This window comes from Phocoena sinus, chromosome 14 (assembly GCF_008692025.1).
Source record: "Phocoena sinus isolate mPhoSin1 chromosome 14, mPhoSin1.pri, whole genome shotgun sequence".
Taxonomy (NCBI): domain Eukaryota; kingdom Metazoa; phylum Chordata; class Mammalia; order Artiodactyla; family Phocoenidae; genus Phocoena; species Phocoena sinus.
Genome location: NC_045776.1, coordinates 87,595,682 through 87,884,039, shown reverse-complemented (window position 1 = coordinate 87,884,039; position 288,358 = coordinate 87,595,682). Strand labels below are relative to the sequence as shown.

Sequence of the window (288,358 nt, the reverse complement as noted above, 5' to 3'; positions counted from 1 at the left end):
GATTGGGGTCAGGCATCCCCGCACAGCCTGGCCAGCAGAAAACCTGCCACTTTAGGCAAGACCCTCCGGTAAGCTGAGACTCACTCCGTCTTGGAAAGCTGAAGAAAGGAAGGTCAGAGCAACTCCTGTCTGAGCATCTACAATAGATGACTCTGCCCCACCAGAATGTTACGGGAATAAAAGGAAATTATGGGTGTCAAGGGTTTCTTGGATAAAGACACAGCCTTCTGGTATTACAGATCATCTTAGCAGCAGTATCATGGAGATACAGTGTGGAGCTAGAAGAAATTTCTCAAGCAAGCTACCATAAGAGAACCCTTATAACCTTAAAAGTCATTTAAAAACGATACAAATGAACTTATTTACAAAACAGACTCAGAGATTTAAAGAACCAACTTGTGGTTATGGGGGGAGGGGTGGGGGGAGGGATAGATTGGGATTTGGGGATGACATGTACGCGCTGCTGTATTTAAAATAGGTAACCGACAAGGACCTGCTGTAGAGTACAGGGAACTCTGCTCGATACTCTGTAATAATCTAAGTGGGAAAAGAGTTTGAAAAGGATAGATGCATGGAATCACTTTGCTGTATGCCTGAAACTAACACAACATTGGTTTTTTAAAATTTAATTAAATTAATTTATTTTTTATACAGCAGGTTCTTGTTAGTTGTACCTTTTATACATATAAGTGTATACATGTCAATCCCAATCTCCCAGTTCATCCCATCACCACCCCCTCCCCACCCCAACTTGACTTTCCCCCCTGGGTGTTCGTACGTTTGTTCTCTACATCTGAAAGAATTTTTAACTTTTTAAAATTCATTTATTTATTTTTTGGCTGCGTTGGGTCTTCGTTGCTGCGCGCGGGCTTTCTCTAGTTGCGGCCGGCGCGGGCTACTCTTCATTGTGGTGCGCGGGCTTCTCATTGCGGTGGCTTCTCTTGTTGCGGAGCACGGGTTCTCCGTGGGCTTCAGTAGTTGTGGCTCACAGGCTCAGTAGTTGTGGCTCACGGGCTTAGTTGCTCCGCGGCATGTGGGATCTTCCCAGACCAGGACCCGAACCCGTGTCCTCTGCATTGGCAGGGGGATTCTTAACCACTGTGCCACCAGGGAAGTCCCCATAATGTTTTAAGATAAAGATAATAGCTACCATTTCAAAATTGAGAGAACTCACATAAAAGTCAGGATTTCCAAGTGCTGTCGAAAAATCAGAAAATGTGCCCTGCAAGACGTGCCCTGTAGATTGTCCCTGGGAGCACACAGCCATCCGTGTCACGCAGCCACCTAGCCTCCAGGGCATCTAAACTCTCCTCTCCTCATCTTCACCAAGGGCATATTTTCTGGCCTCTTCCGGGCTAAGCTTCACTTCCTGGTGAGAAAAGTTTTCATTCTTCCCCCCTGAAGTTGCAGAAGCGGACTATTGCATGGACCGTGTTCTTAGGCAATCCCGGGAGTAATAAGCTCCGTCTCTTAACCCAGAGATGCAGATGTGTTTATAATGCATCTCCAGGGTGCTTGGCTCTCTGCCTGCCGTCAGGTATGCTATGGGGGACAAAGGAGACGCAACAGTTGTCCCCATGGATCTTCCCCTGAGCAGTGGCAGAGCGGCAGTGATGCAGCGGTGGTGTATGAACGTGGAAGGTGTTAGAGGGACAAGGGCAGGCTGCCGTGAGAGTTAGTAAAGAGACCGCTTGAACCTTCTTAGGGAGGGGAGATGTTCAGTGATTTCAACACGCACAAACGCACATGGTTACCATATGATGGGAATGTTCATTAGCTCAACTGCAATCATCTCACAGTATGTATGTGCATTAAAGCAGCAGTTCTGCACCTTAACTACATACACTTTTATTATCAATTGTACCTTAAAAATTTTTTTAATTGAAGTATAGTTTGTTTTTTTTACAAATTTCTATAAATTTTTTTGAATTTTACTTTGTTTTTATACAGCAGGTTCTTATTAGTCATCCATTTTATACATATTAGTGTATACATGTCAGTCCCAATCGCCCAATTCATCACACCACCACCGCCCCCCACCGCTTTCCCCACTTGGTGTCCATACGTTTGTTCTCTACATCTGTGTCTCAACTGCTGCCCTGCAAACCGGTTCATCTGTACCATTTTTCTAGGTTCCACATATATGTGTTTATATACGATATTTGTTTATCTCTTTCTGACTTACTTCACTCTGTATGACAGTCTCTAGATCCATCCACATCTCTACAAATGACCCAATTTCGTTCCTTTTTATGGCTAATATTCCATTGTATATATGTACCACGTCTTCTTTATCCATTCGTCTGTTGATGGGCGTTTAGGTTGTTTCCATGACCTGACTATTGTAAATAGTGCTGCAATGAACATTGGGGTGCATGTGTCTTTTTGAATTATGGTTTTCTCTGGGTATATGCCCCAGTAGTGGGATTGCTGGATCATATGATAATTCTATTTTTAGTTTTTAAAGGAACCTCCATACTGTTCTCCACAGTGGCTGTATCAATTTACATTCCCATGAACAGTGCAAGAGGGTTCCCTTTTCTCCACACCCTCTCCAGCATTTGTTGTTCGTAGATTTTCTGATGATGCCCATTCTAACTGATGTGAAGTGATACCTCATTGTAGTTTTGATTTGCATTTCTCTAATAGTTAGTGATGTAGAGCAGCTTTTCATGTGTTTCTTGGCCATCTGTGTGTCTTCTTTGGAGAAATGTCTATTTAGGTCTTCTGCCCATTTTTGGATTGGGTTGTTTGTTTTTTCACTACTGAGCTGCATGAGCTGTTTACATATTTTGGAGATTAATCCTTTGTCTGTTGATTCATTTGCAAATATTTTCTCCCATTCTGAGGGTTGTCTTTTCATCTTGTTTATGGTTTCCTTTGGTCTGCAAGGCTTTTAAGTTTCATTAGGTCCATTTGTTTATTTTTGTTTTTATTTCCATTACTCTAGGAGGTGGATCAAAAAAGATCTTGCTGTGATTTATGTCAAAGAGTGTTCTTCCTATGTTTTCCTCTAAGAGTTTTATAGCCTTTGGTCTTACATTTAGGTCTCTAATCCATTTTGAGTTTATTTTTGTGTGTGGTGTTAGGGAGTGTTCTAATTTCATTCTTCTACATGTAGCTGTCCAGTTTTCCTAGAACCACTTATTGAAGAGACTGTCTTTTCTCCATTGTATATCCTTGCCTCCTTTGTCATAGATTAGTTGACCATAGGTGTGTGGGTTTATCTCTGGGCTTTCTATCTTGTTCCATTGATCTATGTTTCTGTTTTTGTGCCAGTACCATATTGTCTTGATTACTGTAGCTTTGTGGTATAGTCTGAAGTCAGGGAGTCTGACTGCTCCAGCTCTGTTTTTTTTTTTTTCCCTCAAGACTGCTTTGGCTATTCGGGGTCTTTTGTGTCTCCATACAAATTTTAAGATTTTTTGTCCTAGTTCTGTAAAAAAAATGCCATTGGTAATTTGATAGGGATTGCATTGAATCTGTAGATTGCTTTGGGTAATATAGTCATTTTCACAGTATTGATTCTTCCAATCCAAGAACTTGGTATATCTCTCCATCTGTTGGTATCATCTTTTTTTTTTTTTTCTTGCGGTACACAGGCCTCTCACTGTTGTGGCCTCTCCCATTGCGGAGCACAGGCTCCGGACGCACAGGCTCAGTGGCCATGGCTCACGGGACCAGCCGCTCCGCAGCATGTGGGATCTTCCCCGACCAGGGCACGAACCCATGTCCCCTGCATCGGCAAGCGGACTCCCAGCCACTGCGCCACCAGGGAAACCCTGGTATCATCTTTAATTTCTTTCATTAGTGTCTTGTAGTTTTCTGTATACAGGTCTTTTGTCTCCCTAGGTAGGTTTATTCCTAAGTATTTTATTCTTTTTGTTGCAATGGTAAATGGGAGTGTTTCCTTAATTTCTCTTTCAGATTTTTCATCATTAGTGTATAGGAATGCAGGAGATTTCTGTGCATTAATTTTGTATCCTGCAACTTTACCAGATTCATTGATTAGCTCTAGTAGTTTTCTGGTGTCATCTTTAGTATTCTCTATGTATAGTATCATGTCATCTGCAAACAGTGACAGTTTTACTTCTTCTTTTCCAATTTGAATTCCTTTTATTTCTTTTTCTTCTCTGATTGCCGTGGCTAGGACTTCCAAAACTATGTTGAATAATAGTGGTGAGAGTGGACATCCTTGTCTTGTTCCTGATCTTAGAGGAAATGCTTTCAGTTTTTCACCATTGAGAATGATATTTGCTGTGAGTTTGCCATATATGGCCTTTATTATGTTGAGGTAGTTTCCCTCTATGCCCATTTTCTGGAGAGTTTTTTTTTATCATAAATGGGCGTTTAATTTTGTTGAAAGCTTTTTCTGCATCTATTGAGATGATCATATGGTTTTTATTCTTCAATTTGTTAATATGGTGTATCACACTGATTGTTTTGCATATATTGAAGAATCCTTGCATCCCTGGGATAAATCCCACTTGATCATGGTGTATGATCCTTTTAATGTGTTGTTGGATTCTGTTTGCTAGTATTTTGTTGAGGATTTTTGCATCTATATTCATCAGTGATATTGGTCTGTAATTTTCTTTTTTTGTAATATCTTTGTCTGGTTTTGGTATCAGGGTGATGGTGGATAGAACGAGTTTGGGATTGTTCCTTCCTCCACGATTTTTTGGAAGAGTTTGAGAAGGATGGGTGTTAGCTCTTCTCTAAATGTTTGATAGAATTCACCTGTGAAGCCATCTGGTCCTGAACCTTTTTTTGTTGGAAGATTTTTAATCACAGTTTCAATTTCATTACTTGTGATTGGCCCGTTCATATTTTCTATTTCTTCCTGGTTCAGTCTTGGAAGGTTATACCTTTCTAAGAATTTGTCCATTTCTTCCAGGTTGTCCATTTTATTGGCATAGAGTTGCTTGTAGTAGTCTCTTAAGATGCTTTGTATTTCTGCGGTGTCTGTTGTAACTTCTCCTTTTTCATTTCTAATTTTATTGATTTGAGTTCTCTCTCTCTTTTTCCTGATGAGTCTGGCTAATGGTTTATCAATTTTGTTTATCTTCTCAAAGAGCCAGGTTTTAGTTTTATTGATCTGTGCTATTGTTTTCTTTGTTTCTATTTCATTTATTTATGCTCTGATCTTTATGATTTCTTTCCTTCTGCTAACTTTGGGTTTTGTTTGTTCTTCCTTCTCTAGTTCCTTTAGTTGTAAGGTTCGATTGTTTATTTGAGATGTTTCTTGTTTCTTGAGGTAGGCTTGTATAGCTATAAAATTCCCTCTTAGAACTGCTTTTGCTGCATCCCATAGGTTTTGGATCATCGTGATTTTATTGTCATTTGTGTTTAGGTATTTTTTGATTTTTTCAGTGATTTGTTGGTTATTTAGTAACATATTGTTTAGCCTCCATGTGTTTGTGTGTTTTACATTTTTTTTTCCCTGTAATTGATTTCTAATCTCATAGCGTTGTGGTCAGAAAAGATGCTTGATATGATTTCAATTTTCTTAAATTTACTGAGGCTTGATTTGTGACCCAAGATGTGATCTATCCTGAAGAATGTTCCATGCGCCCTTGAGAAGAAAGTGTAATCTGCTGTTTTTGGATGGAATGTCCTATAAATATCAATTAAATCTATCTGGTCTATTGTGTCATTTAAAGCTTGTGTTTCCTTTTTAATTTTCTGTTTGGATGATCTGTCCATTGGTGTAAGTGAGGTGTTAAAGTCCCCCACTGTTATTGTGTTACTGTTGATTTCCTCTTTTATTGCTGTGAGCAGTTGCCTTATGGATTGAGGTGCTCCTATTTTGGGTGCATAAATATTTATAATTGTTATATCTTCTTCTTGGATTGATCCCTTGATCATTATGTAGTGTCCTTCCTTGTCTCTTGTAACATTCTTTAATTTAAAGTCTATTTTATCTGACATGAGTATTGCTACTCCAGCTTTCTATTGATTTCCATTTGCATGGAATATCTTTTTCTGTCCCCTCACTTTAAGTCTGTTTGTGTCCCTAGATCTGAAGTGGGCCTCTTGTAGACAGCATATAGATGGGTCTTGTTTTCGTATCCATTCAGCAAGCCTGTGTCTTTTGGTTGGAGCATTTAATCCATTCACGTTTTAGGTAATTATCGATATGTATGTTCCTATGACCATTTTCTTAATTTGGGGGGGTTTGTTTTTGTAGGTCCTTTTCTTCTTTTGTGTTTCCCACTTAGAGAAGTTCCTTTAGCATTTGTTGTAGAGCTGGTTTGGTGGTGCTGACTTCTCTTAGCTTTTGCTTGTCTGTAAAGCTTTTTATTTCTCCATCGAATCTGAATGAGGTCCTTGCCGGGTAGAGTAATCTTGATTGTAGATTCTTCCCTTTCATCACTTTAAGTATATCATGCCACTCCCTTCTGGCTTGTAGAGTTTCTGCTGAGAAATTAGCTGTTAACCTTATGGGAGTTCCCTTGTATGTTGTTTGTCATTTTTCCCTTGCTGCTTTCAATAATTTTTCTTTGTCTTTAATTTTTGCCAATTTGATTACTATGTGTCTCGGCATGTTTCTCCTTGTGTTTATCCTGTATGGGACTCACTGTGCTTCCTGGACTTGGGTGGCTATTTCCTTTCCCATGTTAGGGAAGTTTTTGACTATAATCTCTTCAGATATTTTCTCTGGTCCTTTCTCTCTCTCTCTTCCTTCTGGGACCCCTATAATGTGAATGTTGGTGTGTTTAAGGTTGTCCCAGAGGTCTCTTAGGCGGTCTTCATTTCTTTTCATTCTTTTTTCTTTATTCTGTTCTGTAGCAGTAAATTCCACCATTCTGTCTTCCAGGTCACTTATCCATTCTTCTGCCTCAGTTATTCTGCTATGGATTCCTCCTAGTGTAGTTTTCATTTCAGTTATTGTGTTGTTCATCTCTGTTTGTTTGCTCTTTAATTCTTCTAGGTCTTTGTTAAACATTTCTTGCATCTTCTCGATCTTTGCCTCCATTCTTTTTCCGAGGCCCTGGACCATCTTCACTATCATTATTCTGAATTCTTTTTCTGGAAGGTTGCCTATCTCCACTTCATTTAGTTGCTTTTCTGGGGTTTTATCTTGTTCCTTCGTCTGGTACATAGCCCTCTGCCTTTCCATCTTGTCTGTCTTTCTGTGAATGTGGTTTTTGTTCCACAGGCTGCAGGATTGTAGTTCTTCTTGCTTCTGCTGTCTGCCCTGTGGTGGATGAGGCTGTGTAAGAGGCTTGTGCCAGTTTCCTGATGGGAGGGACTGGTGGTGGGTAGAGCTGGCTGTTGCTCTGGTGGGCAGAGCTCAGTAAAACTTTAACCTGCTTGTCTGCTGATGGGTGGGGCTTCCTTCCCTCCCTGTTGGTTGTTTGGCCTGAGGCAACCGAACACTGAAGCCTACCTGGACTCTTCCTTTGGGCTAATGACAGACTCTGGGAGGGCTCACGCCAAGGAGTACTTCCCAGAACTTCTGCTGCCAGTGTCCTTGTCCCCATGGTGAACCACAGCCACCCCCTGCCTGTGCGGGAGCCCCTCCACCACTAGCAGGTAGGTCTGGTTCAGTGTCCTGTGGGGTCACTGCTCCTTCCCCTGGGTCCCGATGCGCACACTACTTTGTGTGTGCCCTCCAAGAGTGGAGTCTCTGTTTCCCCCAGTCCTGTCGAAGTCCTGCAATCAACCCCTGCTAGCCTTCAAAGTCTGATTCTCTGGGAATTCCTCCTCCCGTTGCTGGACTCCCAGGTTGGGAAGCCTGACGTGGGGCTCAGAACCTTCACTCCAGTGGGTGGACTTCTGTGGTGTAAGCGTTCTCCAGTCTGTGAGTCACCCACCCAGCGGTTATGGGATTTGATTTTACTGTGATTGCGCCCCTCCTACTGTCTCGTTGTGGCGTCTCCTTTGTGTTTGGATGTGGGGTATCTTTTTTGCTGATTTCTAGTGTCTTCCTGTCGATGATTGTCCAGCAGCTAGTTGTGATTCTGGTGTTCTCGCAAGAGGGACTGAGAGCGCGTCCCTCTACTCCGCCATCTTGGTTCAGGGCCAAAGTATAGTTGATTTATAATGTTTCAGGTGTACAGCAGAGTGATTCAGTTCTACATTTATATGTATTCTTTTTCAGAATCTTTCCCATTGTAAGTTACTCCGAGATAGTGGATCTAGTTCCCTGTGTTTATCTCTTTTATCTATAGTAGTGTGTATATGTTAATCCCAAACTCCCAATTTATCCCTCCCCCCCGTGAATTATACTTTGATAAATCTAAAGAAACACACAGAAACAGGGTCTCCTCGGGAGGTAACCGTTGGGTTTAGGCATCAGGGATGGGTGGGAATCAACCGGGGAGAAACAGAAAGAATATTCCGGGAAGAAGGAACAGCACAGGAGTGAACAGCCGCCCTCAAGGAACTGAGACCATTTGAAGGATTTGGAGTCTTTCCTAACCAAAGAGGGGGCCCTGGGAGGATTTTAAGCAGAAGAACAGAATGACTGGATTTGGGTGTTTGGAGTTCTCTATGGCTACAAAATAAAGAATGAAACCGGAGGTCAGTAGTAGAAGCTGCTGGTTGCCGATGGGGTGGGAGTGAGGGAGGGGTGGATTGGGAGTTTGGGATGAGCAGATGCAAACTAGTATATGTAGAATGGATAAACAACAGGTCCTCCTGTAGAGCACAGGGAACTCTATTCAATACACTGTGATAAACCATCATGGAAAACAATATGAAAAAGAATGTATATACATGTATAACTGAATCACTTTGCTGTACAGCAGAAATTAACACAGCATTGTAAATCAAGTATATTTCAATAAAATAAATTTTAAAAAAAGAGTAGAAGCCACTGTTGCCTGCTCTCCGGGCAACACTGCAGCCATCATGTTTTACCTGCACGCAGGCTCCCGTCTTACTGAGTTCCTGCCCCGTAAATCCTTCTCACACACGCAGCCCGACGGGTCCGAGCATCGGCCGCAGTGTCCCTGTTCTGTGCCCCCTCCATGACTGCCCGGTGAAACAATGCCAGAGGGCAGAGGCTGAGTGAGAACAGAGGGAATTCTGCTGCCTTCCATGCCCTTTGTTAACAATCTCCCTGGCCCTGGGACTCAGGGGAAAATGTGGTTTCCAGATAACTCACATGGGTCTGGGTAGTAACAATTGGGGGCAAAGAAGCTTGCTCTGACTCAGCTGCACGGTGGGATTAGGATGTTACTAACCAAGAGGTCACTGGCCCAACCAGTTCCTAGCATGTGCTGGCCACTCAGCCGTGAAGCGGTCACGCCATACCTTTACATTCCTGCATGTCTGTCGGAAGAGATGCTGTTGACGCCCATCCACACATCCTTGGTTCAGCCCCACGTTCACCTGCAGACACAGTGGAGAGTTCACAGAGATGCTGCTGGCCTCCACCCCAAGCACGGCCCTCTCCCGGCTTCTCTGGCCCGTGGGGACCTGCCCAGCAGGGGCAGAACAGCCAAGAAAGGCTGAGACTCAACACCTCTGTACGGTTGCCAGATAAACAACAGGATGCCCAGTTCAATTTGAATTTCGGAATAACCAGTAATTTTTTGTGTATCTGTAATGGGTTGAATGGTGTCTTCCCCAAATATATGTCCATGCCCTGATCCCTAGAGCCTGTTAATGTGACCTTTGGAAAAGGGGTCTTTGCAGGTGTAATTAAGTTATGGAGCTCTCGACGGGATCATCTTGGAACGTCTGGGCGGGCCCTATATCCATGGAAAGTGTCCTTTAAAGAGGCAGAGAGGAGGCCACGTGAGGACCGAGGCAGAGACTGGCCCAGGAGCTGGAGGAAGCAAGGAGGGATCCTCCCCCGGGGCCTCTGGAGGGAGGACAGCCCTGCTAACACGCCTGGCCTCCAGGGCTGTAGGAGAATAAACAGAGAAGTGACCAGCAGTCTTGGGTCATGGCGGGATTTTTATTCTCAGGTGTCCTTCAAAATACTTGGTTGTGGGGTCTCTGAGGTTCTCTTTTTTCCACTTTTCCAGCCTCTAGAAGAGTTGGCAGACTGTGGACCCAGTCCTGCCAGCCACCTGTGCTTGTTAATAAAGCTTTATTGAAACACAGCCACGCCCACTCACTTGCTGTCACCCAGAGCTGCCTTTGCTCTGCCGTGGTGGTGCTGAGCCCTTGTGCCAGAGACAGCCCAGCTTGCAAGACCTAAAAATATACGCATTCTCCGGCTTTTTACAGAAGATGTTTTGCTGATCCTGCTTTCTCTGGGGAATGGACTTTCTCTGATTCCAGCTCACACGTACTCTGCCCACGTGAGAGCCTGTAGAATCAGTCTGCGGGTGGCGGTGGTCTGTCTTTCTATTCGCCTCCTAATTTTTAAAGTGAGTTCCTGCTTCTGGACTCGGGATCCAGGAAAATTAGGCTTAATCAGTTTCTTTAGGAGCAGAAACAAGCAAACCCAATGAAGGGGAGCCGCAGGCACGTCCCCCGAGAGACATCCCCTTGCCGGAGGTGGGAGTGTGGGCTGTCGTTTGTGAATGCTGGGTGCTGGCCTCCACGCCGCAGCCTCCCCCAGCCCAGCTCTGCTCTAGGTGACCCCCTGCTTCCCCGCAAGAGGTTCACGGAGTGTGCCCTCAACTGGGGGAGGATTGCTTTGCTCGTAAAATGGAAGATGGAGTCTTTACAATTCTAGCCTTTTCTGGATGATCTTTAACAATTGCATGGCTTAAAAGGTATCAGAGACAAACCAGAAGGTGAAATTCTCTGGCTGTTCCCAGCAAGGGTGGTCTCCAAAGGGACACACACCAGGTCTGTGTTCAGGAGAAATGCAAGGAGCTCCGTCTACAGACTCAGACGTGAACCTTTTATCCTTCTAACTTCAACTGCTGTCCTTCTTGAGTTGCAAAATTGTCAGCTTTGTCTCTAGCCATCATAGGCATGCTTTGTCCTGATGAGCAAGGGCTGCAGAAAGCCCTGGAGGATACTGGAAGTCTTAGTGATGCTTTGCAGGAATTATTTTTCCTGCAGGGGCCCTGATGGTGAAGCAGAGAGAGAGAGAGTGAGAGCCGCAGGGCACTTGTTGGGTTGGGGCTCTCTGGCCTCCGTGCTTTCTCACCGGCTCTCCAGGGAAGATGGTGGCTAATTAGGAGCAGTTAAGCATGTTGTCAGCTGGGGGTGGACTTGAGCTTGCGCCGAGGGTGTAGGGATAACGTGCTTCAGGGTGGGTTTCCGTCTCCGGGGCATTCAGTGATGCGCTGAGAACTCTCATCACAGAGACAGTTTTCACTGGATTCTTTAACGGTGAGCTTCCCTTTGTCCATTGGCATGGGGGTTGCCTTCCTGGTGTAGAAGCTTCTACAGGAAAACTCTTTTCATGGGTTTCCTGTAAAGATTTATATCTTTATATGCTTGAGAGCAGAGGTCCCTAAACACATCTGTACCCGGAGGGCATCAACCCACTGATGCCAGCATCCCTCCCCAGAGACTGCGGTTTAGCTGGTCTGGGATGTAGCTCAGGCTTTGGCTGTTTTAAAATGTCTCCCAGTGATTCCAGCATGCAGGTGAGGCTGGGGACCATGGCTTGAAGGCAGCCTGGTTTTCTCAGGGACTAAATTTTTTCATGGGGTGAATGGAGGTACCCGGGGCACTCAGACCAGCCTCATCCTCCAGGTTGCTCTCACCCAGATCTTTCCCTGGTGCCGGGCAGCAGGACCCTTTTGATTTTCCTTGGTCGCCTGGAGCCCCTGGTAACAGGGGTGCCCTGGCCAGTGGGGTTGGGGTCCTGGCTGTTTCCCTTGTTAGCTGGAGGCTGTTGTTTGGAATTTCCATGCTTCAGTTTTCTCCTCTGAAAAGAGGAGCAGTAATTGGACCTACCTGGTAGGGTCCTTACGAGGAGTGAACGAGGTAGGGCATGGAAACTTCTGGCACATGTGTAAGCTCTTAGCAAGTGGTAGCTAGTTTTTGTTACCGTTATTTTCTCATGATTATTTCTTCTTCTTATTACCATTACTAACTTCCCAGCTTGGCTGATAGCTATAGGTGGAGGAAATGATGATGGTTAGAAATATTTGTCATAGGAATGAAGACACAGATGTAGAGAATGGACTTGAGGACACGGGGAGCGGGAAGGGTAAGCTGGGATGAAGTGAGAGAGTGGCATGGACATATATACACTACCAAACGTAAAATAGATAGCTAGTGGGAAGCAGCCGCGTAGCACAGGGAGATCAGCCCGGTGTTTTGTGACCACCTAGAGGGTGGGATAGGGAGGGTGGGAGGGAGGGAGACGCAAGAGGGACGAGATATGGGGATATATGTACACATATAGCTGACTCACTTTGTTATACAGCAGAAACTAACACACCATTGTAAAGCAATTATACTCCAATAAAGATGTGGAAAAAGAAAGAAATATTTGTCATGAGATGGAGGGTTGGGTTGGCTACTGAGTTTTTAGAGATTTTAAAGCATCAGAGGATACAAAGGGGAGGCACTCTTGTCAGAGTAAACATGGCAGTCAATCACCCTGCTCAGAAAACGGGGACCCACATGCCTTTCTGAGGGAGGAATGAGCCCCGAGTTGACACCGTGTGTTCAGGAATACGGCTGCTTGGGTCCGATTCTTCTTTCTACCTACCTGCCAAGTGACACTGGGCAGCTTCCTTCCACCAGGGGTTCTCAAACTGGGGGGTGCATGGGGTCACCTGGGGGGCCGGTCAAACCCCAGGCGGCTGCCCCCAACCCAGGCTCTGACTCCTTGGTCCGGGTGCGGCTGAGCAGCTGCATTTCGAGCAAGTTCCCGGCGATGCTGCGGGTGGTGGTCGGGGAACCCCACTTTGAAAACTGCTGCTTGAAACTGTCTACACTTCAGCGTCCTTGTCGGTAAAACGGGGTTAACGACAGTATCGAGCGTGTGCAAAGTGCCCCCCACAGCGCCTGACATGTGGTGCGTGTTCAGGAAATGTTGTTTGTTATTATCGCACGTGAGAATTTGCTATTTGAAACTGTTTTCTTTTGAAGTCGGCAGCGCAAGAAAAGGCCGTTCCATAAAGGGATTTGGGCTCGAGCACCTGTCAACCTGAATTGAAGAGCATATGCGTTAGATTCTTTCCCCAGACCTCATCCCAAAATAAATGGCAGGTGGACTAAAGATCTGATGTCACAGAATAAAACCCTCAACCTATGGGAATGCTGAAGGAATTGATGGGGCCGCTTTTCCAGGGAGGACAGTGAATGCTGGAGTCTTGTAATAGGAGGAAAAGAAGCTGGGTGGGCTCTGTGCCATTGGCCCCCTGCCACCTGTGGGGAAAGCTGGGGAGACCACAGGATCTGCCTTCTAGAAGCTTCTGGAGAGATGAACTGTAGGGTTATGAAACAGCAGGCTACATACAGCCCCAGGCAGCACGTAGGGTGCCTGTTGAGGGTGGAGGAACCCACAGGAAGGCGAGCTCGTGCGCTGGGGCTTTAAGGATGCCTGGGGGGATGGTGAGGTCCGGTCCACGCAGATGCCGCAGAGGGCATCTCAGGTGGCATGCCAGGGGTGTTCATGTGGGTGCCCAGCTCATCCCAGTTCCCCCCGAGACTTACCAGCTTCAGCCCTGAATCCGGGGTCCACCCCTAGTCCCAGGCAAACCAGGACGGTCAGTCAGCCCTGTTCGTGGGCAGGGCCTGGCCCACCCAGCTGGCGTGCATGGTGTTTGTCAGCAAGCTGTGTGGCTAAGGCGGGGTTGACCGGGTCCTGGGCTCACCAGGAATTACCTGCCTGTGTTGAAGGAGCAGAGAGGCACGCTTTCCATCTGGTTTAGGCGCTGACCCCTTCCTCTAGCCGGGATTTCAGAGGACTCTGGTTGGAGACGTGTGGAGCTTTTTTTGCAGAAGGAGAAGTGATTCCTTGGGTTCATAAATGAGTGCTTTTCACTGAGAGCTATTAATATTTCTTTTAAGAAAAGTGAGTCTGTTTCTACTCATCTCAGCAGGAGAAAAACACCACAGAACAAAGAAGTGTGTGTGCGTGTGTGTAGAATCTTTTGTTTAAGGAGATCACGGTACGTTGCTGGGATGAGTAGGGTTGGTGGCCCCTGTGAGGGTCTTCCCTGCTTCCTTGCTGTTACTGACTGGAGCTAGATTATTAAGGGAAAGTCCTGGAGATAAGAGTATTGATGTTTCAATTCCTGGTTAGCAAGTCTGATGTCCTTTCAGTCACCAACTTTCGCAGAGAGGGCTTAGGACACAAGGCCAAGCTCCCAAGCATTTAACCCGGGATGCTCTCCACAAAGCCTGGAGGAGATTAACATCGGAAGGAATCCCTGACTTTGCCATTGCAAATCCCACCTCCCTGGGACCTGCAGGTACCAAAGGAGAATTTTAATCATATTTGGGACGCCCCTTTCATCAAAACATACATCGCATATACGTTCTGTGAGCTCAGCTGTGTGGTTGCCTCGGTGGACGCCTAGGGGAAACTTCATGGAGCTCACTATTTCCTTTGGGAATGAAACCAGAAACTCCTGTGTTAAACTGATGACAGGACAATAGATGTAATCAGGTGGCAAAATGACCACGCTGTGAAGTGAGGCGGCCCCAGATGCTTTAGGTAACATCAGTCCCGTGTATTTGAATGACCCCCTCTTGCGTCTCCTGCAATCTTTCTGATACTGAAAATGACAGCGTCTCGGGTTGGTGCCGAAGCATCATTACCGCCTCTCCCGCGAGAGTCAATCTCCTTTCGGCTCTGGTGTGAAGGGCAGGTGTTGGGCGCAGTGACTGGGACAGGCCAGGGGGTGAGCTAAGACCCGATAATGTCCGGTTTTTCTTGTATTTATTTTCATGGTTACCATTTAGAATAAATGCTACTTGTTCTTCATTTCAGTGTGATGAAATCAGGTCTCCTGGAAAGTGAGTTTATTTGAGAAAATGTTAATAGAAAGTGAATTGACCTAAATACAAAAGATTTCCAAATGAACAGCACAGGTGGCATGGGGATATGGTACGGATAGGGAAGGGGGAGCTGCCTGCCTGCAGGCTAGGAAACACTGATGTGGAGCTCAGAGCTCGAGAAGGGGCTGGAGGCTGGAGGGGGTGGAAGGAAGGCTTCTTGGAGGAGGTGGGACTTGAGTGGGGTTGTGGAGATTGGAGAGGAGTTGGAATGGTGGGCTAGAAAGGAGGAGGGACATTTCAGGCAGGGGCTGGGGGAACAGTGGGTGCAAAGCCTTGGTGATAGGAATGGTGCTGGAATGTTCTGAGAGCTGAGCTTCTGCCTGGGAGACACCTGCAGGCTTGTGTGGGAGGGAAGGAGCGGAGAGATGATTCGTGCCTGCAAGTGTGCTGTGGGCAGCTGCCAGCCGTCTGGGTGTGACAGCAAGTGGGGGACATCACTTCCCCCTGACTCTCTCCGTCTTAATGTACAAATTCCCCTCAGGGCTGGACAAAGCTATGAAACCCAGTGATTTTGTAAGAGACGGTCTATTGCATATCCCCTGGTGGATCACTGAAAGGGCTTGTGGTCGTTTTAAAAATGACTTTCAAAATAACTTTAAGCTGCTTAAACACATTTCAGAAAGACTGAGGAAATCGATAAATAGAAAAACAATTAGCCGGTCTCCCACTCTCTACTTTGGTCCATTTTTTCTTGGTCTTTTCTTATTGACACTTTTTATTGTCTCGGGGTTGCAAGCTCTAAAGCTTAGGCGGCCGGGTCAAGGGAAATGAGTGAATCGGGCGAAACGCGGAAGAACTGGTACAGGTGCAGGCACAGCAGGGATTGGTCTTCCCTACAGAATTTTGTGAGCTCAGTGTTGCTACATCTTTTTGATCCCAAGACCCATGCCCAGGGCAACAGCTGTAGTGGAAGACGAGATGGGTGGCTCTCCCAGGCTGGGAGAGGAAAGTACAGCCCAGCCCAGCCCAGCCCAACCAGATGGACCCAGAGAGGCCAACACGGGGCCAGAGCCGGCCACGTGGGCTTCTCCAGCTTTTCCTGAGATGGTGCAAGAGGGTCTGGGCCATCCTTCGCTCCTTTCTATGCTCGTCTCTGTCCAAAAGCTCTGCCCACCCAGCCTCAGCCACTCGTTCAGGCTTTTTCTGACACGAAGATCTTTGCTTCCGGGCATGGCACCTGCCCGACTGCAGTGGACACGCCGTTTGGCGATCTCTCTCCTGGTGTGATCCGTTTAGGACTCGGGGCTGCAGCTGGTGGCATGTGGAGAGTGCATATGCCTCTTGGCTCCGCAGCAGGGCTCCTGGGCGCTCGCAGCAGCTGGTGCTAAAGAGCTCCGACCGTCATCCTGCCCTGCCAGCTCCGTCTTAATCCCTGTCTCGCTCTGGTTTCCATACCCAGAGAGATGCACGTTTATCCACCACTTGGCCGGGGAGACGAGAACAGTTTGGTTCGATTTTCTTTTTTGGGTGATTTCTGTGGTCCTGGGTATGAACAAGCACACACAGGGACCCATCTTCTTCCCCCTGGAGAGGGGAAGGATGCACCTCCCCGGGGCTGCTCAAGGCTGGGATGCTACCCTCTGAGCCGCTCCCGCGGGCCGGTTGCTTAAGGCTCTGAGGGTTGCGGCCAACCTGCTGAGTGAGACCTCAGACACATGGGGGGTGGAAGCCGCACCCCAGAGCATCTCACACATTCAGTAGCGAGCCACTTATTTCCTCCGTGAAACTCCCATGGCCCTGGACATGAGACTATGCATTTTCTCCTTTCGTTCCCTTCGCCTCCCTCCCTCCCTCCCTCCCTTCCTTCCTTCCTTCCCTTTTTTGTCTTTGCTTTGGTCTTATAGCTTTAAAGTATACATTTAAAGATACAGGACTGTCAAAGAGATGTCTCCACACTCAGGATAAAATTCAGAGCTCTCGCATTGTCTACAAGGCCCTGTGTAACCTGCAGCCCTTCCTCCTGCACTGCACCTTCCCACCCCCCGCTCCATGCCACCCCAGCGATCAAGCTCACCCGCACGTCAGTGTCTTTGCACTGCAGTCTCTTCTACCCACAATGCCCTTCCTAACCATGTCACTCCCGCCCTTACTCCCTCTCATTCCCAATTCTGTCTCCGTCCAAACATCCAGGGGGCTTCTGGTAAACCACCTCCTTGGGGGAGAAGTCCCACCCACCCCAAAACTCTGGTTTGTAGTGTTTGCCCATTTCCATGGTGCAAATACTTCCACTGGCATTGTTTTCGAGTTACTGGGTGACCTCACTGAACACAGGGCTGGGAGGAGGTGCGCAGACTCGGGTCTCGGGAACCTGAGTGACACATCACTCCTCTTTAATTCATTCTCCATCTTCTTTACACTGCTCTGTTTCTATAGTACTGATCACTACCTGGCCTGCTACGTCGATTTGCTGTGTGTCTCTTCCCTCCATGAGAACAGGGGCTTTGTATGTTTTGCTCGTTGCAGGATGCACAGTGCCTAGAACAGTGCCCGACTGTTGCAGGCATTCAAGGAATGGGAAAGCACTATTAACCATAAATAGATATAATGTAGCATTGTTTGGAACAGTAAAACAACAACAAAAAAAAAGAACAACCCTGGAAACATCTTGTATTTTGATTGATAGGGGACCTGGCTTTACCTTGTTTGAAATTTCACATGTGTGCTGCTTAGAGATTCACATAGTTGGCAGCTAATCCTGTATCGGCCTGAGAAGTTTCGATCATGCTGCAGTAACAAACATCCCCCAACTTCGGATGCTTATTTGTTGCTCAAGCTGCGTGGCTGTCCTGGGATGGCAGGACTCTGCTCGCTGTGGCCCCTCGCAGCCACCGTCTGAACCGTTGCTGGCTGCCCCGCGGAGGCATATAAGCTGGGAGCATCTGGCTCCAGTTGTTGAGTCCTCTGGTCCAGAAAGTGGCACCTGCTACTTCTACTCACAACTAATGCGTCAGAACTGGTCACGTGATCCCACCCAACACAGGGGTCCAGGAAGTTCAGTCTTCCCTATGAGCGGAAGGGAGACTGGGTTGTAAGGTGGGGCTGCTCGTGGCTTCCAGGTACCCCCTGTGGTGTCCAGGAGGAAAGTCACAGACCAGCTGTCACACCTTCCCTAGGTCCCCGGCAGTCTGAATCCCCGTGTGCCACTGAGGGTGCAGCTTATGAAACCTCTTTCTCACCTGGACTCCAAAAATGCAAATGTGCCTCTGGGGCTGGGCTTAGAGACCCTCAGTCTGAACCCAGAGGGGTGCACCTGGAAAGGCACATTGCACGTGGAGCAGTGCATCACCGTGCATCGTGCACACACATGGGGAATTTTATTTATGTAAGAAGTAAAACGATGGCAATAACAGAAATGCTCTAGGAGGAAGTAATTTGCCCCAGAATTCCCCTAGCTCTTTTGGGAACAGAATGAGATGAGAATTAGACTCCCCAGTGTGAGGATTTTCTTCTGTTGGCAGGGGCAGGGACGTTCTTCCCCACCCCACCCCACCCCGCCCCGTCCATGTTTCTGGGGAGTTGGTAGCTCATCCACTTGGATGTTTCCTCCCGCAGGGAGGTTCACCCTTGTTTTCCAAATGCTGCGTCTTGATCTTATATATCTCCAACCTGAAACAATGTGGTGTGTATGACGGGATTTTATCTTCATCCATTTGATGGATTTTCCCCCTCATTTTGGTGATGTCCCGTTGCGGAGCACAGGCTCCGGACACGCAGGCTCAGCGGCCATGGCTCACGGACCCAGCCGCTCCGCGGCATGTGGGATCCTCCCGGACCGGGGCACAAACCCGCGTCCCCTGCATAGGCAGGCGGACTCTCAACCACTGCGCCACCAGGGAGGCCCTAGAAATCCTTTTGAAGGGAGAACAATTAAGCTTGACCTTATTATAGGAGCGTCACGTGAGCATGGTGATAATCCGTTTAAATGAAAACTCACAAGGAGACGGCAGAGCTTCGATCTCTGCTTGCCATTTTCATTCCCTTCAGAAATGGCAAGCCTTTTTTCTCCTTTCCTTCTGAATTCCATCCCGTGCCTGCAGAGTCGTGGGCAGAGGCTGGAAAGAGAGCCGGGGGCGACTTGAGCTGAAGGGGGATTTCTGCACCGAACAGTCGGCTCTGAGTCCAGGCACAGCCCCAGAGAGGTTTCAGAATTACCCCCATCTCAAGTTGAGCAGCGTTGGGCTGCGTGCAGCGTTTCTCTGCTTGCGCCACCTCCACTGCGCTGCTCTGTCCCCATCCTCAGCTGCTTCCCGTCACCAGGGACCGGAAATAGTCACCTGCCCCCAGCAAACACGCCCAGTCTCCCTCCTCCTGCCCTATGCTAGAGCCAGGTCTCCAGATTTCAAAGAAAAGGGCAAGGGAGCAAAGGGTGAAAAAATTATTTTAAGACCCATTGCTGGGCTTCCCTGGTGGCGCAGTGGTTGAGAGTCCGCCTGCCGATGCACGGGACGCGGGTTCGTGCCCCGGTCCGGGAAGATACCACTATGCCGCGGAGCGGCTGGGCCCATGAGCCACGGCCACTGAGCCTGCGCGTCCGGAGCCTGCGCTCCGCAGCGGGAGAGGCCACAACGGTGAGAGGCCCGCGTACCGCAAAAAAAAAAAAAGACCCATTGCTGATGGCTGATTAGACTCAGATCCTGCAAGTAGTTAATTTATTTATATGGCTCATGTTATTAGCTCACCTAGATCTTCAGTAAACACACACACACAGATTTATCTTTAAAATCATTATACCAAAAATAAAGAGCATTTTTATTTTTAAAATTGATTTTATTTTTAATTGAAGTATAGTTGATTTACAATGTTTCAGGCGTACAGCAAAGTGATTCAGTTATCTGTATATATATATGATTTATGTGTAATATCATTCATATATATGATTCTTTTCCATTATGGGCTATTACAAGATATTGAATATAGTTCCCCATGCTATGCAGTACTTCCTTGTTATTTATCTATTTTATATTTTTATATTATTTATTCTACTTATCTATTTTATATATAGTAGTGTGTATCTGTTAATCCCAAACTCCCAATTTATCCCTCCCCTACTTTCCCCTTCGGTGACCACAAGTTCGTTTTCTACGTCTGTGAGTCTATTAAAGAACATTTGTAAATAAAGGAAAGTATTTACCTCTGATCCTACCCCAAATCAATAATTGATCCATCAGTTTTGCTTTCTCATCTCCTCTCTGCTCTATGAGTTTCTTCATGTAGATACGATATGCAGATTTTCTTTTCCTGGCAGAGCTGTCCCCTGCAGCGCCGCGGTTTTGCTCTGCTGCTTTCCTAGGCGTTGGCGTCTGCCCCCTCCGTGCCCGTGTGGGAGGCCCTGGGCCCCTTTACTGCCTCTGCTTGGCGGCGGTTCGTGTCAGCCCGCGAGGAAGGTGAGCGCCTGAGTCGCCGCAGCTGCTGTGGACAGTTCACCTGCTCTCGATGCGGCAGGACATCCCTGCAGCGGAATTTTGGGGTTCTCACCACTTGCTCTCATGCCCCTCCCACCCCAGTCCCACCACGAGCTCCTGCCGTACTTCCGATTGAACTTCTAGGTTGTCAGACAAAGCCCCTCCGGCTGCTTACCGAGCCCGTGGACAATGACTGTGGTCCAGTTCTATTTCCGATGGCATTTTTCTCTCGGTCTCTGCTGCCTATTCAACTCTGAGCTCCAGGAGGGCAGGCGCTTTGCCTAGTTTCCCCCCATTTTTGTGTTCCCAACACCTACAGCAATGCCAGTAATAAGTACGTGCTAAATTAATTAGTAATTTTTCCACCTACTGAAAAAACCAGACCCTGACTACTGTTGACCATTACTCTTCCCACTTAATTGCTGCCGCCATTTTTATTGTGGGACTTTTGGTGATCTTTCCTGTAGTAAATCATCACCATGATGAAAGTGTGACGAGTGCTCAGATCGGGCCAGACGCGTCTCATTGAATTATTAGAACTGTACGTGGCGTAGGAACCAGCACAGGGAGAGGTGAGCATGTGAACGGGTTAGATACCTTTCTGACGCACGCTCACAGAGCGCCTGTAGGAGCTCACACTTCCGTTCAAGCCTCTCTCGAATTCCAGGGTCCCACCGCTTAATTATCCCATGATACCGTTCCTTTTTGATGTTTCTGCAGGTGTTGACATACCAACATTTTTCTCCTTCCTGATGTTTATTCCAATAAGAGGTCTACAAGTTCAGGTTTTCATGAGTCACATAGAGGGCAAAGAATAAGGTGTCCAGCAAACCTGCGCATCCTCTTCCTTAGCATCTGAGTTTTAGAAACGACTGAGATATGTCATTTTGAGGCCAACGTGGTGGTGTTCTCTCCCTGTAAAGTTGTGTGTAAAACGAATTCGTGTGTGGCAGAGTTGGTTTTTAACAAGTTCATTGTTTCCATAAACCCTTCAGTAGATGCCTTCTGATCCAGGCATCAGCCCGGCCACGTCCAGTTTCCAGAGACTGGATTTGTGTCCACGTTGGGATCCCTTGCTGCAGGGTCTGTGGCTTAGCCCTGACTTGTGCAAGAGTGTCAGTGGGGTGCAGTGAGTCTTTGGGGGCTGCACAAGGACCAAGGAGAGGGAGCCCTGGAATTCTGTAGTCAGGTGGTTGGAGGAGATGCTTTATTCTCTGAGCCAGTGGAGGTTTACTCCGCTCCTGAAGGCTCCCTCAGCCGTCTCTTTAGGTATGAGGTGCCTGCCCTCTAGGTAATGATCAAGGTCATTGTGCCTCACGAGTGACATGAGAAGAGCCACATGAGACTGTGGCAGGTGTCCCCAGGGTCGGCGTACCCTAGGCTAGCAGAGCGCTGACCGCCTCTGCGGTGTTCCCAGTGCATCGTTTCATCTGATATGAACAATATTTTATACGCGGAACTGAGACAACTATAAAATACAGGGACGCCTGCCCAAGCTGCTATGTAGGGTTTGCAAAGGAAGTAGGTGGCCAATAGATGTTCCCATCATCAGCAACTGGCTTGGATGTTTGGGCTGGCTGTGTAAGGAGGGTCGATGACATTTTAGAAATCAACCCCAGGACCGTCTCTGTTTTTCCCCATTGGATAACACCCTGCTGTCCAGAAATAGTTTTATACCTGTGCAGACGCCTGCTTGGCACGCAGGTAACTCTGCCCACAGAAGAGGATCCGGCTGGAAGAGAGAGCGTACAAGGTAGTTCGTGTTAAGTCATTTCCATAAGACATGTGTCTATGGGATCAGGGAACTGGAAGGGTTTTCGACAGATGTTTCAAAGCAGAGCATTTAGCTTTAAGCACCTGGGAAGAAACGTGCATATCAAGTTAGCAAGAGGGTCTCTTAGTGTGACAGCTGCTCCGACTGTGATGGGGTCTCGGGAGCCCGTCTCTCTGTTCTTCCGAGTTTCCCACAAGGCAGCCTGTCACCTTCACCTGGTATGAAAAGTTAGGATCAGAGGGTGCAGGGTTGAGCTTACAACAGTTCCCCGCGCTCAGGGACTGGCCCTGAGTCGGTGTAGGGACCACGAGACCCGTCCACTTGCTGGAGCAGATCTGATCGGAAATACCACGGATCCGTGCCTGGCCGTCAGATTTGGGCTCCTGGGAATTGACTGTTCAGAGCGGAAGGTCTCGGGGTGCTGAAGCAAGGAGCAGCAGCCCTCCGGGGAGAAGGTTCTTGAGCTCCTCTTGCTGGGTCCCCTGAGATATCCTGGGTTTGTCGTCTGGCAAGGTTGGCTGCTGAACTTGGCTTTGGGTGTTTCGAGACCCCACCGTCCCAGCTGACGGTAGCCCGAGGCTGTTTCTGTTGCTTGCAAAGGAAGAACCTCGACTAACGTGCAAGGGAGGGAGATGTTAGATTTCAAATGATTAGGAGTTCTTTTGGCTGATACACGGCATAGGACGACAGTTCTGTGACAGCAGTTCTTCTTTTCCTTCCTTGACATATGGCAGGTGATCTTGACAAGATGGCTCCAAGGCACGGATAAGAGGGACTGAGGCTTATTTGTATCACTAGGGGTCGAGTCAGGAGATGGAGACCACACCAGTTATTTCAACACAGAGAATTATATATGTATATACACATACGCAAGCAGAACTGTTAATCAGGTATTAGAGAGTGACAAAGGCAGGAAGGGGGAGGCTGAGTGGCTAATATTATGAACATTCAGAGGCAGGTGGATGGGACCCAGAGCCTCAAGTGAGGGCTGCTGATGGTTGGTTGTTGGTCCCCCAGGGGACACAATGATGGGAGAACTCCAAGTAGGCACCAACTGGTGCTCTCGGAACAGCCTGCCCGTGTCCAGTTAAGTGCCGGGGCAGGGACAACAGTGACGGAAAGCCTAAGAGATGATGCCCTTCTCCTTCCTCCATCCTTCCTGTCTCCCTAGCACCCCCTACTGGCGGAGTCAGACAGGGAGCAGAGGAGAGAGGGTGGGCTTGAGTGCCAGACAGCACCCCTTCCCTCAAGGATACCAGAATGCACAGGACTGTCGATCGTAATATAGTGGCATCATAAACCCTAATTTATAAGAAAAGAAACAAACTAATAAATGTCCACATACTTGATTAGTAGTGACAGATTGATTGCAGGACAGTTGACCTTGCCTTATAATCATACACCTGTGTGCCAGACCCCCTGCCTGAAAACCTCAGGTCTAGAAACATGTTTTTGTGTCTTTAAATCACTGTTGTGTCTTATGAATCTACAGGATGTAAGTATATTGATACGAATACATTCTCATTATAACATTTTCAACAGTTTAGATATTTCAAAAGATCCCTTTGTTGTAAAGAATTTTTGTTCTCCTGGACTGTATTTTGTGTTTCAGACTTTCCCAAAGTGAACCACTGTTTACATAAGCAAGTTAAATCTGGTCACAACTCTTTTATTTTTTAATTTTTAAAATTCAAGTATAGTTGATTTACAATGTTGTGTTAGTTTCAGGTGTACAGCAAGGTGCTTCTGAAAAAGAATATGTGTATTTCAGATTCTTTTCATTTGTAGGTTATTACAAGGTATTGAGGATAGTTCTCCATGCTCTACAGTAGCAGGTCCTTGTTGTTTATCTCTTTTATACACGGTAGTGTACATCTGTTAATCCCCAATTCCTCATTTATCCCCCCACCCCCTTTTCCACTTGGTAACCATAAGATTGTTTTCTATGTCTGTGGTCACAAATCTTTATACCAACTTGCCTCACTCCTTTTAGTCTCTTTATACTCCCCCTCCCAACTCCTTCTGCCCTAAAAGTATCTTCTGTCCTCTCCTGTTCTGTACACCTAGCCCCGCCCTCACTGCCGAGTTGTAGGTGTAGCTGTAGGTGTAGGTGGTTCACAGACTTAACTCTTCACTGATGACAGATTCCACTGCATGGTGCTGAGTAAGAGCCTGTATTTGACAACCTGCTGGGTACAAAGTGCGTTGTCTCCAGTACAAGTTTTCAGCTGTTTCCCACTCCTCGTTGAGAGTCAAAGCAATATTACTTAAAAGCCCATCCAATATGGCCGTGGATCGGTTCCTTCTCCGCATCTGTCCAGCAAAGTTGGGGCGTCGTGTGGTTACAACCTGGAGATACACGGTTTCTATTTATTTCATTAACTATTCTTCTTTTTTTAATTAATTAATTAGTTATTTTTGGCTGCGTTGGGTCTTCGCTGCTGCACGTGGGCTTTCTCTAGTTGCGGCGAGCGGGGGCTACTCCTCGTTGCGGTGCGCGGGCTTCTCGTTGCGGTGGCTTCTCTTGTTGCGGAGCACGGGCTCTGGGTGCGTGGGCTTCAGTAGTTGTGGCTCGCGGGCTCTAGAGCGCAGCAGGCTCAGTAGTTGTGGCGCACGGGCTTAGTTGCTCCGCGGCATGTGGGATCTTCCCGGACCAGGGCTCAAACCCGTGCCCCCTGCATTGGCAGGTGGATTCTTAACCACTGTGCCACCACAGAAGTCCCTGACTATTCTTCTTGTGTTAACTTTTGTGCTGCTGTGTGAACAACTGTGGCTCCAATAAATAAAAAGATCTACAGAGTGAGGCCCCGTACATGTTTTGGAGCCAAAAAAATTCAGAGAGAGGAGGAAATGGGTCTGCTTTGTAGCTGAGATATCAGCAGAAACACTGAGTTATCCTACAGATATCAAGAAAGTGGGGAATGGCTTGGTGCTTTTCTAAGATGAGAAAGGCCGGCCATCTCCATGTTTATCTATTTAATTTACAACAATTTATTGAGCCGCTGTTCTTTTCCAGGCCCTGCTGTAGGTGCTGGGATCCTTTGAAAACAAAGCAGAACTCTCCCACAGAACTCCCATTCTACTGGGGACAGACAGAAAACAATAATACGTAATCAAAAAGCAAGAGAGTGGACTTGCTGGCTCATATGATAATTCTGTGTTTATGAGCCTCCAGACTTCTTCCACAGTAGCTGTATTGCTTCCCAGGCCTGCTAGCAATTTCTGCACATTCTCACTGACACTTGTAATTCTCCTTTTTTTTTTTTTTATTATAACCATCTCAGTGGGTGTGAAGTGGTGTCTCCTTGTGGTTTTGATTTGCATTTCTCTAATGACTAAGGATGTCGAGCATCTTCTCAGATGCCTGTGGGCCATTTATTGGACTATATGCCACCAGGTTGTTTATGTTACAAGGGTTAATTTTATTTTTTGTGAATCTCACCTCAGTTTTTAAAAAAAACTTTAAAAGAGGTCAAAGATGTTGCATACTCTAATGGGAAATGTTTTGGAAAAAAATATAGTGTGGAGGGGACCAGGGACACGAGATGGGGAGGAGCTGGCTGGAAGGAAGTTGGAGATTTTTTTTTTTTTTTTTTTTTTTTTTTTGCGATACGCGGGCCTCTCACCGCTGTGGCCTCTCCCGTTGCGGAGCACAGGCTCCGGACGCGCAGGCTCAGCGGCCACGGCTCACGGACGCAGCCGCTCCGCGGCATGTGGGATCTTCCCGGACCGGGGCACAAACCCGCGTCCCCTGCATCGGCAGGTGGACTCTCAACCACTGCGCCAGCAGGGAAGCCCAGAAGTTGGAGATTTTTGAAAAGGTGGCAGGGTGGCCTCGGCAAAGAGATAAAATATGAGCCAAGACTGGAGGGGTAGAGGAGTTATAGCCAAATAGATTGCTGGGAGAACAGCTTCCCAGGTAGGAAGGACAGCCAGTGCAAAGGCCCTGAGGCCGGGAGTGCCTGGCGTGTTTTAGGAACAGCAGGCACAGCTAAAGCAGAATGAGCGGGGAGGAGGGGGGGATGTAGCAGGAAATGAGGTCCAAGAACTCAGATCATACAGACATTTGTAGGCCTTGGAGGAGTTTGGCTTTTTTTGTAGAATTAAATGGAAAACCTCACTACAAATAACTCAATTTCATTTCTTTTTATGGCTAAGTAATATTCCAGTGTATATATGTGGTGGACGGACCTAGAGACTGTCATACAGAGTGAAGTAAGTCAGAAACAGAAAGACAAATACCGTATGCTAACATATATATATGGAATCTATAAGAAAATGGTTCTGAAGAACCTAGGGGCAGGACAGGAATAAAGATGCAGACGTAGAGAATGGACTTGAAGAAACAGGGGTGGAGAAGGGTAAGTTGGGACGAAGTGAGAGAGTGGCCTGGAGATACATCTACTACCAAATGTAAAATAGATAGCTAGTGGGAAGCAGCCACATAGCATAGGGAGATCAGCTCGGTGCTTTGTGACCACCTAGAGGGGTGGGATAGGGAGGGTGGGAGGGAGACGCAACAGGGAAGAGATATGGGGATATATGTATACGTATAGCTGACTCACTTTGTTATAAAGCAGAAACTATAAACACGACATTGTAAAGCAATGATGTAAAAAAAAAAGAAAGAAAGAAATGGAAAACTACTGCAGGGTTTTGAATGGAAAAATGATGTAAGCTGACTTACAGTTTCAAAGGAGCCCTAGCAGCTGTGTAGGTGGAGGGAGATATGGTATTACGATAAGGCAGGAGGGATGCTGGTTGTATATACACCCCAATTACTACTCAGTTTGCATAGGGGATGATTTAACCATGGGTTTGAAGCAGCTGACCTGGTTTAACTAACATCATGGAAAAAATAATTGCTCTCATATAGAGCCCTGGCTGCAATAAGGTATACTTGTTTACCCTTTCAAAGGATATTAGCATTTACTATAAAAGCTCGCAACACAGACTCAATTATCTTACCATTTTTATATTTTATTCCCTGTGTACCTCCTCTGTTCATTCCTTTGAATGACATCATTAGTAACTGGCGATGAATCCCAAACCTTCTCCTATTAACTTTCTTTTTTCTTTGCGGTACGCGGGCCTCTCACTGCTGTGGCCTCTCCCGTTGCGGAGCATAGGCTCCGGACGTGCAGGCTCAGCGGCCATGGCTCACGGGCCCAGCCGCTCCGCGGCACGTGGGATCTTCCCGGACCGGGGCACGAACCCGCGTCCCCTGCATCGGCAGGCAGACTCTCAACCACTGTGCCACCAGGGAAGCCCTCCTATTAACTTTTGATCTGGAAATCCAACCCCATTGACATTCAGACACACATTTGATCTTTCCTTGCATTTTGCATTTGAACCGATTCAGCTTCCTCATGTTCAAGCTAATTATTGGACTTGGAGCCTGAGATGTCACCTAGATATCTTGTTGAGAAAAAGCCTCAGTGGGAGCCTAGGAACATGTTCCAAGCGTCTGGCAGTTCACTTCTTTGTGGAGGAAAAACGTACCGTGGTTTAAAGGGCACCGGAAATATTACAAAATCCACTGGGTGGGTCCTTTCGTGTCACCTGCACTTAAGACTTTTAAGTGGTGTTTGAAAAGCCCTCTTAGATTTAGAACGGAATACAAGGTAACAGTTTTTCCACGCATGCCTTTTGTGCCGCGTGAGTGGGTTTACAGCTTCTAGTTTAGTCCTGGGTTAGACAGAAATATCAGATCAGCCGAGTCCAGAGCGGACTCCACCAGCTCTCAGTCACAGCAGGTCACACGGTCAGAGATTTCTGTTTAGATTTTATTAAGTGCACGGCGAGTTACTCCTGGCCCAGCGATTTTCCTCTGCCTTTCAAATTCCCTGCACTCTGGCAGGTGCCCAGTGGAATTCTGACAAGCTGTCAGACCCAGGCGATTCCTACGGAACTGGCACGACACCTGGTTGCTTATTAACATCCGTTTCCACCCCCCCCCCCCCACTTATTCCTGCCAAACCGCTTTCCAGGTGGCTCCCATGCTGTCAGTCTGTGCGCCCACCCTGCAGCCAGGGTCCATCTCCCCTGGTTTTAGAGCTGCCCAAGTCCTCTTGGGCGGGGGTGGTCCTGATGGGGGATGTGGTACAACTGCGGCCCTTAAGGGTGAGGAGGCACTTGCAGGTAGCTTCTAGAAAAGGTTTTCCTCTCTCCTGAGCAAGCTTCAAGAGGTACCCCTCCTCTTGCTTCCCCTGGACGCTGTTACACAAAGGTGTCTTGCTGAACCCATCTTGATTGCGTCTGAGGGTGGGTTGGATACCTGGGAGCGAGGAGAAGCAGGCTGTCATAGGGTGGGACCCTGGATCAAGTCAGCCCTGAAGCCTGCTCCATCTTCGACTTGCGGTTACAAGAGCTCATGATCCTCCTTTTAGATTAAGCTGGTTTAAACTGGTTTTCTGTTTCTTGTAGATGAAACCCCACGCTCCCAAGGATTTTGTAGAATTATTGTTCCTTGTGGATAAAGCACTCTGTTTCTTGGAGGGTAGCTTTGAAGTAATTTGATAAAATTCAATGTTTGGATAGACACAGATGTTTCATTTGTTGAGTGTTAAGGACATACTGGGCTAAAGGAGGAGAAGTAAAACGTAACAAGGTTTACAGACTCAGGATGTGTGCGCTCTACCTGTGTCTTCTTTCATGCTTCATTTCACAGATAAAGGTACCACCGCTTTCGTAGAGTTTGATAGTTTTCAGTTGTCTTCTTTTGTACTTTTTTGTATGTAACTTTAAAATTTTCCAACAATGAGCATATATTACTATAAAATCATAAAAAGTTATTAGTAAAAGATAAATTAAGACACTTTCCAAACTCTGGAGAATGGAAAATCATATTCTAAAGTCTAACAGGCATATAACGCAAGAGGTCGCGAGGGGAAGTCTTAGCTTTAAAATGAATACAGGATCAACACCTTCCTAGTATTGCTTCCACTGTTTTCTGAAACTTTTTATTATATTTGGTGAATGTTCATCCCTTAACTGAAAAATGAGATGTGAGATGTATAGTTTGGAGATACCCAATGTCCACTTATATTTAGTGGTCAGCTGGGAATTATAAAAGTCTGTTTTCTGCATTTGGTTTGCTGGAAAAATCACAACTGATGACACAGGAAGGACCAGCCCCAGGGATCTCTGTATCAAGGAAGTAAAGGCTTCAAAATGCCTGTGTTAAAGAGGAAAATGATTATGAGGTTTGGGGTTATTAGGGTTATAATTACCTATTATATTACCTAGTCATATTACCTGTTATTAGGTTTATTCCTGTTGGTCAGGAACTATTGATTCCATACTTTTGACCACGTTGACCTAGTTCTGGCCTCCCTAAATATGTTCAGTTATAGCCCCTGGATTGAGATCTCAGAGAAATTAACAAAGACCTAAACTATATCAGACGATGGGAAAATAAATGCCTTTGTATATTCATTTGCCAGGGCTGCCGTAACACAGAGCACTCTAAACTGGGGACTCTAATAACAGCAACTTTCCCTCTCGCGGTTCTGGAGGCTAGAAGTCCAAGATCAAGGCGTTGGCAGCTTTGGTTCCTTTGAGGATCAAGAGGGAGGATGTGGTCCACCCTCTCTCCTGGCTTCCGGAGCTCTGCAGTCCATACACCGTCCTCATTCTCCGTCTCCATCTTCACGTGATGCTCTCCCTGTGTCCGTGTCTGTGTCCAAATTTCCCCCTTTTATAAGGACACCAGTCATGCTGGAAGAGGGAGAACCCTAGCGCAGAATGACCCCATCATAACACAGCTAATTATATCTGCAATGGCCCTATTTCCAAATTAGGTCACATTCTGAGGTTCTGAAGATGAGGAAGGATTTCAACCTATGAATGTTAGGGGGGCACAATTCAATCCATAAGAAGAAAGTGTCAGTGTGGGCTTTTAGACCCAGAGCAGGAAAAGTGATGAGATATTTCTGGCAGAGTCTAAAAGGTTGATTTATACCAGTTGAACCCTTCTTTTGGAAGCAGGTTTACGTTTGGTGTAGGGCAGTGTAGTTATGAGTTGCTTTCATGAGTCATTGAGATGGATCCAGGACGGGACACGTTTGGCGATGAAGAGAACGACTGTTGCTGTAGATTCCTTGTTCTCAGAGTGGGGCAGGGATAGCCGGTCCTGCCCACAGAGGACATTTGGCCTGCTGAGTGGTGGTGGGGTCCTACTGGCGTCTAGTGGATAAAAGCCAGGGATGCTGGTGAAGCCCTGCACCTGCACGGCACCCGGGAGACCCTCCCAACAAAGAATTATCCAGCCCCAAATGTCAGTCACACTGAGGTTGAGAAACCCTGGCTTAGATGCCCCCTCCCTCAAAATAAATGTGCAATGAAGTTAAAAAGGGAGATGAAGGTAAGGGAGAGAGTTGCTCAGAATGAGAGACTGGATCTGGAACATATGAGTGCTTTTACACATCCACTAGACATAACAGGGAGCGTAGAAATTCCACCTCAGCCTTAATCATGTTCTCCTTTTAGGACAACTTTCTAGCCCATCTCTGAGAGGTATAATTCCCACGTCCTGTATTAACAAAGCCTCAGACATTGCACTGTGTTTTGTCTGAGTTCCTGTGCTGCCGTGTATACCAGCTGTTTGCCCCAAAGCAAATTACCCCCCTCTCCAAGCCTCAGTTTCCCTCTCCATAAAGTGGGCGCAATGATCGTGTTAAGAGCTAACGTTTCATGTGTGTTGACCATGCTGTAAGCGCTCTGCATAGATTTCCATACGTGGATGATTAGCTCCACGCATGGGACAACTCCACGTGCACAACTCCCCGAGGCAAGTATCCTTTTTCATTTTACAGTTGAAGCATCTGAGGGGTAGAGCAGGTAGGTAGCTCGCTCAAGGTCCTCTAGTTGGAAAGTGGTGGAGTTGGTGAGTGTCTATAGACAGGTAAATGGATAGAGAAGGCGTATGTATACTGTGGAATAGTATTCAGCCACGAGAAAGGAGGAAATCCTGCCATCTGCAACATAATGGACCTTGAGGACATCACACTAAGAGAAAGAACCAGAGAAAGACAAATACCGTATGATACCACTTACACGTGGAACGTGAAAAAGCCAGATTCATAGAAACAGAGAGAAGAAAAGCAGTTGTCAGGGGCTGGAGGGGTGGGGATGGGTGAAAGTGGTCCAAGGAACAACTTCCATCTGCAGGGCGAGTCAGTTCTGAGAATCTAATGTGCAGCGTGGTGATCAGAGTTAACAGCACTGCATTACATAGACTTGGAAGCTGCTAAGAGAGCAGATCTTAAATGTTCTCATCACACACACAGATGGTAACTATGTGCGGTGATGGAGGTATGAACTAACCTTATTTAGTAATCATTTCACTTTGTCTATACATGTATCAGATCATCATTGTACACCTTAAACTTACACATCTCAATTCCATCTCAGTAAACCTGGGGCCAGGGAAAGGAAGCAGTGGAGTTGAAATTTAAGCCCTCGCTAGTTTCAGGGTAGTGAGACTTCCCAGCCGGAATCCTTGGTCACCGCCCCCTGCAGCCTCAGAGCCGTGAAGACTGAAGGTCTCGTGTAAGTCAGGATCCCACAGCCGTGCTGAGTGCGCGGTCTGCCCTTGGCTGATGGGAACTGTGGTTGTTAAGAGAAGTCTGGGTTTACTTGACAATTTCAGTATCATGACCAAGTAGATAAATTATTTGAAAAGATATAGTGTGGATGGTAAAATATAGCAACATTTCAGCAAGGGAAAGTATTGACCCAGAAGGTGGCTAGAAACGCAGAATCGCAGGCTCCTTCCTACCGCCAGTAGATCAGAATCTTCTTTTTCACAAAGCGACTCAGTGGCCCTTTGGGACTTGGGAAGGGCTCCTGTCAGACCACCTGCCCCTTGCACTTGAACCCAGAGCAGTGAGTTAAGGTAGGGCTGACTTCACCGCTGCCCTGTCCCTCCTCTCTCAGACTCTCCATCCTTAGGTTGACAGGACATACTTCTACTTGGGTCCCCGGAGCCGGCTCTGACTCTTTTGCTACAAACCTGCTTGATGAGTACTGGACCTCCGTAGGCCGCAGGTGGCCAGTGGTGGCTCTCCCTCCATCACCATCGCTGGGAGGGAGGGAATTCATGCCTTTAATCTCAGGAAGTGGGAAAGCACAGCTCCACCCCAGCAGCTGTGTTTGTTTGCAGAGAGAGGTGTGTTTGCCGGTGATCACAAAACATTGTGATACCATACGTCCAAACTGATCATAACCGTGGAGGTGTTTATTTTCAGACTTATCTGGGGTGCTAATGGCTCCCATGTCGTTAGTGAGCTGTTCTCCGTGAGACAATGAGAGAGAATGATTCGGGTGGGTTTGGTCAGCTGAAAAAACGCTCAGGAATGGCCCCAGGAGAATGGACTGTGCTGTAAATTTGTTTGTTTCATTCCTGGGTGAACAGAATCAAATCATCGGCAACCTAATGAGAGTAACAATAGGCTAATAGCGAGCGTGTGCTCTGTTCAGGCCCTGTTCTGAGCTCTGCCTTTGCTACATACTTATACCTGTTTGCTTAGCTATCTATCACAGCGACCCCATGACATAGGTGACATTGTCACCCGCACTTTTCAGAGGGGGAAATGGAGTCACGGGGGCTAAAGAGATTGCTCAAAGCTGCTACCACATGGGCAGGGAGAGGGCAGCTGTGGAGCAATGTCACGGTACTGACCACACACAGCTCCAGGGACAAAACATAATTAAAAATGTAGCTTTTTATCAGTCTCTCAAGGTAGCCGTATTAGTCACCTACTGCTCTGTAATGAATCATCCCAAAGTCAGTGGCTTGGGACCACACACACTGTCTCGCAGTTTCTGAGGGTCAGGAATCCAGGCTCACCTTAGCTGGGTCTCTGGCTCGGGGTCTATCATGAGTTTGCAGTCAAGCTGTCCGCTGGGGCAGCAGGCATCTCACTGGGGTGAGATCCTCTGCCCAGCTCACTCACCTGGCCGGGGGCAGGTCAGGAGATCACCCCCAGCTCACTCTCCCAGCTGCTTCAGGCTTAGCTCCTTGCTGGCTCTTGGTCGCAGACATCTACATGGGCCTCCCCACAAGGCCTTTCGCCACATGACAGCGGCTTCTCCCCAGAGTGAGGGACGCAAGGCGAGAGAGAGAACCAGAGACGCCCTACAGTCTTTTAATGACCTAATCTTGGAAGTGGCATGCCATCAACAGTGCGAGTGGTGAATAAGCAGGGAATATTGATACAATTTTGGACAAAAAACCCAGAGAGAGTTACTGAGCTACGTCCTCCCACTTTAAAGACCCCAGCAGACGGGGTGATGGGAGCAGCCGCGAAGGAAGAGGTCCGGTGACCAAGGCGCCACAGTGTTGGGGATTCAGTGCGGACTGCTACACCGTGTCTGAGGCAAGATGTATATGAGTGTGGGACTGGGGGATGGAATCATAGACACCGCAGGGGCCACAGCTTTCTGACCTTTGAACTTTAAGCCCAAATTTTAAGCTGTGCACCCAGACCTGGCCTCACTGCACACGTTCTCAGGACCTGCCTCTTTCCGAGGCACTTTTATAAAGGATCTTCAATCTGCAGTGGAATGGCTTGGGTGGAGGACACCATTTATTCCAACAGCTCTGGCTGGGAAAGAGTGGGTCTTCCAGCACTGATCAGCTGGTCCTCTTGGGGCCTGGGTGTGTGACACCCTCCACCCAGGGAACTCTCGCGCCCCGGCAGCACTGACCCCACCCCGGACCACGCTGGAGGACCGGCTGCTGACGAGGATGGAAAGGTTTCTGTTAAAAGAGCAATCATGAAAACAAACATTTTTGCTGTCTGAGTGGCCCAGGCTCAGGGCTGAGAGGAATCCTGCCTTTCTGGCGACCAAGTCTGTCCTCATTTGACCAGTTAAAAATGCACCTGGCTGTAACACGGAAAGCCAGGGACGGAGCCTGGGAGGTCATTTTTTCCTGTGTCCTCATGATCGGCTTATCCAAACTCCTTGGCCGTAGAAGATGCTTTCCGCCGCCAGCAGTCTTGAATCTTTGCTGGGCAGGCAGCTGTGTGGAGGCAGCTAGGAGGGCAGGCTGAGCGTCAGGCTGCCCCGTTTATACCCGGCTCCACCTGCGGCTCGCGTGTGACATCGGGTGAGGGACCCTCTCCCTGTGCCCTGGTTTTCCCACTCATAAAATAGGGGTAGGGCTTCCCTGGTGGCGCAGTGGTTGAGAGTCCGCCTGCCGATACAGGGGACACGGGTTCGTGCCCTGGTCTGGGAAGATCCCACATGCCGCGGAGCGGCTGGGCCCGTGAGCCATGGCCGCTGAGCCTGCGCGTCCGGAGCCTGTGCTCCGCAACGGGAGAGGCCACAACAGTGAGAGGCCCGCGTACCGCAAAAAAAAAAAAAAAAAAAAAAAATAGGGGTAACAGTAGTGCCCACCTTATGGTGTTTGGTAACTTAAAATAGATACAGATAAAAGGCTTAGAACGGCACCTACTTAGGGGTTCAGTGCTTGTGAGTTATTGTTTCTGCTTCTCCAGTTGGACAGAGGGTAGACAGGAGAGCTGATGTCTCTTACACAGTCAGAGAGAAAGAATCCATTGAAAATATTCTATCATCTGTCTATCTATCTATGTCTATCATCTATCATTTATATCTATCCATCATCTGTCTATCTATGTATCTGTCTCTCTTGTGGGAGGGTTAGATGATAAAGTAGGCATTTTATTGTTTTAAGGAGAAATACATTCCGTCCCATATTCTCTGACGCAGACATTCTTCTATTCCGACCTGGCGTCGCCCACACTCACCGATGCAGTTTACTGTCCCTGGTGCTTTTCTCCTGTCTTTACCCAGATCCACAAACTTTCCCTGCCTGCATGTTCATAGCCAGGCTGGTGGTGCGTGTGTCGGTGTGCTAGGGCTGCCATAACAAAGGGCCACGAAGAGGGTGAGCTAAACAGAAATTTACTTTCACACAGTCCGGAGAGCAGGAGTCTGAGACCACGGTGTCTGTCAGTGGGGCGGGCTCCTTCCGGAGGAGGTTGAGAAGGGGCTTCTCCGGGCTTCTGGGGGTAGCTGGCAATCCTTGGCTCACAGAGGCATCACCCCGCTGTCTGCTTTCATGTTCCCATGGCGCTCTCCCTGGGTGTGTGTCGATGTTCAGGTTTTCCGTTTCGTAAGGATGGCAGGCGTATTGCATCTGGCCCACCCTTCTCCAGTATGATCTCATCTTAACTAATTACATCTGCAAGGACACCATTTAAAAATAGGGTCACATTCTCAGTTTCTGGGTGCTAGGACTTCAGCATATGAATTTTGGGGATACACAATTCAAACAATAACAGGGTAAAGCCGTTTCCTCTGGGTCAGGACACTGAGACTCAAAGAGGTGATAACGTCTTTTAAGCCTTGGCCCTTGAGATCCAGTAATGCCCGGTCACACCCAACGGTGTTGTGCTCTGCGTTCTCCCCTCCTGACCTCCTGACCCACTTTCAATCCTCTCCATCCCAGCCCGTGACCCCAGGAACTGATCCTGTGCACTGCCCCACCTGGGCTCCCGGCCCTGGACCTTCCAGGTGGGTTCGTCCAAAGAGATGAACCACCCCGAGGTTGAAGGGTGGTGGGAGAGAGGTCAGGGGTTTCTTTCCCTCCCCTTCCCTCCCTGGGTGCGGTATTTCCGGCCGGGCTGCGCCCTACCCTTATGGCTCCAGCTTGTCCCCTTGTCCCTTCAGGCACAGGGGCTGGTAGTGGCCTCCCACGGTGCCTGAGCGCGGGGTCCCTGACCCTCCCTTGTGGGACATCCACCCTACCTACACCCTTCTAAACAGTTCCTTCCTTAACTCTTTAAAAGCCCAGCTGGAGGAGCCATCTGTTTCCAGACAGCACCCTGATTGATACCACTTCCTAAGTTCCCATCATTTGTGTTAGACCCATGGTCAAAGAAAAATGATGCCAAGAGCTAGAATGGATTACGAGTCTCCAGGGCTGCTTGGAAACCCCTTGATCTATTGGCTGTGAGTTTATCCTGTGCAAGCAGTGAAAGGAGCAGGTCATGGCTGCATCGCTTCTTATTCTTAATGAAGATCTGGCCAAACGGAGTGCATGTATATGCCACCAGGGCAGTCCTGCTGCGATGTGATGACAACACACACACACACACGCACGCGCGCACACGCCAAAGAACCCTACTTTTTAAAAATAGAATCTCTTGAAGCCAGGAACCAAAGTACATCAGGCCTTGAACCCTAGTCAGAATCAAATACACTGCGGTTAATTCTGTTCATTTTCTCTCCTCCTTTCCAAAGTACAAGGGGGCCCAGAAACTCACCTGCGGTGCCTCGCGGTTGCCATGACAACCCCTGATGTGCCTGTGTGCTGCTTCCTCTGTGTGCGTGGCAGTGAGCCTGGCTTGTTGAAATGCATTTCCGGGAGCCGGCCTGCGCGGTGGCCTTTCATGATTATTGCCCACAATGGAACCAGATGATTGTTAAGTTGCGCCGGACACGGAGCATTATTTTCAAGATCTCAACCAATCTCCCTCCTCTGGTTTATGTGGCTTGGCTTTGCATGGGCAGCTTTGTGTCTTTGCCGTTTTATATAGAAATCCTTCCAAGGTCAGAGTCATAATAACATCATAAAACGCCTCCCGTAAATCAGTGGTGAGGCTGTTGATTGAATATTGGTCCTCCCTCCACCCCCACCCCCCTAAGATAGGTCCCCCGTTAAATTATAAGCCATTTAAATTGTTTTCTGGGGAAATAGATATATTTACACTTTCGTGTAACACATCGTGTGTTTCTCTGTAATATGATCATGTCTTTGCCATCAAATGAAATGCAGTGGTGTGTGCTCAGAGCTGTATTTATGATCCTTGAGTTCATTAAATGGAATAAACTTCAGAGGCTCAAATATAAATATTAAAGGTCATTTGTGTCCAAGACAGTGAGGGATGTATAATGCGAAGCCCTTGCTGTCCCTGATTTTGTCTAACGGCTGCCATAACCAGAGGCTGAAATGGGCTTGTGGAATTTTTTTTTTCCTGCTAGTCCTTTATGCTGAATCTTTCCTGATGTATCTTAACAGAGGGAGGAGCTCGCCAAGAGGACCCAGGGCAGGGTAGTGGTGAAGCGCCGAGCCCTGGAGCAAGGTTACCTACTTGGGTTCAGGTCCCGGCTTTGCCTCTCTGTGACATTAGGCAAAAGCCATCTTACCTGCTGCGCCTCAGTCTTTGCTCTACGAAATGGGCATGGTGATGGCACCTACCTCATAGAGCCATTATGAGCCGTGAATAAATCAGTGTTTCTAGAATGGTCAGAACAGCACACGATAAATGAATCTGAATGTCCAATGAATAAAATAAATATTTAAGAATGCTGTTCACACCGGGGATGCTGTACACAGAGAGGAAAGACCAGTGAAGACACAAGGGAGAAGGGGGCCATCTGCAAGCCAAGGAGAGTGGACTCAGAAGATACGTAACCTATGGACACCTTGATCTTGAACTTCCAGCCTCCAGAACTATGAGAAAATACATTCTGTTGTTTAAGCCACCCAGTCCGTAGTACTTTTGTTATGGCAGTCCTAGCAAACTAATATTGTTGCTGTATAAGAATACTGTAGAAATGAAATTTTAAAAAAAGAATGCTATTCAATAGTGCTTTCACTAATAACTTCTCTCATCCAGTTTTATTCTTCAGCCTAGGAGCTGTCGTTGAGTCATGAGAGTGATGTTAATATGGTCATGTTAAGAGGACTGTGTATTATATCCATGTTCTATAACCACAAACATGAGATTTCATATCTAGTTTATATCCTTTCTCTACCAGGTTGGTTTTTTTTTTTTTAATCTCAGGAGAGTCACTAAAGATACTTGAATGATGGACATGATAGTAACTTCTAGTGTTTTCTCTGACCACTTGCCGTGTCCTAGGCATTGTAACAAGTGTTTAATCAGAATTCTGAATTTTTTAGGGCCCAGAAAAGGCCTAGGAGTTGAGTAAGAATTGAGGAAACTACAGCTGACAGCAGTTGTGACTGATCCAATATTGCACAGCGAAGTAGGAGGTGGAGTGGGGATTTGAAATCGGGATCGCTGTATCTGCTGTCCTTTGTCATTACACGTGTCTTCTCTTTTTTGGTCTGTGTGCAACTCTCTGCTCCCCAAGATCAATGGGTTAACAGACTGTCACCTGTTCATACACTAAACTTGGAACGCGGCTGGTCCACAATAACCGTTTGCTGGACGTATGAACGATTATTGATCCCTTTCCACCCTGGAACTTTTACTGTGATGTCATAAATCTGGAGTCCTTAAATTCCATATATTTCCAGTATTCTTAGATCCCACCACCAATCAAGTGAATTTAAGTATAGTTTCCTCCCAGCTTCTCCATCTTGGTGTAGAGTTTGGGGGAGAGACAGGTTTTAGTTCAGGTCCCAGAACTACCACTTGGTAACTTTATGACCTTGGTCAAATTATTTAACCCCTAACATTCAAATTCCACATACTAAAATTGGGGTAATAATACCTGTCTTACAAGATTGTCATTAGCGTTAAAGAGCAAACATTGGGAAAATATTCAGCACAGAAGCTGACACACAGAGGTTAAGGCTGACATTCAGTAAGTGTTAATCAGTATCATATTAACGCTCATTAGATTTTATCAAAGGCCTCTTTGGTGTGGATCTAGCCAGACACATGTTGTCCTTTCTCTCTGCGCTTTCCTCAAATCTACTCAGAAATAACTGCTGTTACAGAATGGAATGGCCTTGGCCATCTTCTCATCAGCACCTTGGACAGTGCACAAGGGTCCGTCAAGTTTGGGGGGCAATTTTCTAATCAGTTGCAATGATCAGTGCAGACCAAAGACAAACTTTATGCTTTTTAATCACTGAGTTGTCTACTGACTTTTATATGAAACAGGCAGAATCAACAAGTTGATTGGTTATGAAAATATGACCTTGCTATATTAATTCCTAGCGTCAGGATTAATGATGCCCTTTTCCTTATCAACTCACCAACAGCTTTTTTTTTTTTTGCGGTACGCGGGCCTCTCACTGTTGTGGCCTCTCCCGTTGCGGAGCACAGGCTACGGACGCGCAGGCCCAGCGGCCATGGCTCACGGGCCCATCCGCTCCGCAGCATGTGGGATCTTCCCAGACCGGGGCACGAACCCGTGTCCCCTGCATCGGCAGGCGGACTCTCAACCACTGCGCCACCAGGGAAGCCCCACCAACAGCTTTTAAAATGTCATATTTTAGTAAGTATTATTTTGGAAAAGAATACTCTAGTTATCTTTATTGCCATTATTATTTCCCCTTACATTTTAGACACAAATCTTGTCCTCATTTACTGCAGTTGTGTAATTGTCTCAGAAAATATATTAATATGCTAATTTTATTTCATGAATTTATTTACTTATCAAGCCCCTTTGGAAAGAAGAGATACTTTGTGTCAAACGTAGCTCTGCATATGTGATTGTCACATTAAATAATTTTTTTAACTGAGACTTTGCACACTGCCCCCTCCCCCCATCCCCACTAACCAAAACTATTTCAGAGAATGTGGACTTCATGGGTTCTCCACTAAAACACATGAATCAGTTCTTATGTCTGCATTTATTAGAGGCTGTGTTACTGATTTTTATGTCACTTCCATGAATTAGCATCATACCAGTGAACACATCTTACAGGTGTTGAAGCAGTTATTAGCACAAGCAGCCCATTACTCAGTTCAACCCATGCCTTGGAAACTCCTTTAACAAGGGTTTGATGATTCATGTAATTAATGTAGGATCTGAAATTACTGGATGTGCTTCTGTCATTTGAAACTTTTTCTCTTAAGCTTGTATTTCATAATTTACTGCTAACATTAAATGAAACTACTAGACCATTTGGTATTTGGTGGGGGGTTTAACGTATGAATAAAATCCTGTAGGATAACTGGAGGGTCCCTTTGTGGAAAAGGATTACCGTTAACTGGAAATCTTACTTGAAGCGTCCTCTAGGTCTTTGCAACACTGGAGGGACCCACTGGAATGCTTACATATTGGAGTTCTTGCTCCGTTTTCTCTGGTCCCTTTCTTCCCTGACTATATTCATGATTTCTTCTTCTGGTCAAGAATACATACTTCAGTGAGTTGGACATACACAACTATAGTCACTAGGCCTGACATCACTCCTACAATTCGCCATTAGACTAGCAGACTTTGCCAAAGCAATAAAAGAAGAAAAATAAATAAGAAATAGAAGAATTGGCAAGTAAGAACAAAATTATCATTTTTTTGCATTTTATTATTTTAAAAATAAGTAAGCAAAACTCATTTATTTTTTAAATTAACAATTCTTATTCATACAAAATCTGAGTGCCTATGGACATGTACACATGAACACAGATGGGAGAGATGAGGTGAGAAATATTGTGTACTAATTAAATCATGCAAAATATTTCGTGGGGTCCTGGGGAAATGACGCAATCATATAAATTCTCTTTCTGGCATTGAAGCTCCTCTCTGGTTTGATTCCAGCCTATTCCCAGCTATCTCTACAAATGTGACTTGCCAGGCCAACTGGCAGAGACTCTATTTCCTCCACACCTGGAGGTCCCGCTCAGGTCATCCTCTTTTTGTAATTCCTGATCCATTCAATTCCATGTAAACCCTTAGCATCTTCATTCATTCATATCCAATCCCTCATGCAATAAAAATTGACTCAGTGATTATTGTGTGTCAGGTGATGTGGGAATCAGAAGCGAAGGGCACGTTGTAAACACCACCGTCTGGGAGGTCGCAATACGGCAAGCCATCGTTTTAACATGTGCACACGTGCTTTTTCCCATTGAACATATTACACCCACTTTTCATCTCAGTAATTCTGTAATAAGTCATGTGCAACCTTGTAATGTCAGTTATGTTCCATTAACATCAGTTTTAAACATTTCCTGTATTTCTGGAGTCTGTTTTTCCAAGTATACTATCAAGTTCTTCTGGACAGAGGCTACTTCTTGTACATCTTCTGGAATCTCCTGCCGAACTTAACACCTTGCCTTAGGTGTTTATTTGTTAAATCATAGACTAATTGGCAGAGAACAACCCATGTTCTGTCTAGAATTTTATGGTTTAATTTTTAAAACCTTTTAATTTTGGAACAAGTTGAAACTCATATAGACATTGCAAAATTAGTACAGAGAGTTCCCGTGTCCTTTTTTAAAAATTTCATTTTATTGAAGTATAGTTGATTTACAATGTTGTGTTCATTTCTGCTGCATCCTGTGTACTCTTCACCCATCTAACTCCAATGATTACATCATTCATAACCACCGAACACTTATCAAAACCAGGAAATTGACATCTCAGTACGGTGTTCCCAGAACCCTGTTTTTGGTTTTTTTCCGGGGGGGTGGGGAAGGAAGCTTTCTGAACATCTTAACTTTTCTCTCTGCATGTCTTTTACATTGAAACTTTCAGGGGATTGAGGTGGAAGTCCCTAGGAATCTGAGATAGAGAAGCAGAACACATGTGGGCATGATATCAAGTGGAGATAGAGAAGCAGAACACATGTGGGCATGATATCAAGCGGTAATTGAGGCAGAAGACATTCCCTCCCTGGCACAAGACAAACGTGCATACTTACCCCTTTCTCTTACTTTAGCCCATGTGTAAATTATAGCTACGCTTGGTTTTGCGGAGTGTTTGAATTACTCTGCCAGTGCATGCTGTATCATCTCTTCATTGTAGCAATAGATAAATAAGGCCAAGTTCTCACATGATTCCCCCAGAATGGGCATCAGGTGTCTGCTTAGTCCATCTATCAGAGGGAATTTTTATTTAGATTTGAGGACGCTGACTGTTGGTTCAGCTTTACAGAAAATGACAAAATACTTATGAGCCTAGGGTGACATGTTTGAATTGGCCAGTCCTCCCCCAAATGGAGAGCACATTGAATAAAATGTACTTTGTCAGCACTTCTTACCAGTTTCCTAGGATCGTTTAATTAATTAATTAAAGGGGAAATGAAATTATTAGCACAGATGTAGAAGTTTTCTCAGAGATACTTCGGCAGAATCATTGGTACCAAGTCAATTTTGCAAAAGTCCTTTGAGAGATGTCTCACCACACAGCTGCCACCCAAGAGTGGGTATCCCAAGAGGGGTCTTACCTGATTCAAACAAAGTTCTACAGGTAAGATGGATGTGAACAGCATCCTTCCCAGGAAACATCAGAGATGGAATCTTAACGGGACGTTTCATGGAAGTGGTAAAAAGAGCATTTGAAAACATTCTGTTATCTAATTGACGGGAGATCAAAATCTTAGCTTCAGCTCTGGAGTGAAAGTAGGAGTTCATACCAGGAAGAGGTGGCAAAAAACGAAACCAGAAATTACGGAGGTCAGGAAGGGATCTCAGCTCTCTGCCTCAGCTCTTTGCCCCTCCTTTGTTCTTTGTATCTTTCATGTTTCAGAATCACGTCTATGACTCACGTTCAAATTCTTCATTTCATGACACAGTGAAACCAGTCATGGATTTCTCTTCTTCTGTTACTTCCGTTCAATCTTTGAAGGAGAGTGGTTTTTAGTCTTGGGTGGTTTTTGGATAACGGCCAGTTATTGGAGGGTGGCCAGGGCAAGTCATTCTGCTCCGTAGTGGCCACTACTCACGAGATGATTATGCTGAGCCCCAGGCAGGAAGGTCTGGGCACCGTCAACAGCAGAATAAACAGTTATCTAGGAGAAGGAAGGAGATCTAAGAGAGGCATCGGGTCTTTCTCAGTGGAAACCTGCTTAGCAACTGAAATGGGTATTTCTGAAATAGAGTGAGTTTCTTCTGTCTGTCTTCACTGGGAAGAAAATCAGGAGAATCCTTGGGAAGCAGGAAGCGGCTTGGGCAGTTTTCTGTGATCGTGTTTTCCCAGAGATCCCCCTGCCATCGGGAGAGTTAGTGAGAGCCGGTTGAGAACAGCTAACGATGCGGCCACATCCTGAATCCTCCCCGTTTCGGGCTTGACGTGAGAAAGTAAACCAGGCTTTTCATTTCCCTCCTGCAGCAGGGAGCGATGTAATCTCACACACCTCGTTGCCAGGCCACAATCGCTTCTGTTGGGTTTCATTATGTCCCAAGGCCTCCCCATGGAAAACTGTTGGAAAGCAATTTCTGCAGCCAGCGTTAGCGTGGAATGTAGACCTTTGATTAACATCATACTAAGTCCGTTAACAGGATGATAAGTAAAATATGATGGTGCGAAAACCATCTGCCTTTGTCTCTGTGTCACAACTGAAGGTTATACGATAAATCAGGGCGGGTGTTTCTAAACAGTCTACACAGCCGTGGTCGAGAGTTTTTCCCCCCATTATTTGGCCGGAAAACCAACTATACTAAGTAATAAGAAAGAAACTCAAGGCTTGCTTGGGGAAGTCTTTACATAGGAATGTACACACGCTACAAACGATTTTAATTGTCTTCAGTATAAAGAGCCTCGGCCACCCCGCGTTTTGCTCTATCAGAGGAAAACAGAAACATCATCATTCAAAGAATGTAATAGCAAATTACGCAGACACAGGAACTAATTTCCCAGTCTGCATTGCATTTGCATAATCTCTGTGGAAGTAGGGGTACAGGGAGATGTTTTCATAATATGAGAAAGATAATAGCACAAGTGTGATAATAAGTAACCACTGGTCCTCTCATCGTCCTCACGGTCGGGGAGATAGCAGAGCGTAGTGGGAATTGGGGCAAATCAAAGGGTGGGCATCCCATCTCGCAGGGTCGGCCTCCTTACACCTTCAATCCACCACGGGTGCCGGCGCTTCTCATTTTTCAGGAGAAGACAGAAATTCAGATTTTTTTATGTGAATTGTTTTGATTTGTGAAGGATTGGCAGATCACAAGGGGTGGGGAGGGATTAACTGGGAGACTGGGATTGACATATACACACTACTATATATAAAATAGATAACTAATAAAGACCTACTGTATAGCACAGGGAACTCGACTCAATACTCTGTAATGACCTGTATGGGGGAAGAATCTAAAAAAGGATTTGATATATGTATATGTATAACTGATTCACTTTGCTGTACAGTAGAAACTAACACAACATTGTAAATCAACTATACTCCAATACATTTTTTTTAAAAGATAAACAAAACGAAACCAACAAACAAAAGATGCTGTGTGGACTAAGTGATCCACAGGCCTTATTCAGCCACTGGGCTGCCAGTTTCCCAGCGTTATCATAGACGTAGTCAACTTAGTTTTGCCCTCAGAGGAGGTTGCCTTTGAGGCAAAATAAAAAAGATGCTCATGGTTTCTTAATCTTTGGCTGAAGAAAGAAAGTCGATGGAAAGAAACAAGGAGTAATCTCTGCAAGCAAGCGCCCAGGGATGTCCTGGGAGGGAAGTAGACTCTCTTGCAGGAGAAGGTGTCATAGCAAAGCCGTCCTGCTTCTGTGATGCTTGTTCATTTCCTTACACAAGCGTGGTGAAATTTTCTTCTTCCAACCAAGACGCTGTGCTGAGAATGGGCCTAAGTCCTTTTTGATGGATCCCCAATTCTGTGGCTTTTTGTTTTTTCATAGTATCATAAACTAGAGAAGAAGGATGGCGGCACAGAACATAACATTTTAACACCTGTATAAAGGAATTAACACATCGATGTTCTCACATGCCTGCCCTGGTGATGAGGTGACATTCATTGCTGATACAGAGACGGGGGCTCGTTAGCTTAAAAGAAGGCTTTTCCGGAGGGGTTTTAGTATGATAACGTCCCTTTTCTGCCACTGATGGGATATTTGATGGTTATTCTGAATCGGGCTTCTTCCCCTGACACTCTCCTATCCTGTCTGTCTAATAGGAATGCAACAGGAGCCTCGAATGTGAGGCGCAAATACAATTTTATGTTTTCTAGTAGCCACATTATGGAAAGTAAAAAGAAACAGGTGAGATGAATTGGAAGAATATATTTTTATTTCACCCAACATATTCAGTAGCTTCACTTCCATATGAAATCAATATAGAACAGTTAATACTTTATTTTACATTTTGTTCAGTATTAAGTCTTGAAAATCTGGATGTACTTTAAGCTCAGAGCACATCTCAGATGGGACCAGTCTCATTCCAATGCTCAGCAGCCATGGGCCACTAGAGGCCACCGCCCCAGACAGCAAAGATCTGATGTGATTTGGATACATACTGGCGTCTCGTGTGCTCACCTTTCTTTTAGGTTCCAGAGTCTTTAAGAGAAGTTTTGCCTTTAAGGATCTTGCAGTCTTGTTTTTCTTTTTTTTTTTTTTTTTTTTTTTTTTGCGGTACGCGGGCCTCTCACTATTGTGGCCTCTCCCGTTGCGGAGCACAGGCTCCGGACGCGCAGGCTCAGTGGCCATGGCTCACGGGCCCAGCCCCTCCGCGGCATGTGGGATCCTCCCGGACTGGGGCACGAACCCGTGTCCCCTGCATCGGCAGGCGGACTCTCAATCACTGCGCCACCAGGGAAGCCCTTGTTTTTCTTTAAAATTTACAAATGAAACAGTTGGAAGATAACGTTTAATAGATAAAATTTAGTCCCAAGAATCCTATCCTGCCAAACACACTTCCCCCAAAATATGTCCCCAAGACACACACACATTCAGGAGGTAGAACGTGATGCACTAGGTCACAACTGGGTCACTGCCAATGTCATGACTCTGAGATCCAGGGGCCCTTTTTGGCCAGACCATTGTTCTGTCTCTGCTGTCATCCCTCCAGACCATGGAGCCAGCAGGCAGAGCCAGCCTTATGTAGGCTGCAGACATGACAAATTGTGTTTTAGGAGAATATTTTATGACCTGTGGAAATACTTGTAACATTTGAAGTTTTGAAACAACGCATGCAATATGGTCTTAACTTTGTAAAAAAAAAAAAAAAAGATATGAATATTTAGATATCTGAGAAAAAATGCTGACAGTAGGTACAACATAATGTGAAGAGTGGTATCTCCAGTACCACTGAAAATACAGCTGATTTTTCTTCTCTGTAGTTTCTAGATTTCATAAATCCTTTATCATGAAGTTATTTTCAAAAGAAAAATTGTATATAATATACAAAAACATATTAATGTATTATATATTTATACATGTTAAAATGTATATTCAGTGCCTCTGCTCTCTAGCTTAATATCTACGGGTCTTCAAAGAAAATAATTTCTTCGTTTGGAAACACGTGGAACTTACCTAAGTCAAATAGTAACATCCCTGTGTGTGCATGTCATACTTTGTCATGGTCAGAATGCTTTCACATACCTTGTATCGTTCAGGGCCGGAAACCACTCTGAGGGTTTCAGACACAGGAAGGTGATGGGGCGGACATCACTTTCTCTACAGGTTCAGCGCGTGGGTCCTGGCGTGCTTCCGCTGGCTGGTTCCCAGCACAAGTTGCCTGGTCGGAGCCTTTTCTGTTTTGGTGTGTGATTCGTCTGGTGCCTGTGGGGCAGTGCTTTGATGCACGTGCTGGCAGCAAGGACCTTCCCTGGCCAGGCTGCCTGACGTCTTTTGGCCAAGTATACTGGTTTGAATGGTGTCCTCAAAAATTCACGTCCACCAGAACCTGTGAATAGGACCTTACGTATTTGGAACCAGGGTCTTTGCCGATGTAATTAGTTACGATGAGGGTGGGCCCTAATCCAATCACTGTGTCCTTATTAAAGGGACACAGAGATACACAGGAGAAAACACGACGTGACAATCGAGGCGGAGAGGGAACCAGCTCTAAGCCAAGGATTGCCACTGGAGGCTGGAAGACGCAGGGAGGATTCTTCCCTGGAGCCTTCAGAGGGCGCGTGGTCCTGCCCACACCTTGCTTTTGGACTTGCGGCGTCCAGAGCTGTGAGGGAATACATTTCGGTTGTTTTGAGCCACCAGTCCACGGTGCTTTGTTAGGGATGCTGTGCTAATATTCCAGAGGTGCCTCCTGGGCCAGACCAAAGGTTTCCCCTGCTGCTGCTGCCAGGCCAGCAGGTGCCTCTAAGCGTCAATACAGGAGTTTTCATATGGGATATTTATGATACAATGTTGCAAAGCTAGAAGAACTGAGTTAACCCACAGATTAGTGGCTGCAGGAAGCAGCCAGCACTCCTGAGCCTGGGGGACAGAAGGAAGGCGGTGGGGTCACCAGGAGCGTGGAGGAGGGGCTGTCTCAGCATCCGGGCCCCTAGAACGTGGGCTACTACTGTGCTGGGACCACCAGGGTGGTGCCGTGGAGCCAGTGCTCAGATTTTCTAGGGAGTGTTGCCCAACTGGGAACGTTAAGGATGCTGGAATTGCCGCTGCTGTTGCTGGAAGGAGCGTGGAGATAGGAAGCAGAAAGAGCCCCCTCCCCTCCCCCTCCCCCTCCCCTCCCCTACTCCCACCTGCCACTTCCTGCCAGTTCCAGCCGGGGAGTCTGGGAAACGTGGTTTCCGCCTTCCAGCCTGAGCCTTCCAGTGTTACACAGGGCAGAGTACTGAAGACTAAGCATGGGGTCCGGAGACTGTGTAGGAAGACAGCCAGACATATTCTCATTTCATCGTCAAAACCCCGAGAGATGGGATCAGCTCCATCTTACGTGTGAAGAAATGATGCGTCCACGCCCTCCCCCAGATATGTGATGGCTCAAGGTCCAAACACCAAGCCCCCAGCTCCACAGGGATTGCTGTAATGGATCAGTGAAGAATAATGGCCAGGCGGACCATGGTTTTCCATTCTTCTAAAGCATCGTTTTAAATCAGTTTTGCTCCTGCTTATGAGAGCAAGGCTATTTTCCCCTTTTACAATTAAAAAGTCCCATTGGAAACCTGGGGCCCCAGTGGAGGAAACTCATTGTTTCTGAGACCAGATAGCATTAGTCGAGTGAGATTATGCCCTGTAGTCACAAGGAAGCTCCGGAGAGCAGGTGTCTAGCTGGGACTGGTGCCTGGTGTTCACCTACCTCTGACTGCGGGTTTTAGAATATGATTGTCATACAGGATTATTTCTTTAGTAATTCTTTGAGACCATGGAGTTCAGAAACTCTTCTTCATCCAACACCCTCTTTTCTCAAAATCTATTTGCTGTTTTCTTTTTCTGCAACATCATTATGTGTGTTTTCAAAAGCAAGGGATTAATAGCCGATACCCTGTGATAAAAATTGATGTCAGGTTCAGGTAGAGAATTGATGGAGTTGGTTTGAAGTTTAGAGACTTTGCTTCATGGCAAATGTGCGTACGCTGAGGTCCCCACCCATCCTCCAGCCCCTGGTCACTTCCTCTCTCATCATCCCTAACCCAGCCCAGCCTCTTCTCTCTGGCCAGCTGCACCAGCCTCCAGCAGGTCTGCCTGGTCCCTCCCTTATCCCTCCACAACCCATTTTTCCCTGTTCATCCTCTTCTAGGCGATCCTTCCAAGACCTGTGCTATATCTTGCAGCTCCCCAGCTCTCAGCCCTTCAGGGCTTTCCATCAACCTTGGAATAAAACCCCAGCTCCTGCCATAGTCTACACCTGGCTGCCTGGCCATCTACACGTTCTCTACTCTCTGTCCCGGTGCTGCGCTTGGGGACTCCACTTGCTGTCACTGATGCCGAAAACTCGGCCTTTCTGTGCAGGTGTGGAATCAAATCTCGGAGACAGAGTTTTGGGTGAAGTAGGAAAGAATAGCTTTATAGCTTTGCCAGGCAAATGGGGGCCACAGCAGGCTTGTGACCCTCAAAAACGGTGTGTCCCAACCCAGGAGAATTTGGTGAGGAGTTTTATAGCAGTGGTTCAAGGGCGGGGTTGCTGATGAGAATCAGGGCCTGCGCTCCTTTCATCTGGGCTCAGGGGGTTTCTTGGTGAGCTTCTCAAGGTTATCAAACTGTGATCTTCTCTGGAACAAAGAATGCTAACATCTTCCATTTGTTGGGGGTTTTAGTTCTTTAAAAGAGCTCAAAGCTATTGTTCTGTGTATCCCTTGAGGCGGAACCAGGACCTGCCCCAAGGCTGCACTATTGTGTCCTGACTGCTTCCCCCTTGTCTCTGCATCCCCTCCCTCCCCTGATTAGCAACGGTTTGAAAGGCTTCGGAGCCCAGGAGCCCCACAGGGTCCTGCTCTGTTTCATCACCTCTGCCCTGGACGTCCTTCCCGGAGATGTCCACCTCCGCTCCCTCATTGCTTTTCGGTCTCTGCTTAGATGCCCCCTTCTCAGGGCCACTTGCCCCGATTGCATTTTTCTAGAGATCTCTTTATTTGTTTCCTTCTTTATCTCCCTATGTAGTGTTCATAGCATAAGTGAATGCTGTACAATTCGTTGACCCTTGAACAACACGAGTTTGAACCGTGTGGATATGGAGGGACCACGCGTGAGGAGGAGCAACTACAAGTTACATGTGGATTTTCCATGGCACGGAGGGTCGGCGTCCCTCCCCCCGGTGTTGTTTAAGGGTCAACAGCCTAGAGAAATAAGAAGGAAGTGAGCAAACAACAAATAAGTGTGTATATATTTACAAAAGTCTCTATCATTATAGAGCTGTGGCGATAATACATATATATATATATATATATATCTCTTCTGCTCACTGTTTATGAGCCTCTGCTGTCCTGGGCCTCTCTCCCCAGACATGGCGGTATCTCTGAGCCACAGATCACCATGTCCTGCACTGCATGATTGAATCGCTTCTGAAAAAAATTCACTTTGTAAATGAATTAGCATGACTGTGCTCCAGTAAAACTTTATTCACAAAAACAGGAGGCGAGTTGGATTTGGCTTGTGGGCCATGGTTTGCTGATGCCTGGTCTAGGAAGGCACCGAAAGTAACTGACGACCAGCCCCAGAGGGTCTGCAGAGCCGTAGGCACGTCCTGCCCTTTTATCACCCTCGGGCTCACCCTGCCCAGCCCCCTCCCTCCTTACTTGGTACTACATCGTGGTCCCCCCACCCCAAAACATGATCGCCTGGCAACGGGATAGAAGAAGAATGGGAGGGAGAAGCCAAGTTCATCACTCCCTTGACTTAAGAGCACGTGAAGTCGGTTGAGTTCTTGGCCGGCCCGGCAGTGGACCTGTGATGCTCGTGACTCACTCTACTGATGCAGATCCTGTATCTTAGGAAACGTGCTCAGACGTTGCAGAGCTCAAGTGTGTAGACTCTGGCCGCAGGGCGGCACGGAGGGGATGCTTTCACAGCCGCGTGTGCTAATGTGAGTGTGGGCTCAGTCTTCGGCGAGGGTGGGGTGGGAGGCAGGTGTGGACGAGGGGTGCTGAAGGCATGGATGCAGCTTCGGCCTCTGGCACGGATCAGCTGTGTGAGCTTCCTTACGTCGTCTGACCTCTCTGAGCTGCAGCTCCCTGAGGAGCTCAGGGATGAGTAAGGACACTTAGGACCAAAGATGAAAAAGCATCCAGGTTTATGGCTAATTGTGACCATGTGGAAATGCAGACCCAAGTTTGCGAAATTTTCTGATTTTTCACCGGAAAGTGTAAATCTTCCTTTTTTAGTAATAATAAATTTTCTATTTTAAAATGTTGATGACTCTTTAGATAACTTGGGCCACATAAACCATGGTGGGGCGAATCCAGTCATATGTTGCCATTTTGAATAATCTCCCTTGTAAAACACTGAGAAATTTTTAGCCCTTTTCCCTCCACATTGAAGGACTCTACAGGCATACATTTTGCTTCTGTCAGCTCTTGGAGTCAAGTGGTCCTGCGTGAATGAAAATGGAGACGGCAGATCTGTTGACAGTCCCATCCAGAGAGAGACAGGGTAAGAGCAAACGTGCTTGAAACTAGCAAGGCTCTCACCGTGGGTCCAGCCTCAGCAAAAGGGGAAATTTTAAAAAGTGATCTGGATTTAGCTCTAAGCAGTGACGTGGACCCTCTAATGACATCTCCATGCCAGAAAGAGAGGCAGTCTCATTTCCTCCATCAGAAGAGATCAGGACGCTTCCTGTTCCCCGAGGCCAAGGAATTTGTGATAGGAGAAGACTTTCCTTTGCAATTTGAGATGCGCTGTGTACGCTGTACAGCCTGGGTTGAGAATTCTGCACGGGGACACTAGAAACTTCCATTTGCTTTCTTTCTAGTGTGTAGCAGGATCTTTCTCATGGACTGTTTATTTCAGTCTTCCCAATGACCTTGCCAGGGTATGGGTTGTGGTGCCCATTTCTATAGGTGAAGGGAGGGAGAAGTAGAGAAGTTAAGTAATTTGCTGACAGCAACACAGCTGGCCACTGGGTGAGCTGGGGGTCCTCCAAGGTCGAGTCTCAATCTGCTTTTTCTGAATCTCCACTAACCTCATACTTGGGACCTGATACCTTCTTCCCAGCCCAGCACCCTCCATCCTGCATCGCCAGTGGCAAAATGGGATTCATGGAAGATAAGTCTACTCATAGAAATGTCAGCTACAGAGGCAGAGGCAAACTGTGGGGGCAAAGTCAGGTGGTTCTCCTGTCTGCCCAGGAGTATCCATGGACCAATTCCAGCGTTTGCAAATATGCAGCTACAGCTGACATCTTGTCTAGGTACAAGGGGCACAGGTCGCCTTGGTGGTGTCCCAGTGTTCTGTTCCAGGATTCCACTCAGGGCCTGACATGGCCTTTAGTCATCCTGCCTCCGTAGTCTACTCAGATTTCTGAGAGTTTCTCAGAATCTTAGAATATCCCCAATTTGGGGGTTTCTCATGATTAGACTGGGGTTATAGGTTTTTGGAGAAGGTACCACAGAGGTGAAGTGCCCTTCTCATCTCCTCCCATCATACAATGTCAATGTGGTGATGATGTTCTCACTGGTGGTGTTGACCTTGATCTCCCGGTTAAGCTGGTGTCGGCCAGGTTTCTCCACTGCGAAGTTGCTGTCCTTCTCTAAACATATTCTGGTCTCTGGAAGCAAGTTGCTAAGTCCAGTCCATACTCAAGAGGGTAATCAAGCTCTATACTGGAATTTTACTTGATTTTAGTGAACTTTAAAATGAAACAGCCATATGTGTCTGGTGGCTACCATATAGGACTCCAGTAGTGGAGGTGGGCTGGGGGATAGATTATTGCCAAAGTCAGCCAATCCATAAATGCCCCAAATAAATGAAAGTCCGGATGCAATTCATGTAATTGGAGTGTTGATTTTGAATGTTTAAAAAACTTTGTTGAAGCATAGTTGATTTACAATGTTGTGTTAATTTATTCTGTACAGCAAAGTGAATCAGTTATATATATATATATATATATATATATATATATATATATATTCTTTTTCATATTCTTTTCCATTATGGTTTGTCCCAGGATTTCAAATATAGTTCCCTGTGCTCTACAATAGGAACTTGTTTTATATCCATCCTATATATAATAGTTTGCCTCTGCTAATCCCAAACTCCCAATCCTTCCCTCCCCTCCCCACTGCCTTGGCAACCACAAGTCTGTTCTCTATGTCTGTCAGTCTGTTTTTGTTTTGTAGGTATGTTGATTTGTGTTGTATTTTAGATTCCACATATAAGTGATATCATATGGTATTTGTCTTTCTCTTTACCTCACTTAGCATGATAATCTGTAGGTCCATCCACGTTGCTGCAAACGGCATTATTTTGTCCTTTTTTATGGCCGAGTAGTATTCCATTGTGTATATGGACCACATCTTCATCCATTCATCTGTCGATGGACATTCACGTTGCTTCCATGTCTTGGCTATTGTAAATAGTGCTGCTGTGAACACTGGGGTGCATGTATCTTTTTGGATTATAGTTTTGTCTGGATATATGCCCAGGAGTGGGGTGGCTGGATCATATGGCAACTCTATTTTAAGTTTTTTGAGGAACATCCATACCATTTTCCACAGTGACTGTACCAATTTACATTCTTATCAACAGTGTAGGAAGGTTCCCTTGGTTGTGAATTTTTTGATGCCTAAAAAGGATTCTCAAGCCCTTTCGGGAACCGCTCCCAGAGGAGGATTCATAAAGTCAACAAAGAGCTTGGTTTTCCTTTTTGAGCTTCTATTTGAGGATAAATTGAGTCAATCATTATTAAGTATAGGGACTAAAAGTGTCAACCTATTCTAGGACCACCTGCATTTCAGAAGGCAGTAACCACGGGGTGATATTTATTTGACCAAAAATAATGTCTGTGGGTGAGAACCTCCCTCCAGCTCCACAAGCCAGTCCCGCTCCCTCCCCTCTCCTCCCCTCCCCACTTCTCCCTCTCTCTCTGGCTCACATACACCCCTACCTCTGTCAATTATTTTTATTCTATTTACACAGAGTTAGAAAGGAGGCAAAACAATTAGTGGTTACCTTTTGGGAGAATCTTGACTGGGAAGGAGACAGGAGAGAAATTTGGGGGCTACTGAAAAGTTCTGTGTTGTGACCTGGGCTATGATTGTGCTGACGTGTGCACTTTCTAACAATTAACAGAGCTGAATGCCTATGATTTGTGCACTTTTGTGTATGTGTTTTTTACTTCAATCTAAAAAGTTAATGAGGGACTTCCCTGGTGATCCAGTGGTGAAGAATCTGCCTTCGAATGCAGGGGACACGGGTTAGACCCCTGGTTGGGGAACTAAGATCCCACATGCCGCGGGGCAGCTAGGCCCTCGCGCCACAACTACTGAGCCCGCGCACCTCAGCGAGAGAGCCCACATGCCGCAAACTACAGAGCCCACCTGCCCTGGAGCCCATGGGCCACAACTAGAGGGAGAAAGTCTGCGCGCCACAAATAGAGAGAAGCTCGCACACCCCAACGAAGAGCCCATGCCGCGATGAAAGATCCCGCATGCCTCAACAAATATCCGGCATACTGCAGCTAAGATCCAATGCAGCCAAAAAAATAAAGAAAGAAACAAACAAAGAAAAAAACTTTTAAATAAAGAAAATAATTAAAAAAAAAAAAGTTAATGAAGTGCCCATCAGTAGATGGATGGATAAAGAAGATGTGGTGTGTGTACAATGGAATATTACTCAGCTGTAAAAAGAATGAAACCTTCCCATCTGTGGCAACATGGACGGACCTGGAGGGTATTATGCTAAGTGAAATAAGTCAGACAGGGAAAGACAAGTACCATACGGTATCACTTATATGTAGAATCTAAAAAACAAAACAAATGAAACAAACAAAACAGAAACAGACTCATAGATACAGAGAACAAACAGGTGGATGCCAGAAGGGAGGTGGTTTGGGGGGTCAGATGAAGTAGGTGAGGGAGATTAAGAGGTACAAACATCCGGTATAAGAGAAAGATGTCACAAGGATGTAATGTACACATAGGGAATAGAGTCAGTAATACTGTGAGAACTTTGTATGGTGACGATGGTAGCTCGTCCTGTTGCAGTGATTATTTCATTATGTATAAAAATATCAAATCACTGTGCTGTACGTCTGAAACTAATATAATATTGCATGTTAATTATAACTCAATAAAAACAAAACAAAACAAAAAGTTATGTTAAAAATACCTGAAACATCCAGGGACTTCCCCTGGCAGTCCCGTGGTTAAGACTCCACGCTTCCACTGCAGGGCACACGGGTTCAATCCCTGGTCGGGGAACTAAGATTCTGCATCTTGCGTGCCGCTCAGCACAGCCCAAAAAAAAAAAATATCTGAAACGTCCAGGTAGGAAAGGAATTTGGTCTGTTTTCTATGACGTTCGACGTACCACGATGTGGACAGAAGACAGATTTGGACCTAAACTCAAATATGTCTTTTCTAACACCTGGAGGTCTCTGAGTCATAAGGCAAATCCGGTCACTAATCAATCGGAGTGATGGGTCTTTGGGGGAGACACTTGGTATTACTGAGTGAGTGGCTGCTCAGTTTGCCCAGGGTTACAGCCTGACTCTGCCTGGTTGGGCCAGTTTGCAGCACGGCTGTTTCCATTTGCTTATATAACTCCAAGTTTCCATGATCAAGAATTTGGAATGTGGTGAAGGAAAGAAAGCGCCTAGGTTGGCAGGAGCGTAAGACGCTGGAGCTCTTAAAGGAGTGGTGCCATTTTGTAACAACGTTGTAACAATATGGTTACTGATAAACTATCTCTTGAAAAAGCAAACACTTTTTAAAAGGCACTTAAATATTTTTTTATCGCCGTGTTATTTGTGGAAGGATCCTAGGAGGCTCATCCTTTCCATGAACAAATTTCTGTCTGATCACTTGTCCTTCCAGTTCGTAGCTGGCAAGCTCAGTGCTCAAATGTGATGTTCAGTCGATGGGTAAAATCCTCTATGTGATTCCCTGGTTATACATTTTTCTATATATTGTACTCTCTCTCTTTTTTTTAATTCTTAACCACCCTATTGCATAAATATTTTATTACAGGCATCTTTAAATCCTTTTTGGAGAGCAGGTGGGAGATGGTTTTAAAATTCTTACGCATCGTGTATGCCGAACAAGCCTATGGAAGAGTTGCATTTTATGCCAGCATTCAGCTCCAAAGCCAGCAGGTTATGCCGAAGTCATATATAGAAAAAGGGATCCTGAAGGTCCCTTTGGCAGGAGCCATATTGGAGATGAACCTAACAGGTCTCAGCTTTTCCCTCTAGCGCTGGGGGGGGGACTGCTGCTTATTGGTTGAGGACCAGATGCAGTGTTGTTTGCATCTAGGAGACCAGTTGTCCCACGTGGGTCTCAATGCGGGAGATACTTCCAACAGGAAGAGCTTATGGAGAAATAGTTGGGGAATAACCTTTCTTGTCTCACAGCACTTCAGGCTCTGTTGCTGGAGGAATTGATGACAATTTTCAAAAATGGAGGTTAAATTCATACAACATAGAATTAACAGTTTTATAGTAAACAATTCAGTGGCATTTAAGCACGTCCACAGTGTCGTACAACCACCACCTCTATCCAGTTCTAAAACATTTTCGTCACCCCAAAGGAAAACCCCGTATCCATTGAGCAATCACTCCCGCTTCCCCGCTCCCCCCAGTCGCTGGCATCCAGAAGCGTGCTTTCTGTCTTTATGGATTTACCTATTTTTTGTATTTCATACCAAATATACACAGTATGTAACATTTCGCGTCTGGCTTCTTCCACTTAGCTTGATGTTTTCAAGGTTCACCTTGTAGCGTGTGTCAGTGCTTCATTCCTTTTTATGGCTGAATGACATGCCGTTGTATGGAGAGACCACGTTTTGTCTCTGTGTCCCTCAGCTGATGGACACCTATCTGAGTTTTTTCCACATTTTGGCCATTGTGAATAGTGCTGCTGTGAACATGTACGTACAAGGATTTGTTTGGACCCCTTTTTCCAGTTCTTTTGGGTATATATCTAAGAGTGGAATCACGGGGTCATAAGGTAATTCTGTTAAACCCTTTCGAGGAAACAGCCAATTCTTTTCCACAGCGGCTGCACCGTTTCATGTCCCCACCAGCAATGTAGGAGAGCTCCAACTCTTCTCCGTTTTAACTGTCCTCTCTTCCTCTCCCCGTGCTCCCCTACCCTTGTTAATCCCGTGTCGAATAACTCTCCTAGGTCCAGTCCCACCGTTTTTGGTAGAGAAGAGCTGTCTTTGGGGCCAGCCTGTGTACTGACGATAGTGACCAATGGGAACCAAGCATAAATTTCACTGTGCTTGTGTTTAACCATTAGAAGGACCAAGCACACATAGTAAGTACATGTAAACTGATGAAATACAATCACTGAGAGACGCTTTCTTTAAAATACAGGTGTTTGTCTGGGTCATGAGCTCAGCATTACAACCTGTTTGGTGTGTTACATGTTTCCATTTCAGCTCGTCTCTAACCTATATTAGAAAAATAGCTTTTAAATAGCACGTGTGCTTTTCCGTAATTGCGTTATTGGCATATGTACGATGCCTGAATATCAAGCGGGTCAAGGAACAGCGTGTATTCCAAGTGCACATTTATGGGTTTTTCTGATTACAGACGGGGACTTAGAGATTTGGGTTTCTCTCTCCCTGCCCCGACCCCCAGAGCGTTACAGGAAAACAGAGGCAGTCCCTCTAGTTACATAACGGTCTTTCACGTTCAAGTTGCCCTTTACAGATTGCAAAGTGTGCTTTTGTGCATTATCTCATTTAAATTGCCAGGAATACTCAGAGGGTTAAAGAATTTACCCAGAATCACACCTGGTAAATGTTAGAATTAGGTCTCAAACCCAGGTCTTCTGAGTCCCAGTATTTCTCCAAAGCATGTGAATGACTTAGATGCTGTCCTGGGCCTTGACCACAAGAGGCAGGAGTGGGGCTCAGCTTGGTCAGGACCCTGGACAGGAACAGAGCAAGCTCCTCCCCCTTCCTTCCGGCTCTCTCACCCCAGGCGCTCCACGCCTTCCTGTTATTCCCCCTTCCTCTCTCTCCTGCGCTACTGCATCCTCCCTGCCCATGCCTTTAGGCTAGAGCCACTCAGGAAGACTTTTCAGAAAGGAAAATATTATCAAGCACATCCCAGTGTTGACTTTCATAATTTTTACTGTATATTATTATCATTGGTAATTATAGCACTTTGCACAATATGATCCTACTAGACTTGCACGTTATAACAACATAGTCTTTATTATATTTAAACATAGTATGATTATATATTTATAATTCATAATGTAATTACATGTGCGCAGCGATAAAACTGGTTTATAAAATTTTTACAGCTTTTCTAAACCATACAGCCGACACAGATGAACAGGTTAGAAAGAAACAAATGAGAGAAACCCATGAAGTTCAAAATTCAAACTTATTGTAATTTAATGTGTCGGATGATATTATTTTATTTAAACTGAATTTTCCTCTGTAAGTAAAGATGGTGCCCTTGACGTAACTTTACTTAGGCAGATGGTGACAGCTGCCTGAAAGTTGATTCAACGTTCCTACCATTGATCTCTTTCAAACTCCTGCAAAATCTTTGATTCTTAAGCACATATGAAGGCATGTGGCTTGCACTTGGTATGAAAGCACCATTTATGTTAGCCTTTGTTATCTTTTCATTACCTTGGGGCAGTCAGGATGGTAATTCTTCAAGCCAGTGCAGACACACACACACACACACACACACACACACACACACAGGCATTGAAATTCAGTAGAGTGGTAAGGAGGCAAGGGATATGCTTATATTTATTCCTTTTAGATTTCATGGAAATAAAAAAAATACCAAAATTTTCTTCTCATAGACCACCCCCCAAGACTGTATCTTCAGCCCCCAGCCTGAGGAACGCTGTCCCAGGTCTCCCAGGACACCCACTCCTCCCAGCTGGAGGCATTTCTGAGCCCATTGGCAGCTCCCAGGACCAGGAAAGCTGCAGGACATCGCTCTTCAGAGGGAGAGTTGGGGGCGACAAGGGTGCAGGGAGCAGCGTGGTCCAATGCTCGGGAGCTGCCCCACCTGCTACGTGGAGGTTACCTGTTCAGGTTACTTAACCCTTGGTGCCTTAGTTTCCTCGTATACCAAGTGGGGATAGTAGTGTCCACCTCACAGAGATGTTGTGAGAATTGGATGAGCTTTTAAAAAGAAAAACAAGGAAGCGACGAGCTTAGATCAGCTCTTGGCTCGGAGTAGGAGCTCCATGCATTGCAGCCGAGATGTAATCGAATGTGCACTCATCTCCCCTCACGTGGTCTCATCCCCGAAGTGCTTTGTGCTTCTCTTCTGCCATCGCTCCTTCCCAGTGTGGCCCTGCCGCTCGCATGAGCGTCACCACCTGCGGCCTTAACTGGATTTCCCGCGAGTGTCCCTGTTTCCATCACCCGCCAACAGCCACTTACCTGCAGGAGGAGGGTGGAGCCACTGGGTTTTGTTACCTACCACTGCTGCTGCCCGAGCCTGCATCTCCTCCGCCTTCCCGCGGCCACGCACATCCCTCGGAGACTCATCTTGGGCTCGCTTCTCCTGTTCAACTCGGTATTCTTCCAAGAACTATCGACTCTCAGTTTCTGGGCCTCTCCCGTCTGTCACACGCTGACCTCTGCTATTCCATCCTCAGCACCTGTCTTTGTATTTTTATTTTTGTTTTATTTTTGAAAACTTTTTAAAACTTTCTATTTTTTTTGTTGAAGTAGAGTTGATTTACACCGTTTCAGGTGTACAGCAAAGTGATTCAGTTATGCATATATATTTATGTATTCTTTTTGAGATTCTTTTCCATTCTAGGTTATTGTAAGATACTGAGTGTGGTTCCCTGTGCCACACAGTAGATCCTTGTTATTTATCTGTTTTACCTATATAGTGGTGTGTATCTGCTAATCCCAAATTCCTAATTTATCGCTCCCCCGCTTCCCCTCTGGTAGCCGTAAGTCTGTCCTCCGTGTCTGTGAGTCTATTTCTGTTTTGTAAATAAGCTCCTTCGTATCACTTTTTTTATAGATTCCACGCATAAGGGATGTCATGTGGTATTTGTCTTTCTCTGTCTGACTTACTTCACTTAGTGTGATCATCTCTAGGTCCATCCACGTAGCTGCAAATGGCGTTATTTCATTCTTTTGATGGCTGAGTACTACTACATTGTATATATGTGCCGCATCTTCTTTGTCCGTTCCTCTGTCGATGGACATTTAGGCTGTTTCCATGTCTTGGCCATTGTGCATAGAGCTGCTATGAACACTGGGATGCGTGTGTCTTTTTGAATTAGAGTTTTCTCCAGATATATGCCCAGGAGTAGGATCGCTGGACCATATGGTAGTTTTAGTTTTTTGAGGAACCTCCATACTGTTTTCCATAGTGGCTGCACCAACTTACATTCCCACCAAGAGCGTAGAGGGTTCTCTCTCAACACCTCTCTTGAAGGTCACGGGGGACGTCTTCAATGCTGCGCCCACTAAGACCACGTCTATCCTGTGGTCCTCACCTGCCTTGGGTAGCATTTGATGCTGTGGACCCTCATCCTCAAGTTTGTGCTTCCTTAGCTTATAGGACGTCACACTCCTTGTTTCCCATCACTCCTGCCCAGCCCTTTGCAGGAGCCTCTTCTTCTGCCCATTGTAATATCTGTGTTTCTCTCACTCTGTCCTGGGTCCTCCCTTTAGTCTCACTGGCAGATGGCACTCACTCCCGTGACTCAGGCTTCAGGGGTAACTGGTCCCAGGTGTCCTCAACTCAATACCAGAGCTCTCTGATCAGCCTTCTGGGAGCTGGTCCTAACCTCCAAATGTTCATCTACAAAGTGGGAAAAAGGACTGTGCCCTTTTCTATCTGTGGTTGCAGGCAACTAGATTCGACAAACTGTGTGTTTTGATTCCTACTGGGTTAGACCCTGTCTCATGCATCCACTGTTTGGTGAACCCTAAACCCTCTTACTTGGATGGCTTTAAATGTAAAGTATCCAAGACTCAATCTGCTCCCATCACGATGTTGAGAATCTCCCAAGGACAGGAAAGCTGTACCGTTTCCGAAGAAGTGAACAGATACACAGAGGCTGGTTTTTCTCTCTTAACAATCATTATTTCAGGTCGGGAAGACTGAGCTTAAAGGGTGATTTCATACAGCTGGTGTTCGGAAAGTTCTTTGTTATCACAGTCCTAGTGATGCATGAGTCACTGGCTTTGCATCTCCAGGCGGTGGGCGTGGGCTGTCAGATTCAATTCCTGGGCCCTCAGGATGTGGTCAGTAGTCAACAGTGTCAAACCCCCAGCACAGGGGAAGCCAGTGTGGCGCAGATCACACTGTAGCGGGGGGAGGTGTGTGTGCACACCTGTGATCTGGGCGCTGGTGTGGCCGGCCGCCTTACCCCAGGCTGTGAAAAACCTCGTCACTCAGCGGGAGTGTCAGATTATATTAAGTCCTCGCCGTCCCCCTCCTCCTGTGAATTGTCATAGCTTGTGCACCCGCGCCTGTTGGCGAGTCTCATTTTGTCGTGTTGCAACTAAAAGCCCACATCTTTGGGGGGCCTTCTGGTCTCAAGCATGCGACCAGTACGTGAGGTGTTCCGTCTCTTGCTCGGCAGCCCTGCTTTGGTGGCACTGATTAACCCAGAAGGGCTAGATTTCATTGGAGCGGTGACAGCTTCCCCGGGTGGGCAGCTCTTGTCCTGCACGGTGTCAGTGATGAAAGCTTCCAGGGTAAGTCTTGCCACTTCTCAGCATCTTATAGGACTGGAAGCGTGAGCAGTAGGCTTTTTCTGAATTTTCCCCTGAGCAACGCAAGATGCATGCATGTCTGAGGAACATCCGTGCTCTGTTACTCCGAAGGGCGGGAGGACCGATGTCTGCTGTCACCGCAACACTGAGGGCGAGACCACATGTGTCCCCTGCTCGCCTCTCAGCTTTTTCAGGGGTGATCAGCAAGTCTGGATAAGTGAGATGCTATAATCTGGCAAAGAAATCGCATAGTCTGTGTGGCTTACGTGGCATCTTCACCCTTCTTCGGGCTTTTACCTGGACGTGTTGATTGCCGAATGGGTTCTTTGAGCATCACTGTTTGAGGGGCTTTGCCTTCTGCTGAGGAGTTTTCTGTGGGGTGCAGGATTGTTCGTCCGGGGATGAGTTTGCTTTTCAGCAGCTCTTTCTGTTCCCAGCTCCTCTCGGCTGGGGAGCCAGTACAGTAAGCTGTACCCCAATTGCCGATTCATGCTGGGACTGATTTGGGGAAGCGATGGCCACGTGTCCCCCCTTTTGCCTGGTGACACTGTGGATCGGTGCTTCCCGGACTGGATTCAGATCCTGGGCTTTTTTCCTTGTGAAGATTGATTTTATCAGGTTAAGCAGCTGACCTTGATCACTGAGATGGAAAATAGATGGTAAAATAGATGAATGTAACTTTTCTACAACCACTGTAAAACCGGATGAAAGAGTCAGCGCTGCTTCTCTTCCCGACGTTCCCTTCTTGCAATCCACTTTTCTAGGGCAGTTGCAGAGGGAGGTGATGGTGGATATGGCAGAAAGCGGAAGGTGTGGACAGTGACAGTGGCGCCTCCAGTGGGGAAGGGGACCCCTGCTTGAGCTGCCGTCGTGCGCGGGGAAGTGCTTGGTGCTCTACGAGAACCATCTCCTTTAATCCTGCCAAAGGCTGCTTGGGTAGACACTTCTACATCCTTCCATCTTAGAGAGTGTAGAGATATCGGACAACCTGCCGGAGGTCACAGGACAACACACGGAGGAGCTAGAGTTTGTATTTAGCCAGTTTGACCTCCGAACTGACATTCTAACCCTGTTTAAAGTTGCTCCTGTAACTCCCTGAGACACGGCCACCGTAGTTCACCTTGGGGCATCCAAGCCCTCCAAGTCCAGGAGTCAGGTGTCTGGATCAGTGCACCCATCCCTGTGACTGCTGGTGACTCTCACACGTGGCACATCTCAGAATGTCTCCAGGTTCTTCAGGGAGCTGGCAGGGGACTCCACTGTAACTGCTTGATTTAAGAAAGACAACCATGAATTTATGCCGCTGGGGACATCTCAGAGGAGGGAGGCACTTTCCCACAGGTTGGGGATCATTGTTTTCCAGAACCAGACCCCGCGGGTGAGGCGCGTGGAGATTGCTTCCGTGTGCTTCATCACCATGGAAACCGGGGAGGTGCCATGGAGAGGAGGAGATCTTAATGACGGTGGCCGAGGGGAAGGGGGCTTGACTGAAATACGGGACCTGAAAACAGCCAGGAGGAGCCTTTCTTCCTGTGGGAGGTGTTCAAAACCGTGTGATTCCTGCCCCTTTCCTGTCGTGGGTGTGAATGAGTCCAAATCCAGACCTCTCAAAGTATTGCAGAAGAGATTCCCAGGTCAGTTCAGACGCGGGTGCTCCCCAGATAGTAACTCACCTAGGAGGTGAGCAGAGAACACACGTGTTTGCAAGCAAACAAGAAAACCGCAGACCTGACTACTGGTGGCCGTTGCCGTCACCTTCCACGGTGGGCCACTAATCGTCCCTGTTGCTGCTTCCTTATGCTTTCTGAATGGACGTCATCCCTTCCTTTATCTTTGCAAGGACCCTCAACTTTGCTCACTGATGTCATTGCCAGGCTGCTTTGTCATTTTCATTTCTTCTGGAGTCAGTTCACCCCGGTTACCAATTTTGTTAAATCTCTTTAGTAGTGTGAGTTTTCTTTCTGTGTTTTGGAGTTTCTATTTTCAGACTCACCTTCATGGGACATTTTTACCCCCGGTCTATCTCTTTCTGTGCTCACCTTACTTCTTTGTAGTCCTATCCCACCCTGTGGACGCTCCCAGTTTTACTACTGGTAGCTCAGCTTTCCTGCACAGGTGATATCACTGAGCCGGGGGGGGGGGGGGGTCTGGTCCCTCTGCCTCTCCAGGGAATTCCCTTATGTGAGCTAGAGCTCTGGGGTTGGGGACTTGACCTCAGTCTCGGGTCAGGTGGTGACCTTTGCTCAGGTCTCTAGCCTCAAGTGGGACGCTTCCAGTCCTGCGTAGCAAGAAAAATTGGGGTCCTCATTCTCTCTGCCCATTTCTGGACTCAGAGTCTGGCGGGTCCTGGGAGTTCCACCACCACACGTGTTCCAGCCATCCACAGTCCTCGTAGATTTTTATCTTCTTTTGGAGCAAGACAGTTATCTACCGTTTATTATGGCAATGTGTTTGGAGCAGTGTTTGTGAGGAGAGGGGGCGGGTCAAAGCTTGAGATAAACTCCAGTTGGAGAGCAGTTCTGTTGCCGCTTTAGGACACAAACGTGTAATGCAGGTCAGCACACCGTGTATCGGATGTCAATTATCTTCTCACACTTCACTACAGGCTTTATAGGTATTATTTTATCGTCTGCTTGTAACATCATCGTAAAGTATCATTCCTCCCGTTTTATAGAGTAGGAAACTCATGGCTCGGAAAGAAGAGAAGAAACCGGTCCAATACCACGAGGCTTGTGAATCGCAGAACCACACCCAACCCACGTCTAATTTCAAATCAGAACCTTTCACCACTGTGTTCCACGTGTCTCTGGAGGTTGGGGCTTCATCTCACCATGCCCTTTCCTTTTGTTCTAGGAAAATGCACTGAAGGATGCTGCCCAGGGAGACCATCGCCTGAGACCCCATCATGCAGGCCTTCCCGCAAGGGCCCGGCAGCTGGACAAGGTAACCGACAGCCACTATTGACGGGCCACCGGGAGGGGGGCTGTCAGGCAGGGACCTGGGGAAGGCGAAGAGGGAGACTCACTGCAGGCCACCCAAAGGAGGGTGGCCGGGACCCTGGGTCCCGCCTCTTATATTTCACCATGTGGCCACTGCACGAAGCACTTGGGAAATGTCTCGTTTGCCGTCTGCTAGGTATCCCTACTTAGACGTCTGTTCGGTCACATCGGGGCCAGAGCAAAACTTCCCATGTCCAATCCCCAAACCATTGCCTCTCCTAGTTTTCTCATCCCAGTGCCTGGCCGTCGCCCAGCTGCTCAGGCCAAGATGCTGGGAGCCGTCCAGGATTCTTCCTTTACTCACCCCTGCACCCCACTCTGAACAGCCCATCCCCACTGTGTCCCACCAATGCAGGCCGCCATTTCTCTGGCCCAGATGCTGAAATGGCCTGCTTACCACCCTTCCCGACATCCGACAGTCATTTTCCGGCAGGATCAAGAGTGATCTGGTGATTCAAGCCAGGCGGCGTTGCCCCTCTGAGAACACTTCCTCCCCAGATAGGAATGCAGCTCTTCCCCATGGCCACCACCTTGCTCAGCCTTGTCACCTGCCTCTCGACCTCTGATTCCTGAAGTTCTGTCCGCCCTGAACTTCTTTTTGCTCCTCTGACCACCAAGCCTGCCTGGGCAGGCCATGACTTGCCCTGCTTAGAGCTCTACTCCCTTCTTTTCCGATGGCCATCAGCTTCTCGCTCTTCATATGTCAGCCTAGGAGTCACGTCCTCAGCTAGACCTTCCCTGCTTCCCACCTGCGTCCCTCCCTCCTCCTCCTTTTAACCATGTGGCTTCACCTGGCTTTTGTCTTCTTGTGTCTCTTATTACTTGGTCGATCATGTGTCTTCGCTAATGTGTGTGTCTGTCCCCCACCCCGTAAGAATGTCACCTCCCAGGTAGCAGAGGTCTTTGCCTTCATATCCATCACTGTATCCCCAGCACCTGATCTAACAGGACACAGTGGTGCTCAGAGTAAATATTAGTTAACGATTGGTTGGTGGTTTGGAGTCGCTAATTTCACAGATGTACTAAAGCGTATTTCAGTTACTATGAGAATTAGAGCTTTCTTGATTACACACTTATTTTCCTGCCTTCCTGTTTGGCCTTTTTTTTTTTTTTTCTCCCCCCCTCCCCCCGCAAAAGTTGTGCTTTTCAGAAAATAGCAAGTGTTGGTGGGAATGTAAAATGGTGCAGGGACTACTGAGAACAGGATAGCAGATCCTTAGCAAATTAAAAATGGAGTCACACCATGAACCAACAACTCCACTTCTGGAGATGCACCCAAAAGAATTAAAAGCAGGATTGAGAAGCAGTATTTGTCCACCTCTGTTCATAGCAGCATTATTCATAATAGCCAAAATGTGGAAGCCACCGTGTCCATCTACAAATGAATGGATAACAGAAGGTGGTATATACATACAATGGACTATTACTCAGCCTTTAAAGGAAGGAAGTTCTGACAGCGGTGCTGCAACACAGGTGAACCTTGAGGACATTATGCTCAGTGAAAAAAGCCAGTCACAGAAGGACAAACACTGTAGGATTCCACTTATATAAAGTCCCTAGAGCAGTCAGATTCCTAGAGACAGAAAGCAGGATGACAGGTGCCGGGGCTGGAGCGGGGGATGGGGAGTTAGTGTCCAGTGGGGACAGAGTTTCAGTTTGGGAAGATGAGAAAGTTCTGGTGGTGATGATTGCACGACTATGTGACCGTACTTCATGTCACTGAGCTGTACGCTTAAAAATGGTTAAGACGTTAAATTTTATGTCATGAGTATTTTACCACGATTAAAAAAAAAGATGTGTTTTTTCTACACCCCCAACTCTCCCTTTAGTTCCCCTTGCCCCCTATTCCTGCCAGGCCCTGTGTCCTCTGTCCTTTTTCCTTCCAAACAGGAAAGTCTCTGATAAACTCACTCACGCTGAAGTGTGAATCCATAATGAGGCTTAGTGACCTTCTCAGCCCAAGAGTCTTTTTATCTAAACAGGAACAAAGATGAAAAAAAATGGTGGTGGTTTCGGCATCAGAGGCGGGCTGACGACAGGGCTGGGCAAGCTGGCCAGGGGAAGGGTTGATCCTGGGATGGCTTTCTCTCTTTCTTTCTCTTTTTCCTTTTTTTTTTCGCTTTCTCTCTTTCGCTCAGATCACTCCATGTGTGCGTCTGTCTGCTCCTAAGCTGGGTTCCTACACCTGGAGTGTGGTCCCTGCTTGGTGATGGCAGACCCAGGTAGGTGGTGGGTACCACCACCGTCTCGTTCCCGGACCGGTCTCTCTAGCTACCCTGAGGGGCACCCCTGCTCCCATAGAACTCTCACCAAATCCGACATTATTTTTTCACTTGAAGATTTGAAACTTGTTCCCCTGCTGCCTCCACACTATGGCCTTTTATAAATTTATTTATTTATTTTTGGCTACGTTGGGTCTTCGTTGCTGTGCACGGGCTTTCTCTAGTTGCGGCGAGCGGGGGCAACTCTTCGTTGCAGTGCGCAGGCTTCTCATTGTGGTGGCTTCTCTTGTTGCGGAGCTCGCTCGGGCTCTAGGAGCGCGGGCTTCAGTAGTTGTGGCTTATGGACTTAGTTGCTCTGTGGCATGTGGGATCTTCCTGGACTAGGGCTCAAACCCGCGTCCCCTGTATTGGCAGGTGGATTCCTAACCACTGCGCCACCAGGGAAGCCCCACCATGGCCTTTTAAACAAAGCTTCAAGGCCCAGAAAATGAGCTCCCTTCAGCCTTAAGAGACTCTCAAGAGGGAGGAGATATGGGGATATATGTATATGGATAGCTGATTCACTTTGTTATAAAGCAGAAACTAACACACCATTGTAAAGCAATTATACTCCAATAAAGATGTTAAAAAAAAAAGACTGCCCTCAGGGACCAGGGTAACTTGGGGATGTGCAAGGGGCAGGCTGGTTTGTGCTGCTGCTGAAAACATACAACCACAGCACCAGATCCACTGGGGGGCCACCCCTGTGACCTGTAGAAACACAAGGAACCTTCCTGGTTCTCTGGAAGACGTCTGGGAATTCCTAGTTCCCCCAGCTGATTCGGGCTTGGATTTGCAGTCTGCTTTTTAGTCGCCTTGATTAAATAAGCAAATGTAATGCTCAGAGCTCTTAATTATTGAGGCAAAGGGATGCAGTCAGTGTGTTCCCTGAAGCCTGCCCAGAAGGGATTGCCTCTTAGGTGCAAAATTGGATATTGGACTATCTGGAATATTGCATTGAATTCCCCTGGGCAGGCAGCCCTGTGGAAGGAAACAAATGAGCTGGGAATGCAGGACACAGTGCAAAGGATGGGGTCAATGCCCTCGAAGCCTGCAAACCAAACTTTTTTTTTTTAAACTGATTTCAAATTTCTTACTTGCCTGGGTTCAGAGGAGCCCATTAAGCTCCCTACCCCCCAGACTGGGCAGCTGTTCTGGTAGCTAACTGATGGTTCAGGCTACTTTCTCACTGAGTAACTGTTGCCAAATGTTTTAAGCTACTTTCCCACCTGGTGCTACTGCGGCTGCCACCGAAATCTGTATTTTGATATAGAGACGAGTCGAGTGGCGGGGATCTGGTGCCTGAGTCAGGAACGCGCCGCTGTGCCTGTGTGTGGTGGGAGGTCCCGGGCAGCAAGCAGGACACGGTGGTACCCATGTTCTGAAGCCAGGTACTGTGTGGGGTGTTAAGTTCATGACCTGTGAACTCTTTTTACCTGCTGGCCAGAAATCTGAGGTTGGCTGGAATTCCGGGTTCGGTTACAAATGACTGGTATGAACAGTGGTCATGCCACTCCCTAGCTGGTGGTCTCTCTTCTTCATCGTATTACTGAGAAGACTGGGCATCTGTCGGATGCCACACGTGGACGTTTGGGATTCGTGGAGCCACATACCTTTGGCTGGAAAAGCCCAGCAGGCACACCTGAGTATCATTATCTATTTTTCCTTTATTAAAAAACAAAATCTTGTAAGGGTCCACTGTTCTTAGCTTTCCACCTTAGGAGGAATTGTCTGGGCTTTTAAGCTTGAACATCTGAGAACTTTTTTTTTCTTTTTTGTGGAGGAGGGGAGTTTATAGGTCTTAGTGAAAATCTCTTCCCATCCTTTCTGCTAGTCCGAGACTTCCTTCTCCTTCAGTAGATAACCTGGCTGAGTTCCCAGGAGAATATTCTAGTCCAGGTGCCAGGACATAGGTTTGGCTCTGTGGGGTTCTCTGGTCATGAAAGTGACCGGCTTTGAGCTCCGGACACTGGGCAGCCGGGGACCAGGGACTTGTGAGCCGATCGGCCTCTCTTCCAAGGCTCCTGGGACGGGCAGGGCTGGAAAGGCCGGCTGGGCAGTGGCGTGAGGTCCTGAGACTCCAGCGCTGCAAGCCCGTTGAGCCGACATTTAGAGTGTTTTTTGTTTGGAGCCTCAGTCCTGTTTCCAGACAGGACCGGCTGCTACCAGATCAGAGAGAGTCCCCTTCTCTGCGAGAGTCAGCTGCGGTTCTTTCAGCTGCAGGTAGCAGGGACCCAGGCTGGGTGACGTAAACACCTAGGGGGCATTCTTGTTCTCATGGGACCAGAAGTTCCCAGAGCCCAGGGCAGAGGCACCTGCTGGAGACGGTCGGGGACACAGGCTCCTGCGCCCCTGCAGCGCCGTCCCACGGGGACCGCGGCTCTTGTGGTCACCGCAGCATTGCTGAGGGTCCCATCCTCGCTGCAGCTGGAGCAGCCCAGCCTTTCTTATAAAGCATCGTGTTCACGTGGCGTCATTGCCCCCCAGAGATTCCCGCTGACCTGTCACGGAGAATGGGGTCACACGGCGTCTCAGTCTGGGTCCCTGCCGGAAAGAGATGACACACCTCGAAAAGCAATGGGGAGCGTTACTAAGGGCCATTTAGGTGGGTGTGGGCGAGTTAAGGGAGCTAAGCTGGAGGGCGACGTGACCAGTGACAGTGGAGAATTTTCATTTCTTGGGAAAGAGCAGAGATTTTCACAAACAGGTATTTTTTTCATGTGAGAGATCAGTCTTTGAGATTTCCAAGACCAATTTAACCTCATGTTTCCAACACTTTCTTTTTCTTTTCCTTTCTTAATTGTGGAGTCACTGGAACCAGACTGGTCGGTGTCAGAAGTCCTAGAATCGAGGTGTCGGCAGGGCTCATTCCTTCTGGAGGCTCCAGGAGAGAATCGCGTTCTCACCTTTTCCAGCTCCTAGAGGCACCCGCATTCCTGGACTCGTGGCCCCTTCCTCCCTGTCCAAACCCGGCAGTACAGCATCTTTAAAATCTCTCTTTTCTGACCCGATTCTCCGCCTTCCTCTCATCAGGACCCTTGCCATTGCTACACTGGACCCACCAGGATAATCCAGGACAATCTCCCCATCTCAAGATCCTTATCTTAATCACCCCTTCCAAGTCATTTTTTTTTTTTTTTTTTTTTTTTTTTTTTTGCGTTACATGGGCCTCTCACTATTGTGGCCTCTCCCGTCGCGGAGCACAGGCTCAGCAGCCATGGCTCACGGGCCCAGCCGCTCCGCGGCACGTGGGATCTTCCCAGACTGGGGCACGAACCCGTGTCCCCTGCATCGGCAGGCAGACTCTCAACCCCTGTGCCACCAGGGAAGCCCCCAAGTCATTTTTGCCATGTAAGGTAACATTCACGGGCTCCAGGGTTAGGATGTGCACGTCCTTGTGGGGTCTTTATTCAGCCTGCCTCAGTCTCTCCCCAAATCTATCCTCTTGTCTCCCTACCAGCAGACTTTCTTTCCATTGTTGCAAACCAGGGGAGTGACCTTAATCATTCCGATAAACATAAAGGGGACACAATGGAAAATTTTAAGTCAAAGACATGCAAAACCACACTCTTGGCACGAGGTGATGTGTATTAGATGTATTAAAGCGCAAATGCCAACGACTTCCGGGGCCTTTTAGCTGCCCAGAAGTCCTCTGGTAGATTCTTCCTCGTCCACAGCTGCTATCCTTTAAAGCGTCGTCTTCAAGACAAATAAAGCTTGTTTCTTTCCCCCAACAGTATTGCTTTCTGTTAAGTTACTATATACAGCGAACACAGTGTTTCCCACGGCAAAAGCACAGCATTTTAGCTCCATGTGGGGTAAGCGGGATTTATGGGTGGGCCTGACCCTCTAACGTCTGTCCTAACCACCGTTGGCAGCATCCCTGCGGGAGAGCAGGTCTGGTGCCTGCCAGTCAGTTACCAGATTCACATCTGGGTTGTGGTCTGTCTGCAGGCTGGGGATTGGCTATTCTTGGCCAAAGGCCTGGTCACTGCCCTCGGGAGGGCGATTCCTGACTGCCCGGTGCTCTTATAAGGGACTGGATAAAAACTAAATGTACGGAAATAAATGAGGTCAGCAAACGGAGCCTGAAACCCAAGTCGGGGGATTCCCTACAACGCGTGAGTCTGAGTCTCTTGGAAACACCTGACTTATGTGGACTTTGGCTGTTCACTCTGCTTCTCCGCTCTGATGACAGGGAATCGGATCACAAAAGAAAACTCCTTTCCCATCGGAGCTTACATTCTAATGAGGAGAAACCCCAAGAAAAGCATAAACAGCTCACAGGATAATTTCACATAGTGATAAACGCCCGTGGAAAATAAAGCAGGGCAAAGCAGTGAGGGGAAAGGAGGCAGACAGGTGGGGAGGATTTTGGTACCCGAGGGCTTGTCTGAGGAGTGACGTAATTGATGAGAAGGAGCCAGACTGGCAGAGACGGGGGAGTGGAGTGGGAGCTGGGTAGGGATGTGCCACAATAGGAAGAGCACGTGCAAAGGCCCTGGGGCGGGAATAAGCTTGGCTTGTTCAGGGGACAAAAAGAGGCCAGGGTGGCTGAGCATGGTGAATGGTTGCGGGTCAGATCAGAGAGGTGGGTGGGCAAGATGCTATAGGACTCTGGGACCACATCAGGAGTTTGGATTTTATTCTGATTTCCATGGCAGCCCCGGGACGTTTCCATCAGGAAGCAGCAAGATCTGATTTTTATTCCGGAGAGCTAATGCTGGCTACTGTATGAGACTGGCCTTGGGGTATTCGAACACTAGTCCCAAGCCTGGTTTCCTTGATTAGCCAGAACATGAGAAGTGATGGCTTTTCAGCAGAGCCAGTGTCGAGGTTCAGGTGCGGGTACTGCTTAATTCCTATAGGTCATGACATTTTCACAAGGGAGCATTTGAATTTTTCCCCACGTTCATTGCCTGATACATCATGCTGTAGCAGAATGGTGTGAAAATACCTCTGTGAATCAGATCCCTCTACGACCTCTTAATAACAGCTTCCATGTAACCCTGTTCCATTTAGGAATGCCAAGTGGGCGCCTTCCTTTCTTTCTGTGCCACAGAAATTGTAAGGTGAAACGAACACTCTACCTAAAGCGTTTGAAGCAGGACTTCTGTAGCTAAAAAAAAAACTAACATGACTTTGTGACAGTCTGTTATTGAAGACATAATTCATGTTGTAATGTTTGGGGAGGAGGGAAAGAAATTAAAATCCTGTGGCTGGGTTAAAATATGCTGCACAATGAAAACTAGAGGAAAATAAATCAGATAACTTCTCTCGTCAATGGCTGCCCTTATCTGTTTCAAAGAAGCTGGAGGAGAGATTGAGAATCAGTGGAGCCTCCCAGATAAGTTCTAAACGTGGTCCTGGGGGTTGTGGGCTTAGGGTGGACATGATTTCTGAGGTTATTGGAACACCCACCGTTCTAATCCATGTGGAGCCTTGTTGCCCCTTTTGTCCACTTTTAAGACAGGGGTGAAAATTTTAGACAACAGAAATTAGTATGGCTCAACAATTTGGGTAACATTTTGTCTGTTAGGACTTTAAGTTCAGACGGACAGAAGACAATTCAAATTGGTACAAGCAAACCAAGGGAATCTGTTGGCCCAAGTAACAGGAAAGGAAAACATTAGCTTCAGGTACAGCTTGATCTAGGTGCTCAAGTGATGTCCTCAGGACCCTACTTCTCCCTCGGCATCTCTTGGCTCTATTCTCAGCTGAGTTCTTCCCTCATGATGGCACATGGCACTGTAGCTCCTGCCTTTGTCCTCAACTCTCCAAGTCCAGAGGGCAAAAGAGAGAGTCTCTTCCCAGATTCTTACACAAGGCCAATATCTCATTCTCCGCGGACGCGCCTGGGTCCTGTGCCCTGCCCCAACCAATCACCATATCCAGGGCATGGGATTACACTGATTGGCCAGACCTGGGTCACATTCCCAGTCCCGAGCCAATCACTGTGGCCGTGGCGAGGATGGGCGGGATGAAGAGGGAGGCTGTGTGCTGACTGGCCAGCCTTTGGTCACACGTATTCACCCCAGCAGGAGTGGGCCCACCATGAAGTCCATGACTGAGGATGACAGAGGGGAAGAGTCTCCAAAAAGGGGAGGTGACAAATGACAGCTGGGGACAAATACCCACCGCAGCTCCTATGCATGTTGTAAACAGCCCCTTCTCTCCATCCTTGCTACTTGTAGGTGAAAGCAGAGTATGCTCGACTTAAACACACGCTCACCATAGTGACCAGAGAACGCGATTTGGCCGTGAAGGAGAAACACCAACTCCAAGCCAAGCTGGAGAACCTAGAACAGGTCCTAAAGGTAGGATGGGCTTCACTTCCGCTTTCCTGAGCGTGAGCGTGAAGGAGGGGCTGCGGAATTCCAAAGCAGAATGTGGTTGAAACTCCTTCTGAGTTTCAGAATCATGAAAATTCAGGGCTCTTGGCGCTCCTTTTACTCTCTCCGTGGCACACAAGGCAATAAATAAGAAAATTTGAATGTTTCTGGAAGCCATCCTGTAAAACCTATTATGCATTTCCATTTCTTAGGAATGTTAAACACTGCTGAACAAGAGATGGTAGGCAGCGCTCCAGAATGGAAATTGGGCTTATGTTGAAGACCAGAGGTGTCTACCTTTGGTTTTTCAAACTTCATGAATTTTAAACTTTTCTTCAGATGGTTAACGACCTTTGTCATAAAGAGAATAGCTAAGTCAGAAAATTGCTTTATCAGGGTACAGGTAACTGGATAGCTTCATGCATTCTTGATGAGCTGGGATCTCCTTCAATATTTAATGGGTGGGTTGATTTGATGTTACTGAGTTAAGCTGAGTGAATTCTTTGGCTTTTTTTTTTTTTTTGAGTGTTAACATTTTATTGGATTCTCAGAGTGGGAAAAAATATTTAAACATAAAAGAATAAAATAACCATCCCCTGCAGTCCTACAACCTAGTACCTAGATTAAGCCTTTGTATTTCACACGCATGGAACAGAGCTATGCGGCACCCACCCACCCTCCTGCATCAGGAAGTGAGTTTAACCGCATCTGTAGCTCGTTTGGGGGAAACTTCTAGAATTCTGAGGGGACGTGGATCAGTGGTCGGCTGGGACTCTTTGGTGGGGGGAGTGGATCCGGGGCTTCTTCCGGGGGTGATGAAAATGTTCTGGAATTAGGGTGATGATTACACAGCCTTGTGAGTGTACCAGCACCTCTGAAATGGACACTTTCAAAGGGTGAATGTTATGGTATGTGAATTACATCTCACACGTAATAGGGAAGTTGCCCCATTCTCTCGTTGCTGGCCCTGAAGAGGAACCACGCCCCTCGTGTGGCTCTCAGGAGGTGGCAGATCTGTACCCAGTGCTGGTGGCATGTCAGATGCCCCCGTGTGTCCACCTGACACTCTCTGGAGGAAAGGCCAAGGCTAACCCTGACCGTGCTGCTTTTTACCATTTGCAATGAGTTTAGAACGCAGCCGTAAAGGAGTGAGATACCATGTGATTATTCATTTCAGAAGCTGCCTCGACCGCTGGCTGCACGTTCTCTGAGGCACAAACCGTGCTTCATTCAACTCTCTACCTGTAAAGCTTGGGTTTAATGAAAGTCAGGGTTTGGTGAATTCAGTGGCGGATGGGCTGGGAATCCAGGTGCACCCGGGGGCTTTGCTGAGGGTCTATTGGAGTAAATTCAGCATGAAGGACAGTGTACGTGACTATGGCCCCAGGAGATATTTGACCATCTGGAGACATTTTTGATGGCTGGGACCGGGGAGCGGGCTATTAGCATCACGTGTGCAGAGGCCGGGGGTGTTGTTAAGTCTCCTACGTCGCACAGGACCGCCTCCACGGCAAAGAAATAAGTGGCGAAATTGTCATTGGCACCGAGGGTGAGAAGCTCTGTGAATTCGTTTGTTACTGTTGCTGTAACAAATTGTCCCAACGTGAAATAAAACAAATGTGTTCTCTCACAGTTCAGGAGGTCAGGTCCAAAATGAGTCACGCGGGCTAAAATCAAGGTGTCAGCAGAGCTGCCTGCCTTTCGGAAGGCTTTGGGGAGACCCTTCCCTGCCTTCCCCACCTTCTGGTGGCTGCTCCCAGCCCCTCCCTGTTATTAGAAGTTGCTAACTGCAGAGCCAGCGATTAGCAACTTCTCTCCTCTCTGACCTGCTGCCTCCCTCTTATGAGGACCCTGTGATTACACTGGGTCCACTTGGATGATTTCCACATCTCAACGTCCTTAACTTAATCACATATGCAGGGTCCCTTTGTCGTGTAAGGTGACATAGTCACAGGCCCCAGGGACCGGGAGGTGGACATCTTTGGGGAACATTATTCAGCCTGCCCTACCCCTAGAGTATTTCAAGGAGGTGACCAATAGCACTGATGCTACCTGTGGGTAGAGGAGGCCCCCTTTATAATTTCAGGGTGTGAAATTCCCGTCTTTGTCTCCTGCCTGCCGGGCTTCAGGCCAGTCTCTCCTGCTACCTGGAGTGGGTGAAAGGCTGTGCATTGTCACTGGCCTCGTGGGGCCCGCCGTCCTTCCTTCTGACCTGGGGTTTGAGCCTCATCACCAGGGCCTTGCACACGTGGAGACACCCCGAGTTCACGTCCAGGTTCTGCCCATGGCGCCCTGCAAACAGCCCTCTCCTCGGCTGCCCACCCTGTCCAGGGGGTACACCCCAGGGGTGTCACCTGCCCTTCTGGGGGGCAGACTAGGGAGGGGGCCTGTGCAGGAGCTGGCGGGGGAGCTTGGGGGCTTTGAGGCGGGGGCATTCCAGGGTCTGGGGAGCTGGACTGTGGTCCAGAGGGGAGCGTGTGGGCTCTGGATGGGCGTGTCCCTCTGGCCCCCTTTCTGAGGGTGGAATTGGGCAGCTGATGGGCAGGCTGTGAGCAGCCATCAGGGGACACGGTCATGTTTGTCACCAGGAAAGCTGCAAGAGGGAGAGAGGTTGGAGGCTGTGAGGGGCCCAAAGGGACAAGTGACAGCGTCACAGGGCCGGGGTTCTGGCCCTCGCCTTCTCTTGGTCACCACCCCACATGGTGCTGTTTTAGTCTGTTCTTCACGGGGTGGCCAGAGCAGTACCGTCCAAATCGAAGTCAGGTCCCAGCACCATCCGCAAACCATCCATCCGCAGGACCCGCCAGCCCAGCTCACTTACCCAAAGCCTGGCGCCTCCCTGGTCACAGCCCTGCAGCGTGCAGCTGCCCTCGCCTCTCGGGTCCCCTGTCCTCCCCTCCCGCCCTGACTCCATCCTCCCCCACTGCCCCGCCCCTTTCCTGGCTCTGATCCCGGAGCAAAGCCAGGCCCTGAGCGCCTTCTCCATAAAGTTCTTCTCAGTACCATTTCAGTGAGTGACTGATGATGGAGCCAGGCTGGCCTGGGGCAGGGGCCTTGTTGGGAGCAAACGGAGCTCTTTCTCAAAAGAGTTTTGCTTTGTGCAAAAAGGGAGAGAAAGAAGACCCGGAGATGAGGAGAGGCATGTCCTTTGCAAGGGGTTGATTCCGTGGCAGGCGAAGGAAAGCACATGCCTTGAAAATTTGCAAAACCCTGTGTGATCTGCCCTTTCCCACACCCAGCACTGAGAGCCTGTGGGGCTGAGAGCAAGGAGGGAAAGGTCGGGGAGGTGATGATTCCACTACAGTGGCTGAACTCCCTGGGCTCCCGGACAGAAGCTGCCGAACTTTGCTGCTTTCAGAGAACGCCCCCAAGCGGGGTAGCTGCATGTTGTATCAGCATCGCCTCAGTTTGGACCGACTGAAAGCACAGCGATTTCCGTGTTCTCCTTCTGATACTTTGCTCGTGATAATAAAAGGGCTCTTCAAGATCAACCTTCTTTCTGTTTTGCAATTTGGTGGTTGTATTTTATTTTTTATTTTAAATTTATTTCATTGAGGTAGAGTTGATTTACAATGCTGTGTTAATTTCTACTATACAGCAAAGTGATTCAGTGATACAGGTATATATTCTTTTCCATGATGGTTTTTCACAGGATATTGAATATAGCTCCCTGTGCTCTACAGTAGGACCTTGTTGTTTATCCATTCTAAGTGTAATCGTTTGCATCTGCTAACCCCAAACTCCCACTCCATCCCTCCCCACTCCACCTTAGCCTTTCTTTTTTTCTTTTTTTTTTTTTGCGATACGTGGGCCTCTCACTGTCGTGGCCTCTCCCGTTGCGGAGCACAGGCTCCGGACACGCAGGCTCAGCGGCCATGGCTCACAGGCCCAGCCGCTCCGCGGCATGTGGGATCCTCCCGGACTGGGGCACGAACCCGCGTCCCCTGCATCGGCAGGCGGACTCTCAACCACTGCGCCACCAGGGAAGCCCCTTTCTTTTTTTTTTTGAGCGGCAAAGCCCATCAGTGAGCGATGGGGAAGGGAGGAGGTGATTGCCGTGCTGGGCGGAGATGCAGCTGACTTGGCTTAGAAATTCCTGTCGTTGCTGTAAACTTGGGCAAAATGATGACCTTGCATTTCCAGAAGTTGCCTGGACATCCCCAGAACTCCCGGAGTGTGATGTATGGTCTCTAGTTGTCGTTGGTTTGAACGGAATTTGATCCCCAAACCAGTGTCGATCAGCATGATTTGCTGAGAACCAAAGAGAACTTGCCCAGGCTCGGGGGCCACGTGAGGGGGAGGTTGGGTGGTGCAGGATTCCAATCTCCACCTGTCTGCCGCCGAGCCTGGACCGGCTGGCTAACCCCTGACCCTCATCTGGGAGAAGCAAAAATGCTCAGCTGCTAGCCTGGGGGAGGGGCTGGTGAGTGGCCCGCAGAATCACACTGTCACTGGTTTTTACCAGATTGTGAACGGAATGTCTGTTTTCCTTCAAAATACAAAAACTATCCCTAAAACAGAGAAGACAGGATTTGGGGCTGTTTTCTAAACAATCCAATGAGAATAATACCCCCTGCACGAACCAAACCAAAAATAGTTAACCTGATGTGAATTCGTCCTGATTTTTATACTTTTAAAAATAATAATTGATGAGTTCACTATCTATGTATACGTTTTTATCATGCTGCTTTCCAAGAATATCGTCAAATCACCAAAACCGTCACGTGTAATAGAACATGCTCAAATGGTATGAATGGAAGTGAAAAATTCAGATAAAGAGAAAAGAGACTTCAAGTATGCCAGCCTGGAGGTTAGACACAGTTACTCTAAGACTCTAATTTGGCCTGTGTTTCCATGCAGCCTGGATATAAAAGGAAATATAGGCAATTACATAATTCTCACTCCCTAGGAGAGGGGAACCTACCGTTTCCCCGGGGAAACGAAGCATGGAGGGCTAAACGTGCTTTTCTTGCTTGGAATGATACCTCAGAGGCGGATGCCGAGCGCTGTGGTAGAAGATGTCTTCAGCAGCGTCTTCATAGCTACTGAGGAGCAGTTCTCCTGTGCGTCTTTCTTCAGGGGTTTCTTTGGGGAAGCAGACCTGAAGGCCGTTTTCCTGAGCTATTAGCAAGGAAAATTGGGAGGAATCATTAAAGCCAGATTCCCCACACCTAGGAAGAACCCAGGGAGAGTTCTTCGTGGTGGGAATTGAAGAATAGGAAAAGTAATGTTCCTGGACCCATTCCTGTTCTATGGAATTAAAAATAGCACGAGATAGAAAACATCAGAGTCTGAGCAAAGATGGGATGAGAAGGCTCCCCTTCACCTGTCCACCTTATCTGGCTGGGAATCACCCCACACCCAGCGACCTTACCAAGAGAAAGGGATGTACCCGTGCATCTCAACAGGGGTCTGCACAGTCAGGACAAACAGTGGTGTCCCTGGCCCACAGTGTTTATTACATGACCATTCATTCATTCATTCACTCACTCACTCACTCATTCATACATGTTGATTGAGCACTGCCTGTGTACCAGGCCCGGTTCCCGGCAGCAGGAACGTTGTAATTAGCAAAACAGAGTCAACGAGAAGAATCCATGCAGAAAAAGACACGCATTTGTAACATGATGTCAGGCAGTGATAAGTGCTTTGAAGGACAATAAATGCGGGCGAGGCAGTAGGAAGTGATGTAGTGACCCTTTTAAAAAGTAGCTGGGGGGCTTCCTTGGTGGCGCAGTGGTTGGGAGTCCGCCTGCCGATGCAGGGGGACGCGGGTTCGTGCCCCGGTCCGGGAAGATCCCACGTGCCGTGGAAGGACTGGGCCCGTGAGCCATGGCCACTGGGCCTGCGCGTCCGGAGCCTGTGCTCCGCAACGGGAGAGGCCACAGCGGTGAGAGGCCCGCGTACCGCAAAAAAAAAATAATAATAATAATAATAAATTTATTTATTTATTAAAAGTAGCTGGAAACGACAAGGTCCTACTCTACAGCACAGGAAACGATATTTAACATCTTACGATAAACCACAATGGGAAAGAATAAGAAAAAGAAGGTCTGTACAGGTATAACTGAGTCACTGTGCTGCACACAGAAATGAGCACAGCCTGTACGTCAAGTACACTTTAAGAAAATAAAGAATGGTTGGGAGGGGGCTTCTCCCAGACACATCAACTGAGCAGAGCGAGTGCCTCTCAATGAAGGGGGTGCAGGGGGCTTGTCCACTTTCAGGGGAGGAACGCCAGGCAGGTGGAAAGTGCAAGGAGCTGAGATGGACAGAGTTTTGACGTGTCCGAGTATCAGCCAGGTGGCTGGTGAACAGGGAACGAGGGGCGGGGCGTGGAAATGAAGCTGAGATTGGGGTGAGGTCTGGCAGTCTTATGAGCCCAAGTAGAAATCCAAGGGTTTTGGAATTTGCTGTAAGTGTCGTCAGACACCTTTGTCGCAAAACTGCTGCATGAGAAACCAGCCAAAAGCCCGTGGCTCAAAACAAGAACGATTCGTACCGTTCCCGAGGCTGTGGCTGGGCTGCACGGTGCTGTCGTCTTGGCTGCACTTGGCTGAACTCGCAGTTGGCCGGCTATTGGTTGACGCCGGACGGTTTGGGTCAGGGTGACTGGCTTTGTTCCCTGCTGTTCCAGCCCCCAGCAGGCTAACTAAGGCTTCTAAGAGCGGCATAATGGGCCACGAAGGAGAGGGGTGCGCGGGAGGGCGCGGGAGGACCAGGCCGGAAGAGTGCAAGTCCCTCCCTCCCCCCCCCCCCCCCCCCCCCCCCGCATCGGCCAAAGCAACTTTCAGGCCGGCCTGGTTTCAAGAGATGCAGGAACAGATGTGACGTCCCCTTACCAAGCCAGTGGATACGCACGGCGAGGGGATCGATGCTCCTGGGGCGGGGTGCTGGAGAGCTGATGGACCACATCTGCTTTTCATTTGTCGAGGGTCACTGCAGCGGCCGCGCCGAGAGAAGAAGCTGGGGAACGGGTGGGAGCCAGGGGGTGGATTAGGAGGGCTTCTCTAGACACGGGATGTGGGTGCTTCGCCCAAGACAGGAGCAGAGGGGAGAGAGAAGCGGTCAAGTTTGTGTATATTTTCAAGGTGAAATCAACAGGATTTGCTGGTGGATTGGCCGTGGGGTATGATAGGGAAGGGCCAAGGGTGATGCCAAGGGCTCAGAAGTGTATTTGGGTGAGGGATGGAGCCGTGGGCTGTGATGCGGATCATTAGGGGTTTGGACTGGGGGTCAGGGAACCCCCTCGTGTTGGAGACGGGGTGCACCGTGAGCAGGGGATCCTTGGTGCGGGAGGACCTCCGTCCTCACTCTGGGGACCACCCTGCTAATCCTCAGGAAGCGGCTTCATTCAGTTATCAGGTGACGTGAAAGGCAGGAACAATTCATTGGGGTTAAAGTGTGAAGCTCTGAAGGCGACCACGGCGTCCTGTCCTTTGAACATCTGGTGGTCACAGTCGTCATCTAAACGGTGCTGCCTTGTACCTGACACCATCTTCTTCCAAGTTCTCAGAGTGATGGGGGCAGAGGGGGCATGCCATTCGGTAACTGAAGAGCGTGCATTTTATGTTGATGTGGTGTCACACAGCTCTGGAGTTGGGCCAACATGCGTTACGCGTCTGTCTGAGCTGATGACCACTCCATTGATCACGTCCATATGTTGGCTTTTTTGTTTCCAAATATCACTGATGGGCCACGTGTCTTCACACTGATAATTCAATTTAGCAAAAGACGACGTGCGCCTTAAGGTCTGTGATGGGTTATGTAAAGCAGGAGTGCACCAGCACGTCGATATGTTAATTTTTTTTTTCAGCGTCCTTTTTTGCTCTATCAGGGCGGCTGCCAAGTAACTTTGCACTTGAACAGCCAGAAAAGTAGGACCAGATATGGTGATATTCAGAGGAAAGGGGTCCCAGATGCCTCAGACACTGGTTTCCTGCAGACCTTCCAGTGTAATAGCCCTGATGAAAACCCACACATAAAGACGTACTCAGGACTTCCCTGATGGTCCAGTGGTTAAGACTCTGTGCTCCCAATGCAGGGGGCCCGGGTTTGATCCCCGGTCAGGGAACTGGATCCCAACATGCATGCTGAAACTAAGAGTTTACGTGCCACAACTAAGGAGCCCCCATGCCACAACTAAGACCCAGCGCAACCACATAAATGTTAAAAAAAAAAAAAAAAGACACATTCATGCAACAGGTGTTTATTGAGCACCCAATATGTGGCAAACACTTCCTAGGTGCTGTCCTTGCTTCTGGCAGAGAGTTGACAGATTGATGTACGTATCAGGGGGTGACAAACACAAGGGGATAGAGGGTGATGAAGATGAAAGCGCTACTTTATATTCAGTGGTTGGGAAGGTCTCACTGATTATGTGACATGTGGACGGAGACCTGGGTGAAGGGAAGAAGACAGTTGTGAGAAGTCTGGGGAAAGGATGTTCCGGCAGAGGGAACAGCAGATACAAAGGGTTGAGACAGAGGGCCTGCCATGTCTGAGGAACAGAGCAGAGGCCAGAGTTGCAGAAATAGAGTGAAAAGGGGGATAGAAGGTTAAAAGAGGAGGCCAGGGAGACAAATAACTTGAGGTGTGGAAGGCCAAGCCCCCTCCTCACTCTCAGACACACTGCCTCCTTTCCGGTCTTTTCCTGGGGTGCTCCAGCCACCGCAGGGCCTTTGCACTTGCCGTGTCTGCTGTCTGGCTTGCTTTTGTCCTGGTTACCCTCCAGGAGAAGCACAATATGGGCAAGTTCCATATCTTTTTTGCTTATCATTGTATCCTCAGTGCCCAGCCTGGCGTAGAGAAACCGTACAATAAATGTTTGTGGGCTGAACGAATGAGAGAGGGAGGTAGGATAGTCTCAAGTCTGCCTTGCTTACAATAGCCAAGAGGTGAGCCCTCCGCTTTGCAAAGCCTTCAGGCATATATGCCCTCCCTAAGATGGACTGTCCCCTGGTGTCGAGCCACTGCCACCTTGATAAAACAGAAATTGTGTCACGTCCCCACTGCTTACCGCCCCACCAATTGCTTCTTACTGCACAGAGATGAACATCTAGACTCTTTCCCGCAGGACCCTGTTCTCTCTGGCCCCCACGTAATCCTTCAACCCTCATCCTACCATGACCCCTTACGGCCTGGAGCCGGCTACAGTGGCCATCCCTGTCTTTCTGGAACTTACTGCACTCATGTCCACCCCAGGGCCTTTGCACTTACTGCTTCTTCCACCTGGAAGGCTGTTTCCCTCAGCACTTTGTGTTTCTGACTCTGGGTCAATTAATTAGGTCTTGGTTTCATGTCACTTACTTAGCAATGACTTTCTTGGCCACCTTATCTGTGATAGGAAGTTGCTATCACATCCTCCAATTCATTTTCTTCCAAGAAAACTTATCTTGCTTGTGTTAATTATTTGTATATTGTTTGTTTTCTCCTACCAAAATGTAGCCTCTTTGAGAGAGACTTTGTTTCAGTGCGTAGGACAAAATCTGACATCTAGAAGGCACTTGGTAAATATTGATTGCTTGATTAAATTAGTAAATGAATGAATGAGTGAACGTGTGAGCGAGAGACCCCATGATACTGACATGGCCTGTTACTGCAGACACCTTCTGCCATCGTGGAGAATAACGGAGCAGGTGAAGTCTTGTGGTCGAGGAAGCTTGTCTAGAAGGATCACTTCTTTGGGGCTTACAAGTGCTTCTGTAAAAATGCAGCCACAAATCAAGTGCAGCCTCTTTCTGGCAGAGACTGAGATTCTCCAAGAGGACAAACCACAGGAGAGTTGGTGATTTCCAGCCTCTGCTCGGCCCAGGTGACTGTCTGGCAAGGGTGTCCCCCCACGGAGCACCCCACCTTCAAGCCCAGCAACCCCTGGGTTAGGTCTTGGCACAAGTGTCTAACCTTGTGATAAACGGAGTAAACCAAGCGATTTTTCCCTCCAGCTTCTCGGACTCAAGGATTCTGCCAAAAAAAAAAAAAAAAAAAAAGCCTGGTGTTTTTCGTGTAAATTTCCTGTTGCCAGATATTTAGGATAGTCTAGATCCTTAGCATCTCACCAGCTCCACTGAAATGGAAAAGGAACGTGCGAAGCTCCGGGCTTGTGTATGATCGGAGCGCATCCTGCCTCTTCCCTGCGTCTTCTTACTCAGGACCCGAAAGATGGCTGCATTTGTCAGATGCAACAGAGACGTGTGTCTCTATTTTAGGACAGCATTAGCATCCTGGCAGGGAACGATGCCACACTCCAAGCGTTTAACCTAAGAGAGCTCAACACAGAGATCATTTCGAGAGGCGTGGCCGGGGGAACCGACAGGGGTGGGAAGGCAGAGAGAGACCAGCAGAGCGGGCAGCTGTCCCCCGCTTCCCTGGGCCCGCGGGCAGTTCCTGGAGCTCAGTGGGAACCGCAGTCGTGGAGAAGCTACTGGATGGCTCTGTGTGGGGATGAAGAGCGTCCCCCAAATTCACATCCACCCAGAAGCTGTGAGTGTCACCTTTTTTTGGAAAAAAGTTCCTGGAGAGAGAGAGACTGTGTTTTTCCCTCCCGTCCCTACTGATCCACTGGGAAGCCCCAAATCATTTAAGTTTTTGGACACCTTCAGTAAGACCGTGGAGTGAGGTATTTCAACACTGACTTTCACTTAATTTTAAAAAACCATGAGTTAATCAGGACCATCCTTTTCCTTGACTTCAAGGACCCCTGAGCACTTTGTCGACCGGCCGTGCTGGCAGCAGGTTTACAAGGGAACCTTTGCAGCCCCCTTTCCGGTTATCTGACCAGCACGCAGTGCAAATTCTAGAAATCTGACCCAGGGCTATAAAAATATTTTTGAGTAATTAAACTTAACCCATTATAGCTTATGATTCAAAGACAAGGGAAAAAGCATTCTGGACCAGATTTTGTTCTCACGGTCAACAGATTAGTCAATTTCAGTGACGATAATCGGATGCTTATTTTGTGTTAATGAACAACTGGTTATCTGGGATGAATAAGTAACTCTCGAGGTGACAATCTTCCCTTATCTCCAGCTCCTTCCCTCTTCCCTTCCCACTACTTTGCATCTGTGCACGGAGATTCATCCTTATACCTACGAACACAAACCTGCCTGCGGTCATTGTCAGGTTTAATTAAGGTTTTGGAGTTCATTTTCTATGCGCTGATACTCAAATGCCAATAAAACCCTCCAGGGTTCTCTGAACATGAGAATAATGTTTAGGGCTCCATCTCCAGCAAAACCCTTGATCTGAATAGATGATAGTTTTATCTAGATGTTCAGAGACGGGCAAGAAACAGGAAATGTATTGCCTCCGGATCTTCATTCTCCGCTCCTGTCTCCATGGGGAGAGATTTAGGTAAGAGGCACCGCCAGTTCATCGGCTGGTGCTGTGGGACACACACGTGCCTTCTTTGCATCCAGCAAAAGGATGGGACCAGATCTCCTTCTGAGGCTCGGACCCCGCCCCCCGACCGGACCCCACCATGGGGTTGACTATTTTCTCCGTGCAGCAGGCAGCCCAGTTTTTTGTCCTCTGCTGGGATCCCCACCCAGCCCTTCAAAATTCTGAGCTACTAAGCATATAAAGTGTTCAACTTCACTGATCATCAGGAAAATGCAAATTAAAAAGACAGCGAGATGCCGATCTCTTCATCAGATGAAGAAACTCTTAGGAGTGACAGTGCCCAGGGCCAGCGAGGAGTGGGGAGCAGGCATGCTTACACGATGCCGGCCGAAGGTGAAGTCTTTCTGGCTTCTGGAACTGTCCATTTTCAGCTTCAGTATACTCTTCTCCCTCAGTCTCCCTTCTGGGAGCGTACAGAGACATAAAGCTCCCACTACGTGCCCCAGGTCTTTATTGTAGCATTAGCCGTACAACCGTGATGTTCACCAAAAGCAGACCGTTCATGCAATAATTTAAAAGTGAGTCACGTCCGTATCTAGTGGCCAAGACATGTAGTCAAGTGAGGGCTTCAACACGTCCATTTGGACCCACAGCAGTTGGACCCCTGCTGTCCAGAACTGAACCCACAGCAGGGCGATCACCTCATCTGTTCCCAGATCTGCCCCACTGCCTCACCTCTCACCACCCCCAGCCCCTCGCAGCCCTGCGGCCAGTGGACACACGCCAAGCTGGTTCTTGCCTCCAGAGCTTTCCTCAGAACGTTGCTTGTCATCATGTAGGTCTCGGCTAAAATGTCACCTCCCTGACCGGCTAGAGTAGAATCGGTACACCTGCCTCTCTCCCCTGCACGTCACCTCGCTTTCTCTCCTCTATCAATCTCTGAAATTCTTATTACTTGCCAGCTTCCTTGTTTAGTTTCTGCATACCCCTCCCCAGCAGAATGTAAACTTCATAAGAACAGAGGTGACCTTTGACTTACTCGTTATTCTATCCCAGACATTCAAGTATCTGGCACAAAGTTAAGTGTTCAGTTAGGGTTAGAGTTAGATTGTTATTTTTACTAATGTAATAATTATTAAAAGAATAATTTCACAATTATTAAATAATTAATAATTTAATAATTGTTAATTATTTTTGCATGAACGAAAGCACGTGTCCAGGAGGTAAACTCCATTTCAGCACAAACCCACAGGCCCTGAAATAAGAAGCCCGATCGGATTCTGTTTCCCTGTCTCACCATCTACCCAGCTGCTCCATCCAGAGGTGTGCAATTCCCTGTCCCTCGTCCTGGCCGTGCAGTTCATGGAAAGTCCTATAGATTTAAAGCAAGCCATCCAAAAACCTCCTGAGCCAACCTAAGTGTCCTCAGTTTCTACTCCTGCTGCCTGAGACCACACAGCTCCTCTCTTGCTCAGGTTATATTAAATGTTTCCTAACATCCTGCCTCTTCCTCTCCTCTGCTCTGGCTCCCCTCTGATCTTTTCTCCATACCACAGTCTTTGCAAACACAAATCCCCTCATGTTATACCCTGATCCACATCCTTGCATCCTTGCCTGGCTGCCCATCGCTCTGAGAATGAGGATGACATTCCTTCAAGGCCCTGATGGTCTGGTCCCTGTCGGCCCCCTTGGCTTCCCCTCCAACATTCTGCATCTCTCCCCCCATGCCAGTCACACCAGCCTTCCTTCACCCTTGACCTCACTTTGATCCCTTCTGCCACAGGGCCTTTGCACATACTGCTCCCTCTGCAGAGAACGCTTTGCTCTTCCCTCTTCTAACCAACTCCTATGCATCCTCAAAAATCTACTCGTCTGTCACCTCCCCAGGGAAGCTGACGTCCCCAGGGCTCATCTTTTAGTGATGGAAGACTCTCAGCATTCAGCACTTCTCTTTCATGACACTTATCACAAGTTTGCATTTTTATATCCTTATTTGATTAACCCTCATCCTTACCACTAGAAGGTGAATTCCACACAAGCCAGGACCACTTCCGTTTTTGTCTTTACGGTGTTGCTAGCACTTGTCACATACTTGGCGCTCAATAAGTCCTGGGTGGATGAGAGAAACAGAAATGGTAAGTAGCTGGGGAGACGTAATAGGCTATTTTTCTCCTCTTAGGTCCTTTAAAATATGTATGACAGTTCAAAGAAAAATTATAACACTGAGGGTTTTCAGTGTGTGTGGATGTAATAATCCATGGGAAGACCGTGACATAGAAAGTAAAGATGCTGAGACAGTGGTAGTGTTTCTACATTCCACTTGGAGTGGCAAAATTTAATTCTGAATAGATTATTTTAATTTAAACACGTATATTGAGACCCCTGGAACAACCACTGAAAGGTATATAAAAATAGATAGTCAAACACCCAATAAATACCTGAAATGGGATGTACTACGAAGCATTCAGATCATTGGAAAGAAAGCAGGAAAGGCGAAACAGAGCGATGAAAGGAGAGGGAACAAACAGAAAACAAAAAAAAAATGGCAAAACCAAAATCAACACTGACCCATAAGTGCATTAAAGGTCATTACTGTGCAGGTCACCTTGAAGCTATATTTCATCTGGTCCTTGCAATGACCCTGGGAAGGTTGCATTCTTCTCCTTCACTCGATAAGTGAAGAAACTGAGGCTCAAAGAGGTACACACCTCACCTCAGAACACACAGCTTATAAGTGGTCGAAACGACATTTGAATGCAGGTCTGGCTGACCGTATGCCCTGCACTTGGCTGGCCTCAATCCCCAGGCCTGGCAGGCAAGGACCACGGGCACATGACGAAAACCGTGCTTCGGAAAGATGATCTTAATAACTCGGAGTGCCACTGTCCCCATGTCTCCAGAATCCGTCCGGGTCAGATGCGCAAGACAGAGGCTTGTCTGGAGGCTTAAGGACAAATCAGGAATCAGGAGAGCTCCAGTGTTTGATAAGGGGGCTCCTGACTTCCTAATTTTTTCCGGTTTGAGAAACTAAGATACTTCGGCTGAAATATATTTCGGCTTCCATGGCTCTTTTCCACACTCATCCTCATTATGAATGAGTCTGACTTCCCCAGACGGGACAGGGAGTCATAAGGCATAGAAAACACACAGCTTTAAATGCCTTCTTCCTTGGTTTTGAAGACATGAACTCAGGAAGAGCTGTGTTCTTTTCACCGGGTGTCTCGTAAAAGGGAATCGTGGGCACGGAAATGCTTCATTACTTCCACCAGGAGTACCAGATCCCATGAATGTGACGTTAGGAGTATCGCTGTTAACTCCTGTTGAGGGAAGTGACTCTTTCCTGAATTTCGTGACCAGGCAGGGCAGGAGCCAAAGCAGAAGACAAACCCCCCTTTGCGCTAACGTGGCTGAGATGACTCCGTTTGCTCCACACTCGTTCCCACCGTGTCACATCTGAGCTTTCCCGGGGAAGCAGCATCTTGACATTTGGAGGCTACTTAAGCACTCGTGTTAATGCTGACATCCGGCTATAAATATCACCGCTTTAAAAATACATCCTGCCACAGGCAAAGCATATCAAACGGGCACTTCTTGCTGGGGCGACGATCTTCAGGACTTTTCAGATGTGAAATGTTCCCGTGGAATGTGGCCTGTGCCCTTGGAATTGGGAAGAGGTTTGTAAAGGAAGCAGAAGCCAAACCCTAGGAATTTGGTGGGAGTTTGTCTTGGAATGAAAGCCGGGGGTTTCCAGACTCTCTGCAAGGACCCATGGGCCCCTCGTGCTCCCAGGGACAGCCTGGATCATGACGGCTTGTGGAATTGATACCAGTGATGATGATGTAAATTTCCTCCCTGGAGAAACGCCGAGTGCTCTGCGCACTGGTCACGTGGCCAAGGGCAGCGTGTCTTCAGTGGCCTGAGAACCCCAGAGGGACCTGAAGTAACTCCAGGAAATGTTCTTGCATTGACTTTCTGGCAAAGTCTGCTGGATGTCAGCACATCCCACAAATAAGGGTGGGGTCCTGCCGGAAATCTCCCGTAGAGCAGACAGATGAGTAGAGAGAATGTGAGCACAGATCTGTGTTCAAATGTGGCCTCATCATTTACTAGCTGGGCAACCTTGGGCAAGTTACTTAACCTCTCTGGGCCTCGGTTTCCTTCGCTGTAAACGGGAATAAAATATTTCCTGCTTCAAGTGTTGTTGTGAAGATTCAATATGTTATACGTGTTAAATACTTAGCACAACAGTACTCGAGAACTTAGTAAAGGTTACACGCTTAGATGAGAAGGAAGATGGTGATGCCTGGGGCTAGGACCTCGGGCAGGACACTCTGGGAAAGCCATGCCAGCAGTCTGCTTATAGAAACAAGAAGGACGTCGATGTCCACCAGTGGTACCACCTGCAATAAACACCAAGGAGGCTTTGACCGCGGGGGCCACACACACAGTATCAGGAGCTACCGTGAAGGCTCACGGCTGCCCACGTCTCTCCCTCCTTCCACCCGAACCCTTTCCCAGGGTGGCAGAGCTCCGGTGCGGGTTTAAATGTGGTCTCTGTTTCAATCCTCTGGCCTGGCCACCATCCAGCCCAGAGTTTCACTGAAACCCCCTTGGGTGGTTCAGATGCTGGACTCATGGGTTTCAGCCTATACACACCACAGGTACCCTGTGGGTAAGAGTGATTTCCTTGAATGGCGAAACCTGCTGCCAGTGACTTTGATCTTAGGACTTTGTTTCCCGGCCCCAGGAGAGAGACGGCACCCAGCACCTGCCCCAGCCCCACCTCATTGCACCCCACTCCACCCCCGTGCCCTTGCACCCCAGTTTATCCTCTTTCTGCTGCTGAGAAGTTGTCATTCTACTTCTGGAAAGCTCCTTTGGGTCTCTGGCTGTTTCTTCCCCAAAACAGGGAATTGAAAGGACTCCAAAACTGTCACGATCCACCAGCTGTCTCTTTATTTTGAGAAACAAGACTAAAAAGTTATGAAGGTTCAGTGCATAATAATGAGACGTTATAGAATTAAGTAAGTTTTGTGGCAGTCATAAATGCTGTTGAAAAATATTTTAGTGAGGACCATTTGGGATCAAGTTCATGCAAACCTATGTCAAATGGTTTTAAGAGACAGAAATAATTGGTTTATAAAGTGGGAAATATGAGCGAGGTTAGGCTTCAGGCAAGGTTGAGTCAAGGTACTCAGGTGAGGTCACCAAGAATAGTCTCTCTTCATCTTTTATCTCTGCTTTTTTTCTGTCAGTCCAGTTCACAGGCAGGCTCTCACCAAGTCATGTCCAAGATGGTACCCAACATCTCCTGGCTTGCATCCTACCAATTTAGTCACCACGGAAGAGAATGTCTCTTTCTTTTCCAATATTTCCAGTAAATGTCTCATGAAACCAAAATTTGTCCCTTTGGTCCAGCTTTGGGCTCGTGTACCTAGAAGAGTGTAGATCACATGCAAACCCTGGAGCCAAGGGTTGGGGTTACTCCCTGCAAAACGTGAGGCTGAGAGTAGGGAAAGGCTGACGTCCTTGGGATAATTCAGGATACTGCTCTCATTTGAACAGGAAATACATGCTGGGCAGAGAAGATTAGCAGCTGTCCATTGCAGAACAGGAAGTCAATAGGATGAGAGTAATTGGGACAAATTAGAGAGTGAAGGTTGAGTTAGGCTTGGGGCACAGGGGGATTCGTGAATATTTAGGAGGAAATCAGACCATTAAGGGAAGAGGGAACCTCCTCATTGAAGTCAGGGAGGCAGAAATGACCTTGAAACGTTACTGGGACATGAAAGCTGGCCCAACATTGGGGTACTTGGTGGCCTGCCAAGGGGCTGATTGGCAGGCTTGGACAGTGAGGGAAGTGGGGACAGCTACAGCTGTCAAAGTCACCCAGCCACCCATCCGTCCGTCCATCAATCCATCCGTCCATCTGTCCATCCTTCCATCGATCTGTCCGTCCTTCCATCGATCCGTCCATCCGTCCGTCCATCCATCCATCCACTGGACATCTTCACAGTAACTGTGAAGGGAAGGTGAAAAATGGGACAGAAGGATGTATTTGTTTCCATTTTTCATCATTTCTAAAGTTTCCAGTATTCAGCAGATGGGTGTATGTCAGAACTAAAATGGAAAGGTGTTTGTGTCTTGTCCCATTTCTAGTAAGCTCTCAGCCCGCTGGACTTTCAGCCTTTGGTGTTTGGGCGAGAAGACTTCCTAGACAGAAGGCTGGGGCCTGGACCCAGGGAGTGTCATCCTTGAACTTTTTCCACCACTCTGCATAAGCCACAGGCTTCAGGGCTCACTGAGATTGCATGTCTGTGCCCTACCTTCCAGGGGAGGAGATAATACAGACTCACTAAAGCAGCTCTCAGTCCAGGATCAACTACACTGAGAATGAAAGGAACAACTTTTCCTAGTTGGGAAGAAGCATCAAAACCATCTTTTTTTTTTTTTTTTTTGGTAGGAAAAGTTTCAAGCAAAGTAACGAAGGGATATTAAAACAAACCAGTGAAATAGTGGGTAAGGTGAATGAAGCCATTCTCAGGCTGTAAATGTTCCTGGACTGATTAATCTTTACTTTGCAGGGTGTCAGCAGAGTTCAGATTTCAGTGGGTTTTCATTTTTTTCTTCCAGTTGTCACAGTAAATCTATGAAGCAGATTTCTAACTGTAAAAACTCAAGTGAAAGAAATATAACATTTTCCCCCAAAGTTACTTAATTCCCTTAAGAGGCTTATTTTGAAAGACTGCTAGAAATGTAATGTCAATTTGGAGTTGGCTTCATCCTTTTCCTTCAGTCTCTCAGCCAGATTTCAGTTGAAAGGCAGACAGCAAGCTAGGTGTCTTCAGGTGGAGGGACTTTAATGCAGGGGATTAGTTACACAGGCAGTAGAAGAGCTGAGAAGTCAAATATGCACTTGGAGATATATCACCTCTAAGGCTGCGGAGATGGGGGCGGGGTGATGGTCTTCCCAAGGGCCGGAGGCTGAAGCCATGGGTCAGGGCTGCCCAGCAGGAGCTAGAGCCCCAGGGGAGGAAGAGCCACCACCTCTGGAGACAACATGGGAAGCAGAGAGAGGGTGAAATACCTGGCTTCTCTCTTCTTCCCACCTTCTGGTGCCTCCAATTGGCCAGTCCCCAAGAAGCAGGAGCAGGGCCGTCTGGGAAATGTAGTTCTCTGTGAGCAAAGCAGGGAAGGGGGAGAAATGGATCTGAGAGCCTTAGGACAGTTTACCGGCACACACCGGGGTTATACCTAAGTTGGGGCTGGGGCCACGTGATACCAAAAGGTGGAGGATTTCGTCTCCCACCCACCCATGCATGCATATGCTGAGATTTCCACCATTCTGTCCAATTCTTATTATTTACATCTAGGCTTTAAAAATCCACAAGCCACAGTCTAACGGTTTTTTCCCATCATTTTGGAGACAAGGCTTAAAGTTACATGACATCATTGTAAAATACAAGACCAAAGGATTGTATCAGTTTCGGGTGTAACATTATGATTTGATATCTGTCTATGTTGCAAAACGATCACCGCCGTAAGTCTAGTTAACATCCATCACTGTACCTATAGTTACAGAATTTTTTTTCTTGTGATGAGAACTTTTAAGATCTACTCTCTTAGCAACTTGCAAGGTATAATTAACAAAAGGACTAAAGATTAATTGTTTAGTCGTGTGAGTTCCTATTGACTCTTGGCTATGCCAGTGTAGTGCAGGGTGGTTCAAAGCTTTGTCTTCTGGACTCACCTGTTAGCCATAAGTTCTCTAGGGTCTCACTTCTCTGGAACTTTCCAGAAAGCAGAGCCAAAGCCCTTCTCTCCGGAATTCACCGGTGTCTATGCACGTGTGAGCCTGTCTGTCAACCTCTGATGAAGCAATATCTTTCTGCGGATGAGGAGGGAAGTTCTAGTCTCAGGTAGTTCTCACAAGTAGTTCATCGGTGTAGGGTTTGTGCACCAAAGCCCGGGAGAGTCCTTTTTTCTGCCTTTCACCCTGTGCACCCTCCCTGAGGCAATGAGTGCAGAATGGACCTGCCATCTGAATGGGACGTGGGGGAGGAGTGGAGGAGAAATGGAAGGAGAGACAGAAAGAAATATTGATTAATATCTCAAAAATATTAACCTTGTAACACTGTGGTTTTCTATGTGTGTTTCAACATAGGCGTATCTGCTGGCTCTATTTGGAAAATCAGTGCTGTACTGGACGAATCGACAGCATATCCTTATGCCAGGACATATGAGTGTGTTGAGTACGTGCGTGTGGTTTTGAGGCTTGTCTGTTTCTCCGCTTTAGCTGGTTCACAGATCTTACTAATGTTCAGCTCGCAGGTCCAACCCCCTCCGTCGCCTGAGTTAATTTTTTCTCCCCACCATCCACGTAACTCCACAGATTTCAGCCTTAAAAACCAGCCTCTCTCTTATTTTTAGTTTACACTCTTTCTCACCATCCATTTAACTCTACTCTTCCTCAGTCTTCAAAGCCCACCTCCTAGAGGACATTGGACAAACGGATGACACTCACCCTGCCAGCATGGTTTCCCTCCGGGAGAGTTAGTTGATGTATCTGGTTCACAGTTTGGTTAAAATGTGGTGAGAATTGTATCTCCTCTAGTCTCTCCGAAGGCAGAAATCTAGTTTCCTGACAGCCACAGGGTGGATCTTCCATCCATAAGCATTGGTTGAATTCCATTTGGCAAATGTGAATCAGGCTTCTACCGCCTGTGGAGTATGGGCATGGAAGAGACATTTAGGGTCCAATTGAGAAAGTGAGAGTTACACAAAATAAATCAGAACAGTACAAAGCCTATTATAGTCTATATGCAGGATAATATAGTAAAATGACAATACATCCGTTATATGCAGAATAATGATAGCTGCCATCAGTGATGGAGAGACCAGAGGTGAGGGTGGGCTGGAGCCATGGGGAAGATGCTCTGCATAAGGGACTTCATTGTCCTGTCATTTGTGCCATCCCACTGTGTGCCAGAGACTCTGTTAGACCCTGGGGCGTATCAGCAGATGGAGATGAGTTCTCTAATCGCGTGGATCTCACAGATTAGCAGGGGGAGGGAAGACATAGAATAAATAAACATGTAAATAAACAAGATAATCTCTGGAGGGGATAAATGCTGTGAAGGGCCAGCCATGTGGAGATGCAGGGACCAGCATTTTAGGCAGTGGAATGGCATATGCTAAGGCATGGGGGTGGGGATGATCTTGACGTAACAGTGGAGCTGATCAGAGGCCAGCATGGCTAAGGCGTAGTGAAGGGGGCAAGCAAGAGATTAGGCAGAGAAGTGGGCCCCGTCACGGAGGAGCCCATCAGCTGCAGCAAAGACTTTGAATTTTGTTCCCAGTGCAGTGGCAACCATTGAGTGCCGTAAGCAGAAGACAGTGTATTAGTCAGTGTTCACCAGAGAAACAGAACCAGTCGGATGTACAGAGGGAGACATGTAGATACAAGAGGAGGTTTATTCTAGGAATCGGCTCATGCAATGATGGAGGCCGCCGAGAAATCCCACGATCTGCCTGCCAGCTGCAGGCTGGAGACCCGGGAAAGCTGGTGGTGTAAATTCAGTCCAAGTTCAGAGGCCTGAGAATTCAGGGGCTGATGCTGTAAGTCCCAATCTGACCCCCAAAGCACGAGATTCAGGAGGCTGATGTCCTAGGGCAGGAAAAATAGATGTCCTGGCTCAAGCAGAGAGCGTGAATCCCTCCTTCCCTCTGCCTCTCATTCCGTTCGGGTCCTAGGCAGATGGGATGGTGTCCTCTCACACGGGGTGGGGGGGACCATCTCCTGTCCTCAGTTCCCCAATTCAAATGCTAGTCTCTTCCAGAAGCGCCCTCCCAGACACACCCAGAGGTCATGCTTTCCCAGCTCTCCGGGCATCCCTCAGCCCAGGTGAGTTGACACAGAATTAGCCATCACAGATGGCCGTGTTTGGGAGAGAGCACCCTGGCCTCTCTTGGGGACCTGCCGGGTAGCAGGACCGATGGCAGGAAGACCAACTCCAAGTCTGCTTATGGTCCGGCCGAGGGGTGATAGCGGCCGAGGGGTGATAGCGGCCGGTCGGGCAGTGACGGCAGTGGACACGGAGAAAGGAGCCAATCCAGGAAGGGTTTTGGTGCAAATGCAAGATTTTCTAAAGCCTTGGATGCTGAGCAAGGAGAGAAGTGGGGCAAGAATGACTCCTGGCTTTTGGGCTGTAGGAACTGAGTGGCTGGTGGGGTCCTTGCTGGAACGGGGCAGCTGGGGACACAAGTGGCTGGAGAAAAGTCAAAGTCTATTTTGGACAGGCTGAATCTGAGCTTCCTCCTGTACGTCCTCGTGGAGGTGAGGGGTGGACAGTTGGATATGAGTGTAGAGATAAACTTTTCATTTGGCAGCGTGAGTTTGTAAATGGCAGTTAAACTGTGATGTGGGATAAGGTCCCGTAAAGAAAGAATGTCAGCAGAACAGCGGCCACTCCAGTGTTCAGAGATCAGACAGGAGTGGAGAGGAAGAGGGGACACCGGGCCAGCGTGGAGATCCCCGGGCCAGGAGCGGAGGGTGTTTCATGACCCTCCGCCGTGTTACATGTTACATGCTGCTGAGACATGGGGTCCCTGGGCAGAGAAGTGACCACTGGCTTGGACAGCAGGGAGCCCATTGGCAGGAGGCTGCCGGCTGAGTGGTGGTAGGGGAGCCAAGGTGAAGAAGCTTTGAAGGGCGAGTGGAGTGTGAGGTCGTGGAGACAGTGAGTAGAGACACCCCGTAACCAGTGTGTTGGGAAAAGAAGCAGATACATGGGCAGCTGCTGGAGGGGAACATGGGTGAAGGGACAGGTAGGATGTGGGAAGATGCAAAAGAAGCTAAAACAGTTCCCAGCTAATCTTGTCCCCCGAGCTGTGACGCTCATCATAATTAACCTCAAACACCACGTCCCTCTGCGACAGGCTGAGACCTGGCCCCTTTGCTGCAGGGCCCGCACCTGGACAAACGTCTCCTCAAGCAATAAAATACAAAGAAGCTATAAGGGACTAAAAATAACCGCGTGCATCTGCGGTTGGGGCAAATTATGGACAAAAAGATACAAAAAGACCCCCCCCCCAAAAAAAATCCAACTGCTACTTCTGAAGAGCCCGGAGGAAAAACAGGGTGTCGGGAGCAAAGGCAGGGCACTGCGCAGGCCCCCTGCCCTCAACACCACCTAAGCTACTCCTCTGCCCAGCCACCTGGACCCACGCCTACCCTCACCCCGGATAAGGAGCCAGCAGGGGAACCTGTTGTTTGTTTTTCACTCCCCGCCCCTGCAGCAGAGGTCGTGCTAGAGCCCGGCCTTCTGTCAATTTCTGTTGATTAAGGAGGGCCAAGAACCCAGGTCAGTAACACCCCCAGGGGCATAGATTTTTACACATTTTCCTTTCCTGAAAACTACTTTATATTGACTTGGTTCCTCAGCCCGAGGACAGCTATTTCCATCCCAGCTGTTCCCAGGCACCTGACCTACACACCCCGTCCCCCTTTTGCCTCTAAGCAAGGAGCCCACTAAGTGTCTGTGGCCCCTCTATCCTTCAGTGACCCCGATGCCTGCGACAGCACACCTGGAGCAATTTCCTATTCAGTTAGTCTTTCTAATGAATCCTTGTAAGGAAGATGGTTTCCTTCTTTCCATTAATAACTTCCCTGCAAAGCTAAATAAAGATTACACAGGCTGCATTTGGCAGTGACCACTTCCGAAATAAACAGAAGTGCGAAGATAAGCTGGATCGACAGTGTCATTAAACAGCTGCCTAATTGTTCATCCCAACCAGGTTGGCTCTTTGGGAGCCTGAAAACGTGGATCTGCCCCTGGTAGAGTTTCACGGTGAAGATGGCCATGCAGGAGAAGTGGCCTAAGGCCAGCAAAGGGTCAGTGGTCGGGCGGACCCTGGCTCTGTGGTTTGCCGTTCTTGGGATGGCTTCCAGGCTCTGTGGCAGCACCCTCTGTGGCCTCAAGCAAGGCGCTCAGCTTCCCTGAGCCTGTGGCCTGTTGGAACCGTGAGCACAGCACACAGCTCTCAGCACTGGGTGAGACGGGGCCCGGTACTCAGTAAGTGCTTACTGAATGGGAGCACATTTCGTTCAACTGCACCATCTTACCAGTGCCATCATCCTGGTCACTCACTGCCTTGCTGGTAGAGTCCCTGGTCACCGAATACCTTCTGCCCCGACCCCCCTGCCCCGTGCACCTTGAGTTTTATACTGGATTGCGTTTGTAACATGCTCTGTTAACACGATGCCAAATTACATGATGCTCTACCACATGGTACTGTATCACATGACACTTTATTACACGAAGCTGCATTACAGGGTCCTGCCTTACATGATACTGCACGAGGTCCATGGGAAGGGGTTTTCTTATATTCAGAGTAAAAGGTAATAGGCTTCATAGATGCCAGGTACTACCCTAAGTCATGTAATATTCAAAACCCCTTTTCGAAGCAGGTGTTCATTCCTAATTAACGAATCAACATTGTTAATTAATTACCCATCGAAAAGTTGATCCATATGCTAGTAAACAGTTCATCCCGGAGAAGGAAATGAAGCCCAGAGAGGTTAAGTCACTAGCTAGAGGCAGCAGAGCTGAGATTTGAACCCAGGCAGTCTGGTTCTTGATCACCTCACCCTGCCCTTTTATTGACCTGAGATACCGGAAACACACCTCCACCATCACTGTCCCTGCAAAAGCGCCTGCTGGGGAATGTTCAGAAGGTTCCCGGAGCTGGGCCGAGGCCAGTGTGGCCGGAACAGACTGGGTGGTCAGAGCTGAGTCCAAGGAGTCATGAGGGAAGATCACAACGGATGGCTTATTTACTGAGTGACCTGTCCAGGGCAGGGACCACAGCCTGAGACAAGGAGCCTGTTTACATCCTAGAGAGGGGAAGCAGACAGTGGGCTAGTAAAGTGTGAAATATATTAGATGGTGAGAAGTGCTCTGGAGTGAAATAAAGCAGGGTGGAGAAAAGGATGCTGCAGGGGGGCTGGTTATAGTTTTAAATATGGCTTCACTGAGAAGGTGGTATTTGGGCAAAGCCTGGACTTTGAGAGAACAAGCGCTTCCAGTATTGGGGATGGGGGAAGAGTGTGACTGGCAGAGGGAACAGCATGTGCAAAGGCCCTGAGGTGGAAGTTTGCCTGGTCTTTGGAAAGAGTAAGAAAGCCCGGGTGTGTGTAGCAGAGCGGGAGAGGCGGACAGAGTGCAGCCTCACCGCCACGGCAGCACTGCGGTCTTACTCTGTGTGATGACGACCACTGAGGGACTCTGAGCAGAGGAGGGGCACGACCCACCTTCCGGGTGCAAAGACCCCTCAGCCTGCGGGCGGCCGGGGGTTGGCCTCAGGGTGGGCATCCGGCCAGTTCGGGCCAACAAGACCAAAGGGGAAATCAGGCACACTCTGTAAAGACGTTCCTCCTTGAAGTGATGGAGGATAAAGGCTCCCTTTCCCTCCTGTGGGACATTGTCCGCACCAGAGAGCGGTGTCTGGAGCAGGGAACCTTCTGGAAGTTTCCTAGGAGCTCAGTGCAGCCCCCGTGCCCCACAGTCCTGTTAGCAGCCTGGCTCAGTGCCTCGGCTCGGTGGGAACGGGCGGCATCCAGGCGCCATGCTGTTCCCACGCCTGGACTCCCCCCACAGCCCTTCCTCGGTGGTGGTGGGGGCGGAGCTCCGTCACCAGCCTCTGGTCTCCGCTTCTTCTTGGGGAGGCTCCGGCCACTTCAGTGAATACCGCCAGCCTCTGCTACACCTGCAGCTCCGTAGCCCCCCGTCCCATGCCGTATTTTTCTCCTTAACACTTAGGACCACCTGACACACTCCATATTGTTGAATATACGTGGGTAGGGTCTGTCTCTCCCTCTCTAGTGTAAACTCCAAGAGACTTGGTTTTGTGTGTGTTTGTCTTCACTGCCGTCACCTTCAGAACCCAGGGTGGTGACTAGCACATGACAAGTACTTGGCAATTGTTTGTTGAATGAATGAATGAGCGAGCGAGTGAATGAGTGAGTCTTCATTATAGTATTGGATTGGCATTTCATCACAGGATTAGGCTATGTGAAATAGCCAGTCTTATAGGTCAAAATGATTGAATATCAACTTTAGTGGTTCAACCTAACGCTTCTTGTTGCAATTGACATTTCCTTGTTTATTTGCTTTGCTATGTCCTTTCTTACCCACTTGCCCAATTAGAATGTCCATCCGTGGAGGCAGGACCCTGTTGTTCTTGATGCCCAGTGTCGTGGCACATGACAGGTGCCCAGTAAATGTTGCTTGAATGAATAAATGTACAGAAGTAAATGAATGAAGGAATGGAACAGAAATATTCCCCTCTAGAACGAAAAGCCTCACACGCACGGTCCCATCGACCCTCTGACAACCCCATGAAAGATGGTGGAGGATAAGTATTAATGAACTCCAGTGCCCTTAAGAAGAAACCCAATACCGGACAAAAGTAGCATCCCTCTGAGTCAGTGAGAAGTGTTTGTGGAAGAATTTCCAAAGCTTCTTGGAAGTTCAGAGAATTCCTGACACCTTTAGAGGCTCTAGGGGTTCATCTTAGTGTTCCTGAAAATGCCTGGTGCCTTGGGCCACTGGTCGGGGAATCAGGGTGGGTTGTGGTCGGCAGGGGGGAGTCGAATCTGTCACAAGAGGTCATTAGAAATTGCTAGGCCCAAATTGGTAACCAGAGCTCCGCAGGGCCAGGAGAGCTGTGTTCAAGACTGGCTCTTGGGAAGCTACATAGCAATAACCCCTCTCCTGTCCAGGAAGGCGAGGCGCAGTCAGACCAGGAAGGCTGGAGACTGGAGCGGATGCAAGAAGATGCATGTGTGCTCTTTCTCCTCCCGCCCACATACAGACACAAACGACCCATTCCAGTCCCAACTCGGGGCAGGTTATAGTCATCCACAAACACACCCATTTCCACCTTTTCAGGGGATTTGGTTCATGTTTGAGGGCTTCTAACTTTCCAGGATCCGGGGTTCTGGTGAGAGTTTCCATAGCAACAGTGAAACCAGCACTCGTCCGCCAAGGGGCTAAGAAATTGCAACTTCCCAGGGAAGTGAGACAGCAGAGGGGCTGCAAGGTTGTTTAGCCCCAAACTGGAGACAAAGCCAGAGCGTGGTGTCGCCACGCATGTAACACGTGCAACACGGGCTGCAGGAAGACTTCACTTTTTAATGCAAAAAAAAAAAAAAAAAAAAAAAAAAAGTAGAACTTTGGGATGTGAACCCGCAAAGCTTCCCCATCTGCAGGTAAAATTGTTGAGTGCCAAGGTCTTTCCCAGAAGGAAAGAGCTTTTGGTGTCAGTGGGTAGGATGGACTTGGGAAAATGGTGAAGAGAATAAATTTGCCTCTCTGCCCTTATCTCTCCGAGACCCCTTCCCCAGCCTGGGGGATAAAAATAAGTAAAAGAATTAAAACAAAATTTAAAAGTAATAATAATAAGTCATCAACAAATTCAAGCTAAGGAGGAAGGTATGTTAGGGTCCCTTCCCCATTATATCAAGGCATCTCCTGTCTGTATAACATGGGTCATGCCCTCGGATGTCAGGTCACAGGAAGGTGAGACTGGGTCTGCAGGGACAGCGGCAAAAAGGAGGCGTGTGCTCGGGAAGGGAACAGCTCTGACTCAACCTCTGCCAGCCCCTCCGGGTGGGACACATAGCTAAAACTTTTGTGAAAAGATCCAGATTTTTAAAATGTTGATTGCTAAGCCACCTTTGGCATAGATCTCGTTATAAAAAAGAAATAGGAAAGAAAGAAGAAGGAAGGGAGGGAGGGAGGGAGGGAGGGGAGGGAGGGGAGGGGAGGCGAGGAAGCTGAATTCAAATGTTGTGCATCTGGTTTGCCATGAAACATTCCCTGTGATTCTGCCTGTGTGAAAGTCTATCCCACCCACGCCTTTTTTCTACATGGTGTCATTCCTCATGTTTCCTCCCCACCAGGGTTCACAGGTGGTCACTGTTAGGGCCGGGGAGGTCCCGGTGTCCTGGGATGCTTGCTGGTGGGTTCTCCTGGGGGATGACTTTGGGTGACGAGAAATCATCAGAGGTGGGGAGAAGATGCTCCGGTCAGAGGAAGAGTCCAGCCCTGGGACTCCCTGCCTCGGTGGGACCTTTGCAGAGGGACAAATGGGGGGGCATTTGGACTTGTTGGGGCTGAGCACCCCACTTCACCAGGGTGAGCGGACAGGACCAAACCCTGAGATTCAGAGGCCCCACGGAGGCGTCCGATTTGAATCCCACACGGCCACTCACCATGTGTGACAAACAGGGAAAACTTGGTGTGTCAGTTTTCCCATCTGTAGAATGGGGCTAGTTACAGTACCTCCCTCCTACGATTATTGTGGATGACGTGAGTTAAATGGTAGTAAACAGCTGGGAACAGTACACCTATGTAGGGAAAAGTCCATAGGTCTTGGCTGGTATTTGCAGAAGACCTGGGGGAAAAACACGGAGAGAAGGGAGGATTTTTTCCAAACAGGAAGAAGAGAGCTTCACCTCCACAGCACGGGAACCTGCAGCTCTGCTCACGCGCTCCTGGCGTGTAAACTAGAAAATGTGAAAACGGGGGAGGGAGGCTTGTGGGTGTGAGGGTTTCCCCGGCTGGTCCCTGCTGCCCTCGGGAGAAGCCGGGGATGCAGGCGGTGAGTCAGAGCCGGGAGCCGGCCGCCGGGCGCTGGGCTCACCTGACCTGCCCTCCCCCCGGCGCAGCACATGCGAGAGGCCGCGGAACGGCGGCGGCGGCGGCTGGGCGGACGCGGGCGGCGGAGGGGACCTGGGTGCGGCTCAGCGCCAAGCAGCGGGAAACCGGCCTCCTGCACAAGGTGAGCCGGCTGAGGCTGGCGGCTGGGCGGACGCGGGCGGCGGAGGGGACCTGGGTGCGGCTGGCTGGCTGCTCTCCTGAGCCCTTGCCCACGGGCCAGGGAGCGCCTGCCTCTCCTTCCTGGCGCGGAACGAGTCCCCGTGCTCTCTAGTTTCTCCTAGGTTGACTTGCGATTATGTTCTAGACTGCAAAAAAATCAAAGGAAAAGCTCTAACAGTCGGTGCTGGCGAGATTGTAGGGAAAATGACACGCCTGTGGATTATGGAAAAGGGTATGAACTGCTTCAGCTCTGGGGGCAAACAACCTGACAGCATCAATGAAAGCTAAAAACACAGGTCTATTTTGACCCTGCAACCTTCCATTTCTGGGAATATGCCGAATATGCCCTGTAAGAAACACAGGAACCCGTTCACAATGATGGTTTGCTTTGGTTTGCAGTCCTGTAGTGTGGGCACAGGAAACGGGGTTAAATCGAATGCTCACCCCGGGGTGTGGTTGTGTGAATCGCGGGGCATCCATACCACAGAGCAGCGCGACAGCCTTGGGAGGAATCATTTTGGTTTGCAGCTGCTCTCTTGGGGAGGTTTACGTGACGGTTTGCTAAGTGAGCAAATCAAATTTCAGAGAAATATGTGCAGCGTGATCCCATGAACGAAGGACAAGAGGGAGAGAAAGAGAGAGACAGGGAGAGAGAGAGAGAGACAGGGAGAGAGAGAGAGAGATGGGGGGAGAGACAGACGGGGAAAGAGAGAGAGATACGGGGAGAGAAAGAGACAGGGAGAGAAAGAGAGAGAGACGGGGAGAGAAAGAGATAGGGAGAGAAGGAGAGAGAAAGGGAGAGAAAGAGAGATGGGGAGAGAAAGAGAGAGACAGGGAGAGAAAGAGAGAGACAGGGAGAGAGAGAGAGAGACAGGGAGAGAGAGAGAAACGGAGAGAAAGAGAGATGGAGAGAAAGAGAGAGACAGGGAGAGAGAGAGAGAGATGGGGAGAGAAAGAGAGAGACAGGGAGAGAAAGAGATGGGGAGAGAAAGAGAGAGACGGGGAGAGAGAGAGAGACAGGGAGTGAAAGAGAGAGATGGGGAGAGAGAGAGAGACAGGGAGAGAAAGAGAGACAGGGAGAGAGAGAGAGAGACAGGGAGAGAAAGAGAGACAGGGAGAGAGAGAAAAAGACAGGGAGAGAGAGAGAGAGACAGGGAGAGAGAGAAACGGAGAGAAAGAGAGATGGAGAGAAAGAGAGAGACAGGGAGAGAAAGGGAGAGAAAGAGAGATGGGGAGAGAAAGAGAGAGACAGGGAGAGAAAGAGAGAGACGGGGAGAGAGAGAGAGAGACAGGGAGAGAGAGAGAAACGGAGAGAAAGAGAGATGGAGAGAAAGAGAGAGACAGGGAGAGAAAGAGAGAGACGGGGAGAGAAAGAGAGAGACAGGGAGAGAGAGAGAGACAGGGAGAGAGAGAGAGATGGGGAGAGAAAGAGAGATGGGGAGAGAAAGAGAGAGACGGGGAGAGAAAGAGACAGGGAGAGAAAGAGAGAGAGACGAGGAGAGAAAGAGAGAGACAGGGAGAGAGAGAGAAATGGAGAGAAAGAGATGGAGAGAAAGAGAGAGACAGGGAGAGAAAGAGAGAGACAGGGAGAGAAAGATAGAGACAGGGAGAGAAAGAGAGAGACAGGGAACACAGAAAGAAGAAAGAAAAGGAGAGAAATAAGGAGAGAAAAGAGGGAAGACGAAAGAACAGAAACCAGAGGGAGGGAGGCGGGGAGGGGATTGGGGCACTGAGCGGTTCAGAATGCATATGCCCACGTCACTTGTGATGGTTTGGGGAGCAGGAAAGTTCATTCCTGCCCCATCCTTAGTCACAGGCCTCGGTCCTCTTGGCCCTCTCCAAATGTGTCTGAGGATTCCTCTTTCAGAGCCATGGGTCTTGGGTCCCTGTGTCTATCTCTCACTGCGTTTCTTTCCCAAAGCCCGGTGCCCCCCACCCGTGGGAGGGCAGCCGGCCTTTCCAGCCAGGGCACACTGTGACCGTTGGCACAGGTGCTGGTCCCAGACGCCACCCGGCGCCAGCCGGGATGCACAGCAGACACCTCTTCCTCCGGTCGGTGGGTCCCATCCCCCGACAGTCCCTCCAGGTCTTTGATCTCAAATAAAGGACACGATGGCTTACCCTGCCTGGGTGGTGACCCCTATCTGTCAGAGTGTTTTTACTGCTCCTGAGTTTATTAGTGGAGCGTGTGGCATCGGGCAGATAACTTCTGATGCTGTTTCTGTTATCATTTATGGAGACCTCGTGCTAAGGATAGATTTCATCGGGCGGGTGCGATGGACACAGTTGCAGTCCTTGTGACCTGTCATAGTGAGTTGGCTGGCCCGCTGAGCAGCGCTGTTTCATTAGATGCTATCCAGAAAGGATATTGCTGGGAGATGCAGACAGTGATGTTACTCTTATCTTCTCCTGCCGTGTGTGAGGGACCTTTCAGTGCCTGGAGATACCTGCCTGGTATGCGCGCTCCTTCACTGCCTCCCCAGAAGCCATGCCCCCAGGCTGGGAATTTCCAGGACAGAAATACAAGTATGTCCAGCAAGGGAGACAGGTCGGATTTCCTCAGCAGAGCATCATTTTCCACGAGCTCGGAGTTTTACTTACGAAGCACTTGATGCCGGGGAAAGTGCAGTAGAGCCAGGTCCGTCATTCAGCTCCCAGTGTCCTCTGAGCACCGTCCAGCTTCTTTTGCTTCGTTTTTCCCCTGTGTTCATCCTTGTCTCTATTTTGGACACACGGATGCTTCGTCAGTTGGGGAGCACAGGAAGAAAAACTAATGAAGGATGAATGTGTCAACTTCGTAATTTCTTAGAGCTCTGATTTTTTTTTTTTTTAAGTGTTAGAAGAGAAAGGTTGAGACTTGAATGGAGCAAAGACCGATGAGTTCTTTCCAGCATTTGTGCGTCCGTTTGATTTACAGCACGGATGGCCCTTGTGCTGCACCTGCTGCCCTGATCCCTCCTTCCTTCCCTCCCTCCCTCCCTCCCTCCCTCCCTCCCTCCCTCCCTCCCTTCCTTCCTTCCTTCCTTCCTTCTTTCCTTCCTTCCCTCCCTCCCTCCCTCCCTCTCTCTCCCTCCCTCCTCCCTCTCTCCCTCCCTCCCTCCCTCCCTCCTCCCTCCCTCCCTCCTTCCTTCCTTCCTTCCTTCCTTCCTTCCTTCCTTCCTTCCTTCCGCAAACGTTTGCTGGCTGCCACCTATGTGTTGGCTGCTCAGCCATTGTTCTGAAAACTGGGAATGCAGTGCAGGGTAGGACAAGACCTCTGCCTTACAGAGTGAGAGTAAATGAACAAGTACATGAAGAATTCAATAAGTTCAGATCAAGAAAAGGGAAACACATGAATGAGAGAATGAATGAAGTGAGAGATTGATGAGGGCAACGGCTTTAGATGAGGTGAAGTTGAAAGGCGTGGCTGACACCCATTATGCAAGTGCTCATGTCCTATGGAAGGACAGCCTAGCCCTTGTCCCCCTACCTCCATAAAAGTCACCAGAGCTCTCTGAGTTCCAATTTGATTCTCATGAAACCACAGTGTGAGATATCTCCAAGGGGCCGCCTATTCTCTCTGACTGCAACTCCCGTTATTTCTTTTTTTTAATTTAAGAATAGCTGAAATGCAGTGTTGGGTTAATTCCTGCTGCACAGAAAAGTGACTCAGTTACACACACATACACCTTCTTGTTTTTAGTATTCTTTCCCATTATGCTTTATCACAGGATACTGGATTTAGCTCTCTGTGCTATACGGTAGGACCTTGTTGTTTACCCACGCCATATATGAGCCTGCCTCTGCTAATCCCAACCTCCCACTCCATCCCTCCCCCAACGCCCTCCCCCTTGGCAACCGCCAGTCTGTTCTGTAGGTCTGTGAGTCTGTTGTGCAGATACGTTCATTTGTGTCGTATTTTAGATTCCACGTGTAAGTGAGATCATGGTATTTGTCTTTCTCTGTCTGACTTGCTTCACTTAGTATGGTCACCTCTAGTTGCATCCATGCTGCTGCAAATCCCAATATTTCTTGAACCCACTCCCATGGGACCCACCTTCATCTCCCCAGTGCCGTGGCTCTTGTTAAGTCACCCGGGACGTCCTGCTCAGTGGTTAGTGCCCTGCCCTCATCCTCTTTGACCCAGAGGCACAGTTTGAGGGGGTCCACCTCCCCACCTCCCAGGCTTCCAGGGCCCCACCCTCTCCCAGCTTTCCTCCTTCCCCACAGACGCCCTCTAAACATCCCCAAGAATCAGTCCGCAAGCCACGTCTCTTCTTGACCTACACTCGCTAGGTCCCCGTGGGTTTGAATGCCACCTGTGTGCCAGCTGCCAGATTTGGTTCTCCAAGTCACATTCTGCCTCTGAACCCCACTTCTTTTGTCCAACTAGACATCCAGCTTGGACGATCTCAAACGTCATGTCCCCAGTTGAATTCTGTTCCATCCTCCGCAACGCGTGCTCCGCACACGACCTGTCAGGCTCTGCAAAGGGCAGCATTTCCCTTTTTGTACCGCTTTTCCTTTTCCCTGGAGTGAATTGCCTCCTTCTGTGTGTTTGCTCAGTCCTCTGTGTACCCATCACTCCCCTGTTCCTAAACCTTCTCCCAGAGCTGTACAATTCCTTTCGACATGTCCTGCTCTAGGGGGTGTTTTAATTCCATTTCCCCCTGAGACATCCTGCCTGGAGCCCCGCCTCTTCTTCCTGTGCAGGCTGGTGGCTCCGGAGGCCAAATCCGAGCTGGGCCTGGAAATGCCCTTCACCATCATCTTGGGAATTCCCTTTACACCTTTCTGTACTTTGTTGGATCCGCTGCTTCCTGGATCCCATAATATATTTTTTTCTTGATGTACCGGATGTGTCTAAGGAAGCTATTTTCCCACGAAATGTAGGTGGATTTTTTGACATTTTACGCTCCTTGGAGATCCCTTTGTGGTTTCAGCCTCACCTCTGGACCTGGCCACCCTAAGGAAGGTCTGGGCATTCAGCCAGCTGGAAGGTCAGGGGCCCGGAACCTTCCCCAGGGAGCCTCTCCCCCCGGAGGCTCAGCCCATCCCTCTGCTCAATACGGTGGTTGGCAGTGCAAGTGGAAACACTTGTTCAGTTAAAGAATGAACGAATGATCAAACTGCCCGAGGCTATTCTAATGGGAAGCAAGGTAAGATAGGACCATCAGCCACCCCTTATCTCTGGTAGCTGGTGGAGGCATAGCTTAAAAATTAAAAGTCCAAGCAGAGCGAGTCCCATCTACGAGGACTTCTCCACGGGACGCCTGCTCGTGGAGATCGGGGTGCCAGGGGCTGAGCCAAGAATCCTCACTTGCATTCATTCAGAAAGCAGCTCCTGAGCATCCTGTGTCAGCCACGCGTAGGGGCTAAGGCACAGCCGTGAGCGTGCGCGAGGCTGTGCACGTAGGCTGTGGACCGTGGCGATAATACTAAACGCTACGCCGTGAACATTTGCTCTAAGTGCCGCACGCTCTGGGCCCGGTACCTGGAATGCACGTGTCACCGTCTTGAGGTCCCCGCCTGCCTCTGTCTCCTGTCCTGTGTCACTCTCCGCCCAGAATGCCTGGTCCCCAGATCACGGCAGAGCTGGCTTATTGCTGTCACTGAAGTCTCCACCTGGCCTCCCTGCCTGAGTGGCCTCAACCCGCCAGCGCTGCTGCTCTCTGCCACCTCACCCCGTTTAGTGGTGCCACTTGCTCTTTGATGTACCTATTTGCCTATTGTCTGCACTCCCAGAACATTGCCTGCCACAGAGCAGGTACTCAACAAGTGATGCTTGGCAACTTTGAATGAATGAATGGATGAACGAATGGGAGACCTAGTAAGATTCCGTCCACTGATGTAGTTCATGGTCATATGAAATTACCAGGATAACTGATGGTTAAGTTCTAGGCAATCCTCTATGAATGTCTGTTGAATGCATGAGTGGCGGCAGCGGTCAGCCGTCACCCGGAACCTGTGGGATGCGGGTCCCCTTACATGCAGGACCTGGAGGCCTGACTCCGACCCCGATGTCTCTAGGGAAACGGCGACCGGAGTCCAGCTGCTTTAGCTGCTTCGGATTTCCAGTTTCTCGTGCGGGTTACATCTTTGTCTTATTACAATTAGCAGCTATAATAATCCAGATGTATGAGCAAAAGAGTTTTTCCACATTTAAAATTCGTCTGCAGATTTGATCAATGTGACTGTCCTTTCAAATTCCTCCCGTGTGGGAAATGAAGGCTCCAGGTTTAAGGCCATTACTGACACGTGGGTTGCTAAAAGAAGCCAAACTCACCCCACATCTCATAAGAGCGCTTTGCCTCCATGGCAAGTGCTCGCCTTGGATGTGTTGGATTTAGTTGTTGTACGTGGATGGTGGGAGGGGGGATCGCAGGCTGACCCTCCGAGTTCATTCAGTTCTTGCTTTCTCCTATGACACATGCCTGGAATATTGGTTCATGGCTTCCTCAGCTCTGTGGAACTCAGGGACCTGAGTTGAGGGTCTGTATAGCCCTCAGTCTTGAGTCCATGAATCGTGTTCACTTTTCTGTGGAGCTGAGATTAACAGCACCCACAAATGACCGCCCCCCTGCTCACACCAACCAGCATGCATACTCCCAACCCCATCACCAAGGTGCTTGGGTCCTTATTATTCTGAGTATTACGTGTCCAGTCTGTCTGAGCCACACGTCCAGAGCTTCGGCAGCGGGAAAGCTACGTCCCCTCTACACAGCTGTGCCTCCCCTGAAACAAATGTGTTCGCTGCGGTGTCAACCCACCCCCTGGACATTTGATCCCCTGGATGACAGGCCCCTTCTTCTGACAGCAGGACTGTGGGCCTCCCTAGGAGTCGCGGTCCCTCTCAAATTCACCGTGTTCTGTAGGAAATCGTGTCTGCGTGAAGATCTCAGCTTCCCCCATGCGCTGGCAGTGGCCCCCGAAGTGAGCCTTGCTTAAGCTGTTGCTGAGGTTCTGCAAGGATTCAGTGCTGCCAATTTTAACTGTTAATTTTAACCATCTATTCTGATTGCCCAAATGGCCCAGCTTGCAAGTAGCCTACAAAAACGAACTCCTGACTTTCACTTGAAGCCAGAAACGAAGTTGTTACTGCCAGCTTGGCTGTGTTTTAACAGCCTGGGATGGAGTTTTTAGTTGTTTTTCATTCTGCCATTTGAAAACTATCTTTGACTCAAGTGGCTCAATGATGGTGTTATTTATATAATCCTTGTATGTCCTCTGGTTGTTTGTCTTTTTTTCCTGTTTCGTGATTTATTGTCCCTCTTGTTGTTTTTGCTTTGAAAGGAATAATTTTGAGCCTTTGAAGATGGAGCTGAATTCAAGAATGGTCTAGTTAATTTGCTGGGTTCTATTCACTTCCCCAGCTCTTAACAGCCTCATTGGAAATATGTGAGAATGAAATGCATATGAATGAACTCTATGGAAATCTCAGGCTACTTTTCGCTTTTAGTCTGTGCTGGGGAAGCCAAGCCCTTCCCTCTTTCCGACTCACGGAAGTTTTCAAGTGAGAAGCAGAAGCTGTTAAGATAGCTCTCACTGGCGTATTTATGATGTGAACTCTTCTCCTCATTATTCTCCAGGCACCTGGAGAAAAATATACCTCCAGAAATGAGAATTCTAAATGTAAATCTCAATTTAATACATGGATTCTTCCTTAGTGCTCAGTTTTTAGAGGCAGCTACCCTGTAGCATCAGGAGAACATCTCTAAACGTTTGTGAGACCTGGGAGACCAGTTTGATGGGAGGCATCAAGGTGGTGATGTGGGGACAGGCCTTCCTCCTCCGTCTTATGACACCCGCACCCTCTCACTAAATTTTGGTGTCTCTAACTTTAAAATGGGAGGTGTCATGCCTTCAACAACTGACGGTTGTGCTCATTAGGACTCTTGGTTTCAAGTGACAAAAAACACAAAAAGAGACTTTCAGTTGTACACGCAACTGAAAATCTAGCTTCAGATGCGGCTGGGTCCAGGGTCCAGGGCCCAGATCAAGCTGGCTTCAGGCGTGGTTGAACCCAGCACCTCCCAAATCCCATCAGACCTCCGTGGCTCTCCTGCCTCTGCTCTCCCTTGCCTTGGCTTCATTTCTGGTTTCCACGTCAAGGCCCCTGGCTGCTCCAGGTTTGCCCCTCATGGTGGCAAGGTGGCTGCAGCTGCTCCAGACTCTCCTCCACGCAGCCTCAAGTTCCAAAGGCAAGGGGCCTCCCTTCCTCCCAGCATTCCCAGGCAAAGTCTCTTTGTTCTAACTGGATCACACACTCACCCACTAACCAATCACTGAGTCTAGAACCTTGCTCATGTATTCAGTGGATCCCCAGCAAAGTCAGGACCTCTTCCCAGGGCATAGTTCCAGGCAGGCAAACACAACAGATATTTACTGTCATCACAGTATTAGAACTTCAGGGTCCGTGAGGACAGGAAATAATAATGTTGCATCTCAGGTTTGTGTGAACTTACCATGTGGCCTGGGCAGCAGCCATCCTGAGAAATTTCTGTGGTGAAACTTGTACAATTTCTTATTCTGTGGAGCTGATGGCTTTGTGTCAGATAATTTGAAGAAGGCAGCCCCTCCGCTACAGCTGAGAGCCTGGGCGCTCAGGACCACCCGGGCAGCTCCTTCTCAGGACCTGGTGGGATTTCAGCAGACCTTCGTTTATCTAGGGGTCAAGTTCGCATGATTGTGTTTTATTTCTCAAGCCGTTAAGGACATTTGAGAAAATTATGGTGCTCCCTGAGGCTTTGGGAAGAATTATCCTGCCATCTGGGTTCAGCCTCCGACCGTGTGTGTGGCCCCTTCTCAAGAATAGAACCCGGCTCCTACCCTCATGCACCAGCTGAATCCCACCAGCCTCCCTGTTCTCTGCCAGATCAGGGGGCGCTTTCCAGTCTTTACAAAGAGCATCAAACCCGAATCCATTCCTCTTGCCCAAAGGGAGAGACCAATGAGAACTGATTTAGACCCTTAGAATTTAGGGGTTTATTAGACGAATAAAAATCAATGGCCCACACTCCCTGATAATTTAGACATTAATCTTTAATTCTCTTTATCTCCCTTTAAACGTTCACTCTTCTGTTTTTTTATCATCAAAAAAGGCTCAGGTTGAAGCTAAGAAAGAACACGAAGGCGCAGTGCAGCTGCTAGAGGTAAGCGAACCGGCCATGACGGCTTTCTTCCTGGGGGTGGGCGAGGTCAGGGGATATTGCGTTAATGCCTCACGGAAGCAATAGCTAACCTTTACTGAGTGCCCACTGGGTACTGGTTACTCAAGCAGCCTATATGATAGGCATCATTATGGTTCCCATTTTACACGTGAGGAAGTGAGGCACAGAGAAGGTAAGCAATTTTCCTATGGCCACACAGCCAGCATCAGAACTGTGGGTCTCAGAGGTGGTCTGCTCTCCTCTGCTGGCTCCTCCTGGAAGGAAAGCAAGGAGGGTGAGCCCGCTTACTTGGGGGGCATGATTTCCTCGAGGAGAAAGGTCGGGGGATGGGCCATTCCTATGGGCGACAGATGAATGGGGGAGTTGTAAGTGACAGCACTAAGCCCAAGGAAGCACTTGGCATCTGAGGGGGGCGTTGGCAGGAATCACAGCAGTGAACACGATCAAGGTGCTGCCAGGGGCACCGTCCCCATGAGCACAGCGGGAGTGACCCTCCCCAGCTGCCCAGAGGCCTTTCTCACTGGCCCTGACGGTGGGGGCTTGGCCGGAAGTGGGGGGCATGTCTGGACCACTCTTCTGTCCCTGGCTGATGGCCTGCTGCCCGCATCCTCAGGAGCAGGCGGAACTCCTGGGATCACCCGGGGGCCTTTGCCGTCTGCGTTCTTCATGCATATGATAAATGGACGTAAGGAGTCTCCCTGCCGAGACTCCTTACAGAGGAGGTCACCCCGTTACTGACTCCTCACTACAGACTCAGCAGCGGGGTGTGGCTGCACAGCTTGGGGTGGCCCCACGAGGCCTCCTCCCCTAGTTCCGTTCCATCAAGAAGGCCAAGAGGGCCTTTCCGCCGGGCCTGCCACCTCCGCACGTGGGAAGCACCTGTCCTCTTTAAGATGACCTTGTCCCTCGTCCCCAGGGGACCAGCGGCCACTTAAAACAGAATATATTCATCTCTTACATTGCCTTTTAGAATCTATTCCTCCCCCAGGAAAAGGTTTCATCGTTATGGTCATATGTATTAAAATTGATTTTTTGAAAGCGCCCATTAGCTAATGAATATCTGGAGAGCTGAGAGTAATAAATAGCAAAGAGGGAAAATATATAACCCAGGAGACTGGAAACAGGCCTCCAAACGGCCATACATCTCCCTGAAAAATCACTTCATTCCCCCCCGCCAGAATCACTCACCGCACTTTGATTTACGTAGTCTCCTGGCTGGAAGTGCAATTTCTTTGTTCCCATCACCCCAAGCCCATCGATCTGATCGTCCGTGTTGTTTTTATCCGCCTTTTGAGCTGCCGCTCTGTGACAGCCCCGCCGAGGTCATGTCACCCGGCGCTGGCGGCCGTGCGTGCCCCGGCACGTGGGGATGGGCGTAACGTGCTTCGGTTGGAAAAACGGAAAAGGCAGTGCAGGTGCACTGAGAATCTGTGTCTTCTTTTATTCACAACATCTTCCTGTCATTGTGTCTCGCTTTGCTTTTCACCCAGAACACGCTGGAGAGCATGCAGGTATTTTAGGGAATGATGTCCGCCCCTCCCCCCTCTCCCCTCCCCATGTGCTTGGTGATGCTTTCTCCGTTCGTGGACCAGCCGCGCACCCCTGGGCCCGCTCCATCCGCCCCTTCTTCCGAAGATGGGCAGCTTTCTGATGCGGTCGTGGGTGCCTGGGGCTCCCTGAGGCCAGGGCAGCCGAGGAGCTGCCCCTGGGGGCTCCACCCCAGGGAGATGCTTTATTCTGGGCATTGAGGCCCAGGGCTCTGTCCTCGGAAGTGATGAGCGGGGCCAGCAAAGCCGGCTTCCATTCTCAGGCTGGAAGAACGTTCTGTGAATTCAGATGACCTCGGGGAGGAGAATTGTCGGGATGATTCTACCCTTGGGTCAGCCACGTGCTTTCGAGCCCGGCCAAGAGCCCAGAATTTGGTGGGTCCGTCATCGGAATTCAAGCCTTGCACCTGAGCGGTCCCATTCCCATTCTGTGTCGAGTGAGGGCGGCGACCCTCCCAGCAGTTGGGGACCCTTGCTTGTTTTCACAGGCGTCCGCCTGGGGAAGAAGAGAAATGAGCTGTCCCTCCAAACAGGGTTTTGAGCCTTTTCCAAAACTCTGAGTTTGGCCGTGAATTTGTAGAACCAACGACTTTTCTCACTCTTGGGTGGTTTCCAAAGCGGCGTTCTGGGACCCGCAGTATCGGCATCACTGGGGAGCTTGTCAGACCCACTGAGTCAGAAACCCGGAGTGGGGGACTGAAATCTGAGTTTTAACCAGCCCTCCGGGTACTTCGAGAAGCGTTGTTTGGAGAGTGCCAGGCTGGTTACAGGAAGGAGAACTATATCTGAAGGGGTAAGCCCCCTGGGAATCTTGGCCAATCCTGATTCAGCACCTTAGTAACCAGAATTGTTGACCAAGAATAACCCGAGTGCGACCCCGCCCGCCGATCCTCCGAGCATCCCTAGCGGGCAGTGTAGTCTTCGTTTGGAAGTTCACGTTCTCTGTGCCTCCTACTTGGCAGGCTGGTGACTTCCTTTAGTCAGATATTCTACCGAGCAGAACAACCCACCACCTTGCGCAGCTAGAGAGAACGCAGTGACGGAGAAGGGCTGCCCCGGAAGACGTGTTAGGTGAACCCCTCAAAACACCTACACGCAAACATCCGGTTCTGTGGACGTTTCTCAGTGCTGTTTGCTGATGAATGATTGGCCAGGATGTTTGGAGATGGGGGGGGGGGGTGTCTTTATTCCTGGTCAGGACACCCAAGGACCGATCCGGGCTGGCTTGGGGGCTGAGCAAAGACAGGGGTCAGGAGTCAACTGAAAATAGAACAGAGCTTTTCAGAATCCAGAATCAGAATCCAGGTTTGCTGTTTGCAAGCCTAACAGCCTAAGAGCAGGTACTAGCTACGTAGCTTCCTTGGCACTTTATGAGGGAGTGAGTTTAAGACAAAGGAGCAAAAGAAAATAGTTATAACAACAGCAACGGTGCCAACAGCAATGTTTATTGAACCCTCCTCTGAGCCGGGCACTGTTCTAAGGGTGCATCTGCGGGTTACCTAGGAGACAACGGACGTATTGTCCCTCTCAGTCTCCATGACAACCAGGGGAACCGAGGCAGGAGAAATGACTTCCGCAAAGCCTCGGAGCTAGTCAGGAGCAGAATCTGGACTCAAAATCCCCAGGAGTTTGGCGTCAGAATCCAAACCCTCCACCACTGCACGGCAGCACCTTCTGACCTCGGAATCCTGACCCCCCCTGCGAGGTGGGGTCAGGTCTCCTGCCAGCAAAGCCGTACCAAAAGGTGGATCAGCTCCCGCAGCAGCCAGACTTGGAAACGCTGGCCGAGCAGCCCAGCTGCCCTTCCCCAGCAGCAGCAGAGACAGGAACGCACGCCACGCGGCCACGAGTGACAAGAGTGATGGAATTTAATCCTTTTAATACCACCCGGGGAGGTTGATATCAGCCTCCTCATTTCGCTGATCAAAAACCAAGGCACAGAGACGCTGAGCCACCTGCCAAGGACACACAGCTTCTAAGAGCAGAGCCTAGGCCCTGAGGGTCCACGGGTAACACCATCTCAAGTCACTGAGAAAGGAGTGTGCAGAGAAGAGATGGCCCGTGACTGTGGGGCCCGTAAACCCTAAATCCTGTTGGGTTAGGAGGCAGCGAGTTCTGGGGTCCGTTGCCAGGGGACCTTCACCCATGGTGAGCTGCTGCTTCCCGCCAGTGTGTCAGTGCTGAGTGCTTCGCATGTGCGTCTCGCATGCTTTGTGGCTAATTCTCCAGGGCTCCTTCCTAGGTATTTATGGCCTCACTCCCAGCACTTGTTGCCATCCTCCTGGACCAAGGCATCCACCTGCGGGCGATGCCAGGACGAGCCTGAACAGGCTCCATTCATCCCTGAGTCTCATTCGAAAGGAGACAGGGCTCATCTGGAGGCAAGGGTCCAGCATCTGAGTTGCACGGTGACTCTCCTGGTCCCTGGGCTCCTTTTGCTTTCATGGGTCCCTTCTTCCATAAAAACATTAAAATTATATTTTACATCTGCTTAGGTGCAAAGACGAATATAATCCAGGTTGGGTTCGTTATTGTTATATTCAGTTTTCCTCTGATTTTAAAGGAAATTAAAATGAAACCATTTCTGTGGGTCCCTAAACAAGGCCTCAGGTGCCCTCTGCTCCCTGGCTTGTGTTAAGATGCTCAGTGACCGTCTGGCAAGGGAGCGTGCTTGTGAGTAAATGAATATGTTTGGTCCCATCGAACAGATGAACTTGGTCTCTGGTGCATGTGTTAGGTTAGGCCAGGGTGTGCTGCAGTAACAAACACCAAAGTCTCACACTCAACGCACAAAGGTTCATTTCTTGCCACTGCAGATATAGGAAGCTCCACTCCACATGGTGACTCAGGGATCCAGGCTCCCTGCATCTTGAGGCTGTGCCATCCAGAGCGTACGGCTTCCTGGTCACCACGGCAGGGAGACCTCTTCCGTGTCTCAGCGACAGAAGGCACAGGTGTCACCTCTGCTTACAGGCCGCTGGCCAGAGCTAGTGACCCAGCCCCGCTTCACTGCAGGGGAGGCTGGGAAGTGCAGTCTCCCTGGGTGGGGGCCTGGTGGCATGGCTCTGCCACATCTGAATTCTTGAATCTTTACAGGGCAATGCAATTTTGATACTAAAGTGGACAGACAGAATATTAGCTAAGTTGAGAATCTGAGACGTGCACAGATAAAGAAGTTTATACTTAATGCTTTGCCTTTAAATCTCTTAAGAATTCTCTGTCCTCCGGGAATTGTGGGGATGGGGTCTCTGCCTCCCTAGGGTAGACTTGGTTACCCTGTGCCCATGAGTCTGAGCTGGAGGACGAGGTTGTTAGGGACAAAGAAACTGGGGCAGGTATTTGGGGGTTCATCCACCCAGGACTACCTCTGGCTCCAGCTTTATCTCCCTAACGCTCCCCTTCCCAACCGCAGTTGGGAGGACAAAAGCTACAGTCAACGGGAAGCCCCAGGTTTTGAAGTCTTATCAGTGACGGGTGTTTATCTGTGCACAGGGCGCCTCTGTGACTAATGCTTGTCTATACAGAAACAAAAGAGTCAAATGATCCAGACCCACCAGCAGCAGAATTCACTGTGCTTTAGTTGGACAGTTTGATACAGGCATTAATCGCGTGAACCAAAGCGAACGTTTAAGACACTTGCGTTTTAATAGTGCTGACTCCACACACGTTAAAGGATGCGAAACATTAACTAAAAAGTCATCTCCACCCAAGTCTCCCCTTGGTTATTACTTTGTTACATTTTAGTATCAAGATGGCATTGTCCTGTAAAGATTCTAGAATTCAGAGCAATTATTTGTCAGGGTCCTGGAATTCAGAGCCGGTTCAGATGAATTGATGGGGTTTTTCTGTGTATATTATAGTTGCAGGCAAGAGCTGGGCGCGGGTGTGGGTGTTAACCTGGCAGTGGAGGCTGTTTCTTAACTGGGCATCACCGTGAAAGAGTATGGAGAGACCCTCCATGTCTCCCGCTGATGATAAAAAGTGGGGAAATTCTAATATACCTGCATGGGCTGAAATGCACCATCACCTTTGCTGAAAGCAGAAGTTTGGCCGTCTGAGAGGCAAGGGTGATTGGGTCACTAGTTAGCCATCCCTCTGGCGCTGTCCTTTGCCCGCAGAGGACAGAAGATCTTAGTTTCTGCTTATGGAGCCCCTACCATGCCCGCCAGAGTCTGGACTTACAATTTGCCATAGTTCTGGAAGGCAAGCTTCTCTCCCATTTTATAGATGAAGAAACTGAGGCCCAGTGAGCTTATGTGACTTTCCTCCACGCCCTCTGAGTGAATGAGAGAATGGGGGAAGTCTGGGATCTAGACACAGCCCAGAGCCTGGAGTCAGAGAGGATTGGGTGTGTCCTGCCACTTACTGGGTGTGTGACCTTGGTCTTTAGTCCATCTGGCCTGGTCTTCCTCAGCCATGCAACGGGCTCACACCAACTTACCCCAGGGAGTCTCTCTGGCCATCAGCACTCATGCATAGAGAGCCCCTGGCAGGCCCTGGCACACAGTAGGTACTCACTAAGCGATAAATAGCACCACAAATCTTGTTTACCCCTAAAGACACCGCACAGAACAACTTACTCCCAAATCACTCCCGCACTGCCTAGGACGCCCCTGGCTTGGCTGTGCTAGCCTGAGTGTTCACAGCATCCCCGGACCCTCAGAATGGTCCTGGTTTGGACACTAATTACAGGGCACAGTGCCCTACTCATCTGCTCCCCTTTATGAAGCCTGGAAGTCAGATGAAACATACAGGGCTTCCCTGGTGGCGCAGTGGTTGAGAGTCCGCCTGCCGATGCAGGGGACACGGGTTCACGCCCCAGTCCGGGAAGATCCCTACCTGCCGCGGAGCGGCTGGGCCCGTGAGCCATGGCCACTGAGCCTGCGCGTCTGGAGCCTGTGCTCCGCAACGGGAGAGGCCACAACAGTGAGAGGCCCGCGTACCGCAAAACGGAAACAAGAACAGATGAAGCATACAGAGTGGAGGACCTTGGGAATGCTGGCAGGTGCATCTTTGAATGTGTTTTCCTTCGTCTTTATAAATACCCACAGCCACATCTGCAAGTCTCTGCTGTTGATTCCAGTTGGAGTTTACTTGCCGGATGACGGTGCCGTCTGTCCCCGCTGTGGTCCGAATGCAGCTGCCCTCCGCTCTCGATGCTCAGGTGGCGGGTTAGGGTGAGGAGAAGAGGGGCGGGACAAACCGGGATGGGGACACTCAAGCAGACTGGTTAATTCAAGCGGGCGTGGTTCCGCCCCACCGGTGTCGCCACCCAGCCAGGAGCTGATGGTGCCCTGAATCCTGAAATCAATCTTGACACCCCAGTAAGCCGGCCGGACCCAACAGTGGGCTTCCTGTTTGCTTTCTGCATCACTTGGAAGCAGTTCCTTCTGGTAGCAGCTTGGGGACCATCGGAGGCACTTAGCCCCAGCGGCCGGGCTCAGCATCAGAGACCCAGCCGCCGCCAGCTACAGCCAGGCCCGGAGAGGGTGTCCATGGAGGCTCTGGAAGGGGCACCTGCTTCCTTCCTGGAGGTGGGAAACAGCAGGGAAGCTTGGTGAACTTTCCAGAGGGAGCGCTCACCTGTGGGACGTTCTTCCGGTTTAACGGGTCCCTACGCCTCATCTCCTAGTTGTTCAGACCGTTTCCCCCTGAAATTAGTGAGAAGAGGCATCTGGAAGCTGCCTGACTTTTGGGAATCGTCATCCTGCTGTCTTGAAGACGTGTCCTCGGATACCCAGAGGAGAAACAAAGCAAGGAATTGATAAGAGAGGGGCAAAAAATTAGGTGTGATCACGCAGGACTCTTAGAATCTTTGGGGTAGAAATGCCAGGTGGGAGAGGCTTAGCCCTACAACTTCGCTCCCGGGTCACAATGGAAGCAAGTCTCAAACCAAATTGTCGCACGTGTGCAGACGTGTATTATGAAACGCTTGTTGACAAGAAGGCACGAAGTGGCACATCCCTCTTCTCTGCCCCTTAGGGGCTTCCTCCACCAGCCCCCTGCTCCCCAAGATCCTGGGGGTTTGCCTCGCTCCTCCTCTCATGGGCATCTCCCACCACCTCCGGGGATGTTCAATTTACAAAGATGGTTTGACGTCAGCTCCGATCCACCTGCTTCCAGGACCCTCCCCTCGTCACTCACATCAGAGCCAGCCCCCTTTCTACAAGCCGTCCTGTGCCAGCTGCCGGGGAGAGCCGCCTGCCACAGTCCCCATCAGTGAAGGGGACCCTGAACAAAGAAACGCTCCCTGGAAGGAGGCCCTCCAGGAGCTGGGGTCCTGGCCGGCCGGCAGTGGTGCCCAGGAGATGGAGTTCACTGTAGCACCTAAAACGTGCAGTTCAGCACCCCTGCGTGAGCCCCGACCTTTCTCTCTGGTTTGGCCTGAGTCCCACAGGGCCTGCTGGGAGCACACAGCCTGCCCTCCTTCCATTCTGTGCGGCCCGCCCCCGGTCCCAGCAAATCAAGAGCTCCCGCCAGGGGCCTGTTTCCAGGCGCCTCGGATGCTCGACCTCCATGTGGGCTCCTGAGACCTCGGCCGCTCTAACCCTCAAGGCCCCTGATCTGATGTTCCCACAACGCCAGCTTTTCATGTACCGCCTTTGAGATTTTCTCCATGATTATTTCGTATTTTCTTTAAATCCGTTCACTTTCTAAAACTCTCTATTTTGAAATAATTTTGAGACTCCCGAGAAGTTACAAAAATAGCACAGATGGTCGCTGTGTACCTTCACCCACCTCGCCAAGGACAGCGTCGTGGGTGACCAGAGTACATTGTTGAAACCGGGAAGCTGACACAGGCACAGTTATCAGTAACCGAACTACAGAGACTCACTCTTCACCCTTCCTTTGATGCTTAATTCTATGGAATTTGATGGCACATATAGATTCATGAACCGCAACCGGGAATGCAGATGGCTCCACCCCCCAAAGACACGCCCTCATCTTAATTCCTAGTACTCGGACCTTCCCCCCAACCCCAGACCCTGACAACCATTGATCAGCTCTCCACTGCTTTAGTCTTGTCATTTCACGAATGTTACATCAGTGAAAAATCTGTCTGCTTTTTGGGTTGGTTCATTTTTCACACACGCGTGACATGAAGGACCTGATACCAGTTGTCTTTTCCTTGTGCACATTACAATGAGGTGTGGCCATCCAAATGGCATTTGTGTTCTTCCACGTTCACCTGACACCCTCCCACACACGCCACCAGGGCACCTGGCGGCACACCTGGATGAACAGGTGAGCTCAGGGCTCTTCTAATGCTCTTCTTGCCTGAGGCTGGGTTGTTGGCGACTGTTCCCTGCCTGAGGACCTGTCGCTCAGCCCTGGAGCAAAGTCTTCAGGGCTGAGCAGGGAGAGCCAGAAGAACCCTTGGCCTTGAGGCATCTGATGCCGCCCTCCTGGGGTCACCGCTGCTCCTGGGCGGGTGCCGCGTCTCCCCGAATGGGGGGGGGTTGCCCGGGCGGGAGGCGGGTCTCGCCACGTCCCCACCTGTGCCCAGGGGCGCCCGGCGTCACTTCTGTGCCTTCCTGGGTGGTGACAGCAATCATAGCCAAGCTCATTCAGCCTTTTAAGAGAAGAATCCTGCTGATTTTGTTAAATGCATCAAAGAAATTCATTATTGGTTTGGGATTTGTTAGGTCTATTTTTAGAATTCCATGATCTCAGACATAAACAGCACTTCATTCTGGCCTAAGGAGCTGAAAAGCTTAGCACCAGTGGAGGAGGGACAGGGAGGCGGGGGGGGGGGGGGGGGGGGGGGGGGGGGGGAGGCGGGAAGAGGAAGAGAGCATCGGTCTACCACTGTCTGCATCCCTGCGTGCACACCGCCATGAGACCAAACATCTCTCAAGCCCCGACTTGGTACCAAGCTCTAGTCCGAGTGCTGGGGACACAGCGGTAGAGAAGTGGACAAAAATTCCTGCCCTCGTGGAGTTGACATTTTAGTGGAGGAAGCCAGACGGTGCCCACGGTTAATAATACGGCAGATGGGATTTTCCACTTATCACAGACTGGGGAAGGGAGACAAGGCAGGACCTCCATGCAGATGAAAGAAGCTGCTGCCTCTAGGAACGTGATGCCTGCAAACCAGGGGGTCCCCTCTTCTCTGCTTCAGCAAACAGTTACAGAGCACCTGCCACGTGCCAGTGCTATGCAGCGCGTTGTGGGTGTCTCAGGGAATCAGAAGGCACAAGCTTGGCGCATAAATGATCTAGTCACGGGGGCAGACGAGAAGTAATCAGGGAGCTACTGGAATGTGCCAGGAAGGGAGCTTGCAGGGGAGGGGGCAGAGCAGATCCTCCCTGTGCCCCTCCTCCAGTGGCCCAGGGCAGGGAGTTCTGACAGCAGGAGAAAGGGCGCCAGGGGAGGAGGTGTAGGGAGTGTGCACCACGGTTCCCCAGGGAGAGGAGGGTGGCTGGGTCACGCCCACCCAGCTGAGAACCCAGAGCAGGCAGAGATGGGGGTTAATGGGGGGAGCTGCCCATGGCACCCTTTCCTGCCGCGTGTGCCCAGGGGACACTCCCAGCTCCCTGTGGGTTAATGGGGGGAGCTGCCCAGGGCACCCTTCCCTGCCACGTGTGCCCAGGGGACGCTCCTAGCTCCCTGGTGCTCCCGAGATGTCTCCGATGTCTGCAAATGGCAGCGATGTTGCTAAGCCAGTCCAGCAAACAGCACTTCCCTTTAATGCCAAAGCGGGGTGCTTTGGGGTTCTGCAGCTTACGAGAAAACTGCATCCAGGGGTTAGCAACTGAGCTGTCCGCAAAGCTGGGCTGTGTCACCGCCTCACGCTCCAAATTTCAAGCAGCTACAGTGAGGCGTGCCAACCGCAAAGTGCCCGGGCTGTACACAGAGCCCAGAACAACCCGCGGTTGGCTGCTGGCATCTGAGTGTTCGCAAGGTTTCTCGGCTCCTGTGCTTTCCCACGTTCGCCCTGAGAGGAAACCTGGCCGACGGCCAGGGTGCACAGGAAGCTTAGTTTGTTCAGATACCGTTCTCACGTGGAGCAAAGAGGCAGCCCTCCTACACACACAAACACACACTGTCATTAACACGCGCACACGCGGCACTCAGTCCTGCGCACACCCGTGCAACACGGGCACAGTACACACGCACACGCAGTCATCCCCCCATGCACACGTGGCATGCATTGTGCACACGCGTGCACACACACGCACACCTGTGCGCAGACACGCGGGGCCCCAGCAGGCCAGGCCGCCTGCTGACCGCGGGTCCGGGTCTCCGCGCGCAGCGCAGGGCACGGGAGCTAGAGGAGAAATGCCGCGCGCAGAGTGAGCACTTCATCCTGCTGTCCCGGGACCTGGGTCGGCTCCGGGAGCACGCGGGCGAGATCGACCTGCAGGGAGGCAGCTCCCTGGACGTACCCTCGTCCCCCGGCAAGCCCTTCCGGAGCTTCATGAACGGACTGGCTCCCTCCATTGGCAAAGGTAAGCGCCTGGGCCGACCGACCTCCTCCCTCCCTCCCTCCCTCCCTCGCACGGCAGCCGGGATGGAGAAGGGGCGCTGGCAAGGGTCGGGGGTGGAGGCGTGTGACAGAGCATCTCACCACACCCAGGGCGGTGACCAGCCTAGCAGGCCTTGGGGCGGTACAGGCCAGCCGGCGTCTCCCACGTCCACCCCACACGCCAGACCTCGTCCTAAGCCCTTGACGGGTGCCGACCGGCGTGGCTTCGCACACGTTCTGAGCCCCGTTCTACAGACAACACGGGTGGAGGGGCTTAGTGGGTCACCCAGCCGGGCGGTGAGCCGGGACTCGGCCCCAGGGGTCTGGCTCTGGGGTCTAGGCTGGGATCTGCCAGGTGGGCTTCTCAGCTTCCCTTGTTTCCCCTCTTTTCATCCAGTGACCTCTTGCTGACCTTGTGATGTACTTGGAACTTCCCTTCTGACAGAGGCAGCGGTACTAACAGCGGTGAATTTCAATGCCCTCCCATCACATTTGTGTTTAGGATGCAGAGATGGGGGGCAGGGAGGTTTGAATTTGAGTGGTTGAGGGGAATTTTGATCCCAGAGGCATTGAATTTAACGTCATGGAAGGTTCCCAGTGTAGGCAACAGAGTACCCTGCTCAGTCAGGGAACTTTCTCTCCACTGAAGGTTGAACGGGTGGGTCGCAGGCCCAGTTTTATCCTCCTGTAAAACTGTCGATGTTCTCAAGTTTACTGGAGATGAGTGTCAGATATTCACTCTGGAATTCCATAAAAGAGAGAGAATTCCCGCATCTCTCCTGGGTCCTGTCAGGACGTAGGGTAAGTTCTCTGGACGCTTTTCATTTGGAAAACAAGGTGATACTGCCTGTGTCTTGATCAATCATGTTTCCTGGCTTCCTGCTCCCTTCCGGCGCTGCTCATGCATTAGGAGAATGCTAAGTGGCAACGAAACACAAGACGGGGAGAGGGGGGTCTGGACACCCCCCGCAACAGACAAGTTCTGAGCACAGGGTACCCCCCCCCCCCAGGCCGCGATGCTGAGCAGATGGCCAGGCCCTGGGTGGAGCCCCTCTGGGTGGGGGGAGCACAGACAAGAAACAAGGGGACAGATGAGTGACTAGGCAGCTTCCCACTCAGACAGACGCGGGAGGTCAGGTGACAAGAGAGCAAGTGACCCAGGGCCACTTAGACGGGGTGGTCAGAGAAGGTTGCCTCCCAGAAATGAAGCCCGTTTCTCCAGCTCCCACTGGGTGAGAAGCTTTGGGGCTGCAGGTTCACGTGATCTCGGCCGTGCACGTTTTTCAGGGTCCCCGGGTCGCGAGCAGTCGGTAAGTCCCGGGACTCAGCATAACGTTGTGTCCTCCTGGCTCAGAACTGTTCCGGCGACACAGGACAGACACACGGTGGGCCCGCAGAGATGGGCGCCCGGAGGGATCCATGTGCAGACAGCCTGCACCTTTTTCCTCTGGGAGGACCACCCAGAGCGCCCAACGAGCAGCCACCCACGTGCGGTGGTGAGGCCCAGGGGCGCCCAGTAGAGGTGCAGCGTCCAGGGTCCACCGGGGGCTGGTCACGTGGGCACCTCTGCCTGGCACACACCAGAACCCCAGGCCCCCCAGAGCGAGGCAGGCACTTGGCACACACCAGGCCGCGCTGGTTACAGGGAAGCACCCCTGTCACTTAGGGGGCCTTTCCTATTGGTGCAGGAACACTCTAGAAGCTGTGTACCCGGATACAGCCCAGCCCAACTTGCAAGCAGGCCCTTATAGAAGTAGCAGCCGGGGTGCGGGGGGGGGGGGGGCTACGTGAATTCCTTGCAGTACAGCATGAGAATGTGTTAGTCCAGGACGAGCTCGTGGGTCAGTGGGGGTGGGGAGGAGAGCAGTGATTGACCTGGTTCAGTCGGTGTTGAGATGATCTGGAAAAAAGGATCTAATTCACGACGGAGGAAAATGGATGCTAAGAACAAAACCCAAACAGGACGGCTGTCTCCGATCCCGGTAGAAGAATAGGTTTGCACCAAGGCTTCCGTTCAGCCACTTGGAAGAGCCATCGTGATAACAGACCAGCTCATTTAATAAACGCTACCTCGCCCACGGGGGCCCCCTGCTGGCAAAGCCAGACAGGCTTGGCATCATCCTTGCCGCTGAAGTCCCCCTCAAAGTCATTCTTTGACGGCAGATGGCAGGGGCCCCTTTAAGGGTGAGAGTGACAGGGAACTCGCCGCTGGGCTGGCCTTTCCTCCTTACGCAGGAGGGGAGGGTCGGGGGGGGCAGAGGAGCAAGCAGGGCCAGTGCAGGATCAGACCAGGACCCGGCAAGTGTGCTGTGCATCCCCTGGGGGCCTCCTGCCTGAGGCTGGGTCCGCCCAAGGTTTGTGCCGTAGAATCACATCTGCAACCAGCAAGGCAGAAATCACACAGGGACAGAATCATCCCTAGAAATCTCCTAGGACGGGGGCATGTCATCTCCCAGGGCTGCCCCTACACAGCCAGTTTCCTTCCAGTATTGGAGCTGGGTTTTGGTGAAAACACCGGATAAAGTCATTGATTTGACCTTAGTGGCCATATTTTCCAGAAAGTGCATATCCTGAAACACGCGGAGCATGAAGGGGTGTGCGGTTGAGGGCACTGCATGATTTTGTCTCTAATCTCACATTCACTCAGAGAGCAGAAGGGCAGGTAAAATGCCACATGCAACAAAATATTTTTCTCTAGACAACTGGATTTGTTTAAGTTAAAATGTGAATATGAGGTGACTCTACTATACTCATTTCACCTTTGCTGGTGGTGTCACCCCCTGCTATTCCCGGCAGCAGTGTATCAGTCAGGATGGGCTAGGTTCAGCTGTAGTAACAAACATCCCCAAATCTCAGGGGCTTGAAACAGCACAAGTCTCGTTCTCGATCACACTGCACATCCATCTCAGTTTGGCTCAGGGAATGGGTTCCACACTCTCTTCACTCGGGAATGCTGAGCCTCTCCCATCTGGAATGTTCCATTGCAAGGGAAAGGAAGCATAACAAAGTAGACACTGGCTCAAAAAGGCTTCTGCCCCAAAGCAGGACACGTCTCTTCCACTCACAGTTCGTTGGCCTGGGCGAGTCCTGTGTCGGGGTGAAACACCTCCCCTGCAGCACTGAAGCACCCTGCAGCCAGGCCACACCCTCCGCCCGCTTTCTGAGGGAGTCAGTTAATTCAGTAAATATTGACTTTGCACCTGCTGTATGCCAAGCACTGGCTGCTGTGGTCATTAGGGGTCCTGGGCAGTGGCCGCCTAGCAGGGACCCCGGATCCACTTCAGCATCAATTCTTTGTTGCAGTGATGGTCCCCCGAGGTTCTCAGTTCTCTTAATCAGCTAGGGGAGTGGGGGTTCTCTGGGGGTGACTTCTACACAGCCTTTGTGGGAGCACTTCTCACCCTGTATGTTTTTCCTGATTTGGGCTCAGCGCGTCATCTTCCTCAGTGGAGCTGTCCCCGTGATGGGAGAGCCACAGCCAGCCAGAGACTAGACAAAGCCAGAAAGGAACATCCGCAGGCCACCAGGCAGTGAGAACGTGGGGAAGGGAAATGGTTGCTTCTGTCATTCACATCCGATCCTAAAGAAACACGCCTGACTTAATCCGACAGTCCGGGCCAGCATTGGTCGAGGTGCTCAGTTCTCCCCGCCCTGCCACATGTCACTGGGCTGGGGCTCAGCGGCCCCATGAGGACAGGATGGGCAGATCTGCTTTGGTCCTAGTGAGTCTCAAGGATATTTTTTAGCCATAAACCTGACCATTTGGCCACTTTGTGTATAAGTCAGGTCTCTTTCAGTCATAAGTGACAGCAAAGCCAGACTAAACTGGTGTGAGCAAAAAGGAATTTATTTATCCCATAGACAAGGTGAAGAGCCTAGGTTTAGCCTCAGGTACAGCTGGATTCAGGGGCTCCAGCCGTGCCACCCGGATCCAGTTCCTCCCTCTCCGTCTTCCAGCTCCTCCTTCTACAAGCAGTCTCCATTCTCAGACAGACTTTCCTCCTCCTGGTGGCAATGTGGCTGCAGTATCACTAGTCTCATCTCCTCTCCATTTTAAGCCAGAGAAAAGGAGAGCCTCTTTGCCCATGACTCCCACGAAGTCCTCTCTGACTGGACCTTCCCATCTCCTGTGCAACACCACCGTCTCCACCAAACAATTGGCGTAGCCAGGCGTGGACTCTGCTGGATGGACAGCCCAGAGCCGGGGTTGTAGATGAAGAGTGGGAGATGGGTGGGTCCCAAAATAAAAGTCCAAGACTGATGCCAAAGACAGGGAAAGACCCACAGGGAGGGCAAATGACCAGTGCACTTTGATTATTTCCTTGGTGTCTTCTCTCAAATTGCTCCGATGTTGGTGTCCAGGTCAGGAAAGCTCCACTGGAAGCCGTACTGTGATCGGTGAATCTGTCCGGCCCCTCCCGCTCCCGGGTGACAAGCCAGAACCTCTGTCCATCAAGCCCACCTTTCTGTCAAGGTCTGGTGGCCCAAGATGCAGATTTGAATCCGACGTGAGTCCTGTCCTGGCTGAGGCAGCTGCCCCACTGCGCCGTGATGTGGGCTGTGGGTGTTGGCAGCCCTCCCCCTCTCTCCCCAGCCCCCCTTGCTCTTGCCTTCACCCCCGTTCATTGAGCACCTACTATGTGCCAGGACGTGTGGCCCCAGTGTACAGACGGGGGCGGGAGTGTCCCTGCTCTCATGGGCTGAATGACCATAAGTAAGTCAACACCAAAAGTCGGGTAACAGCGAGTGTCGTGAACCCAACAAGCCGGTGACCCGGAGGGATGAGGTGAAGGACAGGGCGGCCCTTCTTGGCCACTCGTGGTCTGTTTATCCGTGAGAAGGAGCCCAGGGGAAGCCCACTGGGGCTGGAGAGGAGCTGGGAGCTGGGGAGGGGGCTTGAGGCCTCAGGGAAGCTCTCGACTTTTGGTCCAAGTCCAGGGGGAACCACTGAAGGCCCTGAGATGGGGAGTGCCGTGCTGTGACCCCCAGGAGAGCCCTCTCCCCAGTGCGGGAGTGTCAGGAGGGACCGGGCCCTCTTCTCCCGGGGTGGGCGGGGTTCATGGTCACTCCCACCCTCCCCTGGTGCCCTTTCCTCCCTCCCCAACCCCAAGACAGTTGTAGCCGGTGTAAGGAAACCCCTATAGGCAGCGTCCCGGTGCCGGCAGACTCGGGCCCCAGAGAGGAGCGGGGCGGGGCGGGGTGGGTATCGGGAGGAAGCAGCCCCCGTGTCCCTTTTTCTGATCAGGATTCCCGGGGGCACCGGGCACCATCCACGCGTGCGTGCTCCCCTCCCTGCACTGAGCCCTTGAGGGCTGAGGGCACAAAGCATTACCTAAATGTGTCCTCCGAGGAGCCTGGCAGGGTCTGGGGCAGTGACGTCTCAGGCCTTAAATTATGTCGGGGCATGGTCCTTACCTTGAGTCCAATCTGGGTGTGGGAAGATGAGGTCTTTTTAAAAGTAGCTTTTAATTAATCCGTTTTTATTGAAGTATAGTTGATTCACGATACTGTGTCAGTGTCAGCATAGTGATTCAGTATTTTTGCAGAGTGTACTCCATTATAAGTTATTACAAGGCAATGGCTGTAGTTCCCTGTGCTGTACAGTCAATCCTGTTGCTTGTCTGTTTTACATAGAGTAGTTTGTATCTGCTGATCCCATACTCCTAACTCTTCCCCCATTCTGGTAACCACAAAATTGTCGTCTATGTCTGTGAGTCTATTTCTGTGGTGCGTATACCTTCATTTGTATTATTTTTTAGGCTCCACGTAGAAGTGATATCATACAGTATTGGGGGAGACAAGTTCTTTATAACTGTCCTCTGTGTGACCAAGAAGCCCGAAGGGAGGGACCCCGCCCCCATCTCTGGGTCACACCCAAAACCAAGAACCCGGGTGTGGCAGCATCTCACGGGGGTCCCACCATCTGAGGCTGAAAAGCCCAGGGGGACCGTGGGAGGGATCTCCTGCGTGCTTCTGGCATGAAATGTGACGCCTACAGCTTCAGTGACCTGCACATCCATTGTGTCTCCAATAGATGGATAATGAATGGAATTCCAATACCGCCAAGCAGAGATACTCGGGGAAGGTCCACTTGTGTGTCGCCCGCTATAGGTAAGAGTGACGGTCCTCTCCACGTCCTCTGAGCATCCGGAAGTGGGGGCAACCTCTGGGCAGGTGGGGTGATGGGAGTGGGAACGCTCCGTGAGCTGAGGGGACCCTTCCCAGGTGCCGAGAGAAGGCGGCCAGTTCATCCAGGCTTTGGAGGGTGGCAAGGGTTTGTCTGTTCTGATGGAAAGAGTTTGGATAGCGTGTTAGTTTCCCAGCGCTGCCATTCAAAACTGTCACCAACTGGGTGGCTTAAAAACAGCAGAAACCTGTTTCTGGGTGCAACTGGGTGCTCTCCCGGTTCTGGAAGGCCGAAGTGGGAAATCAAGGTGTGGGGACGGCCAGCTTCTGCTGACTGTCAGCATCCCTGACGTCCCTCGGCTGTAGGCTCCCTGCTCCAATCTCTGCTTCCGTCTTCATGTGCCCTTCTTCTCTGTGTGTTCCCTCTTCTTTTTATAAGGACCCCTGTCCTTGGATTAGGGCCCACCCTACTCCGGTATGACCTCATCTTAACTTGATCCCACCTGTGAAGACCCTATTTCCAAATAAGCTCACCTCCACAGGGGCCAGGACCTGAACGTCTCTTTTGGGGGACACAGTTCACTCCATGACAGGCAGCAAGCTGAAACTCAAAGAGGGGCCCCCTTGCCCAGAGCCTCCTGCTTGGTGCCTTTCCGGCATCGTCCCTGTCCGCCCGGTGCCTGGGCCACATCACGTAGCTGTTACAGCTGCAGAGCTGAGCTCCCATTGGAGGACCCGGGTGTCTGTGTCCACCAGCGTGAGCCAGGCTGCTCATGCATGGCCCTCAGATTCTTTGCGGTTACCACTGAAAACTTTGAGATGGATGAGGGTTAGCCGCCTCCCTGCAACTTCCCTGCCTGGTTATAATGCAACAGGCGTTATAATGCCCAGAGTTTGCCGGGTGTGCAGACACGGATGAATCAAATAGTCACCAAAAGCAGACATAAAAACAGTCAGACCTCCTGTATTTTATGCTCAGTGAGGACCTGGGCTCTTGTGTTTCCAGATGCTCCAGTGACCCTTTGCCTCCTGGGTCGGCCGGGCAGGAAGGGCAGTGTTCTGGGGGCAGACGCCACTGTCCTCTTAGTGGGCGACGGGCAACCAGAGTCCCCCGTAAGGGGACTGGACTGTGCACAGAGCTGTTGAGGAATCAGACCTCAGGAGCTGTCACCAAGGGTGGATGCCTCCCTCACTAGATCCTTAAAATCTGTCCGCGTGGAGGAGGTGGGGTGAGCTTCCTTGGAGCCCGTCTGCGCACCTTCAGTGCCTTGTGCCTCCTCCAGTGAGAACCGTTTCTAATAACTATGCTGCCTGTCCGTGGATCATTTTCCGCTGATCCACTAATGTCACCAGTGCAAACCCACTTCTGACGTCCAGATAATGGAAGCCCGTGGAGTAGCCGCCCTGGGCTGGGGCGTGCTGGATGAGGATGCCAGCTGGCCCCTGAGGAGGGCGCCCCCCATGCCCCCGCCTGCATCCTTCATAGGGTCCGTGGGGACATCGCCATATCACTGGAGAGAGCGTTGAGGACGCCAGTCCTGGGGCCCAGGAAGGAGGGCCCAGCCCCGCCCCACGTCTGTAGGAGGGCGGTTCTGCCTTTGTGTGTGTGGAGCTGGGCAGGCACAGCTGTTCAGGCGAGCCCTCCGGACCCGGCCAGTTGGGGCCGCAGCCGGGATGCCCATCTGCCTTGCAGGTTTGTCTCCCTCGCCAGCTGGGCCCTTCCCAGCGATGAGCCTGGTCCCTCGAGGCTGCGGTGGCCCCCTGCTCCCTGGGCACGCCCTCCCTCCGCTCTCCTGGGGAGACGAGACCTTATTCTGGGGAAGGTGCCCAAGAGCGGAGGCACCCAGAGGCTGGATCCACGTGAAAGCAGGCAGAGAGAAAGCCTGGGCGGTCAGCCGGTGTATAGCCGACACCGCGGTCCCCAGCCGCGGCCAGGGCGCTCGGTGAGCCCCACCGCCATCGTCTGCTGGAGCTCCGGGTGTTTTCCACCTGACGCCCAGCCAAGTCAAACCACATTGTGAGCGGCACAGACAATAGTCCCAGACAGAGTTCCCCAAACACCCTGCGGACCCCTGGAGGAGTGGCTCGAAGGTAAGGGGAGTTTGGGGGTGTTTCCCCCCCGGAGCTAAACACTGTCCTTACTCAGCACCCTGCTTCGAAGTTTCCCCAAACTGGAAACAGGAGAAGCCCTGCTCCCCATGGCCCCGTCCCCACCTCCCACCTCTGCTCGAGGAGCCGCCTGTGGAGTGGCCTTGCTTCCCCATCTCTTGCCCCCTCTTCAGCCCGGTGTCCCCTCCCCCAACAGCAGGACGAGCCTCGCTGAGGCTCCAGGGGGCCCCTTTCCAGAAGTTCTGCAGGCACCCGATGCAGGCCTCCCGCACCCTTCCTTTTAAACAGCTGTATTGAGGGGTCAGTCACATACCTTACAGTCCCCCCATTTTTCTAAGTTGGAGTGCAGTTGATTTGCGATGCTGTGTTAGTTTCTGCTGCCCAGCAAAGTGCATCTGTTGTACATACACATGTACCCACTCTTTTTTAGAATCTTTTCCCATTAGACCATTACAGAGTACTGAACAGAGTTCCCCGTGCTCTGCAGTAGCTCCTTGTTAGTTCTCTGTTTTACGTAGTGTGTCTGTGTCCATCCCAATCTCCCAGTTCGTCCCACCCCCCGACACCCCTTGGTCAACGTCAGTTTGTTCTCTACATCTGTGACTCTCTTTCTGCTTTGCCAATAAGTTCATCTGGACCGTTTTCCTAGATTCCGCTTATAAGCGATATTACACCGTATTTGTTTTCCTCTTTCTGGCTTACTTCACTCTGTATGACGGTCTCTAGATGCAACGCACAGTACGTGCCATCCTTGCCGCTGTCAAGTTGAGAACATTCCTGTCTGCTCACCAACACCCCCGTCCCTTTCAGGTGTCAGCCCATCCCCTCCATCCCCACCCCAAATAACCACTAACGTTTCAGTCACTGTGGGTTCCCCGTTCTGGACATTTCCTTCCCGTCTTAGCATTGTGTCATCAAGGTTCACCCGCTGCAGCTCTGTCCCCTTCTATACCCGGATCACAGCGGACTTAGGGGAGACGGCATTTTTTGTTTGTTTGTTTGTTTTGTGGTGCGCGGGCCTCTCACCGCTGTGGCCTCTCCCGTTGCGGAGCACAGGCTCCGGACGCGCAGGCTCAGCGGCCATGACTCACGGGCCCAGCCGCTCCGCGGCACGTGGGACCCTCCCGGACCGGGGCACGAACCCGCGTCCCCTGCATCGGCAGACGGACTCTCAACCACTGCGCCACCGGGGAAGCCCGGGGAGACTGCATTTTATCCGTCAACCCCCGATGGATGTGGACCCCGTCGTCGGTGCACAGTTCCCCTCGGTGCCCACGGTCCCCTCCCCATGCTGGCCTCTTCCACCCTCTTTCCCGCCAGCCGAGACTTCTCTTCCTGAGAGTGATGTGCGGCCTCCTGAAGCCTGGGCCCCGTCCGCTGTCTTCCTGCTCCATCCTCCCCCCTTGGGCGACCTCTTATGCACGTGGACCACTCCAGGCTCCACCCGCAGCCACAGCCTCTCTGAGCCTAGGCAGCGTAAGGCGCCTGGAACTGGCCCCTGGGCCTCCTGTCTCCCCGCATCCAGCCCCGCTCCCGCCAGCGCCTGCCCAGTAATTGCACCCACATCTGCACCTCCTGAGGCCAGAAAGCTTCGAGTCCTCCGGGACCCTGCTCCCCTGCCCTCATACCCAGGCAGCCCCCCTTCCATCTCCTCTAAGGACACTCCCTGCCCAGCTAGACCCCATCCACACGGCATCAGAGGGACCCCTCTGCAAAACGCAAATGCGATCATGTCACTCCGTAGGTGACGACTCCTTCCCGATAGCTATTAGCTCTGGAGGTTAAATCCACAGTGATGTGGCCCCTCCAACCCACGGCCCCCAGCGCTCCTACCCTCACCCGTCCTTCTCCAGCAGCTGAGGGGACCCCGCTCCCATCCTCCTGGCCTTTGCACATGCCATCCCCTCTGCCAGAAACCACGTTTGGCTTCACTCCAGCCGCTGGGCTTTCACACCGTACATCCGTCTGCTTGGCTTTCCATCCCAATGCAGATGCCCCAGCAGTCACTGACTCGGTAAAACCCTCAGGGCGCTGGACGGCGTCCCTGGACCTCTGGACTCCGAGGGACAGGGCGACGTGGTGTGGTTAAACCCACGCAGGGTGAGGGTCAGGAGACCTTCGTTCTGCTCCCACCCACACCTCCTAATGAGTGTGTGGCTTTGGACAAGTCACTGCACTTCAGCTGGCCGTGAGAATTGGGAATGAGAATATCATCTCTGCTCTCCTCACTGAGCGTCAGTGGGGATCAGATAAAACACACAGAGGAAAGTGCTGGCCCCCAGGGGAGCTGCTGCGGCTTCACCCTTTGTGTGACAGGACGCTGAGTGACACCCTTTGTCCTTTTTGTTTACGTGATCATCTCCCACGATCACTGGTGTCACTTTGACTTTCGTGTTGAGTCCTTTCCTGTTATCTTAAATTAATTGACCCTTTAATTAGAAAATCAAAAATTCATCTCACGTGTTTTATCTGCAAGTTGGACATGACTTTTAAAAAAATGTTAATTCCAATATTTTGAGGATTTGAGAAGTGGGCATTTTACAGTCCTAGTGGGGAGGGGAAGATAAAATGTGCATCCATTTTGAGAACATTTTGGCTGTACATACCTAAGACCTCTAAAATGTGCGGGTCTTTGGTCAAACAAATATACTACCTAGGGACTTATCTTTAGGAAGGAAGTGGGCAGGTGTGCAACATATGTTGATAAAGATATTGGATGCAGCACTGATTATATCAGCCAAAAGTTTGAAGAAATATCAATGCCCAACATAGGAAATTGGTTAAATAAAGTATGTTAATCTCTTCAGTGGAGTATTGTACAGCCATCAAAAAGGATATGATAGAATATTTCATGAGGGGAAAGATAAGTCATATTGCAAAGTGTAAAAAGTAAGCAGGTGACTAAAGAGTATATGTCATATGATTCTACCTGTGATCAATGATATATATTGAACGATGATAGGATTAATTACTTTTTTATTTGCTTGCTGATTTGGAAATTTATTTAAAGATATAATTTGGAGTCATTTAAATGTCATCTGATACAAAGGACTCAGTGTACAGCTTGCTTCCAGAACTACCATTTAGCATGAAATCTGTGTGAGTTGAGCTACCGATAGCCTGAGTTTTCAGTGCATTGACAATCCACGAGCACCGAACCATCGTGTGGGTCTAAAATGTCCTGGCGACAGCAGGGAGGAGGCCCCGAGCTCTGCAAGGGACGGGCTGGGGTCGGTCTCCATCCAGAGCATTACTGAATGGGTTTTCTCTCTCTCTCTAGTTACAACCCCTTCGACGGGCCAAATGAGAACCCAGAGGCTGAGCTGCCCCTCACGGCGGGGAAGTACCTCTACGTCTATGGAGACATGGACGAGGACGGCTTCTATGAAGGTCAGTGAGAGCGTGGCGGGCAGGGGGCGCACACAGGCCAGGCCAGGGCCGGGCCGCCCATCACTCCCGGCCGCCCCAGCCTCTGCTCTGACCCTCCCGCCCTCGGGAGTTACGAGGTGTTTGTTCCCCTGTTGTCTGATTCAGTGGGGTGTCCTATTTTTAACCCCAAGCAGCCCTCTGACGCGGGGTGGATACCTTCTCATGTTCACGTCCACAGAGCTTCCCAGGAGCTCCCGCAGACACGTGGGGCTGACAGATGAGGGTCTCTCCTCCCCGCCTCTCTTACAGCCCAGCACCTCCTCCGAGGCAGGGCCGGGGACCCTTTCAGGGGACCTCGTCTGGTTCACAGCGATCCCACTGACCTTCAGCCTCTGTTGTTAACCTAGGGTGGTCCAGCCCCGTGTCCTGCCTGGCCACTTCCTGCACCTTGCGCAGTGTGAGATCAGGAAATGGGAATTCCTCTGCCCAAAACTCATAACCTTGGTCACTTTTGTAGCTAGAGGATGAACATGGGACATCCCCAGGAGCTTCATAGATCCAGATTCCTCGGTTGCCTAAACTCTCCCATTGCCCTAACAGAAGGGTCTCGGTTTCCTCCAGTCCTTCTGAGCAGAAAAAAATTGTTTCTTGCTAAACTAGCAGGTTTCTCTTGCGTGACCACCTGGAGTTTCCCTGGAGCTGATGGCCACACTCTTGACTCCTGTCCTAGGGTTGATGGGCCCCGAGATCAGGTGGCCTCCACTGAGGTCGGTGAGCGGCAGCCCAGCCTGGGCGGTTTTTCTGAAGGTGCCAGAGCCTGGGGTCATTGAAATTCTTGGCTTCCATTAGTTACCGGAAAAACAGTGGCACAGCTGTGGGTAGGCCTCCCGAGAAATTTCACCACAACTGGTGGCAAAGCTGCTTGAACTCGTAACACAAATCCACATTGCCGTCACCGACGTGCGCACCAGGGGAGAACTGTGTGTCCAAGGCGGCTGCCAGGTAACCCTCGTTGGAATTCTCTAGAGTATTTGCGCCAGGCACTGTGCCCACATAGACTTTCCAGAGGCCGGATGAAAGGCAGGCGGCAGAGCTCAGCGTTCCGTTGTCCACGTGACAGTGGCAAGCTCACCTCCCCTCACTATGCAGATGGTCGCGGTGGCCACCTTAAGGGGCGGCTGTGGCGATAAATGAGGAAGCAGACGTGGGGTCTGAGGATGCGGCCTGGGACATAGGACTTGCTGTCACTCCCATCCTCCTCCTCCTCGGCGTTCCCTGTGTCAAATGACACTGTGTTTTCCGAGCATCCTCGAGGCAAAGACTGACATCCCGAGACCTGCCCCCTAGGTGGGGACAGGAGCAGAAACAGAGATCCTCATTGATCCTGGGAGACTCGGGACTGACTCAGTGGTCAGCATCCCTCTCGCCCGGGCCCGTCGCACGTCCCTTGACGTGTGCGTGTGTCTACTGGGAGCAGACCCCATCCTTCGTTCCACGCTGCCCAGCCTCCCGGGTCCCCGGACCCCCAGTCAAGCCCTTTCTGCGACGCGCCAGGGGAAACAGCCCTTTCCCGCTGGTGTCGCGAGATCACCCAAACTGTGTCATCTCTGAAGCTCCTCCGAACGCTTCTCAGTTTTCCACGGCTCTGCTCTCAGCAGGCTTCCGAGCCCCACGAATAAAGAGAACGCAAAGAAATTAGACCATTTCATGAAATAAAAAATGGTCCCCGCTGTGACTGCCCGCAGCCACGAGAGCTAGTTTGGTGGCATTTTTTGGGCCACTCAGCCTCCAGGTGGTTCTGGGACCAAATTGATCGTCTCTCACCAAACGGACACATGTCGGGAATTTTGCCAAGACAGGCACATTGCTCGGCGGGGTGGGGGGGGGGGCGGGGGCGGGGGGAGGAAATTCACCTTTTAATTCCTGTTTGTGTGATCACCTAATCAAAAATCAGACTAAGGTGTGTAATTTTTTTAGCCTCCAAACCCATGCAGTCTGCATGTTGTTTGTCCTGACAGACTCTTACTGAGCACCTACTCTGTACCAGGCGTCCCTGTAGGTCTAGCAGGGAACAGAGTTCCCTGTCCTCCCAGAGCTTCGTCCCCGTTGGAAGGGGGCGTTGACACACATACGCGGGTGGCTGGCCGTGGTGTGCTGGGCGCTATGGGGGAAGCCAGCCTCACTGGTGGGGTGGCAGATGGCAGGTTGCGGGGTGCTGACACAGGGGCGGGGGTCCCGAAGAGGTGATGCTGGAGTGATTCCTGTAAAGGGCTGAGGAATCCACTGTGACCCTGCTGCTTTCCGTACAGCAGTCCCCTTGCGGGGAGGCGCAGACTCCACTGCAGGCCCTCGGGCCCCCATGGGACAGTTGGGCGGTAACCCTGTCCTCGTACCCCACAGGCGAGCTCCTGGACGGGCAGAGGGGCCTGGTGCCCTCCAACTTCGTGGATTTTGTCCAGGACGAGTCTCGACTGGCAAGCACTCTGGGGAGAGACCAGGATCAGAACTTCATCAACCATGCCGGCGTCGGCTCGGAGGGGGAGCGCATCCTGGACCTCCACTCCCCGACGCACACGGACTCCGGCCCCTCCGACCACGGGGCGGGGACGCTGGACACGAACATCGATGACATCGGAGAAGACATCGTGCCTTACCCTCGGAAAATCACCCTCATCAAACAACTTGCCAAAAGTGTCATTGTGGGCTGGGAGCCCCCGGCGGTGCCCCCGGGCTGGGGGACTGTGGGCACCTACAACGTGCTGGTGGACGCGGAGACGCGCCTGAGCCTGGCGCTGGGTGGCAGGACCAAGGCCCTGGTGGAGAAGCTGAACATGGCAGCCTGCACCTACCGCATCTCCGTGCAGTGCGTCACCAGCCGGGGCAGCTCGGACGAGCTGCGCTGCACGCTGCTGGTGGGCAAGGACGTGGCGGTGGCACCGTCCCACCTGCGTGTGGACAACATCACGCAGGTCTCCGCCCAGCTCTCCTGGATGCCCACCAACAGCAACTACAGCCATGCCATCTTCCTCAACGAGCAGGAGCTGGACATCGTCCGGGCCGCCAGCTACAAGTACCAGTTCTGCAACCTCAGGCCCAACGCGGCTTACAAGGTGAAGGTCCTGGCCAAGCCCCACCAGGTGCCCTGGCAACTGCCCCTGGAGCAGAGGGAGAGGAAGGAGGCCTTCGTGGAGTTCTCCACGCTGCCGGCAGGTGAGCTGTCCTCCTGGGGTGGGGGGTCGGGGAGGAGGTAGTCCCCAAGGGAGGGGACACCGGGATGTCACCCTGTGCAAGGGGAGGGGCGGGGGGAGCGGGAGGGGAGCCGCTGCCGACAGCCGGCGCTGTCCCGGAGCATCCTTCGATCAGCCGGGGACCACGGAATACACCCACGCACGCCCGTGTGTGTGAGAGAGAGGGAAAGAGAAAACTTGGATTCTGTTCAGGGGCCGTGTTGTTGGAAATATTTAACGCTTGCGTCTGTAAGAGGCTCGTCCTACAGAAGACCGGAGGAAATGAGAGCACCCTGGGCAATTGGAGGGTTCCGTCTTCCCCGTGTCACCCACTCCTGGACGTGCGCTCACAGAGAGGAACCATGGAAGGGGTGCCCACAGCGCTCTCAAAATTGTTCTCTCTTCTCATGTCTCCTTTTGATATACATACATATACGCATATATATCTCACACATACGGGTGAATCTGCGAAGACATGAAGTTCCATTGTGGATGCTATCTTGGGTTCCAGGCACCCGTCTGCTTCCTTCCCTGCACTCCCAGCTGTAACAGGAGGAGGAATGCACCCCTCTCCCATCCGCCCCCCCCCCCCACTCTCTCCCAGGAAACTGTAAAGAGATGGGTTGAGATGGACATCCTCCGATTTATCTACGGGGCAGCCGCCACTGCCGTCTCCATGAGGTTCCGTCATGCTGATCTCGCCTGGGGCTCACGTACAGGGCAGCCCTTCTGAGTAAGGCAGCTGTGCGCAGGGTGGGAGCCCGAACACCTGGGGAAGAGCAGCCTTCCTGGAGCAAAGAAGGTTGTGTCTGCAAAGATACGTGAGGGCATATTTTGATACCTCGAGGGCTTATTTTAGTCCTGTGATGTTCACAGAATTCCCTCAAAATGCCTGTCACCCTCCTCGGATTTGTCTTCTGTGATTGATTAATCCAGCTCTGCCCAACCTCATTTGTCAGCAAGCTGACAAACAGTTCAGTGGTTCTCCAGGATCATTTCTACTAACTGCAGAAAGCCTTCCATCTCCATCTAATTGGATTTGCTGTTTATTCCATGGTGCTCTCCGGTCTTTTTGAACTCCATCATCAACTAGAGTCTGACCTACAAAGCAGCAAGGTCAGGGGCAGGCGGGACAGACATTACTTCAAGGAGGAAGCAGGTCTGAGTAGGAACTGATTTATGAAGGGTCGGTTCATTCATCTTGTAAGGTGATGCTGGGTTTCCTGCCTGCCTCTCGGGATGTCAGATCATGGATATTGGGCGAGTGAGGACTTGAGCTTTTCATTGGTTCCTGCCGTGAAGTCTTCTGGTCAGTGCTGGGGGGTGAAGAAACCAGAGACACCAAACCCAGAGACCCCAGGGCCTCTGAGGAGAGGCAAGAGCAGGTACGTTGGGACAGCCGGGAGAGTCTTTGTGGAGAAGCTCACGTCGAGATGGAGAGGGACCAGGAGAAGATGCTGAGCCCAGGGCCTGTTCCCATAGGTTCACGCCTAATTCCTGGCTGTCTCAGTCAGCTCAGGCTGATGTAACGAAATGCCGTAAACTGAGTGGCCTATGAACAACACGCATTTATTTCTCACAGTCCTGGAGGCTGGAAGTCCGAGATAAGGCGTGGGCAGACTCAGTGTCTGGCGAGGCCCACTTCCTGGCTCCTAGACGGTGAAGACACTGTGTCCTCACCTGGAGGATGGGGTGAGGGAGCTCTCTGGGGCCTTGTTGATAAGGGCACGAATCCCACTCATGGGGGCTCCCCCCTCATGACCTGATCACCTCCCACAGGCCCCTCCTCCAAGCGCCATCACCTTGGGGGTTAGGATTGCAAGATACGAATTTGGGGGGGACGTGCGGTCCACAGCGGACTAGTGCCTTTGCCTGTCCGGGCAGAGGAGAATTTGGACTGTGGAAATGTCACAAGTGAGAGGCATGGGGAGGGCAGCCCCTGAACCTCGTTCAGCGTGAGCTCGTCGTCGGGCACGTGGCTGGACCAGGTGTCCCCACGTGATGGACGTCAGTGCGACCCCCCCTCACCTCTCAGCCACTGGAGGGATGGGCTGGAGCTGGCAGATCACAGCTACACAAGTCTTCCCCACCCACAAAACCCCAGCCCTCCGCTGTCATTGCTCTCGTGGTAGAAGTGAGCACCCAGCAAACTCCCAAGCCAGTTTCAGTTCTTGACCTTCGCCCTTAAGAATAATGACCCATCTGTCATGTTTGAATGGACCGTCCAGGTAGAATTTAACTTCTGAAGCCGGTTGTAGGGAAGTTCAGAAGCCCCATATTGCGGTGTGTTGAGGGTGGCTTGCATCAGCCCTACTCAGGAGCTGCACTGAGCTGCAGGCCGGAGCTTCCAACACACAACAGCCGAGCAGCTGCCCTCGAACCTTACCTTCCTCATTTGCAAAACAAGGATGCCGCTGAATTCACAGGACTGTTGTGCGGATCAAGTGATGTAAAGAGTCCAAAGTGAGTAGCAGAATGAGCTGTGCGTAGAAAACCCTCAGCAAACAGCCACTGCCCCCCACACAGAAATCCACGGGCCAGAGCCGCGTTTTGGAGGATGAAGCTCATACCTTCCTCCGGAAAGTTACACGTTCCTTTCCAAATAGAACGCTAGTTATGGGGGTTTTGCACCAGACAGACCCGGGGGAAAAGGAGCTGCCTGTGGGTTACAGGGCAGACAGGTGGTCCTGCTGTCCCCAGGAGCCACCTGGAAGGACCAGCGACGTGACCCTGGCCTCCTTGTTGGTTGAAGTAGCTGCTCAAGACTTCCATGGTGAGCGCGATTCAAACGGGTTCGGGGGCAAAGGAAGCGGCCCAGCTGGTCAGCCGGGCAGTGTGTGTGCAGAGCCGGTGTCCAGGGCCGGGTGGCTTCATCAGAACCGTCTCTCTGCAGCTTCTGGTTCCGTCCTGTCCCGCAAGGCGGTGAGACGGGGGATGTGCGGTCCAGCTCACTGCCCCCAAGTCTGATGAAGAGAGAGACGGAGGGACAGAGGGAAGGCGGAGGGAGGAGGGGCGCGGAAGAGGATGGAGAGGCGGCAGGGATTTCTTTCCTCTGCCAAACGCTGGGTCCTCGTGGCCGGCTGGCCTGGCCCGGGTCACGGGCTCCCCTGGGGACGGGGCACCCGTGAGCGGGGTTCCAGGAGGGCACCGCGCGTGTCCGGTAGCTGCCACCTCCTCACCCTCCTGCCCTGCTTTCACGCTTCATATTCTGCCCGCGAACCCTGGAGGCTTTGACAGAAGATCTCCGTTTCCGGGCGCCCCCAGCCGGGCGTGGTAGCAGCTCTTCTGCCAGAGGGCCGCGTCCTGAAAGCTCCTCTGCTCTGTCCCCCAGGTCCTCCCGCCCCTCCCCAGGACATTGCCGTCCAGGCCGCGGCCACCCCAGCCACTGTCCAGGTCTCCTGGAAGCCGCCCGTGCTGACGGCCACGGGGCTGTCCAATGGAGCCAACGTCACCGGCTACGGCGTGTATGCCAAAGGGCAGAGGGTGAGTCCTTGCGGGGGCAGTGCTCGCCCCAGAGACCCCAGCACTCTCCGCTCAGTGACGCGCGACTCTCCCTCTCTCCTCAGCCCCCAAGACCCACCAGCAGCTACTTAAGCACCCCCTAAGCCGCCATCCCGGGCTCGGCTGCAGGACACGGAGAATTCCATCCTTTTTGCGCAGTCCTCCTTCCCAGAGTGCTCTCTGCTCTCCTCCCGCAGTGACTACCTGTCCTGCCCCGGACCTTTCTTGTTCTCCCCTGGGTACCAAAAATTCACATCTTTCGAGCCCCACGATATCAGGGCCCACTCAGTAGACTCCACCAAACCGATTCTTGGCGAGACGGCAGTTCAAATGCCCCGGAAACGCTGCAGGGAAGTGTTAATGCCCGCTGTAGGGGAGCCCGCAATCTCAAGCCCCAGCAGGTCCGGGCACAGGAAACAGACACGGCTGCCCTTGGGAGGCGGGGCTGGAGCAAGCTTCTGCCTGCTCTCCACTCCCCACCGTGTTCCCCGCAGCCCCAGGGCCAGGGCTGCTGCATCAGACGCGGGGCGGTGTCCCAGCTCGCCCCGTGAGAGCGGCCGCTGCACGGCCCTCTCTCCTCCCCGCTCCCCGCAGAAAGAAGCCCAGCAGGCAGGGCCCGGAGGGGCCGCAGTCACGTGTCCACCACGGCCGGAAGCCCGTTTTGGCCTCTGCCGGCACCTCCCTGGGGCCACGCTTTGGCAGTAACACGCCCGGCGTTCTGATTGCTCTACGGCCCCCGCGTCTGCTCCCGGATTGGCTGTGGACGCGGAAGAAGAGGGTGTGCTCAGCGGTGCCCGCAGGCCTCCACCGGGCGGGAGGCGGGGCTGCCGCCTAGAGAGGTTTCTGGGCGGGGCGGTGTGGTTTGAGCTGGATGTAGGCGGGGCCCAGAGTCCTGGCTGCTGGAGAGGCGCCCGGGCGACCCCTGACCCCTGACCCCGCTCTCTCTGCGCGCAGGTAGCTGAGATCATCTCTCCCACGGCGGACAGCACGGCGGTGGAGCTGGTGCGGCTGCGGAGCCTCGAAGCCAAGGGTGTGACCGTGCGGACCCTCTCCGCCCAGGGCGAGTCCGTAGACTCTGCCGCCGCCGCCATCCCCCCCGACCTCCTGGTGCCTCCTGCCCCCCACCTGAGAACTGCTCCCACACCGAAGCCATTAGCAAGTGCCGGAGCCCCCGATACCAAAGATGAACACCTGGGTCCGCACGCCGCGGCGCATGAGGCCTGGGAGCTCGGCCGGGCGCCTGCTCCGGCCCACGGGCACCTGCTGGAGCCGCCCGGCCTGCAGGGCTCGGGCCCGGGGCGGCGGTCGCCCTCGCCCAGCCGCATCCTTCCGCAGCCGCAGGGCGCCCCGGTCTCCACCTCCGTCGCCAAGGCCATGGCCCGGGAAGCCGCGCAGAGGGTGGCTGAGAGCAGCAGGGTAAGGCTGGGCGTTTCCTCGCCGGTACCGCTGCCCGTGCCGTGCGGTCCGTCCCTGCAGCCCAGCGGGGATGGGACCTTCCATCGGCACCCCGAGTCGGCGGGGAGACGGGCCCCGAACACTCAGCACCCAGAGTGGGGGCCTTGACGTGGGGAGAAGGATGCCGTGTTCATCCGCCAGTTTTCCCCTAGGGCTGCATTCCAGGCCTGAGCCTGTCGGAATCAACGTGTGTTTCCATTGCGTAGATACGGACCCAGATAACCAGAGGAAAGGGTTATCCACCAGCCTGGCTTAGCAGACGAGCTAACACCCCGCTAACCAGGCACTGGTCTGTGTCCAGGGATCTGAGAGGTGCCTCCTGGGAGTGGGCTTGGGGCACATCTTCCTAAACGAGGGTCACCTGGCTGGCTCACTTCAGACTTCTAGCCGTGTCTGTGTGTTTGCGCGTGTGGGTATGTGCCTGTGTGTGTGTGTATACACACGAATAGACATATGTACGTACGTGTGTGTACATACATGCACGCACACATTTATATACACGTATGTATACATAGATACCTACACATAGAAATGCATGCACGTAAATACATTTGCATGCCTATCGCTAGAAATCGCCTGGACTGTGGGGATGAGTACTTGCGTGACCGTGTGGCCACGGCCCAGAGGAAACGTGCAGTGAGCCGAGACATTGTAAGAAGCAGCCGTGAGGTGATGCCGGAGAGGAGGGTGTGGACCTGGGCTAGGCCGCGGGCCCCTCCCTGCCTGGGCCAAACCCCCATCTTTCTCCCTTGGGCGCGTTTGTCTACCAGGGCGCCCAGCTTGTCTGCTGCAAGCCCGAGGTTAGGGCCCTGGCAGAGGGGACAGTGGTGGTCAGTGGTCTTCTCAGCTCTGCCCAGTCAGCCCACGGGGGTCTCTCCAGGACGGCAACCCCTGGCAGTGCCTTCTCTGAGATGCAGGTGGAGGCATCCATGCCGATGCCGGGAGACCCTCACTTCCTGGGCATCCCAGGGTCTGGGCCAGGCCCCCTCCGGGCTGGAGGCTGGGTCAGGAACTTGAGGAGAGGCCAGACCCCTAGAGGTCAGAGCTGAGGTAGGCGGGCCACGGCCAGGCAACAGGGAGGGGTAAGAGGTACCGTGACAGCACTTAAGTGCCTGTTGAGAAACTGGAAATCCAGGCTTTTTGTGGAATCTCCCGATTTGTTAATAGTTACACAGCAGTTTGTACCCTTGACTAAAGGAAATGCCTCAGAATGTGGACATTGATTACGGGCACCCTGGCACTCCGCCCTGATGTCCCGCAAAGCAGAAGCCCAGGTGCTTTGGTGTAGGAAGGGGCTGGGGGGGGAGCTCTGCACCCCCTCCCTGCCTTCTCGGGTAGCAGCCACGCATCCCACCACCCTGAGCTCCCAGACAGGACCCCCGAGAGCGGGCTGGAGCCAGAGGCTGGGCCCAGGAATGCCTGGGACAGCCGCCACCTCCCCACCTCCCCCCGGCCTGCCTTCCCCTTTCAGAAGGTGTGGAGAGAAAGCAAACCTCTGAGCTTCCATACTCAAGAAAAGGTTAATTGATCACATTAACAGCCGGGCCAGGGTGGCAAACAGAGGGAGAGGAGCCTTTCCTCAGCACCTCCTGCAAAGGCAGGAGCTAGTTCTGGTGGGCATGGGAGGGGCGGCGGGCACCCAGGGCAGCATCAGAAAATGCCTGCCAGCCTGTGCGGGTCACTCACCCCAAGTCCCTTCACACAGTGGCTCCGAGGAGGCAGAGGAAAGGATGGAGCCCTGTGGGGCCTGGCCCCCAGGGCCAGGCGGCCTCTGCCCTGACACCTCCCCTCTTCTCTTCCAAGCTAGAGAAAAGGAGCGTCTTCCTGGACAGGAGCAGTGGGCAGTACGCAAACTCGGACGAGGAAGACAGCTACGAGTCCCCCGACGCCAAGAGGAGGGGCGCGTCGGTGGACGAGTTTCTGAAAGGCTCGGAGCTAGGCAAGCCGGTGAGTGCAGCTCCTGGGTGCACGGCCCCAAGTCCCGGGTGACAGCAGTCACAGTCCATTGGGAAGTGTAGATTGTACAGTGCCTGCGCATTTGTGACCTCACTGGGGGACAGTTTCAAAAGTCGGAATGTGAGGTTTTTGCCCTCCCTGACTGCCCTGTGTGAGTATCCGTTCATGGGCTGATTTTGTGTTTCAGGTGAGCCTCCAGGTAACCGCCTGGTCTCAGTTTAGGCAAAACCTACCGTTCGTTTCTTTACTTTCGTTCGTCAGGCAGATGTGTGATGAGCGTCTGCTAAGTGCTAAGCATCATGGGAGACTCAGAAATTAAACGGTCAGCATCCCACCCTTGGAGGGACAAAAATGTCAGGGCTTCTTGTCCCAGACCGGGCTCACAAGTGACAAATCCATCCAGTGTGGGTTTGGTCTCCAATTTCCGATTATGCATATTCTAATGGGAATGTCCTTTAATGGTGTCAAGACCTAAGTCTGGGCAACAGGAAGAGTGGGGCCTGGAGAGTCCTGAGATCTTGAGATGTCAGAGCTTGAAGACCCCTCAGATGTCAGATCCTCCAGCCCCCTCAACACACAGCTCTGCAGCAAGGCAGTGTCACAACCTAGCCAGGAAGAGGCCTTGGAATCTCACAGACTTGGACTCATTTCCTGGCTCTGTCACTGCTAGTAGGAGGCAAGTGACTCAGCTTCTCCAACCATCAGGTTCTTTATCTAAAAGATTAAAGTAATTTTATCTGCATTCATTTAAACACAAGAAATAGAATGCCCAACTAATAGTGACTTAAGGTAACAAAGACATTTCATTCTCCCACATCGCAGGAAGTCTCAGGTAGGAGGCTGCAAGGTTGATTCAGCTGCTCAGTGGTGTCCTGGCTCTAGGTTCTGAATCTTCCATTCTTTTAGCCTTTCTCTCATGGTTACAAAGTGGCTGCCATTGCTCCAGCCGTCACACTTTCATATGACAGCACCCCAAGAAGGAAGGAATGAAGGGAGGAAGGGAGGGAGGGAGGGAAGGGAAAAAGGAGGGGGGCTTTCTTCTCAGGCAGGCACATCTCTTTTAACTGGTAGAAAAATCTTTTCCAGAAGCTCCATCAAGACTCCCCGTGACATCTCACTGGGCAGAAGAGAGGAATAGGAGTCCTAGGAATGGCTTATCCATGATGTATTTGGCAAACAGCAGACACCTCCTTCCATCCCATGGGTTTATTGCTAACTCATCATCGGGTTTGAATCCCGTGAGATTGTGTTTTCGAGGAGAGTTCCTTCCCATCTGCCTTGGGGAGACCTCTTTCAAACCAACCTGATCTTTGTTTATTCATTTAAAATCAGTTCACTTTTACGTCTTCTCTGCAGTGCCTGATTGAAAGAATTAGGGCTGGAGCAGCTCAAATGCTGACACACAGACTTCTCAGGTTGAGAGCATCTGGGCCACTTCACTGAGGGCTGGGCTGGGTCGGGACCCCCAGCCTGGGCACTCACGCTGCCTTCCCATCAGCGGGCCAGGAACTTAGTGCCACTCACGTGCTGACACGTCTTTATCTAGGGGAGTGATTGAAACTGGGGTATTTTTAATAAACATGTCTCGAGATGCTATTAAAGGCACTTGTGTGGTCGCCCACCAGGAGAATAAAGAAATTGCTCTTAATGGACGCCATCCAGCAGAAACAAAATAGCTTTATGCATGTTTGGGGCTCATAAATCTGAGCTCGCAGGGTGTGCAGTTTGAGTTGCTGCAAATACTCGAGACGCTGAATAATGGGCACTTGCTTTGAGGGTGGGAATGGGACCACTGAATTGGACCAGCCCCCAAATCCCCAGACCCCATCAGGGCTGCTGGTGGTTCGGTTTACATGTTAGCAAGCTACTCTTCCTTGCTCTTCTGCTGACCCTTTTCCGCCGTCCCCAGACTCCTCCCCAAGCACCCCCAGCAGCGGGCCTTCTCCGGTGTCAGTGACCAAACTGGGCACAGAGTGGGCACACCACACAGTGGGGGGTCCCACCCCGCCCGGACTGGGCTGTTCTTTGACAGCCCAGTGCGTGCACGTGTGTGAATTTCAGACTGCACGGTTTTCTTAAAACTCTTAGGCGCCCTTAATGGTGCATTTGTACCCACTTGCCTGCCACCCAGGACTCTCTGCCCCCTGACCCTAGATGCAACGTACACGCTCACGGGGGGCCTCGAGTCAGGCTGCCACCTGAGTTTACGACCTGTCGCTTGAGCCGTTGTCTAGCCACTCAGTTGGAGAGGCTGACGGTACCCAGAAAAGCAATGTTTTCCTGTGTGTCTTGTGAGCCCCCTGGCATTCTGTCCTGCCAAGAGCCCAAGGGGTCTCTGCCTGCCCCCGTCCGGATTTAGAGTTGGAGGGCCTGGGCTGGTCCTCTGTCTGCCATCCCAGCTCGCCGTGGGCTTGGGGACTGTGGTTCCCTCACCTCTGGGGTGAGCGCCTCTCACCCAGACACCCGGACACGACTCTGAGCTCAGAAGTGGGCAGAGCAGGGGAGGGCCAGCCAGGAGGGGCCCTGGGTACTCCCACGTGCTGGAGCTGCCCCTCCATCTGCATCCCCTTCTCCTGCCCAGCCGCACTGTTGCCATGGAGACGAGTACCACACGGAGAGCAGCCGGGGGTCCGACCTCTCGGACATCATGGAGGAAGACGAGGAAGAACTCTGCTCGGAGATGCAGCTGGAGGACACGGCCCGGAGGCGGCCCGGCGGCGCGGCCCGCAGTGCCCTCAAGGTCAGTGCCGGGGCGCCGGGCCCCTCCCCGCCGTCCCCACAGCCGCCCCATCCCTGTCCCTTTGCCAGGCCACGAGGCTGGCTCCAGAGGCAGCACCTGGCCCTGCAAGCAGAGTCCACAGGTTCGCACGGGCTTCGCTCACTGTTGAGTCTGCGCTCGGGGTCTCCTGTCCCTCCTCTTTCCCCAAATTCTGGGTGAAGGAGTCTGGGAGAATCCACTGGGCACCCCCAGGGGCACCCAGCTCTGCACCAAGAACTGAATCGGAAAGAATAGAACAAAGAAGATTCCCGCCCTGCCAAAGCCCTGGCTTCTGTGGCCATCTGCAGAGGGGCAGGGGCTGGGAGGGCGCGAGTCCGCCTCCGAGGCAGACTGGAGACTGGGAGCGAGTCGCGCAAAGATTCTCAACCGAGGTGGACGCTGCTGGACCGCGGGAGGGCCAGGGAGAGGGGCTGTCAGAGGAGGTCAGACGAGGGTCCTCCCTCCTGGAGGACAGCGGGGTCCACACACCAGCCCCTTCTCAGACACCCCCCACCTGGGCCCCCGGCACCCTCTGCTTCTGCCTCTGGCGTAGCCGTCAGCCAAGGGTTTGACGGGGGGGTCACCTTGACCGAGATCGCGCTCCAGGCCCCAGGACGCACCAGGAGCCGTCCTGCTGCTGCCGCTGCCCGTTCCAGGCAAGCATCTGTTCACTCGGCACGAGCTGGTCGCCCCTGTGCGCCAGGCCCTCCGCCAGGCTGGGGTATGAGGATGGACGTGACCTCCGACCTCCAGCTGCTCCCAGCCCAGCGCGGGAGACACACAAAGGGCCGGAGAACTGGTCGGGCCGCTGTGGGGTTTTCACGTGAAAAAGGCCTCGGAGAGAAAAACCGCGCCTGACCCCGGCCTTCCTCTGGGAACACAGAGCCACGCATTTTGAATGGTGGACGGAAGGCAACACCCAGATCTGACAGCCCGCTCAGTGCCCGCTTGCATAGACCAGGCTGCCTGACGAGCTCCCCGCAGAGCCCCCCCCCCCCCCCCCCCCGCAGAGGCCCCCCGCAGGGCCCCGGAGACGCTGTCGCTGGAGAACCTGCGGGTGCCGGTGCAAACCCCGCGCGGCTGCAGCTCCTGCTCTCCCCACCGGCCCCCCTCCTCCCTGCCCCGGGCCGCCGTCCAGCAGGATTCACCGTGACCTTTCTTGGCGGAGGAAGGTCCCAAGCTGCCCGCGGTCCAGCCTGACCCGCTCCCCATGCTTCCCCACGAGCTGGGCCGGCGAAGCTCATCTGCTTCCCCTCTCCTCCCTCCCCCATGACGCTTCTGGGATGGTACTTAATGCGCCGCGTTAGCAGAGAAACCAAAGGTCACCGTGTCCCCCGGGGAGGAGGCCCAGAGGGCAAGTTCAGCGATCTGGACTTCTGGTTTCTTTTCAGAAATTCCAAGACTTAGCTTGGGGATCCGGCCCGCGGGCTCACCTTCCCACGTGGCAGCCCCGTTGGCTCACGTGCGCCCCGCTTGGCGCCCGGGGCTGAGTCGCTGCTTCCTTGCTCTCCCTCTCCACCTCCGTGTTCCCCGGAGTAGACGGCCTCCGTGGGGCGCTCGTGAGCAAATGAGCGAAGCGTGTGCCACGCCCTCCTCGCCTAGCCCTCGTGGGCTCCAGACCCGCGGCAGACGCGGCCCTGGGTCGACCCCGCCAGGTCCCGGTGCGCGAGGGGCGCACAGGCCGGCGGGCTAGGGGGCAGGGAAGCAAATCCGATGCTCCCCCGCGGAGGCGTCTTCAACGCGCACCCCCGGGAGGCCCGTGGCGGGGCAGACGGTGGGCTTACGGCTTCGTGGAGTCGCTGGAGTGTCCCGGGAGGGGCGCCCAGCGGGCCGGTTCAGCGGGACCAGAGGAGGGGGCTGAGGGCAAATCCGGAGAGAGACCCATATCCGGGACGGGGGCCGTGGGGTGTCCGCCCCTCGATGTCCATTAGGCCCCTCTGGGTGGGCCAGCCACCATACTGGCGGGGACGCGGCTCCTCGCTGGGGGCCTCGAGGTCCGGGGTCTGGCAGAGAGACAGGCAGCCTTTGCAGACACGGACAGAGCAAGACCGTCCCCAGAGCCGTGACTTCGGGGTGCCCGGTGCCGAGGTCCCCGTGTTCACAGCCTGAGATCTGAGCCAGGGAGAGAGGCCGTAGGTTACTGCGCACGAGGACAGGTTTCAGAGGGTGCTGAGAGCTTACATGGACGTGCAGAGTCCAGTGGCGTGGCCAGGTTGGGGTCCCCGTTTTGTGAATCATCTCCAGTTGCCGGCGGCCCACGGCAGCTGCCTTCCGAGTTTCTGAAGGTGCAGCCAGCGGGCTCAGACGTCCCTGCCTCTGGGTGTAGCCGCGTCACAGATCCTAGCGCCTCAGTCAGCACGAGGCCTCCTGCCACCATCCTCCCTGCGCCCGCGGCCCAGTTGCCACTCTTCCCTTGCTGGGGCTGCATGGCTGGTCCTGAGGGCGTCAGGTCACTCTGCGTGCGCTCTGCCCAGCCCCCCTGCTCCGGCCCCATCCGTCTAACCCGCGGCCCAGCTGCCACTCTTCCCTTGTTGGGGCTGCATGGCTGGTCCTGAGGGTGTCAGGCCGCTCTGCCTGCACTCTGCCCACCCCCACCTGCTCTGGCCCCATCCATCTAACCCGTTCTGTTCTCATTCCAGAGCCCTGGCCAGAGCATGCCATCTGCCCTCCCCCCCGCTCCCCTCCCGCCACGACTACAAGCATGCTTTCTGTCCCTCATGGCCTCGGAGACTAATTCTGTCTGTATTTTCTTTCCTTCCCTCTGCCCCACTTCATATCTGATCACACCCTGACTCCCGGCACCTGTTCTAACACACCACCCCCTTAAGGAGTGCTCTGAGAATAGGACCACTGAACGTGCTTTCTTGGAGCTGCCCGAGTGTCCCCAAAGGGCTCAGCGCAGTAAGGAGCTTTTCAGTGTCCCCGAAGTAGCCGAGGAGGATGGAGAGCCCTGTGAGCTCTTGTACAAGCAGGGCTTCAGGGCCCGGACCCGGCTGGCCAGAGAGCCCAAGCCCGCCAGGCCCTGCAGGGGGCACGGGGCCCCGCTTGGCTCCCGGGTCCCTGCCGGACCCAGGGGCCCCCAGGCCGAGGACTTCGTGTTCGAAGACAGAGGCTGTCGGTTCAGCCGCTCGGCCACCAGGAGCCCGGACAGCGGCCTGGACTGTGGGAGCGAAGAGGAGGAGATACGGTTTAGGTTCAGAAGCCCCGCTGCCCAGTGCAGCCCCGGCCCCGGGCACTGTCCCTGTAGGAGGAGCCTGAGGCCCCTGCTGGCCCGGCGCCGGACGCTGACCCGGCAGATAAGCGTCGAAGAAGATGTCGGGGAGCCAGCGGAGCCCGGCCATGTCGTCAGCAGCAGTGAGGCCCGCCCGAGCCCGGAGCGGTCCACCCCCAGCAAGTGCAGCTGGGGCGAGCCCGCGGGCCAGGAGGACTTCCGGGATGTCTGGAAGAAAAGCATAAAAATGTCCGACAGTAGGGCCAGTGCCCGACACGCCCAGCCTCCTCCCCGGGTTGCAGACGGTCCTTTGGTGTGTGAAGTAAACCTCCCGCTCACATCCGCTTGCCAAACCAATCCGTTTTCATTTTTTCACCTTCTTTTATTTTGGTGTCCATCCCGGGCACGCTCTCTGCTGGCTCTCTTGCATTTTCCATGCATCTTTGATCTGTGCAGCTTCCCAGTCTGGAGCACGCTGATGATTTCTTTACTTTGCTTTAGAATGATGACCGCCTACCCCCAAATCAGTGATGAGCGTGGCTGCTTTAATTAAAGGACAACTGAATCTAAATTTTAATTAAGGGTTAGCTGAACTACGATTCTCCAAACGTTTGGCAACACATACTTTGCAAAGTGAACCGTGGCGACTTACTTATGACTTACCGGTATTACTGAAGGTTTTTCTCTCGTTGTGGTTTTGGTTTTTGGTTGTGGTTGGTTTGGGCCTTCATCTATAACTGAAAAAAATAGGGAACAGTGATTGAAGAGATCCATTTTTGCATCTGTTTCCAAAGGTTTTCTTTTTTTTTTTTTTCCCCCCGGTTTCTTTCCTGCGACCAGTTTTCAGAATGACTTTTCCATCATCAGCTCTAGACCCATCCCCCTGCCTTGTCTTCCAGGCTTGTGAGTGGTTTTCAAGAGTAGGGATTCCTTCAGAAAGGCTTCATTCATCTCTATATTGTGTCCTCTTTTCAGAACACTTGCTCCTGTCATGCTGAACTTTTCCATGAAAACACAGGTGAGACATCCCAGGGCTCCAGGCCCTGGGTCTGAGCCGGTGCAGTTTGTGATATGTCCACTAGAGGGCGCCGATCCACAGCCCACTGACACCAGCAAACTGCAGCTCACTCCCTGTTCCCCGCCTGTAACAGACTAATTTCCGTCACTCCCAACCCCGGTTCCTTCCCTGTGTCCCTGAAAACTTCCTGACTCAAATTACAAGTGAGCTGGAGGTTTTGCTTTGATTCTCATATATGATGCGATGCAAACCTGTAGTGTGAATCAGAGGCAGACTTATCCGTAAAGGAGGACCGTTCAGGTTAGCCCTGAAATGTGATTGGTGTCTTTGGATTAGGGCCGACGTTGCCATGAGCTTCCAAGCTGATTACACACAGAAACTTCTGTCTCTGAGTTTTCGGTAACCTCACATGCACCTTTGCCCAAGCGGGACATTTGGAAACGCAGTGTTTCCCCCGCTTTTGTGGTCTCTGGAGGGGCTGTGCTGAGACTAGGAAAGAGGGGCCGAAGGTGTGACGAGTCGTCTTTAAGCCACTCTCACTGTGGTTCAAAAGATTTGGCTTCGGCGGCAGTAGCAGCAACAGAAAGGTGCCTCCCGAGGGATGCTCTCTCGCCCCTACCTGTGTGCGGCAAAGCACCTGTGCTGTAGAAGACGGGGTGCCTGGGGTGAGCCCTTTTTCCTCTTCCAGGTTATTCAGCTAACCTTTCAGTTAAAAGCTAAGTTTAGTTGCCTTTAGAGCTTCTGCTTCTAAGTTGAATTGATTTGGCTGACAATTCTTTCCTTCCCACGGCTGGCAAGCCTTATGACCATGTTGTTGTTTTGTCTTTAGATTTTAGGAAACCCGGTGACTGCTGGACGGGCTGATCGGGTGGATCACGTGGGCCGGAGGTTTCCCCACGGCAGTGCCAGCCGCCACAGGTCCCGGCCAGTGATGGTCCCGTCTGCCGGTTAGTGGGCCTGATGGAGGCCTCCCTCTTTCTTTTAAGCACAGGGCACGTGGCTGCTTGGTCCTCCATATAAATAGTTTTACAAAGTCATTAGTGGCGCAGTGGTTGAGAGTCCGCCTGCCGACGCAGGGGACGCGGGTTCGTGCCCCGGTCCGGGAAGATCCCACATGCCGCGGAGCGGCTGGGCCCGTGAGCCATGGCCGCTGAGCCTGCGCGTCCGGAGCCTGTGCTCCGCAACGGGAGGGGCCACAGCAGTGAGAGGCCCGCGTACCGCAAAAAAACAAAAGTCATTAGGAATAGCATTTTCAACTAAATACAGAACACCCTCGGTTATTTATGGCAGAAGAAGGCAGAAGCAGCACAAGATAAATATAACCGAAATTCACGTATTCTCAAGATATCTTGACTTTCTGTAGGGCGCGGCCGGATAGCCATTACGCATGCACTAAGTATGCCGCTAGGGCGTTTGCACCTAATATGCTAATCAGGTTTTGAAGCAGTGGCCTATCCAAAGTCCGGCTTGCGAAATGCGATAACCATACGGACGAATCAGGGACTTACACGAGTCCTTAAGCCCTTATATAAGCAGACAGGCTCGAGCGTACGGGGTCTTCCTTCCATCCGCCCGAAACCAAGCTGTACTCCACTAAAGTGTGATGCGAGAAGAATCTAGCGTGTGGTGATTCGTCATTCTGCTGGTCAGAAGCGGCTCGCCGCAAGTGGTGCCGAAACCCGGGAACCTGCGCGCCCCGCATGGAGGACCGATTCAGAACTCGACACATGGAGTGAACCGCCGTTAAGTAGTCCAGTTTAGGTATGTTTTTGCTGCAATAGAGCCCGAGATTTTTATTTTCGCTTTCGTTCTCTTCGTAGCTGTCGCACTTTTTGTCTGCGTGTGGCTACGGTGCCATCAGCCCGACCGAGTGTGTCTCCCCTGGCCATTAGATAGGTCAGAGATCTTCCCGCTTTAGCAAGTTGTTCATATATGAGAGTGAACTATGGGGAATAGTTCATCCGCGGAACCAACCGTTGGATTCCATGAGCCCATCCAAGCCCTTCTGAACGATCGAGGACTTAAGATTTCACATAAAACTATTAGTAAACTGTTGCAGGATATTGATGGTGCCGCCCCATGGTTTGCGGTGTCTGGAAGCCTGACTGTTCCAGTTTTTCTTGGGAAAAACTGGGGAAGGACTTGGCTGATCGTCACAAAATGGGGGAGCTCTCTCGAGGCACGTTTCCGTTATGGAGAATGATACATTCGTGCTTAAGAGAAGGGAAATGCGAAGATATTGTACAGATGGGCCGTAAAGCTCTTAGCATACATCAAGATAGTGCGTCAGAAAGTGAAAATATAGGGACTACGGTAGATAGGCCTAAGAATCCTAGGAAAAGGAGAGAAAACCAAATAGAAAAATCGGATGCAACGCCAGGATTGTATCCACTTTTAGATGAATTTAAAGCGCTTTATTTGTCTCAAGATGAGTTGAATCCCAAGGAGGAGGCGGATCTGGAAGAAGCAGCTGCCGAATATGAAAGAGGACGATATGGCAGTTCCCCATGTGCTCGTCCGCCATTTTGTGCCTCTGCGGGTGCTCGTCCGCCATTTTGTGCTTCTGCTAAATCAAAAGCTTTAACATGTACTCAGACTTCCGCTTTTATTGCTAGCGCCCCCCCTGGCGCTGCGGTTCGGGAACCGCCAAAGTGTACATTCATACCCAGAGAAGTCTGGTCTCAGGATCAAGATCCGATTTGGGTCCCGACAAGGTTAACAAGAGTCGTGGAAGATAATCCCAAGAACGATGTGGAGCGCTCAAGGAGTGACACTGGACTGGATACTGTTGATGAGCTTCCCCCTGCTCAAGGCGGAGATCAAGACGTTTTGGGGAATTAGCCGAACCTGGCCAGTCCCCATCCCCGTTCATTCTCAAAGTACCATTCTCCCAGTATTGTATTCCACTAGCTGTGAGATGAATACGGCTTGTGCTAGGCCACTAAGCACAGATTGGATGCTCTGAATAAGAGCAAGCAGATTGGAGAATTCCTAAAGGGAAATTGGTCCCGCGAGGCGGAGAAGATGATATTTAAGCAGAAGTTGAATATCCTGCAGCTGAATGCAACCAGAGTGGATCCAGTGACTCTTGGAGAATTTACCGCATGGCTAGCTAGAGCATTTTCCTTTTTTAAGGAATGGGTGGGTGTGGGACTGTTCGCAGCCTGCTGTTTGTTTGGGATAGTGTTGTGTCTCTGGTTGGTCTGTCGTATTCGCATTCGAACCCGGCGAGATAGGATAATGCTCACTCAGGCGCTTGTGGCCATCAGTGAAGGCGAGTCCCCCGCAGCCTGGCTCTCCACCCTAAAAAACATATGATCGCCCTTGCACAGAGGGGCCTTGCCGCCATTGCACCTCTATAGGGGATCGGCCCTAGGGGCTGCCTCTGCACGGAGAGGTCTCGTTACCATTGCACCTCCATGAGGAGCCCATGCCACGTGAAGACAGCCCTTGCACCCTGCAGTTCGATTGCGAGCATTGCACGCAGGAGGGTGTCTGCGAATGCAAGCGGAAACTACCGGTACACCGTGTACATACCCCGGTATGAGCACTGGTACAGGTCAATGTCCGCTGCAATGGTCGAAAAGAAAAAAGGGGGAGATGTAGGGCGCGGCCGGATAGCCATTACGCATGCACTAAGTATGCCGCTAGGGCGTATGCACCTAATATGCTAATCAGGTTTTGAAGCAGTGGCCTATCCAAAGTCCGGCTTGCGAAATGCGATAACCATACGGACGAATCAGGGACTTACACGAGTCCTTAAGCCCTTATATAAGCAGACAGGCTCGAGCGTACGGGGTCTTCCTTCCATCCGCCCGAAACCAAGCTGTACTCCACTAAAGTGTGATGCGAGAAGAATCTAGCGTGTGGTGATTCGTCATTCTGCTGGTCAGAAGCGGCTCGCCGCAACTTTCGACGGCCGTCTTCTCCCTACCGGTTTTTCTTTTTTCACTGCAGAGGCTGCCATGATAGGCACTGAAGAGATGGTGACGGGCCACCTCCCCACCTCCTAGGTCGTGCTCCTGTGAGTTGCTCATGGTCAAAGCAGCAGAGGCGGGGATGGTGGCCGAACTCCAGATATCTAAACAAGCCCTGAGTCAATGGGGAGTTATCTGTATGCGTGAAACCCTTGGACAACTGGGGTTGAAAGTTACGAAAACGCCAGGAGGCCTGAATGTGTGCCCTGACCTGTGTGTTGACCCCGTCCATCTGGTCACCTCCTTGTGCATGAGTCATCCTCTGGCATCCAATTCCATCCTCTTAATTACTTTTTGGAATTCAGCCAGCCGTGCTGAACGCTGTCATTGTAGCCATTCTAATCAATCCGCTAAGAGGGGAATGTGGCTGAAGGTCAGATGGGAATCTTTCTACTACTGGGATGAACCCCGGCAAAACAATTCCACAAAGTATCGTGCACAAGATAGTGGAATCTGGTAATCAGCACAGATAAACTAGCTTTGTGTGAACACACACACACACACGCACACGCGAAACAAAGCAAGGGACCCACTCATGGAACAGAAGTAGACGAGAGCAAAACATCTTGATCTGGCGAGACAGGGCTCAAGGAAAACCACCCACGGAGGTCCAGACACCTGAAAACACAGCCCCAATCACACTGAAATAGCTAAGATTTAAAAGACAATCGTTTCCATCAGCCAAAAATAATTAAAGACTTTATACAGCAATACAGATCCCCTGAAGTTTTGTCCTTCTTTCAGGCGTTTCTTCCTCATAGAGTCCAAACAATAGGGAAACAAAAGTTTCCTTTTCCATCTTTACAGTTTTTAGAATGTTTTTATTTTGTTTTGTTTTTCTTTTTCTTTTTTGCGGTACGCGGGCCTCTCACCGTTGTGGCCTCTCCCATTGCGGAGCACAGGCTCCGGACGCGCAGGCTCAGCGGCCACGGCTCACGGGCCCAGCCGCTCCGCGGCACGTGGGATCTTCCCGGACCGGGGCACGAACCCGCGTCCCCTGCATCGGCAGGCGGACTCTCAACCACTGCGCCACCAGGGAAGCCCTAGAATGTTTTTATTTTTATCAGTAAAAAATTTCAGACTGTTAACCGACCTTTGAAAACATGGAGCGTATTCATTTAGCTGAAAAATAGCAAAATAGGCCAAAATATAAACAAAATCAGCTGGAAAACGCCGGTTTCACTCATGCAGACGCACCAGCCGCGTTCTGTGTGTGCTGAGCTCACCCTGGTTTCGAGCGTTGTGAACCGCTGCCACATCGCTCGGAGCTTCATCTGATGTGTGTATAATTCCCCCTGTAGCAATTACGGAGGTCAGGTAGGTGCTCCTGGCTTGTAGAGTAAATGACTTGTCGAGACTGACTGTCTTGAGGAACGAGGTGGGGACCAGTTCAAGACTGTTCTTCCTGTTGAGCTTGGTGCCTGAGTCCTCGTTCGACTGTGACTTTAATGGGTGAATGCTCATCAGGTGAACTGCCACCCTTCCCGTGGCTGCAGGTTAATGCCGCGGCACCAAGCAGGGGTGTGCCCTGCAGGACGTCTCGTGGCTCTCCTACTCCGGTCTCCTAGGGCTGAAAATAACGGTGCTGCAAATTCCCAGCTGGGCAGGGAGTAAAGGAAAACCTCGGCGGACCCACAGCCTCCCCGGCGGAGTCTCTAACAGTCACTCAGTCAGTGTTGTCTTAAGGTAGAGAATGCAGAAAACTGCACACGTGTCTTAGTGTCGGTAACACACTCGCTACGTTGGCAGAAACAGAGTAGTGCTGTGGTAACAGCTTAACCAAGAAGTCTGTTAATAATAGAATTCAAAACATGTTAAATAAATCCGTGAAATCATGTAAAAGGCGTAATTAATATCAAATACTTTATGTATTCATACACATATCTACACACACAGACTGAAGAACCTATTACAATTTCAGAAGACGAAAGTGAGTCATGGGACTTCCCTGGTGGCGCAGTGGTTAGGAATCTGCCTGCCAATGCAGGGCACACGGGTTCGAGCCCCGGTCCGGGAAGATCCCACATGCCGCGGAGCAACTAAGCCCGTGCGCCACAACTACTGAGCCTGCGCTCTAGAGCCCGCGAGCCACAACTACTGAAGCCCGCACGCCTGGAGCCCATGTTCCACAACAAGGGAAGCCACCGCAATGAGAAGCCTGCACACCCCAATGAAGAGTAGCCCCTGCTCGCTGCAACTAGAGAAAGCCCGCGCACAGCAATGAAGACCTAACGCAGCCAAAAATAAATTAATTTATATATTTAAAAAAAAAAAAAAGTGAATCGTGTTCAGCAGCTACCAAAAAAGAAGAGACTCATGCCCCAAACCCTAGGAAGTGAACAGTCAGTGACGTGTGAACAGACTATTTTCCTAGATCTAGTCCCTGTGTAACCGGCAGTGGGGTCCGGCCGCTCGCTGCTCAAAAGCCAATAAAGAGGCCAGGTTGGTGGAAAGGAAAGTTTGCTTTATTTTGGAAGCTGGCAACCAGGTGGTGGCGGGGGACACCTGTCCAAAGGCCGACTCCCCCCTCCCCCGACAGTCGGGGGCAAGCGCTTTTATAGACGGAGGGAGGGGGCTCCGTGCAGAACCGGCACAGGCAGCCCCGACAGGCATCTTGAACCTGGTCATCAGTGGTCTGACCAGTGTCATCTTGATGGTTTTAGGTACCATGAGTCTTCAGTTCCAGGGTCGGCTTGTTTCCATTTCTTTGAGGCCAGTTCTCGGAATGGTGGCAGCTTATGTCATGGCTACAGTCTACTCATCGTGTAGTTCACTTCTCCACCTGGTGTGGGTTTCCGTGTCTACAAGACAGCTCCCAGGACACGGCCCAGGATATGATCTATAGCCCTTGAGGAGGAACTGAAGGTCCCCGATTATGCTTAATGACTGAACTACTATTATTTGGTCTCCTTTGTTTTCCTTTGCTTCCGCATTTTCTCACTTCTCTGATTAAAGTCATTCTTTGGCTAAAGCTTTTCCGCAGACAGGAGGCAGGCAGAGGACGTGGCGGGGCGGGCAAGGACCATAGCGTCCTGCTCTGTTTCACCTGTTCAGTTATATTTTTCTTGTGCAAATGTCAGCGATTAATACTTTAGAAACCTGCCGTACTCCAAGAGCATCCATTTTCTTTCTCAGAGGAACTTAAGTCTATAGACCATATGCTTCCTAAGTATATTTTTAATAAGCAATGCATTCACAGTTAAAATATACTATACTTTTAATATACCCTGGGTTTCCTAAATTAAGAAAACAATGCCGCTTCTGATTTAAAAAGATAAAAATTATGTAGCTCCACATCTAATAAATTCTAAATCATATAATTAGCTTAAGGAAGGCCTCATAACATTGATCAGTGACCCCAAAGGAGGATTTCACTGGGTTTGGTTTCTTCCTCTGTAATGTTTGGTCTTTGCATTTATCTAGTTACTTACCTGTCAGGTGCAAAGGCCCAAGGGTATATACCATTCTAAACACGAAGTGCCACATTCAGGAGGACTCTGTTCTTGCTGACCGACTGTGCAGGTCTCCACCCCCCTCCCCGCCCCATTTTCCCCAGTTATTTTGGCTACTGACCTTGTAGAGCAAAAGGAAATGGAAGGCATTTTCTCTGTGTCCAGATGAGAAAAATGAATAACTAGAGAAACAAAACTTGGCCCTCTAGAAAGGAGACTCTTCTCCCTGGTTTCCCTGCAAGGAGAAGATGAACAGCTGTAAAGTATGTTCCATAGGTGACCCCCTTTTCCTCCGTAGAAGTGACAGTGGAAGCGGTGCCCTTGGTCAGGTAGTGAGGGAAGTAGTTCACCTGTAAAGGACGATGCTTATTCGCAGCACAGGTGGCCTCGGGAGCCGACAGGGGCCAGTCATGAGCCCCGGCTTTGCACATGGTGTGCGGACCCTTCCTCCTTCCTGACACAGACCCCCTCCCACCCCGGGCCAGGACATTCCACATCAGGGCAGAGGGGGGAGCGCCCACTCCCAGGTCAAACCAGCAGCTGGAGATAAGTTCTTCCTTGAGCCTAGCCTGCCACCAAGAAAGAGAAGGACCTCTCGGTCGCCCACTTTGGTCCCTGCGAAGACAGATTTCCATGGACACATTCCATGGAGGCCACTGTTCTCTCCCCGTGAGGTCTGATTCTCGTACAGCCTCTAGTGTATGTTCTCTGGAGGAAACAGTGCAGTGACATCACAGCCACTCATGGAAAGACGCTGGTGTTCTGCGCCCTTGTTGTGTGGTTAGAACAGTATAATTTACTAGCAGATGTTCATTCTCTCTGTATATATTTAAATGTATGCATATATAGTGAGATATATGCATATGTATGATGATATCTAATAATAAATATGCATATATATTAGGATTTCAAAAAGAATTCTCTTTAGAAGCTCAATGGTAGGTAGACTTGAAACTCAATCCCGCTAGGAAGGCATTAATTTGCTGTAATGCATTTGGGGCTAAGTGAGCAGCTTGGTCACCTATATCAAACTTTGACTAATACACAGATGCATTTCAGCGTCCAGGTACTCTGGCTCGGCTGTTACGGAAACACACAGAGGGGCTCCGGGTCTCTGGCCCCTGAACAGGCCTGTGCGGCCGCCCACCTGCCGCCCCTGGCGCTCAGGCCTGCCCTGCAGGGAGGTCTTTGATACAAAGTCCTTTATCTCTCTCCCTGTCTTCACGCGCAGCACACCTAGGGTCATGCTAGTGCCTGTGTTGTGTGCTAGTTACTTGCTTGTCAAACCCATCTCTGTTGAGATGATCCATTTCTGCCTGCATACCAAGCTACCCATTTTTTTAAAAAGACGAAAGTTAAAACGCCACAGCCTCCCAAAGTGTGGGCGTTTCTAAAAGCACACTTCCTGTAACAGCTCATGTTTCTGGGTAAAGCTGGGGGGTGGCCGCGGGAATTACTTAGCACCCTGTCCTTTATCCCACATGCTCCCAGATGAGTACGGTGGGCGGAACCGGCTTTCTCCAGACTTCTACGACGAGTCGGAGACGGACCCTGGGGCGGAAGAGCTCCCGCCTCGGATCTTTGTGGCTCTTTTTGACTACGATCCCCTCACCATGTCCCCGAACCCAGATGCTGCGGAAGAGGAGCTTCCCTTTAAAGAAGGGCAGATCATCAAGGTGGGGGCATGGCTGGGGGCGATGGGGAGGGCACGGTGGGGGCGGGGAGTAAGGGGGAAGGATGGGGAGGGGCTCTCGCCAGACCCAAGTTCCTTCACACATCACACGACAAGCTGCTTTCTTTTGCATTCCACGTTCACCCTTCCTCTCAGCAGAGGAGGGGGCCCTGAGTCTGCAGTCGGAACGAAGAAGCAGGACGCTCCCCAGGAGAGGGGAAAGAGCCTTGAGTCCTAAGTTTGCAAATTTCCAAAAGGGCACTGACAACTCGCCTTTGAAAGTGGTCCTAATGTTTGTCTGATAAAACGGGGCCTTTAAAGGATGGTGATTAAAAAAATAAATAAATAAAAGGATGGTGATGCTTACCCCACAGAATGGTACCCACAGGATCTCTTTGTTAGTTGAGATTTTTTCACTTCCAGAATATCCGACAGTGGCACTGTCTTCTTAAGGAAGAACCATTTGCACTTCTAAGTGGGGTGGGGTCTCATCACCTGGCCTCAGCTAGCAGCCCCCCTCCTTGATGGGAGGCCCAGGGGCTGTCCAAACCCTGGAGGAGAAACAGGTTCTTAGAGGTAGAGATGTATAGGGCGAGGGCTACGTGTACACATTTACACCCACGTGCCGGTCGTTTTAGTGTCCTTCAAGTCTGTTTCTGACTAGGTGTGACTCCACCGTGAGTAGAGCTGATGTATTTCTGAACCAGCCCATCCCAATGCCTTAACTTCTTCCCACGGCTCCAGGTTTACGGTGATAAAGATGCTGATGGATTCTACCGCGGGGAAACCTGCGCTCGGCTTGGCCTTATTCCTTGTAACATGGTGTCTGAAATCCAGGCAGACGATGAAGAGGTGATGGAGCAGCTCCTCAGACAAGGCTTCCTCCCCCTGAACACACCTGTGGAGAAAATAGGTAAGAGGCAACCCCTTGCTCACCCGTGAACCTGTAGGCTGCGAGGCTCCTGCCCTCCTGAGGGTTTCGTAGCAAAAACACCAGCTCAGAGCAGGAGACAGTGCTGTGCAGGATCCCACCTGCACCACCTGCATGCGTCAGGGGAAATCCGAGTTAACCATCGGCTTTTCTTGGGCAAAACCCACTCTGTAAACCAGGCTTGTAATAGTCTTGCTGTGATACGGACGTATAGGCATCTAAATATTTATGAAACCACAGATGGTCTTCTCAGGGAAGGTGAAGTACAGCCTTGCTTACTAAAGGTCTATCACATCTAGAAAATAAACAACTGCTTTTGGGTTGTTCTGGACTGACCGTGTCCCCCCAAAATCCATTCATTGATATCCTGACCCCCGGTGTGATTAGGAGGTGCGGCCTTTGGGAGGTGATGAGGTCATGAGGGTGGAGCCCCCCGGATGGGATTAGTGCCCTTACAGAAGGGACCGCAGAGAGGCCCCTCACCCCTTCCCTCATGTGGGGACACTGTGAGAAGTAAGCCGTCTGTATGCCAGGAAGGAGGGAAGAAGGTCCTCACCAGACACCAAGTCAGCCAGCACCTTGGTCTTGGACCCCCAGCCTCCAGGACTGTGAGAAATAGATATTTGTTGTCTAAGCCACCCAGTCTGTGGCACTTTGTTATATCAGCCTGAATGAACTAAGACACTGGTAATATACTTTGAACATTGCGTGTCGATGATAAATTTCAAAGGATGATGGGGTAGTGTTATGCCTTCCATCCTTCAGGTGAATTTTGCTTATCCAAAAGGCATAAAAGATTTTTACCCTTTAATTTGGATACTAAATGCCTTCGTTTCTCTTGAACCACTCTGCAGCACCAGTGAGCCAACCAACAGCAAAACTGTTTTCAGCAACATTACACTTACGATCTTTAAATTTTCCCCTGTGCAAGGAAAATCTACTCATTCAAAAGGCCTGTACTTTTTCTAAATAGCTGTAGACAGATATACCTGTTTTATGTCATTCATGTTTAAAGTTTTAATACTTCAAAACATTAGATTCACTTCTAAATGACACTCCAAAGACGAAATTCAGTGGTTAAAGAATATGCATGGTTTTAAGGATAAACACAAAATCAAATAAAATGCCTCAGACTTTTTGGTATTAATGAGCTCATGGTCTCAAGTTACGATCCACGTCAAATAGTCGAGGTTTCATATGATTAAATTGCCCAGATTAAATCCACGAGACTGCAGCTCTCTGAGCCCCTCACACCATCCACTCCCTTGCACTGCTGTCTTCCTTCCTGAAGTGGACCGTGAGTGTTCATAGAGGGAGCGGGCTCTGTGCACCACAGACCCAGGGAGCCTAGGAGTGATCTGCTAAAAAACAGAAACTTGATTTACGTGATCAGTTAGATTAAATGTCTTTTTATTCCATTCTAGTTTTCTAAATATGACTAGTTGAGGGAACCAAGCTGAGATACCTGCTTGCCCCTCTATTATTAGGAAATAGCCTTCTTCATGGTGAAAGACCGAATGCTTTCCTCCCAAGACTGGGAGTAAGGCTGCGATGTCTGCCCTCACCTCTTCCTTCCAGCATCACACAGAGCATGCAGTACGGGGAGAGCCAGGAAGCAGCGGTACACAGAAGGAAAAGGTGACATGAAACTTTACTTTAAAGATCCCACATATCTATAAATAAGGCTCCTAGAACTCACAAGTGAGATTAGCAAGGCCAATGGATACAAAAGCAATGGTATTTCCATAGGTTAGCAATGAAAAATTTGAGATTTAAATTTAAAAAGTAATACCACTTAACAATAACACAATGCAGATGTGAAATACTTACGGTTAAACCTAACAAAATACATGCAGGATCTGTATGCTGGAAACTATAAAACACTGATGAAAGAAACCAAAGAGTCCCTGAGTGAATAGAGACAGAATGCTCATAGACTTAATACTGCTAAGATATTAAGATGTCAGATATCCCCAAACTGACCTATGGATTTCATCGCAACTGCAGTGAAGGTCTGCGCAAAGGTTTATGTAGAATCCATAAGCTAAATCTTTCATGCATATGAAAAGTCAAAGGAACTAAAATCGCTAAAACAATTTTTTAGAAGAACAGAAGTGGAAGACTCAACGTAACTTGACTTTAGGACTCCCTATAAAGGCAAACTGATCAAGACCATGTGGTATTGGAGAACGGCAGACACACAGATCAACAGAACAGAATGGAGCCCAGAAACGGATCAACACATACACGGTCAGTTGATTTTCAACAAAGGTAAAAATGCAGTTCAGTGGAGAAAGGAGAGTCTATTCAATAATAGGTGCTGGAATTATTGGACATCCACGGGCCAAAAATCAATCTCAAGCCATAGTCTCACCATATTAAAAAACTTAAGGTGGAACACTGTCTTAAATATAAAAACAAAGGCTGTAAAACTTCTAGAAGAAAACATAGGAGAAAAACTGTGATGATAGGGCAACAATTTCTTTGATATATTTTTAAAATTGTGTTAGACGTCATCAAAATCAAATACTTCTCAGCTTAGAAAGACACCATTAAGAGGATGAAAAGAGAAGCCACAAGCTGGCAGAAAATATTTGCGAGTAACTCGGCAGAAAGGGATTTATATTTAGAATACAGAGAAAACTTTCAAAACTTGACAATAAAAAAAAAACCCATACACAGAAGTTGAGTCACGGATGTAGAAAACAAACTTATGGTCACCAGGGGATGGGGAGAGAGGGATAAATTGGGAGGTTGGGATTGACATATACACACTACTATATATAAAATAGATAACTAATAAGAACCTGCTGTATAGCACAGGGAACTCTACTCAATACTCTGTAATGGCCTATATGGGAAAAGAATTAAAAAAAAAAAAAAAGAGTGGATATATGTATATGTCTAACTGATTCACTTTGCTGTACACATGAAAATAATGCAACGTTGTAAATCAACTAATACCCCAATAAAAATTAAAAAAAAATAAATAAAACCATCAATTCACAAATAAAAAAATAGCCCAGTAAAAATGTTGACAAAAGATCTGAAGAGATCCCTTACCAAAGAAGATATTTGGATGGTAAATAAACTTATGGGAAAATGCCTAACATCATTAGCGAATAAAGCCATGATGAGAAACCAACACACCCACTAGAATGGCTAAAATGAAAAAGACTGCTCATACCAAGTGTTGGCAAGTGTGGAGCAACTGGAACTCTCGTTTGCTTGCGGTGTTACTGAACCAGACTTGGGTCCACTCACCTGATGTGCGGCAAAGACAATTTATTGACATCAGGTTGTGGTGAAGGAAAGTACAGCATTTATTGCAGGCGCCAAGCGAGGGGAACAGGCAACTCATGCTCAAGTGAACCAAACTCCCAGTGGCTTTCAGGGAAGGGTCTCTAAGGCAAGGTGAGGGAGGGGGCTTCAGGGTGCCTGGTCAGCTTGTGGACCTTCTTCTGATTGGTCGGTGGTGAGGTAATTGGGGATCAACATCATCAATCTTCTGGTTCCAGCCAGTCTGGCGTCTACGTGCTGGTGGTCGGCAGTTAACTACTTCCACCTGGTGGAGGTTTTAGCATCTGTAAAACAGCTCTCAGAATAGTACCTATAGCCCTTGAGGAGGAACTGAGGATCCTTGACATTGTTTTCTGGCTAAACTATTGTTATTTTGTGTTGCTTGACCTTTTCCCCTCGTTTCCACATTTTCTCACATTTCTGATTACATTTGCTCTTTGGAACTTGGGGAAGGCCTAGGAGGCTATAGCTTTTCTACAAACAAGAGGCAGGGGACACCGTGTGGCAGGGGGTGGGATCTGTCCCCAGGAAGGCCCTGTAGGGTTCTGCTGGGTTTCCCTGGAGTGTAAGATGCTACAACCACTTTGCAAAACAGGTATGGGTTCCTCTAAAGTTAAACCTACACTTACAATCCAATCCTATCCACTCCTGTATACGTACCCGAGAGGCATGAAAACACGTTCACACAGAAGGCTGTACGTGAGTATTCATGGTGGTTTGACTAATAATCACTGATAAGGGGAAACAGCTCAAAGGTCTTCCAGCTGGTAAATGGATAAAATAACTATGGTGCGTCCGTACAGCGGGATACTACTCACCGATAAAGTAGAACTATTGATCCGTGCAGTAACATGAATGGACCTCAGATGCATCGTCCAAAGGAAAGAAGCCAGTCTCCAAAAGCTACATCTGTGTGATGCCATTTAAACGATATTCTGAAAAAGGCAAAACTATTGGGACAGAAAACAGGCCAGTGGTTACCCAGGCTGGAGGTGACAACAAGGGGGCATAAAGGAATTTTGGGGGGTGACGGAGCTTCAATATCTCGACGGCTGTGGTGGTTATAAGACCGCGTGAGCTTATCAAAACTTGCTGAAGTGGGCGCTAGAAAGAGTGAATCGTATTGTATGTAAACTACGCCTCAGTATGGAACATGCGTATTGTTATTGCCGCCTTCAGAAATTCATCCCTGCAGAAAACGTGCCCCGTGAAATCAGCAATATTTAGCAGTACCGTACTTGACCTCTGGTTACCACTATACTTCGCTTCAAGGAGACATAGGTCCTGCAGGTCCTGCAAAGGTGTGCTTGCTTATTTTAAATGAAAGCAGTGATTCTTCTGTGTTTTTTTGTTTTTTTTTTTTTTAATTTATTTATTTATTTTGGGCTGTGTTGGGTCTTCGTTTCTGTGCGAGGGCTTTCTCTAGTTGCGGCGAGCGGGGGCCACTCTTCATCGCGGTGCGCGGGCCTCTCACTATCGCGGCCTCTCTTGTTGCGGAGCACAGGCTCCGGACGCACAGGTTCGGTAGTTGTGGTGCACGGGCCCAGTTGCTCCGCGGCATGTGGGACCTTCCCGGACCAGGGCGTGAACCCACGTCCCCTGCATTGGCAGGGAGATTCTCAACCACTGCGCCACCAGGGAAGCCCCGAAAGCAGTGATTCTTGACCAGGAGCTGAGGGTTGAATTTTGCACACCCACCGCAGGCCCTGTACCTGCCACAAACCACTGCAAAGCCACGTAACTAATGTTAGTTGCTTTCAAAACACCTGCCTTTGAGAGTTTTCATTTCTATGTTTTGAATTCCAAAAATTCATTGTAGGTGAAAAGCAGCTGTGTTTAGAAGAAATGCTTCAATGCCGGCTTTCTCCAGGAGAAATATCATTTAGAAATCCAAACAACAGCGGGTTTGCCAGGGAGTTCGACAGTCTGGGCCAGATCCCACGGTTCTCCACGGACCCTTCTTATAGACGGCTGTTTGCAGAGTTTTCGCCTCTGCTCTGCACGGGGCTTCCTCTTCCCTCCCGGCTTGTGCTGCCGTGTGTGCTGGGATAGTGCCCTGGGGCTCCGTCTATGGCACATCACAGCCAGGCAAGGGGAGGGGGCCTCCCCAGAGCCTTCTCCACAGGTGGCATCGTTTCGGGGACAGCTGTTAAAAGCACAGTGGCAGGGCACTGGAGGAGAAGGCGGTGGGAGGGACCCTTGAGATGGGTAGAGAGGGCGCCGCTCTCTACGGACTCTCGCTTCTCTTGATGCCAGGCCGGTGGCCGTGCCTCTGGTCTGAGCGAGAATGACTTGATTCTGTGGCTTCACGGCAGATACACGGGCAGCAGTTTTGACCCGGCGTTTGCGGGGCTTCCTGCGAGCGAGGTGCCCACCTCCAGCTGGCCCAGTGGTCCTACCCATGCTACACCCACCCGGTGCCGGCCCAAGCGGTTTAGACCGACTGTTGCAGAGGATCAGTCTAAGTCTCCCTTGTTCACGGATGTGCTGGAGAAAGGGGTGGGAGCTGCCCTGGCTTTGCTGGCACTCGTGCCCAGTGGTCGCCTCGGCCACACTGGCCATCTGTGACCCGGCTCTGAAATCACTTCACGGTGTCTTTCTTCTTCTCCCGTGACGGGAACAGAGAGAGACAGAAGGCGCATCAGGCAGCCCTCGGTGGCGACGAGGAGGATGGTTGCCCTGTACGACTACGACCCGAGGGAGAGCTCGCCCAACATCGATGTCGAGGTACCGGCCAAGCGCCCCACACCTCTGCTGACAGCACTGCTCCCTCCCTGCCTTCTCTGGACCCGTCCGAGGGCAGGGCTACCCGACCAGTAAATAGGGACCCAGGCGGGCAGGAGAGAGGTCGTGAGCCTGGTGACACGCTCAGGACACGGCAGCCACTGACATAGGGTTTCCCTGGACCAGCGCCGGGCAAGCCCTGTGACCCACACCTGGTGGTGATGGGTTGTCCTGGAGAGAGAAAGCAAAGCCCCCTGCATGTGGCCACTGACCCTCATGGCCGCCACACACACATTCAAGGAAGATAGAGAAGAAAGGATTGGTGTTCTCTGTGCATGTAGTTTTGGGGTCCTAGGAACCTTGTGAAAACTGAAAAGGAATTGCCTTCAGAAATGAAAGATTAGGTTTCCAGTCTGTGGGGCTGCTTTCTTAGATGACAAGATGTGTACCGATCCCTGGTCCTCGGTATTTCTGTTACACCTGGCGGGCGAGCGGCTCGTGGCTCCGATTCAGAGCGCAGGTAGATTCCAAGTTCTGTGCAGGCTTGATTTGTGTGTGATGCCTGATGGCTCTTAGGTATGAACTTTAGTCCCTCCTTTCACGTCGAGAGATAAAAATGCAGTTTTTTTCTGGTATCCCTGCTGGATTCTATGCACCCACCTCTAGCCTGGAGCCTGGCATAGACACTTAATAAACAGACATTTAATTACAGATTTTTTTTTTTACATTCGGTGAAAGGCTGTTTGTGCAATGGTCCCTACACTGCAGAGAACATCTCCTTGAGGCTCCGGGTTTTTTAAGTTGACTATTTGACTGGTTCTAAAGACGTGCCGCCAGCAGAACGTGGGGACGACCTCGAATTCTGGCTGAGAATCAGAGCCCGGCAGCCCTTTTCTCGTAGGCTGGAGTCATCATGACATATCCTTACTTTCTAAGAGGCTAGGGACGGAGGCATTCATCAGATTTATACCTTTCCTCCTTATTTGACTGAAAGAATAGGTTCATACCAAAATAATAAGAAAAAAAGAGAAATCATGAAGAACTTTTTTTTTTTTTTTTTTTTTTAAAAGCAACTTCTGTCTCCAGGAGAACACTTTTAACTTTATGTTCTATCTCTACAGGCTGAACTTACATTTTGCACTGGAGATATTATTACTGTTTTTGGTGAAATTGATGAAGATGGATTTTATTATGTAAGTTTTGAAGCATCAAGTATATATATATATATAATTTTGCTTGTCTCTTCTTTCCCCTGAAATCATGTATGAACTCTGTATGGCTTGCTGACGGGTTGGCTAATTTGCTTGTCTTCCTGAGGACATACTGTAGGACGGCAGTCGTGTAATCGTCACGGTTCCTTCTTTTCTAATAGGGGTATTTTCGACGTATACAAGCTGTCAGCAAAGGAAGGGTATTCACATGTTTACACTTAAAATTTCCTCCATCCAGACCTTTACCAAACAGTTTAATGTTCTGGATTACTTACTGCGTAGGTAATAAATACATTTTCAAATAGGAAAAGGAAGGAATACAAAGAAGCATAATTCATTAACTAAAAGCCTCCTCACTGACCTCCTTCGCGCAGCCCTGTGGACCCAGTCTCTGGGCGGCAGTCCTGGCTCTACGCCGGCGCCAGCCTCCTTCCTTCTCATTCCCCTTCCCGTGGAGGAGCCGGTCTCCTGATAATCCCCGAGGAAGAGGAGGTGGTCATCTTGGCGGCTCCCGCCCGGCCAGACACCCACCGCTGTCCCCTGCCTTGGGAGTGGGGTCACCATCTTGCATCAGAGTCCAGCCTTCCTCCTTTTTCTTTTCTTTTTCTAAAGAAATCAAAGTAGCTGAGAAACTCTCAGGTACTGATATGGCAGGTTTCTCTCGGGGTCAAAGGGATTTTACAAACTCAGGCACACGTGGCCTTTCAAAGCTCTCCTCTGCGCAGTGTCTGTTTTAAAAGTGTAGTTTTTAGTGAGACTATTCATACCGTTACCGACCAGGGTTCTTGGCCCCCTTAATCAATAGATATTCATCAGAGGCCAGACAAGAAATTCAGGCAAGGCTTTACTGGGGCCCCTGCTGCAGCGGGGGGAGCGAGAACCAGTAACAGGTTCCCTTGATCGCTCCCTGAGGGAGTGCAAGCTGCTTCCTTCTATGCGGTGAGGGTAGGGGTGGGTCCAGGGGTCGGGCTGGAGGCGTGGCTTAGGAGGTCTGCCCGTCCCTTTGGTGGTGCTGAGGGCAGGGGGCACGTGCGGTGCCCCGCTTTTGCTCCCGACACCCTGTTTTTGCTCCCAGCTCTTCACAAGGGGCAGTTGGGTTTTTTTTTTTTGGTCTTTTTGTACCTTGTTGTCCATAATTTGCCCCAACTGTGCATGCATGTGGTTATTCTTAGTCCCTTATAGTTTCTTTGTATTTTGTTGCTTGAGGAGATGACATCTGTCCAGGTACAAGCACTGCAGCAAAGCGTCCCAGGTCCCAGGTCCCAGCCTGTCTCAATACTTTGTCCCATATGTTGCAAATCGTTCTTTTTCTAGGTCATTGTCTGCTTTTTAGCTTTTCCTTGTGTGTGTGTGGTTTTGTTGCTTTGTTTTCCTTTATGAAGCAGGAGTTCTAGATGTGTCCGTAGTCAGTTTCGTCTGCCCCTGGGAGTCATGCTTAAAAAGTCCTTCAAGGCGATTGATAGAAGTTATCTTACTTTGGTTCTTCACTTTTATAGCTTCATTTTCACATGTAAATCTCAAGTGTTTAACTTTATTCTTGATTTCTAATTAGAGAAACTAATGTCCCCACACCACTTATTAAATAATCCGTCCTTTCTCCGCTGGTTAAAGATCCCATCTTTCTCCTATGAACTGCATTCCTACCTAGAGTGTTTCTGGACTTCAGTGCTACTTGACACTATCTCAGTTATTGTATTTTTATAACTCATTTTCATATTTGGGAGGAACCGTTTTTGTAAAGAGCCTGCCCTACAACAAACCCATAGTATTTTGTTTAGGGGTGCTTTTAGTTTTTAGGTTAAACTGGGGGGAACTTGACATAATATTGTCTTCTGATTTGGACACATGGTGTGTCTGACATTTTTTAAGTTTTCCCTTTCATCTGTCAGAAGGTTCATGAATTTCTTCTTACACATCCTTTTATATATCTTTCAAAGTTCATTCTTATGTTCTTGCTATTATGATTTTTTCTGGTATATATTTTACTGGTTATTTAGAAAATATGTTGGAAATGTGTGTGTGTATGTGTATGTATGCAATGTACACGCGTGTGCATATGTGTGTACATGTATACATGAATTGTATGTGCGCGTGTATGCTGCGTGTGCATGCGTGTGTGTGTGCGTGTGTATGTTTGTGTGTGTGTACCGTGTGCCCATTTATGTGCATGTGTGTTTATGTTCCCCTACAAATCTTTTTTCTGAATGCACTTACATCCATTGTCGTCAGTTGGCGCTCTCGGGTTCCCCAAATCATGACATTTTGTCTTTTCTTCAGTATTTATCAGTCATCTCTTTTTATTGTCTTATTGCATCACTGAAAACAGTTGTGAATGACAGGGACGGGGGATCCCTGACAGTCTGTATTTTAGTAGGAATCTCACTAATCTTTACACTGTTATGTGTTGGGCTAGATTATCGATAAAGATAGGTGGTCTTTATCATGTTAAGCATCCTGTGTTTCATTTGCTGGACTCATTTTTTTTTTTTTTGTCAGTAAATTACTGACCATGGTGTACAACTATTTTTTTTACAATTATTTTTAAAGCACTGGATTTGATTTGCTAACATTTTATTCAGAGGTTATATTTATATTCCAGAAATTATATTGATTTATGTTTATTGGAGTATCTTTTTTTGTGGCTTTTGGTATCAGGATTATGCTAGAATTATGAATGAACTGGAGAGCTTCCAGTATTTTTCATGCTCCGAACAGATTAAATGACATAGTTAAGGTCCTACAATTACATGAAGGTTATTACAACCTACCTAAAAATCTTTTAGGTTCAGTGTCTTTTTAGGATGCAGTTGTACAAAAGTTTTCACTTGCTTAAATAATTATCTTCTTATTGAGTCAATTTTTAATACTTTATATATATTTAGAAAGCCATGCCTTTCATTTAGATTTTCAAACATATAGACAAAACTGGACATAGTATTTTCTGGTAAGTTAAACATATTTTTCTAATATGACCTGCATGTCCCCATTCCTCCATTGTTTTATCTGCTTTATTTTCTTGAACAGCCTACCTAAATTTTATATGATAGTAGGCATTGATAAATGTACATAAATTGATATGTACACGTTTTAGTTCTCTTTCCACCAGATGGCCTTAGTATTATTTTGTTGGTCAGATTTGCTGAGTAGACTGCCCAGTGCAGTTATTATTTTTTATCTGGTAAACAAGAACCGCGGATACCTCACTTAATACCGAAAATCTTAAATCCCGCCACACTTGCGCTGTCTCACTTCACGTGCAGCCGTAAAAGCTCTCGAGAGAGCTGACTTGCGGCTATTTCATGGGACCTAGTCCTGTCATGTCTTCCTGCTCTCTCCTCGGTTCCACCACATCCCACAATGAACAGATTGTAGACAGAGGGGCCTCTGCTGTCTACCTGGGCCTTCCCCTCCACAACTCACAGCATCCCCAGTGAAGTCCCTGCCTTGTCTCCAGTCACTTGAGGCTCCCAGCACCCCACAGTGCTTTAACCCTCACGCTGTGTTAGCCAGATGCTTGCACTGCCCAGTGTTTCAACACTCAAACTCTTAGATCATATACTTCGATAGGTCAGAGGGAAACAGGCCGTACAGTAGCATTCTAAAGTATTAAAGGAAGCAAAGGAGGAGACGTGTGCAAGCGTGATGGGGCCTCGTGCTGACTGGGCATGGGGAAAAGGGGCCGGGGTAGACTGTAACGTTTTCTGCACAGCCCAGCCCAGCGGATTCCACCTCTGTTCGAACTGTAAGGTCTTCACACGGTTCGTATCCGGCCTCAAACGCAAAAGCGGTAGAAATGAGGCTCGAGGAGGAGCAGAGATCAGACTGTGAAGGGTCTGCAAGTGGGGGAGATGTTATTATGGTCAAGGGCTTCGCAAGTGGACCGTTTAAGGGAGGTGCGAGTCCCAAGAGGCCGGGCGACGAGCGATGGAACGGCCCAGGTGACGGGCAAGGGCCTGCACTGAGACGGTGACGGGGGAGGCTGACAGAGATAGGCTCGAGGCCGCGCAGGGCTGAGATCTGTAGCTGTGACATCTTCCGGGGGGGTCTGCAGATTCTGCCACAGCCGACGGGTGCCCTTGGGAACACAGAAATGAGGACACGGTAGCGAGGAAAACACGGTTTAGAAACTATCGGGCTTGGGGCTACAGAGCCTCTCCAGCGTGGAGGGGGACTCACGCAGGTGCGTGATTCTAGCGACCACGTCCTGTGCCGGGGTACGTGGCGGTGGACGCCAACGGTGAGGTCGTGTCGTGTGCACTTTGGATGTGTGATTTAGCAGAACTGTGCTGGGAGGCTCAAGAGAAGAGAGGAAACGAGGAAGAGCGCAGTTAGTTCCCTCCACCGCTGTGTCGGGGAGCCCAGGGCAGGGCTCAGCCCGGGAGCCTGAACACGTGGTTCACACAGGTGCCTCTTGAGATGTGAACATGGTGCTGATGGGGATGTGTGTGTAGAGCTGTGCCTTCTCATAGAATGTAGCCCCCACCACAAGCCAGCTACTCCATCCGGTGCTTACCTCTGGTGCTGGAGGGGAAATCTGGCTGGTGGACCTACTGAGAGGTCTGGACTGGACAGACGTTCCAGCGCCTTTGCATATATACATGTTGTCTGCAAGCGCTGGCGTGGAAGAAATCACCAGGGAGACGTGTACAGCAAAAAGCAAAGCTGTCCTAGAAAGAGTGCCTAAGTAACGCCAACGGAGAAAGACAAGCTTAACGGTGGAGCCCGAGGAAGAAGGGTTGAAGCGGCCACGGGTAAACAGGAGGGTGGGACCTTCAGGGTCTAGGCAGAAGGAGCTGGTGGGCGGCTGGGCACGTGACTGTCGGGCTCAGGAGGGATTAGCGCACAGGAAGGCGTGGGGGGTGCCTGGACCTGCCTCTTTTAAAGAGATTCATTTTGATTTTTAATTGTGAGAAAATACACGTAATTTCCCATCTTAACCACTTACAGGTGCACAGCTCAACAGCGTTAAGTACCTTCCCACTGCTGTGCGACCGTCACCACCATCCATCTCCAGAACTCTTTCCATCTTGCAAGATTAACTCTGTCCCCATCAAACACCAAGTCCCCACTGTCCCCTCCCCCTGGCGCCCACCCTTCTCCTTTCTGTCTCTAGACTCTTGACTACTCTCCGGACCTATGTAAGTGGAATCACACAGTATACGTCCGCTTATGACCCTTCGCTTAGCATAATGTCCTCAAGGTTCGTCTCTGTTGTAGCATAGGTCAGAATATCCTTCCTTTCTTAAGGCTGAATAACACTCCACGGTACCACGTTTTGTTTATCCATTCACCCGCTGATGCACAGCTAGGTTGCTTCCATCCTTTGGCTATTGTGGAGAACGCCGCTATGAATATAGGTACACAATTCTCTCTTCAAACTTCTGCTTTCAGTTCTTCTGGGTGAACACCCAGAAGTGGAATTGGTGGATCGTATCATATGGTAATCCTATTTTTAATTTTTTGAGGAACCACCGTACTGTTTCCTCCATAGTGGCTGTACCGTTTCACAGTCCCACCAACAGTGCACAAGGGTTCCAATTTTTCCGTATCTACACCAACATTAATATGTTTATAGTAGCCATCCTAATGGATGGGAGGCGGTGTCTTGGTTTTGATTTACATTTCCCTAATGAGTAGTGAAGCTGAGCATCTTGTACGTGCTACTTAGCCATCTGTCTTTTTTTTTTTTTTTGAGAAATTATCTGTTCAGGTCCTTCGCCCACTTCTTAATTGGGTTATTTTGTTAAGTTGTAGAAGTTCTTTATATATCCTTTATAACCCCTTACTAGATATATGACTTGCAGGCATTTTCTTCCATTCACTCTGTCCATCACGTTCCTGGATGCACAGTTTTCATTTTGAGGCTGTAGGCTGTCTCCTTCAAGTTGCCACCATCTCCTACACCTACTGGACAGAGAAACACACTCCCAGGTTGTCTGGGGCCAGTTTTGAGCTTGGTTTTGGGTTCTGTGGGGCAAGGTGGCACTGGGGGGGGTTGATGTGGTGGGCTGTGAGCTGCTCGGGACTGACGTCCAGTGGGCAGTTGGAACTGTGTTCCATGCATGGACACGTGACTGCGTAGAAAGGTCTGGAAGGATATGTACCAACCTGAAGCAGTCACCTCGAGGAGGTGCCAACACCTTCACCGTCCCCTCTTGGGTGCATTCTTACAGCAAGGCTGTAGTGACGCACAGGATGAAAGATACCAGGTGGAACTGGTCGGCCCCCTCAGTCCTGCCGCCGCATGTGACACCCGCCCCCCCCCCCACTCCCCTCTCTCAGTGCACCCAAGCAATGCTATTTGTGCAAGCTCCCGTGGGACTCAGAGGTTGGTCAGGGCTGAGAACCTCTAAGCGAGGTGCTCCCCAGGACTGTTCCTAAGCGTGCCTGACCCTGAGAACCCCCCAGGCCCCTTGGCCAAAACAGGTCCTCAGCTCCGCTCCAGACAGGCCAGATGGAGACCTCAGGGCGGGCGCCGGGAACCTGCACTTCGAGCACGTGGCCGAGCTCACTCTTGTGATCAGGGGAGTCCGGAAACACCGGAGTCCCGGTCTGTCTGCCACTTTTGAGCCAGAATAAGCTCGCTACTCTGAGCTGTATTCCTTTACCTAAAGCAAGAAGCAGGTTTCTGGAAAAAGAGAGCCAACTGTTCTTCTCATCCCTGTGTTTTTAGGGGGAGCTCAATGGGCAGAAAGGCCTCGTACCCTCCAACTTCCTAGAAGAAGTGCCTGATGATGTAGAAGTCTATCTTTCTGACGCGCCGTCCCACTACCCGCAGGACACGCCGACACGCTCGAAGACGAAAAGGGTAAGCACGTGTGTTCAGCACTTCTAACCCCTGTCCCACTCCGCCACAGACGGCCTACTGCAGTCTTTGCATTGCTTTTTATGTCTTAGGTCGAAAAGCATATCCCCTGAATTTTTCCTCTGCCCTTCCACGGGGTTTGTGCCTAAAGATTCCTAATTCTAAATCAAGTTTACTGGTTTCACCAAAATGCCCCTTTCAATCTAATCAGTCCGCTTCACTCACAAAGGAACTTGCCATCCTACGTCACAGACGCACAGTCCAGTTTAAGAGTGAAACGGGGATGGCTGCAGTCCTTAGACTCGGTGGGCAGTAATGGTTATTTGCCCTGTCAGGGTTTTAACAGATCTTCTCAGCAAAGGTCAAAGAACTTCTCAGCCATATATAACTGTCAGATTACATTTGTTTGGTGTCTCATTTTTATTTTATTTCATCACTGCGAGTTTTTATATATTATATTTTTATATATATTTTATTTCTTTGCTCATCTGCTTGGAAACAGAAGAAGAGTGTGCATTTCACCCCTTAATCAGGCAATGTAGCCTTCACGTAAGTGAGCAACTGAAGATACCTGTAAACATAGCAACCTAAGCTACCTGCAGTGGACCAATGCGGTAGACTTAAGGCTTCACTGGGGGGCTAAAAAAAAGAAGAAATATGTCTCAAAAACTCACTGGACCTAAAGTGTTATTGGTCTCAGTTGTAAAGCAACTGAATTTGTAGTGAAGTAAATCATCTTTGATAATCATTTCCTACGATTTACGTTAAGAATGTTTGGAAGAGGCCAACATTGGGAACATATTTCTTAATAGGCTAATTGTTTGTTTACACAGTGTTCCAATGTCTAGTCATAATTCAAGCTGCATATTGCATTGTTAGCCACTCTTGGAAAAAGCACAAGCTAATAAAATGTTTCCTCTGGAAATTTTACGTAAAAAAAAAAAAAACCCGCAACTCAAGATCGAGCGGATGAGTAGTGAACACGAGGTGATCTAGAGCTGGCTCTGAACACTCCCCATGCTGCCTGGAACGCAGGCGGCTTTTTCTTAAGTGACCGTCCCTCTACCTTACGGGGAGAGCTGATGCGCCCCCTCAAAGCACAAGCGAGTGTCCTGAACACGCGGGCGTTTGGCTGGAAGACTGCTTTGTTGGTATACCAATGCAATACCAAGTTTAATGAAACGTGCAGCTCAAATGATTGCATTAGATGGAATAGATGGTATCTTCAGGTGTACTTTGGGATGATTTAGTAGGTGTTCTCCATTAGAATTAGACCCTGATTTTAAATCCAAGGAAGCTTGAAGCCCCTGGGCTCCTGTTTGCCTGATGAGTAACGAGTGCTCGTATTAGAAAGAGCTTTGCTCTGGTGGGGTCAGGGAGCGAGAGGAAAGGTGGTGGTATATAATCGCAGGCGTGCCTGCGACCGTAAACGCGGGTGAGCCCACGTCGTCATGCCCGCGTTAGAATACATTTCCGCTCCTGTGAGGCGCCAGGAAGCACTCGAGTGCACGGAAGCCCTACCATGTGCTCTGTGTCGACAAAAACTCGCCTTTAATACCTTGGAAATAATGAGAGCGTACACTAAGGGCCTTTAAGCTTTCTTTGATTGAAATTAAGGTTCATTTTATTTTATTTATTTATTTATTTTTCTTTCAACCGGTGTGCCATCTCCAGTATTTCTCTAGTATACTAACCCAGGAATGTACTCAACGTCAGGATCTCATACGCCCAAGTAGTTTTCAAATTCGAAATTCCCCTTAAGAACGTTTGCCTTTAAGATTACTGACGGGTACTCAGCCAGTCTTACTCTCAATCTAATTCAAAATGACTCCTTCTTCCCGCTTCTGGTCTTAAGTTCCAAAGTCAATGATTACCCAGCTCTGTGTTGCCAGAGCAATGGCCACTCCCTCCCCCGAGCACAAAGAAACCGAAAACCCCACCCCCACACTGCTGGCCCTCTCTCTGGGGGCCCTCAGACCCCCGCCCCCTCTGAGCTATGCCGTGGGAGGGCCGTGTGCCTCTCACGGGATACATCAACCCTTCAGAGAAGAAACGAACCACCCTCACCTCGCCTGGTGGGAAACGGGGCCGTGTGGCGTCACTGATGCTGCGCGGCGAGCGGAGGGGTGCTGCCGGCGCTCACGCACTCAATGACCTGTACCAATGTGCCTACTAGGTTCCTCCTGAGGGTTCAGGTACAGCAAGGAGAGTGCCATCTCCCACAGCCCACCTCCATTCTGGGTCACCTACGTCATCTATGGGTACTGGTAGTCCTGGGAGAGGCAGGGCAATGTCCTCGAGAAAGAAAAAGGGGCTGCTTTCCAAAGGCAAGAAACTGCTGAAAAAGCTGGGCGCAGTGAGATGAATCACGTGCTTGCGGACAACTTCCAAGTCTATGTAATTTTCTTTAATTCCAAACTAGGGCTTTCATGACTCAAGTACTTCCTAAAAAACCAATCTTCTCCCCTGACACCAGTAGAGAAATGCTCTTTGCACTACCGTCCACTTTAAACCCAGCGCCAGGACACAGAGCTGCTGGTACTCCCGCCGGGCCTCCGCGCCCATCGCTCTTGTTATTGCCGGGCCCTGGCGGGAGCTGGGCTGTCTCGTGAGCACGCAGGGCGGCCAGTAGCTCTTTGCAGCTCACTCCCTACCTGGGGCCCCAGCCTTTGTGCATTTGTCATCTGCCCTTGAAGGAATGATTCCAACCTCGCTCCCTTTTCAAAAATGCTTGCCTCCTGACACATAACTCTCACTTGAACTCCGGTCTTGAAACCCCTAGTTTAGCCGCCTTGCTGTCCTGCCTCGTAAGTGCACAATGACTGTACTGTCCAATAAAAGCCACAGTGTCCACGTTGTATGTGTTGTGCATTCAGTGCCCCCCCGCCTCACAGACACAGTGCTTTGAGACCAAGTTGCCCAGGCTGTGCAATGGTAAGATCCTGGTTTTCTGTCTTTGGAAGCAAGCCAGGCGACACACAGGAAATGTTTACTTATTCAAATCGTTTAGAAAAGAGGAGAGGAAGTAACTTTGGTAAAGTACCACTACTCCAACCTGCCAAAAAGCTGGTAATATTCATTGCTTTCGGTGTTACATTTTGTGGCATATGGATTTACGTTACTTTCATTATTTGTCAAAATGCCATACACAGATAATCAACAATGAACAGCCTACACGTAAAGCAATCCACATAATGCATACGCCACACCGAAAACATACTAACTTTAAGTCCGTTCAAAATGATTCCACACCAGTCTTCACCATTGGCACCTGAACAACAAGAAAGATTTACAAAGTTGCCGGCGGATGTGTTTGATGGTTACTATTTTGTAATTCTTGTCCACCTGTAAATTGTTTTTACTCTTTATACATACTTTTCAGACTGCCTTTCTTTTGTAATTTATGGGAGGTTTATAAATGAATGATGAAGCTTTCCCCATTGTGTCTTCAAAAACTATATTGTAAATTGTAATATAATAGTATGTGGTAGATTTATTAAAAGGAAATTACTCAATGTGTGGTTAAGTTCTGTGTGGGTGTGTGCATGTGTACAGCTAGTGTAAAACATTTTATAGAAATAAAATTTGTTATTTATACAATGCCATTTATCCTGTATGTTTGTTTTGAACACTTTTTCTTTTAAGTCATAGCAGCATAACTGAATTCCTTTCTCCTATACGTACAAGAAAAACTCTATAACATTACCTTTTCTGGCACTACTTTTTTTCTAAAGTAATTCTGACCTGTGTTTTGGGAGTCATTTACAAAGTGCTGTCACTCTCGCATTGTTGGTGACAGTCCACTCAGTGGCAAAAGAAAGGTGATTCGCACTGAGTATTTCTTGTGAAATACTCACCTGCAACAAAGATGTCGAGGGTGAGTTCAAACCATACTCATAACGTCTCCCTTTGGCAACTCCAGAATTCAAATGATCTGAATAAAGAGCTACACCAGCTAAATATAATAAAACACAACTTAATTTTTCAAATACAAAGCATTTTCCTGAAATCCTTAATTATTTTAAAATTCTCCCAATAACAGGGTTTATCATCATTAAGAGGTAAAACCAACGTGCAAGGTGAAAATAGAACTCAAACGCATAACTTTACGAAACTGTACACAAGTGTAAAAAACAACCGCTATCGTAATGTCATTCACGTCGAACGATGTTTTCACCTAACGCATTTACAGAAAAGGTTATGTTTGAATAATTGATGATGGAGAAATACTGCATGAGCTCACTCATATGTGGAACCTAAAACAGTCAAAAACACTTAGAAGCAGAGGGTAGGACGGTTGTTGCCAGGGGCTGAGGGTGGGGGAAATGGGGAGATGTGGGTCAAAGGGCACAAAGTTTCAGTTACACAAGATGATATCAATTCTGGAGATCTTAAGTTAAAAAAAAAAAAAAAAGCTGAAATGCTAGATTAAATGGAATGTCTTTAATTTAAAAATATTCCCGTTTAAGAAATACCAGTATAAGAAACTGAAGTCCACACCACAGTGTGAATGTACTTAACGCAACTACACACTTAAAAATGGTTGAAATGGTAAGCTTTATGTTACATGTACTTCACCACGGTAAAAAGAAATTAATGACAGTTTCTCCAAAAACATAATAAAATAAAATAAAATCAGTAAAAGTAGCCAGGATTAAACGTTTTGAACACATTTACAAATTTCCTAAAATATGAAAATGTAGGCAAGCCCAAAGTGATAATGAACTGGACTTACTAGCTCTGGGGAACACTACGAAACATTTAAGGAATACGTACGGCCCACCGTACACAAATCCTTCCAGAGAAGAGAGAAGAAAGAAAAATGCCCAAACTCATGAGGCCGGCATTATCCTGATACCAAAACTAGGCAAAGACATTGTAAGAAAACTACAGACCAAGAGCATCATGAATGTAGATTAAAAAAAAAATCCTTGACCAAACATTAGCAGATCGAATCCAACAACATATAAGGATGATACACTACATTCACCTGTGGTCCAACCCAGGAATGAAGGTTGGTTGAACACGCTGAAGAAAAACCAAGGTGTTTTACTGTATTAACAGAACAAAAGAGAAAAGCCACCCAGTCACCTCGATACACGCAAGGAAGGCACTGGACACAATCAACAGCTGTTCAGGAAACCAGGAGAAGAAAGGAATTTACCTCAGCTTGGTAGAGTTAACAGTCAACATACATAACGATGACAGACTGACCACCTGCCCTTTCTGTCTAAAACAACACAAGGACGTCCACTTGACTACTTGTATTCAACACGATACTGGAGTTTCTAGCCTTGCAATAAGGAAAGAAAAGTCATACACTTTGGCAAGGAAGAAGTAAAACAGTCTTTATTTGCAGATGACGTGACTGTTTATGCAGAAAATGTTAAGGGCTATCTACAAAACACGGTTAGTACTAATAAGTGAATTTGGCAAGGTGACAGGGTACAAGGTCGACATACAAAAGTCAACTGTATTTTTGTATAAACTGCATATTTTGTATCAATCTCCCCAGCAGGGAACAATTAGACAGAAGTTAAAATATAGATATAACTGATATAAAATAAAGAAAGAAATCAACGTAAGCAGTTATAGTAGCATCAAAAACATGAAATTCTTAGGGACAAATTTAACAAAATACATACAAGACTTATATACTGAAAAATGTACAACATTGCCTAAAGACTATGAAAAAGCTCCTAAATAGAGATATAAAAGATGTTAATGGCTTGGAAGATTCAGTATTGTTAAATGCCAATTTCCCTCCCGGTAAATCTACTGATTCTGTGAAACGGCAGTCTAGATTCCAGCAGGCTTATTCCAGAAATTGATAAACTGATTAAAAAATTATACAGAAATGCAAACGACCTAGAATAGTCAAACCCATTTTGAAAAAGATGAACAAGGTGGAAAGACTGACGTTGCCTAATTTTGAGACTTACTATAAAGCTACAGTATTCAAGGCAGTGTTGTTTGTATGTAAAATATAGCTATATATAAATAAAGATATATATAAATCAGTGGAACAAATAGATGCTTACATATATAGTAAGTTCACTTTCAACAAAGGTGCCAAAGCAATTCAATAGGGGAAATATGGTATTTTCCAGAAATTCTGCAGAAAGAAGGGGGATTCATGGGAGGGAAAACTGACTCTTACCTCATATGATACACAAAATTTAACTCAGAACACAGCCCTAAATGAAAATGTTAAAACTATAAAACTTCTAGAAGAAAACACAGGAGAAATTTGGCTAGAAAGATGTCTTATACAGGACACAAAAAGCACAAATTATAAGGGAAAAAAACCCTGATAACTGGACTCCATCAAATTTAAAAATATCTTCTCTTTGATACTTAAGAAAGCAAAACAGGAAGCCAGAAACAGAGAGGAAACATTCATAGTGCGTATATCTGACAAAAGACTTTTACCCAGAATACACAAAGAAATTTTACAATTCAATAAGACCAACCGATGTAAAAGATAATATGCAAAAGGTCTGAACAGCTACTTCATGGAAGCTGTAAGAATGGCTAATATGCACACAAAAACTGCTCAGTATCATTAGTCAGCAGGGAAATGCAATGAATAACCCAAATGAGATAACATTACACACCCACTAAACTGGAAAGACTGACATCATCAAAGATTGGCGAGGATGTGGAGCAACTGGAACTCTCGGTCCAGCCACTTGTCAGCTTATTATAAAATCAGAGACACTTAGCATGTAGATCCAGCAATTCTACTTCTATGTATTTACCCAAAAGAAATAAAAACTATGTCCATACAAAGGCCTGAACAGAATTTTTCTAGAGTTTATAATGGCCCCAAATAGGAAACATCCAAAATACCCATCTGTCCACGGTGAATCAACAATGTGAAGTACAACCTTACCGTGGAGCCCTGCTTAAGCAAACCAGCCAACCAGACAACGAAACAGGTTAACCTCGGAAGCCCTCAGGGCAGAAGCAGCCAGGCGCAGAGGAGTCCATGCACCGTAGGATTCCCTTCACACGAGCCCAGAGGAGGTCAAAGGCAGACCGTGGCTGCTTGGGGGCAAGGTGGGAAGGGCTGTTTGCAAAGAAGCAAGAAGGAACCTTCTGTGGGAGGGAATGGACATTTTTCTAAATCTCGATGGTGGCAGAGACACTGGAGTGTATAAAATGGTCAAAAGTTCATCAAGTTGCATTCACTTACATGTAAATCACAATAAAGTTGATTCAGAACAATGGCATGTAAGCTGGATAGGAGGGAACAGGATTCGAGTGCTCAAAAGCTCGTGTGTTGTCCAGAAAGAAGGCATCTATACCACCCCTATCCCCCAGCCTCACAGGCCCCTGAGGCCAGACGGGAAGAGGCTGACCCCCAACAGAAAGGGTGAAAGCATGCAACTCCTCAGTCAGGTGCCTCGTAGCCCAGGAACGATCCCCTACAGGCTGGCTGCTTCCTGGGCAGGTGCAGTCTCTGCTCACCGCAGGGCCAGGAGCCAAGTGCCTGCCTGTGCTAGGGCAGCCCTGCCGCACCACAGCTGAGGCCATACCCCCTCCAAAGGGCTCCCTCCTGCCACACCTGACCAAGCCTCACACTGGACTTAGGTCAGGTGGGTGGGGAGCATATGGGCAAAGATGGACTGGGCAGGACCTCCTTTTCCAGGTACCCACGAAGAAAAGAATCCAGTGGCAGAACATCTGGTCCTGAGGTGTGGCCAGAAGCTGGGACTTAGGATCCAGGTTTCTCGGAAGCCTGACTGGTTGCTACCCACATGGATGATTTCACTTCTTTGCCTCGTATAATATCATTCCAGCTGTTGCTAAGACTTCTGAGTGTTCCTATGTCCAAGTCCCAAGCCAAGAGTCTCACTTATGAGAACTGGGTGGGGGCTTGCCATTAGGAGCTTTTAAAGCCCTCTGGTGACCAGAACATACAGCCCAGGACCAGAACCACTGCGGAGTATACAGGGGTCCCTTGACATTAACATGCATAAGAAATACAGGGGCTGGTTGGCTGAGTTAAGGGTTACATTAGTTATTTGTCCTTTCAATAAATATATGAGAACCTGTTAGGTGCCAGACATTGATCAAGACACTTGGAGACAACAGTGGACAAGACACAAAGATTCCTGCCCTCCTGGATTCCTAGAATCATTTGCATTCTAGTGGGGGAGCAGAATAGAAAAAGCACAACAAGTAATATACTACTGATACCAGCAAAGCTGGAGAGAGCAGAAAGGCTATGTCTCTATGCCTGTGGGATGCTGAAAACTTAGAAAGTGGTCCCTCTGCCGGTGACATCTTAGCTGACCTGAAGGAGCATGTGGAAGTCTGGGCCCGGAGCAGCAGCAGAGGTCCCGGGGCAGGATGCGGGCACCTGGGCGGCACGACGCCACACCCTGGCAACGACTGTCTTCCTGAGGTGGGAACCCACCGCACGACGAGCAGGTGTGCGACTTGATCACTTTGTTGCAAAAGGACCGCTTTAGGAGGCTGTGGTAGTGATTCAGAGACAGTGGTGGCTTGGAAGAGGGGACAGGAACAGTGGCTGGATATTCATCATCTTTTGAAGGCAGAGCTTATAACACTTACCGAGGAACCCAAAGTGTGACACGAGCAAGACAGGACTCAAGGAAAGATGCCAAGGGTTTTGGTCTGAACATCTGGGAAAATGGAGCTCCAATTAACTGAACTGGGGCAGGTCTGAGAGAAATCACAGTTCAGTTCCAGGCATATTGAATGATTCAACCAGAGGTTCTCACAGTGTGGCCTGGGGACCCCTGGGGTACCCTGCGACTCCTCCAGGGTTCTGTGGTCGAAACTCTTTTCCTGCTGTGGCCAGAGCTGACTCCAGATTCTTGCTCAAAAGCTGCCAGCCCCTCCCTTGAACAGGAACTAACATGTCTCTTTGAGTCACAGGGTCCCAAGACAAAGGAACGAAGCAACATGAAGAGAAAAACAAAACCCAGCTAGAACAAGCTAGAACCAAGATGGCAACGAATCTGACCTTCAACAGACCCGGAGTCTCATCTACGTTGTTTTTACTGCATCAGCTACTAAGTGACATACCTACCAGCGGCCATGACCGGAAGTTGCCGACCGAAAAAGGACAGAAAAAGGGTGGCATCCCATTTCGGGGAAACCCCGCCCCTTCCCCCAGAAGAACAATGCAGATGCCTCCCCATCATCAGCCTCGCTCCTCCCCGCGCTGTCCTTGTTCTTTAAGACCACGTCCCTCTCGCCACATGAGCGTGAGTGAGAGGCTGACCTGTGAACTAAATTCCCACTTCTCCATTCTTTGGCCATTGAATAAAGCTTGCATTGCACCGATCTCAGGTTCAGTTTGGGTTTTGGCTGTGTGAACCCTAACAGAGAAGCACCTTCCCTGCCAAGGCAGAGGGTCTTGGCTGGGCTAGGACCAGAGTAGGGGACCACAGGACCTAATTTGTTAACACTGAGGCCATCTGCCTTTTTCATTCGTATTCTCTCACGAGTGTACAGTATTTTCTAGAGGCTTCATGACATGACGACAGCATCACCCTAACAGTTAATGGAATGTTGGTTTCCGTATCGTTTTTAAAATATAATTTCTAATATACAATTAATAAATATAACCCACATAAACAAAATCTCTCTGGGTCCTCAGCAATTTAAGAGGGTAAGGAAGTTCTTAGACCAAAGAGTTTGAGAACCACTGTATCAGACACTCGGACACATCTGACTGTAGGAGGCCAGGGCTGGAGATGTAAATTGGCAGCATTTTCACAGAAATGAGTTATGAGACTGAATGGAATTACCGAGGGAGGAAGAGTAGAAAGAAACTCTTTTCTTACTGCTTCTCAGAGATCCTGCTTCTGAGCCTGGAGGCACTCCAACATTCTCAAGTTAGGGAGATCAGGAAGAAGCAGCGAGAGACTGAGAACCCCGGGAGGCAGGAGGGGGGTCTCAGACAGAGGCTGCGGGCTGGGGCTCCCACGGGACTTGGGCCGCGTGACCTGGAGCAGAGGCGCTGTGGCCCAGGGAGCCGCCACCGTGCTACAAGGCCGCAGCACGCGGCCTCTCCACTGACTTCACCACTTCCGAATTTTAACATTTCTCTCTTTTTCACCCTGGATTTTTAAACGATTTAACTGGGTTGGAATGATGAATGCAAACAGACCTAAGCCAGGCCTTGAAATACTGTATCTGAATGACAATATTATGGCTACATGAAAGAATTACACCTTAAAAATCCACAAACTTCTGAAGATTCATAGCATAGCATCAGGCTGAAACTGATGTTGAAACAGACTCTATTCAACCCAGAGACAACAAAGACACTATTTCCCAACAGAAATTCCGGAATCCTAAACAAGATTTCTATGAGCTCTAAGGAACAGCATGTAGAACTAACAGAAAGCTTCAGTGAGGGGCACATTTTTGGAGTTTTGAGGGGAAAGAAACCCCGTGTACCCAGAAAAAACTAGGCAGATTACCCGTTGTAATGCACTTGAGGAACCACCCCCAACGAACTGCTTCATCACCTAAGGAACTGCCAGGTTTGATGGGTCAGACCAGGCACTGAGAAGGGAGAACCTGAAGTGTCCTTAATGCTAAGGCCTTCAGAAGTAGAACTCGGGTGTGCATATTTCTCTTTTAAGGAAGAAACCTGGATTTCAGAGTTTTGGCTTTGTTCTTTGGAAGCACTGCGATCAGTTCCCTCACAGGCGCTCGGTTGTACTTGTCCCTCTAGCGACGAGGGCAACTCCTACTTCCATCACAAGCTGACTTGCTGTGAAACAAGCAGACACCCAGTAGGCATCCACTGTGTTCACTTGTCTGTTCCATCTTCTGGTTTTAGCACCTAAGTTTTCCTTTGGGGAACCATTCCTCTACCCACTCCTAGATGGGCCTCATCTGACCCAACAGCTATTATTAAGTCCCTATCAGGGCAGTGTGTCCCTCAGGTTCAAGGATGTGTAGACAGCCTGAGTTTTGCTGCAACCATTGTGGACGAGGTGTTCCTTTCATTGCAGTGAGGCTGAGACATAAACCTAGGCTTTGTGACCATCTTTGTAATCCTATCTGATTAGAACCAACCCAGAAGGAAGCAGAGTGAGAGACAGATCCCCGATAGCATTCCATCAGCTATAGGTTCTATACACCTTCTCAACCGGCATTTGCCCAAATTCCCGGACAAACCACCTGGGATGCGTTTAGTAGTACACCTGGCCTCTCCCCTACAAGTTCTGATTCCTGGATCTGGTCTGGAGCCCAGTGGTCTATGTTATTTCAAAGCAAAGAAGGTCACGTTTAACATCCCGTTTGGGAACCACTGCCTAGGATGACTTGAGAAAGCCAGTCAATAGCCCTTTTTGGCTGAAATTAATTTGAGGCTGTTTTGGTCCCTTGCAGACAAAAGTCTTTATGATATAGTGAGGGTCTTTTGAATACTGCACCTTTCCCGGAATTACCACATTTATCAATTTTTCATAGTTTTAAAGATATTAAAGCCTTTCAACTGTAACGGATAGTTTAAAACCTGCCAAGTATGAGACTTTAAAGACTTAAGTTACTGACTAGCCCTAAAAATCCATAAGTAAAAGATGCCCCAAATCAATCTTTTACAGTCGTATGATTAGACTTCCTTACGTTCCTTAATACTGTGACAACATTTGGCAACTTTCACCGATTTTATTGTCTTTATTTGGCATTCTTCTGAAGCGTCACAATCTCCTGTGTTTCATTCCTTCTAACGTCTAGAAATCAAATAGGTTAAGGAACCTCGGCTAATAGCCAAAAACAATGTTAACAACAGTTATTAGCTCCAAGAACTAAGGGGAAAATAAAATGGTTTTCACTCATAATATGTTAATACGGCTAAACCCAAAAGGCGGTTATTCGATAAGAACAAGCACAATAGTGGCAGGACAAGTGACCTTACTGAGCGGCACCACTTGAGATCAGAGTCCCTGTAGCTCGTGTACGATCATTGAGGTTTACACCCATTACGCTTGCAAGCAATGTTTGAAGGTGTTCTCATGGCATACAATCACTCATTAACTTTGAGCCTGCTCTTTGCAAAATTCCCTGAAAAGTCCTACAAGTGTGTAGATGTGAATTATTACAATTATCAACTTCACAAAAACACAGACTTCTTAGTCTGCATTTTCTTACAAGTTAAGGATTTCCAGTCTTATACTGTTAATTTTGAGGTTGCAGCATTTCCTGACAGTTTTACTCTGAAGTTCATAAGTAACACAAATTTAGCTTTTATAAACGGAATTGTGTCCGTTGAGTGTACTCTCCAGCAGTTTTAAAAAATATAATAAATGGAAAGAAAATGCATATGCTTTCAGTAAAAACAAGAACTACACTGTTACATTCAAATAAGATGACAATCACTGCAATTTTATTTTATAACAAATGGAGTGATGTCCCAGTTGCAAAGAAAAAAGTAATGTTTGTATAGACTACTGGCCTCTTTTATTAAGGAGTCTTAAAATGTATCTTTGGACAGAAATTTAAAACTTTCAACTACCTTCTTTTTTTTTTTTTTTTTTTTTTTTTTTTTTTGCGGTATGCGGGCCTCTCACTGTTGTGGCCCCTCCCGTTGCGGAGCACAGGCTCCGGACGCGCAGGCTCAGCGGCCATGGCTCACGAGCCCAGCCGCTCCGCGGCATGTGGGATCTTCCCGGACCGGGGCACGAACCCGTGTCCCCTGCATCGGCAGGCGGACTCTCAACCACTGTGCCACCGGGGGAGCCCTCAACTATCTTCTTTCTTAACCCCCATAACACCTAACCCCAAAAATGAAATAAAAATAAGCCTATTTCTCCACAGTCTCACACTTTTCCTATACCTTGTATAGGTTATTTAATGGCAGCTTCTTCTTTAAAATGAGATCATCAGACGCTCAAATAAAACCCTCCCGTACGACTGAACTGAGCCTCCACTTTATGCCTTTTCTCTCCTTTAAATTCAAAATAAATATTTCAAAAAGAAGGTTAATATAGCCTTACAAGTAGGACTTGCTCACTCCTGAAAGCACTTTCAAGTAAATCCCAACTTTTCCAATACTTTAAGAGTCTGTTTATAATACAAAGCACCTTATCCACATTTTTTTTCAAAACAAAAAGTCCTCACAACCTATTTATGAGCATCAAACAAGATAAAATATAAAATCCTAATTTTTACCTATAAAATAAAAATAAGTCAGTTAATAGCACTGTTAGAAATAAGACTCTAGATCTCCTAATTTCCTTCCCAAGTTTCACCTGGAAAGATAACAGTTAAAAAATAAAAGCTTCAAAAAATCCCAAAGTTGTAATTTCACGAAGAAAACAAACCGCTACATCTTGTCTTCTTCCTGTAGGTTAGAGGTAGTAAAGGTGATTTGACAGTGACAGGCTGGGCTCTCTGTGAACGCTCTGGCCAACGAGGAAAGCCAGTTTGTGGGCATACTGGCAAGGGGCAGGAACACGGATGATGCCCTTCAGCGGGAAAAGAAAAGGTTCTGTTACTCTGAATCTAGCTCTCTAAACTGAAACCTCGGTCTTAAACTGTAAAAGCCTTAGACAACATAGCAATTCCATTTTGAAAAGTGAATCTCATTGACGTGAATAAACATTGATTAAAAAAATACTTACTGGCCAGTTATAATAGATATGACATAGCTTGTAAGTTAACCTCTGTATGTGGTCTGGCTTCAGGCCACTGCTGTCATAGATGACGTTGTAATGTGTGGGAGCAACACTGCCGCTTCTCACTGCCTGGCTCACGATAAAGAAGTCATACCTGGAAATTACAAAAGAAAGAAACACATGGGTGTAAGGCGCATCTTTCTGAAAGCTAAAATTAAGATGATTCAAGTTTCTTACAGTGAAAAGATCCGGTATACTAAAATGTGACCTAATCCTCTCAAAACATAATGTGCTTCCTTGAATTCAGAACTTGTTATTCATGAACCATTCTGGAATGCTTGTGTGTGGAAGAGGTGTAAGATACTACTATTATTTATATTTTTAAGTATCTATCACTGATGCCTCGGGGCACCGACAGACATTTGACACGGCTAATTATGACGGTGCCACTGTACCGGGTCACTTTTCCACTCCACATCTGAGGGAGATGACTGCACAGCAACAGGCTCTAGAATCAAGAACCAAGTAGTACAAACGTAAAGGAACACCAGGGTTTTTATTTTTTCATTTTTTCGGTACCAATTAAACATCAATCCAGAGATATTGTAATCTGACCTGATACAGATATTAAGAAATTAACTGTAATTTATTATGTCCATTGAAACTAGACAAATTTTAAAATCAGAATTGATCTACAACAGATTACTGTTATTTAGCAAAATGAGGGTTTCAGAAATGTTAGATGACTTGCCCAAAAGAACAGAGAAATCACAAAAGAGCTAGAATCAAAACCTCTGTTCCCAGTTTAAGCACGTTATTATCGTTCAAAGTGGGCTTCTCCAAGTATCTGAGTAGTAACGGCAGCTGTTAAGTTTTAAAGAATATCTAGGGCTTCCCTGGTGGCACAGTGGTTGAGAGTCTGCCTGCTGATGCAGGGGACACGGGTTCGTGCCCCGGTCCGGGGGAATACCACATGCCGCGGAGTGGCTGGGCCCGTGAGCCATGGCCGCTGAGCCTGCGCGTCCGGAGCCTGTGCTCCACAACGGGAGAGGCCACAACAGTGAGAGGCCCATGTATCGCAAAAAAAAAAAAAAAATCTAGTAAAAAGTAATCAAATTTTTTCATACTTTATAGTTCAACTTGGATTTTACCCAAATTGTTAAAAAAAAAATTATGTCTTGAGGTCAATGTTACACCTGAGCTTTGGTTATCAGAGTAGTATAGTAATGCTAGAAGTACCATGAGGTCACTCTGAATCATTAAAGAGATCCTACAGGAAATGAAATTGTAATATCTTAGTTACTATCTTAGCCATTCTGTCTTCCTCCTTCAACGATTTTCCCCAACAGGTTAGAATCCTTCTGATAACTAACACCTGCCTGAGAGAAAGACACAGTCCAAGATAATGCATCTTGAGATAGAAATTTCTACACATTGTCAGATAACAGGACTAAACAGAACTAAAATCTGTATTATCATTTGTCTACATAGATTTAGTACCGTCATGCCTCATTTACCTAAGGTTCATACAGGAGAAGCATTCCACATTTAAACTTTGCCCCTAGGCTGACACTCTACCCTGATGAAAGTTGCCCCTTTTAAAAAGAGCCCCAAAAATGTATATACGAAGACAGAAGCACCACAGCTGTTCATTCTCATGAAGAGGGCGTTCATGGGGGCTGACCAGTGACTCGCCTTCGTGAACGTGACTTGCTGCCTTGTACTCCATTCCCCACAAAGGGGTTTTCGAGGAAGCAAATTTCGTGAGTTTACAGCTGAACCCTCGTGTGCTAGTAAGATCATTACCCTGAAGGTTCTAGCTGGCTTTCTTACGGCAGAGTGCAGCTCCCGGTTACATAAAAAGCGTTTGCTCAAAAGCCACTTTTCTACCTGCAGCTGTGTTTCAGATGACACTTTCTGACCTGTGGGTAACTAAGTGCATTACAGATCTAAAAATTTTGATTGGAAAATAACAATCTATGGATGAGGTTACATACGTAAAAAAAAAAAAAGCAAAAGCAATCTAGAGCAGCTGTTCCTCAACTCAGGATGTATAACTAATACCACAGACAATAACCCGCTTCCCCCAGAGAGAGATGGCACAGAAACCTCTGTTCACCAGTTCAGAGACTAAGTTAGTAAATCATGGGCATTATTTGATCAAACTAATGGAAGACTTTAGTATTTATAAGAAATAAAGTATAAGAACTATCAAGTAAATGTGTTAAAGGTGATAAAGTACAGAGGCTATGCTCAAAAACAAAACAGAAACCCATCTTCATCTAATACAGAACTTACCATTCTGGTCTGGTAACCTCTACATCAATAACTGTTCCAGGAAGTGGATTTTGAAGTCTTCCTCCAGACTGAGCAAAAAATCTGGCGTTCACTCGTTTCTTCACCACAATGACCGTTAGTCTTGGGCTTAAGACGGTGATGAATGTAACTGCATTTAGTCAGTCATATTTTCAGGGCACTGAAGCATTCGTACATTCATACACTCCATTTAAAAGGAAACGCACATCCCTCTTGGGGCATACTAGCTATCCCAGTTGTGAAGGAAGATTCCACAACTTGTAAGGGCGTGGAGTTAGGGCCAGGAAAATACTGTGAGTAGAAAATAAAATGGCATATTTGGGCCCTGTGACTCAAGGTCATGTGGATGTTTAACCATTAAACCAAGCATATGACATACCTGTCTCACGAAAATGTTAAACCCAGCACGTTTTTAGAGTAACAGTTTGAAAGCCTTTTCAGTGGGCATTTTCTTCTATGTAGAAAGTAAGATATTAACTCTCAAATCTTTGACAGGTAAGCTAATTTGAGCAGTCTCAAAGTCTAATTTCCTGCCTTTCAAAATGACTGGCTGACAACATCTCGGGGATCTCTTGTCTCTCCCGGCTCAGCCACTCCTCAGCCCGCCACACAGCAGTACCAGAATACTGCCGTTTCCCCCCTCCCTCCCCAGCCCCATTCTGCAGGTGGTTTCCCATGTCAAGACTGAACTCCTCTGGCCTAGGGAGCTTTCAGCTCTGTGTCACGTTCGATCCACTGCCTCTACATGCCTTTTGACTCTCCTGAGGGCAGCCCTGTAACTGCCAGTATGCATTCAGCCTGAATACCCTTTCTATCCATCTCTTAAAGGTTCATTTCAAATTCACTGCCTGACACAGTCACACTGTATACACACATCCATTTGGGAATAAATGAATTAGAACACGTTAAGCACTTAGATCGGTGCTGGCATGTAATAAACCTTGATTATTATGATTTTCAATACCTCAAGCTTCCTGTGCTCTTTTTCCAGCTAGAACATTAGTTCCTTAAGAGCATAAATATACTTTACTCTAAACCCTGGGAAGCAGAGGGCTTCACATGCAGTATGGACCTTGCTGGTAATGTTTGACTTGGGTAGGTAGTTCACAACACACTGTCTAGACTGATGGTCTGAAAGATCCCCAAATGGGAACTTCTGTTCAATCATAAACTTAATGTGCTCCTTCAAGGCAGAAGTAACCAAATATACGAGGGGCAGGAAGGTGATTCTACTTAAGTAAATGGAAGAACTTTTTAGGAATATCACTGTCTACCCATGTACAATAGACCTCTCACTGCCCAGCTACAGCAGATCTGGATATAACAGAGCCACAGTCTCAGGAATCAAAAGACAAAGTGGGGCTTCCCTGGTGGCGCAGTGGTTGAGAATCCGCCTGCCAATGCAGGGGACACAGGTTCGAGCCCTGCTCTGGGAAGATCCCACATGCCGCGGAGCAACTAAGCCCATGCGCCACAACTACTGAGCCTGCGCTCTAGAGCCCGCGAGCCACAACTACTGAAGCCCGCGTGCCTGGAGCCCGTGCTCCCCAACAAGAGAAGCCACCGCAATGAGAAGCCCGCGCACCGCAGCGAAGAGTAGCCCCCGCTCACCGCAACTAGAGAAAGCCTGCGCGCAGCAACAAAGACCCAACACAGCCAAAAAAAAAAAAAAAGACAGAGTGGATTTTAGTCCTCTGACATGACAAGAAATGATTTAGCAAATGTGGTGACATAAAGACAAGTCACAAGTATACTAAAGTGACTCTTTGATTTGTTCTTATACCAAACATTCTAAATCAACTAATCCATGACGCATCTTTATAAAAAGTTAACATCAACATTTCAATTAAAAAACAAATAGGAAAAAACAGAAAGGATAAAAAACAAAAAGATAACTACAAACATTACAGTCCAAACTCTGCATTTCTTCAAAGTGAGGAGTAATTCCTGGGTATTGTTTTACTTTACAGACAACTCCAAACTTGTTTCTAGATGCATCACCTACTATTTACTGAGTGCTTACTGGGCACCGTGTGAAGTACATTAAACACCCTGACTTATTCCTTTCATCAACCTTGGTTAAGCTGCCGCCCCTGTTTCACAGGCGAAGGCAAAGCTGGGATTAACCCGACTCTGATTTAAGATATACGGCTCCTGACCGCTGATCCCTGCAGCCGCCAAACAACGGCACGATTCACGACGTGAAACCTACTTCGTGCAACGGTCTGTCATACACTAGTCCAAGCGATCGATTTAAACCCTCCTTCCCTGCAACGTGTGTTCCTATTCGCTAAAGGGAAGCTGAGCAGGAAATCCCACCAGCCTCCTCAGGCCCAGTTCCACCCCCTTGTAGAGGAGGACCCTGTTCACAGATACTCACTTAGAGGGCTAGAGTCTCCTCTTTGAGAATTATTGCTGCCAGTCCTTCTGGGACCCAACCCAAAGGGCTCAAAAGACTCAAAGAACCAGAGATGCAGGCCCCAGCAGGGACAACAGTGTTATGTTCCCAGTATCCCAAATATTCAGCCTAAGGAAATAAGATGAACTGGCACTATTACCTCTACTCTTCACTCCTTGAAATTTTCTTTTTCTCTAGATATGAGAGAAAAGCAGCTAAGACTAGAAAATTCTGAGTGCTAAAGTAGTAAACAACTAAAAAAGAACCTAAGAAAGCAGCGGTCCATCTGAGCCCTTCCTCTACTCCCTTCCACCACATCACCCCTCCCCAGAAGGACAGAAAATCTAAGGGAAAAAACACAAGTTAAGGCTTACAAAACTTCAAAAACCAAAATAAAATAAATACCATTATTTTAATGAGAAAATACAAGCACTAGGGATTTTAAGAGGACAGGAAAGAACATTAACCTTCATTTACAAAGTATTAAAAAATGCCCATTAGCATTTTAATCTGAAACACAATTACTTCACAAGAGATAAAAAAACGCCCCCGACATGCTCTGAGAACTTACGGGCATCGCAATCTCGCTTTAGGAGATGTGTAGAGTCAACACCTAGAAGGGGTCTTTCAGAATTTGGCTGAAGAAGGCTTGGAAGCGCTCTACGATTTAGCTAGAAATAAGCTCTCGGTGCTCATCCCGTGGCCTATAAATCACAGCGAGCCCAAGCACAGTCAAATGACCTTCAGATCCCTCATTTTCTATAATGATAACAAATACCGGCTGAAAAAGTCTGGCAGAGATCATCAGTGTTTAAATATGCACGTGCAAGCACATATAAACAGGCCTCCTGGATTTTCTAAGTATCCTTAAAAATCAAATCCACAAATCTTTAATACATTACGCGCTCAGCTCTTACTAAACAGTCCCTGGTCTGGACTTCCTTACAATCTGATAAAGAAAACAGCAAAAGTAAACAACGTAACTTGTTAAAACAGCTGTCCTGAGATGGTATGCAGTTTACTGCCAAACAGCAGGAGCAATGGCCTCTGCAGGAGAGCAGAGGAAGCGAAGCCCAGAACCGCTTTCAGAGGAGGACGCGGGCCGAGCTCAGCTGCGAGGAGCACTAGCTGCCCTGGGTTCTGCAGGCCGCCTAACAGGGTGAAGCGGAACCATCTCCCCTTGTGTCCCCTTGTGACACCGAACACACGCCCAGCATCTTACCCACCAAGCGCCAGTCCAGCTGAGTTCACACAGAAATCAAACGAGTATTCACGGTACAATGAGGCAGAAACAGAAGTTCAGACTATCTGGAATACATATTCCAACAACCAGTTCTGTGGATGCCTACGGCTGTACTGGGATAGTCAGACCCTCGTACTTCAAGGCTCTAGCAGAGAAAAGGCGGCAGCAGACGATCGGTAAAGGCATCTCCATGCGTCATTCCGTGAAGGAGCTCCCGCTCTACATTTCCAGCCTGCCCCTCCTCCACGAAAAATTCTCCACAAGACACCCCCCCAACCCAAACCTCTTCCATTACCTCAGGCCTGACCGCACCTGCAAGGTTAGATTCTCACCGGTTCACCCTGTAACATTATTTTCAAAGATACAAAAGTGTAATTTTATAAAGAGAAAATGATTACATTTCGCATGCTTACTTGTAACCTCTACCAACAGATCTTAGGCAATCCAGAAACTGTGGTACTTCATAGTTCACCAATGTTTTAAGCTGACCGTCTCCTACGCCATCCCGATACACGATAATTCGACTAGGCATGTATTCATTGCAGCTATTCCAAGCCCTCAGAGCAGCTGAAAGAAAGCCAGACAAGTGTTAACTACATTAACACAGAACAAAAATGTGCTTCTACCAAATTCTGGGCACAGGATTTTATCAGAAACATAGCTTTAAGACAATCTCTTGAAGACTCTAAGTCACAGGGCAGACGGAAACCACAACAGGACACTCACCTTGCAAGCAGACTTTGAGCCCATCTACTAGCTCTTGCCCTCTATCTTGAAATACACAGCGAGAGAACCAGCTATTCAGAGAAAAAACATGGCCGTGGTGAGAATGCAACTGTCTAGAAGTTCTTCACTTTTGAATCATGCTATATCTATGTTACCCTTAGCCATTCATGTTCTTTAACTTCCTTTTTGAAATCTTAAGCAGAAGGGTTACAAGATACAGGAAATCTTCATAAAGCTTTCTTTCATTATAAATCAGTCCCATAATTCCATCACTGAGAAGAAAATAAAATTTAAGCCAGAGATGCCTCCTAGGTTTACACCTCAAAACACACAGAACAGGCTTCCCTGGTGGCGCAGTGGTTGAGAGTCTGCCTGCTACTGCAGGGGACACGGGTTCGAGCCCTGGTCTGGGAAGATCCCACATGCCGCGGAGCAACTGGGCCCGTGCGCCACAACTACTGAGCCTGCGCGTCTGGAGCCTGTGCCCCGCAGCAAGAGAGGCCGCTATAGTGAGAGGCCCGCGTGCCGCGATGAAGAGTGGCCCCCGCTTGCCACAACTAGAGAGAGTCCTCGCACAGAAACGAAGACCCAACACAGCCAAAAATAAATAAATAAACAAATGTGGAGTATAAAAAAAAAAAGATTATTAAAAAAAACACACACAGAAGCACACTCTTACTACCATACTCTTGATAAAAGATACTTTTCTAAAAGATAAAACACCTTGAAATATGCCCATTAGTAACGCTAACACATCAATGCTTCAATTTTCATTCTTCCTATTCTTGGCAATTCTATTAGTTCTAAGAAAAGCACTGAAAAATAATTTCACTATGTTGAAATACAGGTGACTGGGTAAACTCAAGTGGGTTTTCCAAAATAAAGTTAACATGACAACTTGAAATTACATTCAGTGGTCAATAAAATTATTAAAGAAGTTTTTAGAGACAGTCACATTTAAAGAGATGCATCCTCCCCGCAAATGCAAATAATAAAATAACCTGAAACGCAATCTGACCGCTACATCAGGTTAAGGGCCAGTGAAGGACATTAAAAATGGTAGGGTAACTAATAACTGGTTTCCTTTTCTAACTTTTCTCTTTTACTGGATCTAACGTAGGAGAAATCAAGGTGAAGAATTAACACGACCCCTGTCCTCCCCAGACACTGGCCCCTGGACTCGTGGGCTGTGTTGCGTATGTCTAGCAGTTAATCTGCGGCTACCAAAGCCCACTCACCGGGTCATCCCTTCATTGATGCTTGCTACAAAGCCTGCAATTGACCTCCGTCCAGCTGTGGTGTCATGGTAACAATCAATGCCAACTATCATGGCTAGCTTTAGCTTCAACAAAAACATCGTAATGTTAGATACAACAGAATACCAGCGGTATTTTAAAAATCCATTTTTTCTTAAATAACAATGAAAACTTTTATCCACCAATTAAATCAAACTTACAGGCATATCGACGCTCCAAAGCTCTCCTCCCATCTTGCAGTTCATCTGCAGGGCGATCTTCGTAGCGATGGCCATGACAGTCTGTTGCCTGCCTAAGGTCCGGGCCACCACGCACTGACTTGGAGTAGGGCAATCTGTACATAAGTATTTTTTAATAGCATCGTATTTGTCCTTCCGACTGCTTGACAGCAGACAAACAACCTAAAAATGAACAAAACGCCCTCATCACAGAGAATTAGGAAACTGATAATTAAGTTCAAGGAAGAAGACAGGAAACCAAACCCACAAAATCACTGACTTTACTATTCATCTCTGCCATGTAGCTAGCAAGTATGACATTAACTTTTAGCTAATGCCCATGACATTCAACTAGGTAATAGATACTAATAAAGAAAGCACGTTAAGCAAATAATTCAAAACTTGAGAACTTAGTTAAAAATGCTCTATTGCCAGCTTGGAATACTTCAGAGGTAGGGAATAGGGCAAAACAAGTTAGTGATAGCCTATAGGTGGACAAATAGAAGATTTTCTAAAATGCTCACAATTTTCTTACTCGTGACCCACCTAGAATCACGGCTTTTAAACTTCTAAAGCTCTGGCTTGAGAATATGACCAAACTATGAAATTTCCTAGGAAGTCCATGGGCGCTGCTGGGGAAGCTGAAGCACCTGATCTAAGCAGACCCCTGCCCCAAATGGGAAGATGTTAGTCAAAGGGCACAAACTTCCAGCGAAAAGCTAAGTTCTGAGGATCTACTGTACAGCATGGTGATCACAGTTAACAGTACCGTATTATATACTTGAAGGCTGCTAAGAAAGTGGGTCTTGACTGTTATCACCACATACACAAAAAGAACTGTAATTATGTGAGGTGATGGAGGTGTTAACTAACCCTGTGTGGTCGTCATTTCACAATACGTACACGTATCAGGTCATCACACTGTACACTTAAAACTCACACGATGTTACATGTCAAGTACATCGCAAAACAGCTGGAAAACCAACCGACCGACCAACCAAGCCACCCACACCTGCCCAGATTCTGAGGATTCAAGTTTAAGTTTTGGAGCTGAATCCAGCTCTTTTTAACTCATGGCCGTCTTCTCCAATTTATATTCTCAGATTCTTATCTTTCTTTCCATGGCCCCCAATAAAATCATTTTCCTACCCTCGGTGTCTCTATTATTCCAGACAACCTGATAGTAATTTGCCTGTGGCGTTTAAGTATGAGATAAAGGACTAAGAGGAATCCATTAGAAGAAGCCAATTCATTTCTTGGGTTTAAAGCAACACAGATATGCTGTTTATCATTAAATTCGTCTTTGCCACCTCATTCATGACACGTAAGTGTAACCACAGACACCCTAACTATACTGTGTGTGCGGAACAGCTAGGTACTGTTTTTCACTCTTGTGCCTTTTCTCCCCCCAGATTTTCTAGAATAACTGAAGCGTCTGAGTCCCGGTAAATTCAAGATGGCTTTGCTGTTCTCCACCCCCGCTCACCGTTCCCAGTGCACAACAACAAGCTCCTAGGTGCACAAGTAGAGCCGCATTAACTCAGCTATCTTAGGTCAAGCACGTGTTTCGTGACCGGTTTGGGAACCTAATTATCACATTTACAACAATGGACTCAAGTTCTAAGATTTACGACGACTGATTCCAGGTCAACTGCCTCCACATCAAGTAGCTACTTACTATCTGGGTATCTGATGTGACCTTCTGCTGTAAGACTCTTAAATAGGCTTCAGTTCTATCATCCACTTCAATCCTAGAATGGAAATACGTGATCCAACGTTCAGAGAAAGGAACAAAAACTGTACTGTGTGGTAAAAGGTTCCTACAGATTATAACACACAAAACACTTCTGTATAAAACGTGAAATAAGACACCAGGCGCGGCCATGCAGTCGAAAGGCTGCTTCCAGCCCGCAGCAGCACGCGTCTGAGCGGCAGTCCGGCCCACCCTCCCTCCGCCCTTAGTGACTCAGATACATTTCTGCATCCACCTTACAGGGAACTGTATCAGACCTTTAAGGTCATCTCACGTTTTTGACAGTTTTATTAACAGTTTGAGTTCCCACACCCTCCAAATGACTGCTAATCAATTTTCAGAGTAGAAATGACTTGATAGACTTACATTACTGCTTTTTTCATTTGTATGCCCATGGCTGGTGTAACTTTAAATAGATTTTGTATCAACGCATTGGCTGCTTCATAATTTCTTCGAGTATAGATCAATAGCCAGTTATCTAGTGGCTTAACACTAATTAATGGTGCACCTCTTGTTTCCTTTGACCAATCTGCAAACTGTGGACTGTAATCAAACTAGAAGAAAGTTCAGAGACACTGTAAATTCCACTGTAAGTTCTCGGTGATAAAGCCAGAAAGTCTTCAATAATTCTACCGTGGCATATTCTAAACCTCAGAGCACTACTCTTAAATTTGAACTGCAGTGACAGACGAAATGCCCTTAGTGAGGGGAAAAAAGATACAAAAATGTATCCAAAGGGTTATGTCAATTCTATTTAAAATACATTCATATTAACAGCTGCCACTGAAGTGCCCACCTGCCTGCACCAACTACTCTACGTGTCTCAGGCTGCGGTCTTCTTAACCTTTCTAAACTCTTACAGGGATAAGTGTTATTTCCCTCATGACAAAGATATTAAAAAATGAGGCCTTATAAGTTAAGCAACTTTATGACTGAGGTGTCAGATACCAAAAGCAAGCTGTGAAAACACCTGACGGCAAGGCAGAAAGCGAACAGACTCAAAGCACAGTGACCCTAGAAATATTTACCATAGAGGAAAAAACCCAGTGCTTTTTACATGTCCTACTCACCTCTGCAACACCCCTTATACAGGAATATATATTAACTACAAAGGGTAATAAGAACAATTGCAATTGAAGTATTAAGCTACATGATTAGGCTGTGATCCATAGAACACTTAGAAGACAGAAGAGCACAGCTGTTCACAACCTGGGCACTCGTAGTGCTTCAGTTACACCAAAACATACTTTTGAATACTTGCTTTCCTTTTCTGAAGACAGAATATAAAAGACATCACAATATTTAATACAGATCCCTAACGAACAAGCGGTCCACGCAAAAATGAAGCCAAATAAATTGGGAGCTTTCCCTGTAAAAAGATCACTTTAGTGGCAGACGAAATACCAACCCATTCAGATACTTAGACTTCTACTGTCCCTTAATTTAAGTAACTTAGCTCATTTTAAAAAATGAAGCCACCTTTCAGCTAAGTCTCACGGACGGCCTGAGGACCAAGCTGCAGGCTTCGCCCCCTCTGTGCTCACATCAGTGGACAGTGGAGGTGCTCGGGGAGGAGAGGGCTGGCCTGGCATGGAACTAGGGTATGCACCCCTGCTCGCTCTACTGGGAGTCTAACTCAAATCTGATTGGACGGACAACTTTAAGAACTGCCTTACTGTTCTTCCACCTTGATGGATCTTTTCTGCTTGCAGAATTCTTCCTGAGAAGGTCAGTAAGTTGGAGTCGAAGCTCAGACCCCAGTCTCGAAGCTCCCTCTGCACGTTATCATCTCTGTGAATTTAACATGTTTACATATGCCACTAAGTGTAAAGAGACAGAACGAAAACTAGCGCACACATGCAAATAGAGATCCGCTGCAACCTACAACAGATTGCTCTCAGGACTAAAACCCCGCCGAGAATGCTAGGAAACCCAGACGTACAATCTATTTTTCTCTCCTCCCAGCTGTTTCCCTTCATGATATCCTTTCATTTAAAAGTCCTGATGCCCAAACTATCTCCTCCTCAAAGTAAACAAAATGTTATAACAAAGAGAAAAACATAGACTTGTCCCAAACAATTTTGCTTTCTAGTCTATTCTTTTTCTAACAGAAGAATTAGAAATACCACAGGCTACAAGGTTTAATTATTCCCTGACAAACAGCAGCCCCACTTAGAAACATGAAGAACCCACCCTGAATACTGCAAATACAAAGCGAAACAAAGTTACCTCCTGTCACTCCTCCAACCCCACGTAAAATAAAGAACGGAACTGAAGCCGTACCCCAGTGGAGCAGAGCGGACTTACTTATGAATGTAATCAATCAGTCTTCCCACTTCACGCTGCCTTTGTTCTGGAGTTAGTCTCGTGTGAACAGCCAAGTCTTTCATCACATTAAAATCATTGCGCATTTTATCAGTTAGACCTTTAAACGAAATGTTTAAAGGGATACGGTTAAAGAAACAAGAATCGTGTCTAAGTATCTGGAGTGTCAGGTGGTGGTGAGTGAAAGAATTCTGAGGAGACAAAGCAGCTTTAAGGGCTTTTGAGGGGACGGAGGGTGTGAAGGAATGTTTAGTGACTTCTAGAACAGACGGGGAAAATAAGCTTTGTGGTTTCATTCCAGTAAAGAAAAGTCAGCAGTACCTGTGAGGTAGCAGAGCTCAGGGATAAGCATCGCAGGGCCTGGTGACGTGCCTCCGGGGCCTCTCCTTCTCTTCGGCTGACTGACCAAAACTGGTTGCTTCAAGTCGGTGATTTCTTGGTTATATTGCTGTTCAAGGGAAGAAAGTATCACTGTTCACAGTAAATGCCTTTAGTCACATGTCATTTTGTAATGGACGATAAAAGTTCTTTTTTTTTAATTAAGAACTCATGCCAACAGCAAGGCTAGTATCAGTTTCCAAGTATAAAAATTGTCTTTTTAATCCTACTAAACCCAGTTGTGATTTATATGCTCTGCTGAGTACCTCATCTTTTCTCCTAAAAACTTAGATGGTCAAGGACAGTAAGGCTCTAAGTTTTGACTTTCAGTCACAGTTCTATTTACTTCATGTTTGACCTCTTGGTTTAGAAACAGCAGTCTGTGTAACTCCGAGTCTTCACCACAGCGTAATTCCTCTAAAACTCCTCTTATTATAGTGAGGACTAGCTTGTGAAAGTCACCTCACTATAAGAATAAATGGTGGAAGGAGGGGCTTTGCACACGACGGGACATTTTTAATTAGGGAAAGTTTCTCCTTTGAAGCTGAACTTCCATTTAGTGGTATTAAGATTCCCCACATGTAATCACTATCTAGGGTAAGTTTTTACAACCCGTAAAGAGACCAAAAATGTTGACGCTTAGAATCTAACAAACGTGCGAGACCCGGCTCTCCGGCCTCCAGTTCAGCTCTGCAATTCGAGACCGAGCAGACTTCTCACAAAGTTATTTTCCCTAGAGCTCCTGGCCCTGTGTCTTAAAGACCCTGTTTCCATCATCTCTTGTATCCTCCCTACCATCTTTTACTAACCTGGTTAATTTAGTTCTAACTTTTTATCTTTAAAACAACCACATCTCCACTAAGCATACAGGATAGTAATACCATCATGGCCGTTTCATGAGTCCCCGGTCTCTCAAGAGACTACGGTACCTGACCGTTCCTTATTCCTATCGTACAGTCAAGGTCCTGGCCATCTGTCATCATGAATTAAGAGACCATGAATTCTAGCTTGTCACTGACTTTGTCCTACATTCAACTCTTTACCAACCACCCACAGAAATGCTTTCATTTCAGACAAGAAATTGCAAGTAGAACATGCATATCTGACCTCTGCTCCACTTATCTATACTACTTATTTATCACACTACTTTATTACGGGTCTAAGTAACAGTCACCCTGCTTACACGTCATTCACTCGGTACAGACACAGGTAGAAACGTGGTAGTAACTTCAGGAGTGTTCCTATTCTCTGCTTCACCAAAGGGCTTTCAATGCAGGTCTTAATTACAGAGCTGTGGGATTTCCCGCCAGTTCTTTTTAACATTTTCCCCTACATATGAAAAACTAGCACTTTCATTTGTTCAATACTACTGTTAAACCTTTTTCTTTTTAAAAGGGATGGACCATGGTCTTCCCTTCCAAAGCCCCTTCTCTCCCACTGAGTGCTTCCTAGACATTATCTTCAATATACAAGACTAAGCCATCACTTATTACTCAAACTCCATTTCTGCTAGGAAGTTCTAAGAATACCTTGATTCTTTCAAATATTTCAAGCCCACCCCTTTGGATTAATTAGATCTACTAGACACCTTTACCCCTGGTTGTGACAGACATCTTCCTGAGGAAGTTAACCTCAGCTGAGATGTCAGCCTAAGAGTCAAGCGTGCAGAGCCAGCGCTGGCCGGCAGAGGGAGCCCCGTGCCTGGGAAGGCGGCTGGGCAGGTGACGAGACGAGGACACATAGCGGCTGACATCATCAGGGTTTCACCGGATAAGGAAAATGTGCTTCATAACAAGACATAGGAGCAACAGGAAGCCACTTAATTACTTTGGGTAGAAAGTGTAACATCAGATTTGTATGAGTTTTGAAATGGATCAGAAGTATAAGAAATGAAACTACAAGGCCAGTTGAGTGAGAGAGAGAAATGGGGCCTAGACAGAGGTGGCAGTCACTCAGAAAAGGAGGAAAACGAAGGTACTTCAGATAAGCAAGGTAGGGTGATACGATCTGACGATTAGTTATACAAGGTAAGTTACACAAAGCACGGTGATCTGAGGTTTGAATTATCCATCATTCACCTGTTCATGCAAATACCTGAGTGCCTACTTAGGCACTGGGGCGTAGTATAAACTATAAAGTCCTGACTGGCGGAAGTGGTGTTCCCTGCTCTGATGAAGAGCGCCACACAGGGCCGGTTAGAGGGATATCACATGTTCAGTGTTGGTCCACAGGTAATGCGTCTCTGAGACATCCAAATATTCAGAACCAGTAGGTTTAGGCATGCCTAGGCTAGAGATAGAAAACCTGAGAATTGTTAACACATCATATGTGAAGTCTTTGCATAGACTGGAGATCACCTGGAGAGTATAAGTATACAGTAACTGGGGACCTGACACAGAACCTTTAAGTATACCAGCATTCAGAAGGTTCCTTAAGGGAGAATACGCAGGCATGTAAGAGTCAATACTGGTCAGAGGAGGGGAGAATCTTCCCTGACCTCGCTTCAGGTTTAAATCAAACTTTCGACTGTGCCCTCTTTATATCTGCTGCTGGTATATACCAATTATTCCCATCTCTGATCATGATTATTAAAATGAACTACAGAAAAATGCCAAAACTCATTTCTCATAGAAACCTCTGACACCCAGAAGAATCTAGGTTAAACACGGTTGGATTCCTCAAGGAGTTTTCAGAGGCTGAAAACAGCAGTAGGGAAATCAAGCTGAATGACCCTTGGCCTGTTTTCATTTTGCCCAGAATAAGACCAGTTCTTAATGGGACTTCTCAGAGAATCCTTTTCCTCCAGAGTGGTATCTGATCTTCTCACTCACAGGAGAAGCAGCTGAAGATCAGGCAACAGTAGATATTCAGGAAAAAGACATTTCAAAGGTCACTAGTCGGATGTGTACTTTTGACACAAAATATAACACATAATAGTTCATTTACTCCACTTTTTAGAAAAAAGGAAATAATCTAGAGGAAAGTAGGAAAAAATGAAATAAATTTTAGCCCTTCAAAGACAGGTTTTAAGATTTTATTAATGGTTTTCTTTAAATACTTTTTCTGCACTTTTAACAGAGCACATCAAATGGAACGAGACCTTCTAAGGATATAGGGGCAGATCTGCTTCATCTCTGAACACCACAGCAATGTTCTGATGCCTTCCTGGAGGAACATTTTATTCTCTTCTAGTCAGTGGCTGCTCTTTCTTGCTATTTGTCCTCTCGTGTCTTTGTCAGTTTAGTGATCACTGTGCCAACAGCTAGAATCATCTTATAAAACTGGGGCTGGGGGCCACCCAATAACCTGAATCTAGCCCACATGAGACAAGTCTGTCTCACTCTGTCAGCATGTAAAACAAAAGTAAGAGTTAATCCATCTGCAGATTTACACAACGGACGCTAAGGGTTTCAAAGATCTCTAGCCCACGCCGCCAGATGAAGTTTAAAAAAAAGTGCTGGCTACAGAGTAAGAGACAGTATATGCTAAAACTGTTAACTTGCACTGTTTTCCTACTGGTCCTCCACGTGCTGAAGTTCAAATGTAACCTTGTATTCTACTGCAGAAAAGGAACCAGACCGGGCACAGCTCATTTGCTAATGAGCTAATTATGCCGTGACCGCCTTAACAAACACATTATAGACAGCTTCAAAAGCAACGTGTTCCACATGCACACCTGTCAGAAAATTCTACTGAAGACGCTTCAGATTTCCCCTAAGGTCTCAGCCCTTCCCAGTACGAAGATAAGAGTCCACAGTAGCACCTTACCTTCCTGTAGTACTCTAAGAAGCTGACTTCAGAGCCGTCGGCTTTCCTGAAGGTGCTCTTTGGATTCTGGTCCCAGTCAATATCGTCTATTCTGTATGTTTTATTGTTATACCTATGGAGTTGAGATTTTATTGGTATTTGATTAAAATATGTAGAAATGTTATTAAAAAGAGGGGCTAGACACTATGTACTCTCTAAAAAATAAAATTTCAACTCATTTGGTAATATACAATATTATGGAAAGATAAAGGGAAAATAATTTCTTAAAGACCATGCTATACACTAGATGGGGAAGTTAACTAAACTATTAGAAAATAAAGTTAAAACTAAAAAGAATAGAAATCATTGGCTATTTCTCCTTTTAAGATGAGTATATTCCCCCAAAACTTTTGCTCTTGAGAAAAAGGTTATAAATATCCCTCCCCTGTTTTTGTGCTATTCCCACCTCTCAACTTTAAACCCTACTTTCTCCATCTAACATTATAGGACTAGAAAGCCTCAATATCTTCAGACTTGTAAAATTATTTTTGCATTATTAGAAGCTTACTTGGTGAGAACAATTAAACCTATCAGCTCTTTAGAAACTTGTTCTTGAAATTTATGTTCTTCAGTTTGATGAAAACAAGTTGAACATGAAATCTAAAACAGTTTCACTTCGAAGGACTTTATGACTGACATCAGTGCAAAGCATGATGTTATTTTTCATACTGAAGAATAGAAGTAGTGAAGCCAGGCCAAATCACCAACCTGTCAAAGACAATGAATGCCATGAAGTAACCTCTATGAATATCCAAACATGTTTTGTATATATCAAGTTATGGTTTTTACATTTATTACTGGGTCAATAGTACAAAGTCTTTGAGTACATTTACTTAGCTTCAGGTTTTACAGGGTTCCAGATAAAGACTGATCTTTTTAAGATCTTCAACAATGAACGTTTATAATAATATAATAACTTTATAAGTTCCATTTTAAATTTAATATACTAACTTATTAAATTTTATTACTTATATTGATCTAAGACTTGAAAAATCTAATTGAAAGCATCTACATTTATTATAATAAACCTAAACCACTTGAGCTGCAATCCTGATACACTGCAGTAACTTTTGAAGCAATCGTCACTAGCTGATGAATTTTGTTACCTAAGAGCAAATACAAACTTTGTGTTGGATAAGTCTTTATGCTTTTCCCCATGACAAATAAATATCACATGATTTTTTAAATCCAAAAATTCTGGGATGTCTCCTTTATTATTTAAGCAGGTTAAATGTTCACTTAATGTGATGGGTACCACTAGCGGCCAGAGTAAATCTGATCATTTCAAAACAGAGCAATCACTATCAAAGTCTGTGATTAAACCTAAGGAACAGAAACTTTCCACTTCATACAAACCTATGATTTGGAATATCAATCGGGTCACTTGGGTTATAATAATTCCGTCCAATCTGCTGCAAATTCATCATCTTTAAAAGCCTAGAATTTGAAAGGTCAGAATAGAGAAATGAATATTGATAAGTATCTCTAATACTACAATCACAATGGCATGTTGTTTAGAGCAGGAGTTGGCAAACTATGGCTCATAGGGGGGCCACATCCAGCCTACCTGCTGTATGGCTAGGAACTATTTTTTCTTTGTACATTTTTTAAAAGGTCTGGAAAAAAAAATCAAAAGATTAACGATGCATGAATTATGTGAAATTCAAATTTCAATGTCCATCAGTAAAGCTTTATTGGAACACAGCCACGATCATATATGTCCAATGACTGTTTCTGTGATTCAACAGCAGAGTTGAACAGTTGAGACACAGACCACATGGCCTGCAAAACCTAACATGTTTACTATCTGGTCCTTTGCAAAAAAAAAAGTTTGCCAACCCATCATTTACAGAAAAATAAATCTTCCATTACATTTATTCAAACAAGTATCCACCAAAATGAGTCAGTGACAGTTATCTCATTGACCCAACTTGGGTAAATTACAAATCCAAGAATTATGCCTCACTATGCTCACGCCAAGCTCAGGCTCTTCCAGATTGCTTCCCACTCAGCAGGGGGACGGCAGGGGCGGGGGCCTTCACAGAACTTGTGTCCAACAACTTTGGGCTTGGAAAACACAGCACCCACACTGAAAGCCAATCATGGAGCATGCACTATACGTGTCCTACGATGGAAGAAGTAAATCAGAACGGACCTAAACCCTGTCCTGCTTTCTGAACTAGCGCCCCCTGTGGGACAGAAGGAATATAAAGTTAAAGTGCTGAGAGAACGTGTGCTCTTAACATAAGCTCAAATGGGATCTGAAAGATCTAATCTCAACACAAATAGGGAAGTGAAAGACATGACGCTCGCTTAAAGCAAATAAATGAGACTTATACCAGTACACCGCACCTAAAAACGATTAAAACTCAGGGTAACCCAATGATCCTAGCCAACCATTGTAAAATCTAGGTACTAAGTATACAGGTACTTATTGTACATGTCTTTCAACTTCTGATTATGTTTAAGATTTCTTAATACAATGTTAAAAAATGCCAACATACCTCCTGAAAATAATATTATAGAACTGCAAACAAGTTGGTGATGTGGGCGGGAGCTCATTTGTCAAGGTGACAGTTATCCTCACATGCTCTCCATTTCGGGTCTGACTAAAAACTTCGGTAACCTGAAGCCAGAGTGGTGGAAAACCAAACTTTTAATTTTGTTAAAATAGGGCCAATCACATAAGCCTATTGAATAAGGCAACAGTGAAAAGTATGGAAAAGTTTTAGATTAAAAAAAAAAAAAGAATGACTATGAGAAAAGAGTAACAGAATGGGCATGAGAAAAGAGTGATTAAGTGCCTTCTTATTACTTGATTGTAATCGTTAAGTCACGCAGGTGGATCTGAGAATGGTATAATAATGCCAAATACACCCATGGGTGTATTACAAGTCCTAAGAGACAGGAGACCACTGGGGTTTCTCTAAAGCTACCCCAGACTGTGGCAGTTTAGCTTTGAGGTAGAACTCCCCATCTCCCTCTCCCCAACCCGACAACTGAAATAACCTTGTGCTGTAGTCTTTTAGGTAAAAATAATATCGTTCCATCAAAAGCATGACACCTTCCAATTAAATCTTCATGTTGAAAAAGAAGAGCTGAGCGGAGTCTTCTGGCTTCCATCAACGGGTTATAGTCAACGTGATACTGATATAAGGCCCATTGGGGACGGGATGTCAATCGAAAATGGTTAGTGCTCAGCCTTACTATAGTACCTGAAGAACCTGTAAAAGTAAGTCACATTCAATTAATGAAATATCAAGTTTATTCCTCCTTGAAATCTTCACTGCCGGGACAAGGCAGACACAGTTCTGTAAGCAAGGGGTTAAAAGCAGCAGACAACACCAAAAGTCCTCAGACATCTGACGCTGGGAGACTATTTCCACTTAGGTAAATTACTAAAAGCATCCATTTAGAAATAAATCCTCCCTAGACTGAGTAATTTACAACCGAACCAATGAAATCTCTGTACAGCAAAAAGCTTTAAAAGAAAAAAGTGATCTATGTAGTAAAACAACATTTCAGTGCAGCTAATGACATCTATAACCTATTTCAAAACCAAAAGGGAGAGAGGAAAATGGAAAAGCCATCCATGCAAAATCCTTGACCAATGTGCTCCTTCACCCTAGGAATGCATCGTACAAATAAATACCGAAATTAAAGTGCTTCAATCACCGTCCTCTGTACTTGAAAACTGTACTCTTAATAATTAACCTACCTGTTTTGATTCTTTACATGATCTAGGTTCTGTCTTGTATTCACACCAAGATCATGAAAGTCTCTACGACGACCTCCTCTGTCTGCTAATGATAACTCGTGAAATCCAGCAGATATCTGGAGCTCTTAAAAGAAAAAATAAAAAAGGAAAAAAAGAAGAAAATTATACATCTAAGTAACATGCAGCATGAAATAAAGAATGACGATTCCCAAAGTACTCTACTACCTGAAACCCAAAGGCTCCTGAGGTGCTAAAGATAGAGTATAACAATCCCATCAGAATGCTTCAGGTAGCTGCCAGCCAAAGGAGAGAACAACTTCTCAGCCATAACCTCTTCTGTGAGCCTCTTGTCACTGCCCTAGGCAAACTCAGCTCCTTCACAAGACATGTATACCTTTACAAGATCAAGACAACTGGAGTGATTCAAGAACTTAGGAGCACATGTGTATTGACTGGGTAATTATTTTTCTGTCTCTAGGTCTGATAACACCCGTGGGCCCTTAATGTCAGTATTTTTCACAATTTTTATGATGTAATTATAGCTGTAGGAATTGGTAGTTCATATGATTTAAATGTGCAACCTGAATTAGAAAACGTTAAGTCTAAAATGTAATTTCCTCACTAAGTTTCCCTTACGGACCAGCAGAGCAGATGGGATGGGCCTGTGTATATCCCGTGCCATGATACACATCTACTGGGATAGGTTAACCATCAATTCATGCTTACTTGTAAAGCTGTGGCTAAAATATCCTAAATTATTAAGTCCTTTAATATGCATGAAATATATTATGAAGTATCTCATATCAATAGTATGATGTGGGCCAAAGAATGAACATGGGCTTTGTAGTCAAGTGTTAAGTTCTAGCTTTTAGTTAATAGGCATGTTATCTTGTGTAGCAGAGACTACTGACTACCCAATAACCAATCTTTCATTCTTATTTTAAAAGTTTATGTGGGGAGTAATACAGCTAAAAGACTAGAATTTCTACCTTCCTTGCAGGTAAGGAGGGCCTAAGAAACTTATGCAGAAATTACTGGATGAAATGTCTGGGAAAGCGCCATAGGGGTGTCAACAGCTGGCTTTTCTGTTGTCCAGGCCCCTAGCTGCCAATCTTGCCTGGAATCTGGATGTGATGGCAGGAGGGAGCTCAAGCAGACATTCTGAACAAAACATAAGTCTTAATGACGGAGGTCATGGACTTGGGTGGAGAGAACAAAGAGATGAGAGCCCAGTTCTCTTCTGACCACAAATGCCAGAACTAGCCCAGAACTGCCAGCTTCTGGAGGAGAAGTAACACAGCTTCAACAAAACATATGTTATTTTAACGTGAGCTTCAATTTCTTCACCTGAAAAATTGATTATAATAAATTTTACAGGATGTAGTAAGTTTTAAATGAGAACTTCGTTTATAAGGCGCTTTAAAGGTCCTGCTAAATATGTTGGTTCTTGTGCCTCATGACTTTCAGGGGCTCCATTTTAAAAGTCTTTTAATATGCAACTGTTTATATTTGTCTCCCTTAGTGAACTTTTTATCCCAAAGTCTTTCAGCTTAAGGTATCCATGGATTAATTACATTAACAAAGGTCAGGTATTGAGTTTCTCTTAAAAAAGTATCCGTTCTGGATGTGAAAACCTGATTGCAAGTTTCTGAATATAAACAATGATGAAGTTTGCTCCCCTCTCTACATATAGCACCGCTATTATTAACATTTTAGCCAAAACTTGATTAACTGTCAATCTAGAAAGATGGCACATTTCAAATGGATACAACTGGAAACCTTGCTAATTCCCCTTCCAGGCAGCTGCAGGAGCGCTTTATTAAAAACACGAATCCCATCGATCATGCTGCTGTTCCATTTAAGAGTCCTGCAATGGAACCCTATCCCCCTTCACACAGTGAAAAATCGAGGTCTTAAACAAGGCTCATTAACGATAAATCTGTTAAGGTCGGCATTTTAATTTCTAAAACATAGTAGATATTAAACATTTACTGTGAGAAGCACTTCTCAGATATGATACTTACAAGACCAGTGAAAGGCGGTAAAGTCAGGCCTTGTATTTGTGACCCTGAGTATCTCTTGATCTTCACAGTGGCCCTCATCTATAAAGATGCAATATATACCTTTTCATAGGTAGGAAACTAAGTTTCACAGAATTAAATTTAAATTCATGAGAACTGTTAAAAAAGTATTAGTGAAGATCAATACAAAGAATGTTTAGAATTTAAGTGTTTCCAGAAATTTTATTTGCATTTTAATGCTACAATAATAAGGATATGTTTTTTAAAAAAACAGCTTCAGCGCATCTTTTTGCCCAGAGTTTTAATTCAATGAAATTTTGCTCTGTTGAACACAGCTGAACATGTCAAATATTCTAAGTTTCAAAGAACTGTGAAGAACAAAGCAAGAGGCATCACATTTCCTGATTTCAAGCTATTACTATAAAGGTACAGTAATCAAAACAGTATGATACCGGCACAAAAGCAGACACATAGACCAATGGAACAGAATCAAGAGCCCAGGAATACGTGGTCAACTCATATCTGACAAAGGAACCAATAATATTCAATGGAAAAAAAGACAGTCTCTTTGAATTATTGTTTTTCTTCGGGGTATGTGCCCAGGAGTGGGATTGCTGGGTCATATGGTAGTTCTATTTTTAGTTTTTTAAGGAACCTCCATACTGTTCTCCATAGTGTCTATATCAATTTACATTCCCATCAACAGTGCAAGAGGGTTCCCTTTTCTCCACACCCTCTCCAGCATTTACTGTTTGTAGATTTTTTGATGATGACCATTCTGACTGGTGTGAGGGAGGGAGACGCAAGGGGAAGGGGATATGGGGATATGGGAATATATGTATACGTATAGCTGATTCACTTTGTTGCAGAGCAGAAACTAACACAACACTGTAAAGCAATTATACTCCAATAAAGATGTTAAAAAAAAAGCCTCTTCAATAAAGGGTGCTGGGATAATTGGATATTCACATGTAAAAGAATGAAACTGGACCCCTATCTTACACCACTTACAAAAATTAACTTGAAATACATTAAAGACTTAAATGTAAGACCTGAAACCATTAAACTCCTGGAACAAAACAAACAAAACGAAAAGCTCCTTGACACGGGATCTTGGTAATGATTTTTTTTTTTTTTTTAAGACATGACACCTAAAGCACAAACAACAGAATAGTTGATAAACAGGTGGGACTATAAAAAACTTCTGGACGGCAAAAGAAATCGTCAACAAGTGAAAATACAACCTGCAGAATGGGAAAAATATTTGCAAACTTTACATATGATAAGGGGTTAATATCCAAAATATATGAAGAACTCATACAACTCAATAGCAAAACACCAAATAAGCCAATTTAAAAAACAGGCAAAAGACCTGAACAGACATTTCTCCAAAGACGACACGTGAAAGACTAACAGGCACAGGAAAAGATGCTCAGCAGCACTAGTCATTTAGGGAAATGCAAATTAAACCCACAATGAGCTGTCACCTCACGCCTGTCGGAATGGCCACCATCAAAAGGACAACATAACAAAGGCTGGCGTGGATGAGGAGAAAAGAGAATCCCTGTGCACTGCTGGTGGCATTTTAAATTGGTGCAGCCACTATGGAAAACAGTATGGAGGCTCCTTAAAAATTAAAAATAGGACCACCATATGATCCAGCAATCCCACTTCTGGAAATATATCCAAAGGAAATGAAAATACTCAAAAAGATATCTGCACCCCCATGTTGGTAGCAGCATTACTGACAATAGCCAGGACATGGAAACAACTTCAGTTGTCCATTGATGGATGAATGGATAAAAGAGTTTGTGGTGCATATATATAATGGATTATTATTCAGGAAATAATAAAAACAGGAAACCCGACCACTTGTGACAACATGGATGGGCCCTGAGGGCATTATCCTAAGTGAAATCAGTCAGACAGAAAGACAAATACTGTATGATCTTGCTTACATGTGGAACCTAAAAACAAACAAACAAAAAACAACCCCAAACCAAACTCACAGAAACAGAGATCAGACTTGTTACCAGAGGCAGAGGGTAGGGAAGGGAGAATTGGAGGAAAGTGTCTGAAAGTACAAACCTGCAGTCATAAGATAAATAAGTACTAGAGATAAAATACACAACATGACGACTATAGCTAACACTGCTGTAACGATATACAGGAAACTTAATATGGGAGTGAATCCAGGGTTTAAAAGCCAATGTGACGATATTAATTCTCCCTATGTATACATGGGTCTGCTTTTCCTATACCAAAAGCAAACTTAATAACTGTAGAAGAATCTTACACCAAGCATCCAATTAATTAGTTTCCGCAGCAGTGCAGTGAACGAGCACACGCTCTGGAACCAGAACGGGCGTCTGACTCTACTGGCTGCCACAACTCTGACCTCAGCTTTTGCAACTGAGAAACAGGATGAACCAAAACAACACATGTGAAAATACGTTTTCTAAGTCAAAGTTACAAATGTAAAAGTTGGTACAGCTTTGAAGTCACTAAAGATGCCAAGAGAATGTTCTAAAATGATTAATGCATAATGAGCCAATTATAATCAGTTTAGAATTTGCTTTGGAACAGCAAGTGTGGCGCTCTGGTAGGCTGGAGTTCATTTCCAGGGAGGAAAGCAATCCTGTGGTCCTGCACTCAAGGGCAGGCTGCACGGTTTGCGGGAGATGCGGCTACACTTTCAAGGACTGCTGGGGGTCCTTTCTCCTTGTACAGAGCTTTGGTCGCCATGCACATCTAACGCTGCCAGTGCGCGCGCGCGCACACACACACGCACGCACGCAGCCCCTTCACTCTCCCTTCACCTTGTGGCTTGGCTGTCGCTCCTACTGTTCCTCTCTGTCGTCCGCGGGCACCTAACTCCCCCTCGTCTGGTGGCGGCTGCAGTCTAGGCTGAATGTAACCAGGCTGCTGACTCTGCGGTTATATGCAAACGAAGAAGAGCATTCTTTTCACGTCAAAAGGTCACAGGTATCAGAGGCAATAACGACTCAAACAAGTCCGGGCATTTAACCAAAACCGATCTAAATCAGTAATCAAATATTTTATCCTCAGAAAGAAATTTCTTCAAGAAGGGCCGCCAACTGAAGGCAAGCACCAGCTTCCAATATCCACAGGACACAGAACGTCAGCTTCCTGGTTCAGCCCTTATCCCTTCACAGGACACGGTTCTTAACCTCCTTTTTGCCAGTGCAAGCTGAGGAAGGATTAAGAACACTGTGTTCTAAGACGCCTCGGCAGTGGACAGGGGAAAGCACTCACGGCAGCGGCGCCCACGCACTGCACCGCCTCCTGACCGCGAGCCCTTCCTCTTGCTCTCGCTCTGGCTCTCCCAGTCATTCTTCTTTTTCTTGAGAGGAAATAATCATGAAGACAATACTCAATGTTCACTGTTATATTTGAGTGTTTCTACAACGTTACCTTTAAACGGATTTGGTTGAGATTCTAAAATAAGCTCCTGGGTAATCCCATACTTTTCTAACCTCTTAACATACAGTCAGGCAATATCCCCACCTTCGATGAACTCAAGTGCTCCCGTGCTGGGTGGTGGCACTGAAGTGGAAGACCTATTTCGTTTTTCAATTGGATTATTTATTACAAAGAGATTTAGGAGGATAAAACCGTTAAGAGACGGAAGGTGCTGGTGACTAGTTCTTTCTTTCACATCTGGATGTGTAACCTACCATGAAAGAGGGCACCAATGGCAAGTTTTATGCCAGGCTCTTTACATAATCCTTATACATACGTTACTGTATCTTCCAGGATCTTCCCACAATTCCATGTGTAGCTTAATCTTTTCTACCACATCATTTATGTCCCATAATTTCATTCTTGGTGAGGGGCATCCACTTCGTCTCTAAAGAAAATCGACTGAGTCATTCGTCTCTAGACTACTCCTTTACTACGCCTACCACATCTGATCAGCAATTCTCTCCATTTCTTCAACACCCAACACCACCATGTGTAATGAGTGAGTACCTAATGTGAGCCAGGATCTGTGTCAGGCATCAAATGTGTTGTTAGTACTATGTATAGAGGTTCCCCACCCAGTCACTCCCAACCACAGGGTAGAAAGCAGTATCATCAGGTCATCACCGGGAGAGACCTCACAGCTAGACTGTCTGAACGCCACTCCTTCATGTAAGTGACCTTGAGCAAATCCCATAACCCCAAACTCACGTCTTTATTTGTAAAACAGTTATAATAACCTACACCACACAGGTCAATTGTGCGGCTCGATGAGAACACACATAAAGGCTCACAAAATACCTGGCACACCATGAGAATTCCACCCATGTGAGCCCCGGTGGAAAAGGCAGATAAACTACAAATTCTCAAGTCTAACAAAGGAACTAAGGAGCATGTTCTTACAAAGAGGAAAGCAGAAGCTAAGTTACACACTGAAGAGGTCTGTCTGCGATGAAGCTAACACTGGAGGACTAGGAACTGGAAGGTAGGTGGTGCCACTCTTCGGACAAGAGGGAAAAACCCGTGACTAAGGGCTGACAGCTCGGCTTGTCTGCAGAAAGGAAAGACGCCTAGTGTGACTCAAGTGTAATGAGCTTGGATTTGACGTTCAATTCAAGGTGAGACGACTGCAGCTTCCAAAGAGGGGCGCGGTATGACGTTATTTACAGTTGAGATCACTCTGCTTTAAGTCAGGATATCTTTTTTGTCTGTTTTCTCAGCTTCTGAAAGTTTTTGTTCCACGGCAAGCTTCCTAGAAAGACAAATCTAACGACACTCTCCACTTTGTCTCTTCAAAGACCTCTCTGACTTCCTAGCATGTTCTAAAGGACGAAAAATAACATTAGCTCACCGTACTGTAAAAACCAACCCAAGTCGAGCAACTCCCCAAGGTTCCCACGATATGACCTGCGGAGGCGCCAGCATATCCGATTTTTTTCATACCATTAGAAAGTATTCTGTATTTGTACTATGCAGACCATGACCACGGCTATACACACATAACTCACACGCTGAGCACACTGGCATACATTCTGCTCTCTTACTGGGGGACAGAATCAAAGTCGGAGGCCTCTGCCTTAGACTCTAGCAAACGTGCCTTTCCTCCACTCAGCCTCTCTAAAACGGAAGAATCCAGCTTATCCTTTAAGGACCAAGCTGTGTGCACGCGGATTACACCAACCGCACGGCACGGGTGATCAGCCTCCCCCTCCCTCCCTCCCTCACACACACTTCAAGAGCTCCTCCACACCTGGCGGCTCATCAGGGTAGTCCCGCGCACCTAAGCCCAGAGCTGGCAACCAAGCAGTGACTGAGTGTGTGTGAAAAACCGAGTAATGAGCTCCACTGCCGCCCCAAGAGCGAGTTCCTTTTAACCAGTGCAGCAGTGTTCTCAAAGCGTGATCCCTGACGGGCAACACCCGCAACGTGATGCCAACGCGAACGGGACGGGGGTCCCACGCCCCGCCCTGAGCCAGAAGCTCGCGCTCAGCTGGCTGCAGGGGCTTCTGCTGATCGCTGAGCCCGAGGACCCCGGAGGACGCTACCCACGGCATCAAAGCCGGGACGGGCAGGACCACCCCATGCCACCCGCTGCACAGGTGCGGGGCTCAGCTGCGTCCTCCCCACCTCAGCATCCCCCAGGCTGGACCACAAGCTACCCCACCACCTGGAAGTGAGAAACCCAGCTGGTGCTCAAAGGTACCGCACCAGCTACAAAGGACGTCCGGGTCAAGCCGACGTCCACCCCGGGGGCAAGGACACTAGCGTCCACCCCAAAAGCGCAGCCGCTCGCCGCTGCCCCCCAGCCCGCCCGGCCACCCCGCCCCCCACCCACGCCCAAGGAGGGCAGAGGCCACCGCAGTCCGGGCCGCCGATGGGCTGAGCGACCGCACGGTGGAGGCCACCCCTCCGCAGGGCCGCGGCCTCACCAGGCCCACAGGCTGGAGCGGGAGAGGAACCGCCGTGCCAGTCCGCAGCAAGGCCCTCACAGGACGCGCCGCCTCGCCAACGCCCCAGCCGCACTAACAGTTGTCGCCGCGCTGCCAACGGTTATCTCACGCCGGATCCCTCCGCGCCGGGACTTGAGACTTGGCGCCCCGACGCGGGACCAAACGGACCCCGGCACCTCTCGGCACCACGGAGCCGCGCCGCCCGCTCTCACCTCGCCGTCCGCTGTGGGCGATTGCGTGGCGCGGGAGCCGACGGAAGTGGGCGGGGTCCTCTTTTTCTGGGCGGATGGACACTGACTTCAAGGGGTAAACTGCCCTGCACGTGACACCCAGCTAACGGCGAGGCGGGTGGCGGCCCGCGCTGCGCGCTGATTGGCTGCTGCGCGAATGGCGGTTTCAGTGGGGCACAGGCAGAGGCAGGGCCAGATGAGCCCCGCCCAGGCTCCGCCCCTGCCTCGCCAGGCCCCGCCCACTCCTTCCCGAGCCTCCCGCTGTACCTGGAGCATCTATGACAAGGTGTGGACGAGGATTGAGGTGTGCTTGGCTCGTTCCTGCTCGTGGAGCAGGTCTGTGCACTCAGCATGCCCTCGGTAAACCGTGAAATTGTGACCAAGTGTGTGTTTTGAGGCCTACTGTTTAAAAAAAAAAAAAAAAAGGACTCAATTTTGGGCTGACCCCTTAAAAGATAAGGTACCTCATTTACCAAATAAGAAAATGAGATTTGAATTTTGCCCCCAAAGAAGTAAAACTGCATTCTAGAGCCAGAATGCCAGTGGGTGTGTACCTACGCATTTAACTTTCCACATCAACAAATCTGGGTGCTGAGGGCATGCGTGTTCCTGTGGATGACAGTGGTTCTCAAACTTGCCCTGCATCAGGGTCACCTGGAGGGCTGGTTAAACCACAGATCGCGCCGCTGCCTCCGCTAGAGACTCTGAGTCAGCAGGTTCCATAGGTGGAACCCACTAATTTGCATCCCTGACAAACTGCAGAAGGCGCTGATGCAGGTGGTCCAGCGTCTGCGCTGATAGCAGAGGCACTGAGCTAGCTAGATGCCCTTAACAGGAGTTCATTTCCTCACTGGGCAAAAATCAACACAGTTAAAGCTACTGTAAATATTGTAAAATAGAACGGAATTATTTGTCAGGCTGGGAAGTGGGACGGTTGGTGACCAGGTGACTAGTGAAGTCCAGTAATAATTCAATAACTTCTTTATAATGGGGGGTAGGGGTAGTGCGTCTAGGGACTGGCTTTAATGGGGCGTTTATACAGCAAAAATATTGTTTCTTATTCATTAAGAGGGTATACTTCGGTGGAGGCGGGGGTTGGAGAGGGCTGCAGTCTCATCCGTGAGCTGAAAGGAACAGGCTAGATTTCAGTGTTTCCCACAGTAGCTTGATTATTAAAAAATCCACTGGGGGAACTTCTGAAAACACACACATTCCCAGGTAACCCTGATTCTGTAGGTTTGGGCTGGCAGCAAGGAATTTTCTTTCAACAAGTAACACCAAGTGATTCTTATCCTCAGAGAAGTTTGAGAAATGTGGGGCAAGCTCTGTGATCCTGACACCTCCGATGCTTAAAGAATGGGGAGGGGGAAGGGTAAGCTGTGACAAAGTGAGAGAGTGGCATGGACATATATACACTACCAAACGTAAAATAGATAGCTAGTGGGAAGTAGCTGCATAGCACAGCGAGATCAGCTCGGTGCTTTATGACCACCTAGAGGGGTGGGATAGGGAGGGTGGGAGGGAGACGCAAGAGGGAGGTGATATGGGGATATATGTATATGTATAACTGATTCACTTTGTTATAAAGCAGAAACGAACACACCATTGTAAAGCAATTATACTCCAATAAAGATGTAAAAAAAAAAGAATTCATGAGAAAAGGTAAGACACTTGAAGCGAGGAGTAGTTTGGAGGGAGAAATGGCCTCACAAAGGTTTTCACCTTTTTTTTGTTTTTTAAGGGCTCAATTTGGAATACAATATGAACTTTAACTTTCCCAGGGAGGACGTAAAATCTTAGTAGAAAGATGTTCTGTGAAGTTTTGCCAGCAGATGGCGCAGTAGAACAAGAAATATATCTTTACAGCCTCAACTCAAAGTAAGGGAGAAAAATATCGCAAATGGACGTTAGAGGGCAGAATTGACACTTTTCCCTCTTTATTTTCTCTATATGCCTAATACTTCTTGGAACTGCTGAAGATACAGTGCTTGTCTGAAATACCACTGAGCATCTTGGTGTGTGCAATGTATGAAACTGTTTTCTAAAGAAGTGAGACAGCAGATGGAGGCAAAGCCCATCATTCTTCTGATGCTGCAAACATCACATCTCACAAAGCTCACCTAAAACTTAAAAAGAAAAGCTCAGAGAGAGAAGGGTTGGGAAATTTTGTTTCTTTTAAGTTTCTATGTTGACAGCACGACCAGGACCCCAGTGGCATCCGTTTGGGGAACAGCGATGTATGTGTCTGCTTCTGGAAACTGGAAACGGAACGGATGTAGGTTCTCCTCCCAGGAGCTGGGTCAAGGGGGCGAATCAACACTGAAAGTGAGCAGAGTACAAAAAATGTTCTGAGTGCTTGGAGGGAGGGTGGGTTGGAAGATTCTTCGTGGAAACGACGCTGTTAAAGTCTTGAATGGGGTTTGCAGGGAGCCATGGGGAAAGTACGGACAGAGTGTGGTTAGGGAATTGCAGTTGGTCCAGCAGGAGTGATGGGACATGTAGGGGAGTGACAGGTGATGCCGCTGAAGGGACAGACCAGGTTCTAGAAGTTGAGTAACAAAAACTGAACATCCTGACTGCTGGATGCACCCTGCTAGCTGCTGTGAATAAAATACACTCTGTCTTCTTGTTGATGATGCTAAGGCCAGACCACCTGGAATACACATCAGAGGTGGGCCGGTCACCGAGCAGAAGCAGCAGCTGTAGCAAACGAGAGCCTAAACAACAGTACCTGAAAAGGTCGGTGACTTCTGGGTCCCAGGCCGTCCTTACCAAGAGGAATGAGGTGCCAGATTTGCTGGGTCTAATGAGATTTCATTGTGGTTGTTTGTTTTGTTTCGTTGAGGGGAAATTAACATAACATTAACCATTTCACAGTGAAGAATTCATTGGCATTTAGTACATTTGTTTCACTCAGCAGCATGTTTGCAAGGTTCATCCGTGTAGTAGAACGTGTCAGCGCTTCATTCCTTTTTATGGCTGAATAATATTACATGGTATAGATAGACCACCTTTTGTTTATCCATTCATCCACCAAAGGATGGGTCTAATGTTTTTACGGAGAAGCAGAAACCTTTGTGGATTCCTATTCAGCCCACGGCCATTAAGTTTATGACAGCTGCTCTGAAGAGCTTTCCAGTAGAAGGAAACACAATGAGAGAAACAGACAGAAAAGTCCCAAGTTAGTTTAGGTACAGATTGGTAAATATGGTCTTGGTTGATGGTGGCAGGTATGTCAGAAACTGCTGGGTCAAAAGAAAGCTGGTCAATCATTGTGAGTCCTGAGTGCCACATGCAGGAGTTTTGTCGACCGTATTCTGTAACCCATCAGCTTCTGAAATTTTTAAAGCCGAAAACCACATAATCAGAGCACTTTTTGACCTAGTTCCTTTCATTCCAAGATGGCAAAACCTCTTTAAAATCATAATCCAGATTTTGTAGGTAAAGTGATAGATGAAGCCTTTGAAAAAGAAAAAAAACTCAGAGCAAGTTACCGTGAATTCTTCAACTGTAATTTTCTAAAGCAATTGCCCCCTCCCTTCATATTTATCTTGGTTCTGATCTGGTTCTGTTGAATTACAGAACTGTCCAGCTTCTCACCTCCTTAGGTACCTGACCTACCCAGAGGAGCAGAATGGAAAGGTGGGTGTGTGCCCCAAGGTACACACACACACGTGCGCACACACACATGTACACACAACGAGCACATACGCACACACACAAGCACACGCAGGCACACGCATGCACACATGCGTGGCACACACACACACACACACACTGAATACCTGGGGATATTTACTGTAAGGGAGGGCGATGGGTGAGGCCAGAGTTTATCTGTTTTCTACATTCAAATTATTAATGAAACTCTGAATATCACAGTCTGGCCACAGGTGGGATGTTTTGGGGTCGGGAAAAGAGAGCACTGACCTGGGTCTACAAAACTGGCCCGATTCTGTTGTAAGGAGTGGCCCTGGGCACCACTTAAGCTCTCTGAGTTTCCTCCACTCTAGAAAAGGGGGCGTTGGCCTGGACCAGCACTTCTCACAGTGCCGTCTGTGGACTAGCAGCTCCACCTGTGAGTTTGTACAAAATGCAGATTTTCAGGCATGCCCTGCACAGACCTGCTGAACCGGGATCTCTTGGGACGGTGCCCGGGGCTCTGCATTAACAAGCCTTCCTCGTGATTCTGTTGCCACTTACGGCTGAGAGGTGCTGGCGTGGGAACAGTGCCCTCGGTGGTCTCATCTTTGCTTCCAGGCTCCCCCAAATGGTTAAAAAATTTTCTAACTGCCCAGCTTTAAACCCCAGCAAGTTTCTCGGTCAGAGTCAGTACCAGTAGCCCCCAGCCCGCAAGACGTCCCCCACTTACCTCTGCAAACAACCTCACCCAGCCACACTGGCCTTTGGGGCCAGACATGCCGAGCTCAGTCTTGCTTGGGGCTCTAACCTGGTTCTTCCTTCTGTTAGGGGCACCTGCCTCCAGGAGGGACTGGCTTCCTCTCCCATCCAGGTCTTTGTTCACATGCCCCATCCTCAGAGGGCCCTTCCCTGAATACCCATCCACAGGGCCCCCCTCCCCACATGGACACTCTCCAGTCCATTCCTTCATCTGCTACCACAGGGCCTTTGCACTTCCTATTTCTCTGTTTGGAAGCTCTCTCCCCTAGATTGTCACTGCTTTCCATACAAATGTCCCCTACTCCCAGGGCCCTTCCCTGAGTGTCCCTCTACCCACCTCCCATCACTCTAACCCTCACGCTGCATATCAGGTCCTAGGACTCTGTAACAAATTACCACGGACTTGGTGGCTTAAAAACAGAGAAATTTATTGTCTCCCAGTTCTGGAGGCCATAAGTCTGAAATCAAGGTGTCAGTTGTCAGGGCCATGCTCTCTGAAGGCTCTAGGGAGGAATCCGTCTTTGCCTCTTCCAGCATCTGGTGGCCCCACATGCTCCCTGGCTTCTGGCTACCTTGCTCCAGTCTCTGCTCTCTGTCTTCATTTGACTTCCTTGATTGTGTCCCTGTGTCCTCTCCTCTTGTTAGAAGGATACCAGTCACTGGATTTAGAGCTCACCCTAAATCCAGGATGATTTCATCTCGAGATGCTTAACAAATTAATTAAAGATCCTATTTCCAAATAAGGTCACATTCTGAGGTTCCTGATGGCCACGGATTTTTAGGGCACATTATCCTACCCACTACACCCTGCTCTATTGGTTGTCAAGGTCATTTGTTTCCTGACATTACCAGCTTATTTATTATTGTCTAGCCTGATAGAATAAAATCTCCATGAGATCAGGGAATGTGCTGCATCCACATGGATATTCCCAATTTCCACAGCGGTGCTTAGCACCCAACAAGCTTTGTAAGAATCTCCGTTAACTAAATAATGAATGAATGAATAAATGAATGAATGAGTTCAATCCACAGTCCCGCCCTTTACTCCAACATTAGCCAGACCCTGGTGCAATCACTCCTCCCACTGTTGCCGCCATGCCCTCAGCATCTCTGCTCTGTGGTCCTTCTTCCAACAGTAGGGATTTCAGCTCGGCATCGTCACTGACCATCGTGTTCCCCTTCCTCCTGGTTAATTCCACCTGCCTCCCCACTCTGGGCTGTCACGAACCTTCACAGTCTCCACAAGCCCCCCACACAGTCCTTACCCCACTGGCCTTTCTACTGCTCCAAGGAAGGTGAGGTCATTGCCATGAGCGCTGAGTGTCAGACTTCCATCAGCCTCATCCAGCTGAACCCTTTCGTCTGTGCTCTGGATCCCCCTTCCTGCTGTCTCCAAGATTTCTCTCTATCACAAGTCCTCACTTTTATCCTCAGCTCTCCTCTCTACTGGGGCTTTCTCCTTGGCGTGAGTCTTCCTCATCTTAAGAGCCAAGCAAAACAGAGCTTCCCTGGTGGTGCAGTGGTTGAGAGTCTGCCTGCCGAGGCAGGGGACAGGGGTTCGTGCCCCGGTCCGGGAAGATCCCACATGCCGCAGAGCGGCTGGGCCCGTGAGGCATGGCCGCTGAGCCTGCGTGTCCGGAGCCTGTGCTCTGCAATGGGAGAGGCCACAACAGTGAGAGGGCCGCGTACAGCAAAAAAAAAAAAAGCAAAAGAAAAGAAACCCCTATCGCTACTCCTTTCTCTTTCCCCTTTTCCTAGTCCGACTCCTTGAAAGAACTGTTCTTTCTGGCCCATCGCCTCCCGTCCACTTCTTACCCTCCCACAGTATGATTTAGATTCTCTAAGAGACCTTGTTTCCGAATCCAGTGGACACCTGTCAGACCAACCTGTCTTCTCGGTACCTTTTGAGAGGGATGCTGGCTCCATCTATCCTGACAACATCCCACCTCTGATCTGGGTTCTCTTCCTCCACTCTGGCTGGTCTTTCTTTCTTTCTTTTTTTTTTTTTTTTATAAATTTATTTATTTTTTATTTTATTTTTGGCTACGTTGGGTCTTCGTGGCTGCGCGCGGGCTTTCTCTAGTTATGGCGAGCGGGGGCTACTCTTCGTTGTGGTGTGCGGGCTTCTCATTGCGGTGGCTTCTCTTGTTGCGGAGCACGGGCTTTAGGCACGCGAGCTTCAGTAGTTGTGGCACGCGGGCTTGGTAGTTGTGGCTCACATTCTCTAGAACACAGGCTCAGTACTTGTGGCGCACGGGCTTAGTTGTTCCACGGCTTGTGCGATCTTCCCGGACCAGGGTTCGAACCTGTGTCTCCTGTGTTGGCAGGCGGATTCTTAAGCACTACGCCACCAGGGAAGCGCTGGCTGGTCTTTCTTTGTATGATTCATGCGAGTTTCTTCTTCTGCCCGTCTCCTAAATATCAATGAGGACCAAGATTCTCAACATATGGCCCCCAGGTCAGCAGTATCAGCCTCACCTGGAACCTGTTAGGAACGCAAGTTCTTGGATCTCACCCTACATCTGTTGAATCAGGAACGCTGGGTGGGGGGGCCAGAAATTTATGTTTAACCAGGCTGCCAGTTGATTCCGATTCACCACATAGTTTGAGAACCATGGACTAACCAGTGGTCTAAGGGGTTAAGCTTACCACCTTCCTCAGTGTTTTGGGGTGTCTCACTCTTTTGGGGTACCATGACATCAAATGATCTCTTCAGCATCATGAAGTCTGTGTCAAGCCTGTTCAGCTCCTGAGCTTTGTATTAGTACATTCTAGTAGCAGTCACTCTATCTGAACTAATCCTGTCTTCAGTGGCTTTGGCAGTGGTCTTGTAAGCAGGATGTGCAGAACAGCTGTAGGAGGTAAGGAAAGAGCTTCTACTTATAATTTTCTTTAATAAAAAGAGAAATTAAACTTTAATAATGTTTAAGATGTAGATGGTGCCCTCTGGGGTGTTTAAGATGTTTAAGATGTAGGACACTGGTGCCCTCTGGGGTGCTGTATCGCTACGTGAGGCACCATATGCAGGGGGTGACAGATATCCCATCTCCCGCCTGTTGTCAGACTATTTTGATGGGCTGCAGCTTGTGTGTGGCCTGGCGGGCAGCGGCTCGGGTTACATTTTCCAACTCTCTCTGAACCAACCCTCACGAATTGCAAAAGCAGCTTGAAAAGATTACTGCAAAGAAACCATGGGTGGTAAAAAAAAAAACCCAATGAAAAATGCAAACATGAAGGATCATGAGAGATTACTATAAGCAACTATATGCCAATAAAATGGACAACCTGGAAGAAATGGACACATTCTTAGAGAAGCTCAACCTTCTGAGACTGAACCAGCAAGAAATAGAAAATATAAAGAGACCAATCACAAGCACTGAAATTGAGACTGTGATTTAAAATCTTCCAAAAAACAAAAGCTCAGCACCAGATGGCTTCACGGGCGAATTCTATCAAACATTTAGAGAAGAGCTAACACCTACCCTTCTCAAACTCTTCCAAAAAATAGCAGAGGGAGGAACACTCCCAAACTCATTCTACGAGGCCACCACCACCCTGATACCAAAACCAGACAAGGATGTCACAAAGAAAGAAAACTATAGGCCAATATCACTGATGAACATAGATGCAAAAATCCTCAACATAATACTAGCAAACAGAATCCAACAGCACATTAAAAGGATCATACACCATGATCAAGTGGGGTTTATCCCAGGAATGCAAGAATTCTTCAATATACGCAAATCAATCAACGTGATACACCATATTAACAAATTGAAGGAGAAAAACCATATGATCATCTCAGTAGATGCAGAAAAATCTTTCTACAAAATTCAACACCCATTTATTATAAAATCCTACGGAAAGTAGGCATAGAGGGAACTTATCTCAACATAATAAAGGCCATATATGACAAACCCACAGCCAACATTGTCCTCAATGGTGAAAAACGGAAAGCATTTCCACTAAGATCAGGAACAAGACAAGGTTGCCCACTCTCACCACTCTTATTCAACAGAGTTTTGGAAGTTTTAGCCACAGCAATCAGAGAAGAAAAGGAGATAAAAGCAATCCAAATCGGAAAAGAAGAAGTAAAGCTGTCACTGTTTGCAGATGACATGATACTATACATAGAGAATCCTAAAGAGGCTACCAGAAAACTACTAGAGCTAATCAAAGAATTTGGGAAAGTATCAGGATGCAAAATTAATGCACAGAAATCTCTTACATTCCTATAGACTACTGATGAAAAACCTGAAAGAGAAACTAAAGAAACACTTCCATTTACCACTGCAACAAAAAGAATAAAATACCTAGGAATAAACCTATGTAAGGAGACAAAAGACCTGTATGCAGAAAACTGTAAGACGCTGATGAAAGAAATTAAAGATGATGCAAACAGATGGAGAGATATACCATGTTCTTGGATTGGAAGAATCAACATTGTGAAAATGACTCTACTACCAAAAGCAATCTACAGATTCAATGCAATCCCTATCAAACTACCAATGGCATTTTTCACAGAACTAGAACAAAAAATTTCACAATTTGTATGGAAACACAAAAGACCCTGAATAGCCAAAGCAATCTTGAGAACAAAAAATGGAGCTGGAGGAATCAGGCTCCCTGACTTCAGACTATACTACAAAGCTACAGTAATCAAGACAGTATGGTACTGGCACAAAAACAGAAATATAGATCAATGGAACAGGATAGAAAGCCCAGAGATAAACCCATGCACATATGGTCACCTTATCTTTAATAAAGGAGTCAAGAATATACAGTGGAGTAAGGACAGCCTCTTCAATAAGTGGTGCTGGGAAAACTGGACAGCTACATGTAAAAGAATGAAATTAGAACACTCCCTAACACCATACACAAAAATAACCTCAAAATGGATTAAAGACCTAAGTGTAAGGCCAGACACTATCAAACTCTTAGAGGAAAACTATATGCCAATAAAATGGAAATCTGGAAGAAACGGAAAAATTCTTAGAAAAGCACAACCTTCTGAGACTGAACCAGGAAAAAATAGAAAATATAAACAGACCAATTACAAGCACTGAAATTGAGACTGTGATTAAAAATCTTCCAACAAACAAAAGCCCAGGACCAGATGGCTTCACAGGCAAATTCTATCAAACATTTAGAGAAGAGCTAACACCTATCCTTCTCAAACTCTTCCAAAATATAGCAGAGGGGGGAACACTCCCAAACTCATTCTACGAGGCCACCATCACCCTGATACCAAAACCAAAGATATCACAAAGAAAGAAAACAGGCAGAACACTCCATGACATAAATCACAGCAAGATCCTTTTTGACCCACTTCCTAGAGAAATGGAAATAAAAACAAAAATAAACAAGTGGGACCTAATGACACTTAAAAGCTTTTGCACAGCAAAGGAAACCATAAAAAAGATGAAAAGACAGCCCTCAGAATGGGAGAAGATATTTGAAAATGAAGCAGCTGACAAAGGATTAATTTCCAAAATATACAAGCAGCTCATGAAGCTCAATATCAAAGAAACATACAACCCAATCCAAAAATGGGCAGAAGACCTAAGTAGACATTTCTCCAAAGAAGATATACAGATTGCCAACACACCCATGAAAGGATGCTCAACATTACTAATCATTAGAGAAATGCAAATCAAAACTACAATGAGGTATCACCTCACACCGGTCACAATGGCCATCATCAAAAAATCTACAAACAATAAATGCTGGAGAGGGTGTGGAGAAAAGGGAACCCTCCTGCACTGTTGGTGGGAATGTAAATTGATACAGCCACTATGGAGAACAGTATGGAGGTTCCTTAAAAAACTAAAACTAGAACTACCATATGACCCAGCAATCCCACTACTGGACATATACCCTGAGAAAACCATCATTCAAAAAGAGTCATGTACCAAAATGTTCATTGCAGCTCTGTTTACAATAGCCAGGACATGGGAACATCCTAAGTGTCCATTGACAGATGAATGGATAAAGAAGATGTGGCACGTATATACAATGGAATATTACTCAGCCATAAAAAGAAATGAAATTGAGTTATTTGTAGTGAGGTGGGTGGACCTAGAGTCTGTCATACAGAGTGAAGTAAGTCAGAAAGAGAAAAACAAATACCGTATGCTAACACATATATATGGAATCTAAAAAAAAAAAAAGGTTCTGATGAACCTAGAGGCAGGACAGGAATAAAGATGCAGATGTAGAGAATGGACTTGAGGACACAGGGAGGGGGATGGGTAAGCTGGGACAAAGTGAGAGAGTGGCATTGACATATATACACTACCAAATGTAAAACAGATAGCTAGTGGGAAGCAGCCGCATAGCACAGGAAGATCAGCTGGGTGCTTTGTGACCATCTAGAGGGGTGGGATAGCGAGGGTGGGAGGGAGAAGCAAGAGGGAGGAGATATGGGGACATATGTATATGTATAGCTGATTCACTTTGTTATAAAGCAGAAACTAACACACCATTGTAAAGCAATTGTACTCCAATAAAGTTGTTTAAAAAAATGATGTTGAATAAAAGAAGCCAAAAACAACAATAGAAAAAACATGCAAACATAAGGAAACAACAAGAGCGTCGTAGAGCTAATACTTCTATTCATGGTGCAAGCTCTTGGCAGTCCTAAATGCTGAAATATTCAGATGTGACAATCACATTGCTCTCCTGAAAAGTGTTATTATTAATAATAATTATTTCAGTGATAAAAAGCTTTTATTAAATAAAAATTTCATCTTTAAGATGAAAGGCGATCTTTATTTTGGAGTATATTTTATCCAGATTTTAATTTTTGATCTTTATTTTGGAGTGTATTTTATCATGTGCCTAATATAGTGCTATATTGTAAACATGTGTAATGGTATATTATAAATAAACACATGCTCCAAGTTTTGCTGTTATGGCTGCGTGTTTGGAGGCCACTGAGCTGCAAGCTGAGGTCCACATCTGCAGCCTGGTGTACCTGCCCTCTGGCTGCTTGTCCAGCTCTGTCCCTTCCCACTGCTCTCCCACGACCCAACTCTGACTTCCTGTGGCAATGAACTTCAAAACGGCTCCGAGGCGCGCCTCCCAGGTGTCTTTTCCTAATTTTTCTCCGCTGTGGATTAGCATCTTCCTATCCGGAGCCCTTCGTCTCTGTGATGTATCCAGGATCACGCTCACCACTCTGTACTGTCAATGAAGTGCATGGATGTTAGTTTCCTTCATTATTTTGAACGCTCACTGATGACAGAATCCCCGAGTCGCTCAACTTCACGTCGCCCAGTTCCCGCAAGCGTAGGAACTCAGGAAATGTTTCTTGAATAAATGAGCCCAGCTGACAATGTTTGGCTTTACTGAAAGCCTTTAGACACCATACTCATTTCCATTGTCATGTGCCTTTCAGAAGTCAGCCGGAGGGTGTAAGTCACTTGCTGTTGGCTTCTAAGTTCTCTAACACGTGTGTTTATTTCTCCTTCAAATAACGTGTCCTTCTCTCTGAACTTTTTTTTTTTTTCCTTTTGCTAATAGCTGTGGGTTTTTTGTTTTGGGCTGTGCTGTTTTGTTTGGAAGTGGCAGTAACAACTGGCTGTGTTACTCTCAAACTAGATTCAGTGCAATTTCCTCATACCTGGGACTCCCAAGGGCCATTTCCCACCTCCTTGCTCTCATAACCCCTCCCCCAGCAACTTGGGTTTCGTTTTATATTAGTCTCAGCTACTTATGATGGCTCCCAAACCTTTGCCAGTGAATGCTTTTGGACGTTGGCATGTGGAACAATTCTGGCCAAAGACCCATGAGAGGCTGTCAGCTGGGGTCACTAAAAAAAAAAAGAAGGCATAACAAAGAGATGATCCATCCTGGCTCCAGACTTTGAAGTAGATGATGTCCAGAGCTGCCGTGACTCCAAGCAACACAACGCGAGAGAGCTCTTCTTTAGGGCTGAAGCCAGTTGAATCAGGGATTTCAAGCTGATCTTGCCGCCAAAGACACCCTAAGTCAAGATGCTCCCACCCCAAGACGTGGGTCATTGCTCGCAAGGAACTTACATGTGAGCAGTCCCAGCTCCAAGCCTGAACAATGAACCTATAGAATTGAACTGCGCCTGTCGATTGCAGGGATTTCAAACTTCAGAAGGCTTTCTAATTGATTCTCATGTCAGTAGATAAGATCAAATTTGGGGATCCAAGTTACGTTTTTGAGTAAATTTTGAAGCAGAAATGAAATTTAGAATTTAGTTGGGAAAACATCCCATTTTGACAAACATGTTGCCTATCTTGGTAAACCTCAAGGGTGACTATTTTGAAGTAAACAACTACCCTAAAATATATGCTCTTGTTATATTCATCCACTGCTCATTAATCTCTATTCCGAATAAAGCTGAACGTCCACCTCCACTGATATCCAGGTTACTTTGTATGTTAGGAAAAATTGTCACGTTTCAGCATCTGTGGTATGTGGAGCCCCCGCGTGAGAGAATACTTTGAAAAACATCATGCAGAAAAAGCTTCAGATTGTCTCGAATAACAATAATAAAATTACATACACACAATTAAATTTGTTGGTAGAAATTTCAGGTTCTCCCTATGTTTCTCCCTGCGTTTCTAACGAGTATAACTACGTCTCTCTTGGAAATGGTCCAGCATATGAACTGACCAGTAGCAGAGGCAGAAATGATTCAGGTCATGATGGGCCAACCCAATCTATACTATTAATTATTTACATATTGGTGCCTTTGAAATTGCATCCATCTTCTCTTCATTTCATCCATCTTCTCTTCAATTCAAAGAGCAAAAACCAAACACTTACAGTTTTGCTTGCTACACAATCATGATCAGTTAGCTGGAGCTCTGTGACCTGAGGCGTCACTGATCTATTGTGAAGAAATGTACGTGGTGAGGATTTCTTCTTACATTGGTCAGAAGGGTCATAGAGAATTACACTGAAAGTGTAAGTTAGGGGCGATTTGTACCATATGTTGAGCAGAGCTTGGACTTTAGCAGTAGACAGACCTTGCATAGAGTATATGAGATCAGTGGTTGTAAACCTTTGGAAATCCGGAAGTTGTGGACCTGGTTTTAGAAACACACATGTATATACGTGAATGTGCATGCAATTTCCCACACATTTTCAGGATGTTTTGGACCCTAATGAATCCCTAGCTCTACTCTGGCTGTGGGCTAGGCTGACCACACTGGGTTTTTTGTTGTTGTTGTTGTTGTTTTTGCGGTACGTGGGGCTCTCACTGTTGTGGCCACTCCCATTGCGGAGCACAGGCTCCGGATGCACAGGCTCAGCGGCCATGGCTCACGGGCCCAGCCGCTCCGCGGCATGTGGGATCTTCCCGGACCGGGGCACGAACCCGTGTCCCCTGCATCGGCAGGTGGACTCCCAACCACTGCACCACCAGGGAAGCCCAAATACACTGGGTATTTTTGCATCCTAAGTGCCCAGCCTATACTAGTGACACCAATAGCATTTCTATTTAGGAGGGACAATGGGACACACGGAGGCGAAGGGGACTGGGGCCCTTGTCTGGAAGCTCGTCTGCATGGCAAGCACACTGCTGCGATTAAGTTTTAGATGTACACGAGCTGGCTTGGGTCATGCTTGATAGATTATGGGGGTAGCTAAGCCCTCCCTTACTGCCACCATTTGCTGCCACCGTTAGAAGCTCACAAAACTAGTGGTTCAATACAAAAGAGTGAAATCATGCCATTTGCAGTAACATGGATGGACATAGAGATTAACATACTAAGTGAAGTAAGTCAGACAGAGAAATGCAAATATCATATGATATCACTGATATGTGGGATCTAAAAAAAATGACGCAAATGAGCTTATTTACAAAACGGAAATAGACTCACAGAAGTAGAAAACAAACTTATGGTTACCAAAGGGGATTAAATGAGATAATATACTTAAAACGCCTAAAACCATTCCTCGTATAGTGCTGGGCTGAGAATGGGGACCTATAAATCAGAGTTACAGGTAGACAAAGTTACAGTACTTTGGTTTTGCTTTAATGAACACAAAACCTTATTCATGTGGTAAGTGATGATGCATGAGAAATCTTTGCTATGTTAAGTTTTGTTAATAAGAACCAGAGATAAGGTAGTCTTAATTGGGTTGAAGTTTATCTTTGAACTTCAAGGAGGGTGTCAGATGCAAAGCAATGGTGTGAGCAAGGTTACAGAGGCAGATTTAACCTGCTTAAGAGCGAAAACTGTTCTCAAACTGCATCATGTATCGCATATAAACTGCTTCTAGTACATTACTTTTATCTGTTTAAGGTGAACCTCTATTTGTAAACTCATCGTTAGCAGTTTATCCTTGTTGCTATGTATGTTTAAAATTAGTCAAATTGCCTTTTAAAGAAAACATTCCAAAATTCCTTCCCTCCTCCAATCAAACCTGTTACTCTTCCATTACAATCTTGATTTGTAACACCTAATGATTTTAAAAATAAAATGTTTTGAAAGTTTGGAAAATAGTAGGAAAAGCTCATCTATCATCTCAAGAAACCAATAATGCGTTTAACATTTTGGTGTATTCTAATCTGTGCTTTCCCCTATGATTATATGTATGTTTCTTTCAGTTGTAGCTATGCATTGAATTTTATATCCCATTTCCCTCTTATCATATAACGATCCTGTTATGTAAATTTCACATGCCATTTTAATGACATGCTATTAAGTGGGCTTGTCATAAGTTGAAAAACTCTATTAAGTGGGCTTGTCATAAGTTGAAAAACTATCTCCTTTTGACTTAATCTTTATATTGATTCTAAATTTTCAACATTGTAAACAATGTCTCACCCCACATGTAGTTTTTTCTTTCTTTTAGAAATACCTTTAGGATAAATTCTCTAATCCATGTATTCTCTCCCAATCAAATGTTCATTTTTTTTAGGGCCCTTTGTATATTGTAAAATTGCTTTTCAAAAAGAGTTGATTGGGCTACTTTTCATTGCCACTAGCCAAGTAGATGTAAGTTTCACTGCATCCTCTCCAGTGCTGGGTTTTATCATTCAGCAAAAAATGTAGGATCTACATGCAGAAACTATAAAGTCACATTGAAGGGCATAAAAAAAAAAAAGATCTGAATAAATAGAAGACCATATCACGTTCTAGGATGGGAAGAAAATTTAAAATGTCATTTCCTCTAAATTAATTTATAAATTGAAAGTTTTCAAATTAAATCTTGTATTGGGGAGATTTTTTTAATGGTCTTATTATTTGTATGGGAGGATAAATTAGAATAGCTCTCATTAAAAAAAGGCAGTAGCTTTTCTTACCAAGTATGAAGACCTGATTCCAAACAATATGGTATTGACATTGGAATTGACAAATAGACCCGTGAGAATAATGGATGATAAGAAATAGATCCCAGTATAAATGGAATTTGATAGAGCAAAGGTGATTCTTTAATTTGGTAAGAGAAAGGTTTTTAAATAAATGGTTGACACAACCAACACAGATTCCAGAGGAAACCCCATTGCCTTTCTAGCTTACAGTGTATACAAAACCAAATTACTGATGGACTAAAGATTTACACGCAAAAAATAAACAATACAAATATTTGAAGAAAACTTGCGAAACTGCGAGTTACAGCCTATGGGTTAAGGAGGTCTTTATAACTTAGAAAACCCAGAGACTATGTATGTATAAGTATGCGTGTGTGTGTGTGTGTGTGTGTATATATATATATATATATATATATATATATATATATTTAAGAATGTAAGATTTTGTACAGCAAAGGGTACCATGAATAAAGCACATGGACAAATGACATTTCGGGACAACAATCTGGAACACAGATGACAGATAAAGTGTTCACAGCTATAACATATGAAGAACTCTTCAATCCATTAGAACAGCAAGAAAAGGATATGAATAGATATTTCAGAAAGGAGCATTAAAATGGCCAATAAGATGTTAAATCTCTCAAGTAGTAAGATGCAGAAGACAGTAGCATCAGGGATGAAAAGAAAGTATCTATAGGGAAGAAAAAGAGATCACAAATCAAGGACTGCTTTCATCAAAATAACATCAGACTATTTAATAGCAATGCTGAAAGCTAGAAGTCAGGGAAGAATGTCTTCCACATCCCAAGGGAGAGTGATTTCCAACCTAGAATGTTCTACTAACTCTCTCCATGGATCAAGTTTAAGGATAAAATGAAGACATTTGAGAAATGCAGGGAATTAATAATTTACTTCCCTTTCTCAAGAAGCCACTGCAGAATGTGTTTCACCAAAACAACAAAGGGATGAACCAAGAAAGAGAAAGTTCCAGATAGGATAATAGTTAAGGGAAATCCCAGGATGATAATTCAAGGAGGTCTTGGGACACAGTGGTTGTGTAATCTTGAAGACCCATCACTTCAGAGGTAGTGGCAACCTTCCTTCATGTCTCATTGGCCAGAAATGTGTGACACATGTTTTTATGAACAAATTGTTAGCAAGGATGTGACATTTCCCTAAGATCAGGCCAGTCTGAGGTCCATAGCCCAATGGGGGTGGGGTGGAGGTGGGTACAGTCTTGAACAAATTCAGGTTCTGTTAGGCAGGGAGAAAAGGGTATTGGGGATGCTGGTTAGGCCAGGGACAATATCTGCTCCAACCACTACAATCATATATTAATAAATATATGTCAGTGTGTATTCCAGGTTATTGAATCTCTTCCAATAAACTGTATATAAAGCTGTGTCCGTTCTAAACTGTTTTAATTACTATTGTTTTCTAATGTATTTTAATATCTGATGAAACATTTTACCCACTTGCTTTATTTTCCTTACTGGTTAATTTAACCACACACCTAAAGAAGAATTAATATAAATTCTTCACAAACTTGAAACAAAATAGGAAGGAACATTTGCCGAGGTTTTTGTGTGTGTGTGTGTTTTTAATGAAGCCAGCACTACCTTGATAGCAAAATCAATCAGAGCTATCACAAGAAAAATATAGACCAATATTCTTTATGAAATAGGTATAAAAATCCTCAGTACTAGCAAACTGAATCCAGGGCACATAAGAAAGATTATATGCCACGACCAAGTGGGATTTATTCCAGGGATGCAAGGCAGATTTAACGTCCACAGATCAATGAATGTCATATACCACATCCATAGATTAAAGAACCAAAAACACAGGGTCATCTTAATATATGGAGAAAAAGCACTTGACAGAATTCAATATTCTTTCATGATAGAACACTCAACAAACTAGCAATGGAAAGGAACTTCTTTAATCTGATAAAGGGAATTTAATATGAGATTTAATGGTGAAAGACTGCTTTCCTTCTAGGATCAGGAACAAGATAGGGATTCTGCTCTCACGATTTCTGTTCAGCAACGTGGTAGAAGTTCTAGTCAGGGTAATGAGGCAATAAAAGGAAACAAAAAGCTCCAGATTGGAAAGAAAGTAGTAAGACTATCTCTATTTGCAAATGACATGATCTTGTATATAGAAAATCCAGCAAAAACTATTAGAACTAGTAAACAAGTTCAGCACAGTGATGGGATACAATATCGATACACAAAAAAACAGTTGTATTTCTATATACCAGCAATGAACAAACCAAAAATGAAATTTAAAAAACAATTCTGTTTACACCAGCATCAAAAAGGGTAAAATAATTAGGAATAACTTAACAAAAGAAGTACAAAATACATACTCTGAAAACTAAAAAGTATTATAGTTTTTGAAAGAAGATCTAAAGAAAAATGGAAGGGCGTGCAATGTTCATGGATCAGAAGACTTATATTGTTAAGATGAAAATACCCCCCGATGGATCTACAGAGTCAACACCATCCCCATTAAGATCCCAACTGTCTTCTTTGCACAAATTGACAAGCCAACCCTAAAACTTACGTGAAAATGCAAGAGACCCCAAGTAGGCAAAACAGTCTTGAGAATGTAGAACAAAGTTGGTGCACTTATAATTCCTGATTTCGAATTTTACAACAAAGCTGCGATAATCGAGACATTGTTTTACTGATGCTAGGATAGACATTGACCAATGAAATAGAATTGAGAATTCAGCAATAAACGCTTACATATATAGTCAACTGATTTTTGAGAAGGTTAACAAGACAATACAATGAGGAAAGCATAGTTTTTTCAACAAATGATGCTAGGATAATTGGATAGCCACATGCAAAAGAATGAAATTAGACCCCTATCTCACACAGCTTACAAAAGTTAACTCAAATTGGATTAAAGACCTAAATGTAAGAGCTAAAACTATAAAATCTAAGAAAAAACATAGGAGTAAATCTTCCTGACTTTGGAGTAAGCCATGGTTTCTTAGCTATGACACCAAAAACACAAACACAATTAAAAATAGACAAATTGAATTTCATCAAAATTTAAAAAAAAAAATTCGCTTCAGAGGACACCATCAAGGGCTTCCCTGGTGGCGCAGTGGTTAAGAATCCGCCTGCCAATGCAGGGGACACGGGTTCGAGCCCTGGTCCAGGAAGATCCCACGTGCCGCAGAGCTACTGAGCCCGCGAGCCACAACTACTGAGGCCTGCACTCTAGAGCCCATGAGCCACAGCTACTGAGCCCACGTGCTACAACTACTGAAGCCCATGTACTTAGATCCCGTGCTCCACAACAAGAGAAGCCACCGCAATGAGAAGCCCGTGTACTGCAACAAAGAGTAGCCCTCGCTTGCCACAACTAGAGAAAGCCCACGTGCAGCAACGAAGACCTAATGCAGCCAAAAATAAATAAATAAAATTAATTTATGTAAAAAAGGACACCATCAAGAAAGTTAAAAAAAACAGCTCACGGAATGAAAGAAAATATTTATAAATTGTATTTTTGATAAAGGAGTGGTATCTAGAATATATAAAGAACTCCTACAACTCAGTAATAAAAAGACAAATAATCTAATTTAAAATGGACAAAGAAGATACAGAGAAAACACTTAGAAATGGCCAATAAGCCTATAAAAGATACTCAGTATTACTAGTCATCAAGAAAATTCAAATCAAATTCACAATGAGATGTAGATACCACTTCACAGTCGCTGGGATGATTATAATAGACAAGACAAGTGTTCATGAGGATGTGAAGAGATAGGTCCCCTCATACACTGCTGACAGGAACGTAAATTGTGCAGCTGTGTTGGAAGAGTCTGAAATTCCCTCAATAGGCCAAACATGGAGGGATCCATGGCCCAGCAATCCTACTCTTAGATTTAAACCTAGGAGAAATAAAAAAATGTCCACACAAAAACATGTATGGGAATACTCATAACAGCATTATTTACAAAACTCAAAAAGTGGAAACAACCTAACTGTCCATCAATAGATGCATGGATAAACAAAATGTGGTCTATCCAGACAATGTACTATTATCTGGGAATATGAAGAATGAAGCGTAGACACAGGTTACTTTGTGGATGTACCTTGAAAACGTGATGCTAAATGAAGGAAGCCAATCACAAAGGACAACAAATCGTAGCATTCTATTTATATTAATGTCCAGAATATGCAAATCTATAGAGACAGAAATGAGATTATCTATTAGGGCTCAATAGGTCGAGGTAAAATTGGGAGCGACCATTAATGTATGCAAGGTTCGTTTGGGGGATAATGAAAATGTTCTAAACTTGTGGGGATCTCGCAACTCTGAATACACTAAAAACCATTGAATTTTACACTTTAAATGGGCAAATGGTATGGTACCCCAACAAAGCTGTGGTGGAGATTAAATGAGATAATGTAGAGAAATGTACAGTATCTGGTATATCCTGAGCTCTCATTAAAGGACAGCCATGACTAGTAAAGATGCTACTACCACCATCAAGCTCCTGGAAAAGTCCTACTGTGATTGGTGATGGAAGAAACCTACATGTTCATTTGGGGGAAACTGACATCTTTATAAGGTTTAATTTTTCCATCTGAAAGAAGGACGTGTCACTCCAATACATGTTTTACTTTAGTCCATTTAGATCATACATGATGGACCATGGCACTGCTCACCTGAAAATCTTTCAGCGTGTCCAGAATTTATGATCATTGGCTTCCACTTAAAATATGCTTTCATCATGGGGCTTCCCCGGTGGCGCAGTGGTTGAGAGTCCGCCTGCCGATGCAGGGGACACGGGTTCGTGCCCCGGTCCGGGAGGATCCCACATGCCGCGGAGCGGCTGGACCCGTGAGCCATGGCCGCTGAGCCTGTGCTCCGCAGCGGGAGAGGCCACAGCAGTGAGAGGCCCGCATACTGAAAAAAAAAAAAAAAAAAATATGCTTTCATCGTCACCATCATATCATATGGTATTTTTCTGGTTTTGTTTTGGTTTTTTTTGCGGTACGCGGGCCTCTCACTTGTTGTGGCCTCTCCCGTTGCGGAGCACAGCCTCCGGACGCGCAGGCTCAGCGGCCATGGCTCACGGGCCCAGCCGCTCCGCGGCACTTGGGATCTTCCCGGACCGGGGCACGAACCCGCGTCCCCTGCATCGGCAGGTGGACTCTCAACCACTGTGCCACCGGGGAAGCCCTACCTATGGCATTTTTTATTGGATGTTTGCTTTGCATCAGGCACTATGCTCAGTGGTTTAAGAACATTATTCATTTACTTCTCAGCAGTCCTCTGCCAGGTAAGCAGTGTTACTATCTCTGCTTTACAGACCAAGAAATAAGGTGTCCAAAGACATATATTTAGCAGCTGGAGATGTTTGAGTCTGTGTCTCTTTGAGCCTAAAGCGCATGCTCTCAATTGCTAAGCGATACATCCTTTTGAGCACAAAGAGCTCGAACATGTGTTTGTATTTATCTGCTTAAATAAATACACGCATATTTCAGTGCCCAGCACATCCAGACATTACAACCATGTTGACACAATTCTCAGTGTAATAGATGATGGGCATTAAGTTCTGCGTGATTCTATTAATACAAAGAAAAGATATTTGTAGATTCACATAAAGTAATTAATGTTGCTTGTGTGTTCCTTGCTTCCCAAGACAAATGGCTGGATTTGGGGTTTGGCACAGTTTTAAAAAATGAAACACTTTAGAGGTATATGAGACCGTAATGAAGAAGATGGTTGACAATGTTATTAACATATACAAAATACACCAATTTTATAGACGTACATTCTATCGATATACTTACAGTACTTATATATACAACTCCTGCTAGGCTCTGAGAGTGGTTCCCAAATCCGGCCTCATTCATTCTTGTCATTATTCTTCTCTTTTAGATCAGGCTCATTTCTTCTCTATGCCAATCCTTTTGGTTCCTTGAGGAGATCTGACCTAAAAAACTAAGGGAACGATTCCTACACACTAAGCTGGTAACAGCTGAGAATGAGATAACTGATCGTTCTGTTCAAACATGACTTTTCCTCATGTGCTCCGAGAAGAGTTTGGTGTGAACCACCTCTACCTAAAAACCATAAAGAACAAACGTCCTTGAAATGCAGGCTCCATGAAGAGAACAAGCGACAGCTAACAGAAATGGCCTTTAGTGGAGGATGCTTGAATAAGTTACGGCATGGAGGGTAGTAACCTACGGAGTTGTTACATGCAAAAAACGTACACAATTCATCGTTACTGGTAAAAGCTAGTTCCGTGTAAGATAACCTCTCTTTAGTATATCTCCCTTCTGCTCTTTACTCTCCTTTATCTCTTTCCCTTTCTCTCCATACGTTTAGAACTATATCCTGTGAGTGTGTGTGTGTGTGTGTGTGTGTGTGTGTGTGTGTGTGTGTGTGTGTGTGTTGCATGTGAGTCTCTAAGCCTGGAAGGTTAGATCCTCTGGGTGCTGGCAGCATGCACCATTTTTATTTTCTACCATGCACATTTTGTTGCATCATTTGAGTTTTTGTGGACATACATTCCTTTGAAAATGATAAAAACAGCAGCTTCTTTCCATTAAAAAGAAAATCAGACTGTATATGCAACTGACGTTACCCTAGTGGATCAAAAGGTTTCAATTGTGGGTTAGTTTTCATTGTCAAGGTCAGGAACCGATCCCACCAAATCACGATCTCGGTGACCCTTGGAAAGGATGACATTTAACGTGTCGGGACTGAGCTCACAAAGAGGTTATGGAACTTTTCAACCCTAATTTTTATTGCTTCAATATCAATATAGATGAATATTTCATCAAAACAGAGCACAGTTATGCAAGGCATGCCCTCTCCTGATTAGCACTGAACTTGCACTGGTTTCCTCTCCTCACAGTGGGGAATTTTATTATATAGTAGCCTGCCGAGCTCTCGCGGGGGTCAGGGGGGCTAAAGCCGCAGAAATATGATTTGTGAATCATCTGAGCTCAGCTTTGTCGCAAAGATAAACAGAAAGATTATCAAAGCCTTCTTTACAATATTCTTTAAGTGCCCTGCCACGGGAGAGGGAAGAGAGGTGCAGGGCTGGGAAGTTTAATCAAAACCAAACCTGTTAGCACCAGTATCACTTTCATGAAATATTAAGGATTTTAAACGCCACTCCCCAAAGTTACATTTACAATATGGATTATCTTTAGTTTGGAAGTGTTCCAGGTTGTCTTCTCCTGGCCTCTCCCTAATCTGTTAAACTCTACCAATTAAAATAAATGTCTGCGAATGTTCTTAGGGATTTCAACTGTCACAGCGCTGGAGCAAAAGGTGACAGCTCCCCGTTTTCCTTGGGATCAGGGATGGCCACGTGTTTGGGGGCAGTGGGGCTGTCCCCGTGCATAGGAAGCAAAAGCCCTAAAAAGTAAAAGCTTCAGTGTTAGTGCTCATTTGGGGTGACTTTTTCTTTAAAAATATTTGTTTATTTGTTTGTTTATTTGGTTGCGCCCTGTCTTAGCTGCAGCAGACGGGCTCCTTAGTTGCCACATGCGGGCTCCTTAGTTGTGGCATGTGAACTCTTGGTTGTGGAATGCATGCAGGATCGAATTCCCTGACCAGGGATCGAACCCAGCCAGGCCCCCTGCTTTGGGAGCACGGAGTCTTAATCACTGCGCCACCAGGGAAGTCCCTGGGGTGACTTTGATGAGGATGAACCCCTCCCTCCACTGCCAAGTCGTTCATCTTTTAGCATCACTACTGTCTGCATGCTGTGAACCCAGGTCTTCTTGTGGGACAAAGAGACCGGAAGTCAAGGGGTATTTGGAAGCATCCAACAGCCTGGTATTTAGGTTCGCCTGGTGATAATCAGAAACAAACTAGGTTTTTTTTACGAAACAAAAGGGTATATTTTTATAAGGATAAAACATTGTTAAAATATTAAGGTCTTAAAGGTTAAATGCTAAATAATTAACTGCAGTTATTTTTATTGATTGATTGTTTGAAGTATTGTTGATTTACAAGGTTGTGTTAGTTTCTGGTATACAGCAAAGTGCTTTAGTTATATATACATATACATTCGTCTTCATATTCTTTTCCATTACAGGATTTTTTAAATGTTTCTTTCACCTTTTATTTTTTTAATTTATGTTTTATATTGGAGTATAGTTGATTAACAAAGTTGTGTCCGTTTCAGGTGTACAGCAAAGTGATTCAGTTATACATACACATGTATCTATTCTTTTTCAAGTTCTTTTCCCATTTAGGCTCAATATTCTGTAATCACATCACAATCCCTGTAATCACAGGGAATGTAGTTCCCTGTGCTATAAAGTAGGACCTTGTTTATCTGCAGAAACAAAGTAGTTTTGAAGCTGAAAGTTCCAGGGAAGCTTATGCTCTTATGTCATTTTGTACAAACTTCCTCTGAAAGGAGTCCACACCTTATCATACCTGATCCTATATAAGGAGAAGCAGACAGTACTTACTTAGGAAGCCTTGAACTGGAGATTTGCTTTCTCATAGCCTCCGTGTGCGTGCATGTATGTGTGTGTATGTGTTTGTATGTCTGTATGTGTGTATGTATGTATGTGTGTGTGTCTGTATGTGTATGTGTGTGTGTTTTCTTTTGCCTACTCTTATGGCTTTTTCCATCATCCCCAGTTGTTGAAATAACCATTTCCCTTACATGTCACTTCCAAATGGAAACAGAACAAAGAAAACAGGACAAAAGAAATCAGGGAATTTTCCAAAGGCACATTTGATGTACAAGTATAAACAGGAAAAGAGATGCCTGGGGAGACCGGAATAGCTTGGGTAGACAGCTGTTAACGCGTGTAGTCGGGAGCTCTGGGGAGATGGGGCCGTCAGTGGATTTGTACAGGAAGGACTTACAGGGCAGGAGAGGGTGAGAGGAAAAGTCTGCCTTTTCTTTTTTCTATTTTAAGTTACATCTATATTAGCAGAATCCAGCGAGCATCTGGTTTATTCAGCTTTACCAGGAGGCGTTAGCTCAGGTAAATAGAAATGGACTTTTGAAGGGGTCTGAACACCACCTCTTTGTGTGATTTGTAAGATATGATGACTTGAGCTGAAGGTGCAGGAATGGAAGACCTTCCCAAGCTGCTAAGGGTCGGGTTGACCTTCATTTGAGAATCTTTACATGCTGCCGTGTTTTGACACGGCCTGGACCTATTTAAGAAAATCTGGAACATATAACAGGACCAGGCTGGCATTAGGATGTCAGGAGTTGTTTCAGAACCGTAATCCTGTTACTCACTTGATTTTTATTGGGAGACAGCAGGGTCTCAGATTTTGTGTTAAATCCATTCTCGAAGATCCTGAGCAGGAAATCGACATTTCTGATGAATATGCAAATGATGTGAAAGTGAGAGGGGAATAAGGAAAAGGAAAGGGAGAGACTTCTCAGGACACCCTTGAACCTGAACTTCCTCTTTCAGCTGGTACAATTGACACTAAAGTCTCCTGGCTCCCTAAGGTAGATTTTGAGGGACAGATGTAGAATCAGGGCATTTTCTTTTTTTCTAAGAGGGTCTGGCTCTGTAAGTCTCCTTCTCTATGGAACTTCTAAGGCAACTTTTTGCCTGAGTGACAATGAACTTGGCAGCTGCACTTTGAAGCATGGAGCCCTGGTCTATACAACACGTGTCATGAGCAAAACCTGAGTGCTAGGTGGTGGTGTAGGCACTGGACCTTTCTCATCTCACTTCGTTTTCCTAGTCATCCTGCAAGGTAGATATTCCTGGGACCAGTTTACTGATGGTGGCGTGGAGAGCCCAGAGAGATAAATCAACTTGCTCGAGGTCACGTAGCAGTAAGTTATGAGTCATAATTCAAATGCCTGTGCACAAATCCGTGTTTCATGTAGCATCTGCATTGAATCATGAGCTACGATTTCAGCAATCTTGTTGGGTTCCATCCCCCGCCCCGCCCCCCATGATGGCATCGTCTTAATATACAGGAGTGAAACTAAGCTGACCTAGAGGAAGAGCAATGAATGAAGAAAAAAAAGAAAAGTTGGGTAAATCTGGAACGTGGCATACCAAATAAAGACAAAAGCAGATTCAATTTCTGAAAACGATGTTAGGTGGTCCTGGTACGGAAAATGTTTTCAACTTACTGGACAAGAAGGAGATTCAATGCCACTTCTCTCTTTCGTGATTTCATTTGACCTAAAGCCCTCTGAAGAGCACAGAGGTGGAGTCATGTCATTAAGTTACGTCTTCTTCAAGTGTCAGACTTTTAAATGCCGTGGCTTAACCTTTTTTAATGCCTTAGAACTTTGTTCCCAGTCAGCTAAGTTCTTCCTCTTCTTTTCCCCTCTTTTTCTCCTTTTTTTTTTTTTTTTTTTTTTTTTTTTTTAGTTCACAGACAGCTGCTGGCCTGGAGCCCTTCTCATAAAGAGCAGGAAGGACTCGAAGCCACAGGCAGGATTAAAGGGCTGATCAAAACCTTAGATCTCAGCTTTAAAGTTGTAATGTACAGTGAATTTGGTTACATGGAAAAGGAAACAGTAATTGTTGAAGTATGTTTTCTTAAGCTACAGAATAATTTTTGAAATGTTTGCCTTTAATCCGCAGACAGGCTTATGCTGGAGAAAATATTGTCTTGCAGCCAGGATGAATCGGAGCATCTGAAATATTGGATCTTGGAGCTACATTTTGTCATTTTTAAAAATATATATATAAAAAGATGACTGGCACCCTGGATAAGGTTTGAAAGGTTGCTTTTTCTAACTACCATCATTCTGGTGCTTTTACGGGCTGACGGAATGGCTCAACACCTCTTGATTCTTACTTAATATTTGAGATAGTGCCCTGGTTTTGTAAAAAAGGGCACTTGTGGGTTCACTGTGCCTAGATTAGGAATCTATCTAATTGTGCCTGGAGAAGAAGGCTGGCGATGGAGAGAGCGGCATCTGCTCATCCGTCATCAAGACAGATCATCTCCCATCTCCACCCTGTTTCCTGTCCATCCTCCACGCCCCCCCCGCCAAGTTCACCAGTCACATGGCAAGAGTGTGTGTTTCAGCACTTGAGAGCTCCACATTTGAATTGTCTTTGCTGCTTCACAGATCTGAGCCCTCATGTGGTTTATGCAAATAAATTTCTAAGCCTCAGTTTGGTGTTGAGGATGTTAGATACCTAAAAAGATCCTTTAAATGTGACGTATTTCACATACGATGGGCAAGCAGTGTGAGCACAGCCCTGCTGGTCTTGACTTTGTCTCAAGCGTGATCCACAGGACTCTGGAGTTTCCGGAGAGGTGAAGTGCCCAGGCTCTTTAAAGTAGTCTTCCCACACTATCAGTAGTGGGGGAACATTGTGTAAGTGTTTACTGCCAATGGGCAACAGACTGCCACTTTTGTAAAACAGGATAAAAATAAATTCCCAGAAAAGTGAAATGGGAAAAACAAAAATATACAAAATACAAGCTCAATTTAAAAAATTCGAGTCATCAAGCAACACTGTCCAACAGCAGTGATGCTCACTTGTAATTTCTGTGTTCATCTCTCCGCAATAAACCCACAGGAAATGAACGCAAAGGGGTTACTATCATTCTCTTTTACAAATCGGGAAAGAGGCACAGAGAGGTTATATAACTTGCTTTTGGTCACACAGCAAGTGGTAGGGCCAAGGTTTGTGGTCAGGCAGTTGAAACTCACTGCTGGACACAGGATCCTCGTGCAGGTTGGTGACTGAAGGCATGGGGTCTGGGGCCGGGTTTTGAAGCGTAACACCTACAGTGAGTTTTGCAGGGGCAGAGACTGGAGGCTGAGAGACGCTGCTTAGGAATCTGAGGTGACATGGATCAGAAGCACAAGGGTGCACAGGGATTGGGAAGAGGGAATGATAGGAAAGACTGTGGAGTTCAGATTCCAAAACTTGAAAACTCATTCGTCTACACACGTAGAAAAAGATGGACTCCTTCCCAGATTGCTTCACAAACCAGCCTAATCCCAATTCCCAAACCTAACAGTTCAAGAAAGAAAATAGAGATTATTCCCCTTTACAGGGAAAGATCTCTAAATCCCAAACAAAATATTAGAAAATCAAAATCAGTACTAAGCTGAAAGATAATGCCCCATGGCCGATTAAGTCTGAATTGGATGAAACAAGGACAGCTCATTATTTAGAAACTTATTAATGTAATTCATCACATGAAATGGGTAAAAGAAGGAAAACCACTTGATCAGCTCGATAAATGTTAGAGAGGCATTTGATAGAACACAGAGGAAGCTATAGGGACAGCGAGATACGTCCTTGACATGATAATGAATATTAACCTTAAACTAAGGTGAAGACATTCCCATAGGATCAGAATCAAAGATTTTAAATATCACTATTCATATTTGATCATGCTTTAGCTAATGCAAGAAGACAAGAAATAGAAATGAGATATAAGTAGCAAAATGGAAGAGACTGAAAGGAATAAACAATATACAAGAAGAAACCCTGAATTTTTGCTGATGGCTATAAAAATAATGGACAGAAATATGTATTCCGGGACAAGAATACTGAGAATTACAAGGACATCAATTTCTCTAAAATAATGAAAATATTTAATTCAATTCCAATGGGATAAATTTGGGGACTAGATAAAAATGATTCTAACCTGCATATAGAAGAATAACATGCCACAAGGCGTAATGGGTAGTGACATTCTGCTTCGGCCATGCCCCCAGAACACATGGTTCCTCAGCACCCATGAACCCTGGCCCAACCTAGCAATCAGCTCCCACAACCATTGGCATAGACACCGTGGGCTCCAGTCTCCTGCCTGTACTGGCATCTCCCTCTCTCTGCATGCCGTGTACCTGGGCACCGGCTGGGACTCACCTGTGCCTCAGCAGGGGGCTTCCTGCCACCCCAGTGACTGGCCTCGCAACTTCTGCAAACCAGGCAACCTCTCTGTCATCCAAAGAGCTCCCCCTGCACTCTCTCCGGTGAGATCTGAGCCCAGGCTAAGGGGGACCTTCTGATGTGTCCTTCCTTGCCCATTCTCTTGCAGTGCTAAGGTACTCTGTATCTTAGAGTCAATGTTTTATCATAATTACATGATTCTTCATATTAAACTTTCCTTCTTTAAATCATGGTGCAGTTTCTGTCTCCTGATTATACCCAGACTGATACAAAATTATTTATTTATTCTATTTCTTTTAATTTTTATTGGAGTATAGTTGATTTACAATGTTGTGTTAGTTTCTGCTGTACAGCAAAGTGAATCAGTTATGCATATACATATACCCACTCTTTTTTTAGATTCTTTTCCCTTATAGGCCATTACAGAGTATTGAGTAGAGTTCCCTGTGCTATACAGTAGGTCCATATTACTTACAGACTGTTACAAAGTTAAGTGTGTTTTGCAAAAGTATAACAAGGAAGAACTTATGTCACTGATTTGATAGATAGATAGATAGATAGGTAGATAGATAGATAGATAGATGGAGATAGAGATTTTTTTTTAAATTTTAGTAACTAAGATAGAGGGGGGCTGGCAAGGTTATGAATAGTCATTGGAACAGGATACAAAGTTAAGCACAAGATCAAGACCAAATAAGGATAAAGATAGCATTTCAAATCAGAGGTAAGGGGTGAATTACTTAATAACTTGTTTTGGCACAATTAGATAACCATCTAGAACAACATTAATTCATGGAAATCCCCAATTTATAACTTTCTCTAAACACATTTTAGATGGTCTGAATATTTAAATGTAAAAAATGAAACCGAGGAAATACTAGGACACAATATTACATGAATATACCTGTGTTTCCATGGGGAAGAATACTTTTCCAAGGATAAAAAAGGCAATTCTCTCAAAGGATATCAAGAAAAAATTGATATACATGATCACATAAACATTTAAACTTTTCCATAAAATTAAAGAATTTTAAGAGCAAACTGAAAACTCAAATGACTCACAAGGAAAAATATTTCTGATCAAGGTTTAAAATTTTGAAAATATAAACACTTCTTATTAATCAACAAAGTATAGCTGATATGCCCGATAGAAAAGCTGGGTAAAGAATAGATATTCACTCAGGGCTTCCCTGGTGGCACAGTGGTTGAGAGTCCGCCTGCCGATGCAGGGGACACGGGTTCGTGCCCCGGTCCGGGAAGATCCCACATGCCGCGGAGCGGCTGGGCCCCTGAGCCATGGCCGCTGAGCCTGCGCGTCCGGAGCCTGTGTTCCGCAGCGGGAGAGGCCACAACAGTGAGAGGCCCGTGTACCGCAAAAAAAAAAAAAAAAAAAAAAGAATAGATATTCACTCAGATGCCTAATAATAATAATATCAAAAAAATAGTAACTTTCACTAGTAATCAAAGAAATGCAAAAACAAAGGTATTTCATTTTATACTCATCACACTGCAAAGTCTCGAAAGATAATAGTTCATTAGTGAGAATCTACATTAGCACAGTCTTTCCAGAGGGTATTTAGGCAAAGTATATCAAAATTAAAAGCATGCAAACCTTTGACATATGAATTCTACCATGAGAAACTTGGCTTAAGGAAACAGCCAAAAATAAGCTCAAAGATGTACAGGTAACAAAGATGTTACAGCACTACCCGTAGTATTGAAAATCTGCAAACAAGTCAGATGCCCAATGAGAAGTGACTGGCTAATTAATAACAGACATTGAATGGAAATCTGTGCAATAATTATCTGTAAGTCACAAAAGGATCCTTACTGGCTTGTGAAAAGGTCAGAGTACATTTAAAATGAAAAAAAAAAGTGGCATATAAGAGCAAACAGCATACATATGAATTATTTACCCAGTCATTCTGAGGAACTGTTTGGCCAGTATCATACTGTCTACATGTAATGAACAGCCCCCTTTCTAGAGGTCCTTGTTCTCAGCTGTGTTTCTCTGAAATGACTTTTCTGGGAGAGACGGTATCGGTCGGTCTGTTGGTTCAGGCAAGGCTATTTCCTCACTTAACTCCCATAGGGGGTTATAAATAGAAGACCCTCTTCCTTCAGAAATGAATCCGTGTCTCCCAGATGGGTGTGCTCCGGTCTCTGGCAGCCAGGCCTCACAACTGGAATCACAGGGCTCCTTCCCTTTTCCAGGCCCAGTGAGCATGGCAGAAAGTGGCAGTAAAGGGGTGGTTTGTAGGATTGGTTCCTCAGAGGAATATTATCAAACAGGACACCAACAGTGCTTGCTAAGCAAACCCAAAGGATTGAGGGGGAAGAGAGTGCCCAGGATGGGAGAGACACTGAAGAACTAAACAGCTTGGGAAGAGAGTGAAAATCATCGCTGATTTAACTAAAACATCTGTCCTTTAAGACCCCTTTCTTTAGAATGCTCCTACGCTGTGGGTGGGAATGTAAATTGGTGCAGCCATGATGGAGAATCGTATGGAGGTTCCTTAAAAAAACTGAAAATAGAGCTACCATATGATCCAGCGATCCCACTCTTGGGCATATACCCAGAGAAAAACATGGTTTGAAAATATACATGCACCCCAGTGTTCATTGCAGCTCTATTTACAATAGCCAAGACATGGAAGCAACCTAAGCATCCATCGACAGATGGATAAAGAAGATGTGGTACATATATACAATGGAATACTACTCAGCCATGAAAAAGAATGAAATAATGCCATTTGCAGCAACATTGATGGACCTGGAGATTATCATACTAAGTGAAGTAAGTCAGACAGAGAAAAACAAATATCATATGATATCACTTACAGGTGGAATCTAAAAATATGATACAAATGAAACAAACTCACAGACATAGAGAACAAACTTATGGTTATCGGGGGGAATGGTGGGTGGAGGGATAGATTGGGAGTTTGGGATTGACATATACACATTGCTATATTTAAAGTGGATAATCAATAAGGACCTATTGTATAGCACAGGGAACTCTGCCGAATATTCTGTGTTAACCTAAATGGGAAAAAATTTGAAAAAGAATAGATACATGTATATGTATAGCGGAATCACTTTTCTGTACACCTGAAACTAACACAACATTTTTAATCAACTATACTCCAATATAAAATAAAAATTTAAAAAAGACTCCCCTTTTTTAGAGCTAACTCTAATTTAGAAGTATCGCTAGAGTGCAGAGCTGAGCACAGCACACTCACGTTTTGCTATTTTGTAGATAAAGTGAAAAAAGTCACTCATCCCAGTAAGGATGATCTTTATCTCTTCCTCTGGGAAAAGTAAGTAAATATAATGTTTGTATCAGTCAGGGTCTCAGCGGGAAAAGAATTTCTTTGGTTCAGATGTTCATTGGAGGATATTTTGGCAAAGGGAGTTCCTACAAAGGTTCCTAGGGTTAAGGGAAACAGCAGAAGAGAGGGGCCCACCGAGGGGCACAAAACAGTACAGAGTGTTACCACCCCAGACCTTCAGGAGCAAGAGGGGGAGAGAGGCAGGGTCCACTGGGGCTCAGAGCCTTTGAGGTGGGCTTGGTCGGAGGAAGTGCAGGTGGGCGGGGACACAGCCACTGCCAAACCCCTAGGATGCAGAGATGAGAGGCTGTAGAAAGAAACACCCCACCCTAATCTCCTCCTGCCCGCTGGTTTCTGGCTGGTGCCCCATCGACTGAACCCAACTCAAAAGCAGTCAGACAGGAGGCCTGGGTGATGCCACCTAGCGGATCAAGTAATATCCGCACCCCCAACACACACACACACAATTTGTATCCACACACAATCTCAGAATGTGACCTTATTTGGAAATAGAGTCTTTGCAGATTTACACAGTTGAAGATCTTGAGATGAAATCATCCTAGATTTGGGGGTGGTGGTGGGGACTGGTGTCCTTATCACAGGAAGAAAGAACAGAGAGACACACAGAAAGAAAAGCTGTGGGAAGAGACAGGCAGAGATTGGAGGGATACAGTCATGAGCCAAGGAACACAGGATGCTGGTGGCCACCAGCCTCTGGAAAAGGCAAGGAAGGGTCCTCCCCTAGAGCCTCTGGAGGGACCCTGGCCCTGCCGACACCTTGATTTCAGACTTCCGGACTCCTGAATTGTGAGAGGATACATTCTGAAAGAGAATTGAAAATTTATGTTCAGTTCAAAACTTGTACCAAATAGCCCAAAAGTGGAAACAACCCAAATGTTCATCAATGGACAAATGAATAAACAAAATGTGGTATATCTATAAAATGGAGTATTACTCAGTCATAAAAAGGAAGGGAGATCCACCAGAGGGCAGACAGCAGAAGCAAGAAGAACTACAAATCCTGCAGCCTGTGGAACAAAAACCACATTCACAGAAAGACAGACAAGATGAAAAGGCAGAGGGCTATGTACCAGACGAAGGAACAAGATAAAACCCCAGAAAAGCAACTAAATGAAGTGGAGATAGACAACCTCCCAGAAAAAGAATTCAGCATAATGATAGTGAAGATGATCCAGGACCTCGGAAAAAGAATGGAGGCAGAGATCGAGAAGACGCAAGAAATGTTTAAAAAGACCTAGAAGAGTTAAAGAACAAACAAACAAAAATGACAATACAATTACTGAAATGAAAACTACACTAGAAGGAATCAATAGCAGAATAACTGAGGCAGAAGAACGGATAAGTGACCTGGAAGACAGAATGGTGGAATTCACTGTTGTGGAATAGAAAAAAGAATGAAAAGAAATGGAGACAGCCTAAGAGACCTCTGGGACAACATTAAACACACCAACATTCACTTTATAGGGGTCCCAGAAGGAGAAGAGAGAGAGAAAGGACCCAAGAAAATATTTGAAGAGATTACAGTCAAAAACTTCCCTAACATGGGAAAGGAAATAGCTACCCAAGTCCAGGAAGCACAGAGAGTCCCAGGCAGGATAAACCCAAGGAGAAAGACGCCAAGACACATAGTAATCAAATTGGCAAAAATTAAAGACAAAGAAAAATTATTGAAAGCAGCAAGGGAAAAACGACAAATAACATACAAGGGGACTCCCATAAGGTTAACAGCTGATTTCTCAGCAGAAACTCTACAAGCCAGAAGGGAGTGGTGTGATATATTTAAAGTGATGAAAGGGAAGAACCTACCGCCAAGATTACTCTACCCACCAAGGATCTCATTCAGATTCCATGGAGAAATCAAAAGCTTTACAGATAAGCAAAAACTAAGAGAATTCAGCATCACCAAACCAGCTCTACAACAAATGTTAAAGGAACTTCTCTAAGTGCGAAACACAAGACAAGAAAAGGACCTACAAAAACAAACCCAAAATAATTAAGAAAATGGTAATAGGAGCACACATATCAATAGCTACCTTAAATGTAAATGGATTAAATGCTCCAACCAAAAGACACAGTCTCGCTGAATGGATACAAAAACAAGACCCATATATATGCTGTCTACAAGAGACTCACTTCAGACCTAGGGTCACATACAGACTTAAATTGAGGGGATAGAGAAAGTTTTTCCATGCAAATGGAAATCAAAAGAAAGCTGGAGTAGCAATACTCATATCAGATAAAAGAGACTTTAAAATAAAGAACATTACAAGAGACAAGGAAGGACACTACATAATGATCAAGGGATCAATCCAAGAAGAAGATGTAACAATTATAAATATTTATGCACCCAACATAGGAGCACCTCAATCCATAAGGCAACTGCTCACAGCTATAAAAGAGGAAATCCACAGTAAGACAATAATAGTGGGGGACTTTAACACCTCACTTACACCAATGGACAGATCATCCAAAATGAATATAAATAAGGAAACAGAAGCTTTAAATGACACAACAGACCAGATAGATTTAATTGATATTTATAGGACATTCCATCCGAAAAGAGCAGATTACACTTTCTTTTCAAGTGCACACAGAACATTCTCCAGGATAGATCACAACATGGGTCCTAAATCAAGCCTTGGTAAATTTAAGAAAATTGAAAGCATATCAAGCATCTTTTCTGACCACAAGACTATGAGATTAGAAATCAATTACAGGGAAAAAACCATAACAAACACAAACACATGGAGGCTAAACAATACGTTACTAAGTAACCAAGAGATCACTGAAGAAATCAAAGAGGAAATCAAAAAATACCTTGAGACAAATGATAAGGAAAGCACGAAGATCCAAAACCTATGCAATACAGCAAAGCAGTTCTAAGAGGCAAGTTTATAGCAATACAATCCTACCTCAAGAAATAAGAAAAATCTCAATCTAACCTTACACCTAAAGGATCTAGAGAAAGAATAAAGAAAACCCAAAGTTAGTAGAAGGAAAGAAATCATTAAGATCAGAGCAGAAATAAATGAAATAGAAACCAAGGAAACAATAGCAAAGGTCAGTAAAACTAAAAGCTGGCTCTTTGAGAAGATAAATAAAATTGATAAACCATTAGCCAGACTCATCAAGAAACAGAGAGAGAGAGGACTCAAATCAATAAAATTAGAAATGAGAAAGAAGTTACAATGGACACCACAGAAATACAAAGCATTCTCAGAGACTACTACAAGCAACCCTATGCCAATAAAATGGACAACCTGGAAGAAATGGACAAATTCTTAGAAAGGTCTAACCTTCCAAGACTGAACCAGGAAGAAATAGAAGATATGAACAGATGAACCACAAGTAATGAAATTGAAACTGATTAAAAATCTTCCAACAAACAAAATTCCAGGACCAGATGGCTTCACAGGTGAATTCTATCAAACATTTACAGAAGAGCTAACACCTTCTCAAACTCTTCCAAAAAACTGCAGAGGAAGGAACACTTCCAAACTCATTCTACAAGGCCACCATCACCCTGATACCAAAACCAGACAAAGATACTACAAAAAAAAGAAAATTACAGACCACTATCACTGATGAATATAGATGCAAAAATCCTCAACAAAATACTAGCAAACAGAATCCAACATCACATTAAAAGGATCATACACCATGATCAAGTGGGATTTATCCCAGGGATGCAAGGATTCTTCAGTATATGCAAATCAATCAATGTGATAAACCTTGTTAACAAACTGAAGAATAAAAACCATATGATCATCTCAATAGATGCAGAAAAAGCTTTTGACAAAATTCAACACCCATTTATGATAAAAACTCTCCAGAAAGTGTGCATAGAGGGAAACTACCTCAACATAATGGCATCATCAGAAAATCTATAAACAAAGGGAACCCTCTTGCACTGTTGGTGGGAATGTAAATCGATACAGCCACTATGGAGAACAGTATGGAGGTTCCTTAAAAAACTAAAATTGGGGCTTCCCTGGTGGCGCAGTTGTTGGGAGTCCGCCTGCCGATGCAGGGGACGCGGGTTCATGCCCCGGTCTGGGAGGATTGCACGTGCCGCGGAGCAGCCGGGCCTGTGAGCTGTGGCCGTTGGGCCTGCGCTTCTGGAGCCTGTGCTCTGTGGCGGGAGAGGCCATGGCAGTGAGGGGCCTGCGTACTGCAAAAAAAAAAAAAAAATCTAAAAACAGAATTACAATATGACCCAGCAATCCCACTACTGGGCATATACCCTGAGAAAACCATAATTCAAAAAGACACATGCACCCCTATGTTCATCACAGCACTATTTACAATAGCCAGGTCATGGAAACAACCTAAATACCCATCAACAGATGAATGGATAAAGAAGATGTGGCCCATATGTACAATGGAATATTACTCAGCCATAAAAAGGAACAAAAATGGGTCATTTGTAGAAATGTGGATGGACCTAGAGACTGTCATACAGAGTGAAGTAACTCAGAAAGAGAAAAACAAATATCATATATTAACGCACATATATGGAATCTAGAAGAATGGTACAGATGACCCGGTTTTCAAGGCAGAAATAGAGACACAGATGTAGAGAACAAACATATGGACACCAAGGCGGGAAACCGGGGGTGGGGGGGAAGATGAATTGGGAGATTGGGATTGACATGTATACACTAATATGTATAAAATAGATAACTAATAAGAACCTGCTGTATAAAAAATAAAATGAAATCCAAAAAAATAATTAAATCTAAGAATATCTTTAAAGTATTGTCCCTTTAAGTTTTGAAAGTTAAGACATGATATGAAAGAAATAAACTACACAAAACTAAAAAAAAAAAAAAAAAAGGAAGGGAATACTGATACCTGTTACAATATGGATGAACCTTGAAAACATTCCACTAAGTGAGAGAAGCCAGGAGTAAAAGACCACATAGTACATGATTCCACTTATATGAAATGTCTTGACTAGGCAAAGCCATAAAGACGGAAAGTAAGTTAATGGATACCTAGGCCTGGGGAGACATAGAAGGACGTGTGGCTAATGGTTATACGAATTCTCTCGGTGCTGATGAAAATGTTCTAAAATTAGATAGTGGTGATGGTTGCACAGCTCTGTGAGTATACTAAACCCCACTGAATCGTAAACTTAAAAAGGCTGAATTTTATTGCCTGTGGGTGATAGCCCAATAAATTTATTTTTAAGATTCTAGATCCTTGAGAATAGTTTATTTTCTTCAGATCTTGCCAAGATCTTTGTAAAACAAAAAATCTATATTTTAACAAAATTATTTGGCCGTCTTGGAATTTCCCTTGAGAATCAACCCATATTACTGTCACTTTACCACACAATTTATATCCTTCTAAGTTGGGTCAGTTGTGTTTATTTTCCGGTGGGGTGTCCTCAGCGGGGGGGGGGGGGGGGTCTCCTTTTTTTGCATTTCTTTAAAAAATGTAACAAATTATTTTTAAATGAATAATGCTGTCACTCTCATCTTCGTTTTCTCTCCTCTTTTAAACATGTCCTAGTATCTCAACTTTAAAAAAAATTACCTCTCAGCGATGAAATATTTTTGTTTGTAAACATCAAAGGCTCTTTTTAAAGAATTTTATGCTTCTCACATACTATAAATCTTTTTTAATACCTCTGGTTGAGAATTAATCAATCAGTGTGAGATGATCTATAACATCGCATCCTGTGAAAAGGATGTGATCTCTGAGGCTCTGGAGGAAGGGATAGAATATTCGTCACCATAGATAGCTATTTATCAAAGGAATATAAATTAAAAATAAAAAGTCTGCATGCTCCATAAAGGCATGTCTCATTTACGAGTGGAAAGAAATCTCCATGATAGAATATTTTTTCTTCAAGGCTAGACTATTAAAGCTGCATTTCACAATGGAATTTCATTTACAAGGCTATTTAAATGTGAAAATACCTGTAGGTGGTTTTAGGCTAAAAAATGTCATCTGTTTTTAAAACCTTGACGTTGGATTTTATTTGACATTGGATTTTATTTATTTTATTGCGTGAATAACTGGGACTGTCTCATTTGGGAGCCTGACTCGATACTCTTGGTCCTGAAGCAGGCTCTCTATGGGATCCTCCTGTTGGGGCTTATTTTGTAGCTCATCTAAGCTGTGCTATCCTTGTGCTCCTAACGGTCCACATCATAGGTGGGGTGAACATATCATTTACAGGCCAAATGGGGATCTTTGGAGAATGATCTTTGGTACTGTTCACAATGACACCAGGACCGCAGGTGTCAGCCAGGACTGTTCTGGGCAAACTGGGATGAATAGCTACACTATTCCTAGGGAACATCCCCATCAGAAGAACCATCTCCATGTAAGAGCCTCTGATATGTGCCACACGTGATGCTAACCCTTAGCGTATGTCATGTTTCATTTACTTCCTGAGACAACCTTAGGAACTGGGCACTGTCCATCTCCACCTAAGATGGGGAAGCTTGTGAAACAGGTCTGCTGCTTCCCTCCCCCTGGCCATGTCCTCCTTCATCCACCCTCCACTCTGATTCGGCATCCCACCCCGGGCCTCTCTCCCCACTCCTCTGTAAGCTCACCCTGTTCTTCAAGGTCACTCTCCGTCACAGTTCTTCAAGGCTGGTCCTTGGCCACCTCACTACACTCTTTCTCATCTCATCCACCCACCTGGCTTCACTTAACGCCCACATGGAGGTAACGTAAGTAAACAGATGTGAATTCACATCTCTCCTCCAGACCACTCCTCTGATTGTCAGGTCGTTGAATATCTGTCTGCTTCCTTGCTGTCTCTTTTTGGATGACTCACAGGTATCTCAACTTCAACACGTTCAGAACTGAAGTCACGGTCTTACCCCGCCCAACCTGGGCCTCGTCCAGTGGTGCCACTGCAGAAAAAGGCCCTGCACGCTCCACCCCACGCGTGGGGCAGAGCAGCTTTTCACTCTCACCTCATAGCCAAGTCCGAGCTACGGAACCTCCTTAAATAGCTTTCCAATCCAGCCACGCGGTTGCCAGAGGGCAGAGCAAATGCAAAAAACTCCAGGCAGAAGGGGGTTTGGAGCCCCCCCAGCGGGCACTGGGGATGAGTGGAGGGGACGAGGGAGTGTGGGTGCTGCCCTCAGAAGGGGAAGACAGAGCCGGCAGGGCCTTGCGGCTGAGTGGGGACTTTGGCTCCGAAGCTGAGTGAAAGCAAGAACACAGAGGGCCACTGTACTGAGAAGAGAGTGAGTGAGGGTTGGGGGGAGGGCAGGGATGCAGGGAGGCCAGTCAGGAGGGGAGGCCATTGTTACTGTCCAGGTGGGGATTGCAGGTGGCTTGGACCAGTATCCAGTGGGTTCAAAAAACCTCTCATGCTAACTCCATGCCATAGTCAGCCGTCCTCCCAGAAGTCTTTTTTTTTTCATTAATACATTTTTTTAAATTACCTTTTTTTGGAGTATCCATTCACAGCAGTGATATTCCTGATGTAGCATTTAACATACCAGTTATGCAACTCTTGGACATTATTTCTTTTTTTTTAATTTCTTTTCTGTTTTTTGAAAAAAATTGTTTTTTGATGTGGACCATTTTAAAGTCTCTATTGAATTTGTTACAATACTGCTTCTGTTCTCTGTTTTGGTTTTTTGGCCGCGAGGAATCTTAGCTCCCCGACCAGGGATCGAACCTGCAACCCCTGCACTGGAAGGCAAAGTCTTAACCACTGGACCACCAGGGAAGTCCCTATTCTTTTTTACTGAACTAGAGTTGATTTACAATGTTGTGTTCATTAGTGCTGTACAGCAAAGTGATTCAGTGATACATATATATACATTCTTTTTTTTACATTCTTTTCCGTTATGGTTTATCATAGCACGTTGAATAGGATATAGACCTTCCTCCAAAAAATAAGAAAAATATCAAATAAACAACCTAACCTACTACTTAAAAGAATGAGAAAAAGAACAAACAAAACCTAAAGTCTGCAGAAGGAAGGAAATGATAAAAATCAGAGAGCAAGTTAGATGGTATTTCTTGAATGTTTTCTCTGTGCCAGGTGCTCTGGAAGTCACCGGACTGAACGGTGTCTCAGGCTGTGCTGGCACTGGGGTAGGCGCTGGCTCAGTCTAGCTGCTGACTCTCTTGGGAGCAATGACCTGGGAATTGTCCCCTGTCCTCTGTTCTCCTCCTTCACCTAGACACACAGTTTACAGCGGACAGGGACACACAGAACTTGCTCTAAGTGACCCAGGAAAAAGGGACCAAAGTCTCAGTCTGTTGATGTCCCCTGCCTCTGATGATAGGAAGATCAGCGAATGAAAGGGGCGTGGGGTGGAAGTCCCCGTGAAGGGACTTCCACGGGGGTCTCTCCTAATAGATGATGGAAAAAGTAGGCACCATCTCTGCTTTGACAGAGACTATTGTCTAAGTGGGGAGTATAGACATCCATGAAATAATCACACACACATGTATAAACACACACATGCATGCATACAAGCACACACATACCTGCATTGGCACACACATACACACATGCGTATACATACATACATGCACACATAGACATACACACACGGACACACAGACATGCACAAGTACACACACACACACACACACACACACACACACACACACACTCACATGTAACCAGGCCCTGTGACAGGCGATATAAAGGGAAACTTTCCAGAGGAATGAGAATCAACGTGACAGAAGCACAGCCAAGCCTGAGGAACCGGGCAGGGCTTCGCTGGGAAATGTCGCCTGGGCTGTGAGACACACCATCTACGGCTGCCCCTTGTGACTCACAGTGACTCAGGAAGTGAATTTCATGGGTTGCAACGCGCACTTTTTATCAAGATAAATAAAACAGAATGAAAAATATCATAATATCAGAGGGCACGTCAGAGTGATAGATGTATAGGTCAAATGCTATACAATTATGACATCAAGTGCTTCTCTGACCAAAACCTGTGGTCAGAAATGTTTGAAAAACGCTGATTTCAAGGATGAATAAGCATGGCCCCAGGGGGAGGGGGAGAAGCAGCACAGGTCCCCCGAGGGCACTGCACGTATGGGAGAGGACGGACCACAGTCCACAGAGGAGCTAGAGGGAGGCAGGTGGGCAGGGCCCAGAGCGGGGGGCGGGGGGGGGGGGCAGGATACAGTGGGGGTGCTGGGCAGGGTCGAACTGCTCATCCCACGCGGGTGTGGAGTGGTGGTGCTGGGAGCAGCAGACAGCCACGCAGGGTGTGTGATTCAGGGAAGACGACGTGGATGCAGGAAGACCTGGGCAGCAACACAAAGGAGGGGGACAGGAGGGAAAGCCTGGATGGACAGTCAGGGTCTCGGCGGAGGGACCTCAGAGCTGGTCACTGAGCACGCGGGGGCAGAAGTGAACAGGAGATGAGTGACAGGGTCACAGGATGGAGATGCAGGTGGCCCTGGCCCTGTCCTCAAAACCAAATTCCACAGAATCCACGTAACCAGCTGAAATGTTTTCTCATGCGTTTGGTAATTTCGTTGATGGGTTTACCCATGGTTACATTGTTTACCCTACTCAAATACCCCCACGCCCAATTTTGGGGGTATGAATGCTAATTTAAAATGAATTAGACCCACAGACATAGAAAACAGACTTATGAGGACGTACTGTAGAGCACAGGGAACTCTACTCAATACTCTGTAATGAGCTATATGGGAAAAGAATCTAAAAAAGAGTGGATATATGTGTATGTATAACTGATTCACTTTGCTGGACAGAAGAAACTAACACAACATTGTAAATCAACTCTACTCCAATAAAAAAAATAATTTTATATAAAAAAAGAAAACAAACTTATGGTTACCGAAGGGGAAAGGGAGGGAGGGATAAATTAGGAGTTTGGGATCAACATACACACATTACTATCTATAAAATAGAGAAATAACAAGGACCTACTGTATAGCACAGGGAACTCTACTCAGTATTTTGTAATAACCTATAAGGGAAAAAAATCTGAAAAAGAACAGATACATGTATAACTGATTCACTTTGCTGTACACCTGAAATTAACACAACATTGTAAATCAACTATACTTCAGTTTAAAAAAATAACAAAGTGCCTCTACAAAGAAAAAAACCAAATTAATCTAACAGTTAGATTTTTAAAGACCCACTCTTGGCTTTTCCTTTTCAAGCATATCTCAAATTCAGTCATGAAATATTCACACAACTGCCCTCAGTGGTGGTAAAATAACAATTTCAATGATTACAGCAACCTTTATTAAGGACTTGGTCTGTATTTCATTGATTCTAAGACACATTTGTCATCCGTGAAATCTACACTTGCTCTGTTCTCAAGGGTGTCTTGGAATTGAGGGGAGGGGAGGGGGCAGGTGGCAGTTGTGACATAGTTGTCATTATTCCTGCCTGGGCTCAAACATGGTTGCAGCTGTTCATCCTTTTACTACTGCATTGACTACTGCATGTTGTCAGCACTCTCCCTGTGTTGGGTTTCGCGGTGGTAGAAATGCTATCGACGAAACACTATGACTTGGCTTTGGAAAGTGAGACTAGATATGATATCACAAATATTTGTCTTAGAGGAAGGACTCCAGGTCCACATTTTTCTTCCCAAGCAACATCCAAGTGCTTTCAGGGATCCAAGTAAAGAAGACACCCACACAGAGATGAAGCGGAGACAAGAGCAAAAGGCTTGGCTACCACATGCCAAGCAGTGCAGCTCGTGGCAAAAGGGATTGCAAATCTGTCTGAAGAGATGACAGGAGTTTCACAGCCAAGAGGAGATGATACAACCATTTCATGTGTCACAGGAGATTATCATGAACTCTTTGTGCCTTACTTTATCTGGCAGGACTTTTCTTTCTTAGTAGCTAACAAACCAGTTTCAAACTTTACTGAGTTAAAATATCAACAATCATCTATTTGGTCAGATAGCAAGAAGTCAAGAGAGAGGAAAGCCAAGGTGACGCTTCAACTCCATGATTTAACTTGTTCCTGAGCCTTTGTTCATCTTCCGGCTCCTTCATCCTTAGAGAGTGACTTTCATCTCCATGGTTACCTCATGGTGGCAAGATGGCTGCCACTGGTCTGGACTTGCATCTGTACCAGGCAGGAGAGAGAAAGAAGATCCCAGATGAGAGATAAATTAGAAACTGAGCGCTTATGGCAGTATCGGTCTCTATAACTTTTTGACATTAAAAAAAAATAATAACCTACACCTACCTAGTGTTTAGCATCTTCAGGAGGGCCATAAAATGTAGGCGACTAGTATAATAATTGCTTAATGACAGGTTCTAAGAAACTCTTTAGAGAATCAGACAATAGCGGGACTCAGCTAATTTACTTGGGGAATAAAGAAGGAAATATGACTTTGCATTTCTACCTGGCAAACGTGAGCCATCATATAAGGAAAATAGAGAAGTAACCCCTGGTCACGCCACACGAGCCGTTCCTTGAAGGCACCAGGTGTACTCCCCTCTCTGGGTCTTGCGCCGTCTGAAATATTTTATCCCCAGGCATCAACATGGCCCATTCTCTCACTTCATCTAGATCTCTGCTCATGCTGGTTACGGAGCCATCCTCAATCAGCTGCAAACACTCCTGCCACGCTCTGCCCAGTGATGCCAGGGCTGGGACCCTTTCGAGCGTGTTTCTCCTTTGCCAGCTGGTTCAGCCAGTGAGGGGAAGGGGGTCAGCGCTAGAGGGAGGTGGCCAGAAGGAAGACGAGCCTGTTCCTCCCTGCTTGCTTGCTGTCATGGTCAGACTCCCCCAGCCATGGCACTTCATCCAGCTGGGGACCCTTCATCCCCACAGAAGCAGTTGGTTTACCGGAAATTCTTCTGTACTCCCAGAGGCGGCCCCACGTGTTCCAGCAGCAGAGTCCCTCCTGCAGGCTCCTGATATACCTGCACCAGCTGGGCAGCGCCCCCTCTTCTGAGTTTCTGGGTGCTGATCACCCCAACCTTGCTCTCTTGGTCCCCAGTCCTAGCATGGCAGTGGCTTCTGCAGTTGCAACTGCTGGGTTCCTCCATGTACCTTTGACTTTTGTCAGCCCCCAACCCCTGCTATGTTACCCATTTCCTGTATCGAATCCCACCTGCGGAAGTGCCTGCTGCAGTTTCTGTGGCTTGACTGGACCTACACTGATACATCACTCAAGTGATGCCTCCACAGAGTGGCCTCCCTGACGGCCCAGTTAAAATAACGCCCTTCTGTCCTTCTCTTTCCCCTCGCAGCTAAATATTTTCCATAACACGTATCTCGACTTTTCACTTGGGTTGGCCAAAAGGTTCATGCGGTTTTGTCCGTAATATGGCTCTAATAGCACTCAGTTGTCTTTAACTTCATTTGAAGCAATTTTTTTATTTATTTATTTTTGGCTGCATTGGGTCTTCGTTGCTGCACACAGGCTTTCCCTAGTTGCGGCCAAGTGGGGACTACTCTTTGTTGCAGAGCACGGGCTCTAGGCGCTCGGCTTCAGTAGTTGTGGCTCTCGGGCTGCAAAGCGCAGGCTCAGTAGTTGTGGTGAATGGGCGTCATGTGGGATCTTCCCAGACCAGGGATCGAACCCATGTCCCCTGCATTGGCAGGCAGATTCTTAACCACTGCACCACCAGGGAAGTCCAATTTGAAACAATTTTGTTAGGTTGTATGTGACAGCTGTCATGTCAGCATGCATTTAATAAAAGACTTATCAAAATTGGTGAATTTTTTGTAGCCATTTTAATATTGAAGATGGAAGGAAAAAAGCAACATTTTTGGCATATTATGCTTTATTATTTCAAGAAAGGCAAAAACAACCGAATTGCACAAAAAAAAAAAGGTTTGTGCAGTGTATGGAGAAGGTGCTGTGACTCAGCGAACGTGTCAAAAGTGGTTTGCGAAGTTTCGTGCTTGAGATTTCTCGCTGGATGATGCTCCATGGTCGGGTAGACGAGTTGAAATTGATAGCGATCAAATTGAGACATTAACTGAGAACAATCAACGTTATATCACGCGGGAGATAGCCAACATACTCAAAATGTCCAAATCAAGCACTGAAAATCACTTGCACCAACTTGGTTATGTTCATCACTTTGATGTTTGGGTTCCACGTAATTTAAGCGAAAAAAACCTTCTTGACCGTATTTCTGCATGTGATCATCTACTTCAATGTAATGAAAACATTCCATTTTAAAACAAATGGTGACAGGCAACGAAAAGTGGATACTGTACAATAATGTGGAATGGAAGAGATCGTGGGGCAAGTGAAATGAACAAACAGGCACCACACCAAAGGCCGGTCTTCAACCAAAGAAGGTCATGTTGTGTATATGGTGGGATTGGAAGGGAGTCCTCTATTATGAGTTCCTTCCAGAAAACCAAACGGTTAATTTCAACAAGTACTGCTTCCAATTAGACCAACTGAAAGCAGCACTCGACGGAAAGCGTCCGGAATTATCAACAGAAAACGCATAATCTTCCATCAGGATAACGCAAGACCGCATGTTTCTTTGATGACCAGGTAAAAACAGTTACAGCTTGGCCGGGAAGTTGTGATTCATCTGCTGTATTCACCAGACGTTGCACCTTTGGATTTCCATTTATTTAGGTTTTATAAAATTCTCTTAATGGAAAAATTTTCAATTCACTGGAAGACTGTAAAAGGCGCCTGGAACAGTTCTTCGCTCAAAAAGATAAAAAGTTTTGGGAAGATGGAATTATGAAGTTGCCTGAAAAATGTCAGAAGGTAGTGGAACAAAAGGGTAAATATGTTTTTCGATAAAGTTCTTGGTGAAAATGAAAAACGTGTCTTTTATTTTTACTTAAAAACCAAAGGCACTTTTTGGGCAACCCAAATACATACGTGCAAGCTTCCCGAGTAGGAACCTGCTTTGATTTGTCGCTGCTACATGCCTAGCCCTTAGGGCAATGCTTGGCACAATAAATGTATCTTGAATGGACAAATGATTTCCACCTGTGAGAAAAATGCTACCTTCTCAGGTGATCAGGAAGGAAAGAAATCCCCCAACAGCTACACTGTTCTGGAGACACTCCCTGGACAAGAGCTAGTCTACAGGTTGGGTTGACTCTCGTCCACGGCCACCAACTGTCCTGCCCAAGGTATCAATAGACCAAGGTGTAGAACTCCTTCAATGTCATGTATGGCCCCCATGGTTAGCCTTCTGATTCATTATCAGAAAACATATATAGAAAGGTTCTTAGCTCAAGCTGCCATAACAAAATACGAGAGGCTGGGGGTTGTAAACAATAGTTCTGGAAGCTGGAAGTCCAAGACCAAGGTGCCAGCATGGTCAGTTTCTGGTGAGAACTCTCTTCCTAGCTTGCAGATGGCCAGTTTCTTGCTGGTTCTTCACATGGTGGAGAGACAGAGTGAGCAAGTTCGCTGGTGTTTCTTCTTCCAAAAGGGCATTAATCCCATCATGAGGGCCCCACCCTCATGACCTAATCCAACCCTAATTACTTCCCAAAGACCCCAACTCTAAACACCATCGCGTTGGGAAGTAGGGCTTCAACATAGGAATTTGGGGGGACATATTTCAATCTACAGCAGGTTCTTTCTCTCTCCCTCTTTCTTTTTAGGGATTTCTGTTGAATGGCACATTCAGTATTCCTTCCCATTTTTTCTTTAGTTGTTGGATTGATTCTATTGGATGTTTGAACCTCTTTAAAAAAGAATGCATCTCAGATCAAATGACATTTCCCTGCAGATTCAATAGTTGTGAAGCCGGTGTGGAATCTGACAGCAATAGCTCGAATGAGGCAATACACCAGCTGTTCATACCCACATTCCTGATTATTATGCCAACTAGATTTATTTTGAAGTCCCTTAAAAGCATCAATACATCACAAGGACATACATTCTCTATTTCTCATGTATCATCTCTTCAGAAAACCAAATGCTTATTAACTGTTCACTTTGCCTTTCTTGATTGAAAAAAAAAAGGATTTTTCTTTTTAATCCTACAGGCAGAACATAAAAGCTATGTGTTCAGCATTGAAGTGGATTATTCAGCGTCCTGTTTGAGCAGCCTCATTTTGAAATGATGGGCTTCTAATCATTTCCACTGTTCAGCTCAACAATTGTCTACCAGGCAGTGAGGAAACAAAAAGGACAGGGATATAACCACTGCCCTCTGGGCACTTACAGTCAATACCGCTCAAGTTCTTCACTCTAAGCGCCAGAAGTCACTTGGGATAATTTAAGCAGAAAAGGGATTTACTAAGAGGATATTGGCAAATCCACAGAGACAGAAAGGAGAATGGTGGTTGCCAGGGGCTAGAGGAATGGAGAACGGGAGAGTCATTGTTTAATAGGTATAGAGTTTTGCAAGATGAAAAGAGTTCTGGAGATGGATGGTGGCGATAGTTGCGTGACAATGGGAATGTACTTAATGCCACTGAGTGGTTTAGATGGTATATGTTATTTGTATCTTACCCCAGTTTTTTAAAAAGGATATTGATAGCAACTAGAATTTCTAGGACAGCCAAAGCATGAGGCTTAGAGGTCCATGGGCAGGGGCACAGTGCAGGTTCCGCTGCAGAGCTGAAACCATCACTAGGCATGGATGCTGCCGTGTGTCCTGATGATATCAGCACCAGCACGGCCTCTGGAGGCTGGATGCTACTGCTGCCCTGTTCCTATCTGTCAGTGTGGGTTGCATGCAATCGCTCCTTCTCTGCAACGCTAGCAGCAGATCCCAAATCTCTGGTGGATATCCCTGATTGTCAGAGCCTGGGTCACCTACCTGCAGGAGAGTCTGGGGACACGTGTATCTGCCATTGTTGGCATCCATAGTGGGAGGTGGGTCCTTGCTGCATCAAGTGGGGTATTCCTCAGACCTCAGCCAGGGGTTCTGAACATGCAGGATAACTACGTGACGATCTGTGCTATTCACCCCATGCTTTCACGTTCCTTCTTCTGCACGTGGTAGGAGGTACTTCTTCACTCCTTAGAGATCGAGAGCAGCCCTGTGACAGGCTTTCATCAATGAAGTGTAGAGGAGACACATGAAACTTCCTGCAGAGAGCGTTCACATCAGGCTTGGTCCCCTGTGTTTTTCCTCTTCCTCTCTGCTTTAGAGACCCCTCTCCAGCGCAGATGAGGGCTGCGCTACCAGGTTCTGGTATGGCTGCAGCCAACTCCCAATGGACTCACAACAAGAATAAGACATAAACTCTTGTTCTTTTATGGCATTCTTTAAGAATCGGGGCTTATTTGTTACTGCAGCATAACCTAGACCATCCTGACTGATACAGGAGCCCAAAGGGATCACAAATGAATAGTGTAAGCTTCCAGTGGTACAGAAAACTGCTAAAAATAAGCTTTTCCTGGTAAAGAAATGTCAGTTGAGCGATGCCATTTCTACTTATTCCAAATGATTAATCCAGTGTCCAATATGACTGCTAGCAGGAGCAGTGACACTAGTATTTTAACGACCCTCCTCCCCAATTTAGAATGCAGAAGATTTTGAAATTGTTAAACTGTTTTCAGTAAGAACTCGCTCCGAGTTCGTGGAACGCAACTTGCCTGTCTGAACTGGGTGACGGTGTTGCCGGCCAATCTGCTGGCAGCGACCTGGCTCTTACAGGTCAGGCAGTGTTTGCTCTTAGGGGAACACATTTAAAAGCAGATTATTGGTTTTAGGATTCATCATTAGGGTCCTGGGGAGGTTTACAGAATTTCCTCATTTACCCTCGAATGTGGCATGTTTCCTATGCCCCCAGAGTCCTTATCTCAAGAGAGAAGGACAAAAAGAAACAATGAGAGGACGGCAGGAGGGGTCCTTGACTGCCCACTGGCTGTGGTCTGGCGGTGTGAGCTTGGAGGTGAAAGGGCAGCCTGCACCTGGACAGGAAATCTCTGTCTCACTTCCCATGGTCCTGCTTCCAGGGTTGAATAAACTGGAGGAAGGCACATTCCCATGAAGCCAGGCATACGGCTGTAGTCAGTTCTCCGAAAGTGACTGAGGTGCAGACGTCAAAGCCATGGAGAAAACGCTGTGTGATCATTAAATCAATGATCTAGATACCTGTACTAGTCCAATTTCACAGAGGAGAAAACTGAGGCATAGAAATACTGTATAGATAACTCAAGAACATGTGGGTTCACATTAGAGCAGAATTTGGACCCAGGCTCTCTCTTTTAGGAATCTGCAGAGAATAGTTTGTGTGTGCGTGTGTGTGTGTGTGTGTGTGTGTGTGTGTGTGTGTGTGTGTTACAAAATCCTTTTAGTTACCCGGACATGGTTGTCGCCCAGGCTCATCTACAACAACACGGCCATGAATGTACTTTTGAATTCAAAGGACAAATTGATTGGCGTTCATACACATTGAGGTGAGAGATTCTAAAGTCTAATATGTCATTTCGCCATCGAGTTTTTCTTTCCACTATATTCACATTACATGACATTTGCATTCATATATGTCTGGGTGAATGTAACAGCTTGACAAAAACTGCACAGAACAATGTAATGTGATGCTCATTAAAATAAAGACCTGAAGACGCAGGGTTTTCTTTTTGTTGTTGTTGTGCTTTTGTTATTTTTTTTATTGAAGTACAGTTGATTTACAATGTTGTGTGTGTATATATATATATATATATATATATTTCATATTCTTTTCCATTGTGGTTTATCACAGGATATTGAATATAGTTCCCTGTGCTGTATGATAGGACCTTGTTGTTTATCCATTCTACATGTCATAGTTTGCATCTGCTAACCCCAAACTCCCAGTCCATCCCTCCCCCAACCCCCTCCACCTTGGCAACCACAAGTCTGTTCTCTAGGTCTGTGAGTCTGTTCCTCTTTCATAGATAGGTTCATTTGTGTCATATTTTAGATTCTACATATAAGTGATATCATATGATATTTGTCTTTCTCTGTCTGACTTAGTATGACAATCTCTAGTTGCATCTATATTGCTACAAATAGCATTATTTCATTCTTTTCAATGGCTGAGTAGTATTCCACTGTATGTATGTACCACATCTTCTTTATCCATTCACCTATCGATGGACATTCAGGTTGTTTCCATGTCTTGGTTGTTGTGAATAGTGCTGCTATGAACATGGGGGTGTGTGTATCTTCTTGAATTATAGTTTTGTCCAGATATATGCCCAGGAGTGGGATTGCTGGGTCATATGGTAATTCTCTGGGGTTTTTTTGTTTTCTGGTTTTTTCACAGATAACAATATATGTAAAGTGCCGGGCAGTGTGGTATAGTGGTTAAGACCATGTAGCCTGGAACTGGCCGCCTGGGTTCACATCCCAGCCTTACCACTCATCAGCCATGTGCCCTCAGGCAAATAACTTACTCTCTTAGTGCCTCAATTTCTCTATCCACTGAGTGGAAATGGTATCTATCGCATAGGGCTGTTCTAAGAGTTAAATGAGTTAATCCAAACCCATAATTCTTTCTTTGCCTAAATCCACATAGAAACCCTACATTGGCAACAAGAACTGAGGCTCTCTATAGCCTTACGGATACTACACAGTGTGAACACACAGAATGCCACAGTAGAGATATTACTGTTATTACGATATGCTACCCCAGTTTCAATACATATCTAAGGAGTTTGGATAAGGGTCGAGGTACCATCAATGTCAAGCACGACCATATCGTGAATGCCACAGAAATGCTAGCTGGAGTGGACTAGTGGAAAAATACAGAAACATAGGGAGCATCAAACTAGGTAGATGTTTTTAATAAACTGTAACACACGCATGTCAGCGTTCATCTTCCTGGCAGTGTGCTTCCCATCTCAGCCAAACACAGTGCAAGAATCAAAACTATTCCGTTTCAGTTTTCTCCAGGACAACAGAAAGGGTAACAGGTGATGCTGGCTTTCACACTACTGCCAATCGGAGCGTCTGATTCTCTGACAGAGAATTTCCAGAAATGAAGTCCGAGCTCCCACGACTGACATACTGGGGTGGAGGCTTTGGACACTTGGTGGAAATTCAAGGCGCCGGGTCAAGCATAGGTCTCTGTTCCAATTATTCTAGGAAAATGGGCAACCACACTGGGTGGTGGTGTTTGGGTAACCCTAGTGACCGAGTTACACCTGTCCCGCAAGTTGACATCTTGCTGATGCAAAAAGTTTAACACTGGAGGAATATTATTTGGGTTTTTTCAAAGTAAAAGTTTGAGATCATCTCATTGTCAAAAAAGATTGCCTTACCTTGGTGGCTATAAACATCGGTAATTAGAAATCCTAAGTCTGAATATTTTAGGTTATTTTTTGGCTTGATAATGTTAGTAACATCACAAATCATCTTTACTATATATAATAATAGATTATTTAATAATATAATAGTACTCATATATAGTATAGAACAATGTTACATACTATACCATGTAAAACCTATATTATATAGACTGTATAAACTGTACATATGATTTTAAATATTATAAATGAAAATAAGATTTAAATATATTTAAATTATGAAAAATTTAACTGATTAACAAAATGTAAGCGAGTAAAGACCAGTTAAATTGAAAACCTATCAGGCATCATCTCTACCCCTTTGTAAGACCCAGGAGTCTGAGGATGAATCACGAACAAGAGGTATTTTTCATGCCAAAACCTAATTTAAATGCTTTCCATTACATTGGGACTTCAATGGTGGTGCAGTGGTTAAGAATCCGCCTGCCAATGCAGGGGACACAGGTTTGAGCCCTGGTCCAGGAAGATCCCACATGTCGCGGAGCAGCTAAGCCCATGCGCTGCAACTACTGAGCCCGGGTGCTAAAACTACTCAAGCCTGCGCGCCTAGAGCCTGTGCTCCGCAAGGAGAGAAGCCACCGCAATGAGAGGCCCGCGCACCGCAACGAAGAGTAGCGCCCACCCGCCGCAACTAGAGAAAGCCCGCACACAGCAATGAAGACCCAAAGCAGCCAAAAATAAATAAATAAAAATTTAAAAATGGGCTTCCCTGGTGGCGCAGTGGTTGAGAGTCTGCCTGCCGATGCAGGGGACGTGGGTTCGTGCCCCGGTCCGGGAAGATCCCACATGCCGCGGAGCGGCTGGGCCCGTGAGCCATGGCCGCTGAGCCTGTGCTCCGCAACGGGAGAGGCCACAACAGTGAGAGGCCCGCATACCGCAAAAAAAAATAAAAAATAAAATAAAAATGCTTTCCATTACATTAGCCCTATAAACTTTCTTTTAAAATAGTCACATGCACATGCGTAAAATCCAGTTTAGCTAATTTCTCTTCCTACACATCCTAAAATATTCACACCCAACCGCTATCTCCAGAGAAAGAGACAGAAGGGAGAAAAGATCAGAGGTGGGGGAAATCTTACTTTTTACCTTAAAAATGTTTGATTTCTTTTAATAGAGATGTGTGTACTGCTTTACACGTCACACACACCCATTGAAAAAGAAACAAACCTGTTTTATAATTTACCTTCTCTGTCACCTTCCAGAGGTGTGTGAGTTTAAGCGGATGCAACATCCTTTTATAATGAAGATGCCGTGCGCCGGCTTGGGATAAGATGGAAGTAAGACGTGTCGCATTTTAGAAGAGAATGCATGCAAGTAGGGCATTAGTAAAAATCTTTTGTACTGAGCATTTCAAAGTTGAGACCCCAGTGGGTGGAGCAAAAATAAATCAAGCCCTCCTACGGTGGGAATGTACTGGGATTCTCGTCTCTCAAATCTGACCCTATTTCTTTCTCTCTGAATTGTCAGCTGCTTCAGGGGTCGTCTGATAGCTGCCTCCTTTTCTTACTTCTAAGAATTTTGAGCTGGGAATGTGTTTGAAAACACTTCAGAAAAAGAGTGGAAAACACAGTGTCTCCTTTGAAATGTATTCCTTTGTTAAATCCCCCTCCCAAGGGGACAGAGTCCCCCAACACCTGAGGGCAGTCAGCTTCTTTTCACTCTCACCAATGACCTCACAGGCTCCCAGCGGCTACAGCACAGGGGTCTCATCCCAACTCAGCTATTTATAACAAAGTTGTGCAAGGAAAGAAAACAGCAGTTCATTTCATCCTTAATTGGGCATCTTTAGGAAGGAGACGCCGTTTCTTCTAGACAACTGAATTTCAAAGAATTATATATATTGCCCCCAAGGAGATAGAAAAAGCCTTTTCTTGAGAAAGCATCTCCTCATGAAAAACAAATGTATTTCCAGAAATGTATTTGGATATTTTGTTCTAGATTACGTCCCTAAATCACCTCATTGCTAATGATTTTAACAACGGTTTAAAAATGATAATGGAGCCTTAAAATGACATCTGCTCCATTATGTAAGCTCTCAGGCTGTTTTAGCTTGGCAGAAACAGAAAGAAAAGGGGTCTGACTTTTTTCTCCAAAATTTCATTATGAAACGTTTCCAACATGCAGAATAATGGGAAGAATTGTAGAGTGGACACCCAGTGCCTACGTCCTAGATGCTACAATTAACGTTAAGGCTCGATCTGCAAAATCCTCAATCTCCCTGTCTTTCCATGTGTCTATTTATCCATCAATCCATCTCTATTTTTTGATGCCAAGAACCTAATTTTTGCGGTCAGCTGCTCTCTGCCAGGGAGAGGATTTGAGGACATATCTCCTCCGAGCCTGTTTGGGGCAAGACATCCCAGTGGCTGGAAGAGTGCATTGTATTTCCCCAGCAGAAGTCCAGCCACCCTCATGCGTCGGACAGTTTTGCCTGTCTTGACACTTGCCTTTTCACCGTGAGGCTCCTCCACCAAGCTCTGCACCCAGCTCACAAACATATGGCACAGCTCTTTTCATCCAGCCGGAAATAAACCAGGTGTTCCCTGGGTCAGATTGGGAAATACCTTGAGGGGTTCTAAGCTCAGTAAAAAGGAGGTCTTCTATGTACATATACCATACATCACGGGCACAGATCTCAAGGGTTCAACTCAGTGAATTTTACATCTGTATGCTTTCATATAACCTCCACCCAGCTCCAGACAGCAAATATTTCCAGCACCCAGAAGACTCCCTTGGGCCCCATCCCAGTCAGTACCCCCTCCCCACCGGGGGAATCACAGATCTGACTTCAAAAACCCCAGATTCCTTTTGCCTGTTCTCCAACTTCACGTACATGGATTCGAACATGATTTACTTCTGTGTCTGGCCTCAACGTTGTTGAATGAACCCCTGTTGTTGCGTGTAGCTCATCCTTTCAAATAAGGAACTATGAAAGCATAAAACCAGTATAAAGAAGACTAGCAGAATTCTGATTCTTCCCACGTTGTCTACTTGGGAGCCCTTTTTCCTTTTTCAATGTCAATTTTTTTTCTTTTAAATTTTTTTGCTTTTGCTGATGCCCTAAACATGTGTTTCACCTGCCTTCAGAGAGGGGGACTAACTCCCAAAGCTCACTGCTTTCCAGAACAGTTAACCACAAATATTTATTGAACATCGGTCAGATGATGGGTGTACCTTTGACTCTTCATCTTTGTTCATGCCAGTCTCAACTGGGGTCTATCTCCCCACCAGGGGACATTTGGCAATGTCTGGAGACATTTCTACTTATTTCTGGACTAGAGGGGACGTTCTACTAGCATCTAGTGGATAGAGGTCAGGGATGCTGAGAGCATCCTACCATACAAAGACAGCCCCCAAGGCAAAGCGTCATGTGGTCCAAAATGTTAATAATGCATACGTTGAGAAACCTGGGTTATGCATTCTATCCATTTCAAATGGACGTCTTTGAACGTGATACCTGTCATGGTCTAGCTCAAACTAGACTTCTGGTCTACCCCTGAAAACCTTCTCTGGAGGCCAGTGGGTGGCTCTTAGCCCTTCCAGTGGCAGAGACAATAAAACCCTCACACTTAGCCCAGCCGGGATGCTCATCACAGTCACCCGTGGCTTGTGAACGCTCTCTGTCCAGGTGGAAGACCAAGGCTCTGGTCCTTGCTACTCTGAGTGTGGTTGGAGGGGGAACATCACATCACTTTCCTAGAAATGCAGAATCTCACCCTCCCTGAAACACACGTCTCCTGAATCAGGATCCACATCTGGCCAAGGTCTCCAAGCAATTCATATGCACAGCAAAGCATGCAAAAGCCAGCCTTAGATGATCCAGCCCTTGCCTCTCTCCAACCTCCTTGCCTCTTCTCTTCTTCTAGCTTGTTCCCAGCTTTACCTTCCTCACCTGGCTGGCTGACTTTCCTACCTTGCTGGCTCTACTTCCTCATCTGGCTGACCCCAGCTTCAGTGTTACCTTCCCGGAAGTGGCGGCAGTATCACCTACCACCCCCCAGCTCATTACACCGCTCTATTTCTTTCATCGTTTGTACCCCTATCTGAAATTATTGTTTTATTTATTTGCATGTTTACTGTCTATCCTCACTCTCCTCCCCAGTTAGTATGTAGCCTGCATGACACCAGAAATGTTGCATGTCTTATTTATTATTATATTCCCAGAACCAAGAAAAACATTGTGCATTATTTTCCAAATAAATGCTCCTGAACCTCTTTTTTTTTTTTTTTTTTTTTTTTTGCGGTACGCGGGCCTCTCACTGTTGTGGCCTCTCCCGTTGCGGAGCACAGGCTCCGGGCGCGCAGGCTCAGCGGCCACAGCTCACGGGCCCAGCCGCTCCGCGGCACGTGGGATCTTCCCGGACCGGGGCACGCACCCGTGTCCCTTGCATCGGCAGGCGGACTCTCAACCACTGCGCCACCAGGGAAACCCTCCTGAACCTCTTTTTGACATTGATCAAATAATATCCTGAATTAGGGCTTGTACTTTTTCTTTTTACAGACCTCCTCTCTCCAACTAGATTTGGAGTCTTTTTTCATTTAAGTACAGTTGATTTACAACGTTTTAGGTGTACAGCAGAGTGATTCAGTTATATACGTATTCTTTTTCAGATTGTTTTCCATTATAGGTTATTGCAAGATATTGAATAGAGTTCCCTGTGCTTTACAGTAGGTCCTTGTTGTTAGATTTGGAGTCTTCAGAAACCATCTCTCTATTGATTTGCATTTCTCCTGAGTGCCTAGCCTAGAGGTTTCTTGTACATAGTAGGTGCACAATAAATAGCTATTTATGGTGAGCAAGGTTTTTTGACTCAGTTCATTTTCTAAATAGTGTATAAATTTAACATCCGACATCCTATGATGAAGCAAAGTAAGTGCTGCGAGCGGAAGCCACAAGTTACCACCAGTCGCGTTCAAATACTGGTCATCAGAGCGGCTCACCTAGCAGAACTAATAATTTTAGATTTCATTTCTATTTTTGACCCTTTCCGCCAAGATAAGGATGGAAAGACCCTGACGTTGTATGGGAGGAGGAAAACATCAAACGCCATAGAATTCCTCTAAATGGGACCAACATCTCCTGCCTTACGTGGTCAAGGAGCCAGGAAACTTCCAAGTCAATGTCGTGGACGTGAATATTGCAACGCGATCCAGGGCTTCCGGGACGGAGGTGTTTGGGCTTGCTAAGTGGGCGGACAAGAAGCGCTCAATTACCTCTTATTTCCTCTTGTTTTATCTTCAGCCTCTCAACAGAGCATGCAGGAAAACTTTCTGGCTGTTCAGGAATCCCTTGCTTTGGATGATAAGACGGTCATAAGACTGTTGGATGTATTATCATGTCATCAGCCTCACCTGACAGGGAGGAAAACTGAGAATTTCACTGTGCCTCTTGCAGACAGTCATCAAACTGAAGCCGAGAAGTGGGTCAGCCACAGAACAGACACCTACAGGATGCCCCATCTCTTCTTTAATTGCCTGACTCATGTCCTGTCCTATTTCCCACCGTGCGCTCCAACCTCTCCTTGAATCACTGCTTAGAGCAAAAGCAAGGAAAAGAATTGGTACCTGAAGTCCAGAAGAGGAATCTCAAGGTTTTGGATCCAACCCTCTGCTGCATCGCTGATTATGTCTGAGCCTTAAACCCCAGTTTAAAAGCAGAAAGCCATATGGCCAATAAACCCCTGTCTATTATGTGCTATTCAAAACAAAAATGCTGGGGGTGGGAGGCTGAGGTATTAAACAGTGACCCAGCGTCCTGTCCATTCAAGGAACCCCTCCGGAGGGAGGGAAAGGGTGAGAAACTTTGTAAAAAATGGTTTTGGGTGGACGAAGGGAGGAATAAAGAAGCTTATAAAGGGAAGCTGAACTTTGGCGGCTAAGCGCTGGCGTGAGAAGCGCTCCCCCCTGCCGGGGAGTTGATGAATAAGCCTGGGTCTGGCTGGGGGACCGAGCCAACAGCCATCAAGGCGGGACTCAGCCATTCTAAACGCAAATGAGGGGGCCCTTTCCACCCAGGCCTAAAGGGGAAGGATTAGAAGAGGGAGTTCAAAGCTCTAAAATGGCTCGTTCGTGCTTTCTTTTTTTCCTCCCCGCCTCCAACCCTTTATTTTGTAAAGGGACCAGAAATATGGTTGGTTATTTTCTCAAGTTATTGCTACAAAGAATTTCAAAATTAAAAGATAAGCACACTGAGGAAGCTTAGTAATTTTCATAAAAGAGGACTTAAAACAGATGTGCCCCCTTTCACGGAAGCACGCTTGAAAAAACAGAAAAGCATTTTTAACATAGCAGGGGGAAAGCACATGGCCTAGCGTTTGTCTCCAGGGCATCACTATGTGTGAATATCGGGCGGGCATGGAGAGATAGGAGTAATGTGCTAACTCCACTGCAAACGGCCGGGAAAAGCGCTTTCATCTTCCTAGTCCTGGGGTAGATTGACCCGTGTCTGCACGCCAGACCTTTTGCTAACTAGATAATTTAATATTTTTTTGAAATTGTTGACTAATCTGCCATTCAGAAGGTGTTGATGTCATACAAACCGCAGTCCAATCTGGAAGGAAAGCCAAGATCTTGTCAACAGCTTAACCCTTTCCCTCCCCTTATCGTGAGATGGATTTTTCCATGTTTGCTTTTGGGCCGTTGGCACACAAGTTTGCTTCTAAAGGATCTCAGACTGTTGAAATGTGAATCATTTGGTGTTCGCCCCGATTCCTTCATTCACCAGCACTGCTGTAGTTTTGTGGCAATTCTTACCAAACCATAGTTTTCCTTCTCATCTCTTACATAGCTGCTCTCAGTAATGCTGAAGGGAAACGGGAGGATTAATCTGTGATTTCATAAGAAGAGAAGCCAAACGCAAGTAGACCGACGGTAGCGCTTCTAACCAGTCAAAGAGGCAAACATTTAAACATATTCGGAAATCACAAGCCCACCAAGTAATAACGATTACTAGATCCTCTGCTGTCCTTTTGTAGGCAAAGAGTTGTATCCTGAACAACACAAATTGTTTTCCAAGTTATGGAAACCACTGGTGTTTTTGTTGTCACTGTTGTTACTTGAAGTGTTTTCTTTCTATTTTCGACCAAAATAACTTAGTGTTACCTCTTTCCCCTTAGAAAGCAATCAAATGCCTAACTCAGCACCATAGCTCAGTAAATATCTACTGATCTTTGTTGAGTGGATGCTTTCTGAATTAGTCCATTTCCTCTTTTAACTTAGGAATTGAGCTATCCAAATCAATTTCTACCATGCCTTAAAATGAGAGATTATAGGGCTTCCCTGGTGGCGCAGTGTTTGAGAGTCCGCCTGCCGATGCAGGGGACACGGGTTCGTGCCCTGGTCCGGGAAGATCCCACATGCCGCGGAGCAGCTGGGCCCGTGAGCCATGGCCGCTGAGCCTGCGCGTCCGGAGCCTGTGCTCTGCAACGGGAGAGGCCACAACAGTGAAAGGCCTGTGTATAGCTTAAAAAAAAAAAAAAAGAGAGATTATAGAATCTCTTAGGCTCATGGAAACTTTCCCCAACTACATATTCTATTCACCTTTTCACTCAGACTTCACCTAAAACCAATCTCAAGAAATGATAGTGACCACAGGAACTTAACCTTTCTTAGGATGGTTTCATTTTTGTTTTATGTGTGTTAATTTATTACTTGGGCATGTACATTTTTCTATCTTTTATTTTAACATTTAAGTAATTAACTTTAAATAGCTAATATGTGCACACTGAAATGGTACCAAGTATAAGGAAGTTTTCATTTCACCCCAGACCTGGAACTTTCTGCTTCCCCTGCCTTGAGGCTGTCCTCTTACCAGTTTCTTCTGGGCTTTCCCAGAGATCATCTCTGGCCATATATCTGTCTGTCTCTGCAGATGTGTCCTTTAAAAAAGTACTCCAATAGCATCATAGTATAAAGCTCATCTTCACCCTAGAATTGCTCTCTATTTTTTTATTATGCATACTCTGAAATTTTAATTTCTGGAAATTGTTTCAAACATTACATAGGTAGCGGAAGAATTAATGTTTGCAGCAAAACATGTGAGCAAAATATACCGTGTAAAAACTCTAAGTCCTTCATCTCCCTCCCTCCTCCCACACCCACGTCCAAGTTTTCTTCCCAAGGGTAATGGCAGTCATTGCTCTGTCATCTGCCTCCGTATATGTTTCTATCTATTTGCCTAGATCTGTGTAAACACATCCATAGAGAGGTGCTGTCTGGGACTTTTGTTTTCTCATGTAACAATCTGCCCTGCTGGTCTTTCCTTAGGGGCCCGGGTGGACCAACTCCATCTCGGAATCCTACTCAATGCCTCCCCCGTACAACCCACATCCAACCATCAGAAAATTCTCTCAGTTTTGTCTGCAAAACATTTCTAGAGGGAATTCCCTGGTGGTCCAGTGGTTAGGACTCCACGCTTCCACTGCAGGGGGCGCGGGTTCCATCCCTGGTCGGGGAACTAAGATCCCGCATGCTGCGCGGTGCGGTCAAAAAAATAAAATTTCTGGAATTGGACTACTCCTTCACTGCTCCCACTCTGGCCTGAGCACCAACGATCTTTCACCTAAACTGTTGCTATAGAGGCTGCTGGTGATGACAACCAGACGCCATGCTTCCCCCCCAAACCCTTGCTCTGCTTTTGGACCTCTGGCAGCCATCTTGGGACCCCGATGAGAGTCAGTTTAAAAGGACGAACAATCATATAAAGGATGGCAGAGGGAGAGGTGGGAAAAATTGGGGTTCCGATGGATATCTGATACCATTTTTCCCTTCAAATGTCTTGTTAAGTCATCTTGAATAGTCTTCTGTTACTTGTAGCTGAAGGCATCCTAACTGATGTAATTACATTTTAAAAGTCATTTTAAATTGTATATTCCACATGCTAGAAAACTTAAATCAACACCCTCAGAAGGAAATATGTGAAAGCAGCTAAAAATCTGACCTAAAAATGTTTGACCTAAAAATCCCACTCTGTGGAATATAACCCAGGAAACCACTCATCTCAAAATATTTTATCCAGAGTATTTATAGCCTGAGTATTTATAATGGTGATCAATTGGAAAAGAACTGGGGAAAGCTCAGGGAAATTATGGCTTATCAATACGATTGAATATGAACAACAAGGTCCTACTGTAGAGCACAGGGAACTCTATTCAATATCCTGTGATAAACCACAACGGAAAAGAACATGAAAAAGAATATATATGCACAACTGAATCACTTTGCTGTACAGCAGTAATTAGCACAACATTGTAAATCAACTATGCTTCAATAAAATAGTTTTAAAAGATTGAAAACGATATAAATATTCAGATTTTCTTGTAGAGCAGCTATATTATTATAGGAGAACACTACATAAAAATAACCTTAAGGAGTAAAAAGCAGGAAAAATTATGTCTGTATTTTGCCGTAAGTCTAACAAGATAGTACAAAAAAGAACACAGATAAAGTCGATATTTATTAAAATAATATTTTCTACAAAACGTTCTGCATATATTTTAAACTTCTCATTAAAGTGAAAAATTCTTGATCATAACCCAATGGCTGAGGTATTTTCCTTGTTTATTTTTGCATGCAATGTCTTTCTGTTAAATATTCATACTTTACAGTAAGAAGATATTAATAATAAGTCTACTTTGGCTGTTTCTACCAAGCAGTAGGCGAGTGAGAGGTGGTGTGGCAGAGAGGTTCAAAGTGTGAACTTTGCAGTCACGTGGCCTGTGCTTAAACCACCTCATTGCCACTAATGCGTGTGTGACCCTGGACAAGTCACTCTACGTCCCTGTAAAATGGAGATGATGATAGAAATGAAGATGATGGTGATGGTGATGATGATGGTGGTGGTGATGATGGTGGTGGTGATGATGGTGGAGGTGGTGACGATCGCCGAGGTGGTGATGATGATGGTGGAGGTGGTGGCACTGGTGAGGCTGGTGGTGGTGATGGTGACCATAATGCTGATGGCAACCACCTCATAACGTAGCTCCAACCGTTAAAAGACTTTGCAAATATAAAAGCACTTAGAAAAATGCCTGGCAACCAGTAAGCTCTAGAAAAGCATTTATTTTATTACAGGCAGGTAATGACTAACTCAGGTCTTTAACTATTAAACATTCTAATTCTGGAGGGCTATTACTTTCAGCGACAATGTTTACTATCTAATATTTAAGGGCCAGATACAGAGTGGACTGAGCCATATGTACCGTAGGCACAAGACCCCTGACTCCTTTAGAAGCCCACAGAAATATTTTAATTTCTTTTAAAATCAGAAGGAAAAAATGAATAGAATCTGGCCTGGATTACATTAGCCTTTAAACCAGTACAATCATAAATATTATCAGTTTTTTAATGGAAGAAAGAGGCCATGAAGGCAAAAGTGTTTAGCACCCATGAGTCATAATGCAGCTCTGACCAAATGTAGGACATTGGGCTGGCTATGTTGTAAACCATAAATGTTAGTCAGGTTTTTCCAGAGAAACAGAACTGATAGGAGGTATATATAAAATAGGAAATGGCTTATGTGGTTATGGCTGAGAAGTCCCACAATTAGCTGTCTGCAAGCTGGAGACCCAGGAAATCTGGTGGTATTATTCAGTCTGAGTCCAAAGACCTGGGGATAAGAGGAGCCTATGGTGTCTCTTCCAGTCTGAGAATGAAGACCTGAGAAGCCGGTTGGGGGTGGGCGGAAGGATGCTGGTTTAAGTCCTAGAGTCCAAGGCCCAAGACCCAGGACCTCCGAAGTTCAAGGGCAGGAGAAGATGGACATCCCAGCTCAAGAAGTGAGAGCAAGAATTCATCTTTCCTTCGCCTTTTTTTGGGGGGGGGCGGTTCTATTCAAGCCCCCAAAGGATTGGATGATGCCTGCCCATGTGGGTGAGGGATCTCTACTCAGTCTACCATTCAACTGCTAATGTCTTGCAAAAACACTTCTCAGACACATTCAGAAATAATGTTTTACCAGCTCTCTGGGCATCCTTTAGCCCAGTCAACTGGCTGGCAACACTAGCCATCACACCATTGACGATATTTCAAAAGATATTTTAAACGGTTTCCTCTTGAGGACGAATATGATGGTTGGGAGTACCTACTTAGTCAACTTTGTGTTACAAAAAGAAATCAAATAAAGAAGATGTTTTCCTGTCATCCTTAGAGATGGTAGAGAACTTTATAATGTAGCCAGGTATAATAATTTTTATGTACTAAGTGGCTTATTGATACCTTCAATTTCATAGCTTATATTTCATGGAAATCAGTACTTTTTAACATTTTTAAACCGATGGCCTCCTGGCTTGGAAATGGTTTCATGCCCAAGTCCCACGTTACAGCCTCAACCACCTTCCAGTGGAGGGGATGGAGGTGGGTTATAGAGGAGGGGACTTAGCATGTGAGCCAGACAGCAACCTTTATAGTCAGGGTGGGGAGAGGGAATCAGGAAATTACACCAAGGATGTGATTCTCTCCCGTGCCTCAAATTCGGCAAGTTCAGAACCATTGCCCTGAATTCACTCCTGTTCAAATCGAGCCCTGCGTGGATTAAATGCACAGAAGGGTGACGGGGACCAGGTATGGGTGTCTCGGCATTAACCGTATACGAAATGAGCTTCTACCCAAATCCACGTATGTGAGGCAGACATCTTTCCAATTGCTTCTGCCATCTCTGCTGGCTGTGAGGTCACCAGGCTCCTGATGACGGGTACAGGGTCTGGTACACGGGAAGGGGCTCAAGAGAACCTGCCCAGATAAGTGAATGTGAACCCTACTGGGAAGAGCTTTCCTTTCTGACGTCGTAGGTCGACTTTGGTCCCGACCGACATCTCGATAGGAGTGGACTGCTTATATCTGTCGCTGTGAACAAAGTCGATCTTTATTTAGAGGACGGATGAGGACACTGCCTGCTGCTGAAAACGTGAGTCCATAAATGATGAAGTGATTTCCTCAGATTTCCAAGGACCGATGTGCAAGCTGGTGTTGGTGCTTTGAACACACCCCTGAAGTGACTCATGATCTCCTGGTGAACTTTGGCGAGCTGGGAGGCATAATAGTTAACAGCCAGCCTGGTTCCTCTGTACCTGGCATGTGCATCATCCCCATTTAATCCACACAACGAGATATTATCACCCCCACTCTGCAAACAGGCAAACTGACGCCCTGAAGAGTTAAGTAATCCGGCCAGGAGGCTGGGGGGAATTGAACCCAGAGGTCTGGCACCATTGCCAACACCCCTAACCACTGGGCTGTACGGCCACTCTGAGACACATGGCAGGGTTGTCTCTCCTGCTGAGAGGTGTACTGTAAATTTCGATAAGCCCAATAGAGCCTTTGGAACCAGCCAGATCTGACCTGAGATAAGGCTCTACCTGTCATTTTCCCTTCGTGTGTCTTTGACGCGAAGAAAGAGGAGAGGAATAATACTATTACCTTGCCTTTTTGTTGTGTGTTCTCGAGATAACGTGCGTGGGATTCTGAGTACGGTGGCTGGCGTTCTTCAGGAGTCAGTCTATGTCTTCGATGATTGGCGTCACAACTACACCCTGGGGCATTCACGGTTTCAACCCCGGTTTTGAACGGTCCCAGCAATGACCTGCTTTAACCTTCCTACCTGCCCCAAAGCTAAATTGTTTCATAAACGTTTTGCTAAAAATACTGTCATAGCTGAGCAGTTTGACTAATTACAGGGCTCTGACCTACGAGTTTCCAGAGGAAAAAACTCTCAGAAAGAGTCTCCACTCATGTTTCTACCACCTTAGTCAGCTGTACGAATAATTCTGACCATTATGTTAGATCATTATTTTACTTTAAATATCTACCCCTTGTTCTCTGGTCCGCCTAACATCATGAAAGGAATATGAAGGTTTAACTGCACCACAGTCTCTAGAATTATGCAAAGGTTAGCCACGCACTAGTTAAGACTGATATGGTCCTAAATAGCATAAGATCTGTAAACAAACTTTCAAGATACATCACTTCCATAGCTGGGGTTACTTATTTTCTCTGTGTACACATTTTACCAAATTTTGTAGTCTTCATATTACGTGAATGACTAGAACATTAAAAACGAGAATGATTCCTGTAGCTTAGATTACTAGAATTTTATGGTCTATTTCACAACAAGCTATGTTATGCAGGGGATTAAATGTCTTTTGATACCGTTTATCTGAATCTTTGATTGCCTTATAATAACTATTTCTAAAGAACAATAGACTTCCTAAATCAAGGTGAGCAAATGTTATACCAAATATCAAAGGAGAAGAGAAGTAAGAAAACCAGCGTTTGGTTCTAGCTCTTAGCAGCTGTCTGACCTCTAGCAAGAAAATGAATATTTTTGAACCTCAGTTTTCGTATCTGCAAGTAATAACAGATAATTTCCAAGACTCTGAAGATGAAATGAGTTAGTGTCAAACTCTCAACAGCTATGAAGCATCCTACCACAGGTAAAGTATCACCATAATTAATGCAGAAAAGTCCCTTAAGTTTGCTTGCCAAACCAGTTCATTTTCTTGCTGGGCCCATTTACACCTGAGTGACGCCTTGCTACCCCTTCTGATCCATGGAATGGAGGCAAAGTAAAACCACCACTTCTTGGCATGGCTCCTAAGGCCCACGGGACGTCTTCAGACTGGCCCCTCCTCTGTTGCCAGCCAGTACAAAGATTCCAGCATCGCGCTCTGCCCTCTGAGAAGATGGGAACATTACTGGATGGGAGGAACTGGTCCTGGGGACAACAGCCCAGGAACACTGCCCAGCCAGGCCCATCCACATGGACGTCCACAAACAAGAAGCAAACGTCTTCGTACAAATACACGATGAAAGATTACTCAGCCATAAAATAGAACAAAACAATACCATTTGCAGCAACATGGATGGTTGTCATACTAGAGATTGTCATACTAATCAAGTCAGACAGAGAAGGACAAAGATCGTGTGATATCGCTCATATGTGGAATCTAAAAAAAGGGTACAAATGGGTTATTTACAAAACAGAGAGTCACAGGTGTAGAAAACAATCTATGGTTACCAGGGGGAAAGGGGAGGAGGGATAAATTGGGAGATTGGGATTGACATATACACACTACCATATATAAAATAGATAACTAATAAGGACCTACTGTATAATACAGGGAACCCTACTCAGTCCTCTGGAATGACCTATGTGGGAAAAGAATTTTAAAAAGAGTGGATATATGCATATGTACAACTGATTCACTTTGCTGTACACCTGAAGCTAACCCACTGTAAATCAACTATATTCCAATAAAAATTTTTAAATTACAAACTCCAGAAAAAAAGAGAAACAAACAAACATCTACTGTATTCAGCCCCTGAGGCTCTGCACTGTTCGTTTCAACACTTGGTCCATCCTGGCTCATACAAGCAAGATGAATACCGTATTCCATATAAATTACACAATCAGAACGTTTTAAACTGCTCTTTGTTGAGAAGAAAATAAACTGCAAGTATCTGGCCTTTACGTTTCACATATATGATAGTTTTAAAGGCCAAAGTAAGTCATATTGATAAAAATAGGAATTCTAATGGACATGGTTCATTTTGATTCTGAGAGGTGTTGGACCAAAATAAGGTCCACTTACATTTATTATTTGTAAATCTCTTTTCATTTGTGGGCTTTTCCCAATGTAGGAGCTGAGGCTGCATGTTTATCTTTATGGTTCAAAATCTTAGAAGTTTAAACCACTTGGTAGATCCAGTCAGTGCTTGTGATTCTGACACTCAGTCTTACTTTACAGTTTAGAAACGACTTCAGTGATCAGAGGTCAGTTATTTGACCATCTGAGTAGCTGATTGATGAGCTGGTTAGTTGGATTCAGATTGGGTTCGTGATTATTCCCAAGTCAGATTAATTCCCTGCTCTAGTTTTCATAGCTAAAAATAAAGCAAGCTTTATTTGTCAAGTACTATGGCCGTTCAGAGGGATGTGTGTGTGTGTGTGTGTGTGTGTGTGTGTGTGTGTGTGTGTGTGTGTGTCTTGTGAAACTGAGAATTAATGGAATCCATTTCCATCAGGATAAGAGCATGTGACCTTGGTGTGACACACACTTGATCCCAAATGACACCATTAAAAATGTCAATTATCAACTGTCTGCAGTAACAAAGAGAACACTGTCAGAAAGGCGTTGAAAGAGCTTACGGTGACACATACAAAAAGCGTACGAAAATAAGGTTTTTGAAAAAATTTCAAGCATGACTTGGAAAAGAAAGGAAAATGTACGTACTAGAAATCTCCCGATTCAATTAAACATTTTATTATTAATGGAAAGCCCACGCTGGTAGAATGAGAATGGGTATCATTTGAGTAGGAAAGTTCACAGATATTTCAAATGTCCAATTTCCCTTTCGGGATAAAAGCCTGCATTAAGATCCTGGATCCTCACTGAGCATCCTGGTTGAAGAGGGGAACCTGCACCAGGTTACACCAATAATTACCAGCCCCCCAGGATCCTAGCTCAGAAATTTTTGTGTGCTCTCAGGAGACAAAAACGAGTGATCATCAAAGGCAGTGGAGCACAGCAGGACTGTCATGAGCCTGAAGTTACAATTTAGACATGCAATAGAAAATATCATCGGTACCTCTCCAGCGCATTGCCTGTAGTAATTAAAAACTTGATCCCTGCTGTTTTATCATCTCATTAGCAATGGGGGAGCAAGACTTTTATCCTTGTTTGTCAGGAATCAAACATACCAGAGGAACTCTGATTATAAATTGATGAAAGTAAAGTTAAACTTTTAAATAAGAGGAGTGACTGTTCACAATGTTTTTTTAAAGCTGATTAAAGAGATCCTTCTTTTTTTCTATAAAAATAATATTTCCGTCCAGCCTCGAATGATAGAGGTCATCTCTAGGATGGCTCCATCCAACGCCGTTTGTAAAGGAGGTTCGCTTTGTAAGTTGTTCTGATTTAAAATAAATATCAGCCCTGAAAAACTTTCGAAAGCGCAGATACAAAAGATGTCCTCCTTTTCAAGGCTTTTGATGAAGTTGAAACACCTTCTACCTTCTCAGTGATGTATGTTCTAACGTTTTTATGGAGGGTGGCTGGCCTCATCATTTAAAAAGTCAGGCAAGCTTTCTGTTTATTTTAATAACTTGTCTTTGTAAATGAGGACAGGTGAAGGAACGGGGGCTTCAATGAGGCAGCTAATTTCTCCAAACTTTGTTTCCAAAATAGAAATTTTCCTTTGGAACCCACATTGTTTTCTCAGGGTCCAAAGAATTCTAGAGCTGGAACCTCCTCTGTGGCACTTCAGTCAAATTCTAATCGATGCTCCGGAGCAAGTGGGTATTTCAGATTTGAAGAAAGCGCAGCTTACGGGATATTTTTTTATTTTATATTTTATTTTATTTTATTTCAAACGTCTCCACCCACAGCAAATTAATCATCTATGCATTCAAAGTATACTCACTGACAGCCGTGCTCTCTGCCAGATGCTGGGTGTCCAAAAACAAAATTAAGCTTCTCTTCTCCAGCGACTTTAAAACTTGCTTCTCTCCACACTCCAAGGAAACCTGTGGCTAAATTGCCTGACGAACAATAGTCAAAATAGCTTGGGAAGTAAAAATAAAAATAAAAAATAATAATAAAATCTGGATCTTCTTTTTTTTTAACATCTTTTTTGGAGTATAATTGCTTTACAATGGTGTGTTAGTTGCTGCTGTATAACAAAGTGAATCAGTTATACATATACATATGTTCCCATATCTCTTCCCTCTTGCGTCTCCCTCCCTCCCACCCTCCCTATCCCGCCCCTCTAGGTGGTCACAAAGCACCGAGCTGATCTCCCTGTGCTATGCGGCTGCTTCCCACTAGCTATCTATCTACCTTACGTTTGGTAGTGTATATATGTCCATGCCACTCTCTCACTTTGTCACAGCTTACCCTTCCCCCTCCCCAGATCCTCAAGTCCATGCTCTAGTAGGTCTGTGTCTTTATTCCCATCTTACTCCTAGGTTCTTCTGACCATTTTTTCTTCTTTTTTTAGAGTCCATATACATGTGTTAGCATACGGTATTTGTTTTTCTCTTTTTGACTTACTTCACTCTGAATGACAGTCTCTAGGTCCATCCACCTCATTACAAATAGTTCAATTTCGTTTCTTTTTATGGCTGAGTAATATTCCATAGTATATATGTGCCACATCTTCTTTATCCATTCATCTGTTGATGGACACTTAGGTTGCTTCCATGTCCTGGCTATTGTAAATAGAGCTGCAGTGAACATTGTGGTACATGACTCTTTCTGAATTATGGTTTTCTCAGGGTATATGCCCAGGAGTGGGATTGCTGGGTCGTATGGTAGTCCTATTTTTAGTTTTTTAAGGAACCTCCATACTGTTCTCCATAGTGGCTGCACCAATTTACATTCCCACCAACAGTGCAAGAGGGTTCCCTTGTTTCCATACCCTCTCCAGCATTTACTGTTTGTAGATTTTTTGATGACGGCCATGCTGACCGGTGTGAGAAAAGCTGGATATTCTTAACCTCAGCACTCCTGCCATGTTGGGTCAGACCATCCTTTGTTGGGGGGAGTCCTGTGCATTGTGGGTGCTGAGCGTCATCCGGGTCTCTTACCCATCAGATGCCAACGACAGCCCACTTACTGTTGTGACAATGAACAATGTCTCCATACATTGTCAAATGTCACTGAGAGGCAGAGCCACCCCAGGTGAGACCACTGGGACATGTATATACAGTATATTGTATCTCTCTCTCTCTCTCTAATACATACACACACACACACAGCTGTGAATGCAGGAACCATCCTGAAAGGAACACAAAATTCTCATCTGGTAAAAATTATGAAGGGGAAACAGGGGAGGAAAACTGATCTATTATGCACTGTGCACCCTTTAATGCCTTTTAAATCATATGCTTTGTGTGTACGCTACCTCTTGTAATCAAACAAACGAATGAATGAATGGATAATTCACGCCAGGAGCTTTCCCAGAGATAAGTGAAGAGCTAAATTAATGAATCAGGAAACAAGTACATGAATGGCTAGGATATTATGCTGAGGCCCCCTACAAGTTCTATTAATAGATTTATAAACAGATTAATCAATTAACTAACTCTGATGGTATAAACATAGCATTAATCCGAATTATTCCAGTAACAGCAGGAGTATGCTTATAGAAAGTGACTGAGGTCATTGTGTCTGATTTTATTCTACCGTTTGATAAGCAACACCAACAGAGCATGCGTACAAATGAAAGGTGATCTGTTTTTCCTTGTATATGCTTTAATACCTTTAAAATCTGTGCCTTGTGCAGGCATTACCTCTTCTAAGCAAACAAACAAGCGAATGAATGAACAATTCAAGCCAGTGATTCAAAAAGAACGAACCCAGGGCTTCCCTGGTGGCGCAGTGGTTGAGAGTCCGCCTGCCGATGTAGGGGACGCGGGTTCGTGCCCCGGTGCGGGAAGATCCCACGTGCCGCGGAGCGGCTGGGCCCGTGAGCCATGGCCGCTGAGCCTGCGCGTCCGGAGCCTGTGCTCCGCAACGGGAGAGGCCACAGCAGTGAGACGCCCGCGTACCACACAGAAAAGGATGAAGCCATTTTACAGGGGAAGAAATTGAGGAGATTTACTTGGAGGAGCTGGGTTTGTCCTCATTTTATCGGTCTGAGGTTATAATGCCAGCATTTGCTCCGTCTTGGGGCGACTGCCCCACCCCCGACGGATGGCGTGGGCAGGGATGTGGCTGCCCAGTTAGCAGCATCAGGCTGTGTGTCCTCTTCTGAAGGCTGTCACCTCTCTTGCTCCCCACAGAGTCTCAGAAGCTGCCTACTATACGAAACCATCCTTGCGGTAATGGGCAGGTCTGGTTTGGGATAAGCTGTCGCGTTATTACAAGGACATAAAGTTGTACAACATGTAACTGGGAGTCAGCCTGGGATCGTAAGAACAGCCGTGAAACTTGGCTCCATCACTACCAGTAAAGCTGGGCGAACTTGGCAAGGCATACGTTTCCCAGAGCCACGCTGACTCACCTCGAGCAAAGAGATTTGGACTAGATGCTTCCCCATGAGCCGTCGAGTCCACAGTCCCACAGGGCTTGAGGATTTCAGATTTTCCTTCTTAAAGCTAAATTGGAGAATAGCTTATGTGATTGATAACATTCTTTAAGCTTCATTATTGTCCTGAAGATACTTTCTCCCGCAGGAAATGCCTGTTTCATTTTTTTGTCAGGTTCTCCCCCAGCATAGAGCCTCTCCCTTCGATGATTTACAGATATTTTGTGTTATATTCACATCAAATGCATATGCACAACACGAAGGCTGGAAATAGCAAATGTCATGAATAGCAGAATCGGGTTCTGAAGGTTTTGAGAGTCTGCAAAACTTAGCAGAGAGAATTATAGGCAGTTCTGCTGTAAATGTGTCCTATGCCTGGCGAGAAATCACGGTGCTATGAAAAATCACATGGTTTACTAGAAAAATGGGGTTGGGACACAGCACTCAAAAACTTCGTCAGTGACACTTAAAAAAAAATAAGAACAGAGTAAAAATGCCAGCATGGTTTTATGCATGTTAAACGGTTAAAAAATACATCAATACTACAATGACTGTGGCACTTTACCTGGTAAAAGAACTGACGTTTGCCTGTGGCCTCGGAAGCATGGTAACTGGTGAGTTATCATGAAATGGTGGAAAGGGTTCCCTGAAATCGAAGGAAGAGATGTCAGCCGGTAGGTCAGGAGCGCCTCACGAAACCTCAGAGAGCTGGGGTCGCCGGTGGGTGTTTGATGTGTGTGCGTGTGTGCGTTGTGTGTCTTCTCCATGCCTGATTCGGCTGCCTGCAGTTTTCTGTGTTCCCCTAGCATTTCTCAAAGACGAGATCGCCCCTGAGCAAATACGAGTTCTGTGTTATGTTCAAATTGTCCCCTAATACAGCAGTCGCGTGGGAACGAATTTGTGTTTTTGAAACACGCGTTAGGGCAGAATTCTGTAACATCCTACACGTGGGATAGAAAACCTAATTTAAAGGGCAACAATAATAGCTAACATTTGTGCCGGGCTTACTGTTTGCTGGGCACACTGCCAAGAACTGGCATGTATTAGCCCTTCTCAATCTCAACGGCCTCTGTGATATCATCATGCCATTTAAAAAAGAGTTTTATTGAAGTAGAGTTGATTTACAATGTCGTGCTAGTTTCAGGTGTACAGCGTGTATATATTTATATACATAAATTCTTTTTCAGATTCTTTTCCCTTATAGGTTATCACAACATATCGAGTAGAGTTCCCTGTGCTATCGAGTGGGTCCTTGTTGTTTACCTGTCTTATAGATAGTAGCATGTATCTGCTAATCTAAAACTCCTAGTTTGTCTGCCCACCCCCCTTTAGTAACCACAGTTTGTTTTCTGTGTCTGTGAGTCTCATTCTGTTTTGTAAAGAAGTTCATTTGTATCATATTTTAGATTCCACATGTAAGCGATATCGTATGGTATCTGTCTTTCTCTTTCTGGCTTACTTCACTTAGTATGATCATCTCTGGGTCCATCCCTGTTGCTGCAAATGGCATTATGTTTATTTCATTCTTTTTTATGGCTGAGTAATATTCCATTGTGTATATATGTACCACATCTTTATCCATTCATCTGTCGATGGGCACTTAGGTTGCTTTCATGTCCTGGCTATTGTAAATAGTGCTGCAATGAACATTGGGGTGCATGCATCATTTCGAATTATAGTTTTCTCTGGATATACGCCCAGGAGTGGGATTGCATCATCACAGACTTACCATATGATCCTGAAATCCCACTCCTGGGCATATATACGGAGAAAAGTATAATTATACCATTTTATACATGATGAAATTAAGGCACAGAAAGTGCGCTCACCATCACACAGCTGGTGGGATGGAGCTAGGACTTGCCTCAGTTTGCCCTGTATTCCACCTGGGACAGGCACAGCACGTGTGCGAATGCTCGGGGATTACAGTGTACTCAGTACCGAGTCCCACAGGCATCAGCTGTGTGCCGTGACCATAACAACAACGAAAGCTAACGGCACCTCGGGTGCCCTTCATAGTACTTCAGCATAAAGAAAAAAGGAAGTGATAAGCTCTCTCCATTTTGCTCAGGACATACCATCCTGGAGTATTTGATCCTATTCCAGGCCCTTGCTCTCTCTGAGGGGAGGGGTATAAATAAACTGGATTTAGGGGATATAAATAAACCGGTGTCCGGAGGAAAGGCAGCAGGATGGTGAAGGCATGTCAAGCTGTGTCAGATGAGAAGATGTGAAGAAACTCACGGAATTTAAAAGTGAAACAGGCAGAGTTGACATAAGTCTCCTTGAAGTATTTCAAAGGTTAGGGCAAATCAAGACTATTTGATTAAAAAAGAATTTTTAATTAACATTTAAACTAACTGTTAAATGGTTGACATTTATTGAGCTCAGGTCCAGACTCTTTGCGTGGACCACCTGGATTCCTCTGAGCAAAAGTCCTGTGATGCTGGTTCTGACATTCACGCCCATTCTACAGATGAATGGACCGAGGCAGCTGACGT

The 288,358-nt window shown here is 47.1% G+C and overlaps 2 protein-coding genes across 4 annotated transcripts; one reads left to right on the top strand and one right to left on the bottom strand.

Annotated features, from left to right (window-relative positions):
* The first annotated feature begins 63,861 nt into the window (after positions 1-63,861).
* On the top strand, positions 63,862-203,148 carry RIMBP2 (RIMS binding protein 2). Of its 3 annotated transcripts, none has more exons than XM_032603398.1 (19): positions 63,862-63,936; positions 72,448-72,570; positions 109,889-109,939; positions 120,761-120,956; positions 125,336-125,481; positions 127,008-127,084; positions 132,489-132,598; positions 134,978-135,787; positions 139,136-139,287; positions 140,260-140,721; positions 142,564-142,707; positions 145,298-145,456; positions 150,533-150,650; positions 158,624-158,808; positions 159,549-159,717; positions 165,659-165,762; positions 166,881-166,952; positions 173,644-173,778; positions 176,928-177,333. In XM_032603398.1, the coding sequence occupies exons 4-19, from the start codon at positions 120,926-120,928 to the stop codon at positions 177,048-177,050; spliced, it is 2,997 nt and encodes a 998-aa protein (XP_032459289.1). In that variant the 5' UTR covers positions 63,862-63,936; positions 72,448-72,570; positions 109,889-109,939; positions 120,761-120,925; the 3' UTR covers positions 177,051-177,333. The 3 variants fall into 3 exon arrangements, 2 of the variants coding, with proteins under 2 accessions (XP_032459289.1, XP_032459290.1); XM_032603399.1 differs by having other exon boundaries at positions 174,278-177,018; XR_004345484.1 differs by lacking the exons at positions 63,862-63,936; positions 72,448-72,570; positions 109,889-109,939; positions 176,928-177,333 and adding exons at positions 196,958-197,061; positions 203,080-203,148 and having other exon boundaries at positions 120,847-120,956.
* On the bottom strand, positions 186,500-212,901 carry PIWIL1 (piwi like RNA-mediated gene silencing 1). The gene is given in 22 exon segments (XM_032603400.1): positions 186,500-187,238; positions 187,395-187,542; positions 189,687-189,812; positions 193,759-193,912; positions 194,072-194,142; positions 195,310-195,413; positions 195,528-195,728; positions 197,224-197,296; positions 197,665-197,852; positions 198,975-199,089; positions 199,606-199,723; positions 199,945-200,071; positions 203,770-203,881; positions 204,317-204,390; positions 204,392-204,469; positions 204,471-204,516; positions 205,165-205,245; positions 206,313-206,434; positions 206,818-207,044; positions 207,537-207,650; positions 212,367-212,478; positions 212,824-212,901. Coding segments are annotated over 22 exon segments (2,586 nt in total). The 3' UTR covers positions 186,500-187,121.
* Positions 212,902-288,358: the final 75,457 nt, after the last annotated feature.

Bases quoted from the DNA above. Each gene is read 5' to 3' on its own strand.
- RIMBP2 (XM_032603398.1), top strand. From the start codon at position 120,926: ATGAACGGACTGGCTCCCTCCATTGGCAAAG. The intron at 132,599-134,977 runs GTCAGTGAGAGC...CGTACCCCACAG, and splicing joins CGAGGACGGCTTCTATGAAG to GCGAGCTCCTGGACGGGCAG. The intron at 158,809-159,548 runs GTGGGGGCATGG...CCACGGCTCCAG, and splicing joins AAGAAGGGCAGATCATCAAG to GTTTACGGTGATAAAGATGC.